Below are 288358 nucleotides of genomic sequence, written 5' to 3'. Positions count from 1 at the left end.
GAAACGGAAGTTCTCTAATTACTGCTGAGCAAGTTTCAAGGTGTCTCTTCAAGGCAAAACCCAAAAGGTAAAAGGCATTAGTTTGCTTATATTAGAGACACAAAGGTCAGGAACTTCCTCTGCTAAGGCTTCTCCCAGTGTCAGGCTGGTCAATGGCTGTAAGCACATAGAAGGAGCTAACAAAGCCAACCACATTCCTTGAAGATAAACTCGGTTTGGTTCACAACAGAAGGAGAGGCACACCTCCAAAGAAATACACACAATTAGACATGTCACCAGGATCCCATTCAAGGTCATTTGACACTTGAGTCTGGCTCCTCAGGCATACATTTATCCTCTTCTTTAGCTGTATAACACTTCAGTCAGCTCAGTGAGATGACCAATATATCTCAGATTTTCCTTGCACTGGTTTCTTGTCAGTTATGTTGAATGACCTCACTAACATTGGAGGATAGTATGCTCTTCTGTTTTACAGTTAGAACACAGAGTCAGAGATGATACAATGCCTTCAGGAATCTGATGTGACTGAAATCTGCCCATATTCGCCATTGTAACAATGAAAAATAAAATGGCAAAAATGAGAGCCCTGATCATATGGATGTATCATAAGCACAGTAAAGTTAGTTACATCCCTGATTTGTGAAGGCAGGGAGGACTGGCTAATACACTAGTGGGCATGCTGCTACCTAGCTAGCAAAAAACAAACCCTGCAAATGCTGCCATTAAAGAAAAGAAAGAAACATGGATAAACAGCCTAAGTACTATCAAAAGAAGAGAAATACTGAGGCAGTGTCAGTCTGATTGCCACCAGGCATGGCTTGACGTTGGTGGAGAGTGACATTGTGAAATGCTCCTGAGTAATCTCCCTTTGGCATGGGGGAGAGTTTTCACATTTACCCTAGAACCAGTTACTGAGCTATTTGCACTTACTGCCACAAGAGTTTCTGTCAAGAGGACAGCTGGGAGCTTTGGCAGGAAAATGCTTCTTAAGGTGCCATTCACTAAGAAGTAAATGATACAAGTAATCCAGCTTCTCTGAGTTGCTTTCACTGTAATGAAACCACTACCAGGCTTGAGAACATAAAGATGCTCTGGATGGAAAACAGAATTTCGATGAAACCAAAGGAGTATCCAAACCAGGGTATGGAAGGAGAAAAATGTCCGTTTTGTCCTGCGTGGCAAGAATGAGCTACTGCTTGAAGAAGCTTTCTCCATTCTACAGTTGCAAATTGCAGTAAAAAAAGGAGATACAAATATTTTAGTGAGGAAGAAACAGGAATTATGCTTGACTTTTTTTTTATTGACTCCTTGAAAGAAAAATTTTGGAAAATTGATTAAAGGAGTACTTACAGAAATATCACTGTGTTGGAGATACTGATCAATTTATATAAATCCCAATACCTCATTTTTCACTAATGCTCACCTGGAAAAACTTTATTGGTAATAATAAAAAAAAGTCAAGGTACTTCCTACATGGTGTTTGGCAAAATGATTTGATCAACTCTTTCATGCCATTGAAAATGTTTTCCTTGACTTTTAGCTACAAAACCATCAAGATAGATCTTCCTGCAAAAATGTATCTTTTTAAGGACTGTAACGGACAGCCCAGCAGATGTGCTTAAATGCTAAACACTTGCTTATATATTTCTGCTCAACTGGGTCATACTGGACTATTACACAGCATGTTATCTGACTACACCAAATTTCATCTTCAGCAAAACATTAATACATTTGGATGCACAATCAAGCTTTCAGATCAAATTGCCTGCTTTCTGCAAAAATTATTCTGCAGAAGTGGGAGGAGCACAGCCAGGCATGTTAGACTAAGCCTTGCATTTTAATGCTCCCTCTCTTTCAGAGTACTTTTACTTGGAGGAACAAAATGATCTACAAAACATGCTTTCTATTAATTAAGACAACGAAGCCCTCCTTGCTTCATTTACACGACTTATTGAAAGTTGCTCAGCTAATGCTGATCACATACTGCCTTGCTGACAATCCAGGTAATCTGATTTGCTGCTGAAGTGATACAAATGGATTGTAAAATCCCCAAATTTCAGGTGTCTAGCTCATAATTTCAGCACTACCTGCAAGCTATTCACTAGCCTGAGTGCCTCATCAATACAAGGCATTAGTTAACTTCTCAGTTATCATCCTATCAGAAGACCATCAGATGACTGCTTTTTTGAGGCACTCATCCCAGATGCTGGCTGTACAATTCACACGCCTGTCTGGCTTTTAAAAGGAAAAAGCACTGGGTTATATTTGCAGTTCTGTAACAGTGGGAATTAAATGTGTGAATCCTACCACCATGCAGAGGGGCTATGTAACTAAGTCCCTGTTAAGTGTATGGAAAATTTGAACTAATCAGGCCTTCACAGAGAGGTACAATTTGCAGGGGGGCACTCAGTACAAAACATATTACTACTTTTCAGGGTCATTCTCTCTTCCATGAATTTTAGACTTTTTGCCTTAGTTCGACCCCATCCTGCTATTTAAAGGATGTTAAGGGCTTTGTTCATTGCAATTCTCAGCCCATAGCTCCCATCCCATCTTTCATCTCTGAGAAGACAAGAAAAAAGGGAAAAAAAAACCCTCTCTGTCTTCTGTAGAGTCATGCAGCCAATGCTGACGCTTTTCTCAGAAGTGTCTCACCTGGGATGTTTTTCTTGCTCCCCTTCTACTGATGTTGTTAAAGGTCTTTGGAGATACTTTTGTTTCATTCTTCTGTTCTAGTTGAGCAAGGGTGATGACATACCAGCTGAAATGTCTGGAGGCTTGTTAGCAAAAACCCTGTCACTAGGAGGGATCAAAGCGTTCTTGTGCAGAGTCCTTAGGGCACAGATCCTGGCAATACAGCTGGACTCCATGCAGCCTCCACATGGCCTACAGTGACAAGCAGCTGGATCCTCAAGCTACCAGACAGTCGCATTCTCAGGATAAATTGTATTTCACAAAACCAAGGGGTAAAATGAGCATCGTTACTAGAAAACCTTGCTTAATTTTTTTTCAGTACTTGTTAACTATAAAAAATGGCAAAAAAAGTATGTTTACTAAAAAGAAGAAACTGGTTGTTTTCACTGAATAAAAGAAGACAGAATTAGGACTGGAGCAAACTCATTGTGGCACATCGAGTTTTTGAACAAGATGGGCGCAGGGAACAATTCACTGGAATGAGGCCAGCCCTCCTTGCTGATAAGTAATGGTTTTAAGCTGAAAATAAGCCTGAGACTGACTGACTTTCAGATGTATATGCAATCATTGCCTAGCCTAGCTGGAGGATGACCCACAGATGCAAGCTGCCTGTACATCAGTAATCAAATAATTGAGTGGCTGACAGCTCAGCCCAGTATCTGGCTTCATGCCCCTGCCTAGACAGGAAATGGCATTTCCTGCATCTTGATAAAGCAGATGTCACTTCGTCCCTCCAGCAAAATACAAGGCACTGGGGGCATCTTTAGGAAAGGTTCCTTCCCACACATGCAATATTGGCCAGTTTAAAATATTCCCTGTCCCCCCCCCCCATTCTCTTCCTGTGTAGTTTTATTAGGTAGTAGCTTTTAGCAGGCTAGAAATTCAGGGGAAAAACTTGTACAACAGATGATGTCTTCATATCTGACTAAGACTGCAGCTGTGCTGCTTCTCCTCAGTTGTGCTCCTGCTACATCCAGGCTGTGTCCTTCCCTACATAAAAGCCTCAGACTCTTCTGTTCCTATGACTAGTTTTCAACTGGTTTGATTCCTTGGACCAGCCTATGTCAAAATGAAAAGAAGCCTCATGAGCGAAAGAGCAAATATGAGGAAGAAAATGTGGGAATATCTGCACTCCAGCCCATACATCCTCAGTTAAGTTGGGAGCAGGCTCCCAGCAGACCTCCATGTGTAGCCCTTCCTGAGAGAAAGGAGGTAGCACAGCTCTGGCTCTCTGGAGGAAATCACAGCACCTCCGCCTTGCCAGAGCTTACTGTCACAAGTCTGCTTCGCCAGGATGCATTTGGGACTGCAGAGGAGATGCTCCCTTGATTAAATATAAAGAATTTGCATTACCAGATTATTCCCCTAATCCATCCAGCTCTGCATTCTGTCCCTGACAGCAGCCAGCACTGCTTCTTCAGAGACCAGAGTAAAATCCTCATTATAGACAATTTTACAGCTAATAAAATCCTAAAAGCCTGTACGCAGAAAAATCCCTGAGGTTTTCACATTAGGAGTTTGCCAGAGTTAGAACTGAGAACTGACCGTAGGATCTGGTCTAGCAGAAAATGTCAAACTCCTGTTATCCGCAGAGTTGATGCTACTAATAAACAGCAAAAACACAGAAGCATAACCAGAGTTATCTGTCAATAACAAAGGCATATCCTTAAATAATGACAACCAGAGAATTACATTCAGAGGAAAGAAGAGTGCATCATCAGTGGCTGTCTCTTCCTCCCACCCGATGCGTAGATTTCTGCAATCATCTCTCCAGGATGAGCACTGCATGCAGGAGTCGGGATGCAAAACCCTTGTGTAATCTGTCAGGCTGGTTATAGTGTTTGGTATGCTGCAAGGATACCACACTGAACTTAAGGAGGCAAAAATCAATTCATAAACAACTTTTAGATTTTATAAGTCCAAATGTTCACCGCTTCGGTGAAGATAATTGTACTTGCATTCATTTCTAAAATCTACGGCCAGGGTGAAAATGGATATTATTCAATATCTCATCTCTCAAAGGCAGCTGTAAATATACTGGCTGATCTATAAGGATGGCTTAGATTTATTTTCATTGTATTGTTTCTTCAATTAGTTCTTCATTGCCTCTTGCTTCTGTTACTCTCCACATCTCCTTGGAAGTGGTTTTAATTTATCCAGTCCCTGTAGTACAAGCATGTTCATACCACAGCCCGTTACCACCCAACATGATGAATGCAAAAGGCTCAAGCTTGTTATGGGAATTAACACACACAGACATCACCAAACACCGAAGAGCTGCTTTGGAAAGTAGAAGCAAGGCAAAGCCTAGCAAGCTTTTCATTTTTTGTCAACAGAACTGACAGAGATTTCTAGGCATGCCTTTGGGCTAAACAATTGTTTAGGCATAGTTCATAAACAAGGGACAAATGACTTCTGCAGGGTCAGAAGCAACACCAAGCACTCCAAATATTTAACAACAGTGCCATTCCTGAAGAAGTGAGATTAATCCATGTCAGCTGTGTCCAAACCCAGTGCTACACATACTGGCTCTGCCCTGGCTGTGTTCCTACCCCCCCCCCCCCCCCATTACCACCCCCAGCTTTTCTCCAGTGTTGATTCCCACACAGCTACACAAAATAACTCATCTGGGGGGTGGAGGGGAGAGGCTGGAACTAACTATGAAAGTAAAATAAACGTTACAAGAATATTCACTTGTTTCAGATCATATGCCATGGCCCTACAAGCAGACCTGCCAAAAAAAGGTGGGATCATAGATTTGGGAACAAAAGAAATGGAGCAATCAGAGAAGCCCTGTTTTAGACTAGTTTATGTGGCATAGCATTGTATTCTCACTTGTTCCAAGGGATTTACACTACTTTTGGTAGGCATGGAGATTTTAAGATATACACCCGAGTCCCTGCACATCCCAATGCTTAGGTCCATCATGCCTCCATTGGAAAAGCAAAATGTACACCTTTGAGGGAGGAATCTAAACTGACTTGAGCCTCTGGTAACTCTGAGAAGAAAGAAGGGCTCCAGGCTTCTGGTGTCCCTCCACTGGAGTGGGCCAGAAAAGCATGGACTGTGCCCATGCATCCCAGTTCCTGCAATTCCACTTGCCTAGGTACACCTACAAGCCTGTGCATACTTAATTACTGCATATTTTTATTTACAAATTCTCTCTAATACTTTTACTGACCCATCCACTAGAGTAATTTGCCATCCACAGGCTGCAGAATCCTGGTAGTCTGTATTACTTAATGACAGTCCAAAAGGAAATTATGGCACTATGGCTTCTGTCAGCGTAAATGTGCATTCCCACCAAGTAATTGCAAGAGCAGCAGATCTACCCATTTGGGGTTCTCATTCTCACTCCCACATCACTACTTCTTTCGCATGGACTGCAGGAAAGGCTGTGGTGAAATAGCAGGGCCAAGCAGAAGGACATGGCATTGCTTCATCTGGCTGCCATAGTGAACATACGTTGCTTGCAAGCATACAAGAAACAATAGCCTAAAAAAAGCAGGCATACTGCTGAAGGCTCAAATGCGCTGTCTGAGGATCTCCTGCTCCTTTGAAAACATTAAGCGTTCACAGAATAGAGGAGGCTGTAACACCACAGCATTACACTATCCTATGTGTATCAGAGCTGCTTCAAAGAGGAGGAGAACAACTGCCATCTGACACAACACAATCAGACCTCTGGCTTCTCTGCCATGCTCTGGGATTTAAGGTCTTTTTCTTTTTTTTAACCTTCAGTACTCCTGCAAACCTAATCTCTCTCTTATCCTACACAAGCATGTAAAGGTTAAGCCTGAGTGACACAAAGTTCATAGAGAGGCAAGCATCTATTATTACTTCTAAGCACCAAAAGTCAATGTGTTTCTTTACTATCCTCATGTTAACGTTTCACCTTCGCTTAACACAAAAAGGTCCTGCAAAGCAGGACAAAAACATGTGGAGGGGGCTGAAGCAGTTGTGTTACTTGCTAGTCTTGGGTACTGCATGTAAGGTACAAGCAAAATGCTGCATTTTTTCTTCTGCATTAACTTGATTTTGTATAAGTCAGTATATGGGAAACAAAGTGATTGTAGGGTAAAAACAGAGATGCATCCCTTACCTGTTCCTTTCTAACCTACAGGCTGATGAACAGCACGTGCATGGTATTTTATTACTGCCCAGAGATGGCCTGAATCCTGGATTAAACAGTCATGGACTGGATTGCAGATTGCAAGGCATTCCTGTTCAGCCCAGTGCTGCAGATACCCATCCTGCTGTCACTTCTGTTTAGCGATAAATGCCTTTTCTGCTTTGCATTGTGCTACATGCAGATATATATATAATAAAGAAAAACAGTAAAAAAAAAAAACCAAAACATTATGGGTGTAAAGTCAACTACTCCAAGATTAGGAAATGATAAACTTAAGAATTTCTGTCCTCCTTTCACATACAATATTGGCATCACTTATAATGCCACATGCTGTTTTTTCCAATGAAACCTAGTGCCTCACTCAGTGCAATAGATGCTGCCAATGCACAGCTGTGCAATATGTTGTTTCATTCCCCAAACCTACCATGCCATTGGCTTTGCTTAACTGTACACTAACCAAATCCCTTCTGTCCGCATAAAATAGTTTATCTCTTGGTGGGCTCTGCTGTGATGGGTTTCAATATTCCACTTGAATGCTTCAAAAGCAGAAGTTAATTTGTCTCTAAATTAGAGAGGAGTTCGTATTGCCATTGTTTTCAAGATGGGAAGCAGATGAAGTGATGCTGCACCTAGGAAACACAGAAACCCACCTAAAGATGCCCCTGCACCCCATTTCCTCCCATCACCTCCCTGGCTGCACTGCATGCCCCTCTCATACAGAGGTGGGCACCCACTGGGCTGGAGGAAAGCAGACAGCTCAGCTGCATTCCTCTGCAACCAGAAGAATCAGCAGCAGCAGCAAACACCACCTCCTCCAGGTTTTGTTGGACTCAGTGTCCTTCCAGCTGCCTGTCTCTTTTATTTCACCCTCAGGTTTCAGAGTAGCCTCTCCTGGCCTCGCTAGATCCTTCTGTGAACTCTTTCCTTTCTACTGTACCTCTTTCCTCTCTAATGAGCTTTGTCGGTCCCTGCAAGCTCATCTCAGGCTTCGCACTTTCCTGTTCTCAGGTCTCATCCTGTGCCTCTGAGCAGCGGGGGGATGCTGCTCTCTCCTTCCCTGCCAGAGTGCTCCCCAGGTGATTCTTTCCAATGTTTAATGAGTATACATGTCATTTAGTATTACATTCTTCCCCTGTTTTTAACTTCCCATGTTCCTCATACTAACATTTGGGCACATTTTCATATATCTCCCAGATAAAGCAGCTGCTTTTCTCCATTCTGAATCTGTTCTATTTTTCAGATTAAATAATATATACATATGTTCACTGTAGTACTGAAGTGAGAATTGCATCACTCAAAATCAAAGTATGCAAACAGCAATCTTCCTCAAAAAGCCAAGGAGCCCACCAAGGCCACCACCTTCCCCCCTGCCCATGGTTTCTTGTGATCTCACTGACCAACCCATCTCCATTCAGACCCCAGCTGCTCCCAAGGCAGCTGCACCGCAGCCCCATGGCACATTTTTGGGCATGGTGTCAGTGTGCAGCCAGCAGCTGTGCATGCAGCCTGGCATGGGGACAGCAGGTCTCCATCTCTCCTCTTCCTGCTGTGAGCTCAGCACTCTTGTTAGCCAACTGACTGAGAGGAGCACTTTTTTTTGTTCATTTGTTTGTTCTGCTGATAAAGGCAGGTGCAGAAAGAAAAAGAGAAGAAACAACTGATGTGGGAAGGAAGAGAGAGGAACGATTTAGGGGAAATAGTGGCAGAAGAAAGTAAAACATAAAGCCCACCCCACATTTCCAGACAGTATCATAGCCTACCCCTAAGCCCTGCCTATAAACTCTCACAGCAGCTGATAATTTCAAAAGAACAATCAGGAAAAGAAAAACAGGGAAGGTTGGAAGCTAGAAAAGCAACAGCTTGAATCCTGAGAAAAAGTCTGCGCTCATAACCTGGTGTTTCTCTCACAGGCTGCCTGCTGCTAGTGCTCTAAGATAGCAATAACCTTCCCCACATCCATTTGTGCAGAAGCTGTCTAATCCAGTCAGCTCAGCACAAGGAACAGGCTGCGGCACCCCCTCCCCCCCCCCCCCCCCCCAAAGTGTGAGCATTTTGCCTTCCTCCTTCACATGGCAACAGCAAGATCTCAAAGTATTCACTTAGTCCCTGCTTCTCTACCCAGGTCTCAGAAGTCATATTTCACTGTATCAAATACTAAACAGTGGATGACATTTAATTTTCAGCACAGGTTATGTACCATTGCAGAACAGCAATCTATAGATATAACACCTTGATATGTGATAGATACCTGAGAGCACATAACCACACATTTAGAGGAATACCGTTAGCTAGCCATCCAGCTATTTAAACTGAATTAAAAGCAGCTTCAATTTTCACACTTGCTCCCAAATCTCCTTGCCAATTTGCAGCCTCAGTTTTCTTACACACTTTTTTATTAGTCTTCCTTCTCATAGATATCACCCTTCTCAGAGTACAAAAACTGCAATTTAACAAATTAAAACTATCTATTCAGGGAGGAACAGTGTGAGTGATCATTCTCACACATACATGGCACTGGCTGCCCTTCATTTTGATGGGCCAAAGCCCCATTATATTGTTTGGAGCTCACCTCACTGTGAACATCTGAAGCCTTTAAAGTTCAAATAAGTGCTCAGCTTCACTTCAGATTTCAAAATGCAAGCCTACTCCAGGGGTGCATCTTATCTACAGCATGAAGTATCTCAGTGCACATGCCCACCCCTCCACCCCCCCCAAAGAGTAATCCTAATCTTTCTGGCCTCAGACTCCTAAACATAGTTGATTATTTTCCTCACCTCCCAGGTTACTAGCAATAGGATGAGAGGTATTGGCTTTAAGTTGCACCAGGAAAAGTTCTTGTTGGATATTAGGAAAAAGTTCTCCTCAGAAAGAGCGGTGAGACAGTGGCATAGGCTGCCCAGGGAGGTGGTTGAGTTGCCATCCCTGGAGGTGTTCAAGAACCATGCAGATGTAGCACCTGGGACATGGGTTAGTAAGCACGGTGGGAATGGGCTGACGGTTGGACTAAGTGATCTTAGTGGTCGTTTTTGGACTTAATGATTCTGTGATTCATGCGGAGGCATCCAAAGAACTTGCGATGGTCAGCCCTTGCGCGCTTTTTCTGCTTGTGAGCTTCTGCACTAATGACTTGAGCCCTTACAATGAACACCAGCTGCGTTTAGGTCAGATCAAAAGTTCAGCAAGTCCCGTACCCCCTCTTTAACAGGAGGGGATAGCAGATGTTCATTATAAGCTGCTATCAGTTTACATTAATATGCCAGGCTGCACAAATCACAGCTGAATCCTCTGATTCATTGTCTGTCTTGGAGGGAGCTGCCCTTGTTAGAACACTCTCTCCTGCACTTGGGAGTAGTTGCGGTGGAGAAAAGGTAATCTTTAGCTGCACTCTTCCACATGTTTTAAGTGTGACCTCTCCCTTTTCAATCATAAACTGAGCCAAGCCTGCAAATGGATATAGATATATACCTAGCCTCATTCCCCTGCTCCTGGCCCCAGAAATGAAAGTATTCCCTCTTAAGCTCTTTGGATAATGTAGATTTAGCTAGAAAAACAAAATGTGATTGAATGCATAAAATAAACAGTAGAATTTTAAAAACAGGTTTTTTTTTTCATATTTGTCATATTGTTCATATTGCCATATTGAGCATGTTGGTTCTCCTTAGAATTATAAGTGCAAAAATCTTAGGTTGTGATGGTATTTATAATTCTCCCCTTGTAGAGGACAGTTTTATGCATTTGAAGGGGTATGAAACCTCTAAGAAATTCACATGGATTGTCACAGTAGAATAGGCCATCGATGCACATCTTCCCATACAAATAGGCAATATCATCTAGAAATGCAACTGGATAGTTTGGATCAGTATTGTCTACTGGTATGTAATGGGAATAGCTTAGCTACTAGCAAACAGTAGGATAGGTTAATACTTTGACTTTAAACTCATGAATGTTATGGGCAAGTGGTGTATCTTTAGCACTGGGCCCGACACCACCTTCACTTCACTCTTACTTTGTCCAGACTGATGGAGAAGTGCAGGAGAAAAACATCAGACAAAATGTGAATGTGGTGTTAGATTAAAAAAAAGATTACAGTTAAAGCTACATTTTTCCAAAAGTAACCCCACTCTTGTAATTTGCTTTCATCATCAAAATACCAGATGCTTGGACAAATACAAAAACTCTCAGTATATCTCTGAAAACTGTTATTTCCTCCCACTCTGATATCCTTGCATCCCATTTTTCCATGCAGGGAACCTTTTTTTTTTTTTTAAAGCCAAACTCCCTATTAGATTAAAAAATTATACTATTTTTACACATGTGTAAATAATGACACAAAGTAATGAAGAGAGGGGCTGAGGAACTTCTGTGTACTGCAGTTTTTAAAATCCATTATCCTAAATTGTTGCAGCATTTTAATTTTGTATACTCCTTCTGCATTCTTTTTGCAACTCTGCAAACATAGAAAAACACTTAAAGGCAAAATTCATAACAACAATGCACTGGAGCTACGGCCAGCTTTTAAAAAAAACACTGTTTAATTGAAAAGTTGTAAAGTAAAAGCAAGTAAATGAATTGTTGAAATTTTTTGCATGAAACATTCATAGCAAAAAGCTCTCTTCCATAAAGATAGATGGAAGGGCATCTCTCATATGCAAAAATAAAACAGTTTATTTGTTTACAAAGCTGACATCCTTTAAGCATGCCTCTGGAGAAAAAAAACTGGGAGACAGAGCTGCAGAAAGATGCAAATTTGACTTGCGGAAGCATTCCTGCATCCATGAGTGACCTATGGGAAGGAATGGAGAGCCAAAGGTGGCACTGAGATGTAATGAATTAACCTGCCCCCCCCATCTAAAGAAATGTAAACAAAAATCAAAGGGATCTTTTTTCCCCAACTACAATATGGTATGCAAGGTCACATGGCCTAATATTTTAAGAGGATTATTGCTAAATCTCCACAAACTTTGAAATGGCCCAACCAAGCCTGTGAGCTTTTCAATTTAAATGGGCGCGCAGCATGACTTCTACAGTCAGCTGGAATTTGGCAGGAAGAGATATAGCAAAGTGAACTAAAACAATTCAGTCCTGCAGTGATAGATTTTACAGGGTATCTGTTAATTTGGAGCTGTGCAGGAGGTGGAAACAAAGTGGGTCACCGAAACGGCTCAATACTTGTGCACAAATTTTGTAATGAAAAAAAAAAAAGAAGAAAAAATCCTTGCTATTCATTATTTACCAAATCAGGAACACAATTTCTGTAGTTTTGTTTCATTTCCAGGCGAAATGCAAGCACCCCAGCCTAACTGGAGCATCACAAGCCACTTAAACAGCACCTCCATCACTCTGCAAAAAACAGTTCTCTGAAAACATGCAAAGCATACAGGAGAAAGCCCTGTTCTGGGCAGTGAAGAACAGCCTTTCACCAAAATATCTCCATCTGAGCCTCACCCGTTATCACATGCAAGATGCATACAGAGTAAATCTATTCACCAGATGGGGAAAATTGCTAATTGTCCTGTAGAATCCAGCCACCAGCTGGCAGGCAGCTACCACCGTGCAAACAAGAAGCAATCCCAATAACCACACAAAAATAGCAGAACAACATGCATTCAACCTGAACCATCAATTGTCGTTTGGGGCACAGCTGACAAAAAAACACTGCTCTGAAAGCAAAGCCTGTAAATTAATCTGCCTGTGTTTTAGGAGCATTGCAAAGCATTTCTATGACAAAAGCTGTGGTAGTAAAGTAGCCAGGGAGCTCCATTCCCTTATAATGTGGATGGCTGCCCTTTGAAGCTCAGACTTGACCCCCCACGTATGGGGAGATATGAACATTTGCTTTCCAGAGCTGTATATCTCAAACATTGTAGTACTGGGTAATTACCCAGGAGCTGGATTGCTGCTGCATAGCTGGAAAGCTTGGAAACATTTAATAGTTTTGGTGGGAGCAGAGAATCCTCCTAAATCTTAAGATTTTCATTTTCTGAAACAATGAGAACAATTTAAATCATTTATGGAAAAGACTTGCAAGAAAGAAGCTGATGAACTTGATAGTTCTGTACTTGGTATCCTTTTGAGCAGAGACACAGCTTTCCTTTTTCTTTGCCATAGCTGATTTTTTTTTTTTTTTTTTTTTTTTTTTTTTAAAACAGCTCTTGCATTCCCACTTTCTTCCAGCCTTCTTGTTGCTTCTACTAAAAGAATTGTTGAGTTAGCCAAGGGGCCAAATTGGGTGCAGTAGAAAACTCTATGGTAGAGACAGTGAATTTTTCAGTAGAAAATGTAAGGAGATTTAACCAACCACAAAATCAACTTGGAAGGTACTGTTTCATGCATGCAAACTTAGACTCTCTCAGAACCTCTTATGAAAACAAACAAAAAAAAAATTCCACTTCAAAAGTTTGTCAGATTTTTTCTTTTTAACGTTATTCAGTGCCAGCGTGTTTGCAGATGCTTCCCCTGCAAAACACGTACAAGGCAACACAACTGGGAACTGCACAGTAGGCTCAGAGTTCTCCAGCTGCAGTTCATTAGATCAGATCTCTCCTGTACACCTGTTTGTCCCTGAGAGGTCAAAACAGAAGTGGTTTGGTTTTTTAAAGTTTTTTTTTTTTAATAAAAAAGAAAGCACTCAGGGAAACTGCATTTTTAGAAAGCACAGTCAAGTAAGCAACATTCTACATAATAAGACAGTTTTAAGCACCTATCTGAAGATCTTAATTAGCACATTCTGCTGTTAATTTCACATATCCCCTCATTGCCTTCAGTATCTTTCTGGAACAATTTTCAGGCAACTGCATCTATGTTTAAACCCATATCCATCTAGGCAGGATATGATTATGAGTATTTATGATTAGTTCTCCAAGCATTCCCACTAGAACAGACTACGAATGCTGAAAAGTTAACTCCCTGCATCCTTGCCTCAAAACAAGCACCAGCACCCTCTGAAAATAATGAATGGTTCCTCCCAGCAGCCCATTTCCAGATGGTGGGGTTTTTTCCTTTTCTAATTCACTATTCTGCCCTGTGTTCTTACACTGACCACCACTGGCTCAACTGCAGAACAGTCCCAAGCACCATTTACCTACATTCTCAAAAATCAGGTGAGAAGATCATAGAATGGCTTATGTTGGAGGGCACCTTAAAGATCATCTAGTTCCCACCTCCTGCCATGGGCAGGGCTGCCAACCAGGCTGCTTAGGGCCCCATTCAACCCTGTCTCAAGAACCTCCAAGAACAGAACACCCACAGTTTCTCTGGGCAGCCTGTGCCAGTGTGTCACTGTCCTCAGAGTAAAGAATTTCTTCCTAACGTCTAACCTAACTTTCCCCTCTTTTAAAGTCATTCCCCCTTGTCCTATCATTATCAGACTGTGTAAAAAGTCAGTTCCCTTCCTCTTATGTATAATCAATGGATATTAAGATGTTACAATCACAAACAAGAGAGTTAGGCGAAGTAGACTACGATAACAAAAGAGAATAAATAGAAGGCTTACCCTTATGCTGGGCTCACCCACAAAACACCAAAAGGAGGGATCTCCAGACAATATTCTTCCTCACTGGTAGCCAGCTCTTAAATAGGTCTAGGAGGGGTGCAGCTAGGCTCCACCCCTTCCGGCAGCACAGGTGAATTGCCTTCACCTGTGCTCCTCTGGCTGACTCATGGCTTGCCTCAGGTGATCAATTAGAGGTTCAGGCCGTGACTCAGTAGTTCCCATAAACTCTTACAAGCTTCCTTCATATGTTGAAAGATCACAATGAGGTCTCTCCTGATTCTTCTCTTCTCCAAGCTGAACAAGCACAATTCCCTCAACTTTTCACCATAGGAGAGGTGCACCAGCCCCTGATGGTCTTTGTGCTGCTTCTCTGGACCCTTTCAAAAGATCCGCATCCCTCCTGTACTGATTCCAGCACCCAAGCTGCTTCTTTCTTACAGAGCCATATATCCTTCTGTACACAAACAATACTGTGAAACCATGTTTAGCATTTCCGGGACAATCATTCCCCAAAGGAAATACTGTGATGCAGCACAGCATTTCTGGCAGTCTTCTTTCAAACTAGTTATTTTCATATATGAGTCACATGATAATAGAAAGGCTTTTGTACCTTGGGCACCACACACTTATGGAGCAGTCAGCATGGGTTCAGGAAAAGCAGGTCCTGCTTGATCTAGCTGATCTCCTTCAAAGATCAAGTGACCCACCTGATGAATGAGGGAAAGGCTGTTGACATAGTCTGCCTAGACTTCAGCAAAGCCTTAGACACTGTCTCCCATAGTATGCTCCTAGAGAGTCTGGTAGCCCATGGCTTGGACAGGTACACTCTTTGCTGGGTAAGGAACTGGCTGGAGGTCCAGGCCCAGGGAGTGGTGATGAATGGAGTTAAATCCTTTCTGATTCTGTGATTCCATGACGTTGTTTACCAGCTTGTTTTTACTTTTCTGTAAATAAAGACAGAAATTCGACCTATCCAAAAAACTTCCTGCCTCCCATATTTCTTTGTACAGTTACCTAAAAGATGGATATACTAAGGGGGATAAATACAGCCATTTTTGAAAGGTCCTGAGATATGTAACTTAGAACTATATCTATTCTTATTTCACAGCACAAAAAATAACATCTGGAGGAAGGCAATATATTTTCAACATCAAGGAGGCACAATACTTCATACTAAAATTACAATATACTGAATTTGTATTCATCCATAACAATTTGAAGCACTAGCTTCTGCTGTGGATGTCCAGACAGTATCTTTATAGAGTAGAAAACATTTTCTCTTATAAATTTACATGATATCAACATAATCCCATCTATCAAAATGCAAGAGGAAGAAAATAAGAGCTGTGAAATTAGCTTCTCTGAGGTCAGAGCTGCATTATGGGTAGCAATTAGAAAATGCCTGCACGAACCATGAACCAAGTGAGCAGATTTAGCACATCACAGTAATTAATGAATCTGCATGTAAAAGACGATAACAACTCTTTCCCCCAAACTACCTCCTTGTTGGCAGCACAGCAAATGTAACTGAAGTTCTTGAGGCCACAGAAATGGTTCTCACTGAAATGTGAAGAGAAGTGAATGCAGGTGCTTTGTTCTCTAATGGAACGACTGAGGTAATGCCCTCTGCTTTCCTTCAGTTTGACCTTCCTGGCCAAGGGTGTCCTATCTGCAGTTCTGGCATGTTCCGTGTGCTATGTTCCTAGCAAAAAATATGTGTGTGTGTATATATATATATATATATACACATATGTACATGATGAAGTTCCTTTCATCCTTTCATCACTGCAGTGGTATTTATGGATAAGTCTGTTATCTACTTGGAAAAAAAAATTGTTGAGAGAGAGCTAGCAAAGGGAGTAAAAATAGAAAGCTGAAAAATAAGACAAAGTGCAGACTGGTTTTGTGACATCAAGAATCTCATGCTGATGTATTTCCAGCCAATATCAAAGTTCCTCAGGTCATGCTCACATGCTAGAGATAGTCTGTTGGGAACAAACAGACCTCCTCCTCACTGAGAAGCTGCCACAGGGCCTAGAAAACAATCACACACAAGAGAATTAAATAAAATGATGAGAAGAGGATAGGGATCATAACACCAATAGAAACACTGAATCAAGAGAAATCAGAGGGGTCTGGATCATCATCACCCTTTGAAAGGAAGACAAAGGGAGAGGACTAACAACACCCAAGGGAACAGCCTCTGCTTAGATGCTCTGCAAAGGCTGGGGCTTGAGGTGGATCCCTGCGACAAAGCAACTGCTTTTCGAGTTGCTTTCCTCTGATCAGGCAATTGGCCATCCTTCCCGATAGGAAGAAGGAGCTGAGGAGTGGCAAAAGGGCTAACACAGGGAAAATGAAAGCAGAAATGAAAGAGCTGGAAGACTGTAGCTTAATGTATTGCAAATAAAATCACACATTCCTGTTTCCTGTCTCCCATCAAAGAGCCAACTATCCAGGGAATAAGAGAATCTCATCATAACAATGCCCAGGTCTTGTTACAAGGAGGAGTTACAAGGTCGAGTCTGACTGAAGAGGGATGAGTGGAAAACTGATCTGAGTAGAAATATCTAAGCATATTCAAGAATTAAGATTCATTAAAGGAAATTCCTCCTTTGCTTTCTTATCCTGTTATCTCCAGTGTCACTGTAGTTCTGCTGTGGGAGGATGTGTTCCTAAGGGTCTTTTTCCACAGGGGGTTCCATCTTTCCCGCTGTGGCTTTTTCTCATTAATCACCCCCAGCCTCTCTTCCCTGTCCTCTAAATGTCTTCCTCGGATGGACTGCTTTTGCCCCTCCTGCAGAGAGGATCCCTCAGCCCAGCTGCCTTCTCACCTCTCCCCACCTCCTGTGGCCTGCACAACCATGCCCTGCCGCTCCGATCACTCAAAGCCCTCACACCCACAGCAGTTGGCTGTGGAATCCTGGAATTAAACACGATAGTCTGCAAGAGAGAGATTAGAAGAGGGCTGAATGTTCGCACCAAATCGAGCTGATCGCTGCAATGTATCACTCAAACAAGGGAAGGTGGTGGCAGGAGTGTGCATGCTAAACATATTGTCATGGGGATTGGAGGCCCCATTCATTAAAAGCCTTACTGCTCAAGAACAGTTGAGCAGCTTTCCCCGGCTTTCACAGAGCCTGCTGCTTGTCTGCCAGCTGTCATACTGTCCCTGTTCGAAGGAGCTTTTCACTTGGAGTTCATAAAATGCACTTCAGAGCAATGCTCTTTGCCTTTATAACGAGACAGATTATACTGTGCTGAAGACATTTTCAGATGTTCTCAAGGAAAAATAAATCTCCAGAGAGAAACTTTGCTTTCAAACTGAAGCTGTGTATCTTTCCCTCAAAACTATGTATCATGCTGCTGCAGCAGAGCATGCTGCAGTAGTTCTTTACCAGTTGATTTTGTCTCCATAACGATGAGGGGTGTATGTGCTTCATTTAAGAGAAGAAAAAGCATTAGCAGTTTTTCCTGTCTGTAGTACGCAAACACTTCATTATGAACATATACCACTAGTATAGGACAAAATGTGGGCGGGAATTCTTGGCATACCAGAATTTCATCACCAAAATATGTCATATCTTTACAACCATGAAACATACTATATGTTATATCTGTGTGTGGTTTTATCAAAACCAGTGGAGGGATGAAACTGTTACTGTTTGCTATTCAGTAGCAATGGTAGGAAAACTTATTTTTAACATCTCTGTACTTGGATGATACGTAAGGAAGAAAAAACACATACATTTCAACATAAATAGGACATGTATCTAACATTTCCAACATTCTAGTTTGCCTGGTCTGCACTGAGTGAACAGGAAATGTCTCAGGCCACGTACACAAAGGTTGCTCTGACAGTAATGCCTCCTACTTATTTCCATGAAAATTACAACTAGTATAAAGAGCACAGTACATCTATTGGAGATAGCAAAATCTCAACTACAAAACACTATTTTTCAACATAGTAAGAACCATTTAACTATGTGTTTTTATCAGATGAACATGAGCTGCAGGCCAGGCTCATAAAAATCTGCACCAGTGGAGGTGACCCACTCTTGTTGCCACTGCTGAAGCTCATAACCCTCACTGTGCTCGCATCCACTGTTTGGTCTCCATAAATGTTCAGAAAGCATCAATGAATGTCAAGGGTGCCATTTTTTCTGCATGGAGGAGTTCAGTGACAAAATTCTGTTTCATCTGTACTTGCATGTCAGACGCCATTTTGTCAGGCTTCCTCTCTGCTGCCATCTGTCACAGGGCAACAACATAGAATGGAATACTGGTGAGAGTGTTCAACCCTTACTGCCACACCACCAACATCTGCTTCTGACATTGTGGGCCAATACAATAAAATAGGAAGCATTACTTTCAGAGCAGCCCTCATAAAAAAAATACTGTTCATGTAAAAATATAAAATATTGTTCATGTATACAAGTAATAAAGCTTGTTTTAATCAAAAACATGGAATGAATAAGGCATGTGACCCTGTTTTTGTGAAACTGATGCATCACTATCTGTTTTGATGTCAGTGGCTGCAGTTGTTAGTGAGTTCTCAAAGTGCTCTTCAGACATTTTTGATTAAATTTTACTCTTCCCGTGCTTTATCCTTGAAAATAGCCATTCACAATTGTGCGTCCTGACTCAAAGTGATGACATGAATAAGGTGTGACTATGAAATGAAGAATGTTTTTCTCTGATCAGAGAGGGCTTATAAAAGTAAAGAGACACGGTCAGGTTTTTGAACTGAATGTCTGACTGCAACTCTATACAATCCATTTGAAAACTCCCAGGTAATGTATTTATGTTGACTGAAAATGGAGTTGCAAATATACAAAAAAAAATTTTTTTTTTTCAATCTTGAAATGTTCTCAAATTCCTTTCTCAGAACAAAAAGCAGGTTGCATATTTTTTTGCTGTTCACAGGACTGCATTTAGACAATGAATCAAAATGCATACAACAATTAGCTATAACTTGAGCTGGCACTGCACTGCCCTCTCCCCATGCTCTGGTTCCAGCTTAGACAGTGTTAATAGCACAGCAACGTCCAGCTGCTGCTGAGTGGAGGGGTGCTCTGCCAGGGCCAGGCAGGGGATGTGGGGCAGCAGCTGGGTCACAGTACCAGCTGTGCAGGGCTGCATGCAGCCTGCAGCCCGTGGGTTGGACAGCCCTGAATTAGGACAAATTATACCAGTTTAAAAATTTACACAAACCACAAATGGCTCTTATTTTAAATACATCTCACATTAAAAGGGAACTCATCCAAATGTTGGTCCCAGACTTTTAAGGCACTCTGTGCAGAACACAAGACACCCCTACTAAGTGGCTGCGGCTTACAAAAGAGGATCACATCAAACCACGTGTTCCCCATTCATCCACACAACTGCACAGGCAAAGCCCAAGCAGTGCAATGTTAGCACCAGGCACACCACAAGGACCACAACAACACATCAGGAGAAGCAATATAAGAGTTTCTTTTTCTGCTTCTTCCACTTGTGTGGACTGGTCACAGGACCAAAAACCAGAGCAAGAGAATCTTCAAGGTAAACACTGCCAAACCAGGTTCAGGTTAGAAAGAAAAGAAATACTGAAATAATAGACAGAAAACTATTATTTTAAAGTTATTTATGATTATGCTGAAAAGAAAAGCAGAGTGTCAATGCTATATGCACTATTAAATCACTGCTGAAAGCATACCCATGGCATTCTCACAACTAGGAGTCAGAAAGCTCATTTCCCAATCATTTGCTGTGTTTTCCCCGTTAGACTGTTACACTTGCCTCAGAAATCATATTTCTTTGTTTAACAGAAAAGGAAGATTATTACCCCTAAAACACTTTGTCATGGTGCTTTTAAAGTCACTGACTCTTCAGAAAGAAGCTGCATCCAAGCATCTGACCTCCTGACATCCCAGGCATCTGACATCCTGAGTGGGTGCAGTCACTACTATGTAATTACGCAAAATTGAGGTGGCTTTCAAAACTTCAGTGCTACTTAGAAAAATTTGCCAGAGTCCCTGGTAGGAAAAGTGAAGCAGATATGTCAGGGAAGTTGGCCACAAAGCTCCCACATTTGTTGCTCCTGACCAAATTTAGGTGGGAGGTTTCTGCTGGAATTTTGCACTTCAGTGTGGTAGAAGCTCTGGGAGTGTGCAGTGTGCTCTGTCCCTGCAGTTGTGTTTGAGTTCTCAAATTCCCAGGCCAACAGTGAGTATCTCTCAATCATAGAAATACGCTGTCTAGCAGCTGCAAAAAGTGACTTACCTGAACAGGGAACTGTATCACGAGCATATGATCCAGCATGTTAATTATGATATGGCACTGGAGAGCTTTACACAAGAAAACCTAACTGACCACAGTTTTTCAGGTGCAGAATGGGACAGACTTTCAGTAGAAAGTTTTTTTCTTGTCTAAGAAGTCCTTTTGTGGTCTTGGGTTCATGACATGTAGATATCTACTGCCATAAAAAATAAGAAGAGTGTATGTTTGACATTCCTTCACCCCTTCCAGAGCCTTGGAGAAGCTCCACAGACACATTACAAGTTTTGTCAAACCCTGCCTTGCATTTACCCAGCCAGGTTGTGTAGGCATGTAGACAGACGGCTCTTCACCTTATAAAAGGAAGCAGTAGGTTTTTAGAACCTGATAGGTCATTTGCTGGAGCTCATTCCTTCGCACAGCTGTGCTATTTTTTACATTGAAACTTTTTGTAGACCTAAATGAAAAGTAAATTAAACTTTGATTGTTCCATTGCTATGTGCTTCAACAATTCAACAGAGCAGGAAAAGCTGGCAAAGAATCCACAGTCTAGCCAGACAGCAGTCAAAGCTCTTGCTTTGATTTTCTGGACACTTGAGTTAGGCTCAAGCAATCTGGAAAGATACTCTAAGTACACAAAAACAGTGAACTTCCCTTAGTCCGCAGTAACATACAAGATAAGGAGATGGGTAAATATTTCAGCATGTATACAGCAGGTACCTTAGTGACTTAGTTTCAGGACATATTGGATTTCTTTGCATGAGTGCATACCTTTCCTGCACTGTCAGTACAGCTTGCATTGACAGTTTGTAGTAATTGACATCCTTGTTCATTTTCATAATCTGTATTTATTTTGAAAGGCTTTACCACAGAAGGGAGCAAATTCTTGGAGAAAGCCCTCTCTAAAGGATAATGCTGATACTCATGGACAACTAAACTACAGAGGCAAGAGATTTTAATGAATAAATAACATGTAGGCATATATATGACTGAATTTTGTTTACATATATATACACATATGTATGATCCACACAAATATTAAATTATATCCCAACTCTGTATTAGGTGATAACCAGGAAAATCATGAGAGGGACAAATAGGAACTACAGCTTGCTCCAAGAGGCAATTTAAACACAACAATTGTGCCTTTTTTTCCTCCTTCAAAGTCTGTTTATTCACATGATTCTTTTTCCTTATTCATATTCCAGTCAACTGTGGCACAAATAAATGCATGAAATAACAGAGTTTTCCCTGGACAATGCTAAGTTACTATCTACTGGAAAGGAACGTTGTTTTGAAGATATTTGTGACAAATGCAAGGCTGTTGATCTGCATAGGCAGAAAGACATATCATGCCAAGTTTTATTTGTGTATGTTTTTGTTTTTTCACTGTTTTGTCAAGTACCCTGCAGCACAGTCCAGTGATAGCGGGTAGTGTTTGAATGAGTGGGTAAAGGATGTCAAACGGAGCGTACAAGAATGAAAGCATTGGCCTCATCTGTGGAAGATCTGTTCAATTTTAAAAGCTAATTCAATGATACAAGCTTTCCTTCAGCTGGTTTGATGAAAGAATGCAAGCAGACTTTTTCACTTCTTCCTTTTCTTCCTGCTTTTTGAATGTGTGTTGCAGGCCCCCAGGCATCTGTTCACAGGCTTTCCTTTTCCTACCGTGTAGAAAAAGCTTCTTATCTGCCTGAAAAATTGAGTTAGGACACCATACCATCCTAATTATCTGTAAAGGAGTTTTCTTGCTTCCTTTTAGTGCCAAGCATGCCTTTTTTTTGTGAGCCTTGTGCCTCCTAAGCCTCCCTGAGCTACATTGCCTCAGGACACTCTCAGCCCAGTATGGCGCAGTGTGGGATGATCAGCATTTGCCTTTGATCAGCACTGGTCCTGTGAGAGCAGGCAGTGCACCTCAGGGAGGATTGGGAGAGCACAAGGCAGAGATAGAAAGGCTGGTTGCTCTGGATGGATCCATCACCTCCTCATTAACTCTGTTTCCAGCCTGCTGGCCTGCAGAGTGACAGTCTAGAGGTCACTTGCTGGTTGGATCTCGAGCTGGGCTCATCATGACACCTAGACAGGAACAAGAGATGTCTTATCCTGTTATAATTGGATCAGTCTTCTGGATTGTTAGGGAAATGGAAGAGTTCTGTAACATTTTAATGTATACTCTGATAGCATGTGTACTTACTTATCTTGTCACAAATAAAGTGACTTAGTCATAAAAGAAGAAAGGAAAAAAAAATCCTTCAGAACTTGCAAGATAAAAATGGCCTCCTTGAATCAATCTTCATCCGATGGTCGTGTAATTATGGATTATTTACCAAGATCCAGTCTCTTATTCAGAGCATGAAAATTGCCAAGGTGCCTGGTGCTAGTAAATTAGATAACACACAGGGTGATTTGTCATTATTACAGATCATTAGTTCTTTTCATGTTTAAACTTGCCCTTTCCAAAGACAGACTTTTTTGTGGGTGTGTGGAAGACAAAATGTGCTTCAATCATGACTCAACTGGTGTTTTAATCATTGCACTGGATTGATTCTCTGTACTCCCCCAGAAAAGAAAACAGAATTAGAAGCTTTATAAAGCGATGGCAAAGAAAGAAAGCCACAAATGGACAAATATGACCTGGCTAATAGAGATAGCGAAGGGAGGAACTAGATCAGCAGACACAATGTGAAAGCTCTTTTACCTGATCCTGTGACCAACACTGTTTCCGTCCCTTGTTTCCTAGGCCTTAAAAACACATCTCACAATGGGGGATCTATGAAAGACATGAAGGTCTAACGGAATAGTCTGAACTGGTCCACTTGGAAGAGCTGGTGTCCTAAAATCCTTCTCTTTGTGGGTGGGAAAATGTTACTGTGCTGCCCTCTAATGCTCACAGCCATGCATTCTCCCACAGATGGGAAGATTTAAGGCTAGTCCTGCTGAACAGGCACAGCACCTTTTTTTTTTGTCTGCTCTCATTACATAAAATTGGAAAAGCAAGGCTTTCTGCTAAATTCAGTGCCACTTTTCCTGTGCAAGCACACTTGTTATTATGCAGTGAAAGCATGAATTACTGAGCGCTTTGGGGCTGTAATCCAATTTGTGGATATTTCATTTAAAGTGTGCCATGAGTGAATTGTCCCACACTGATGAATTGATAGGCCCTGGGCTGATAATGTCACTGAGAGGTAAAATAAGGCAACTCAGCATGATTAGAAAAGATAGGGGAGCTTTTCTTGAAGGAAATAATGATAGACACATTGGGATCTTGTTCCTTTAAATTTTAGACCATATAAATGTGACGCTTCCTGCACTGCTGTAGTTTGCAGAACCATTTCACGGGGATCACTTAATCTTCTTCAGGAGCTTCCCTGCCCTGAGTTTCTTATTGTTCTCCTTCTGCATCAACTAAAACCCTGTCAAAACTTAAACCCACTATCCTAATCCAAGATTGACCGCCTGAGCTCTGTGCTTCCGTACATCCTGTTTTGCACTTAGATAGATACCAGCAGCTCCCCCTGCTCTTCTCCCCTGCAGATAGGTGCAGGGTGGGGGTAGGTGCTTTGTAATATGCAGCCTGCTCCTGGTGGCACAGCCTGATCTTGGAGCTGGGGCGTGAGCAGGGAAGGGAGGGCTGCAAGTGGGGAATGTAACATGATCACGGAAACCCAGTGAGGGACAGGGTCTAAATGAGCTTATCAAGCAGCATAAATATTAATCGCATAATTTAAGCTGACTTCTTGCCCCATCTGCAGAGCTTTGCCATAAGAGGTTTCTCTAACAGGGCATGATGTCTCAAAGCTCCTTTTATTAATAATTAAAATGTTGTATCTTGAATTACCAGCCAGTTCATGGAAGATAACGCTGTGTCAGCAGTGTCAGGAAGGGGAGATCCCAGTGTATAACATCGAGGTGAACAGGTTAGGTATGCAGCCTTCTGCCTTTCTTTTTATTATTTACATTTCAGTGCTCCCTAAAAGCCATGAGAGCATGCCCTCCTTGTGTTTGGCTCTACTCTTCACCCCTCTTCCCATCTGAAAAATGAGCGTGCGTTCGCTTATCAAGTGCTTTGATTCCTATCCATGGAAAGCATCATGTACAACCAGGCCCAAAGGCTTCTTTGTCAAAATGTATTATGGGGTTATTAAATGCTAGTGCCAGCAAATCTTGTCTTCTCTATCCTCAGATTGTCACACGCACAGATTAAGAGGTAATTCCACAAAAAGACATATTTAGGAGTGTTGGATGCCCTTCAACCAAGGAGGGACAGAAGCAAGCACAGCACAACGACTCAGCAATGCCTCAGGCAGGAGAGCTGGTGGGCACAGGACAAGTGACAGGCAGTAGACTGGGAATATCAATGCTATGGGTAGGCCAGAAAGGTAGAAGAGTATGGCACTGAGTCATCCTATGAGTTGAGGCAAAGAGAAATGCATGTATGACCTGCAAGGAGTCCTCCTTCAGGGATCTGAGCTGCTGGGAGTGCAGAAGAGTCGTAATTAAGAGGGAAGATATAATCAATCCAGACACGAAATGTTTTAATTGAGAATTTGTTCTGTTTTCCCTTTGGAGGCCAATTTCCATCTGGCAACAGGCATTAAAGTCTGTTATTAAAGTGCAAAGACAGATCTGTGGCTATTGGTCTGTTGTGGTGGTGAAGTGCAGGGAATGAAGTAGAAAGAACAGATAGGACTGAGCCTGCACAGTCCAAACCAGAGCTTAATGCAAAGACATCCCAGACAACAATCTAAGCATTAATGCTCTCAAGTTGCAACCCTTTCTGTGTCAAAAGCATGTCTGGAGGTGCGGCTGGAGCAACTATGATTTGCATGGGCTGTGACAGAAGTGTCCCTGCTTCTGGTCCAAAGTGGGCAGAGCAGCGAATTTGTTAGCACCTGCAGGTGGGTGCATCCTCACTGTTCCCAGTGTTCACATCAGAGCAAAGCAGAGCTCACACAAAGGTGTTTGAAACCCCTGGTGTCAGACATCTCTCTTTGTGCCTAGGGTGGTATAAAAGTGTTCCAGAACTGAGCTCACATTATTTACAAACTAATGTCTTCCACATTTTTAATTACTATACTGAATTATTTTATGCGTTAGGGGAAGCAAAAAAAAAAAAAAAAAAAAAAAGACACCAGTGGGAGCTGAAGCAGCCAGCGAAGATTTGAATGCGCTTTCAGATTTTCCTAGGCATGGAAAATTTCTCCAGCCATAAAGTTACATTTATACTGAAAGGAACCTGTGTACCAGACTTAGTCAAGAAATCTGAAAGAACAAAAAAGAAAAAAGAAAGCAAGAAGCAGATGCTGATGAAGTTGTTTAGAAAAAAAAGATGTGGTTAGTATTAAAGAGCAGGCAGTACAAGGCAGTCACAGGAAAGCTGAACCTTTCAATTTCTTTTTTAGTAACAATTCCACAACCCATTGTCACCTTCTCTGCTTTCTTTTTGTCATTGTTGTCTAATTTCCTGCTCATATGATAGCTGGCACAGAGGATGCTCTTAATCTTTAGGCTAGGTGTTGTAATTGTTTGAAAACAGATTGCTAAACTGAGGGACAAGAGAATTAAGAGATACGTCTGAGGTCACTCTATAGGTTAATGGCTAATCACAGTTTGAATCCAGGAACTTCTAATTATTAGACTTTTGCTGTAATCGACTGTGTTGTCTCCTGCAACTCCGGAGTGCCAAAATATCACTTGGAAATTGACGTAAGGGTTGCATAGGTGAAAATTAAAAATGTGGCCAGGAAACAAAAAAAAAATTGAGCTATCAGGAATCACTAACAAGCATCTAACACTGATTATTTCTTAAACAAACAGTCTGGATTCTACAGAGATGTATTTGGTACTCTCAGAACAATTAATCAACCCACATAAGTGGCAAGTGTCAGTAATAATAACTTACCTGCAGATCACAGGATTCCCAGTGAAAACTGTGCTTGTGATAAAATCCTTCTGCTTTTTGTTTCCTCAGTGGAATTTGTTGGCACTTACTACCCTGCTGAGAATGTTATGTGGGAAAATTTCTGGAAGAAGGCAAAGTACTGCTCTCCTTCACCTGTCTCCTTCCAATTAAACCTCCATGGATTTACGTCTTAATAAAAAGGCAGTTATACTTTTTTTTTTTTCCCAACTTGCCTTTGCTGTTAAAATCCACTACTCCAAACATAATAGGTATTGTCTGCAATTGCTTAAATTGGGCATAAACATTTATTGCCTCCCTAGCTAACGAAAGCAACCTTGCTGTTCATAGGAATGAGGAAAATTCCACTCAAGGTCAAGTGCCCTGATGTTTTCAGGCAGCCTCATTACCTACATTAGCACTGTAGAAGATGAAGCAGAACATCTGGTAGTGCCATAAAAATGATAGAAATGTATGTATATTTGCTTTAGCTCTCATGCCAACATTCAGCCTGTCCTCCCATTTGAGGTCAACACTCTGAAGAACTGTCAGAGTCTTACCGCTTAAGGTTTAGCTCGAAAATATTTTTGGCTTCTGCTATTCCTTACGTCTGAAGCAAAATCACAGGGGCTCTGAAACTGGCATTCCTTGATCTTTGTCAGTGCTATCGGATTTCAGGCAGAGATGATTTAGCCAATCTGATACGCATTTTGTCTCATGTCTCTGACATCTGGGAGGTAGCTGTTTATTACAGAGCTGTCAGTATTCCTCTGTCCTCATGTCTGTCATGGAAGTTTGCTCACCACAACAAAAACGAGTTACAGAACTGGAAGAGGAGAGGATGAAAAATTCTGTGCTCCTCTTACACTGCCCTCAAATGAGCTGCAATCCCAGTGGCTTTGCACTGTTCCATTCAGTTTTTGGAGGGCATGCAAGGGCAGCAGCATCTCCCTAAACCCCTGCAGGAGGAACCTCTCTGCCCACAAAAGCTCGTCATAGGTGCACAAATGGAATTTACTCAGCTCCTTGATTTTCTGCGTAACTCCATCAATGCTGAAAGTAGTTCTGGGTCTATTTTGCATCAGCAGGTAAGGATGATCACACACTGACAGCTGAGAGACTTTGCTTTCTGGCTTTGCTTTCTTCCTGAAGTCTGACGCATTTGAGGTATGGAAGGAAGGAACTGCAAGATCTGGCTCTGCAGCTTCTTGTCATATGGAAACACTGCTGTTCAGAATATCTGTAGTGCAGAACCCAGGGAAGCTTCAGTGCTTCAAACCTCCCTTCAATGCAAGGGAGAACTGCAGAATTGCGGTGATGGGCTGAAAAGCTGCTTACAACAAAGTACAGCATAGTCAGTCCACACATTATGACTGCTTTGTGCCCCGTTAGCACTCCTGCTCATGTCAGTACATTACAAATGACTAAACATTTAGGAACTCCTGCTGCAGGTGCCAAAAGAGTCAACAGTTAGATTTTTGCCATCCAAGGACAACAGCAGAGCTTCAGAACTAAAGAAGATGAAAACAGAGTGATATCTACCAACATGATTCTATAGTGTATATTCTGTTAGTTTGGATTTCTGATGTAGAAGACAGCCAGGAAAACAGAGAAGACCCTGGTTGGGAAGCATCTGACTCCTTCAAGAAGCTGGCCCTCTCCCATTCTCTTCCATTCTTTCCTGACCTGCATGTTTTCAGCTAAACTGCAGAAAGGACACCAGAGTCATCATCCATTGAAAATATTTTGGCCTCAGTGGTCTTTACTGCTGCGGCCAATGATAATAAACACAAGTTCCGTGCACTTCTTGTGACCAGCTGGAAATCTCTGCAGAGCATAGGAACAACACAGTGATTAATAACAGGCAGGGCAGCCCTTTCCAAGGTGGCCTCAGTGATGTTTCATGCAAAGATGTGAAATTGAAACAATCAAAACCCACCACTTCACTCAGTATGCCATATTGCCTGAGCACACATCCTTGCCTGTATTTTAAAGTGCTCCCAATTCAGAGTAATTTAAAACCTCATCAGTACTCACTGGAGGGTTGGGGTTTAGAACCTCAGTCAATTAAATCCATGTAGATGAGTAATGGGAGTAAAGCTCACAGTTTTCAGTGCAGAAAAAGAAAGAAAGAAAGAAAAAGAAAAAAAAAAGATTCCATAGCCTAGCTATTTAAAAGCAATTATATTTTTAGTTACATAGAGAGACACTTTCAGATTTCTAATTGCTCCAAATCTGTCTGCTAAAGAGTCATTAAATTCCATTTTAACCCCTCTCTGACACCAGGAACTAATGTTGTAATTGAACTGTGTCACCAGTGATCTCAGTTCAAGATCGTTAGTACAGTTATTCTTGTTCGTATTTGCTCTAACACTGCTCTTCATTGACTACAGGTGTGGGGCCAGATTTGCTGGTTGCACGTGTGGATACAACACCACTGAGATTGGTGGTTAATGTATCCAGCTAGGCCTGTGGTGGGGCCACCCAATACGCTATGAGCCACCATTAACTAATATATTCCCATTACTCATTCTGTTCTGTTCACCCAACTACATTCTCTTGTACATATGGCAAAGGAGGATAAAAATCATCAATATTGTGCAGTTGAATTCTCCCCAATTATTTTATATAATAATATTATTTTGCGTCAATTTCATACCCACTCACATGATACCGATTTCAACTGTGGACATGAAATGAATGATACATTTAACTACTTTGGCCTGCAACATGGTTTCAGAATTGTGCTAACTTCCTAGTATTTCTGCATATACGTAAGTAAAACTGGGATCATCTCCTTTCTCTCCACAGAGTTTAGCTGAAAAACTGAAAGAAACTGAGTCAGAATATCATGGTAAACATGTTAATAAGGTTACGTGCAGTTTACATATCAAATCAAAATATAGATTTTGTCTTGTAAAAAAAAAAGAAAAAAATGAAATATAGGAAATGGTGCTAAAGGAGACTTAGAAGGTGATACTTCACTATACAGCATGATAGCTATTGGCAAGTGATCATGAGAGTCCTGTAACAACTCTATAATTAAGATTCTACTCACATTTCTACTTTAAGCCCTGCCATAAAAATATGCTTTGATCTGTAATTTGGCAGAGGTCTTAGCACAGCAGTGTGTTTTTTGTTTTGTTTTTAATTCCAAAAAATGATTCACATTTTATAGCTGAGAAAGATAAAGAATGAGCTGGAAGTTTCCAGGCCCTCTGTTATGATCTTGTACAACTGGTATGAGCCCAAGATTAATGCTCACAAATGCAATAACTCAATCTCATTCTCATGGCACGAGACAGCTCAGAGCCCAGCATTTACACAGCAGGTAGTGGAAGAGTTTGCTCATGCCAGTGTCATGATGTCAATGTCTATCAAACCAGTTGATTCATAACCTGCCTCACCATTCCGAGCACCCGTTGGCCAGATACGTGGTGTTATTTATGGTCCAGCTCTGCTTGTGCTCCCACTGATGGAGCATACACTGTTTAGCTGTGTTAGCACATACTGCAGAGCTCTGTCAGTACAACTGACTGGCCTGAGCACTGCCATACAGCTGACCTTTACAGGGCCACAGCTGTCTCCTACCTCATTAGCTCAGAGGACAGGAGAAGGTGGTTGGTGACCATCTGCATGTGTAGATGGCACCTGGGGAGAAACTGCTTTCTGGGTCAAACTGTAGCCTGTGACCCATTAGAAGGGTTACGTTGAGACAAACAACCCCATTTACATTTTTACCTACTTTATATTAAAACCAGACTCTCTCTAGAGAGAAAACTGAGCTTGTATCTGGGCCAAGATCCTAGTAAACTAGGTCACCACCATGCTGGTGCCACCTGCAGTCAGCTCAGCTCCCAGGGGAAGAGCAGATGCCATGTGGCAGAGCCACAGCTCTACACAGGCCTTGAACGTGGCTGCCAAAGGAACAGTCCCAATCATTTGTGTCTCCTGAAATGTTAATGAAGGCACACAGTTGTATGGAGTGAAAATGTGGTCCTGGATAGAACCGACCTTGGGGAGAGGGAGGGAGATGGGTTAGTTATAACTTACTTGGGTTCCCAAAGTCACTCCCTTCTGGTCACATGGACATTTATGGCCTCAGCTGAGAGGAACAGCTGCTGCCAGGTGAGTGACTGGAGCATGGGAGCTGTGGGATGGGAGCATCACTGCTAGCTAAAGGCATCTTGAAGGGTATGGGAGGCCAGAGCTTGAAAAGTCAAGCACAGTGGCTTAAATTCAACAAGAATCAATCCCAAAACCACTGTGAAAATCCTGTGTCTGCATTGAAAGCCCAATTTCTGAGTCATTGCATGATCAATATGTAAAAGCCTTAGCCTTCTAAGGAAATAATAGCATTAGAAATGACTAACATCCTGAACCTTTAAACTAGCTCAACATGTATGCACATGCTTTTTCCTCTGAAGATTAATAAGAGTTTTTACGTCATTATTACAGTGTTTAATCTAAATTTACGTCAATATTATTGTTATGTTCCTAACAAATCAATAGTATGATCTATTTCAGTATTCAGTTAGCATAATAAAAGCTGAAAAATTAACTAAAAACAAAATGAAAAAAAGTTCTCCTAGCACAAATCAAATGAACAGACTATAAAGACAACATGCTCCCAGCTCCTTCCACTTTAGCCAGGCATTAGTCTGAGCTTTCCCAAAACACTCTGTACTGCTTTAGCATAGCTAGCCAAGCTCGGAGCCCACCCACATAAATATACCTGTCTTTTTCATCACAAATGGAGGCACTACCACATGACACAGACCTACTTTCCCTCCACTTTCCTTATTCATTTTTAAAATATATATTCCTGTCAGTTCTATTCTCTGTATCTAGATCATATAGGAGGCAAGACACTAATATAAATGCTGATTATTCTTATTAGCTGTTGGTGAATAATCATTATCATTACATTTCCAAAATTAGGTTCCACATTAATGTCTTCCTGTGGTGCCCCTTATATTAAACCTTGGATGTTTAATCTGCAACTACAATGTTTCTCACTTCTGTCAGATTACATTTTTGCCTTAGTGTTCCTCTAATAGGTGGTATTTGGCATGTGAAATGATGAGTGTGTATTGTAAACCAATTAGGTTTTATTTAAAAAAAAAAAAAAAACTTGTGATTGGCAATGGAAAAATATCACGAGGCACTGAGAAATGCTTGAATTTCCTGATAGTTCCTGCCTCAGAAACTGTGCTGTTTAGCCAATCTGCTAAACCATTGGAACAGCTTTATTTTTAGATGATGCTTCTCCTTTGCTAACATTTTTCCTTGCTCTGTAGAGCTAATTACTATCCCATACACTACTGTATGTGCCTTCAGTTGAAATCAAAAGTTAGATTTTTTTCATTGATTCTTTGTAAAGTTACAGGAGACAAAGAGATGCATACCTATGGACTAATTTTATCCTGTGGAAAATTTCATTTTCTTCCATCATATTTTCAAGAGTTAATTTCCATTTTGACTATTTTATTAATAGACCACTGGAAGCTTATAAACACTTCAAGGCTTGTAAGGCTGTGTTTTTGAGAAAATAATTAATTATACAGTTTTACGGATTACGATGCCCCCCCTTTCCATGCTTTTCTGACTTCCTACTTGTCATGTAGCTCCAAAAGTCTGATGAACACAGGAATTTATTTTTTTCTCCCCATTTGCTCTAAAGGAAAGTGTGATTCTTTATAAAGGACATATTGCAAACTGAAAATCTGCCACTCACAGTCAAGTTGTCCCATAATGCATACAACTACTCAACGACTTTTTAAAGACTAGTTAAGTGCTTCTGCAAAACCCAGACTATCAGCTGCAGATTGACAAGCTTAAAGCTAGTAGGGTCAGTGACAACCATCAAAACTTATTTCCCACACAATACAGACCATATACATTTCCTCACTAATTTTTCTGAAGGCAAGAATTTTTCTTTCTGGAGCAGCAGAGCTATTTGATCTATGAGAGCAAAGGAACAGTATCACCTTCTACTGTGCCATCTCAGATTTTGATCAATGTCTGAGTAGTTTCTTTATGAAAATAATTATTGGATTCTTTATGGATCATATGGAGTGGAGCTAAGTAAATCTTGAAACAAGGATCTCTACTGGAGAGTATCAATTTCATTTCTTAACAAATATAGGTGGTTTGTCCTGATCCTGCTAGCATAGGCATACATTTTCTACTGTCTTCCTCACAAAATCAGTTGCACTTTTGACTTCACTGCAAATTCCCACATCAGAAACCTTATTTAACAGGTTTACTTCACTCTGCTTGGAGGTACTCCCTTATTATAATGAAAAGGCTTTTCAAAAGCAGGCAGTGAACAATTGATATGGCAGGAATACTGCCATGATATGGCACCAATACTGTCTGGTAACCTGGTAACCAAGTGCTGCTAGGGGTGCATCACCGATGAGGCATGAACAGAAAGCCTTAAGGATCATTAACTATTACAGTCAGACTCAGACTGTCCATCTGTGAAGAGAAGCATGGGGATGGTAGAGAAAGTTCTTGTGGTGGGGAGATGGAGAAACCGTTTGCTCCCCTAGGGATTTTTCTTGTTACCAAGAAATCAGAGTAGACCAAGCATCATAAAATGATGAACTTCCCAGAAACCAACAATCTATGTTTTCTGTGCAGTAAATAGAAGTACAAGGGTGATCACTCTTCTTGTCCCTAGCATAACAACAAGCCCAACTGAGCTCACATGGACAAGCAAATAGATCAGCCTAGAAGGCAAACATGACCTATCTCCTCCCTAGTCAGAGAGTGGAGGTGAAATGGACTGCTGTGATCTGCAGCCTGGTGTGTACTCTGCATGTGCAGCTCAACAGTCACATGGAGCTTTCCTCAAGGCACACTGAAAAATACAATTTTTATCTGCCACAGACACTTAGCATGGAAACCAGCTATTTACATAGTTCATTGGCTAAAATGTAGTAGTTAAATTTCTAGGGCTAAAATGAAGTAGTTCTACCTGTCATCATTTCTCTATTAAGGTATGACATACCAATTTATAAGTATGCTTTGATTTTCTTTGTGCTTATCACCCTTAATTTCTGGAGTACTTCAAGTACATTGATGAATTCTGTTTTGCATGAAATGCACAGAAACATGCACAGAAAAGAGAGGCATAGTATGCTTACCAGAAGAGCGTGGACATGTATCATTTCCATACAACTAAGCAGACAGAAGGAGCTCCTGCAGGTTACCCAAACCTGGAGATATTCACCCCCTTCCCAGAGGAAGCTATCACTCTTCTGGTCTGCCTCTGCTACCCATGGCAAAACTTTCCAGCCTATTTCAGCCTTAAGAAGAGGTCCTTGATTAGGAGGGTTGTGAGCAAAACTCTGCTAACCCAGGTCGTTTCAAGTGCATTCAGGAGAGCAGCTCAGGCTGGATTGCCTCTGGCAAGGATAGGTAGCTAGGAGGCAGGGTTGGGTTGGTAAATTCTTCAGCTGGCAAGGCTGCATCTGGAAGAAGGATGTGTGCTCACGCAATGACTTGCCCAGGGTCAGACTGTGGCATAAACAACCTGAGACTTGCATTAGTTAATAAGTAGAAGATAAGCATGGGGATGACGAGAGAAAGTTCACAGCAGAAATTCTACAGTGCAGTGAAAAGAGAAGCTATAAGAAAAGCCAAGGGGAATAACAGTTTTCTTTGTTAGAATAAGGTCCTTTATTCAATATAAGAAGAAAGCACCTTTTCTGTGATTTTACACTTTTTGCCACAAAGCCTTTATACAAACAACTTCTGGTTTTATGAGGCAGCAACAAGGCACTCTTCTTCCAGAACTGTCAGACAGTGATAATTAAAGCTGCTATTCAGGAGACTGGATTTGAACAACTACTTGACAGGGAGTGTTACAGAATATCCTGCACTCTCTCTGCATTGCACAGCCTTTCTTTTGCTATGAACTCACTATAAAATGGAAGTTAAATAACATCAGACAAATGCATAATGAGCTTGTGCTGCAATGTTTAATAAGTTAATCAAGTATGTTAATGATACATATTTACGAGAAAGGAATTTGACTTGAAATCAAGTCAGGAAACAACAAACGCTGGTAATAAGAACAGCTTTGCATTGACAAAGTCCAGATGAATAGGAGATAATTTGGGAATCGAAAAGAACACAGAAACTGGTGATAGATGGAGCTATGAAGAAGAGCTGAATTTCGCAGCATATCCATTTACAAAAGTCATTACTGATAGGAATAGCAAAACAACTTGTCTATACTGGATATGAGTAGAATTCAGTGGACTAAATTGTCTATATTTGTGCAACATTTCATATTTATTTTTAAGAATTTGCTTCATACTGTGGAATTTGAATCTGATTTCCAAAGCCTTAGAACATCTGGAATGTGTCAGGTCTTTAATTGTTTTGTTAGAATTAAGGCACATGTGAGGTTAGGGTTTCAGACTTGGCAAACTCTACGACGCAGAGAGTGTTTGGAGTTGCTTGGGTTACATTTTTTTTGTTTTGTTTTTTATTTCTGTTTTTCAAATCTCATTTCTTCAGAAAAAAATGTCTGGAGAATAATCATCCCACTGTAAAAGCCCATTTCAGGTAAGAAACAGCACCCTTTCTTTGATCTCCTCAAAACTCTGAGACACATGAGATGGCTAAAAATGAAACAAGACCAAAGTTCATCCCAAACCAGGACTTAGAAACATGACTTTCACTGAAGAAATGTTTGTAATGTATAGAAAATCTATTTTATTTATATTTTCTTCTCTTAGAAAGGAAAACTATTGTCCCTGTTTGTGTTTAGAGTTGAGAGCTCCTAAGTTCTAAAGCATGAGAAAAAGATAATTAGTAAGGCTCACTGCATGAGTGCAAATTATTTTTTTCTCATGACATCAGTGTGGCGGGCTGATGAAGAATGAACCCAGAGGCACCGCAAGGCATGGTGACTGCTCTTGTTGCACTCCTACCCTTCCAACCACTGGTAGTTAAGGTGGCATACTCCTAGGGTGCACTGTCACACTATGTGAAGATTAGTTGGGACCAGAAAGCTGCATGGCTACACCAGTCCACAGAATCTATTCTTTCATATTCTGTGAGATATCGATGTAAGATTTTTCCTTCCTGTTCGAGCTTGAGCTAAGCTCAATCATGGCACCTCCTGGCTCAGACATAAACCTGTTACACTGTGTAACCCATTTACTGGCACACATTACGTTCCTTCCTGTGCCTACATCATTTGTAGTCCCTCAGCCACCTCTAGTATTTATTAATGCTTAAGGTCAATTTGACTAACTCTGACTGCACCTACTTTGCTCAAAAACATGTTCCCTAGGATCAACTGGAACTGGACTCTAAAGGTTTATTTAAAGTATCTGCATTACCCACCTTTAAAAACTTTTGCCTTCTTAAAGTCTCCATGAGTCTCCAGATTGATTCTCCATGGTACCAATTCAAATTCAGAATTTACTAGTTTCCAATCATTTAGAATTTTTTGTTTGTTTGTTTTTTAATGGAAATATGTACATTTTAATTTAGAAACTTGATTACATTTTGCAAAATGTGATTAGGGTTAGGGTCCATAAGTATCTATTGAGCACTGTTACAGCTGATAAGATTATCATGGTGGAAATGGAAAAAGAAGCAAACAGGGAAGGAATGCTCACCTATATCTAAAGATCTAGGTTCACAGGAAAGACTCCACAGAGGAAGGATCTCCAGAAAGAGACTGTTCACTAGTAGCAGTCAGCCCTTAAATGGGGTCTAGGAGGGATGGAGCCTGCCTTCACTTGTGCTCCCATGGCTGACTCAGTCCTTACCTCAGATGATCAATCAGTGGTTCAGGCCCTGACTCAACAGTTCCCGTACAAGTGCCTTACGTAAGTAATTCCCTCTCTGAGATTGCTGATCTCAGGCAAAGTGCTCCTGGTTATTTGGGCTCTGTGAATGGCTCCCTGAACAACACAGACAGTTTCTTCTCACTTACTGGAGGAAAATTATGTTGGAACTTAGTAAAGAATGGAAGTTTATATTTGAGTCCTTAACACGGTTTTTCAAGGTTAGCACTCTTTAATGAAGTGAGAGTGCTAGCTGATGTATCTCTGAAATACAGCTTTGCTTGTCTTAGAGGCTGCATTGACAGCTACTAGCCCTTAATCAGAAGCCTGAACAGGTCAGTGAACAACAAAAGATGGTGTGATCGGAGTCATTAATAATGTTTTTCTCTGCTAACCTAGGTGCATAACCTAAGTATTAAAATTACTTGGAGCACTAAATGATGACCCTTCTCAAGTCACCATGTGTCAGTGACTTTCAAATGATGGCTGCACAAAGCTCCAGCTAGGCCCAGCAGCCAGCAGGGTAGCTTATCTGATGTCCCTGAAAGGTTTTGGCTAGCCTCCTTTGATGGCCTCAGACCTTGGTAGCAAGGGAGACTCTGAGCTACTGTCTGAACAAAGGAACAGAAGGTTTTCTAGTGTTGTTTCTCTCTTTGTTTTGTTGTTGTTGTTTGTTTGTTTGTTTGCTTTCTATTCTCATCACAAGGACTACCTTCTCTTGGTCTTTTTGGCAGCTGCACTTTCACCTCCCGGTTCCTCTCTCATCATTTGTTCTGCTTTTAAAGTAGAACACATAGATGAGGTGACGAGGATCCTTTCTGTGGACTTAGTGAACATCCTTTTCCTTCAGGGTTAACCTCATTGCACATGCTGAGGTTTCCCGGCGATGTCCTTGGCTCCTCTTTTTACTTTCTCTGCAATGAAAAACTTAAGCCTCAAAGTGCATCTTTCTCTCAGCCATTGCTGTAGAAAGTAGAAAGACAGCTGCGCCATAGCTGCATTTTTCAGAGTTTCTTACAGCTGTAGGAGAGAATGTTTCTTTTCTGCTACAGCAGTCTGGCTGTCTGAGCCAAGCTGAGAAATAACTGAAAATAATAATAAAGCAGTTTAACACATTGAATATCTGTGTGAGGCACTTACTGCATCCCGAATCTTTTCTCCTCTTATGGACTCCTGTTTAGTCCCTGTTATTGTTCATTCAGCATTTTATAATGACAGGCATATAAACATTATAAAGCCATGCAGCTGGAGCACGCCTGAATGCAAATTACCTCACACAGGAAATCGTGCAATGCATTCGGTACCTGAAAATAAAGATCCACATAATGAAAATGGAGATAGTTGTGTAGATGCAAGAGGAATCATGGTAATTTATGGCAGCTAAGGATTTGCCTATGCAGATGTCCCAACAAGCAGGTGAAAAACAGCTTGCTCTGTGCATAATTAGTGTATTTTGTGGCATAGTCCCTCCCCCCAGCCCTCCGAACTGGGCACAAATTGTTCTCCTTCCCTCAGGACTGAAATACTGGAGCTTGAGGGATTTGAATTGCACTGTTTGGGTCCAAGGCATTTTTAAGAGCACAGATATGTCAATCCAGCACAAAGCTTAAATTTCCACAGAGAGATAATGCTGTGCAGTCTTGTCCCTTGCTTTGAACTGATATATCCTGCAGATAAAATTCCAGAGAATTCAGGGTGTAAGGGCCACAGGGCAGAAAATTACAATGAAGGTGTCTACCAGAGAAAGGAAGTCAGTTAAGCTATGATGACAGAAATGGATTCCTTCTCAATAATTCCTTTCTCTACCTGTCCTGTGCAAGATTTAAAAGGGATTACTGTGTCCTGTGGACACAAGTTAAAAGCAGACCTAAAAATTAATTAGTTTTCCGCATCCTTTCAGAGAGTCATCAAAGAGCCCCAAACTGTTTCTATCTTAGAAGTGGCAAAAAGCAGTAAAAAAGTAGAGAGACTATCATGGGCTAAAACTCCCATACAAAGATTTTGCTTATACCAAGTGTGTGCTTCAATTTAATTGCTGCTTTATGAAGGACTTAGTTGCCTCTTGTCCCATACAAGCCTTAAGGATGCAGTAGTAGTGTTTCTTGCCCTTCAGTTTCCCTCTTGGAAAATGTAAATCTATCTGCCTGAAGAGCTGTTGATATTCTAAATCAACTCAAGGAAGGAACAGAATACTTAGTGTCTCACATGTTGAGTGGCTATTTACACCTCAACGGAATCAGACTAAACCAAAACGGTGCTCTTTGATATCTTGCACTATGCAAATTGTTCTACAAGGAGTAATGCCAGCATAGAGTGAGGTCCAGGAACCCACAGGAGAGGGCTTGCACAGTAATTTAATGTGAGCTGAGTGAAAAAAATGATGGTAATTCATGATGCAAAGGGCTAAATGTCTTCATTTTGCATCATGTGGAGGAACATTCGGGAACAAGGCAGTCACAGAGCAAAACACAGACTTCACACAAACCTTTAAAGACATAGTGGAGGAACTTGCAATGAGACAACCACATAAAAGAAGAAGATACCATTCTATTGTCAGACAAAAAAAATCCTCACACTTGTAACATTAAGAGTGAAATGTCTCCAGTTGATAAACGTACATTCTTCAGCACAGATTTACCCAGAGCATTGTCTCCCTTCACTCATTGTGACAGCAATAAAACCATGTTGTATACAAACTAAGGCACATATCAGTGTGATGTCTGGCAGAGGAACTCCAGCACTCCCCATACTTGCTTCTGCTCTAATATTATACTCATTATTTTTCTGCAAACCCAAATTCACCTAACATCTAAGAAAGAGTATACACTTAAAGAAAGAGAATTAAGCCCAGAAACAACATATATTGCACACTGCCAATAATTAAGCAGTATTTCAGCCATACCAACATGGAGTAGAAGACTAACTAGAAAAACATTGAGGTAGCACACATCAAAATCTTCAGCAGCACATAAATATTATTCAATCACGGCATCCCTCTATTTGATCTGAAAAATAACCACTGGATTTTCAGTTGGACTTGTCTTTCATTATTCCTTATCCACCCTTCCCTAAAAGAAAAAAGAAAAAAAAAAAAGGCAAAAGCCTATGCAACTGTTCTCCTAAATATCTGTCTGGGTATCTTGGTAGTGTAACATCAGTGTTGTTGGTTTTAAATTTCATCCGTGCTCACCAAGAGAGAAATGCAGAAGGGTCAGGGTAGCACAAAGATAATGCTGTTTATATTATTTTTATCCTTATTAGCTCCTTAACAGGAAGAAATTGCTACCTCAGCCTCAATGTAGAGCAAGAAAGGAGCAGGGTATCTCTCTGAGCCTGTGCTCCCTGACACATTCATCATTTTGGTTTATTTCAGAGGACTCCTTTTGTTATCCTGCACTATACACCAAGACTCTTCAGCTGGCTTTTGGGGCAAACTGTGTATTATATTATACTGTATTGCTCCGTATTGAAAAGTTCATATATTTCAAGAAAGACAGCAGAGGAAGGCATTATTAAAAAGATTTGAAGAACTGTATGAAAAGCATGGCATGCTTCATGGCTCCACTACAGTTCTGAATCCTTTAAAATTTATGCACGAGTAGGGTGTGAAAAGCAACAGCAGTTGGCTAGGGTGAGAGAGATCACTGGGAAACAACACAGGCATGGAGACCCATTGTAAGATGAAAGTTAATGTCCCTCCAGCTGTGGGAAACTCTGAGGAATGTGAAGTCAGGAATTTGAATACAGGATTTTTCTCTTGGGTCCCATCAAATCCCTGTTCTGTTTCACTTGATTGAATGGGATCTGCATCAGGGACTTCCTATATTCCTGCCTAATCAGGTGAAAACACAGTGAAAGATGTGACTAGCCGTCTGTAGGGAACAATTTCTGGGCAACAGATAGGAGCACATATTTGCCTTGCTATAAACTGATTCAGCCCAGGATTCATCATCTGTCCTGAGGCCCAGCTCGAAAATTCACTGTGATGCATTATATATGTCATTAGCAGAAACATCTGAGAACATGTCTGCAGGCTACATTTATCAGCACAAATGCAAGCATCCATTGTTATGATGGATCCCACACCTGGTCTAGGCTAGAAACAAGGGTGTAACATCTTGGTATTCATGGGGGCAATGGAAAGAAGTTCAGGAATGCAGATTTTTTTATTGATTTCATTTTTAAGTCGAGAAAGAAGGAACAGGGCAGTGACAATAGATATCTCACGAGGTCAGATATGAAATGATCTCAACTCAGTCACAGAATAGTTACTCCAGATAGTGGAAAGAATGGGAGGAAAAGATCTACCACCCATTGTGCAATATAGGAAGAGAAAAGTAGTCCAGTATGTACAAAGAATAGATTGGATTTGAGAGGAAGAAATCTCACTGTGTCTTAACTGGGTAAGATAAAATGTTTAGATTGACTGGAAGATGAAGTGATGTGCAGAAGTTCTCAAGCAGTAGCCTTCCATGTAAAGACTACATTTTGCTTTCTCTCATATTTTTCTGCTAGGGATACAGGTACTTCGTCTGTCAGGATAACTTGTGAAATAACACCACAAGGCAGCACAGAATATGACCAAACAAAACTTTTAAGACATAATCCCAACAGTAAGTATCTCTTTCTTTTTTTCTTTTTTTTTCTGTTGTTTTAAAACTAAGTGTCTTCTTTTGCCATCAGCACAGCTTATGATGTGACATCTGTGACCAATGTCCACAAAAGATGACTGCATAGTCATCTTTTTTGTTTTAAGTCTCTGCAATGGGATTGGAAGAAGTAGCAACTGTAGAATCTCAGCAGTGAATTCATGAATGATGCATTAAAAGAAATCTCTCTCTGCCTGGTGCTTGGAGGGAATATTAGGCAAGCTTGCAAAACCATTGCTGGGCTGCGCTACTGGAAGTAATATGCAGCTTGAACATGGCCAGGAAATTCTACTTAGTCTCAAAGCAAATGCATAAAACACAATGAGAAAAAATAAAGAGCTAATTATTTGAAGTCATTTGGCATATTGTGCTTTTTTCCCCCTCCCTCTCCCTTTATGTCACTCACTTTCACAAAACAGCTGCCTTCACAAATCTGGCAAAAGTAAAGTCTGTTTTAATTACTTCCTTGATATGTCTTATAGAAACATATCTTAGTGAAATATGGCTACCACATTTCCAAGGGAGACCCTTTACTTTAAAACAGTGATCTGTAAACTTTCTAATAATGAATTTTCTTCCCATATTACTAATACTGTCAGAGGGCTCTAAGAAATTATGCAAGTTGTTTCTGTGGTATAAGAATAACCCTGTCTTTAAACCTAACTTCATCTACAAAATCTAGGTCAGGAGTTTGAGATACTATTACTACAATAGTAATAATTCCTTTTCTGCTATAAATTTCATTACAGGCCACCATTTGTTACCAAAACCCATTACTGTTTAACAGGCATTCGTAACAGCCTAAAACTGAGTTGCTCTTTCCAATTAAGAGGTGTGTGTGACTCAATACACCTGGCAGTTCCAGAAAAGATGATGAATAAGCTGGCAGAATAAGTCATCTTCCTACTCTCATAAAATAAGCCAGACATGGAAATGTATGTCCTGATGTTGATACACAGTCAGAAATTCCTCATTAATCTGAAATCAAGTCCTTTTATTCCCAACTTCCTGTATCTCCATGGTGATCATCCTAAGAGTTAAGACTGGCACCGTTCTCTTGCTATGTTAAACTATAGGGTTGTAAGATATTTTATCATTTGTTAGAGTTAGTAAACAACAAGGGAAAGAAAGTGACATATACTAGCAGGGAGAGAGCTGACAGAACTTATGCCTTTACAGAAAAATAAATCATTCATATCTATGAGAACAGAGGTTTGGCTGGCAAATTGTAATGACAAATGATGTAATAACTTCATTATGTCCTGTTTTAGCATCCAGAAGAGTTACAAATTTTAATTCTAAAATCATTATATGAAGTGATTTGTAGATCTTCCTTGAGGCTTGCTACTTGGAAGTCCGAGATGCTTTGTGAAAAATACCCCAACTAAAGATTTCTATCCTTTATTGATTATCTGCAAAAGTTCATGTTTCTGCAGACTGATGATTAATTTTCACAGTGACAGCATTGCCTGCATGGGATATCACCTTTCATGAAGAGTGTGTGTGAAAGATCTTGGTGGGTTTATTTATGGAGATAGATGCATATATTGTCCTGGGAAGTTTTATTTCGGCCCATTTATTAAGTATTAAGTTGTGGAAAGTTTTCATGAGTTTGTTGAAGATGAGTATTTCTTGGGATGCAGAGATGAAAATGGTACTTGCATTGTTTTTAAATAATTTTTGTACAGTCCTGGTCTAAGACAATTTCTGGCAATGGAATATTTTATCTGTTTAAGTACCAGTCTGTTCAAATATGCGGTAAGTTTCTTTGGAAAAGTCATGTTTGGGTTAGACTCATCTTTGAATTGGTGAGTGGGCAGGGAAGTGTTCTCATAAGAGTAAACACAGCAGCAGTTGATGGACTATTAATCACAACCTATTTGGCCTACTACAGATCACTCTGTTTTTACCTTTCCAAATCCCTGCATCAACAGACTCCCTTTCTTCCTGTTTTACATTCCATTTCAAATTTGTCATTCCTCCTGACTGAGGATAATATCCATCCCTTTTCTTTGACTTATCTCTTCTCTGTTCTTCACACTACACCTATGACTCCGTCCTCAAGACAAAATTAATCCTCCTTCCTAAACTTTCTTTTTGCTCTGTAGGAAAAAAAAAAAAAAAAAAAAAAAGTGGGTGGAGGTGTGGAGATGTGAACCATCCTTTTAGATCTGCCAGCAAAATATCTATAAACGTGTAAAAAAAACCTCAAGCAATCAAACAAGCAAACAGTAGCAGAGGAAGTGTCTGATGTTGCTCAGGGAGCACACCCAAGCCTGACTGCTATCTGCAGTCCATTCCCCCACGCTCTTTATCTTCCATGGTTGTTACACCAGATGTCAGAGGGTGCCACCCTGCCTTTTCTCTTAGTGTCTGCCTATGGATTTGTGGTCCGTGAATTAGTCTCACCTCTTTCTGAACCCACTGAAAATATTACCACCACAACATTTCTGGCAACAAATTTCAGAAGGTTGTTATCACTATATAAAAATCTTTTATAGAGGATTTCTTTATAGGAGAAAAATTCTTTTATCTGTCCTAAACCCATGTCAATAAGAGCTCCAGATTCCTCTTATTCACAGCATCTGTAATTTTGTAAACCTTTATTCATCCATTCATTCTCCCCCTGTCCCATTTCTGCTGTACAGTGCAGAATGCAATGAGTGTATCTAACAATGGTCAGGTAGAGCTGTGGTTGAAAATAAATTATATTGACAGATAAAAACAGTACACTCCCCGCTTTCATAAATCAGTGCGCAATTACATTTGAAGATTGGCCCTTCAGTGAGAGCCAGGTACCTATTTGTTTTTGTGAATTATTTCAAGGGAACAGCTGCTCATTCTTTTGCCTGTGGAATGTCTATCTTGTTTGAGGCACCGAAGCAACAGAAATAATTTTAATTCAGCAGCATGAATGCAGATCAAAAAGTTAGCTGAAGGCAGGACATCTTGGGGTAACTTCTGTAACACAAGTTCATAGGAGGCCCTCCAAATCTGCTATTATTTGCATGGAGAAGTAAAAAATCAAAGCTAAATACTACATTGTCTCTGGGTATTCAACATTTTCCCCTGGAGTGAAGTGAGTTGCTGCTTTCAGCAACCCAGCGTTTGGAAAGACTGATACAGGATAACAAACTGCTTAGTGGTGTCACTGGCCAGGAGACAGGCAGAAAGGAGAACCTGCCAAGGTAAAGGCAAAAGGGTGAGAGCAATTAACCTTTGACGTGCAGTATAACATCTTATGGCCATCACCATCTTCATTAACTATCATGCCTACATCAGGAATATTCTCTTACACACACATAGGTCTTGGCAAGGTTCATTTGCAAAATGCCATCTATTTGCATTATCTGGGAACAATTTGCATTCAAGTTCCTCAATCATTTTCAGACAGGGAAGTACTAAGGAAGCTCTCCAGGTAATAAAATACTGAAAAGATTTAGAATGAGAAAACAAAACAAAACAAAACAAAAAAAACCACCACACAATAAAGTTAAGAACATTTGATAGTTTAAATGAGGAAAAAAATACTGATGGGACTTTCTAGTGACTAGCAAAAATGAACACATATGATGGTAGCTTGGAGCCTGGAGACCCAGGTCCTCTTCCTGGGTCCATCAGTCACTGTGCCTTTTCGCACCGGTTGTTTTGCCGTTTATCCTGAGGACAGGGAGAAAGGCTGTACACACTGATTCTGCACCTGAGCACACAAGCACTGTCAAGCTGACAGATACAGAGCATACTTAGATTGGATATAAGGAAGAAGTTTTTTACAGTAGGAGTGCTGAGGCACTGGAACAGGTTGCCCAGAGAGGTGGTGGATGCCCCGTCCTTGGAGACACTCAAGGTTAGGCTGGATGGGGCCTTGAGCAGCCTGATGTAGCTGTAGGTGTCCCTGTTCATTGCAGAGGAGTTGGACTAGATGACCTCTGAGAGTCCCTTCCAGCTTAAATGATTCTAAGATTCTATAATTACAGACTTCAGCAAGCAGGGAAGAATGGGTTATCTGGTGCAAGTATGAATGAGCTGGCACAAAAAGAATAAATACCTGATTGTGATTTCTTCAGACTGCTCATCACTAAAAATGAGCCACTGGCATTGCACTATAACACAGTTGCAGATCACAGGGGTAAAAGCACCAAATATTGCTATAATTGTCCATATTAATAGAGTAGCCTGCCATCTGCTTCCCAGCCCATGTGCATGGGCTGTTGCTCCATACTTGAGCATACATTCATAAGAGGAATGCTTGCATGGCAGGCAGATAGGTCTTTATTGTAGAGATCTTCACAAACATTGCATTGCATTTTCTCAGTCATTTAAAAATCTTTCTCCAAACAGATCTGCTTGTCTGTGTGTTGTGTTTTTTTTCTTAAAGAAAACAAATCTGATATCTTAACGAGACACTAACTACATTTTCCAACTGCAGACATGCACAAACAGACATAATATTTATATTTCTATATATGCACATACACTTGTATAAAAGTGCAGTGACAAAGAGATGAGATGAATATCATCTTGGGAATTAGACCCTGTTATAACATTGACTCCAGAGAATTGTGGGGCAATTAAATGCTATTTTTGCTGACAAAACCACCTTGGGAAATTTCTCTGCGCTGCCCTGACCCAGTTGCTGCCCCTCCTCAGGAGCTTGCTGTCTCCTTGACGGAGGCAATGCAATTCTTTGCAGAACAGCCTGTGACCGAGACCCTTGAGACAGTGCAGGGTAAAGAGAAAACACCAGAAGAAAGGCATTTGAGGCTTTTGTCCTTGCTTTTGTGTGTGTGTGTTTGTTTGTCTGCTTTTTAATGCTGATGTAGTTCATGAAATGATCCAGTTGTGCTGGCACATATGTGTGGGAGCAGGTAAAAAGGGCTGAAGGTCAGTGGAGGGAGGTTAGACACTTAGTTACTATCACCACGAAGGAACACGTACAATGCAACTAATCCTAAAACCAAAATTCACCATTTTGCAGTGCTGTAGCAGAACTTCAGCTCTCCAGATCTATTCACTGTACTTGATTCACGTATTTCACTTGCTAAATATTCTAGGTGTGGGTGTATTGTTTAAAAAAATGCTTCTTTTTTTTTTTTCACTAAAGCATACTGACAAGCAACTATTCATTTCTTCCAAAATAGAGTATCAGACAGTGAAATGCAGCTTTAAGCGAAAAGATTTTTTTTTTTTTAATGTAACATCTTTCTTTTCAGTGGAATAAACAACCAGCATGTATTTCCAGCTGGTGCTCAATTCCTCCTCATGTCTGATTCAGCCCTTGTACATCATTATATGAGTGCTATTGTTGCTGTTGAAAGTATGTGGATTGTTGGGCATTTGTTTCCTCAAAGAAGCAATTTTTCTTCCCCTAGGATAAATAATTGTGGGTATTTTATTTATGGAAAGCTCAGTACTGAACATGCTTACACCAGTTCAGCAAAGAATGTAAGTGTGTGCTTAACTTGAGGAGTATAATTTCTACCGCACTCATCAGGGACACTACTTACCTGCTGAGAACAAAGCAAGCATCTTCCTGGATTATAGCCAGAATGTTCAGAACCTCACAAAATTGAGCACATTGCTAATTGAAATTACTATGTGTGCTTCAGTAGGAGTTAGCCACTTAAAAACCATTGGAGATCTGGTCTAAAGTCATCCTTAGAATCCTACTAATCCCCTTTTTAAGCCTTGGTTACAGCAGTTCATACACAGCTGCATCCTATTTCTGTTTCCAAAAGTATCCTTTTAACAGTTTTAAATTGGTTTCCTCTTAAGTGATAATTGATGATCTGACTTGGTGATCTTCAAGGTCTTTTCCAGCCTGGATGATTCTATCGTATAACTTTATAGTGTCTCTGTATTTTTCTATCATGGAAGCAAACAGGTGCTTCTGTCTGACCTTCTCTGTTCTAATAGTGTCGGATATATTTCTGTTACGTCATAATTTATTTGTTTTTCTCTAAAACACTCACCTTTATAATCACCGTGGATACTGTAGACATGTTGCTGTTCCTCTCATATTTTTTTCTTGCCCTTCTCCTAGACTATTGACTTTCTGGTTTTATCTTTTTCGAATTGTTGTGCACAGAATTGCAAACAGCATTCAAGGTGAAGGTACACTCTCTGTTTACATTATGATACATTCTTAGCAGCATTTGTTTCCTTTCTTAATACAGACTCTTGTTTATTTAACTTGATTCTCAGCTTCTGCCAATAGATGGTTTTCATCAAGGAGACTATGATGAAGGCTTTTCTTTCCTGCAGACACATAAATTTAGAACTGATCAATCTATAGGCAGTGTTTTGCTCTTAGTCTGCTTCACTGCCAGCTACCTTTTTGACTACCAGCTTGAGGTTAAATGTCTCCTTCTCAGGCCCTTCCCAACCTATAACCTGGAGAAGCACTGGTAAGTAGTCACACACCAAATCACTGATGTGTTACAGCCTAATTCATTATTCTCCACACACACATACACCTGAGGTGATGGTCTCACTGAAAATACAGGTAACTCTGTTTTCCCCTCCATCCTCCACAGAACACATATGGATAAACAACTAAACAAGTGGAAGCTCTACAAATACAGCACACATCCCTATTCTCCTGCAATGCACAAAGTTCCCTTACCCAGGAGTAAGGAGCTGCCTTGTTCCAGACACGTAGCACAGTCTGTGCTCCTGAAACAACTCTTTTCTGTCTTGCTGTAACAATATTGTTTTGCATTGTTTGCAAGCTTTGCTGTATTGCTTTCACGTCTTTGCACAAATATTGATGAATATGCAGGAGTCTCCCAGTCAAAGGTATTTCTTGGCTTGTTTTGCAGGTCAGCCCCATTCTAGGCTGAAAACAAACTGCTTACTATAGCCAATACTCCTGACAACTTTGCAGTTTCTCATCGATTCTGTGACCCTTCCTTCTCATCCCACAACTGTGTGGCTGCCCTTATGGCCTCCCCAGGGACACTGTCAGGAAATGCACAGCAGGTGGGAGATCTCATGTATCACCTCCTGCAAATGAAGGCTGAGCAGCTCCTTACCCAAGCTCAAGCACAAACAAGTACTCTAAAATTATCTGGGCATTTGGCAGCAGCAGCTGTACGTAGCAATGCACTGCAGCCCTGGCAGCGGCGAGGCGCAGAAACAGATGGTGCAGAAAATATGGGTGTTGTGCTTGCAGTCTGGAGGCCTCCCTGCTTCCTTCCTTTATCGTCTTTGCTGAGTTTGTTGTGGATAAAATGGGATTCCCTTTCTGCCCTTCTTCCTACTGCTTCTGTATCCAGCTGTTCCTGGAAATTCTCTCCATTTATGACTGGTCACTTGTACTGCTTCCTTTCTGGTTTTGACCTTTCTCTTCAACCTGTGCTCTTACAGTTTTGGCTTATCTCCACACTGCTCACATGGTAGAGTAGTATTGTTCCTACAGGTTTCTGCTGTTCACGAGGGAGGTGAGTGTAGGTATTAGCATTTACCTCAAAGAAGTCATCAGAAACATTTTAAACTTTCATGCTACAGAATGTGCATGGATGTGTGTCCTGCCACAGCAGCGTCAAAATGCCTTTGAAAAAGCATTTACTTTTTTTCCCTGAAAAAATCAGATTTCCTGTGGGAGGCCAGTAAAGTTTTATCAAAGTTTCCGTTTAGTACATTCAAAATGAAGAGATGTTTTTGCTCTTCTGATGAATTTCAGGGCAATGCAGCTCAATGAACATAGATTTCCTTAGCATGAGTCCTTTGTTCAAGCACAGGGAGCTCTGGACACCCACTGGCATTATGCAGCAGTTGCTCAGCACTTCTAGGGGATGAAAATGAAAAGCAGAAAACTCCGGTGATTAAAACCACAAATTTAAGAGCAAACTGAGTGAAAGTATGTAATGTGTCTCGAGGTGCAATGGAGCTGTAGTGTACATACAGGGAAGTAAGTGCTCCATGCTCTCTGAGACATGCTCTGTGAAGCACAGAAGTTAGCAGTGTACACTCATAAGGGACACAGACTGGGGCAGGGATGCTCAGAGAGAGCCTGGCAGGAAAACCAGTGAGCAGCAAAGAAATGCAAACATCCCTATCTCTATTTCTGTGCTGTCCAAAGCCTCACCGGGGAATAAATCATGTCATTTGAGACTGAGGCTAGGTGTTCTACTTATGTAAATACTCATATCCTCCTCTATTTTTTTTTATTTTTATTTTTTACTATTTTTTTCTCTCTGTGATTGTTAAGCTTCTGTTTATTGGCAATAAATTCATTAAAATTCTCCCACTTGAGACTACTTTGGCTGTGGACACCCAAGATTCACTTTGCCTCTGGGACCTCCACATTACCAATGCAAACTAGGGGAAGGCGAGAGATGCATTCTTATCTCTATGCCCTAGCTTCCCCTAAGTACTTTTAACCTATAATAGCTATGGATACAAGCTCTGTGCACTTGTAAACTAGATGACAAACTGAACAGCACTTGTGCTCACATACTCCTGACAAACACAAACCACAAAATCCCCAGGCATTCACCAGCCTGCTGAAAATTGTTTTGACCTTCACTCTAACGTGGGATAGAGTGGCTGGGGGCAGGAAGTAGTTGCTGATCTGTGATTGTTTTTGAGGCAGTGAATCATAGTCATGTTATCCCGGGACAACAGGGTTGCATATCTTTCAAATCACTGAAAATATCGGTTTCAGTCCATGGATAGTGTGGCACTGCATGGCTTGAAAAGAGTTTATCCCTGCCTTTCATCCATTGGAAATAATTGAATTGCAATCATTACATTATTTGTGCTTTTTTCTTTGCAGTTGTTGCCTTCTTTTCTTCTACTTAAAACCTGAAAATGAGATTTACATTGCATTCCAGAACCCAGACTTCATACATGAAGTTGTATGCTATCCAGCATGGACATTAGGGACTGCAGCAGGCAGTCATTGCTTTCCCAAGAAAATCAACTCTAGCAAAGTTTGGGACAGCAATTTAAAAGTGCTTTCTTCCTGTTTAAGTTAGGAGAAAATTTGAGGATTTGTACTTCTCAGGAAGTGATGGGGTAATACTGTTTGCTAATGCTGTGGCATACATAAAGCAAAAATTTACATCTTTCCCAACTTCTGCCAAAGTACACAATGAACAGAGGGGTGAAATACGCTTAAATTTATAAGCACAGGCACACCTTAAGAAATTGGATATTGAGGTTTAAATGCTTTCTATTCCTTAGGAAAAAATATAGGTGCAATCACAGTCTGTAAGAGCTAGCAGTTCTTCTGAAGCTTAAAAGAAACTTGCTTTTTGGCTATAAAATATGTATTATTCATCTTGCTCAGGTTAACTTTATTTTTCTTTTAAAGGAGCTTTGACACTTGAAACTGGCATTTGTGAATTACTATAAATCTCTGCAATATTAACCAGGTGGGAAGCTGGTTGTTGAAAATGAGAAATATGACCTGTGGAATAGCCTGTTTAAACAGAAGCTGAGTTCAGCCTACTTAAAAGCACTAAACCAGGTGCTGACTGCTCTGTTCTGCTGTCTGTAGACACTGTTCCATCCATTGTTATGGTAGTTCTTGAGTAGATTTTAAAATATTTTCTGTATAAATGTCTTCCTTCCTCCCTCTGTCCCTCCCTCCGTTCCTTCCTTCCGTCCCTCCCTCTGTTCCTTCCTTCCTTCCTTCCTTCCTTCCTTCCTTCCTTGGTTTCCTTCCTTGGTTTCCTTCCTTTCCTTCCTTTCTTTCTTCCTTTCCTTCTTCCTTTCTTTTTTTCCTATCTCTTTCCTAGGAAAATAGATTGAAAATTAGAAGTATCAAGTATAAATTTCCTGAAGATACTCATTTGAATACAAAATTGAATTAGATCTGGCCATGTTCTAACCCACTTTATGTTTGTCTTTCACATGCCTTTAAGCAAGTAAATTTTGCTAACATAAGTGCACAATAAAACTTTCAAAAATCACAGTCGAACTAGTGCATTTTAGGGCATTCCATGTTGTTTATGCAGAAAGTGTCTGACCTTCCAAAATCCTTTCACACCTCCTAAGCACAGAGACCAAGCAATGATTCAGGAAATGTTCTGGCCACACCTTCTGGTAATTAGGAATGCAGATGCAACCATATTACCACAAAGTTAATATGTTCACTGCAAAGTTCATTTGGGGAATTAGCATCAAAAAGGATGAGTAGGAAAAGCAGGTAGGTTGAAAAGCCAGATCAAGTCACTGTATCTACTGGTGATGCACTTGCATTATTGTTTCTGGATCATATCATATATCGTATGTATCATATCATATCATATCATATCATATATATCGTATATCAGATATCGTATCATAATATCATATATCATATTTCACTGCTGAAACTGAAGTTCCTCCATGTTTACTTCTCTACAAAATGCTGGAGAAACTGTCTGTCTTTTTGGACAAGATAATGGAAGATAATTGCAGTGGTTTACAGTTGACTTTGTAGAGGTTTTCAAAAAATGGCTCTTTAGAGGCACCAACAGTACAGTCTCAGAACCACAGAATGTTTTAGGTTGGACAGGACCTTAAACTCCCCCATCCCACCTTGTGCCATGGGCAGGGCTGCCACCCAGCAACTCAGCTGCCCAGAGCCCCATCCAACTTGGCCTTGAGCACTGCCAGGGATGGGGCACCACAGCTTCTCTGCGTAGACTTTGCCAGTGCCTCACCACCCACTCAGTAAAGGATTTCTTTCTAACATCTAATCTAAATTTCCCCTCTTTTAGTTTAAAGTCATTTCACCTTGTCCTATCACTATCAGGCCATGTGAAAAAGTCAATCTCCTTCCTGCTTGTAAGCACCCTCCAAGTACCAGAAGGCTGCAGTGAGATCTCTTGGAGCCTTCTCTTTTCCAAGCCTAAATAAGCCCAACTCACTCAGCCTTTCTTCATCAGAGAGGTGCTCCAGCCCTCAAATCATTAATGGGGAAATACAACAGACACTGATGAATCCTGCTGCTGCTCTTCCTTTGTGGTAGTAAATCTGTTCACCTCTCAGGTAACACATCTTGCTTTCCAACCCTAACACAGACCTCACCACTTCCCAAAGAAACAGCAGAGTGGGACCACTCTGAAGTTCTACATGAGTGAATTTGGCTGGTTTTTAGTGGAGGTGTCTGTGAAGCAACATACCAATCTATTTCTCTCATTATTTCTCTCATTATTTCTTTCTTTCTTTCTTTCTTTCTTTTTCTTCTCTTTCTTTCTTTCTTTCTTTCTTTCTTTCTTTCTTTCTTTCTTTCTTTCTTTCTTTCTTTCTTTCTTTCTTTCTTTCTTTCTTTCTTTCTTTCTTCCTTTCTTCCTTTCTTCCTTTCTTCCTTTCTTCCTTTCTTCCTTTCTTCCTTTCTTCCTTTCTTCCTTTCTTCCTTTCTTTCTTTCTTTCTTTCTTTCTTTCTTTCTTTCTTTCTTTCTTTCTTTCTTTCTTTCTTTCTTTCTTTCTTTCTTTCTTTCTTTCTTTCTTTCTTTCTTTCTTTCTTTCTTTCTTCCTTCCTTCCTTCCTTCCTTCCTTCCTTCCTTCCTTCCTTCCTTCCTTCCTTCCTTCCTTCCTTCCTTCCTTCCTTCCTTCCTTCCTTCCTTCCTTCCTTCCTTCCTTCCTTCCTTCCTTCCTTCCTTTCTTTCTTTCTTTTTTTTTTCAGTATAAATGCATTCCTGAGAAAAATCGCAAGCTTGAAGACGAGTGTTGACTGAAAGCTTCTTTGAGCTGAGAGCAAATAGATTGCCTCCCAGTGTTTAATTCTTTCTGCATTAAGGGCTGCATGAGTAAAAAGCGATTGCCTCAGAGACACCTTGCTCTGCCACCCATTTTTACCCCTCAGAAGTCTGAGGCCCACAAATCTTGACAAACAGCAAAGGTCAGAAGAGTCTCTTTGTATACTAGTTGAAAAATGAATGTAAATGAGGAAAGCCAAAGGAAGACAGATTTTGAATGGTAAGTGAGAGTAATAACAGTGAGTGGGTGAAATTATCCACTCAAGCAGTGAAAGCAACAAGGAAGTCAAGGGAAATACTGAACAAGCCAGACAGAACATTTCAGTGTGCATCAGCATGAGAGAAAAAAGGCTCCAGTGCGGAAAAGCTGAAAAGCTGAAAAGCTGAGCTCATGCTGTGTGGGAGAATGGGATTAACATAATTCATTCACCTTTGAACTTGTGGAGAGTGCACAAAACAAATGTTCTAATCAAAATATTAGAAGATCGTTGTACCCATATGAAAACTCTGCATTTGGGCACTGTGAGTTCAGCAGCTGGGGAAAAAAAGTCAAGGCATCTGATTGCTCTGCAACAGCCTTTCAAATATCTTTCATATCAATGTTGGAACATCTTGTAGAGAGAATAATTTGTAATGGAATTACAGTTGGTTTTAAAAGTGAGGAAGGTAAGGCAGTGATAGCACACACCAGAGCAGCTATAATCTCCATAAAGTGCATGGAGGCACACCAGGCAGAGAGATCTGTGCGTGGCAGAAGAAAAAATGCAAAGGCTGACATAAGATTGAACAGTAAGCTCTATTTCAAAAGAAATTTTTTGATAGCAGATCAAGGAAAGTAAATGCATTCTGGTATTCAAGAAAGAGAATGCGCTTAGGCAGAAGTCCCCAACAAATCTCAGAACTGTGAGCAGCTAACAAAATCCTCATAGATGACAGCTTTGAAGAAAAATAATTTTGCAGGAGAAGCACTGGGCTGAGCCTCAGGAGCTTGGTGTCCTCATTGCTACACTGGTACGTGTGCTCTCTGGGACCGTGAAGGGGAAATAAGTTTCACCAAAGATTTCCTTTATGAAATGGAGTTAATATTTCCCTTCCCTGACATTGCCTCATCTACTTATGAGAAAATAATATCTTTGTATTTATTCTCAGCTGAGCCTGTCAAGTGTTACTGTGGAAAACAACGTTCCAGAGACATCTTAAAGAACAAACTGGTGTAGTGAGAGAGACATCCTGCAAACCTACATATTCAGAAGTAGAATATGAGGCTGAAGCTATGAATGCCACTTACACAGATGCCATCTTTCATGAGGTGGCAGGGAGGCAGAATCTGCTTGGATTCTTCATGTCAGTCTGGAGACTTCTATTCTCTTCAGGTTGTCAGAAGGTCAATCTTACAATCAAAAACAGGGTTTGTGGGTATTTTCCAAAGGCTGCTGGAAATTTTTTGGGGTCAGTAGAGCAGTCAAACCTTTCAATACCTTATCCTAACCTTTAATGGTCCATTTGACCCTGCTCTGAGCAGACTGTAGGCCCCTAGAAGTCCTAGAAGTCCATTCCAACAACAGGCCACTGTTTTGTGAATATCTCAAAACAAAAAGAATGACTTCTGACAAGAACATGGGCACAATTAGGATCTGTTTTGATGGCATGGCTTGAGACAAATAATAGGATAATGCTGCTGCCCTGCCCTGATTCCCAGTATCGCTGCCACTCCTGCTCATAGCCATGCTCTCCCATTGCTCTCTTTGAGGTAACTGTCATATGTGTGTAAGTCATATAGCAAGACACATCAGTTCTTCAGAAGACAAAAGAAGGACAAGGTGAGCCAGTTTTTTTGAGATAAGATGAACGATTATAAAGGAAGTAAGAGTGATAATTAGTAACTGGGAACAGAGAGATGAGGAGAGGAGAGAAGAGAGATGATGAGGAAAGGATGAATGATAAGAAGAAAGAATAGCACTTTCCCACCCTTTGTCAGTGACTCTGTATGTCAGGTTGGCCATATGGTGAAAGCACAACCTAAAAACAGGAATAAATTAGAATTGCTACTGATCTTCAAGTTATCCACACTATCCATATCCTTTCAAAACACTGGTATATGAGCACTAAAACAAAGGCTTCAGCAGAACATCAGCCAAACTTGAAGCACAGGAATTAAGTAATAGTGACAGTGCCTTATGCAGAGCACAAAAAGTCAATGCCCTTTTGCATGGTACACTGTCATGAAGCGGTCTGGTGAAGGAGGGTCTGGGAAAATGATAATGGCAGCAAAACTAAGGTCTGATGGCTTTGATCCCTTATAGTGCAGATGTGGACTTATGATCAAGGATGAAGGAGAAACTGATCTTTATAAAAATCAAATTCCTGCAAAGCAAGAAAAGAAAATGTGAAGAGGAGAAAGAATACTTCAACCCATACTACACATTCTTCAAGGCTTTCTAGCATCAGCCATCTGCATACGCACGGTACTCCTAACTATGCACTTTCCTCTCTGATTTATTCTGAGTAGGGTAACATCTCCAATACCCTCACATAAAAAGATGTGTTTCTCCTCAATGACCTGCCCATTGCAGGCAAACAACCCTGTGTTATATATGTGTCTTTGTTCTCAGGGCTCTGGAGCAGAAATCCCACAACTCCAAAATGTAATGTAGGGCCATAAATGGAAAGCAACAAGCCTTTATGCAGGAAAATTACACGCTCAGACAAAAGCTCAGGGCTAGAGTTGGTGAAATCACGATGAGTGCTGCAAAAATTCAGCGATAATGGACACAGAGCTTGCTACACACAAGAACACAGGCCACATAGCAATGGCCTAATGAGTGAGTGGCATTCAAACCACAGACACAATGTTTGAAAGCAATAAGAAGTGATTGTATTGCAATGAAACATCTTCCCAGACAGAATAATCCCAGGGCTGTGAGTATATGCTTTGTATTATTAAGGAACATTAAATCCCCAAGAACTGAAAATGCCTCATTCCAGAATAAAAGGTAGCCTGCTTGCTTCTAAATGCAAAGGTCTACACAGTTTAGGACCATACTTCTTAAGCTGGTCTCTTCTACAAGAGTTACAGTTAACATTGTGTTAAATGGCAGTGGAGATTGGCTCATCCCAGCTTTTGAAGAAAGAAACATCTGCTGATCGTCTTCAAGTACTTCTCCCTAGTCTGAAAAGGTGGGATAACTAACGCCTGGCGGGAATCCAAACCTTTTGGTTCAGCAAAACTTATTGTTTCCTCTAGATGATTTATTTTCTTCAGTGTTTCCCAATGGCACCAATTTGCGCTAACAGAAAAGAAGCCCATGGGCAGCATCACATAGCCTCACGAAGTTCCCACAGTTGAGCAGGAACCGGTTTTGCCTGATGGATGGAAAATCTGTCCCTCCACTTGCCTGCCCTGCCCTCCAGCTGTCCACCAGCAGCCTCAAAGAACATTTCTCATGCTTCAGTGGCACCATTCCGGAGTACATGTTCATCTGATCCAGCACGGAGCATGGTTCCAATTGCTGCATAGCACTGGAGTGGCAGCACACTGACCCTTCTATTCTGAGGCACAAGTCTGTGGTGGATGGACCACCGACAGCTGTGGCAGTGGCACCTCCAGATGCCACAAGCATTTTCTTGCTGAATCAGTGAGCTACCTCTGAGTGGGATACAGGGACAAGGTTGCTGCTTGAGCAAGTGATTTCTGCAGAATTGTTCTGCAGTTCATTCTTGCCAAGAAATAGCACTAATGTGACTTTGCAAAGTTTTTCTCACCTCAGGTCAACTCAGATAAGTGTTTACCAAGCCCAGAGCTGTATTTCTTTTCTCTGGATGAACAGCTACCCTAAATTGTTAGTGAGGTGCAATTTAAAAAAGCTGGTAATAGATTTGCCAAAGTCTTCTCTGTAGAATCGATATTAGCTTGTACTCATAATAGCATTTCAAACCATTGCATTCTGAAGCCCTGACCATCTGGGCCAGGAAATGGCAAGGGGAATTAGCATTTCTCCTCTGCTAGCCCCCAGTATGCTACCCTGTGGCTATTACAGCCATCTATTTTGCATTCTGGTTTCCCTGTGATATGGACAATAAAGAGTAAACAGTGCACTTGGTAATAACTTCTCCAAAGGAAGAAAAAGTACTCAACAAAAAAGCATAATGTGGACACACTCTGTAGGAGTTTCCAAGATGGTTTGCAGCAGCCACTCAGGCATCAATGCCAAACAAAATTATCTGAGTGGTAGAAAAAGTCCCCAAACAGCTGCCACCAGCTGTAGCAGGCCAAGCTGGAAATAATGAAAAGGAGGTGTTTTTTTGTTTTGTTTTGTTTTGTTTTGTTTTTTTTCCAAGGCATTATTAGAACTGGGAACAGAACGATGTAGAGTGTCTGTACCTTCTAAAACATCTTTTGTTGTTCATAATCCTTACAGCAATTTACATATGTCACCATCTGCTGGTTTCCTCCATAACTGCGATACATATTACATTACTCTATAACTTCAATAAATTGTTCCATAACATTCCCATGATTCTGCTTAGAAAAGAGTGGATTGGAGGTGTCATTGTAATGGAAATGGCCAAACCCTTGTGAAACCACCAGAGCAAACCACCACATTTCACCTGCAGAACCAGACTAGTGGTTTCTGGGGATTGTGCCTGGGAACAGGGAGAGAGATTGTCACCGGGGCTGACTTGATGGAAGACAGTAGAAGGACTGATTCTGTTGTTAGGAAAGAGAGAAATCCTAGAATCACAGAATGGCTGAGGCTGGAAAGCACCTCTTGGTCCATGTGGTCCAACCCTGCACAGGTAGAGACTTACAGAACAAGAAGAAAAGGAAATGCTTTACAGGCAGAAAGTGACAAAATAGCACCTTCATCAGTTACTGCTCAGTCCCTTCCTATTCTTTTTGTCTTATTTCTTCATGTCTGTGTTTTTGTCTGAACTCCATTCCTCCAGTTTTTTCCCCATTTTTTTTAATACAATGATCTTCTTTTCTTGGGAGATTTGAAGGATAGTTTGCAGCTCTACCTCATAACTCATTTTGACATTAAATCTGTCTAGTAGTGTTTTCTTTGTCTGGAAACGAGTCCCTTACCCAATTCTTCACAATGGATCCTTGTAGCGCTAAAATATTAACATTTTATTATCTTGGAATCACAAAATATTCCCAGTTGAAAGGAATCCATGTGGAACATCAAGTCCAACTTCTGCAGTGGTGAATGAGTGGATGTAATGGTGAATAATTGAAGATCTACAGGCTTTATAAAATGTCTGCCATAAAATGAGTCTCTGCATGAACAGATTGCTTTGTTATTGGGGTAGATAGTTAAAAAAGAAGAGCAATAGTTTGAAAGTGATCAGTATAAAGGAAATGACCATATAGACAAAATGTATGGAGAGAGGAACAGGACTGTGAACACTGTAATGTAGTTGTCTGTATCTGATCAATTTATTATTATATTGTATTTTATAGTGTTGGAAATATATATACACATACAGCAAGCTAAACTAGTAGGCCAATACACTGGGCCAAAGTAAAGGGATAAGTAAATGCTTTTAAAATGCTGGACAGTATCTTACATGAGGGCTAGAAATATACTACACGGCTCTCAACTCACTGCATGCAACAGTTTTGCTAAAAATGCCTCTTGGCAGCTTTGCTTTGCTGCATGCATAGGTTTGATAAATCCATCTACTTCAGGGCTTCATAGCCAGAAAGGCAGCATTTCTAACTGCGGGGAAACAAACAGAAATGAGCTACTCTGAGGAAAAAATACAGGCAGGACAAGTTGTGTTATATTTCCCTCCAGTTACATTTATTCCAAGCTTAACTTGAACTGAGGAATGGCACTGATGTAGGTGAAATTACCCTGAAATTTTTGTATGCTGTTTCATTATGCTCAGTCTTTGGGACAGACGATGCTTCTTAGCTCAAGATAAAAAACACCACTTGCTTAGCAGTGCTGACCTCAGAGAAGAGCTGAAAATAGAAAATAATAGCCAAACAGAACTTTGAAGGAGCAAAATATCAAAAATACAGCACAACTGCTTGGTTTTGCCACCTTTCTCAGCTTCTCCTACTTCATCTGTGCTACCACCTCCTTTCATTGTATCTTTTTCTTCTTATTTTTTTGCTTGTTTACAAAGCTGCTAATTGCCTGTGTTCCTGGCAGTGCTTGTCCACGTGTTAATCTTTGAAGTACAACTGAATTAAAGAGCTCTAGGTTCTGTGTTTTTAACAACATAAGAAATAAGAACACTTGTTAGCAGCAGTGCCTTCAATGCGCATCTTTCTTCGAGAAAAACAGAATTATTGTTTGGGGCTCTTCTCTGCAGGTGCCTCTGCTCCTGGCATTAGTGCAGGAGCTCACAGCACTGCTGGGGGCTTATCGCTGCCTCCACATGCACAACAAGGAGTCTCTCAGTAATAAAAAAGGAATTTAGGGATTATTCTGTGGTGACAGGGTTGCTGTCTGTGGGCTTGTGTGAAAGATCCAGGCTAGTATCCCAGACCTGAACTCAGCTGCTGAAAACTGCAACTCCGAACCATCTATTTACTTTGATCCTCAATTTACAGACGTTCTCTTCCACATCTTGCATGTATTTTTCTCGAGCAGTGTTATTTCATCTTTCTGCAGTCTTTTGCATTCAAGAGACGTGCTCTAAGCTTCGGTTAAGATGCAGAAGATAAGAGTTAAATGCTGTACTGTATTTTAAGGAATAAGTCACGTCTGATAAACAGCTTTATCTGGAGAGGAATTTGAATTTTTTTAGCTTATCGTGCTTCTGTTCTATCCAGGCAAAATGTCACGCATCGGCGTCTGTAGGGGAGCTATTGCCAGTGACCTTTACGCTGCCTTGAAAGAGCCTCAGAAACCTTTTTTTTTTTTTTTTTTTTTTTTTTTTTTTTTTTTTTTTTTGCCATTTGTTTAAAGAAAGAGGAAAGGAAACGACTCCAAATTCTTTCATTAGCAGCTAAATCTTCACTTTTTAACAACACACCTCCGGGCAGGTAACATGGATCGCAGTCAATAGGAACAACCTAAATCTAGCAAATTTCTGAGGCACCTTTAGAGTAAAACTGCATTATCCATGACATAAAAAGATCTGTGTATTTGCAAGCACAAATATACATTTTTTCTTTGTGAGACTGTGACTCTTCACATGGAGAGACATAAACCTGAGTGCTCTACTGTTTAAAACAAAAATTAAGACCAGTTTGCACAGCTTTGTAGATTAAACAAGAGAAAATGTTGGGTAATTAAATGCTAATGATTCAAGCTGGGTGCTTATGTTTTAGATTACTTGCCTAATAATGTTAGCATTTAAATGGTCAGCTATGAAGTTAACAAACAGCCCATTAGGATGCAACCAGGGAGCTGGGGCTCTTTGGGTGCCATAGTTTCAGTCTGTCTGGCTGCAGACTCAACAGAACAGCGGTGGTGGGATTTACATAGCGAAGAGCATTTTTGCAATTGGAAAAGCCAGAAGTTTTTTTTATTATTATTTATTTTACATTGTGAAAGCTCACATTATTGAGAACACAGCATGTGGGAACAGCCAAACTCTACTCATTTTTCCTGAGCTCTGGGATTTCTATTGTCCCTGCTGACTGCTTAAATACAAATCCTTTGGTTCCCAAGCAAAGGCTCTGCACAGTGATCACCCTATTGCAGTCATCAGCACCGTACCAGATTGTGCACTCCTCGATGGTATTGTTGGAGGCCTGCAAGGGTTAATACAAAAATCCGCTCCTGTCAGTGAAAGTTAAAGGAGCCTCAGTGATGAAAATTGCACCATATAATGAAAAATCCTCAAAGTAGCAGCTACTTAAAGGATAGAAATAATTAAGACATGATTGTCAATGGAACAGAATATTCTCCACAATAATGGGCTCCTGCAGATGCAAGAAGAGCACAGCAAAGCCAAAGCATTTATGGAAAATAAATGGCACGGTGCAACTCAGACTTTCTTCTTCAAAGCACACAATGCTGATCCTGTGAAAATGGTCTGTTATTCCAAATCATTGATGTAGACTTAATTATTTTGTCTAATGGAGGTTGATTTGGGAGTTACTTACTGAGCCACTGCAGACCTATTGCATTTCAAGTGCCTCCAAAGAGAAAGGCACAGTGGGTTTCAGAGCCTGGGTTTCATCAGACATTTTGTTATCCCTGCTGTGACTGCTGTTCCCTGCTCTTACCACGTGGTGCTAACAGAGGAGGCCTGGTTCTGTTTTATCAAAAGGGGAGTGCTGTGAAAGTTTGATGCTTCTTGGTGGCAACAATAAATATTGGCATTTCAGTGACTACCACGGTGGGAATTTGATGCAACTTATCAGGGCTTTTTTTTTTTTTTAAGTGGAAATTAAAGGGAATCATTGCAAGCCCTGTTTGATTCATTAATGGAACTGTTCTTAAATTGGCTTTGTTTTCTGGTGTCTTCTACATGAGGTATAAATGCCAGAACAGCCTCATATAAAACTATCTTACATGTTTGTTTTGATCTTTTGTGTTATGCTAAAGAATTTATGAGAAATAACTTCCACAGGTATGTGCTGCTAGGTCTCAGATCTTAATTGCAGAAATCATAGAATCAATTGAGTTGAAAGGGACCCTTAAAAGTTGTCTGGTCCAACCCCCCTGCAATGAACAGGGACACCTACAGCTACATCAGGTGCTCAGAGCCCCATCCAGCCTGACCTTCAGTGTCTCCAACAATGAGGCATTCACCACCTCTCTGGGCAACCTGTTCCAGTGCCTCACCGCCCTTACTGTAAAACACTTCTTCCTAGTTTTCAATCCAAATCTCTTTTAATTTGAGACCATTTCCCCTTATCCTATCTGCATGCTAGTGATCTGGATGTTTAAGAAAAACTTCTTCGTGCAAAAAATGTGAAATAGTTAATTAGTCCTTAGTTAGAAAAATCCGTTGGGTTAAAACAATTTCTTTCAGTTATTCATTTGTCATCTTTATTCTTGTGATGCCATTGTTAATTATTATTATTATTTCCTCAGAAACGTTAGATAGGGTTTATTTACGTGTTCTGATCTTCTGTTCCATTCTGTGTTAACTTAGGGAGGACACCCTTCAAGGCAGGGGACATCTCTGCATCCTCCCACCCACACATGACATGATCAGGAGAATAATGTCGGTTTTAGTGCTGCATGGGCAGTGTGTAGCTGTACAAAAGGGCACAGACTTGGCCTTCTGTCTTTCATGCAAAGGCTGAATGTGATAACTTAGCAGGCTGAGTTAAAAAAAAAACACAGACAGACTCCAAAATACAATAATGACATAGATAAAGAGAGATCAATAGTATGATTAAAGTACTAAGATCACAATGAATTTTTTTTCCAAGTGTCTACAGCTGTTAGGATGAATGTCTGATGATTTTATAACTACTCCAGTTTTAATTGGGAAGGTGTCTGAGAAAGTGATGTAAAGCCTGCATTTCCTTCTGTCTTCATTTTTGCTACAATGACATTAACAGCATGTGATAAGTTCTGTGACCTAATACATCTCTCTTACTTTAAACTTACCAAAGCAAGGACAGACAGCAAGGTCCCCTTGCCTCTGCCAAACCTTCATAGCTATCTAGTCTGAGCAAATTATCTTCTTCACAGATATTCCCATCCTGACTGCTAGGTAATCAGGCGAACACCGCAAATAATGTGTGATTTTCATTCTAAAACACATTTCTTTGCTATTTTTGAAGGGTTTGATCCTTCTCTTACTGTAATAAGAATGCCCATAAAAATTACTTTCTGGTGCAATGCATTTGCTTGCTAGCATATATGGTGTTGTTTTCTATGTCTGAGATTAAGAAACACATGGACTCTAATCCTGAACAACTTGACAAACCTGTCATGCTTACTACAATTTCTGTGGCCTTGCAAGTGTCCATTGTATGGAAGACACAAGCAATATGGACCACTGCAGTTTTGCCATACTTAAGATTTATTACATGTTACAGCATCTTAGAACAGCAGCCACAATCTGGGGTCTATCTCTGAGTGTCAAGAAAGGGCTGTTACGAGCTAGCTCTGTCCGTCTCCCTTCTGAAACTGTGTGATGTATTTCACATTGAGGTTGGAAACAACTGTTCTGGCTTTGTAACCTTTTGTGCTGAGCGTGCTTCACTCCCAAGCCTGTCGCCCAAAGATGCAACTTCTCTGCCTTGCCAAAGAGCTGTGCAAGGAGCTGCAGACCACCTGAGTAGTTCTATTTTCCCTGGGACTTCTTCCAGACAGAGAACTTTCAACGCACTTTGCTGCTGACACATTTATTCACTGAATGATGTGCTCCACACCGCCTCTTCTCTGGACCCTTGTGCCTGCTGGAATAGCAGTCTGCAGGATTTACACAGCTGCCTGGAGGAAGTGATAAAACAACACAGGAGCAGTTTGGGAAGGTAGGAGCCGTCTGTCAGAGTGGGGCTGCATGGTATGCAGAAGTTTCTTTTGCTAAATTTGGCACTGAACTGTCTCTAAGATCTGCCTAGCTCTTGGTGATGTCACACTGTATCCATAGAGTTTATGATACTTTTTGGAAGAGACCCTATTGTCCTTCCTGTGTCTGAGGATCCTGCTTTGAGCTGACTATGGCAGCTATTGACTTTTTATCAGCAATAGCTGTACATGAAAGTTATATATGGCCATGCCTTTGTTTCTTATACTACACAAAGAAGTGCAAAACCATCCATACATAGCCAGAACTTGCCAAATCTTACTCCTGTAAACCTGCAATAACCATGGCTTTAAAATAAATTTTTAAAAGAGGCAACTTTAAAAATACTCATTAGTTTCTACATTCTCTGTTTTACTGGAGAAGAATGCTGTGTGATTAACCTGAAAAGAAAGTAGTCATGACTCTTGTATGATAAAGTAAAAACGCCTCCGTTGTAGGTAGTTCCAATCTCAAACAGATGTAAATAAAAATTGTCTATCCACAACAATTCAAACAAACAAGCAAACAAATAAGCAAAAAGACCAACAAAATTAAATGCTTCAAAATGTTACGTTCTAGGGTAAGATTTTCAAATGTGCTCAGCAATGGAATTGTTATGTTGGCACCAGTGAAAAGAATCTGGTAGACTTACTAATTTACCAGTTCAGTATGATGGAGGTAAAATGGAAGAGGTCATGGGCCCAGAAGAGAGCTGTGGCCTTTGGAAGACCCATGTTATGGGCTGTTATGTCTGAAGCACCAGCCTTGGAGAAGAGCTCCTTGGTGTTGTGTGTGATGGCTGGGTGGGAAACCAGCTGTGTCTGTGACATTAGGGCCTTTCTACCATTGAATGAAGTTAGCAAAGTGCTCCAATGGATTCTGCAAAGCAGAAGTGCTTGAAGCAAATTCACTCTGCTACTGCTGCTCTATTTGGATTGCTATGAACAAGCTTTCTCTTCAAAAATGTATACAGCTAACATGACTATTTCTATAATCATTTCAGCTTAGAAAGGAAGACAATTTTGCCTCCTCCCTGTTCCTCCTCCTCTTCTCTTGTTCCCTCCACTCTGGAAAAGTCTTATGTACAGTTAAAGCATATGCTAAATGTGGGAGGGAAAAAAATACCTTCCAAATCTTCCCTTCATGTTCTTTGACAGCAAAGCAGCTGTATATATTTCTCTTCTTGAGTAGTATGAATTAAAACTGAAGAAATACTATTCCAAAACCTCATAGAATTTGACATATATTTGTTAGTGTGTGGTGGCTATGGCTGTTAGCAGTTCTTTGTGAAGAATCTCAGAATTTCTGACATTAGAGGGAAAGTCCATCTTTTCATTTCTTAATGGATGGGGAAACCCAGACAGAGGATGACTATGTTAGTCATGCAAAGCTATGTGTACTTTTTGTTTCGACTCATCTGATCTCGCACCCCTTACTCACGGATCTTGCAGACTCTAACAGGCACAGCTTGGCATTCAAGGATGAAATCACTTATCTCTATCAATCTTGATACAAATACTCATCTCTCGGCCCAGACAGGGAGACAGTGCTACAGGGAGTATGAAAATAAATTCCTCTCCCAGTGTATGTTGAATGTGGCTGTTTCAATACAGGGACTGAATCCAGACCTGCATTTTCTGAGTAGGTATTAGTCTGATTCTTAGGGGAGCAAAAGATTTTGTATTTAGAAGCTGATTCATACAAAAGGAGAAACAAAGCAAGACAAAATAAAGCAACAAAAATACCCAACAATGAAATATCAGGAGCTGGCTACAAAAGCTTTGTGAAGAACAGAATAAGAGACCAATAGCCACAGGAGGATAGAAATATGCAGCAGGTTTTTATAAAGGAGGAAAAAAGAAAAAAAGCTAAATAGACAAGCATATTTAAAAATAAAAAGGAAGAAAGTAGTCAGAGAAATAGGGAACTGACTCAAGGCTGGAGCCAATGCACATAGGTTGACTAACCATAATCAATTGCCGTGTTAGTGGTCTTTAAATAAAGGTCAGACAAAATTGTATCAAAATCCATAGGCACAGGGATTATTTAAGTGCTTATTTAAGACAGTGGTTGCCTGTGGAAGGCAGTGTTCAGTGCTAGTTTCACTGTTACTTTTAATAACTCTTAATTAGTTTACTGTTGTATTTAGAATGTTTCCTTTTTAAGGGACTTTAAAATCTTTCTATTAAAAACTCGCCTCCATCTTCATTTCTCCCTTCAGCTGCAGGAGAAACATAAATGTTTCATTTCAAATTCTGCATCTTGTCAACAATTCCCTGGCAGTGGGACTGTGGGAGTACCCTACAGCTCAAGCCAGAAAGTTCTCAGGACTCATCAAAAAGCTCCTATGGAAACAATCAATCAAAATATCATCCTCTCCTCTGTTTGTCAATGGTCTTCTTCTGCCTCAGTCATTGAAGCAGAATGCCATGAACTCCATGCACTTGAAAACCTTGTCATTCTGAGACTGATGATGAAATTATGGCTGTTTGCTCTTTGGCAAGCTTAGTTATCAGGCAAGAGGTGACAAAACTGTTTATCTAGAATGGTCTACTGACCTTCTGTACCTACAAAAGTTGGATAACTGGAAAATGTGCAATGACATTGTCTGTATGGTTTTACAGGCACAGAAGTTGGTACAACTTCTGAATGTAACATACATAGCTCAAAAACATTTTTGTGAGTGGGGACAGTACTGTTGTATATACTCCTTGTTTCTGTGACACACTATAAAACTTTAAATCAGGTGCACAAGTTTGTAGACCATTTTCTCAGTGGCGAAGAATGCACAGTATCCCTTTTGCTAAAATATCTCCTTACCCACCCCAGGGAGAAATGAAAACCTTCCAAAAACTAGTTCTGTATATGAATTTAGCAGAGCCAAAGCACATGTATTTTCCAGTCTTGCAAATCATGCCTGTCTGAGACCTTGCAGCTGGACTGTTTAAATCCTCTGGATAAAATACATGAGCATAATGGTCCTTCAGAAGGAGGCCTTCTGATAAACACTGCCTCTGTGCTCTTACCACCTAAGAGCACCTTGTCTGTGGCTCATGTCAACTTCAGCACCCTCAGCTCTCTTGCCCAGAGGCTGTGGGGTCTCCTCCTTGGGAATTTTCAGCAGTCGCCTGGATGTGGGCCTGGGCCCCCTGCTCTGGTGACCCTGCTGGAATGGGGGTTGGGCCTGATGGACCCTGAGGGCACTGCCAGCCTCAGCCATTGTGATTCTGTAAGGCACTGCTGAGCAGCTGCTGTCCCTGCTAGTCTGAGTTCCTATAGGAACATTTGTGGTACTGAGTAGAATATAGTTTTTAGGAGCACTGATGTGGAAAGTGAGCCCTGTCTTGTGGAGAAGAAAAACAGGCTGACCAGCACTCTGCTGTACAGAGAGGTTACGCTGACCTGCTGAATGAGCTGGATGCTTGGCTTGAGCTTGTGCATGTATTACAGGGTCCAAGCGGGACTTGGACCAGATCTGAACAATCAACTACTTTATCACTACTGAGAGTTTAATCCTCATTTATACAGTGATTGAAATGAGAATACCATTGGATCCTTGTACTGCTCACTGCTATGTGAATATATAAGGAGCACAGCAGTGTACTGTTTTAGGATTGAAACTACTCTGAAAAGTGTCCTTTAAGGCAAAATTGATTTCAAAATACGTGAGTGCTGTAGGGAACATTTCCACTCTGTTCTATGGAGAGTGTGCAGGTTGGTCTCTATCTTGCATGAAATGGTATTTGATATGAACTATTATTAGCTGAAAAAAAATAATCTGTTGAGTGAAACATATTTCATTTTCTGGTCTCAAATTGTTTCTGCTCCTTAAAAGCACCAGTCCCACAGTAATTCAGAATACAAGCTCTGCTACTGTTATGCTTGACGTATATATTTATCAATCTGATAATTATGCTTAAAATAAGGGAGGGAAACAAGAAAGGGCTGACTGAGAAGGAATTCTGATCAAGTGCTAGAGGCAGGCACTGCTCATGCCTGCTAGCTTTGAGGTTTACAAGAAAACAGAAAAAAATGCAATTTCACGTTTTATTCAGTGCTGTTTATTCAGCTCTTTTTTCTCTAAGAATCATTATCAATATTCTGTAGTTACTCGTGCTTCCATTTCTGGTAGAACTTGGGTCAGCAAATCTTTTCTACAATAAAGTATTCTCTGTTTTATATCTGCTCACAGATGTTTTAGGATGAGATATTGATTATCCTGTAAATGGACAAGAAAGCAGTTGCTTGTGAACCAGAAGGTTGTTTTCCTCGTTACAGCTCTAAATGACTTGCTGGTTTTCAAACCTATTCAATCCTCTGGTTCTGTTTCATCAGCTTCCCAGTTGTTTGGTTTTTTTTCTTTTTTTTCTTTTTCTTTTGGCTTCTCTCAGATCCTTGAGGTTGCAAAATTCCTAGGATATTTCACTATTCATGCTGCATATAAATGAAGAAATGAGGGGGCGAGTGTGTGTGTTTCTATGCATGCTTTGGAAACTTAGCAATGTGGTGATATTACCACTCACATATTGTTTGTGCCATGCTGTTGTGGTGGGCTTACCTGGGCTGGCTGCCAGGCCCTCACCCAGCTGCTCTCTCTCCCCTTCCTCAGTGAGACGGGGAGAAAACAAGATTAAAAAAACTTTATGAATCAAGATATGGACAGGGAGATGACTTACCAGTTGCCATCATGGGCAAAACAAGTTTTACTTGGGGAAAATTTAGTTTACTGTCAAATAGAAATAGAGCAGGATTGTGAGAAACGAAGACAAAACTCTAACAAGTTCACTCCACCTCCTCCTTCCCAGGCTCAACTTCACTCCTTCATTCTTGACTATCCTAAGTCTCTTCCCCATGTGGCACAGGAGAATGGAGAATGGGGGCTGTGGTTAGGCCATAGTGCTCCATCTCTGTCATTCCTTCATGCTGCCTCCCTTCCCCTGCTCCACATGGGCTCCCTCCCATGGATGCCATCCTTCCCAAACGGATCCCTGCATGGGCTTCCTTCCACAGGCCACAGCTCTCCGAGCATTGCTCCAACACAGCTCTGTACCACAGGGCCCATCCTTCAGGCTTTCCTGAACTATTCTTGCATGGGTCATCACAGGCGCCTTCATGCCCCACCGTGGACTCCTCTCCATGGGCTGCAGCCCCAGCCTGGGGCTGCTCCTATGGGGGTGTGCATGGGCTGCGGCTCCTTCAGGCCTCATGCACTGCTGCACCACAAGCTCCTTCATGGCTGCATATGGAGATCTGCTCTGTGTGGTACCATGGGCTACAGGGGGACAGCCTGATCCTATGTGGGCATTTGGGCTGCAGCCCCAGCCTGGTGCCTGCTCCAATGAGTCAAGGAGTTGTTTTACACTAGTTAGACTTGTGTAAAAACTGTGTGACTGGAAGTAATCACTTAGAAAGCGATGAATGGACTGACCGCAATCTCTAAAAGGATTTTTGAATGGAGCTTGAGGCATAGCATCTTCAGTCAGCGCTTGCTAAAACGACACCCTTAATGTGTAGATGATAAAAGCATTTCATATCACCCATGTCAAAGAAGAGGCATTTTGCTTCTCGTGTCTTTCATGAACAAAACCAGCACTTTTCTGTCACAATATTCTACCATCTACTTTTTGTCAGTGAGAACTGAGCATGGTCCAATTCATCTGCTGAAGCAGAGCAACTTGCAGGGTGGGATGTGGAGGGCTGCTTCTTCCTAGAGAAGAGGTGGCTCAGGGGAGCCCTTATCACTCTCTGCAACTGTCTGAAAGGAGGCTGTGGGGATCAGCTTTTTCTCCCAGGTGACAGCAATAGGGTGAGAAGGAATGGCTTCAAGTTGTGCCAGGAAAGTTTCTGGTTGAATATTAGGAAAAAATTCTTCTCAGAAAAAGTGGTGAGGCATTGGAACAGGCTGCCCAGGTTGGTGATGGAGTCACTGTCCCTGGAGGCGTTCAAGAAATGTGGAGATGTGACACTGAGGGACATGAGTTACTGGTACAATGCTAATGGGCTGATAGTTGGATTAGGCAATCTTAATGGTCTTTCCAGTCTTTCTGATTCTGTGATTCTCTCTAAACAAGTACTACCTAAGAGGCAGCGCTAAGCCTTGCTATAGACCCATCAGTGTCTACAGCTTTATGCCTTATCCATTTTCTGTTGACAGTGGGTCTGTAATTGATCCCCATTTCTGCAAACCTCTTTCTCCTCCTGAAAGTCACTTAACAGCTTCCAAGCTCTGGTTGGGCTGTCTCCCCACCAGGGAGACACTGGAATCCCCACTTGTGCATTGCAGTCTTTGACAGACACTGGACACACACACACACACACACACACACACACACACACACACACACACACACACACACACACACACACGTTGGGTTGGAAGAATTTGAAGAATTTGAACAGCAACAGATGATTGTTTTGCTTAAGCTTTTAAGCCGGGTATTGTGGTTCACTAATGTGTTGCTTGCAAGCTTTGGGGCTATGTCATGATACTGCAAGCCAAAAGAAGAAAAAAAAGGATTCACATTTGTTTCCCGGTATCTTGAGGTATATTACAGGCTGAGCTGTCAGTGTGAGACAGTATGACAAGGACTTTTTGGAGGAATGCAATATGGTGAAGTAAGGATTCATATGCTCCATTAAAGAAGACCATCCTCAGCTGGGACACAAAAGAAAAGGAGCTAACAGGAGAAAATTCTGTTTCTTCCTGTAGTGTTTTGAAGTTCTGAAAAGCACTTTGTGATATGGGGTTCCCATTGGAGTCTGGAAGGACAAGTCAGCCTTGGCAATATGGCCTACATAGGCATCACCATTCTGGGGCTGGACTCAGTTACCATTGTGGCTTTCTGTGTCACTAAAACCACACGCTCAGGACTACTAATTCATACCTGTGAATAGAAAGCAATTGAAATAAATAAACTACTCAGCTGGTTTAAATTAGCCTAGCCTGAATGGTCTCATTAGTTAGCAAAACTTGAAGAGAATCTGCCCCAATATATGAAACATTAAATAGTATATATGTGTGTGTACACACATCCACATAACCAGATCACAATCATAGCATTATGTTATAATCTTTTAAAACTTTACCTCAGAATGGACCAAATTGATCGTATTTCAAGGATTCCAGGTGTTAAAAAATACTAACAGGAAGAACCTTTTTGTCAATGCAAGACACTATACCACAGCACTACTGTTTGCTAATTAAGTCAAGAAGTCCATGCAGCTGCTATTCAGAGCTGGGCAGAATGAGGTCTGAGGATAGCAGGGCATGCCTCTGACCAGAGGAGTGGTTCAGAGGTGATGCCTTGAAAACAAAGTGCCATTTTCTGGCACAAGTGAGTACAGTACTTTGGGTACCCAAAGACAGAAAGGATGGAATTTCATTCAGAACTTTTCTCATTTCTCTTAAAACTCTAATAAAAATACATGATTCCTCCTAGCTGGGAAATTATTCTTGCTTTTAAAACCTTTTTTTTTCCCTTTAGCTGCTGATGATTGACTTTCCCTGTAAACTGCTTTGTAATACTCTGTATGGAGGACAGTATATAAAAATAAATTGTATTGAGCTTGATCCAAACATCATTTGATTCAAAATTACACTCAGGTTGTTGTTTTTTTTCTTCCCTATTTCTAGTTCAGACTGGCAAGACACATCATTTCTATTTGCTATCATAAAGGCTAAATAAAAGGGCAAACAACTCATTGCTGTTTCAATAAAATCCATGTTGTTATTTGCAAATGTGTTTCTCCTTTCACAGCCCCCATCCCCCTACATACATAGACAATGCTGCTCAGATCACTTATGTGTTTGCACATCACCAAGCCTGCAGAAATTACGGGATCCATTTATACCTCATTTGGTAGACCTGATCAGTGAAAAAGAGTGGGCCCACTGGAAAATTAGCTTTTATTTACAACACCAATGACAGTGAAAAGATGCAGCCTCTTAGTACTGTTCTGAAGTCATTACCTTCCTTGTAGTAAATCTCAGGGCACCCAATTAAAGTTAACTTGCAGCTTGCAAGCAGCCTGTAAAGTTTGCTGGAAAGAGCTGCCATATTGTCATTCAAAGTACTTTGTACTAAACAGTGTAAGACAGTGACAAAACATCTAATTATCTGATTACACTGCAAGAATTGTTCCTCACATATCCTGAATTTTGCATACCACCAGTGAATACAGACTGTGTTCATCAGTGACTCACATAAACACAACTCAAACAAAAATAAAATAGAACATTGGGTTTCACCTATTCTTATTTCCAAACAAATTCACATTTGCCTCTCCCTGGAGAAGCCTTTCAGAGGAGGGAAGAGGCTAATGCAGGATAGATTGTGGAGTGAGTGAGGGTGTAGATTAGCAACAAGGAAGCTGCGCTGCTTTCCCACCAGCTTTTCTTTTCAAGCTGATTCTGCAGACAATTGCACAGGCAACACATTGACTACTCTGTATGCAAAACAGAATATGGGTAAGGTACTCAAATTTCCTTTACTACAGTTTGGGACAAGACAAAGGGAGAAAATGAGGTTTTGGGGCATCTCATAACTAAACCAATTTCCGTGGAAGAGGTTATTTTACTGTGCTACTACTGCATGGAGAGTACTCTTGCATAAGCCGTAACATAGTCCTTCTTCTTCACAGTCCCAACTGTCATACCATTAAACATAAATCATGGCTTCAAGGGACCCTCTTTTACAGAAGGGAGAAGCAATTTAGCCTACGAAACACATCAGTCTCCAGTTTGTTCTGAAATGGCTGTCAATTGCACTGAATTATGTATAAAATCAGTACAAGGTGCTATCTGTCAGAGATGACTTGACATTAGCAATTTCATTTTCACTGAGGGGGGTCACAAGTCCCAAATCTTCATGAATGTGAAAGTACCCATTCCTCCCCTGCTCCTCCAGTTCCAAAATGGCACCCCTTTTGTTGCATGTTTAGAATTTAACTAAAATGTTCACAATAAGATGTTGCTGCCATGAAGCATCTCTTGGATTTTCTACAATGGGAAAACTTAAATACTGTTGTCAAGGGGTACCATTATAATCTACCCCTCCCTACTCTAATTATATTATCTACTAAATGCACATTCACAAGAACTTTTTTTTTTGGGAGGGATGGGGGAGGGTCCCCCCATAGTGTTACATCAAAATGATAAAAATCAGCACTCGTAAGACTTGCAAGAATTTTCAGTAATGAAGAATATCTCCTCAATAGTAAGATGCCCAAATACAAGTATGTACGATATATTAATGTGAATTGAGAGGGACAAGTAACTTTCCTTTGATCTTCAGGGAAGTCTGATGCTGTATTTGATTCTGATTATGAATCTTACCCATGTAAAAATCACCATCACTGTGCAGCTGTATTAAATGATGAGGGATTGTGGCTCACAGACCAATGATAAATAGAGCCGTGTTTTACCACATTCTTTTTTACAACTGTATGTATGGCTGGAGCACAGCTGAAATTCAATTTAATGGAGTGGTCTTTGCCGTCTCCTCTAGAATGGCAGCAGATCATGTGTTCCTGTGACCTACTAAATGTCTGAGCATCTAATGCTCTTTAAGACCATCAACCAACAATATTGCCATCAAAATTCTCTTTCAAAAATTCAGTTGTGAAATAGATTTCTGTAAAAGCTCATTTAAACAGGGTCACCTGGCATCTCAGCATGTGTCAGAGCTCAGCAAACATAGCACCTCACCGAATATGAGTGGTAATAAACAAAGTTATTAAAGGACATTTTTCAAAAAGAAGTCAATTGATAACTTGTAACAACTTGGAATTGTTATTTCTGTCTATACTTTCCAAAACAAATGTATTCAAGGTTACATTACTGATTATTCAAGGCAGTTTTGCTTTTGATAATATCATACATGGCTGCAGGGATATTACAGCCATAAATGTTTTCTCTGAACTGAATGCTGTTTTGAGGGCATACAAAATAATCACTGGTACATCTCTATTGACTCAGGAGCTTCATGTGTGAACCTACTTCTGAAGGTCTTTATTCTGCTACTTTCATATTTTGCATTGTGTTATTCTAGTGGACATGTTGACTCTACTGAGTGGTAAAATTTGCTATGAGAACTTGACCTGATGGACGACTTAGAGGGAAGAGAAGCTGCCCAGAAGGACCTGGACAGGCTTGAGGAGGTGGGCCCACACCAACCTCAGTAAGTTCAACAAAGGCCAAGTGCAAGGTCCTGAACTTGGGTAGGGGCAATCCCAAGCACACATAGAGGCTAGGCAGAGAACGGCTTGAGAGCAGCCCTGAAGACAAGGATTTGGGGGGGGGGAGCGGTCAGTTGATGAAGGACTCAACAAGAGCTGGCAATGTGTGCTTGCAGCCCAGAAGGCCAGCCTTATCCTTGGTTACATCAAGAGAAGCATGACCAGGAAGTCAAAGGTGGTGATTCTGCCCCCTCTACTCTGCTTTTGTGAGATCCCACCTGGAGTACTGCACCCAGCTCTGGGCCATCAGAACAAGAAGGATGTGGAGAGGTTGGAGCAGGTCCAGAGGAGAGCCATGAAGACGATCGGGGCTGGAGCAACTCCCTACAAGACTAGGCTGAGAGAGCTGGGGCTCTTCAGCCTGGAAAAAGAAGGCTCCAGGGAGACCTTGTAATGTCCTTCCAGTGCCTGAAGGGGGCCTACAAGAAAACTGGGGAGGGAATTTTTATAAGGGCATGTAGTGACAGGACAAGAGGAGAATGGCTTTAAACCATATCCCAGAAGAGGGATAAATTAGATTTTAGGAAGATATTAGATTTAGATACTAAGAAGAAATTCTTTACTGTGAGGGTGGTGAGACACTGGAACAGGCTGCCCAGAGAGGTTGTGGATGCCCCCACACTGGAGGTATACAAGGCCTGGCTGCATGGGGCTTTGAGCAACCTTATCTAGTGGGAAGTGTCTCTGTCTATAACAGTGGAGTTGGAACTAGGTGATCTTAAAGGTCAGCATTGTCTTTCATTCCATTGAAGGTGGTTCTCAAAATACTTATTTCTGGTACTTGCCTCCTATGAAAGCCACATTGCAATCTCTTGAATGAGAAGTTGCAGGGCAAGTAGTAATGGATTGTAAAAACTCTGCTCTAGTGTTGTCCAGAAAACAATTTATTTTTTGAATACGCATAAATAATTTGGGATGCGTGTCCTTCAGGATAAAATCTTTCCAGAACTCTCCAGAGATTTACATGGCCATTTTCAAAATAATGATCAGAGCATTCTCTCAGTATATAAATTACCAAGGGAAAATTCTTCATTCTTGAGCAGGGACCGGTACTTTTTACTCCCCAAATAGTGATTTAGGCTTTAAAGTCCTTTATAAAGAACAGCAAATATTTAATTAGTCACACCAACAGGGAACAATAGGAAACACCAAAGCAACTAATTCAGATTTAGAGCTTGGACTCAGATGCTCTGCAGTCAGATTATTCAGGCTCTAGCCAGCGTGAATTCTTTTCACATAAAAAATGGGAAGATCAAAAAGCGAGGCAATAGCCTGGAATTCTTCTGTTATGAGACACAACAGTAGAGCAAGTCTTTGAAGTTGCCTCTCCCAGTCCATGATGAGTTTTTAAGGGTCGGATTTACTTCTTTTGGTCATTTTTCTTGATTTCCTTCATTCTGCCCAAAAGAGGAAAAAATCAGTTCTCAAAAAAGATGGGGCACTGAAAATTGCTTCCTGATTAGGTCAGGTAAACGATTCATTTCTTTTTTTTTTTTTCCATTTATCTTAAAATAACCATGCTGAGCAAACTGCTCTTTAACTTCGAGTCAAAACATACCAGTAATGATTCTACGTTTTTAATGTAATTCCCTCTAATCATCCTAGTACAAAAACTCCGCTTGTTTTTATATCTCCTTTATACAATGCCACCAGTAATGAATGTTCTAGAATTGGAACATAATTTTGATTATCTGGCCATTACTTTTGATTTATGGAGCACAGAGACAGCTGGGTTTTTATAAGCTCGCCCTGCAGTACTGCAGATAACAAATGTAATGTAATAATCAAACTTCTGTAACACGGAACACAGAAGGGGAGGGCTCACAGATCTGTCTATCTTTATACACCAATACCACATCAACAAATTTTATCTTCAGAAGCAGAAGTATAAAAGTAATTCACACAATGCTACTATTCATTATTCATACCCAGAGCTAAATATGTTGCTTTCAGAACTTGTATTTAGGCTCTGCAGGAGGGGGTGAACAACTTGGAGGTGGTTTCAGTAAATTGCATAAATGCATGCCTCTAAAAGGTTTACAAATGCATCCATGTATATTTAAAAAAAAAAAAAAAAAAAAAGCCTCTCAAAAGAAATATATTTTAAGAAACAGTAATAAATAAAAGCTGAGTGGAGGAGAAAAAAAAAAAAGATTTTTTTTTCTGTTCTCAATGCAGGAAAATATGGAGTCAACACATTTCCCACTGAAAAGGGAAAATAAAATCAGTTGATTCAAGGAAGATGTTGACCATTCAGTTTACTTATGAGAGATGGATCAAAGGTCTGAAAACAGCAGAAAATAAAATTGGAAAGGAGAAGGGGGAATACAGAAATATTCTCTCAGGTTTGTCAAGAGATCTAGAAGGACAGAATTTGTCCTACCCAAGCCAAAAGGGCTTAATAAATATACAAGCAGGGGGAAATAGCAGCAAGTAGCAGAAGTAATTCATGAACCAGATCAATGTTCCTAAATACTTTGCAAAAATCACTCTCTTACAGGGCGTGAGGATGAGAAGAATGATAAAAGCACTGACAACATATTGGCCATCTTGTCCAGGTAGCCTCTGATTATAAATGTGATAAGAGAGCACTGGGGAGGAAAGGGAGTAAGTGCCCATGAGATCCATCCAGCTATGTTCCAGGGCTTGTACATGGGTGGCTCACGTGTGTGCAGAGAACAGGGCTGATAGAGCTGTGATTACATGTACATCTTTCCAGTACTTAAAAGGAGCTTATATTCAGGAGAGAGACTGACTTTTTACAGTCTAATAATGAAAGGACAAGGGAGAATGGTTTTATACTAAATGAGAGGAGATTTAGATAAGACGTGAAGTTGAAATGCTTTACTCTGAGGTTGGTGAGGCGCTGGCACAGCTGCCCATGTAAGCTGTGGTGCTCCATCCCTGGAGGTGCTCAACACCAGGTTGGATGGGGCCCTGGGCAGCTGAGCTGCTGAGTGGCAGCCCTGCCCACGGCATGAGGTGGGACTGGGTGGGCTTGGAGGTGTCTTCCAACCTAAGCTATTCCATGAGTCTAGACCTTCTGAGTGCCAGCAACTCATTACACATGTACGTATATGTGTTCTCTACAGCCAGAGCTACACAGAGAGCAGTTCAGAGAACACATGCCCACTTCATCCTCCTGATTAATCTTACTTAAAAGGTCTCTGGGGGCTGCAACTTCCCACTGTCACCACATTAGTTTGTGCCCTTCTGTGCCAGAAAAATTAAAAGAGCATACGAATAAACATAGCTACAATATTCCTGGCAATTTCTGCATTTTTAGATTTTAGAAACCCACAGAGGCTTCAGGGGAAAAATACTGTTTTGGATACTAACATTTAAAACAAAGCCAAGCCCTTCCAGCTATTGCTATGTTGAAAACACATCCTCATCTCTAAAGAAAAACCACCAAACCAAAACAAGACTAAAGGCTTGATTCTGTGAGGCTGCCAGTTGAAGAACATGCAGTCTGATTTGAGTTTTTGCATTGTTCAATTATCTTGGTGAACAGACTGGAAACATTGGGTAAAAAGTAGTGAAAATTACCCCATAATGAAAGGCAGCGTCATCGCAGCAGAAGCTCCAGAGAAGAGGCATCTTCAAGTTCTCCATTATGCTGACAAAAGCAGTTTGCCCATTCCAGAAGTTGAGGAGGACCTTGTGATGGTTAATCAAAGGGTCCCAAACAGAGTAGCAATGCTCTTTCCCTGCCTGCCAAAGTACCTTGAATTCCTAGAAATACTCAGCATTTCTTATCTATTATCTTGATTCTCATCTGGGCTTTGTTGTTCAGGGGAAAACTCTTAAATTATTCCCCAAACTTCCTCATTATTCCCACTTTTTCTGTGGCACACACTAAGCAAAAAACAGTTATGCTATGCTTTAAGGAAACTCCTGGGAAAGATCCACTGGAACAGGATGCCCAAGGAGGTTGTGGATGCCTCATCCTTGGAGGCATTCAGGGCCAGGCTGGATGTGGCTCTGGACAACCTGGTCTAGTGGTTGGCGACCCTGCACAGAGCAGGGAGGTTGAAACTAGGTGATCATTGTGGTCCTTTTCAACTCAGGCCATTCTAGAATTCTATGACTCTATGATCTTTGCTTCTTAAAAGAAGCAAAACTTACATAAAGAAGATGAAGAAAGAAAGGACACCATGTGAAGTACATCATCTCTGGCTGAATGAAGAAAGCAACATGTATAAAATACACCATTGTCTGTTGTGTAGTGATGCATTTAAATGATTTTGCTGCATTTTATTTGAATAATTAATATTGACCAAGTTAACAGCAGTCAGGTACTCTGCTGTCATACTCCTAGCCCAGAAAAGTACATATGCTTAAACCATGCTACTCCTGCTAGGAAGAAGGCTCCTTAGGATGTTGCAAGTAGTTTTCTAAGGTAGGAAATGGCAGTGGCTTACCTGGACATCCTGAATGACTAGACATGTTGGAAAGACCCTTTCAGTAATTTGTGCCTAATCGCTATCAGAAGACACCCTTAACACATAAGGTGAATAGGGCCCAGTTGCAGTAAAGACAAACTCTCTTCAGGGTTAGGAACTTGATGGGGTTCCAGAAATACAGTACAGCAAGAACCAGAGCTCCCAAGAAGCAGACTTCATATGGCTTTAAGCATCAGAACAAACTTTGCTACTTCGGCACCAAAAGGAGGCAAATAGCTCTCTAAAATGTTTTTGTTCGCAACTGTGAAACATCTTCTGTGTGCAAATTCAGACACTAAATTAAACATCTTTCATTTGAAATTTACATGAATTTATAAACATTTTATAAAGCACAGTCAAGGAAGACAAAATAATTTGGAGCAGAAGAAGCCAGTGCTGACTGCCTGCCTTATCAAACTTATTTATGTGGGTCTTTTGTAATTCAGAAAGATCACAGTGAGCTTTACACCTAGCCTGTAACGGTGCTACAGCACTACACAGCAGCAGCATCACTGACAACGTAGTCACCAATTGAGAGCTCTACTATCATTTAGTTGGGCTATGTAGAGGAAACCTAAGTATGGTTTTTAGCCTGTTACAATCTGAGTAGTTACAAACTTCACAGGATGGGCAGTGATAGAACAAGGGGGGGAATAGTTTAAAACTAAGACGGGCGGTTTAGGCTAGGTATTAGGAGGAAGTTTTTCACACAGAGGGTGGTGACACACTGGAACAGGTTGCCCAAGGAGGCTGTGGATGCCCCATCCCTGGAGGCATTCAAGGCCAGGCTGGATGTGGCTCTGGGCAGCCTGGTCTGCTGGTTGGTGACCCTGAACATAGCAGGGAGGTTGAAACTAGATGATCACTGTGGTCCTTTTCAACTTAGGCTGTTCTAGGATTCCATGATCCTTCACCAGTATACTTGGCAATCTCAGAATAAACACAGGAAGCTAGATCTATCTGTATGTAAGGTCTTCTGTGTCTATTTATGACACTCATCCTCAACAAAGACCCTTCTCCTCACCTTTCCAACCTCTTAATTTCAGAAGGACATAGTGTATGAGGAACTACCACTGAAAGGAAATACAAACTGCGGAAAAGGCGAGACAGGAAAGCTCCTAAAGCCCAATTCCTTGTCAGCAGCTTGTCTTGGATACAATGTCTACAAGACAAAAGCATTACTTATCACTGCTAAATCTCATTTCCAAAACATGCAGCCAGAATTTCTTGAAACTGCAGCATCTACAGGTTGATCATCTTCTTCCTCTTAGACCTCTGAAATTTAAGTATATGTGACTAAAAACCACTTCCACATTTCTATAATAGCAATAAACCTGAAGCTGGATGAATGAGGATCAGTTTGAACACACTTTTTTTTTTCCTTGTAAAAGCATTTGAGATGTACAAAAAAAGTTTTACCCTTTGCTCTGTTCAGTAGACCTAAAACTGACCTAACACTGGATTTGAGAACCGTTGCTAGAATCGCAAAGCAGCTGTAGACAGAGCTATAAGATTGTCTGATCAAGACAGAGATAAATGGATATATTAACACTCAAACATATGAGCTCCTATTGCTGTCCAAGAGAGCTGAGTGTTCATAAAAGACAAAACCTACCATGTTTCAACAACATAATGGACTACAGTCAAACCTGGAAATCTCACGCATCTCTCCTTATCTTTTAGCATTCAATCTCAATTAAATAATTTCCTTTGTTTCCAAACAGCAGAAACAACAGGATTATTGTTTTTGCGTAAATCACAGAAGTTGGACAGAAATCAACATGCCAGTAGAGGCCTTCTGCTTACTTAACAAGCTTCTGCAGTTTCAATGCTGCCTTTTATCAAGAGTTCCATCTTTTATTATGCATAGCCAGATTATTTTTTTCCCCACCCTACTAATTAACATGAAAATAGCTTAAAAAAAACCTCAGTGATAGCTTTGACACATTACTGAAAAATTAAGGCTTTGTTACAGCATCAAGCTATAGTTACTAGCTCACAAGATAAACAGCAGTTAGGTATGCAGACACAAAGGATCTATCTCAACCTGAGGGGGATTCACAGCATCATCAAGATTGAGAAAGAAAGGAGACATGCCTGTGAAAAGTTTCAGTGAAGAAGAGATATCTCACTTTGTAATCCACAGTCATATGCAGCACATAATGCTGACTCTGATTTCAGGGTTCACCTCTGGAAAACACAATGACATTAAGTAAATTGCAGTCAGAGTGCTGAGGAAGCACTGAATTGGCACCATGCTGAAGAGCATCACCCAGAGCTTCCGAAGGCTTCCCAATGATAAGGCTGCTGCACTACTCTGTCTGGGTCCCCACCCGCAGCTCCAATTCTCTCGACAGGCTGTAGAAATGTGTTTCTGCTGACTACAGACTTCACACTGCTCACAATTAGGCTCCTAATGAGTGTAAATGTAGACTTTAAAGCTGAACAGACTGTTGCAAGTGAATGGAAGGCAGAATTACTGCACCTACTGCGCTTGCTTTGTTTGCAAATAAATCACTGTAACAGGTTAGAAATGTGTCTGGTAATGACTAATCTGCTAAAAGGACTTGTTTTCCATGACTGTCAGCATTCTCCTCGAGGGACGTGAGCTGGTGTGCACCAAGTTAATAGGGGCCTTCTCTTTACTTCAGAGTTCGGGCAGCCGACGGCGGTCAGGATCTGCAACTTACTTGTTTACACAACCAGCAGTATCAGCACAAAACCAATCTAGAAATGAGCCAAAAAATGGTGAAAGATTTATCATTTAGATAAAGTACATTAAACCAAAGAGTCACCTTCATGGAACTGGAAGTTTTGAACTCCCAGCAATGGCACAATCACTCTGCTTCACCTGAGAACTCAGCTTCCCAATCCATGCTGAAGTTTCTCCTCTACACAGCTGATTTTCAGTCCATTCAGTACTGAATGCGCAAGAAGTGCACACTGGACACAATTCAAATGTGCTCTGTGAATGTTTTATTTACTACGCTTAGGGCTTACCCAGGTAGGAAAAAAACTGCCAAACCAAGCACCAGATCCAAAATTAGCATTTTATTCAGAACGTTGGGGTCAGAGGTGTATCATTCATATTCTGGTACACAATACAGAGGCAAAGCTGTTCTCAGAAGTCTCTCCAGTTTGAAAGCTCCTTCCCCCTTCCCCCCCCACTCCCAAAACATACTGTATATTTACTCGTGCCACCAGTATTAGGCCAACTCCCCCCCCCCCCTCCTTTTTTTTGGTACAAATTATGTAAAACTTTTGTGCTAGGAACTTTTTTCCCTCCCCAAACAAACAAACAAAAAATAATAAAAATAAAAATAAAAAAAAATATTGAGTACTCTAACTACAGTTCAACAATTGATTCAATGTCACTTGTTTGCAACCTGTTTTGTAAATACTTTATCCATAATGAAAGATATAAACATGCAAAAACCTGAATCCATAGTCCAAATAATACATACACATGTTCTGAAGTTTCTGCACTTCTCCACAGACTATGCCAATAAAACATTATGTACACATACCATTTTTACAGTGAAGTGGGAAAAAAGTACTAGAAAGTAAAAAAAAAAAAAAAAAAAAGTGTACATGGATTGCGACCAAAATGTGTCTAACATTCTAGCATAAGGAAAAAAAAAAATAAATCAGTTCTGCTACAAACTGGTGATATGAAAACTCCCTTTATTTGCAACCAGCTGCATAAGTTTTAGAATTTTAGTGAAAAAAATCCCCTAACATCTAAAACTAGAAGTAATGTACATTGTTCCACCTCATGGTCTTCTCTTCCACATAATAAAATTGTTCCATGAGGATTTTTTTTTTTTAATTTTCAGTCTCCTTATTTTAATAAAAGCAATGCGATGTAACAAAAGCATATTGAAGCATATTGTGATTCACCTTACTCCTCCCCACCCCAACATATCTTGTTTCTTTAATGCATCATTTCATAAATCAGTACCATTAAAGCCTTAAACATAAAACTAATTCCGATCTGAAAAAGGTACAAAAAGGCACATAAAATCCCAGTGCTTCTGTACTGTAAAATTCAAGTGTAACTGAGCTCAATATTTTTTTCCAAACAGCATTGGATCACTGATATTCCACGGAGCCCAAATTGGTTTGCAGCCTATGCCAAAGCCTTCAGCAAGCACTTGTGCTAGTAGACTACAAAGTTAAAGCCTAGCTTCTGTATGCTTTTGGGGAATATCAGTTGAAATGTTTGTACTTGTCCAAAAACAAAGTTCACTTTGAAGTTCAGTCATCACCTCCACCATACATGTCAGCAAGTTTCTTGAAACGTGGGCCCCAGTCATTTAGGTAGTCATAGTCTTGCTCACCACCACTACTTGAGGAATTAAGAGAGCTCAAGGATCCAGCAGTGGAGCCACTTCCTTCATAGTCGAAGACTAAGAGGGAATCATATGGTGGGGCTGTAGGGTCATTGTCGGCTGCTTTAAGTCCCTGTGATAATGAGAGAGAGAAAAAAAGGTTAAGTTCTGTATCAGTGAGGCAACACGTAACTGGAACATTGCATTGCTGTTATCTACCAGCCACCACTTGAGAAAATATCATTCTTCTTCTTCTACAGTTCATATAAACCAGAATGGCACGGTTCATGTCTCTGTAACTGCAGCAAAAACATATTTCAATTGCCTTTAGAATGGACACATTTCCAGCATTTAGAGCTGGAAGTTTTGGAACAACTGCACACACTGTTCTAACAAAATCTTAAGAGAACATCACTGAACTTGGAATGATGCTAATAAATATACAGTTTCTGAGCTGTACAGCTCACAACCTGAGGCATGAGCAATATGGGACTGGTTAAAGAGACAGATGGGGAAGGAGAAATAGGCATGTTTGCAAAGATTTGCTTTAACAGCTATCTCACATGGCCAATAACATCTCCACTGACACTGCTGGCCTGCAGTCCATCTGTGTGTGCCAAAAGCTGTATTTAGTTAGTTCTGCAAAATTCATGTGCCTCTGTAGGCTGCTGTGAGATAAAGGTACAATATGTTGGCTTAAGCCGCATGTGTTTTGCCATTACCATCCATAAGATTCCACCTGCTCCTCATAAAACACACACGAAAAGAGCCGCGAAAGCTAAATGCATCAATATAACCATTTTCGCTTCCTTGTTTGAAGGTATTCAAGCTATAAACACACAAATATTAGGTCTTCAGTAATTTTAAACTTCTACCCTCTACAGCTGAATAACCCCAGTCTAAAACCAAAAGCAAAAACGGAACGAGGGAAATGCAGAAAAAGAACCACACTTCTTCCAGAGGAGTGACTTTCCTCTGTTTCCTAATGTAAGTTCAAATCTAAACAGTAAATTTAAAGAATATAAAGCTATTACTCTGTTGTGAGCCACACTTAGCCTGGAAAGACTTACAGCTTGAATATAACAGGCTACAGTTATAAGTAAATGCAAGCCTTCTTGTGTTTTGGATTTTTCAGCCTTGTAGTTTCTTCCACAGGATTAGCAGTGATTTTTCAAGATCTTCCACTTTCAGGATGGATCTATTCTGGCAGCTATTGATGAGGAATAATGCGATTGCCAAGGTTCTTGCAGCCTTAGCTAAGGCTTCAGGTTTCGCACTGTTAGATTAATTTTAACCAGTGCAATTTGTGCCAATTTTCCTGTTAATTTTTGATGCTCATTTATTTCTTCGAAAAATCGCTTTCTTCTGTTCTTTTTTTTAAAGGATTGATTGTGTCTCCTTTGAATTATTTAAGATGCCATTTTTACAAATGTATGTTTTAAACCAAACAGTGCATGGTAAGAATGTGATATAACAGAAACGTCTGAATTTTTTTCCCTATAAATATATATGTACCCAAATTCGTTAATTAAAACCTATAGTATTGATAAAAGAAACTTGATTATTAGCATCTAAAATCATTCAGAAGTGTGCAAAATGTACCTAAAATAGTTTTGCAAATCAATGCTGGAAAGACCCAGCATAATTATCAAACTAATGACCTCCAATCAAGAACATATTTTGGATTTAAAGCGATCGTTTCGCGTAGTACAACAACATCAAGCACGCTATTAATAGCCAGTATTAGAAGCATAATTTTGAATTATCTGATAAGAATAATTGGTGATGCTTGTTATCTTTCTCTTTGGAGTTTTCCATCCTGACAGCTGCAATAAGGGCAAATGATTCAAGATTCCTAAAAGGCAACAGCAAATACATGCTGGAAGATCTCCTTTGTCCAGCTTCAAACCTTCAAATAGTTCCAAGGCTTTCTCTTTATTTCTGCTGCTGAAGCAGAAATCTAAATTTAAGTCTTAAGCAGTCCTTACAGTATCTGCACCTTCACTTAAGCCTGCTTGGGGTGATGTACTCCCACGCTTTTTGGGCAGAGGTGACAAGGAAGGTGAATACTTAAGGAGTGCTGAGGTAGGAATCTCAGGTGTTTCTGTGTAAAAGTCATTTACAAAGGAGGTTTGGCAAAGAAGTGCTATTTCCCTGCAGTTCTGCCTGGGAACAGCCAGTCAAACGCAGGATACTGACTTATTACAGTTAACAATTCCTCAGACTCTAGATTTAACGAACATAGTTTCTAACTTTAAGACAACAAAGTTCTCTGCCATATTTGTATGGCATATTAAGATGATTAAGAAATAGCACGACTTTTTACATCCCTTCTGCTAAGCATATTCTCTGAACTGCTGGGTTCTACAGCATATCTGAAGCTGGAGACGCTTTATGTCAGCTTTGGCAATGAAATTGGCTTATGAAACTCCCCTTGGTTTTAGTATTGCCATCTTTTCGCTTACTATGCCATTCCTTCCAGTACCACAAAGTGCTGTACTGGCATGACTGAGAAGGCAAAAATGATTCCCAGTGACTGCTTACACTGTTTTTGCTGGAGTGGTATTGTCAACCACTCCTCAAAAGATTCCTTAGTATTTCTCAGAGGTGCTCAAGAACTTCAGAACAGTGGATTTCCTGTTGTTTTGATTACCGATTCCTGATCTTGAAAACCTGCAGTTTCAGACTTTTGATGAGAATGAAAGAATGGAGCCCTACAATGAAGTATGAAAAATGGTTTCAACTTGTTTTTTCACTTGATGAGAGAACACAGAAAACACTGAGGGACCGTGTTCTGCTCAGAGGTGTACTGTATCAATAACCATTTACTAAGGATGAATCAAGTGTCCTCCACGTTCTCATGGGATGAGACCTTCAGTTTGTGATTTAATTTACCTCAAGCTATGTCCTCTATTGATTACAAATATATTCCTATTCACAAACTCTCCATCACAATAATTTCTTTAAGATTTCTAGGGACAGCATAGATGATTACTGAAAATGAGCTTAGGTCTGATTTATACTGCCTGCAAATCCTGAATACTCTTAGCATTAGTTATGCTCCACATTCTGTAGGTTATGTTTTAAAAAGCTCAAAATGGAAAACAATGTCTACAGAGGATTCTTAATAACACATGACTTATTTCCCTGACTTGTTTGTACACTGAACTGGAATAAAAGGAAGTTTTTCAGTTGCCCACCCCTCCCTTAAATTAGAGATTCATCTATCCACTGAAACAGACAAAACAAGAAAGTCCCCGAGGTCATTTAGATTATGCCTGCAAAACATATTTTGATTATAAGGCACCTCTGGAACCTTCTTATTTTTACAAAGTTCATGTTTTATTTTAACTTTGCAAGTGTCATAAAAATACTTGAAGGCTTTATCATACTTCTAACTTGTTTTTCCAATGAGAAGTTTTTAGAACACTACAAAATACTCATACTTACACATGTTTCATTGAATTAGGTAGACTTAATACAACTGATGACAGCTGGAAAATAATACACTGCAAGAAACAAAGTAAGTACTGCCAAACAGGAAAAAGATGATCCAGTAGGTCTTTTTCACCTTCTCTTCCTCTGTAATTGGATCAAGAGGAAAAAAATACCCCATGCTTTCTCAGGTGGTGGTAGCTAAGTTCTCTGTATTTGTATCTGACACAAATGATGTACGGTTATTTTTTTGCCAAGAAGTTGAAGTAATTTGGTAGCCAGTTTGAACAATACTGGCACTGTGTCTGAGTGTCTGAGGTACTGGTGAGCATTCAACAGTCTGAATTAATTCCCATACGTGGGGTAGTATCCCAAAGGTTCAGTGATCAGCATCTCTGGGAACAGGGCCAAGTCCTCCAAAATACAGGACTGATCTGCAAAAAGGGTTGCATGTTTTCAAGCCAGCAGAGTAAATGCAAACTTTGTTGCAGAGGTAATGACAACTGAAAGGCAGCCCCTCTCTGTTCAGCTAGCAACTCAGTTTGGGACATGGTCTGGGTTAGGGCTGAACAAAAGAGAAGTTATGGTGTGACTTGTAGTGGAAGAAAGTTCTTTGCCTAACCATGCCAAGTATGGACGCAAAGAAGTATGAACTTTATCATTTCTTATCTTGCTATGTCTTTTTCACAGCTTAGCATATCTTCTGTCTGAACTATCATCCTAAAAGAGAAAACTGGCATCTTTAGCAAAGATATTTACTTCTTTTATTCCACATAAAACTGAGAGACTTGAAAACGGAACTACTTGTTCAATCATAACCTTGCTGGGGTTGCTTGCAACACGTGGCAAAGGATGTTATCTGAAGCAAATTTGAAAACCTGTGCAGCCTTGATGTTTATGCACAGGACACTGATTATTTGGATTATTAACTGTAATAGTGACTACTACAGCAAACAATTGATTTTTTTTTGTTCTAATAAACTTCCTAGAATCATGTTTGCCATGGTAAATTTTGACATAATACAAATTAAGATAGAACTACTGTGGAGAATAAAGTCTTCATTTTGCTCAGTGTTCTGGTAAAAAAAGCATAAAGAATCCTATGCAATAATTGTGCACTTCAGAGAGAGTTAAGTGAAATGCTCCACAGTAAAACAAAATAAAAATCCTTAGATTTTTATTTTTTAGATTTTTTTATTTTTTATTAGAAACACCTTACAACAAAAAGAAGCTAAATATATAACATTTGAAACATAGAATCTACATCATGTAATTCTTTTCAATATGAGGAAGCAACTGATTACCAGTTAGGTTGCAGATAAAATTGCCATGCTTTAATTTTGTATATAAATCTAATGCTAATTTTGTTTTGGATTGAATTATATTATTGGTATCATTTTACAATATAAAACTAGCTGGAAGAACCCTTCTCTTTTAGGTGAAGAGGAAAAGGAAATATGCAGGAAGGTACTGAGCTAATACAACAGAAGTGAGAAAGAAAATGATTCCTAGCTTGGTACTAAGATATAAGCATGGGGTTAAATAAAGATAGAGCCTACTGCTTCTATCCATTTATGACAGATTTTTCAGGAGTGACAACATACTGATAAACAGCATTGCTGAAGCAGTTTGCTGAGTAATTTTAAAATTGTGTAAGACTGGACAAACTGTCCCTTTTCTGGTTGTTGAGAATCACTCCCTCATTTCTCATTTAGGATCCATATGAGTGTCAACACTGCCGCAAACATGAGAAAAATCAGGGTACTGAGTATCATAGTCTCTTTGCCAGCACTTGCCAGGTACAGGCACACTCATAGGAGAATAGGAAGGGAAACTGATCATCTGGAAGAAGACGAGGGGCTGTAAGGAAGTTCTTGCATGTACACAATTTTTGGGCATTTTGTTCTTCCATGACTCTGCTTTATTACAAAAGTCAAATGTATTTGAAACATTTAGAAGTACAAGGTATGCAAAGATCCATTTTGCTAAGCCACTTCATTCTAATAGAGGTCTTCCACAAGTTAGGATACTCTTAAAATAACATCTAATTGGAATAGCTTACAACTAGTTACCTTCCTTTACACAGTATTGCTATGTATCTTACTACGATCAAACTCCATTTTACACACCCTGCTAACACAGCAGAGACTTCAGTGTATTAGTCTGTTTTTTTTTCTTAAAACAAACAACAAGAAACGTATCTGCAAAAACTGTTCCCTTCAATACTTACCCAGCTAGTAACTGCCAGACATATAAGAAAATTAGAGAATATAATTTACTTCTATTAATCTACAGTATACTGAATTACTAAACCATAATTTACAACTTAAAATAAATATCTGTTTTTCTGTTATCAGTGAGCACAAGAAATGCATTCTACTGTCCTAAGTTACATAAAAATCAACGACTTAACATAGACAAGTGATTAAAATAATGAAACAAATATTTGTAATGTTATTACTTTCAGAAGCGTGAATAATCTCGTTATAGTGTGAATCTTACTTACATTTATCTTTATTAATTTGAAGAATCAAAGATAATGCAAAGACTTTTAAAGCTCTATGACAAGTATTAAAAGCACTTACATAACATTTAATTTAGCTGCCCTGCTCACTAATCGTATTTGATGGAATTCTTCTGGCCTTACTGAACGTACAGAATTTCCACTACTATCCGGCTTCAAAGGGTAATATATGAGGAAAATGAGTATGAACTATTTCTATTATTAAATTACTCTGAATTAATAAACGAATTTAGGCTAAACTATAATTTTGTTATTCTATTTATTAATTGGAACCCAAAGAATAATCCTGCTTGGAGATACTGTGGTTGCGACTGATAACGTATTATGAATGTAATTAATACAAATGTGCAGAAGTTAATTGATATATCTTCTCCTTTCTGTTTGAATGAGTTAATTAAATTTGTCTGCACTTTAAAAGAATGTATTTAGTTCAATTTAGCAGGACAACTTTAATTGTTTAAGTAAGTTTTTAAAAGTTATAACGTTCAAATTTAATAGCTACTCATACAGAGTACAATTAAGAAAATATAAAACCTTATAGACCAGAGGAGGAAACTCTTTCTCTCTTTTACCTCATTAATGAAGTCCCCAATGTCCCCAGGATGAGGAGCAGCTGATCTGACTGGATACTGAGGTTCTGCATGGATTGGCCTTTCATCAAGACGTCTGATTCCAACAGGTTTGATGGCATCTGGTTCTACAGTGTCAGGCTGCTGGAGCTGGCTCAAGTCATAATCCTGCAACACGTGAAGCAGAGAGAGTATGTTAGGAGAATTTTAAATGCTGTCTGTCAGCAGAAACATGAGGAAAGAAAACAAGGAAGTACAAGGAATCATTTCACCACAACTTTTATTTTCAGGATTGTAACAAGTACTGAGAATAAGTCTGAAACATAGTTACTTGGAGGACATTATTTGATTTATACTCCCTGAACCTACTGTTTTGATTCTGTTCCATCAGATTTGTAGTGGTTCTCATAAATTTTCCATTGAGAAGAAAGGATTTGTGTAGTATTATTAAGAGACTAAACACTTTTCCTAGTAACGATGATCTACTGCATAGAGCAAAGATATCAAATCCAACTCTCATATTTCTAGGGAAATAAACACTAGACATTCTCATTCTGAGAAAGAAGCAAGTGCACTGCTCCGCAGTACTTTATAATACATTCAAGAATGAAGTTTAAGACATCCTGCTGCTTTCATGTGGCTTCTACAATATGAAAGCCAAAGGGGGAAAAATGTCATAAGAAGTACAAAGCTCCTCAGATTTGGCCTTAATTCTAGGCTTTTTCTAAAGATTACTTGTGGATCTGTTCATTAAGTACTTGATGCCACAGTTTCCAACTCTGGCAGACTGATGAAGCTAGCATATCACTATGAATTTCAATAAGCAGTATATATGTATATTAAATTTTTAATTAGATGAATATTTATGCATTTAAGATAGATATGCCTGAATACTATTTGCACAGTGTGATGCATTTCAGCACTGTCATTCACCTCGCTGTAGTCATGCCTAGAAGGTAGTCATGCTCACAGATGCCTTTCCACAAGGCACTCGTAAAATTGCAGAACAAAGAACGGGACTTAAAGGCTTAAACTAAAGTCAACCATCCATGAGCTACCAGCAGACAGGGGCTTAACGCCAGCTCTACTGTATGCTAGATGCCCTACCCCACATATAGTCCAAGCAGCTGAGAAGCATCCTAAAATAAGTTCTTCTATAATCAGTATCTATTTTTCAGTAGTGTTTTTCTAGTAAAAACCTTATTTGCAATCTCAGTTTGCTGGGTGCTGTCTGTACAGAGGATTATATTTTCATTGGTTCCTAACTGATTCCTGAGGAAGAAATATATACTGCTGCTGTCACTTCATGGAACCTAGGGGGCCTTCTGAGAGTATTACTTCACCAACTGTGGCACCCCAGCACAGACCTTTCAACAAGAAGCGAGGACTGTTGACTGCAGTGAAGGCATTTTTATTGGGAGAGCTTTACTGTCTATCAGATCATTACACTTTCTAATTTGTTTCTCGGGTTCTCAACTGATTGCACACAAATTCATAGTAAAAAAGGTGCAACAGCTCCACTGAGATCTTAGAATGTAGGTTCATATGTTTTAATTAAATTACAAGTTCCTTGGGGCAGAGCTGTAACTTTAACCCTTGGCTCATCAACATAAAACAGAATAAATCATTTCAATGAAGTCATATGGACTGGAAAAAGTAGAAGTAAAGAAAGTAAAAGTAAACTGAACTCTTCATCCTTTCCCTTTTTATTATGTAAAATAAATCAAAACAGTTTACAGACATACTATCAGAAAATCATATGAGAGTAGAATGTAGTCTTTGGATTTATGAATATGTATTAAGAGAGTGCTTTTCATACACTTCATTTTAATGCTTAATATTTTCACATGAAGGAATTCAAATAGGTATGGTTAAATGAAAAAAAAATATTAAAATCAGGAAAATCTCTCTAGTCATTTCAGTTTTATAATGCTATATACATATTATCTATATATAAATACATATTTATATTGTTATAAACATTTTATATATTTAAATATATGCACATAAATAGAATCATAAAATGGCTTGGGTTGGAACAGACCTTAAAAAAAACAAGCAGTTTCAGGCTGCTTAGTGCCCCATTGAATACTTCCAGGGATGGAGCATTCAGAGCTTCTCCAGGCAACCTGTTCCAGTGTCTCACCACTCTCTGAATAAAAAATTTCCTAATATCTAATCTAAATCTCTGCTCTTCTAGTTTAAAATCTATTCACCCATGCCCATACGCAAAAGCTCATTTCCTGATTAGTGGTCATACAGAAATACAATATTAAATAAGTCAGACAGACTCCTCATATTTAAGGTTATTCTCCTGTGTATTTGTATAGTATGAGACATCTCTAAGCTTTACAGCTACAAAGACAGCAAAGATTGCCATCCTCAAGGCAACAGCAGGGCAGAATGTCTCTTCACGTGGACTCCCACTTTGGATTTCTTTTCTAGGATAATTTATGACACTGCCTTCCAGACTTCTATCAGAGGAAATTTATTGTGCAGGTCTATTAAGTGTCTGGACAGGAAAAAAAGAGATCCATTGTGCTTATTACCAGAGACTCCCAATTCTCCTGTATCATTAAAATCAATACCAACTGCACATCAGTCAGGTATGGCAACTCATCCACCATCTCCTGAAACTGGCTTAATGTACAAACACAACATCATGCAACGTCTCCAGCTGTTTCAACATTCTGTCTGAAACCAACCCTACTCAATTACTGCAAAGTAAAAATAAAAAAAATATAAAAAAATACATATATGTATTTCAAAGACTCAGAGTGTGTAAGCTGTAAAGGGCTGTAGAAATTCCATCTCTTTGCTCAATGTTGCATTCACTGCTAGATAAATGGAAAAACGTTTGCTGTATTATCTAAAGCTCCTGAACAGACTTTAAGGTTAGTCTCAAGCAGAGTTTGACATAGTTAAGTGCAGAAGTAACAGCTAAAAGGAAAACTGTAGTATCAGAGTGAGAAACAAACATGCTGAGCTAGGTTGGGAAAGCATGCTTAGATGATGTTCAGGGTCATTATTTCTACTCTAATTCAGAACCAGAAGTCTACAGTTTTGTCCTAGCTTCAGTCTTCTTCCATGTCATCTGTTCATTCTTTCAATCTGCTGAGGGATTAATGAGGAAAAAGAATAGGCCCTCTACTGAAAACATACTTGACTGATGGCATTATTAATTCATACAGCTCTTAGCTTTTGTTAGAGGCACTTATTTACTAACTTCCGTTAGTAAGCCCTAGCTCCAGTAATTTTTTTCCCTTCCTTAAGTTTGGATTTGAGCAAATTCCTTCAGAAGGTTTGAATTCTTTTTCTTTATACTTCTGGATAAGCTTAGATGGTTAATGGAAAGAAGAATCGAAGACTGCTTTCTTTTTTTCTTTTTTCCTATTGGGAGATAGCTAAAACATTAGCTTTTATTTATCTAGCAAATTCAGGCCCTCAACAGAAAATTACACTGAGTAAGTACCAAGTCTACAGGAAAACAGAAGCCTCCAATTCAATGACAGGGATCTAAGTGAAGCAAGCTGAATGATCTCTTGCTTATAAGGGGTCTTACAGAAATATATGAGACCATACAGCCACCTTTTAGATAACTGGTGGCTAATGAGATGACTAGCTTAACGTTTTATCAGTATAACTTGATGTAACCACAAACATTTCTGTTTCCTTGGTTAGCCTCTTTTGATATCACTATTTACTCTTACTGGGGAAAAAAAAGTTCAAAAAAACCCCAAAACAACAACAACAAAAAAGCAGACAACTAAAACCCCACTATCACCTGTACTGAAACAAAAGAACTTGCTTTTGATTTGTTTTTGGTTTTAAGAAAGAAAATAAAAGTCAGGATCTCCTAAAAATGTATTTCACCAGAAGCTGCATCTTGTCAAATTAAGTTATCCTCAAGCTCCCTTACCACAAAAGAAACCAACCTTGTATCAGCCCAATTAGAAATATTAACACTATTACGTATTCACTCATTTTTAGACAGCTTTAAGCAAAGACTTGAATCATTAGTAGCTCTGACCTCACATTCCTGAAATGTGAGATCCAAGCACTAAATGTCAAAACCAGCTACCTGAGCCATAGAGACTAACTACTTTACCAGCTGTGCAGACAGAAGAGTCCAAAACTCCTAAAAGCTTTTAAGAACCTTTATGCAGTAGTTGGAAGCATAGTTCACGTATCTCAACTTGAATAGAAGAAATGGCCAGAACAGAAGAAAATGCCATTTTATATTCCCTAGTAATCACCCATTTACAAAGAAAAAGAAAATGCCTTTCCCTTAAACAACTTCCTCTTGTGCAAAGCGGCCATTCATTTAATAGCACTTGAGTAATAATCCCTCATACAGCAGCCATCAGCTACGGCAGTGGGAGAAATATCTCTAAAGTACCTCACTTTCTGGCTTTTCTGCAACCAATCTTTGGGGTTAACAAAAAAAAAAAAGATAATCCAGGAGATAGAATTTCCCAGAAGCTTCAACTTGAAGTTAACTTTTTCTCCTGTGCTTGAATTTTAGAAGTTATAGGCAGTAGCTTAAATTGAAAACGTATCAGACTAACTAGACCATCTCAATATGAATGCATACTAAAACAAAGCAGAATTCCAAATACCAGATTAAAACCACAAGTTAATAAACCCATAGATTTTTATGCACAGATGGGTTGATCTTAAAAGCAATTAAACAAGTTTTTGTTGTTGCTGTTTTTTTTAAATCTCTCATAGAAAGAAAGCTTTGGCTACATATGTATACAGGCCTGGACATATGACTCACATAACAAAAATACAACATCTGTTTCTCATTTTCAAAGCATATGGCCTTTATGAAGACATACAGAAGTTTTGATCTATTCCCATGGAAGAAATCAATTTAATTGTCACTAGTTCGCTTAATTTGATTATGACAGCTGTAAGTGGCATTCACTGGACAAAAACATATGCAGTGCTCTAAGAGCAAGTAAAGCAGCACTGGCAGAAGTCTGCGTTTCACAAATCTATTTTACAGAATGGTATCTTAGTATAAATCCAATTTTATTTCAGTGTTGAGAGAACAGAGCAAACTAAGACTTGGTCATAAATGGTCATGGATAAAATGCATGGCCATCTTCTCCTCCGCGTTGTTAATTCTTGTCTTCTCCAACAGAGAATTGGGACAAGGGAAGCAATGGAAGAAAAATTTAGGTGAAAATTCAGGAATTTAAAAGTCTTATACAAATAATGAGAAGGAAGTAAAAACCAATCCTCTAACCATTCTATCCCAAACTTATTGATCATGATCATAAATAATGCTGAGCAACTTGCACATAAAATATTGCTCAAGTTCTGCAAAACGCTCCAAGCCCCCTAAATCTTTCATTTACTGAAATAGGATTCCAAAGAAGGAAAAGCATGTGGGTTTGACTAAATGCAGACTGCAGGTGGGAGTCTAGTTACAGTGTCTGCACTAACAGTTGGTCTTTTTTTGCAATTTATTTTTTATTACTTTCTGCCATATTCCTTTTCCCATTTGATTTTATTGTCGATAAATCTAAAGCATTACAAGTTAATCATTTTTAAGATAACCAAGAAGCTCACTTATCTGTTTTAATAAAAAAGGTGAAAGTTAAATTCCAACTGCAGATAAAACACAATAACACTGACATAGGTTCTAGACAGAATAAAATAAAATACAAAACAATTTTGTAATGTGATTACGGAAACATTACTTTTCCATGATGAGATAAAGATTCACCAAAGAATGATAATAATTCCTCCACAGGAGCACTGCATGAGTCACTCACTCAAAAAACAAGGTCTAAGTAAGCAATCACTATTCTCAAAATAACTTCCTCCTGTTTGTAATATTACAGATGCCTAGGGATACCTTAACAGCAGTTATTTTATTCATTATCGTTTAAGTTTTTAAATGAAATATTTTACAGTCTTAAATGTAATACAGAATAAAGGTTAAGAAGTGAGAGTAAATGATCTGAACACTCCAGATGGTAAAATATAATCATATGGATTTATACTGTTGATGAAGTAGCTCAGAAATATTGTTTTTACAACAGAGCTTACGATAAGATCCAGCATATAAAACTGATGTAATCTTAAGACACCAATATCCAGAAAGTAATGAAAAAAGAAACAGAAAAAAGAAACAAACTATTAAAATACAAATGATTACTCAGTACATTTTTATCAATGACACACAAATGCTGGAATAAAAAGCTATCCTCTTTCACAAATGAGAAACTCCTGTTTAGAATTTAGATCCAGTCACACCTAAAAGTAGACTATTATGTTTTTATCATTAAAATAATTGCTATTTTATTTCTCAATATTAATGTGCAATAAAACAGGAGAAAAAGTGAGCTATCGACTAACATCTGAACAGACTGTAAGGAACAGTGATTTAGGAAGGAACAAGCAGAGTTCTTAGTAAGAAAAATACTTAATGATAGCAAAATCACTGCTTTAGAAACTCTTGTATTTGAGTGTGATAGTCAGGTTAAAATACATTCAAGACAGCCGAAAATAGTTTCAAGGCACAGCACTTGCTGCTCTAATATGCATCAACAAGACCACTTGCATGACTACGCACTATTAAAATTCAGGAAACATCATAGAACTGGACTCAAAGGAGATGTGAGGAGCATATTCCGTAACGTACTATAGAAGACTCATGAAAAAACAATTAAATAGTAAACAATATGTATCACAGTTATCAAGCTGATGCATGCATCAAGTATCCCAGTTGAGCACCCACTGCCTCAATGTAAATCACATAAGTGGCTTGAGGGACGTGGTAGAATGCATTAGTGATGTTTATAGGTTGTGATCTGCCACACATGCAAACTACGTGGCAGACGTGCTAAGTGCTTTAACACTCAGCCAACATAAGGTTTTTGCATTTAGAATTGACAATAGTGTTACAAGCTGACTGCACATCATGCCACCAGGTCTATGTCAGTCCTCTGTCTCTCACTCACACCTTCCGTCTGCTAACAATTATAAGCTCCAGATCATGTGGCAATTCATTATTAATCAAGACTGTCGCTCCCAGCTTCAGAATTTGTCATAACACTTGGTAACGTTCGTTTCAGAATATGGCAAAGTGTAATGCCTCTGCCACCAATAGCTAGGTTAAACATTCAGAGGGAATAAAAACCCCAAATCCTTCCCAAAGCAGTCCCACTGACTCCTGTGGAATGGTGGCGACCCAAAGTAACTCACGGTGTGACTCCAACAGGTAGCCAAATTGTTACAACTAGAAAATTAAACAAAACCCCTGAAAGATTAGCAGACTTCCTACCTGGAGTATCTCTTCCCTCTCTAAACACTCCATTCTCCTTTCAGCATCCAGAACAGTGGGAAGGAAAAAAAAAAGAAAAAAGAAAAAAAGAAAAAAAAGCACTCCTGCCTGGACAATATGAGTGTTGTAGAGCTCTCAGAGTCAGGTTTTAAACTTTATTTTCCAAAAAAACAGAATTTCAAGTGAAAAAAGGCCAAAACACTTCCTGTGTTGACAACAGTCTGCATTGGGAGCAGGCTGACATCAGTTATGACTGACAGATATACAGCCTTTCTGGCTTAGGGAATTAAATGCATTTTTCTCTACTGTGGAGATCACACAATCCTGTGTAGATCATTCCAAGCTAGAGACAACAAATCATTCCAGAACCTCAATTTTCTTTACAACCATTTAGTCTGCCAGTGAGCAAAGCAGGTCAAGAAGGCCTCAGAGTGGATTAACAGGAGACACAATAAATTGCTCTTCGATGACAATCTTCACATCACAATTAATTCAAAATTCTAGTTTGGGAAGGGGGAGAAAACACACAAACACAAAAGACAACAAAGCATTCTGCCTCAGAGGATGGAGTTGGAATTTGGAACTAATCAAATTTGTTACTGGATACATCACTCTGATTGCACGAACAAAGAATTTGAAAGCAACATGCTGAGCATGCTTTAGGAGAGTGTTGTGACAGCTTGGAAACCTAACTGAATAGCATTTAAGAGAAACAAACAAAAAAACACCTCCTAAACAAATAAATGACCCTCCAAGAACAAACCAGAAGCCTGAAAGTAGTTTGGTTTAGGATCCAAAGAATCTTAATTTTATCACTTTAGACACATCTTTGGCGTCTCATCAACCAAATCATCTGGTCACCTAAAATATCTGCATAAACAAGATGACGATGAAGCCACACTATGCAAATCTTCAAGTATTCATTCAGAAGAGTGGGTAATTTTAAAAAGGCCTAAATAATTTACTTGTTATCAATAGGAAAAGGAATTCTAAAAGGTAAAGATTATAAAAATATTTCAACTTCTTAAAATATTCTGTGCTTTCACTGAAACTTGCGAGAAGCTTTGAGCATTCCCCTTTATTTTTCTGCATGAGAGGCATCCAGGTTTCCAACTAGGCCGCTTGGTCAATCAGCACTGATCTTGTTCGGGATAAGGCAGCAACAAACATTAATACTGACATACATATTTGCTGATCATCTGCAGATCCAAGGCTGACATTAAACATCTTTTTCTTGATTTTAATGGAACACTGGCCTGATGAGGCCTCATTCTGAAAACCAGTTTTTGAGGGCAGTCTTGAATGCTTTTTTCAGAACACCTAACTTTGATACTTTAACTCTTTAAATTTGGGGAAAAAGGAAAAAAAGAAGAGATAGTCAATGCCTAAATAGCATTTTACATTGCTTTGCCTGTACAGGGTTGCAAAGATGAGATAACTATTTGTAAGGAACTTGTTAGGACACTAGAAAAGCTTGGCATAAATAGTTCTTAAATCGTATACAAAATGTGTGCAAAACTGTTTTATAAGAAATAACAGTAATGTTACATCAAAACAGCAGTCCCCAGAGGGTTGAGGAGTGAGGGAGGAAAGAAGGAAAAGAAGAACAAGTGAACCTAGGAATTGTGATCATCCAGTTAAGCACCAATAGTAATCTACTTTTTTTCAGTAGTGAACCATCAAGTTAATGAAGTTTCATGAAAAGCAAGACAGAAGATATTGAGACCATCCAATGTAGATAGAAAATTAGGTGCCAACATGAAAGTTTGTATTCTCTGTTCAGACACATGATCACTTTTTTACTTATCCTTCCTATGACATTCGGTATGTCTGAAGTGTATAAAGATCTTTTAGATTCCTGCTCAAGGGATCAAGAGAGTGACCAGTGTACCTCAACAACATGGTTGGTAATTACAATAATTAATTTCCAACAACGTCCTCAAAATGTACCATAAGAAAGAAAGCAGAGTTTTTGTGGCTAAAAATCTTTCTTTTTAAAATGAAGTCCTTGAACTTCCCTTTATCTTGGTGCTTCCTCGACTCGTCGTTAGAACTGATTCTCATTTCCCTTTTCTTACCAGTTTACTACTGCACCAACAGTTCCTCCTTTCACTGCATGCACTACATCCATTCATAGATTGTGAAAGGCTGCGTTTCTGGATGATTTACATCCTGCTAATCTTTAACTGTGTTCACAAAATGTTACGTCCTGCTGTGCTCCCCTGACTATCTCTCTGATAAAAACAGCACATTCCCTGCTGAGGAGCACTGTGTACAATGGACAGAGGAGAGACTCCAGCACTCTTTTCAAACGATTATTTTACTCTTCCCTATGCTGCTACTACAAGGCTTAAGGTTTCTGATCTGCAGGCACAACCTCTCCCAACACTCTTAACAGTATCACCTACAATTCCGTAGCCAACAGTATAAACACTGAAAACTTTACTGACTCTATCCTGGGAACTGTGTCATCAATAATTAAAACCAAAACTACATAAAAATTGCTAAGCAGATCCTCCAGGGAATTGTGGGTGGACAAGAGCTGGGGATACATGAACTGGAGAATTAGTCCTCACAGGACAGACTTTCCTTGTTATCTTCTGTGCAATAACATGCACAAGCTGGATACAGTTCTCGTATTCAGTCTGTACAATCAAACTGGAATATATATAATCTCAAAGGGTTGCCTTCAATTTATTAATATAAATGATTTTCCAAAACTGCATAAGCTGAAGTTTCCTTTGCAAACTGCTTAAAAACAAAGTTATGTGGAAAACTCGGGAAGTAGGAACAGGAACTGGGGAAATGCAGGAAGCCTGGAAGTTACTAAGGATAACAAAAATTTCATGCAAACCAACAGAAGAGCAGAGGGAATCCACACGTGTCTGCACTAGTGAAGGGAGACACTTTTCAGATAACTGAATTGCCTGATGAACATGACTGCGGATGCGTGGAAAAATTATACTTGATTTTTTAAGGCTTTTTACTGGAAAATTTCTCAGGCTGTATTATATGCACTGTTCCCTTCATAATTATTACACTCACTTCTACCAGTAATAATGTGCATTAGTCTACTGTTTGTCACGCTCATAAAGCACTTAACAAATCTCCTCTGAAGGAAGGAAACCACACTGCTCAGAAATTCACTAACTTTGAGAGAGGTGGTAGGGAAGAGGGAAAAAGTAGCTATTCTTAGCATATACACATCACTCCTAGTTCTCTGACATATCAACAATGGTTCAACCAGAGGTGATGTGAGAGTAAATGCATATGGCACCTGCCTGGAAAGGTATCTGAATAAACACAGATGTGCCCTGACAGCTACTTGAAACGTAAATACTTTCCAAGCTGAAATCCCAGTAGTGGCCAATCTGTCAATAGCCCACATTACTGTGCATCCAGAAAAGCATTCACCTACCAATAAACAAGGGTTGTATTTGGAACAGACTGTATTAGCCACTCTGTATTAGTGATTCCATACAACAGGATCCCAGACAAGGAGCGGAAGGTTTACAGATTACAACGAGAAGAGATTTTTATTTTCATTTAAATATAACTGCCTTGGTTGGAATATGGCAAGAATACCATGATTTTTTTTTAATGGTGTAAGTTAGCATGCTATTGATTTTACATATTACCCAAGAGACAGAAAGTCTCTGTCTGTGCAACTGCAAAAGCAACATGAGAAAGCAATGTTTCTTTTCAGGTTTTTAAAATAGTACTCATTGTCTCAGTGTGTTATGCAGAAATTAGCTACTTATTATGATTTGTCAATAGAAACAAAATAAAGTGCAGAGCGAATTAGGAGCCTTTACATAAAAAGCATTCATCATTCCCCACCTGATCTTCTTCTCCACCACCTTCTTCATCATATTTCAGAATGTTGTCCCTCACGTCATCTTCTGGATCAATTAAGAGCTGCTTGGCCTGACGCTCCTTATCACGGCGCTTCATCCATACTACGAACATCAACACTAAAACTACACAGCAAACAGAGAAGACAAACACACATCTTGATTCTAAAGCATGGAAAACTGTGCAAATCTAAACCATATTACTACTGTTATCTTTTGTTCTGGATGAGACATTTCAGTATTCCAGGATGGCTTTCTATTTTCAAATTTAAAAGAAGATAGCTTAAGCTGAAGAAGTTTAAACTTAGGATACTATAAGCAACTTGATTTGGAAATCTATCACGTATTACTTCTCTAAGTCACAAATCTGTATCTGCAAAATAAACTTGTCATAAAGTAAGAAAAAACAAGTATAATGAATCATTGAATTCAGAAGGAAAGAAATCTTTCCAATAGTAATAAGAATTCCAGATTACACTGCCTGCATGTTTCCCTACTATGCCCAAACAATATATGGCACTTTACACAGTGGCATACATTTTTAATCATTCATTACCAATAATTTTTCTGTTTTACTGATTGTTTACAATCTAAAGCTATTAAAGAAAGCAGAATAACAAAGAAAGCAAAATAAGAAAGAAAACAGAATAAATACATGATTTTCTAATATACTAGGTAAATTTCTAATTATACTGACACTTCTTTCCAAGAAGGTAGTTGTATCTTGAATGTAAAAATAAGAAGAATGTTTAAAAAAAAAAAAAAAAACCACCAAAGAATACCTTATAAGATACAGCAGTTTCATTAAGTGTCTGCCAAACCATTATCTGACATTTTAAGAGTGCCTTGTACCAGGAAAATCACTGTGCTTTTCTTGTGTTCAGCCATTGGCTTTGCCTGGCTCAAAGACTCCCTCACGCTCCCCACCCCACGACTCCTTTCCATCATTTTCTATGTTCTGGACTAGTGCACAGTATACTCTAAACAGGTTAATCTTTCTCTCGTGTTCTACCACAATCAGAAATCAGTTAACCATAGTGTGTAGGAGAACTGGCATCTAATTTACTACACTGGACAGATACTTAGTCATGATGTTTAGTCATTTCCCCATTTCACAAAAATAAAATACTAGCACAGCTTTATGTAGTACTTGAACAAATACACACATCTCTTTTTCCTGCATGGCTGCCAGCTTGTCAGGCCTTATATGAAGTGCTGTGATACATTACTTTCCAAAATCATAAAATAGCCTACTTACATTAATCTGACACACAATAGTAGTAATGCCAGAGCATTCCTCAGAGGCTGTGCAACCTAGCGTGGGAGGTGCCAAATTACACAGTACCAACAGGACCACAGACTGAATGTCTGAGGGCTAATCTCACTGTCGTCCTGATCACTCACTGATGTAATGTAACATGTGCCCTTGGGCACAGATGGAAAACTTCCTTCATAAGCTCAGCGTGGGGACGGTGAACTTGACTGCCAAGTATCCATGCAAGTGCTAATTATGACCTTTCTCACAAACTCCTAATCCATCAGAAAGTTTTCATACTTGTTCAACAACAGTTTTTGTATTTGAGACTTTAATCCCTCCCTGGTCTTTGTCAAGGTACATGGGATTAAAACATAAAATGGCAGTTATAATACAAGAGTACAAGACTCAGGATTGAGAGATCCATCTACTTACTGAGCAAGATGATGATACAAAGCAGAATTGCAATGATGGCACCAGTGCCCAGTCCTGCGCCAACAATCCGGTCAACATCAGTACAGTCCCCATTTATGTCACATTGGCAAACTTTCACTTTCAGCACAGAAGTGCTAGATGCATGTGGATTTCCAGAATCTGTAATTACTATGGGCACATCATAGATACCAGCCTCCAGGAACCTGATCCTTAAAGAAAGCTGGGCATGATCACCTGTGGGTAAAAACAAGGCACTTGTTACGAGGCAGTGTATTGCTCATGTTGTTGTAAAAAACAAATGGCAAAAACGGCTTTGCATATTGCATAACTGGGTATCAGACCCACTAAGTGCATGACTTCCTTACTGTAAACTTCCTTAAAATTTATTCTTCTCTGGGGAACCTGTGCCAAGGTTTTTTTCCTATTTATGTTAACCAGATCAGCATGTATTATGAGATAACACTAAAGTAGAAAACAGAAAACAATATGCAATAGTTCCTTTAACACAATTAAAATTTCTGTAATGTTAATTACCGCTAATTCTAACAATAGTCCAATTCCTCTTAATACTAGGAGGTGAATCAGGCAGCTCAAAGGCAAATGGGCCTGCATTTGGATCAATATCAGGGTCTACAGCAGTGATGTTAATAGCATTAGGCTGCAGGGTTTCACAAGTGGTGGCTTCTTTTGGGTTCACTTGGGGAGCATTATCATTGATGTCCAGCAAGTATATCTGAAGTGTGCCAGTTCCGCTCATTGGAGGAATTCCTTGGAGAAAAAAGAAAAAGAACCAGGTACTGAGCCTGTTAACAGTTGTAAAAGTACTTGAAATGAAATCTTAACAACACTTTTCAATTACCATGCACGTTTTGGTATTCTGCCTTTACCAAGCCTTTACTGACAGTCTAACGCTGTCAGCGTTCCTGCAAACACACAAATAATCAGTAGTCTGCCTTTAGACTAACTGTCCTACCCAGCAAAATTCAACATAACTGCTGATTCACAGGTGAGGGGGACTCCATCACTTTACCTGAACAAATAGCTAGGTTCATTTTTCAGAAGTCCACAACAAATGCATTGGAGAATTTGCTGGAGAAATTCTTTATTAACTTCTAAGACTTACTATCATCCTTCATCACATACATGATATTTAAATTCTTTCTAATACTTACTTTCAGCATGTGGATTCTTACTTCTAGACACTTGTTATCTATACTGAACGTGTGATGCTTCCTTAAACCTTGTTAAAGTCACACATTTATGAGAACATGTAGCACTGAATTTCTTGGTATAATTAGCAATAGTTCTCATTCCTCATGCTGTACCCAATAAAACTTCCTTCCAATTCTATTTAATTTTACTCTCCAGAACAGGGCCAAAAGGATAGAAATAGCTGACCTAGCTTTGTTATACTGTACTAGTTTGCATAATTTTACCATTTGTCTTCTTTCCCAAATAAACAGCCTCAGCTTTCCCTTCTAATGTGAGAATACTACTAAATACACCTATCTTTCCAGTACTGAACACAAACAGCACAACACCCTAGCCACTCTCACAGGGCTAATTTCTGAGCAGAGATCTTCATTAACAAACTGCCAAAGAAAAAAACTCTTTTCCTCTGCACTACTGCAGTCAGAATATGGAAAAATACAATCCATGACCCCCTTCAATGAGCTACTTCCCACAAAGTCATCAGCTACTCCTGCTGTGAATCCAACTCAGCCTCATGCAGTCTTGTGCAGACTTTTTCAGTTTTCTGTAAGCTTGACTGACATAACAAAACCAGTGCCTTTCTCTGAACTTGTTCACTTATTTTTCAGCTGCTTCACAAGTAGCTGGAAACTATATGGAGCCTGATACTAATACAGGCTTTCTGACTAGACATATGCTAAGCATATTTTGTTTTCTGCCCAGTAAAATAGAGTCAAATAGATGAAAGCTTTTTGAAAAGATATGCAATGTTGATACATACCATTATCAGAGGCAAGAAAAGTTGCATTATACATATTGTTTTGCACATATATCGATTCTCTGTCCAAAACAGCTGTGGTTGTTATTTGTCCATTAACAGGGTCAATTTTTAGCCAATTTGCAGGATCCGAAAGTTTTGAGTACCTGTGTATTTTAACACAAGATGTGCTACTTATTTACCAACATAAATATTGACAATAAACATAACACAGATACTTGAATTTGTATTCTGAACACATTTTTGTAATTCGGAGTCAGCATTTTATAAAAGTTCCATTTGTTAAGCTTTGTCACTAAAATTCATGAAGATGCACATTCAAGAATCTCAACATAGGACTGTTCTAAAGTGCCCTGCCATGCATGTTATCACATTATTGGAGTAATCCATACAATTACCATAAAGTACATAGAATCAAAAAAATACACAGACTCAGACTCAAAATACTTCACTAAGGATCCCTCTTGCTTGTTCTACACCTACAGCATTGACGATACTAACTTTTATGTTATCAAAGTTTTGAAAGTAGGAAAGATGAAGAGAAGTACCTGTACAAAGAGCTGTTAACAGCAATAAATTATTCTCATGCTTTCAGTATCACTCAAACTTAATTTTCTAAAGAGGCATTGGTTTTAATGAATGTTTCTCATGTTCACTTGAAAAAAAGAGCATCTTTCAAAACCATCCTTCAATCTATCAAATTTGGCCTTTGACATTAATCAAGTGAAAGCCATCTTAGCTCATTAAAAATGTATATATTCTGAGAGTCTTATCACCACGTCTACAATGCTTACATCCAGAAAAAAGCATCCTACCAGTTACCACTAACCAATGTTAAGTGAAAATAAAATGTTAAGAACCTCGGAACCTCTCTGAAAGCTAGAAAGAAGTCTTGGAGTTTCCTCCATATAAGCTAAAAAGCTGTTGGATAAACTAGCAAAGTGAGTCCTGACCCAAGGCTAAACAATCAGCTTTAGTTTTGTAGTCATTGGCCACTTTCTGAATGAGGCATGTGCAAGTATGCTTAAAGTTTCCATGATTTTCCTTTATACTCCCCACTGCTCTAATTTAGATCATCTTTTAGAATTCAAGCAAATTGTAAACAAATTACAATCATAGCTATCAGCACAAGAATTAACAGATAGGCAACAACAATACTGCGAACTGTTGGTGAACAAATGAGAAGAAAAATCGTCAAGATTTGGTCCACAGTCTAGCATAGTTTCGATACAGCATCAAAACTGCTAGTTTATTTAAATTGCAAAAGCCATAGTTCATACAAGCATGTGACTGTTCTGACTGAACTCAATGGGGTGCCAAATATACTCTAACACCGTGCGTACCTTCACCCTACCTTGATGAAGGTAGCATTAGAATTTGATCCTATTTACAGACCTATGAACACCAGTCAGGTTATCTTTTCTTCACAGCCAAAAATCCATTTTAGACAGTGCTGCTAAAAAGCTACAGAAGGTATTGCTATAGCTATGCATTGTGGTAAACAAAATCACTCCACAGTCTCTATGCTCCTCACATGCTCTAAAAAACAGATATTGCATTGTATTTGTTAAGTAACTGTAAAATGTTTATAAGACCTTAGGGAGGTTTGCTGCATGTAACGATCTGGGTCCCGAGCAGTGAAAGTTGTCAACATGCTACCAGCAAGTAGCCCTTCTTCTTGACGTACAAGCTTGGGGTTTGGAACAAAATATGGACTCTCATTCACATCAATGACTGTAATGGACACCGTTGCTGTTGACTGAGGAGGATGCTGAATCCCCTTAGCCAAAGGCACTTGATTTTCCGCAGCTACAGTAAGTACAAACATCCTGTTGGTCTCAAAGTCAATGGGCTGGGAAAAGAAAAGAGTGGGAAATGTTAACATTTACTCACAACAGTGTTGGACATGAAAAAAATTTTTACTTTAAAGTACATTTTCAAAGCAATACTTCTGCTGGTTTTCTGAAAAACGAGAAAAGAGCTGAAAAGGAACACAACCAACGTAATACCTCAACACATAGCTGGGTTGGGGTTTTGCTCATCAGCAGTAGCACTTGTATGGTTAGAACAGCTTGAAACCTTGGCATTTCTTGGATTTAAGTTGCTTGAGTACTTCCATTATTTACAACTGAAGAAACAAATAGTTTCATCAGAAGATGACATAGGGAGTCCCAGCTTGTGGCACTCATTTAAGCAGATGTGCCCTGAGAGGAGCTCTCCAGTGGAGAGACTTTCACTGTCATGACACAGAAGGCAAGTGTCCTATAAACAAGATCACAACCATACCTAGCCCCCTAGAGCATGGATTCCTATGTCCTTGTATTTTACTAGAAAGACTGTAATCCCAGCTAACCCCACTGCTGATATCCCTACTACTCCCATTTTCAGAGTTCAGATACCCTACAGTCTGGGGACTTCCTCACTGAGCCAGGAGTCCACTTTAAGGAGGAGCAGAGATAGTTTGAAGCTAGAGTTCCTTTGTTGTGCTGCACATGGCTGAGGCATTTCTTAAGACCTGATTCTCACTAGTGCTACACACTGACCTGCCTGCACCAACTCTAGACTTACTAAGGCAACTGGCACCTGACAGCGTGAAGTCAATCAAGAGACAACCCAATCTTCATTACAAGTTGACAGACCAGTTCACTGCACTGCAAACAGCCCTGTGCCTGGGTGCTTACAGAAGTGCTGCTGGTCAGACTGCAGAACTGCAATTCACCAGTGTAAGCTGATTTTTCTGTTCTGTTTAAGAGCTTCTGATTTCAGATGATACATCTGACCCCCTTCCGAACAGACCCATCATTCCCTTTCATTTGTAGGAACAAGTTCTTATTCCAAATGAAGCTCCCCCATGCTGCTATTTTGTTGTTAAACCAGGTCAGACACGGCAAAGCACTGAGACACTAGCAATAGAGGGGACAGAAATTTATTTTAACAAATTCTCAGCGAGCAAAGCTATGTCAAACACATTAGAGACTTGCATGCTCCAGGCTGCTTCTCTTTTGTTACTTTGGCTTAATCTAAGTAATTTTTCAGATTCACTTTTCCAGAGGTTTCTAGTTTTATGCTATTCCTAGATCTGAAAAAGATACACATATGTCTAATTACAAAGCACAGACATGTAATACTTGCTTGAAGACTGTAATATAACAATTGGTACCTCTGGGGAAGTACAGTTATAGAAAAGAGAGAGTTATAAAAAAAAAAAACACAAAATAAAACACCACCCTAGTGTGGAGTTTTGTACAGCCAGAGTGATATCGTTTTCTCACCTAGATACTGAGATGATTTAAAAAGGAAAAAGAATTACAAAAGAAAATTAATGTTTTAATTTCCAAATGGGAACACTGGCATCTTACACTTGACTTTATAAGTGTATGGGCCAAAAGCAGAACAGGCCAGCCCAGAGATGTTACGCTTATCAGAGAGTCATAAGGAAAGGTGGCTACTGCTTGTCAGGCTTAATTATAGAATCACACTGTTATTATCACTTGAAGTAAGTCAACGCTCAACATAGAGCAGTGTTGGCTATGGAATGAAGATAGACAGATTATTCCATAAAAGGTATTTAAATGAGGTTTTAAAAATAGCCAGTCTTTATAAGTCTCTTGCAGAAGTAGCCTCCCACCCATCACTTTCTCCTCTCTGGTTGTGACTTGACTGTTTAAACTGTACCTGTTCCTTAACAGGAACGTGTTGACATAATATCAGCAAACAACAAGCATTACCACTAATGGATGCCAAGAGGTAGGAAGCTGTTCCATGAGACTAGCAATGAATGCTAAGCAAACACTTTTTCCCAGACTAATTCCTATATTTTGGTAAATAAAGCTTCAAAATCTGTCATTTTCAACTATCTTACCTGCCTTTTACAATTGATCATTTAGAATACTACTTAGAGCATAAGCAAGGAAACATTCCAGAAGATGAACGGCTTACTTCCACAAGACAGACAGTGCACATTCATTTTACTTTCAAGACTTGTGCTGGCCTCAGGAGTTCACATTTATTCTCAGTGTTCTCCCACTTATTCCATCTCTCTTTAATTCACTGAATTGCAGGCATCTCTTACCTTGACAACAGTTACCAACCCATCATTGCTATTTGGATCGGTCAGGATAGTAAATTGGCCTGTCGGGTCTCCCCCCGTCATTTGGTACCTCGCATTCCATGCAGGCGTGTGTGGCTGATCTTTATCTGTTACTGTTAGGTTAGCTACTATGACATCCACTCTGTTTTCTGGTACTTCACCATAGAACTGCAAAAAGAACAAAGACTGTCACCATACTCGCAAACGCATGCAAGAGTTGTACTGTAGTCCACAGTATCTACTTCATTTGGTACTGGAGCATCTCTCACATCATTGGAGCCCTGACAACTTATCTAACAAAGCTCACCTGAGGCCAACCAGAAAACGGACAGTTTGATTCCCTAATCAACTTTTGCTTTGGGTCTAAGGAGAATACCATATCTAAGGTATATATTATATCCTGCATATATTTAAGTCCTACCTGCTGATAAGCTATTCAGTAAGTAATAAACATTTACCATCTGCGAGCATGATGAGAAAAGTGGGGAACAGTTATAAATATGCACATCCTTCCATTAGTCCTACCCCTGTACTTACAGTCATAGCAGTGAACTCTGGAGGATTGTCATTGACATCTGTCACAGTGATGACAGCAGTTGCTGTGTTTGAAAGACCATATGTTGGGTTTCCTTCCATGTCCGTAGCTTGAATTATTAATGTATACTGTTGTACTTTCTAAAACACAAAATGACATCAACATAAGTTTTAGACAAAACTAACATTACTGTAGGACAGCAGGTGTTTCCAAAATTACACGTCGCTAAGCATTGAGCTCATCGTAGTGTTTATTCCAGTTAGCATCATTTGAAATGACAGAAGCAAAGTTTGTACCACAGAAATAATGCACCAGGTTGCATTCAACTCTGTTGAACCACCGCTTAACTTTCCAAATACTACTAATATAACCACAGACTGCCTACTTCCTATTTTCAAAACTGAGAATACTTTAGGCAGTTAAAGCTATTATCACTTTTTATAGGTTTAGAAACGCTTTTTTTAAATCAGAAGAAAAAAAACAAAAAGAAACAGCAGTGTGCAGTTTACACTATAACACAGTGCAGCCCTCAAAAGCATTTGAGAGGACTGAGCCAAGGTACATCCGTTGGCCAAAGCACCATAACGGTCAGGCCTAAGTATACAAGTATAGTTGCAACTTCTTCCCATTGCTATGGAAACAAATGGTGTCAGGGCTTACTGAGACCAGTGGGGGCAGCAGGAAGAAGGGGGAGGGAGCTACCCAGCAAACTACTTCCATAAATGTTAAACACTTGGGAGAAGATGGCTGCTGCCTCCTCCCTCGCATGGTGTTACTCGGGCTCTGTGAGCCAGGGAGCCACGCTCTTCGGCGGGCCTGGAGGGAGGCCAGCGTTCCCAAGCACAGCTTCTTTTCTCTGTAAAAGAAATGCCCTGCTGGGAGCTGGCCTCTGACTGGTTGGCTTTGTAACATGCAGCTGACACAGTTGTAGTTAAAAATAAGAATAAAGAAATAAAATTAGAAACTCTGACACAACGTTGCTTGGAAGTTACTTTTAACTCATCCATAGTTTCTACCATGAAATGAAAACACTGTGTATACTTTATTGCTTTTCAGTTTCAAATTTAGTTCATAGAGAGCGAGCGAGGTGCTATCATCATAAATTCAATTCTTTCAAAAAGAAAACTCCAACATAAGGAGTTACTGTTACTTTGAAATATCAATTTCATGAACAGTTTGCCAACACAGCCAAAATCTTTGTAGCAAAATGAAAATACTTTAAAAAAGCCTAATTTTCCACTCGGTAACATAATTTCTCCCGTTACTTAAAAACTGAGCTTTGTGACAGATTATTTCTCATGTAAATAGCTTAGGAAATAGAATTAGTGACACAAAAATGAGTAAGGACAATGACACTGATGATATCTTTTTTTTTTTCTTTTTTTTTGCAACGCAGTGCTATTGATGAGAGATGCAAAGGATATGCACACTTCTGTTCTGCAAATACAAGCTACTGAATATAAAGTTTTAAAACAAATGTATTCATCTTTATCTGACATTGAAGATAATTTATGCTCATGTCCTCTTTCACAAAGGAACTCCTACAAGACACTGTCTATTATTGCATAAGCATTCCATGGGTCTTTTTAAAACAAAAACAATACTAATCTTATTGATAGAGAAATGTAATATATACATTCAATAACACACATGTATGTATATGCATTCTGCTCTGGAAAACACACTTGCAAAGTGACCTTCGTAAGTCTTAAGTAAACATCCTAAAGGTTTCATTTACGACACCAACACGAGAAACAGTCAGAAGGGAATCAAAGAAATACTTTCGGTGCTTTCATCCAGGAAAAAATATACTTTACTTATAGTGAAGCAATAAAATCTAGAGCAGTATTGAAGTAAATCTTGCAGCCAGATGATTCTGAGTTATTGAAACAGCAGGTGCTTCTGATTCATCTGGGTCTTAGCACATTGATCCCAAGCAGCAAATTTCATTAAGGAAACTCCATTATTATTACACAGAGACTCAACTTTCGCACAATCTTCTTATTTAATTCCAACAAAAGAAGCGCATGGGAAATTCTCAAAATGCCCCAAAAGTCAGCAGTTATGCGAGTTCTTTTCCTGTCTGTCCTTCTCCCACCCCATTCCAGCACTCAGATACATGACATCAACTGCTGGGGAATGAAGCTTCAGGAAAATCAGCATGCGCACAACTTCTACAGGCATGGGGAAAATAGGGGAGGTTGCTCTCCTCGTTTTACTGAGAGTTGAGAAGCAGCCAGGAGTAAGCCGTTGAGCATGTGTCAGCAGCCTGCACAGAAACTTTGCAGCAACACGTCTGAAAACGAGCTGGCAGCTTCAAGAAAGAACACAGACCTCATCAGGTCAAATCTTTCCACTTCAACACAGGTCAAATAAAAAAGAGCACTTCACTGAATTAACCTCACGTGAGACAGGAATGCCTGTGTGTAAATTTAAGTATCCTGCCTGACTTCTGTACCTCCAGCAACAGAAAGGCAGATGTTTTAATGCTGAAGCAGATTCTTCCACAGCAGCAGTGGAAGAAATGAGAACAGCTGGAACTCATGAAAGAGCATCTTCAGGGAAACAAGTGAAAGATTCCTTCTGCCTTTAGCTGAGTACTTAAGCAATTCTCCCTTCCTGTGCACGTTCATGTGGACAATGCATTGTCTGTATTTAACCTAAAATGCCCCAGCAGATTATTCAGAGTTAATATGCTGCAACTTTTGTTAAATCTGGAGAGTTCAGACAGTTGGACTACATGATCTTTCAAGGTCCCTTTCAACTGAGCTATTCTATTAGGAATGCTATCAGGGGATCACTTTTTTTTTTTTTTTTTTAATGCCTTAAACACTTACACTCACATAATAGTTTAAAACTGTACTCAGTATTTAGTGAGCCCAATCAGAATTTCACGAAGGGTGTCAAGATGTAAACAAAAGAGAAGACTGTGGTAGCCCAGAGGAGGCTCATGGATACCACCTCTGCAGGGAAGTCCAAGTACAACATAGCATTCCCCAGAGCACTGTCAGAAGCCCTGCTTGACTCAGATCTGGCTTTTGAGAATCCTGGTTGTTTTAATTAAATTGACTCTCACGAAACTCAGGAAATGAAGGAAGCAAAGCAATAGCTTGGGAAGGAAACCAATTTATCTCATATTAGTCTAATTTAATATTTCAATGCTTTAAAATTAATCATTAATATTCAGCGTGTGCAATAAATGTTTATAAATACGCATTTGGGTATCAGTACAGTGATCCTCTGGGAAAACTGATGGCAAATGACAAGTCTTCTTCCAAAGTTAATATGAGCATCAAAGCTGCAAAGACTGCTGGTTTCTTCCGAGTTAAATCACACTAAAGCTAGTCACTAAGCAATATAACTCTGAGTTATCTCTATGTGTTTATCTGCCAAAAGGAAAAAAGTGTACCTGTCAAAGATGACCAAGGGATTTTAAAAACAAGAGCAGAGCCACCCATCATTCTTTCAGCACTGCGATATTATAAGGTTCAGGGTTTTCCTTTCCTTAATGCCAGTCTCACAAAAACCAATTTTAACAGAAGAAATATTAATAAAACTTTTTTTAAAAAACTAACCACAATATCTGTTTGTCTGTCTAGCTTTTCAAAGCTTCTGATGGCCACTTTAAAACTGCCAAGTGCAGTAAAATATTAATATCCAATCAAGAGCACCCTTTGTTCTCCATTTTGAATAACTATAAGCAAACAGCTAAAAGCTGACCTTCACATTTAATTAAAAAAATTTTTTTTAGATTCAATATGCTAAAAAGAGGTTAGTAAAAACAAAACTGAGAACAAGATGCATTCAGTTAAAATTTGCTCAGATCTTATAGCTTCTTTGAAATTATTGTCGTTTCTTAAGAAGTCTGAGGTAGTTCAAAAATGTAGTTAGCCCACGTAACACATCTGAAGTGAAGAGGGAAATATTTTCACCTCATAGCTTGGCAAACCAGAGCAAAGGACTTGGCACCCTCTCTCTCCAGAGGAGGGCTCAGTAAAGAACTGTCTGGACAGAACGGCATTTGTCCAGGACGTGGCAGGTAGCTACTGACGGAATTTTTTTCTTAAGTTTTCAAATGTGTGATCAGATTTTTAAGACCTATCTTTATACAGTTTCCACAACAGACTTCTTTATTTCTTAGAGACATGTACAATTCAAACTTTACAATCAGTCATGTTTTTCCTGGTTTATTTCAATCAGCAAAGTTCAGATCAGGGCATTACTGCAATTTAGCAACACAGCATCTAGAAGATTTAAAATATTTACCACCTCCCTGTGAAGAGCTAGGAAGAAGAACAGGGAGGACAGAAGCTCCTCTCCTGAGCTTCCAAGATTAATAAAACACAAAGCCAATTCTATTTTCCATCTACTCTCTGCTTACAGAACTCAGCAAGAGGAGAGGGCTGGAGCTGAAGAAAGTCTTCCATTTCAGCACCCAAGCTGAGCACCTGAAGCCTTGTCTGCATGATCCTGATTAAGAGCATACCCATTCCTTAAAATCGCACACAAATTGTCTGTGGTTAGTTTCCATCCACGTAGTCATGTTCTCTTTTTTAGCTTTGTATACTCTAGGCCTGCAATAATAACTAGCATCAACAGAATGATGAAAGGAAGAAAGAGTGGGAAAGGAGGTGAAATACTTGCAATTACTCACAAAAATTGTGCATTTTCACAACACTCGACACAACCACTCTACAATATCAAGATCTGCCATACCTCTCTGTCAAGTCCAGCTGCTACGGTAATAATATCACCAGTCTCATTGTTGATTGTAAACATGTTGGGAGAGGGACTGCTTGGTGCCTGTGACAAGATTCTGTATCTCAGCATCCCATTCTGTGCATTGGGATCATCAGCATCGATGGCAGTAACAGTCATCACATAGGTTCCTAGCAGCAGGATAAATAATTGATGTTATATAAACAGTTTACTCAAATTACCCAAGATTACTTACAAGCAACGGTCAAAGTATATATTTCTTTTGGTAAACTCTACACATTCCATCTCTTATTCAAACAAACTGATTAAACCCAAGATTCACCAACAATGTAATTAAAATACATAACAGGAGATAAAAATACTTTTTGTTTATAAAATACCAGGTTTGCTTAGAATTGAAGAAGCTCCATAAACAGTGAAATCTTACAGTTCTGCCATAAATAACATTTCTGTAACAACACAGTTTCCCAATGTTTAGATAAAAATATTATTAATTGGGCCAAAGAAAATATACTTGATTTTCAGAATTGGTGTGCATAATAATAGTGATTGAAAATGAATGTAAGTAATACTTTTTCAAAGGTCTTTGAGATGTACATTCTTTCCATCTCAGTGCCAAGTCAACACTGCAAAGTGAGAAAATCTATTTCTTTTGCTAGCCTTTTTAAAAATTTCATTTTGCACTATGGACAAATTAAGGAAGTCATTTCAGCCATAGTGCAAATGTAAACATGAGCTGATTAGAATTTTAATGAGATGTGAACAACATTTAGAGTTTTCTCAAGAATTCAAATGCAAATGTTTGATTTCAAATCCCAGTTTCCGAGCCTCCGAGAATCAGAGCTGGAACTGAATCTGCTGGTGTGTGAGACATCTCTTATATCCTCAGTTGTCAAGTAAATGAGCAGCAATTGCTACTATGAACATAACTGGAAGAACTGTGACATTTTAAATAGGATTTTCAAAAACAGGAACCTAATCATAATCTTAAATCCTCCTCTGTTATAGTTTATGCAACAGTCTACTTTCTTCGACATGCTAAAAAGAGTTAAAAATAAAGTGAAAGAGTAAGACAGTACCTGAGATTTTACTCATTACATTTATAAGACACCTTCAAAAATGTTAGAAGGTATGAAGATACACCCTTTATCATCTTTTCAAAATGTAACTGTGTAACCTTCTCCTTCCCCCACCTCCTCTCTGTGGAAGCCCATATCTTACCTGGCTTTGATCCTTCAGGGACTGTCCCATTCCAAACCTGATGCAAGAACTCAGGTCTGTTATCATTCATATCAATGACGTTAATCACAATATCAATAGGATTTTCCACTTGGTTTCCATTTACATCCACTGCATGTGCTCTCAGCTACAAAAATTATCGTAAAATATTAGAATTTGCAAAATAAAACAGAGTCACGAGTAGATACTAATAATGGTGACACAATGATTCAGGCCAGACACATTTAGATCAGTGCAGTCTGTCAGCTTCCACTGCTCCCCCTCACGATTTTTTTAAGTTTTCAAGCTGATAACTGGTATCTAAACTATTTAGAAGTTATATACTATTTTGATTTGTTGAAAATTCTTTTGAATCATATAATTTTGATTAATAGCAATGCCAGCTGTCAAATATAATTCTCTTTTTAATAATGATCATTAAAAATCAGCCTCTAAAAGCATGCATATTTATATTAAAGGGATGAAAAATTTAAAAAGATAGACCTCATTAACAATTCAAAGGGAATAAATGCTGGCATCACTTTCAAACACTCTTAGCTGATATTATGGATACTGAATAGACATGAATGCACAGAAAAAGCATAGAGAATATATTCGTGTTACATGATAAAGGTAACCAAGGCAAAGTTTGTGATAAATCATGTCAGCAAACACAATAAAATGCCAGGATAAAATTAAACTGAAGTTTACAGACCAAATATCTTTGAAACTGAAAGTGTTACATTTAATGTCCTGGTTGTCAAAATAGGCTAACTACTTTTGATAGTCAAGCTTACCTAAATAAACTTAAATTAGACAGAAAAAAAATGGGGGAACACAGTAGTTTTTGAAAATATAAATCTATGTATCTAGGCCATAACCCGACAATTGCTATGCAAAAAAAAAAAACAACCCATCTTGCTAAAGCCCATTAGGTATCTATCTACTGGCTGCAAACCTACTAGAAAAGAGCAAGCAGCCATGATTAACCCACTACTCTGGAAATGGCTCATATAGATGTAAATTCTTATGTCAATAAATCTTAAATTGCCAAATTTTCAGTAAAATCTCATAGATGCTGGAACCATTTACCCTTGCAAGAGCCAGGTTTCACACACAATTGCCATCTGCTATGTCCTCCATTCAGGAGTAGCACTCAAATAGATTCCAAGAGAGCCAGACAAGGAGTGTTTTAATCAACAGCACACTGGAAACTCTCTCTAAGAGCTGTGTGTAGTAAAAATTTCAACTGGGCCTTTCAACAGCAGTGAAAATTCTATGCTAAAGTTTGGTCTCCCTCCTTCCTTCAAAGCCTTCTTTTGGACTAAAACTGGAACCAACGGTCTACTCAGTCAATTTCTTTAGAGCAAAGAATATCATTTTCATAAGCTGGCAGACTGATTACAATTCCATTAAAATGCTTAGATTTGCCCCGAAAATGAAAATTGGTAGGTTATTCTTCCCATCCATTTCTCAAATCACAGCTGCCGCATTTCTAATAGCAGTCTTGTTTTAATTTAAGTTGCTGAATTAAAAGTAAACTTTTGAAAAATATGCAATAGTGGAGACTGTGATCAATGGCCTGCATTTGAAATATAAACTACAGTATCCATATTTCAATCTTTTAAAATTACTTTGTATAAATACATTTAATCACTGTTTATGTCTGTTAATGCATTTAAGCTGCTTAGGCATAGTAAGAGTTAGCCTCAGTAAGTACAATAAATATAAATCTGCTACAGACTCTTCAAATCATATCTCATAGAAAACTAAATGCCGGCTGCTCAAGTCATGTTTGAAGCAGATGTTAATCTTCAATTTGATAATCTGATTTATGGTAAATTAAACTCTTACATGAAAAGAAGCAATCTGCTCCCGATCTAAAGGCTTTGTCACAGACAGCTGTCCTGAGATGGGGTTGATGATGAAGATTCCTGTTGGAGGTTGGTCAGCTCCTGGGCCAGTCACACTGTACCGTAGCGAAAGGCTTTTATCACGATCAGACCTAATCTGTGTGTCAAAAAGATAGTGTTTACATTAGCTACAAACAACTGATAGGTGTAACTGCTGCTGAGATAGTTAGTATAAAGACTGAGGTTTTCAGTCACACTCTTTCACTTGTCATAAAGCGAGTTAATAAAATTCCAGGAACATAAAACTATCTCTGATTACTTCTTGTAACAATCGTGATCATGGATGGAAGGTCTCCTGCACTGGACTCTTGGCACTGTGATGCAGAGTCCTGCAAAGGAACGAGCATTCTTCATCCTATCACCTCCCTCTTCCTCTTTCCTCCTGGTACACTCCTCTTCCTGTACATCTCCCAGTGGAGAACTCTGCAGGTTAACTGGAGCATTCTGAACCTGCAGAGATCCTCCTTAAAATGGAGGAAGTTGTCACAGTACTTACCACCAGAAATAAAATCATTTTATTCCAGTACAGGAGCATGGGGACAACTTAAAAATAAATCAATAATATAGGAATAAATAGCAATCAGCCCAAAAGACTTCAATGGACATTTGGATCGTAAACAAAACATCGTTCACATGAAGTCTCCCTGAAAAAACTTTAAGGGACACTGAAATCATATTTCTATTAACTTCCTTACCCTAACTAACTCTTGAGGAAAAGGTCCTCTGGAATTTTCTGGTAGGTTGATTGGAGGGATAACCCAGTCTCTCTTCTGTCTCTTCAGATGGCTGCTGTCCTTATATTGTTGCCATGGAAATACGATGTCTTCAATTTTCTTTTGGTCCTTTCCCAGGTACATGATAAAATTACGCACATGTTAGGAGATGTTATAGAATACTTTATATACAATTACATAATTGACTGAAAAGCTGTCTCTCCACTGTGTTATTTACATTAACAGATGAGTACAAAAACAGCCAAATGTTATTTACAACTGTTTGAGAAAAACTCCCTTTCTTTCCTCCTTATTCATGTCAGAGGAGAAATGAAATCAGAAGCCATTTATAACATGGCACTACTGTGTAAACTATCCTCTGCTTTCAGGAAAGTATTTAATATTTTGCAGAATTTAATAGTATGCCTTTATGTATTTCCCATTAGCTGGAACTTCAGTCCAGGTAATGTGTTACTGTACATTAAATTTAGATCTGGGTGTTCTAAAATATAATTTGAGTTTCAAGAGAAGTTTAATACATACTGGTAAGGAATGTCTCAAATATTTATGACCCTATTAAATCCCATCGAATTAATGCTGTAATTATTTTAAACCTATGTCAGCCATGATGGATGCTGTAGATGACCCACTTTACACGTTGGGCATTAATCTCTGCTGGGTGTCAACATTCTTTTCCTATTCCCTTCTATAGCTGCAGACATTTTAGCCTTTGGACGCCAGCACACACATAACCATGCTAGCCTGCTTAGGGGTGAGACAGTGAGACAAAAACATTTTCAAAATCTTTTAAGAGAAAGATCTCCCTCCTCTCCCTATCCCTTCCCTTAGTCATTAATCTAATCAAATGTGTCACAGACTAAAAACAGATGCCCAACTGAAGGCCAGATTCCACTACTCTATATTCTACTAACGTTAGGGATGCCTGAACTGCATCTGTGGAAGGAACAGGGCATGCTGTTACATATCTAAGTATATGCCCTTCCACAGACTTTTTTGGACAAAACAACAATACTTCCTTGTTTAAAAACGTGCCTTAAGAGGTTTAAAAGCAATCTGCAAACAGACAAAAAACAAAACAAAACAAACTCACCCTGAAAGTTACAGAGCTTTTTTCACCTAAGTGTTATCAGCAAAAATATCTTGCATAATCACACCATCCATTCTGAAATTATGCATAAATCTTTAATGTATATCCGTAACAGATACACTAATCCAGGAATAAATTTTGTTCCTTATTTGTAAATTAATCAGAGAAGAAACACCAAGCAGCAAGTAATAACACAGGCAAACAGAGAAGACCTAATACTGGTTTCCTAAAGTAAATATGTTTATTTATATATAGGTAGGTGTGATTTCTGTTACAGTACAGTACATGATTTATCCTATGGCAGCTTCCAGCAGAGGGAGACTATCTTCCTTACCAAGTACAGTTGGCATCATGAATAATTTACAGCTTCCAATTTGATTATGAAGGGACAAGACAAAGCCAATATTCCCTGCCAGAAATGCTTTCCTACTACCACTGCAAAACTACAGCTCCCATCTAATAAACTTGACTGATGCATACTAGCACAGATTTGTTTATTTTGTGGTTATATTTAACTGCTTGAATAAATACCGCAATACTTTCAAAGCAATTTAAAATAAAGAAATGACCATGTCCGACTTAAGTTCAGGTATAAATCTCAAACTATACAAACAAAGTGCTCAAACATAAATGAATCCTACATATTTAAACAGACATGCCTTTTCCATGCCTTAGCAAAGCTACACAATAACAACAGAGCAGCTCTTTTAAGGCTCCAGCTTTACAATTATTAATGCAGTATTTGCCCATTTAGTAAAATACCTCATGGAGACGTGCATGACAACCAGAATCAAAGACCTATTTTTAAGCTTGTTTTGGGAGAGCTACTTATACATACAACATCGTATAGTTTTTGTTTTACCTTTTCTGAGACCCCTGTGAATGCTGGTTCAGGGGTTAGCTTCACCTTCATTTGCCATTCTTCCTGAGTTTCCTTGTCTTGAGCAGACACTACAAACTCTGTGGGCTCTGCTGATAGTTGAAAGCTTCTCTCTGCATATACTACACCGTCTTCACCTACTCTGAAATCTTCTGGCTCACTGCTTCCAAAGTATATTTTTCGGTTTTCATCACAGCTCTGAAACCTCACTATAAAATACAAAATAAAGAACAAAAAATTAAAAGCAGTAAGTTTGAAAACTGTGTGATATAAAATGTATTGAGAAAAAATACTTGAAAACAGGAATACCTGTAGAGATTTGCACCCTTTCAAGAAAAGATTCAGTCAAATCAAAATCATAATACACTCAGAAACACCCAATGAATTTAATTATGCTACAAGCGTAATCATAAACACAACTGTGCTTACAGTGCCTTCTCTGCTATTGATGGTAAATCAAAAACCCTGAAGTCAGTTATGAGATTAACTTCTATGCCTTCCTCAATCCATGATTCAGCTGTATTATCTCTATACGTCACTTATGAGCTCTGGGCTTAATTTTCCTCCCTCATTCCTCACCTTTAAGATAGAATCAGCAGTAAATATTTACCTTATAGAGAAAATACAAGTTAAAAACTCAATATTTATTTTTTTTCTTTCTTCTTTTTCTTTTCTTTTTGTAAAGCTGCTTCATATGCATCCATATATCCACTTAAGAGTATAACCCTTTTTCATCTAATTCTCCCTCAGTCTCAATTCATTTTGTGCCATCTCAATTATGCTCACTGGAATAAGAACTCAGTAAAACCAACTGTGTAAGGTACTGATGGGAAATGAACAAAACAGGTGCTGTTTTCCTGACCCAGTTGCTTTCACTACTGCTTATCTTCTAGATTACTGCAAATAACAGTAGGTAAAAAATGAAAGTGTGATTTTAAAACCAATGATCATTCTTTAATGCTTTCAAAGAATAGTGAAATATTTGATTGTATGGGCAACAGAAGTTCAAAATAACATCGTTATGAAGGTTGTGTTGAAATGCACATAGTGAAGATGAAGATAAAATGAGGCTTTATGCCTCATTTCAGTTATTGGACTTTTTTATATTGTGCTAAACCATGCACAAACTACTTAGCTTCAAAACCTAAAGGTCCCTCTCAAGAAAAATCACTACTAAATGTCATGCATCATGTGCTTTCTTCCATAATGCACTGGTTACAGGAAGGTACTGAGAAGAAGAATCATATCTTTTCCCATTTGAACTTCAAGGACTGAGATGATGTTCAGATGACATTCAAAATTTGTTTCTTTACTTCACCCTTCCAATTATCTGGAATCTCCCACTTGCCCTCTCCTGACAGAAGAGACTTTATAAATACTTCTTTAAAAGGGTCTATCATGCATAAAAGTGTGACAAACCACAGTGCTCCTCAAAATAAATGATAAAACATCAGCGTTCCCAGTATTAAGCTTACTGGCTTGTGCTCTTTCCACACGGCTCACGCTGAAAGGCTTCCTTTGGGAAATGCCACTGTCGTACAATAGACATACAAAAGAATACAAGCCCCAGCAGAAGGCACAGAAGGCAGGAAGAACACATCTCCCTCAGTGAAGGCTGTGGCCTCATCACTAGGACTCCTCATGCGGCTCCTTGTAGATGCTGCCTCAGGCCTTCACCATGAGCAGTGGGGACTGTTTCACTGCAATTCTAAGAAATACTTGGCCTCTAAGACCCAGAAAGCGTAACAGAACCAAAAAAAAACCCCAAAAACAGAAGAGTGAGCAACATAACCCATAGCTCTGTGCCTCTGCTGGCCTCTAATCTCAGCTACCACTGCTCTCTCTGAACCTGCTCTTCAAAAGAGTGCCCTGACCAAAAAGGCAAAAGACAGGCTGATTCACCTCTGGCTCTTCTCAAGTCTCATTTCTGAAAACTACCAAGTGCAAAAGAAAATTAATATTAATCCAAACTTTGATCATTACTAGTTTTAAAAAGGGGAAATTTAAAAGGAATATTACAGTCATTATAATCTGAAAGACTAAGATACCATGACATTTCATAAAAACTTATTTCCCAACACACAGAAATGTAATATATTCAATGTTTTATGCATATCATAAGATTCTGAGAAAATCCCTTTCCTTTTACAGCATCTTTGTAAAAATTTATAAAATCGTCAGTGCTTTGTTAGAATTACTCTCCCCTTGCAAGGAACACATTAACAAATTACCCTCAACTATAACCATCCATAATTGAATTACCTTGACAGAGTACAAGTTGTACAGTAGCGACTCTCTCCACAACTGTACGGCTATCATTCTTAAATTCGATTTAGATCCCTCTACTTCATTTTTCAATATTCAACTGGCATGAACAAAGAGGGACTGCTGACTGCAGGTTTTTAATCTAAGGATGGAGGGGTTTTTTGCAAAAATGCTACAGGAACTTTTTTCAGTAACACCACTATTTACACCAATCATGTTTTAACACCAACACTGAATCACAGAAAGGCCTGGGTTGAAAAGGACCACAATGATCATCTAATTTCAACCCCCTGCTATGTGCAGGGTCACCAACCAGCAGACCAGGCTGCCCAGAGCCACATCCAGCCTGGCCTTGAATGCCTCCAAGGATGGGGCATCCACAGCCTCCACAGGCAAACCTTTTCCAATGTATCACCACCTTCCGTGTGAAAAACTTCCTCCTAATATCTAACCTAAACCTCCCGTCTTTAAAACCATTCCCCCATGTCCTATCACTATCCACCCTCGTGAACAGCTGTTCTCCCTCCTTTTTGTATGCTCCCTTCATGTACTGGAAGGCCACAATGAGGTCTCCTGGGAGACTTCTCTTCTCCAAGCTAATTAAGCCTCAGCCTTTTTTCACAGGGGATACGAAGGGAGATACGTTTTCCAAAAATTCCATTCTGTTGTTAAATCAATCACATGGATCCCTTTTAATTTTTAAAGAAGGTTAACCACATATATTATAGAGCATTTAGGTCACTTTATTTGCAACGAAAACAGTAATCAAATGTCTTTTTTTTTTTACTACTTCATTAATTTCCTACTACTCTGAGAAACTTTTTCAGCACAAGCAGTATTATATCCATTACTTTAAAAAAAAGAAGAGAACCTGTCTCTGTAACATTATTAAAGGAACACGTACAGCTCTGCGCTATTAAAGCAAGCCCTCAAGTCAACACTCTTGCATGGAAGCAATTAAAATATATGCTTAAATTTGTAGTGTACAAAGTCTTGAGAACTAAACATGCAAATTCATTTAAAGTGCCAGAGTTACACCACTTTTACTCCTGTCTAATGGGATGAATGATTCATGGTATCTGTTAAAACATTTCTAACCTCATGTACCTTACTAGTAGTCTTTAAATTACCTAGATTTTTATTCTCCCAGAAAGGATTCTTTCTTCAGCTACTCATGCTGGTTTGCACAGTTTTAGCAATTCCCTTCTGCTCCCTTCACCTTAGGCAAAAAACAGCAAAATTATTTGACGTAGAGACTGAATACAGTCTGATACAATGGACTATTACTAAAATCAGTTTTTCATGAAAATATTCACGTACAGTCTACCAATAGAGACTTTTTGTTACTTGTATTAGTCCTGAGACAGCTGTGTTGAGTTTGCCATTCGAATTTGTGTACTTTGGAAGTATCTAATTCACTTCTGGATAAGATTCAGATACATACAAATGACAAAAATTAACATATTTCATTTTGATAATATACTGGAGCAACATTATTTGTCTTGGATGTTATTCTCAATGCCTAAGCATCAACATCAAAGCTTACTTAGAGGACATTATGAAAACTGCAATAAATTCTAAGCACTAGTAACACATGCTCAAATAATACAGTTAAAAGTACGCATCATAAAATGGAAAAAAAAACAATAGGTATATTTAACTTACTCAAGATCACTGTAGAGCAGATAGTAAGGTAAGAAAGTAGCTTACATAAAACCACCTACCAGATAACACTTCTGACAGTATGAAAAACTGTACAGAAACATTCTGCTTGAAGAATCAAGCTAGCTGCAAGCTTAACAACTGAATATTACCCTCTTCAAGAAGGCTATTTAAGAAGTCTTCCTACTTCTGCAAGGAGAGAAATCAAAGAAAACTACACTAAATATATGTACATATATTTTTAATTACACCTCTATAAATTAGTCATTTATTCAGATTGGCTGCTTCTGTACCTGTAAGGTGATCTATTAGTCCTACATAAGAGTGCAGATGCTCATATTTCAGTTTATGGTTTGTCAAAGTGGCATCTGAAATGCTCATGAGACACTCTACTACAATTATAGATAACCTTCAAGTATATATAAAGCCAGAGAAGTGGATTTTTTCTAATGTATCTTGGTGGACCATTATAATTGCAAAGAACTGAACTACTTGCCAACTTGCTTCTTCCTTCAATGATAGCACTTCTAAAGTATGTCTGATTATTAAACCTTCATGAGCTTAGCTTAAAAACATTATTTTTGATTTTTTTGACACATGGGTGGTCGGTAGCCATCAGGAAAATGTCTTGATTTTACCTGTAAGCTGAGAAAATTAGATGCAGAAGCTACTGATGCAAAATAAATATGGAATATAATCAAGTTATTTTAGACAATGGCATTTTCCTAACTGAATTATAATTGAATTTGTCATTATATCCCTCAGAGATGCTTCAATTCACTAGCACTGTTTCTAATGTGTTCTTCCATTCTGTTTTCTAATCCCCTTTTCCTTTGTCCTTTTACAGTCATGCACAGTGACTTGCATGCACACTTCATCCTATTCTCCACGTCATCCAGAAAAATCTCAAAAAGTGACTCCTTTTGAGCCTTTTTGGAGTAACCGGCCTGTAACATTTCCAAAGAAAGCTTGCCTGTTAAAAGGCAGCCGCTTACCACTTCCTCAGAGCAAGTCTGCTTATTCAGTAATTGCTTCCGAAAATCTCTAATTCTGTGCTGAACACTGCACTACGCTCTGCCACCTTCACCCACAGTGAGCAGAAGGCTGCTTCCATGGAAGACACATTCCAAGTTTTGCTACTTACTAGGGGCCAAATTTGGTCTATATGCTTCTAATTCGTATTTTCACTTGACTTCACAAGCTTTTCAGCCTGGTTCCAAGTGGAAGCCTGGCTAGGAAACTTGCAAAAGAAAAGAAACAAACAGAAAATTTTCAACTGAAATGAAACCGGAAATAAATTAATTTACCAACTTTAAATGTTTTATGATCTGACTCTTAGTAGCCTAACTTTCCACATTTTCATGTTATACTGTTTGCTTAATCACCTGTCTATTCAGTTAGGAAAACAATAATTAAAAGGAAAAATGATTTGCAAGAGTTGTGGTTTATTTCATACAGTACACTTATTTCATCAACTGCAAGCAGTTCCAATAGAGTGATCTGCGGCAGACATGAGGTAAAGCTTACTATTAGTATATGACTTTGTTATTAGTTATAGTATATAATATATGCTAATAAATATATATAATGGTATACATTATATATATACATATATGTATATGTATAATATATGGCAGTAAGATGTTTGTAGTAAGTCATGTACTGCAGAAAAGCTGTAAAGTTGCATGAAAAGTTATTCAAGATGCTGTACAATACACTGGTAAAAATAATTTGTGCTGGTTATTGCAGAAAATGCTCTTTCAGGGTATTTCCCACCCCTGCTCCACTCCCCACGCTGGTACTTCTAGACTGAAGAATATGCTTACTTCCTAAAGTAATATACTTTCAAAGCAATCTGGTAGTCTACACAATGGTGATTTCTGCAAACCCTATTTCTGCAACACTATTTTTCATTCTTGATTTGTGTAATTGCATTGTGAGGATGTTGTTAATATTATTTTTGCAAGTCTTGCATTACAAGGTGTAAATGGGAAATGTTGGCCAGAGGCCTGCTTCCTCATTAACCCAACCAACTCAAAAACTAGGGTCTGGTTTTGAAGTATTTTCTTTCACAGGTAGCTGTCACAAAACTGCCTAATTCTTACATTTGCAGTGAAAGGCGTGCACAGTTCTTTAACAAAATGTCATCCAGTTCCCAGTTCCCATAATCCTTTGTTTACAGAACAAAGTTGTAACAGGCATGCCAGAATGAAAATAGGGATAATGTTCTTTCTATTTGATAGAAATGCCTCTGCAAGCTTTTTCAGAACAGGAATACCAGACATCAGCAAAACACAGAGCTGGTATCTCAAACAGAGTCCAAATTATATCTAATTCACTGACCCTTTTCAGTTCTTGCCTCTACCACTCACTGACACAAAGATCATCTGCGTTTTGACACTCCTTTTGTCCTCATTTTAGGGGGGGGAAAAAAAAAAAAGCAGCAGAAAAAGAGGATAAGCATCTTTGGGGAGGGGAAGTACTTCTGCTTGGACAACTGCTTTTGTTTTAAAGCACAAAAAGGTTTCTTTCTCTTTCCCTCCACTCTGCGTTACTTCATGCAGTTTTGCTATAGACGAGCCTGTAGGGCCCCGGTAGAGTTCTGCTCCAGCTTCTTCCTAAAGGATGCTAGCTGAAAGAGAACTTGGTAATAAATGTCATTCCTGTACTCTGGAGTATGCAGTGCACCTTTAATACTTCCCCAAGTATACCATTCTACACAGTAATAAAAAGAAGGATTAAATGCTAATCTCTTATACCCATAATGCATCAACAGACTATACCTTCTAAAATCCAATTTGGTAATTAAAAAATATCTCCTGAACAGCCAGGCTGGGAGACTAAAGGGAAAGTACTGTCTTTAGAGATAGCTAGAAGAACACAGCTTCAAAATTCAGGCACTTAGCACAAACCTATTTTTACTTCTATTCATTTTTATGTGACCTTAAGCAGAATAAGAAATAAATACCTACAATTATGGTGTAGCAATTACAGGGCAGTTTTACTGCTACAGTAATGACTTAAATATTAAATATATAGTAAAAACTAGGTAAGCAGCATTACTATTAGTTTGTCTTCAGAAAACACAGATAAGGATTTTACTTTTTTTTTTCCCCCTCCTCTTTAGCAATAAGGAGAGAAAGACACTTTTGTACGTCCTTTCTGCCAACTGCTCCTGAACAAAACTCTTTCTAGGCTTCAAATTTCACTTTCCTTCTGTCTCTTTTTCACTTCTCCTTCTCCAGTCTCTCCTTGTTTTCTCGAATACTGAAACTCACTTTGTTATCATTACTTTGTTCCCTGATGCTCTCCTTTTTCCTGCCCCCTCATTCAGCTCTTCTCCCTATGGAGGACCATAGGTGCTGAAGCTTTACTCATTTCAGGCTGACAGCCCAGCATTCCAGCACACTGAGAGCAGAAAGAGGCTGTCTCTGGAGGGCTGCCTTTAAGAAATAAACTAAATAAAAATGCAGGCTCCTGGTTCAGTAGAGAGCCAGAACACGCTGATATATCAAACAGGCACGTGATTTCAAATGAGCTGATGATCTGTTTCATCCATTCAACAGGTCAGCAGTTTTCATAGCTGTCTTAAGCCCCCACACTTAATAGGGGTTTAAAAGCCAACAAGAGAGAAGTATACATATATCACCCTATCAGATAGGGTATTTTTCACTACTACTGTGAAGAAGCAAAATCAAAGTCTTTTCCACTTTAATTATTGGGCTGCCCTAGCAGCAATGAATGTATTTGCAAAGAATTACATCAAACAAAAATTCTCAGCTCTGACAAAATGGCAGTGATCTAGAGAGTGCTCCCATTTCCAGTGCAAAAACATTCTTAGAAACACATGTGGGGGCATTTATTATTTGGTACTCTGATGTGGACCCTGGCTATCACCCACTGCCCAGTCGCACACTTTGCAGTTCTTTGCAGGTGGCTCAGGGCACACAGGGGCAGACAGTTATGTGGATGCACTTCTCAGATGCACTGGGCTGTGAGAGATGCAACAAGTGGAAGGTGGGATAGTTTTCCCTAAAGCTGCTTTTCACCTTTGCAAGTGCTGCTCTTTCTCTTGTCTCCTCCCTTCCTGTCGAGTTAGTCAATGCTCTGGTGTCATTTGGCACTCCCAACTGCTGAGAGAGAGCCTGAGCAAAACACACCACTGTCCTCAGAGCCACCTGGAGGTGGCTTGGCCCCCTGCTCTGGGTGGTCCTGCTGGAGCAGGGGATGGGCCAGATGGACCCACAGGGCCCTACCAGTCTCAGCCATTCTGACACTCATTGATAATACATGCCAACCCACTACCTTAACAAAGATAAAAATGGTTTAAAAGCATCCTACTTGCTTCAATACTGTGCCGTAACAACAAAAAAAGGGCAGGAAACTGACAGTTATCAAATAGGATGGAAGAAAGGCAGAGACAGCCTAGCAGCCTGCTAACATACTGATGTTTCAGATAGCAATAAAAAAAAAATCACAAATCCCAGGGATTATACTATCACTGGATCATGTCCACTAGGCCTCAGGGAGAAAACTAGTTGCCGCAGCAGCTTAGTGTTACCTAGTCAGACCTGGGGATTTATTATTATTGCTACTAATAATAAACACAGATATCTGACCTTAAAAATCAACAAAGTATCTGGTGAGCGGTACAGTTAGCACAGGCCACAGAACAGATGCCTGTAGCAAACAAAATAGAAGACAAAGAATAGGGGAACGTGACTCTTTTTAGAAAAGAGTATGCATGTGTGTGGAAGTCACATGTAAATGGCTGTTCTCTCCCTCTACATACAGCTTTCACCTCTTCAGATAGAAAAGGTAGTATTCAAATGACTGATTAATCTTTCAAGAGAAAATACCTAGAGAAATGACAAGAAAACGCCTAACTGCATATACTTGAAAGTACTTCCAGGAGTTTGTTATGGTATCTCTCTTAATGCACATAGCATTCACCTCTGAATGCATATCACATTCTCCCTGCATGCAAAAATGTGTGTAGATATAAAACAAAACACAACAAAAAAAAAAACCACCAAAAAAACAAAGAAGCACTAGTATCAGCAATCACAACTGAAAAGATGCAGGAAATCTTTGAACACTGCAGAGCAAGGAAGTTTACCTCAAACGTTCAATCATCACACTGAATCCTTACAGTTGCATCCAGCCCTACACACAGCAGCAATGAGTAATTAGTATATATTTTTACTTTTTTTTTTTTTTCCCCACCACTCTTAAATGAAAAGTACAACGACCAAGGGGAAAAAAAGAAAAAAAAAGTAATCTAGTGCAGGAATATTCTTCAGTGACTGTAATGCAGTGAATGCTGTGATAAATTACTTTTATCCTCTTGATTGATCACCTAGACAGATAGATAGATAGATAGATCACCTAGTACGGCATCACTGCAACATTACTGAATCTCAACCGACCAGAAGGCGAAGGTAGAGGAAAAGAAATCTTATTTCTTAGGATAAATAAAGAGCCACACACTCAAGATTTGAGTCTCTTTTCAAATTATCATTTAATAGAAAGCTTACATGGCTCTAAACAAATTAGAGAAATATTGTTTGTGGCCAGAAGTAGCATTTTCACTTCATGTTTATGCAGTGGAAACTTTAAAATAACCGACTTGAGGTCACTTGCGTACAGCCAAGACAATTAAAGTCAAAATTCGAGTGGTGCTACTTGCTTTCAATAACACTTACCATTCTCTGCATACACAGTTCTAAGGATTACAAAATTACAAGCCTCAAATAATCCACTTAAATTCAAATTGACACTAACAAAGTTGACAGAAAAAAAAAAGGAGTTATGCCAGGAAAAAAAGCACAGATAAAAACTATTTTCTTCTCAAAATGCACACAAGCATGACAGCAGCACAACATGATACCTGGGATAATCCTGGAAAAAAAACCCCAGAATCGTCTGACAGAAAAAAAAACAGACAAATGAGAAGGATACAGAGAGGTTTCATTCAAGAAGCAACTTTCAGTACAGCCAAGAAAAATTAAGACATATTTTAGGATCCTGTTCCAAAACAGTGCTGTGCAAATTTATGCAATTTATTCCAGGTAAGAGCCTTCCTGGGGAACAGGCTGATGCAGACCTAGCTGAACACCCTCTTGCTTAACAATCATTTCAGTCCAGACACAGAAGAACAGAAAAGAAAATGAACAGACGTTCTGATATATTTGAAGATATGCTTCCTATGATAAATGCAGCAATTTTTTGTGTCTAGACTTTCCTGTGGGCCTTGTGAGTGCAAAACACGAGATACTTGACATTCAAATTGTGTTAGATTGGAATAATGCCTGAAAATGGCAGGGGCTTGACTGATTGAACTAGAACTAAAAAGCTACTTCTAGAAAGGCCTAAGGACTGGAGCAGAATATTACCTTTCTGAACCCTTTTGCTGGGTGAACGGTTACACGAGCTTTGAGACCAAAGATTAATGTTATAAATACCACAATGAAAATCCTCCGTGTGATAACGGTTCCTGAAGGCAGTCATTAGAATTCATTTCTGGATGTGGCAATTAACCTATTAGTGCCTGAGTCAAGACTGTTTTGCTGAGCAGCAGTGAGATATTGTCCTCTGCGCAGCCTTGATTTTTCAATTATTAGTCATGACATCCTAAGTTTCTTAGTACAGATTACGCAGCATCACCCTCCAAATGCCTAGAATGCAAAGTCTCCAGGGATAATCCCTACAGTGATCAGTATAATGGGACTGATCCTTGACTGGCAGTCCTTGGTACTAGACGAAAACAGAAAAAAATTCAGGTATTTACATTAATCAGAGTGGTCCATGCACCTGGATGATGGAAGTACTCATTCAGTGTTAAACTGCAGAATCTATGTATCACAAAAATGAAACTAATTTTGCTTGCTGAAACCAAGTGTCTTTTCTGATAGGAAGACATGCCTCATTTTGCTTACCAGAACATGAAATACTCTGTTTCAAAAGGAATCTGAGTGGAAAAGTCCCATTATCATAAACATTTCAATGATTATTTCAACTGCCATCTGTATTTCACTTAATTTTCTTCAAGTGTTTGAATTCCCAGAAAAGGCACCTGTGGTATTCATTTATGCAGACAACATCTCTTTATACTTCCTCTCCTCCAAAACAACATCAGTTTGCAAATGGAATAAAAAGAGCCATGCTACAGTGACTACATACTTTGGAAAATACTGCCCAGCATGTTTTACAGTAATGACCACTGATGAGCAATTTCTCTCTGTTGTAGTTTTTTTCCTTAGAATAGGCATTATTTTGAACATCTTGTACAACGATTACTGAGAGGCTGCAATGTGTTAGATAATATAAGCATATTCATGATTTATCTAAGTGATGACTACAGTTTCTCATGGCAAAATTTATTTTTTTCCTGGTGCATGAAGCACTGTTCCTCTCTAGTGAATCTCAGACACTTACTATAACCAAGAAGTGCCTTTATGTGCATATGGAAATGCTTTTGGTCCATAAATGAAATAGTTTTACCTACTGGGAGAAGACAAAGTCATTCAGCGAGACAACATACTGAATTTCTGTTGAAACAGAACTGCAGAGCGTGAAATAGCAACCTGTCATCAGGTGTTGAGAGTCTGATGTTCATCAATGGCAGCTGAAAACCACCCTCTCCTCCCCACATATGTTTGAGGCAGTCAAGAGCCATCAGCGTGCAGGCAAAGACTGCAGCACCTTGGATATTTTTCACTGTGCCGTAAGGCTGTGTTCTATACAAGTACAAAGCAAAACAAACAAACAAAAAAAGATGAAAAAGACAAAAAAAAAGCCCTACCTTGGAAGCCAAACCAAAAGAAAACTTACTCATTTTGGGTCACTTCAATGTAGGTACGATCTACTTTGTATCAAAGCATCTACTCTGTTTGAAAAATCCCAATCCAAATCCCCATCACACTACCTCACTTCATACAGAAAAAATTCAGAGGGTGAAAGCAGTTGCCCTCAGCACGATGCACACAGTGAGGACAGGGGGCCTGCAGACGTGCTTGGTAGTTGTCTGAAATGCGCTACCAAGAACAAATGCTGAAGTGCATCTGGTTGATTTTCTGACCAGTGGAGAGCCCACCTGGCTGGTGTATAACACTTTGACATGGTAATTGGGCAGGTAAGCAAGAGATACCTTCTATACAAGCAGCCACCTTAGCTGAGCACTTGGAGTTTGAACAATGCTCATTAATTTGGGCCATGCTGCCCGCAAAAGAGGAACACATTATTTCCATTCGCTTCTCAGGGCTCGCGTTATGGTATCTAAAGCTCACCTTCCCCTATGAGAAAAGGATTTCTGAAAACTAAAAGCAGCCTCTGGCAGCAGGAGAAAAGCAGCACATGAAATTGAACAGATATGACCTTACTTTAAACATCTGAGCCACATTTTAAAATATTGGCACCAAGACATTATTACTTTGCTTTGATATGCTGCCAAGAGAAAGCAAAGATCCATTGAAAACTGAACTCTATTTAGAAATCACATCCATTTTTCAGTAATCCTTGTAAATTCTGTATATATAACTTAAAGATGTTACAAAATACAACAGACTATAATGTCATGAAGTAATAATATTAACGTAAAGGTCTCAACAGATTCATAATTACTACTGCTGCACATCAGAAAAATCACCAAGGAACATATAAATAACACCGCAAATGAATTACACAGAGCAACTTGGGTATGGAGAAATTTGTGTTGAATTAATAGTATTTTGGCTCACAAGCACACCAACATGGCAACTGTTTCATAGAAATAACATTTTTATTAAGTTCACTATAGCATTTTTTTCCCCCTTTTCTAAATATGCAAATGGCACCTTAAATGTGCCACTGTTGACATTTGGCTCATTATAAATATTACTAATAAATTTCCAAAGCCTGCTATCAGTAATCTCCAAGCAAGCATGCTTTAACTCCTTTGTTGCTTGACGTTTTCAATAGTGCAATTTAACTTTCTCTTTGTAGACTAAAGAAAAAGAGTAACTTGACACATCTGATATTTTACTCATGCAATTGTGTTTTATCCATGGCACTCAAAAAGCCCTCAGGATAAAAATCAGTAACTGCATTCAATCCATCTACAAATCATACTCAACTGTCTTATGTACAGCTGTGTAGTTTTGCTTTTTCTTTAGCTTCCTTTCATATTTGATAGATTTCTGCTCTTTTGTTAAGTATGTTATGCTGCTTTCCATTTCTTTAACACACCCTGCCTCCACGATACCTTTTCTAAAGCTGCTTTCTACATATGACACAACCCAATTCTCTGCTTTCACGTTTTCTACCTAGATGTCTCCAAGCAGTGTTTTCCATTACGATGCTGCTTAGAGCAGTACTACTGCCATGTAGGTTCCTGTCTCTTAGGTGCCAGTGAGATGTTCATTTTTTCTTCCCAGACTTCAGGGAAAGAATTAAAAAAAATCTCAGCTACAAAGGTAGCAGACTCAGACAGTCTTCCCAAAATCTTGATGCTAGGAGGCAGAGAAGCACTGATGCCTTAGGAAATGGATGTTCCTCACCCAAGCTGGTTTACTGCATTTTAGATATTTTGGGAGATAAGAAAGGACACAGTACTTCTTTCTACTGCTTATCAACTCAGTCTTCTCCACTGCACCTAGAAATGCTCTCATGTCATGGCAGCTGATGAGTAAATGCAACTCGTGTCACTTTTCAAAGGATTCAGAACAATTCCAAAAGCAATTTTAACAGGTAAGGCAGAGGCTTCCATATAGGAATCAGAAAGCACCGCAGTAGGTACTCTTCCCTTGGCCCTAGCTGACCCTCACTGCATCTGCAGGCTGCACAGAGCAGTGTGGAGGAAGGCAAAACTACAGGATGAGTCTTTGCCATCCGATTAACTCACATTTCCATTGGTTATGTGTTTACTGGAAACAAGGGAGTGAAAAATGCAAAACTGGAATGCTGTTGAGCAGTACATCACCACTTCCAGTAACATAACTATGCTGGCATGAATTACTTACAAATGCAGGTATGGAAAAGGGAACATTTTTACTGATGTTTTCCATCCACCTGAGGAGTGCACAGAACAATTTATAGGCACATCTCTCTTGACACACCTAATTATGCAGTGCATCTTGGTTAGATCATTTTGTCTACATATGGATAAAATTAGCAAAATCTGCAAAGAAAAAATGGAAAGTAAAACTGAGAAATTAAAAAATGAATGAGAAAAAAAGAAAAAACAAGTTACTCTCAAAAAAATTGTCCTGAAAAACAGTCACCACTTAAATTACTTTGTCTTTCTATTTAAAAGGGAAAAAAAAAAAAGAAAAAAAAATGAATTATAAAAATGCTTCCTCTCCTGCCAAATAGCAGTATTGTCTCTTTGTAGTTTCATCAGGTCAAAAGCACAGTAGAGCCCGTGATTCCCACTGACCTTAAGAGAAAACAACGTTTAGCAGAGAGAAAGCTATGTCCTTTCTTTAGATGAAAATTGAAGGATTTCTCCTTCACTAAGTGTCTTTTCAATAAGGTAGTAGTTTTGAAATAATAATAAAAAAATAATTAATTGCATTTCCTGCTTTTCTTGGTTGTGGTCATGAACTGGAGAAGGCTGAGATGTGCCTTTTTTGTTACTGCTGTTTCCGTAAGAAAGAAGCCTTTGTTCTGTACTTTTTTTTTCATCCAAGTCTGAAATATATTCACAAGGCCTTGTCAACAAATGTACAACTCTGAAATAGAGGGCCAGCTTACTGAAACTAAGCACAGTTTCAGAACTGCTTAATTCAAGACTATAAAAATACTGTTGCCTTCCAAAATTAAATTTACCAAATTTTTAAAAAGGTGTGTTTATGTAACCTGCAACAGTTCTTCATCATATTTACTGGATCAGCAGCCAAGATCACACTTTTCAGCTCCTAATAAACAGTGTGCATATAATAACGATCTATTTCTTGTCCTTTCCAGTGATGCTAAATCTGCCAAAGGAGGAGAAAACACTATCAGTATCTTCAAATGAACCTCCTACAGAACATGATCTAAATTAAGTAGAAACTATCCAGTGAAGGAGAACTGGACATGACATCTCTTGTTGCCCCTATTAATGCTGCTCTACTGCATGACCTCTAGGAAAGTCCCTTCCTGATCACAGTAAAGATGTTGCATGACTCGTGCAAAAGGAGGGATGGGAGCTGCCCAATGACTGCCTCTACCAGGCTGAGCTCCCTCTTGTGAGCAAGAGCTGAGCCTCAATGACAAGTGATGCCCACTTTTCCTGTGATCCTCACAGACTTCTATTTCCCAGGCGCAAGCAGCGATCTCAGCATTTCCCCAGAGCAGGAGGCTGTGCTTTGACACAAACACAGAGCTCCAGAAGAAAACGCAAAGTGACACCAGGATATTTGAAACATGAGTCTTGCAGCGAGCTGCTGCAGGATTGGTGAGATGAGGGGTCAGGCAGGTCAGCAAAATATCAAGGGTAGCAAATTGTTTAGCCACTGTTTTGTTTAGGTTGCAAGTGGCTTTGGACTGGGAGGAGCGGTAATTCTTTCCGGTTTGCCTTGGGCAGTGAGAGCTATAAAAGCATTTGTACTTGACTGGTGTCTGGGGAAATCAGATGAGGCTTTGGGGCTGCTCCCTTATCAAGTCTGGCAAGTGCTATGCTATGTGTGGCACACTTAAGACTTTCTCTCTCCCTCTCCCTATTTCATGTAATACATCCAGAAACAGCATTAAACATGCCAGACCAAAAAAACCCCAAACAAATAGTAGGCAAACAAATCCCTCCAACACTGCTTAGCAAGCTGCTTTTGCAGGGGTTTACTGTTTGAACACGACTTTCACCCTAATCTTCATAGAAAACCATAATGCCATATAGATGCCTGGTTAGCAAATCTCTGAAGCTAAAAATTTGCATAGGAACTTGAAGGAAGGAAGCTATAAACTGCTGAAAAAGAATCTTATTTACAGCTTGGCAGAAGTGACAGTACCCACTAGCAGGCATTAACAACAACAGCAACAGAAAAACAGATTTTTTTGAATTTATTTCTAAGCCATTTCTGTAGTTTAAGCCACGTTGTTGTCATACGCAAAATGAGAAATTACAACACAGCTGGGGACAACGGGGAATTTCAGTAATAACCTTGAACATTCGTTTTATCTCCAACCCCTACCTGGGTGGAAGCACAATTTTTGTTAAAATTGCTGGAATTAAAGTCAACTGTAAAATATTACAGTCTTTGAAGAATAAGAAGGTGACTTTGGTTAATACTGATCCATTTACATAGAAGAACAATGCGCCTTTCAAAACAAAAATGTTCATTTAACTTGAAACACAAGTAATTAATTAATTTAACAGATTATAAATTGTGACTATTAAATGCAACTACCAACAGTAACTCTGAAAAAATACTTTGTTGTGTCTTTTAGGTTTTGATAGGTCACAGTAGATTAGAACTAATTATAGTTTCAAGGTCCTCATCATTAAGTAACTCAGTGCTCCTATCAGCCAATTCACTGAAAACATTGCACACGCTAGACAAATGATTTATTGTGCAACTATACAACTAAAACTGGGCAGCTGCAATATTTGGGTGAATGTAGGCAAGGCCTCAAAAGCCTGTTCTAATAGAATCAACCAGCCATAGCTTAATAGAGTAATTCCAATCAACTCAACCTGGAGTTGTCACAAGTCTATATAAAAATCTTGCCTGTTACATAACCTATTGGATGGCTTCTACTACAATTCATAAAAAACAACAACAACAACAACAAAAAAAAAAAAACAAAGTAAAGTATTCTTGATATTATCTATCCTTGCTTAAACAACACAAGAAAAAAAAAACATTAAGAGATTGCTAACAGAAAAAATAAATATATGAATTTTCATTTGTGATTTCATCTGAAAATTGAACAGATACACTTCTGGAAGGAACAGGCATCTCAAATCGATACATAATAAATGAATAAAACATCAGCGACCAGAGGCCAGCTTTTCTTGAGCGAAGTTACTGTATTTGCAAAGAAAGCACTGAAGGGAAACAAGTAGATACCAGAAACCTATCTGTACTATACACTTGTATTGATTTGGAGGAGTTTGGTATGCATGAGAACTACAAGACTATATTCTAGGGAAATTAAAAGGAGATTCAACAACCTTATACTGCTAGAATTTTTTCACCAAATGGTGGCTGTCCCTAAACTTTCATCACTAACAGAAAAAGAGAAAAAAAATGAAGGTTGACAAGGCTTTAAGCACCTTCCACTGCCCTACTGCTGCTACTGAATCCACTTGCCCCACTTGAGTCAGGCTGCTCTGCATGGACCTGGGGACCTGGTGCAGCCAGTAGAACACCAGAGGAAGTGCTTCTAAACAGAGGGAATAAGGGAATACACAACCGGGTCTCAGCAGTCATTCATGGGGACATGGGAAATGTGTCTGCCAAGTTGTTATGGCCGCGGTCACACATATCATGGGTTACTTCCATTCACTTCGCTGCAAACTGCAGTTCCAGTAATACTGACTTATTCTTAGTCCTTTCTTTCTTAAGTTCCTCAGCCTCTAAGCAAGGCCTTACTTACCTTTTAATTACACCAAAACAATTCTTGCAGAAGTCATTTATCTTTAAAATGCTGGATTCCAAAATTAATGGTCTATAGCAAAAGCTAAGTGATACAGGATCCACAGGATATGAGATGGATTTGAAGGCACATAGATAAGACAAGCAAAATTGACAAAAGATCAGTAATTAAGACTTCCCAACATATTTATATATGCCAAAATAAGACTTCCCAACATACTGTATTTATTTATATGATGGGAAATCTTAATTTATCTATGTATTTTTGCAGTACATTGGGGTTGCCAACAGAACAATCTGCAGCCACTCAGGCTGAAATTTTTCATAAGAGAAATTTATTTCTCTTCCATTTCATCTCAGCAAATGGATCTCATCTCTGAAACTGGAAGTATGAGAAACAGGTGCTTAACTCCTACAGATATCCATCTAACTACTTTGAGAGATGGGATGCTGTTCTCAGCTACTGTAGCTAAATGACTATGTTAAACTTGTAAAATAGAAATTAGCAGATATTTTCATGAACTCTTCAACTACCAGAGACCTGTCTTGGATCCAACTTCTAGATAATTTTAAGGAAACGGAGCAATTGTAATTCCCAGAGACCTGACCTAACAGGAGACAATGTGCTGACCTTGAAAAGACTTCTTCATTGCTGTTTTTTTTTTTTTTTTTTTTTTTTCCTAAGCTAGAGGCAGAAAAATATCTTACATGAAAAGGGCTATAGAGGCCACAATTCTGGGTCAGCAGAGTACTGTAAAAGGATTATTTTGCTGCTCGGAGAATATGTACCACAAATGCTTTCCCCTTGCAAACTGTGACAGCTACACAAAAATCCTAAAACTCAAGAACTATTTTGACCATCTATACTTAAATTTTAACTATCATTCATGAGAAAGTCACACTGGGGCAACAAGGAGCGAGCAGAACAGGAGACTCAGCACATCTTTATTCAGTGGCAGGAAGGCACTATTGTCAGATGTAGAATGGGCCTGAAAAGCAAAGAAAGCTTGCATTGTTGCCAGTGTTACTGGGAACACCCCAAGTGTTCACTGCAGTATTCAGAGAGATGAGCTGGGACAACCCAAAACAATACCTTTCAAACTGATAAACCAGAGCTCAATTCTTTCAATAAGAAGACTAAAACCCAGGCACGCAGGTAAAGTATGTACTACCCAGAAACATACAGATAACAAGTGGCTGGAGACTGGCCTTCAGAGTCTGTCTCCACGAGCGTGCTCCGGAGTTACAGCAAAAGATGCAGTCAGCCTTTTAGACACGGTTGTCTTGGAGACACCAGAACACACTGCGCTGATGACAAAGAAAACAAAAAGCTGGATGCACTTTCTAAGGCTTTTAGTCAGCTCTCTTTCACAGCGAGTTTATGGAGGAGGGCCTCCCTGGGATGGGTATGCGAAAAATGCTGGCAATCCCCACTGCACAGTGGGGCCGAAAGCTGTGCTTGGTTGCCTGGCACGGCAGTCTGCTCACCTCCAAGCAAGTCATAGATCTGCACCAGAGCTAAGCCCTTCCAAACCTAACCATCTTCAGCAGATGCCAAGTGGTTTAATAATATAGGGGGCTATAACTTCATGAGCCTCATGTGAGCTTTTTCTGACAGCTTTTTCTGACAGCAGACACTTACTGGTGGTGCTGGGGAGGGAGTGGGGGGGGGAATGTTAAGCTGCAATTATTCTCTCATGAATCTGATGATCAGTAACTGCAGAGCAGTAGGTCTGCTTTTAAAATAATTATGGAAAGCTCGAAGAGCTGCCAAGTGAAGTCTTACAGAAGCAGTCTGTGACCCAGAGAGAGAAATAAAGCAGGCAGTGTCTCCCAGCTCGTGCAAGGGCCGGGGAGCCACACTGGGGATTATTTCCAATTAACCAATTGGTTTGCTGAGAGATGCCTTCCAAATTATAGGCAGATTCAGAAATATACTTTTAAGGTACGGGGCCACAGAGTTTCCAGCAACTAGCAAAGGAACAGCTAGTGGCATTTAGGCAGTGGCTCAGGAAAAAAAAAACCAAACAAACAAAAAACAAGCCTTCTATCTCACCGTCATTGATATGCATGAAGAAATTTTAGCAAAAGCCTTCTTTTTAAAGAGATGATGGTCTCAACAGCGAAACTTTCCTATTCCAATTACAAGTAATACCTGTAACTCCCTGCCTTCCTGCTGAACTTACAGATCCTGGCTTTGCAAGAAAGTAAGATAAGTTTGTCATTTTTGTCCACTTTAGCTAAGGAAGGCTATTATCGGGGAGTAGCACTCAGCCTGAACAGGCCTCTTCTGCACTGTATATAATATGTGCATCAAGCACGAGGATCTTTTCAATTTGCAGTACTCTTCATTGATGTAATTCAGAGCCACATCAGAGGATGCCATGACAACAATAGTAACTAGTGGCTGTAGATACACAGTGTCACATGCACCCATCGCTCCTTGAATTAATTTACGCTAACACCCAGGTCTAGCTGGATAGCCTGACAGCATGCACTCGAACACACACAATGCAAGGACTCTGGCTTTGTCTCCACATCTAAACCTCTCGTAGGGCAACATGATGTTGACAATTATTTGCAGAGAGTGCACAAAGGTTCCATCTATTTCATACAAAAGAAAGATGGAAGCTCTCACTCCACCACGGGTTGTACAGTTGTTTATTAATTTTCTGATTTCATGGGCTGCTGACTTCTATATGCCCATTTTCAAATTCTAAGTACACCAAAAATTCTGTGTGATATATCAACATCTAGTTCTGACTGAACTGAATAGGACAGGAGGAGAAGAGATGAACACAGGAAAATTTATAATTTTCCACATCATACCTTCCTTTCACACTATTCCTCTCTTTTGCCTGGATAGCCTCCAAAAGGAGGGAATGGAAAAGCCTACACGAACGTGTTACTTGCCTTCCAGCCTGTTCTAAAAGGTCATAAAATGGATAGACAGGAGAATATTGGAAGACAGTACAACTACTATCGTTCCTTACCTCTAAACATTTTAAGTAGAACTATACTACTACAGTAGATGATTGCCACCCTTTCACAATGATGACTGGCAATAGCAGAAACCTAGGTCAAAAGATGCAAAAGACATTCAAACTTGATGAGATCACCTGTACTGGCGGTTTCTGAATAAGACCTGACACAATCGTACACAGCATTAGGATCACCATCTTTCAATTTTCTTCCATTTGTCTTACCACTAAATGCAAAACAGTATATTTTATTAACTGAACTGCTGACAGCAGCTATGCATTTGAGACTGGTAAAAATACAACTATACTATAGACACCAAAATACAGATTTTGGAATATTTCAGACACTGCCAGTCGTAGGCACAAACAAACGAAGTCAAATGCCATGGAATTTTCTGAGTTGGTGAGCCTGTGATTTTAGCAAGGTTAATAAAAGTAAATTCAGAAATTCTGTCTTCTCATGTGAAGCATACCTCAGATGCCACTCATGACAATGAGTGGCTGTAAGCCTTCCAGGACTCCATCCGTAGTGCATGCTTGTATGTAAAATCTTCAGTATTCTCCAGCAATGTCTTCTTGCAAAAGCATACCATAAATAGGACATGCTGCTACCCACATTGGCTTTATCCTTTTACAATTATATATTAAGTTTACTTAATGGATTGAGACCGACAAGTTCCTTTTCGTGTGTCTGTACTTGAAACAAGCAGTATCACAGCTTTTTCTCAGGTACAAAACAAAAATCCTAGGAATTTGAGTTGAACACTTATGACAGCAGCATCCTAATGACCGGTGCTTGGTCATTCTTTCTGATGTGCAGCCTTTGACCTGTCAATCATCTAGAAGTTGAAAGAGATGCGTACTATGTACACTTATCACATATAATGCAAATCTGTCACTACAGCCTTACAAGAATTCAATGGTGCAAGTACAAATCTGAAAACTCTGTTAGTTTGCCAGACTGGGCCAATCTGGCAGACTAAAAATGCTTCTTTGATGCATCATTTACGATTTCTTTGATGATAAGTAAATCGATACATGGCAAGTACAGGTGATCTTTTCCTGGGTATAGCTACCTTGGGTAGCTGAAGCATGCACAGCAGTACAATTTTGTAGGATTTACTGGCAACACTGTAAAACTGAAAAAACAAACTATCCAAAATGATTAGGGGAGCAAGTTCTCTAAAATGGAAACGGGTGAATTTAATGATAATCATAATTTAATGATACCGTAAATTCCTGCTGTAAAGTTTAAAGTAAATAAATAGCCCAAGTATATGTCCACCATTTTGATATTGAACCCCACAGTAAAGACTAGAGTTGGAAAACAAGAGTTAGTACTGATGATGGTTCATGAGGCAGAATTACTATAAAACAGTATTATTTTAATTAATCCTATTTTGTAAAATATAGAGTAGCCCTCAGAATCTATGCTAATAGAAGTCCTTTAAACTTTGCCTTGATCCAATCCAAAACTCTCCAACCCACACAAAAAGCCATTAACTCCTACAAAAGTTTTAAAGTTCTAATCCCACTTTTCAGATAAACTGCAATTAAGACATTGTGCCACATCTCTTTATAGTCAGGTAAGTTAAAGAGATAACAAATATTTGCTGACAGCTAAATTGCTCCATTTTGCCCAAGCCATACCAGATGTCTATTGAAATTGTTTTGGCAAAGCTAGGCAACAGCAAGTTAGGTGTTGCTTACTTTCAGAGAGCATTCCTCACTTCCCCAACAGAAAATTGTGTTTTATGAACACTTAGCTTAGTTTCTTAGGCCTTTGTAAGGCTATGTGCTTCATGTAGCTGAGGTGCACTGACTACCAATTGTCAAATTTATTAGTGACCCATCTACTAAGTCCTGCTGCAACAACCCGTAATCAGTAAAGAGCCTTTCTTTCTTCTTTTTCTCCCAGGAGAAAAAGAAAGTATACAGTTAATAGCATCTAGATAATAAATCTCTACATGATTCCTATTAATTTTTATCAGACAATAAGAAAAAATGACGCCCAATATTTACAAATTAACACATTGAAACTTCAGTTACAGTAAGTAAAACAGGTTTTCTTGTTCTTCATAGTAGATGCCACTTGCTCCCACTATTGTTTTATGCAAATTCAGTTCCTTAGACATCAACATTATGCGTTGCATGTTTTATGGATACAATTTTGCATCTTGGTCAGTTTCAATTTTCCAAATCTTCATCCCTAGCAGTCAAAGCCAGAATCACAAGAACAACAGAAGATCATTAAAGAATGATGTGTTGGCAATGTGAATGTACACAATACACCATGCAAATAAAAAGCAAATTTTGCAGTTCCAGTTAATGTAAATCACCATGAGGTAATCATTTGTATGACTTGCCAGACAGACTGGAGGGCCAAGCCTAAACCAGGAAAATTGTTTTTGTATTACTACATTCCTGGTAGAAGTAGACAGGACTACTGCTATGTTTTGAACTGGTCATACATGATTTCATTGTAGAAATACAGTCCGGGATACCTATATCTGTATTAGTACAGCAGCTGAAATATTGCAGCTTTACACCTCCTGCTTGCTTGAATCGCTTTTGCTGCTGTAGCAGGTATTTACATCAATGTTGTTCCTGCATAGAAAGTAACATGATAAAATCTTTTGGTTATTTGTAAAAAGGTATTTGTAATCGCCATCTCTGTTAAATGTATCTGGATCAAAACCAAATAAATCACTTAAAAACGATCAGAGTGGGTTCTTAATACCATATTTGAACTTTATTTTCTCTAGCTCATTTTCCTCTTCCTTCTACAATCTGCACATTACACCCCTCCCCCACTTTCTCTAGTAATCCCTCTTCTATTGTGCAGACAGAAACAAAGCAAAAAAAAAAAAACACAACAAACCAAACAAAATGAGCCCATACTCCTGCTGCGGGATTGTGCCACAGAAACAGAGTAAAGTTCACTAGAATTATGTACTGTCAGCTATGCTCTGCTCCCACTGACACCTGCTGACTGTCTGCACAGGAGGGACTGGAGATGTAAAGTTCTAGCATACAGAAGACATGAACGAGGGGAGAAAAATAAAATGGGCATCCTGGCTTACAATACTCCTAGATATGCAGACACATACTACAGACGCTATGATTGTAATGTGTAACAGTTTGCTAAGCAGAAGCAACAGGAATGCTAGTTCTACCATCAGCAGTCTATCACATGATTCCAAATCACAGGTGTGTACCTTATGTAGTTGGGACAAACTGTTGCTTAAACTCAGTACAGTCAAATAAACTACAGATTAACAATTAAATGTTCCCCTCTTTAATTCATAATATCAAACCTGACAAGTTCTCTTTCAGCTAAAGACACAGATAGGTACATTACATACAGAAGAGATTTGGTTGCCTATGAAGTTGTTGAACAGACTCAGAATCACTTCTGCTCACAGGAGAGTCATTCATGTTTGTGATGGACATGAATCTTACTTTCAAAATCATTTCTATTGTAAGACTTCAAAATATATAGGCTATTGCCACTTTTTTTTCACAGTGGTGAAATTCCATGAGAAATTCTCTAAGTTTACTAACAACACAGTTAAAAAAAAAAAAATTGGTTTCCAAAAGACTGATGCTGTAATTAAAAATAAAAGCAAAATTTCCAGTTTGAGAGCACTACTTAATGAAAGGCCAACAGCAAGTTAAAACTTTTCATAATAATCTGTTTCCATAAAGAAATTTCTTTGGCCTTTATCCAAAGATAAGTACTAGATACCTGAGAGCATTCTACACATACATTTAGAAGTACCATTATTATCACACAATTTCAGAATAACAGGTTACATCTAATAAGATTGAAACTGTTGGTATTTGAAGATGAAGTGCAGAATGCACTCAGAATGTTAAACAACAGGTTATTCTACATCATAGGATACTTGCATTCTACATATACACATGCATGCTCTGTACATACATAATATTAAATACATATTGAAACTTATTAATGCCTTAGGACAGCAAGTGTATTTATACCAGCCCCTAGGACAGCTGGATATTTAAATTCTTCATAAAGGGACTGTCAAATTTGTAATATTAATGTTAAAGACCTGCTTCCTCAGCTGATTCTCCAAAGAATCTGGTTTCCAGGAAGTATCAGTATCCATCTTATCTTTCACCCATTTTCTACTCAATTTTAAAATAAATATGAACACTTTAAAAATGACAAGTTGAAGAAGGTGGAATGTCAACCAACTGTAGTGAGCACAAATGTCTAATCTGCCCACTTTCTGTACTCAACTGAAAGATAAATTGCTTTCCTAAAGGGTTAAGGCTGAGATAGTGCCATCTAAAAATAACTTTCCCTCCACTAGAGAGTCTGCAGAAGCCCAGATGACTGACACCAGATGCCTAGCAATAAAAGACAACTTGTATATGAAGCAATATCATCTTGAATTAGGCTAACTTGCATAGTTTCAAAAATGACACAAGTTTTGGGTTACTGAAACTCTTCTTTGGGTTGTTTTAAAATCTGTGTAATATTATTCTCAGGTGGGCAAGTATTCTTACTTTGCAGCTATGGAAAGACAACCAAAGTCAAAAGATTTGCCAAGGGCTACAATGCAAACTAACAGCAAACTAAGATCAAAGATCAAGCGGTTCTGGATGTACATTTGGGGGATTAATTCCCTAGATAACATCACTTTTCTAATATATCTGTAGAGCCTGGACTGAACAAAAACAGACTTGCCAAATTGCCTTAAGAGAGTTGATTCACAGTTTCAATGTACCCTAAATGTACTTCACTATGATCCACCAAATGAATATATTGGCTGCTACTGCTAAAAGAAACCAATTCAAGCCACGAGGAAAAAACAGACCCTGCTAATGCTATATGTACGTCCTTAAAATTATCTAATCCATCTCAATATTTCCACACTCACAGAACAGACAGTAAAGAGGAAAAAAATAAAAATAAAAATATTATATATACACGATAACCTCACATTGAAACAGATTTATACTTTAAATAAGGTTATATGGTCTAAAACAAGAGCCTGTTTTTAGGCAGAATTTCTGACAAGGAGAGAGTGAGTCAGTACAGATCAGAAGCAGTTTATGCATACAGATATCCAGAGGGGAAAATTACTGAAAATTCTGTTTACAGTTCTGAGGTTGAGACTGCCTACAGGTAAATAGTCTAGATTAGAATTAGTGTCTAAGGGTGATGGTTCTTTCATAAGTCTCTGATCTGATATAACCCTTTCAGTGAACTATTACTAGAAATCTAGTTGCCCCTCAGGGACTCATATGCGGTTCCTGACCTTGAATGGGTACCAGCTGACCTGGCAAAGACTCCTATCACCAGATCCAAAATAGCCTCAATGATACTCCCAATGTGGGTCGCAATTAGCATTACCACTTGACAAGAAGCAATGACTTCTCTGGTTTGTGTTGCAGTTGACAGTCACAAACAAAAAGCTTCCCATAAATTGTTGAACGGTACCCAACTGAGCAGGAAGAATCTGGAGGGAAGCTTTAATAGGCCATTGAAGAACACTGTGATGAGCTAAGTATGAAACAGCAATAGAAATAATAGCAGAGGACTGCAAAACAAGGGCATAAGGCCTAATATATGTGAAGATGTGCCAGTCAGAGGCAGGAAGGAACTAATGCTGGCAAAGGGAGCTCACAAAGCAATTCTTGAGTAATGAGTCGGATAAAAATACACCTTACTAGTTCTCTTTGCATTTAGCCTGTGATGTATTTAGCAGCACTGCATATCTAGGAATATTGCCCTGCTATTTAAACTGTGATCCCTGCCTCATTCTCAACAGATGGCACTACCTTCTGCCACCTGTTCCTGCCCCCCTTCCCATGAAAGCACCCCACAAACCAATGCTCAAATCTGTAGAGCTTAGCAGAAACGCAGATGGCTTACTGCTTTACCTTTTCTTCCTCTTTCCATAACCCATAAAACTAAACTATATCAAATAATCATGGATGATACAAAAATGATGCAATAAACTTTATTCTAGTTTTCTGAACCTCCGCACAAGATGCATTTCTTCCCTCTATTCCTCTGTGATTTGTAAGAGCACAAACATCCACAGAAGCTACAGAAAACACGTCATTTTGTCTCAAAATGCCCAAGCAGTAAACCAGTAAACCAAAACGTGGCATTTCCCAATCAGGATCTATCAAGGTTTAAAGAAGTACTAGCTCTTCAATACCGGCTAATAAACACACACTATGTGGTACTCCTAGAATCCCCTGTATATATTCAAGTCAGCCTTAGAGAAAGACATTTCTTACTCCAGGCTCTGTTCCCTTTGAAAATTTCTGGAATTTGAGGCAAGAAATGCGTGGAGGCAGATAGGAGGGAATGAAAAAAAAAAACAAAAGGGTACTGGAAGCTGAACCCTTTGGACAAGCTGGCAGAAGAGATCACATACTTGTTCCTAACAAATAGCTAACTGCAGAAGATCCACTGCTTGGAAGGAGGTCCATTCAAGTTACATGAGAGATGCTTCCTTGCTTTCTGTGCATAAAGATTATAAAAGAAAACATGTATTTCTGAGTCCTTCCCCATGATTGCTCTAATCAAATTTTTAATAACTTTGACTCAAACTCTTCAACAGTCACTCTTCTACCACTTAACAGGGAGAGAAAAGCCAGATACTGGAATAAGTAAGCAGGTGTTACCTGTGGGACACGAGCGTTTACAGAATGGTTCCTAGGTCTGCTCAAAGATTTGCTTCTCAGTTGACTTACATAGTTTTTAAGAGGTCTTACTTAAAAAGCATTTCAGTGAATAGCCTCCATGGTAAATTGACTGACCAGAAAAAATCCATGCAGAACTCTGCCATACATAAAATAGGAAACACATTAATAAAGTCTGTAACACTAATCTCATTTGGCAACATTGCAATGAGAGAAACTTGCACTTTGCAAATATACAAAAATTGTTGCAATCTGGATATATGAACCACTAATCATACAAAGACTGTCAGTAAACTAAACAGCCTCTATTCCTTCTGCCTTCAGAAATGACTTTCAGTGTTAACAACCCATCTACCTGCATGGACAAGCGTCCTGTCAGATGACTGCTACAAGAAAGCAATGCTTCCCTATCAAATTGTTGAAGTAACTGATAGGGCAAAAATGGGATTTACAAGCCCAACAGTTTGAGATAGCAACAAAAGAATTCACTCTGTTCTAAGAAATCACTATGTTTGCTTTTTTTAGTATACTTCAGAACAAGTTAAGGCTTTACAGATCTTCAACAGCACAAATACAAGACGGCTGCTCAGACTAAGCCTTAATACTTCCAGTAGCAAACATGCCTACAGACAAGTGTGTGCCTATGGGTAAAATCTGCCTCTCGAGTATGAAAGTTTGTGAAACAATTCCTGTCTATTTCAGGTTATTACTTTAGGTACTGTCAAGGGTTAGGAAATGAGCAGCAATTAAAAATAAACCCACTTTTATGAGTGGAGCAGATAATACTTTTGCTTTAATAACAGCTTCTATACAACACTTCGTTTTCTGCATTTCACACAATGATAATCCAAATGCGAAAGTGCAAGATTTTTTTTTTCTTTAAATGCATTGTGTATTAGATTAGCTGTCAGTTGCTAAACATGACAGTTTCATTACACTTTTCCCCCAGCCCCCTTTTCTTCTTCTCCTGCATCCTTTCAAAAGAGAACATTTACAATTTTGAGTCCTTCTTTAGTCTGCCAGTACCTCCCCTCAATACACTGGCTTTTCAGTGGTGCTGAGCAACTTGCTCTTCTGCTTCTTTGTTCATACTTCAGTGGCTTTTTTTGCTGAACAGAATAAATCTAAAAGTGGGGTGGCAAGACCACAGATACTCGTTTCCTCTATGGATATCCAGACTAGTTACATAATCATTTTCCTATTTTAGAACATTAAACTATTCTTAGAGAAATTGCATGGAAGGTACAAAAAAAAAAAAAAAAAAAAAAAAAAATTACCATTTGGTCCCAGAGAGCATTCAAGTGGAAGGTCAAACAGATAACAGTACAGCAACTAACAAAATATTCATCATATCCATTTTCTATAGGTAAATATGCCCATCATTTGGTATTACTATTCTACAACTATCCCTGACCAGACATAAACATCCAAAACCAAATCAGAAGCTACTTTAAATGTTCCTATTTCTTTCAGTCTCTCAAAAATAACTACTCCATTGTCTTGCCTTTGATCATTCAGAGATTACACTAACACATTATTTCTAAATTCGGCACAAGACAGGGACATAGCTACAAAGCATGTTTACTGCACAAGACAGAGGCTTGTTAGAGTTACCATTTGATAAAATCCTGGTAAAGAAGGAAGATTGTGGTTATTGTTATCCATTATTAAAGCAGACAAGAAACGCTTCTACGTTTAAAGTATGGGGAAAAAAGCCTTTTTCTTTGAGCAGTCAACTAGCAAAACTGCAAAATGTTTTTTTGAAATCCTTTTTAGTGGATTAAGCATCTTTTAAGTCATACATCTTATACATGATTAATTTTGTAAGCAATGGAAAAAATAACAGCATTTACTACAAGGGTCATTAGCTTAAAATGAAATTATTACCCATTCTTGAATGGAGATACAGGCACACATTTATTTCTTTAATGCTTTTACATTTATGCTTCTAAAACAGAACGTTAAGGATAACATAAGCTGGATGATATGTAATAGGCATATTTTATCCATATACATGACAAAGACTTGCCAATTGGCAATTCCAGGACCATGAGAATTTGGGCAGCTTTTTATTTTCCCTTTGAACTTCAAGAAAATTAAAGGCTAATCTCTTATTTTTAAAAAAAGACTGTTTAAAGCTTCCTGTTCCAGATAAAAATCTTTGCTGGGCAGACTACCTCTGTTCATCACACCATTTACAAGTAGTTGCACCAAAACATTACTATCAACACGCAACTATCAGAGGTTGAAAAGGAATTGCTCTGACTGCATGTCTTGCACACTGCAGTGTGCACAGAGGGGCTCAATGGGGCCTTGTGCCCCCCACCCTTCCTCACCCATGCTCCAGCTCATTAGGATTTCTGCATCCTCTGGTCCTGCAGAACTCCTGTTACCTTCTTTTGTGCTGGGGCACTAAAGACAGTAATTTACGTCTAATTAACGGAACTGAGTCATAATGAGCTTCTTTCTTTCAGACATGGTTTGAATGCTAAATTTCCAAAATAACCAGCAAAACTGGGCTTCTAGTCTTGCTCCACGTTAAGTTCCTGTAGCACAATGCTCTTATTCAGGCCTCCTCGTTTTGCATACAGTCGGAGGGCCGGAGGTTGTTCGCACTGAGAAAGCCTTAAGATGTTTTGCACAAAGGGCCTCGCCGTCAGCTTTAGCATTGTAGCCGAGCAGCCATGTTGAGGCAGGCAGGCTGACTCGCTCGTCCTTCGAGGCTCTGTGGGTTTTCTCCCCCAGCTCTGAAATGGCACCGTGTCTGACAGGGCTCTTCATGAGCGATCAATTTGCAGCAAGAGAGACAAAAGGCGAGATGGAAGTTAGAAGGGAAGGACACAAAGGACTGCACATCTGTGTCAAGAAAAGCGTGATAAAGCAGTTCTACCGACCCGAGATGAGCGACCAAGATGTAATGAGGTAAGTCGAGGCTATCAAACGAACTGAAGCGGGAACAAAAGCGTGCACAAAAGGAAAGGAACTGTGCTGCTCACTCAACGAAAGAGGAAACTTGCTGACCCAGTGAATCTAACCACAATAATACAAAAGGAATACATCAAACGTTTAAAGATATTGACCAATCACCCGGAAAGATCGTTCAGAACCAGAACCTGGCCTATCATATTTCTATCACTGTTTTCAGTTACACAAGCAATTGAGAAGAGGCATATATCACATCCATACTAATACGTTACTGTAAGCAGGAAGGCAAAAAACAGCCTCAGTAGGATGAGCAAGTAACAGCCTTGCAGAGCTTGGCTCTTCCACAGAGCTCTGGAGCACAACCAGCCAAAGAGAACCTCCCACCGGCATGGATCCAACTGCACTATGTATGGATGCACTGAAGATGAGGTCCCTCTGCTGCAATGTGGACTTGGCTTTCCAAACCGGATCCTAAGGAAAGCTACGAATTCAGGCCCTCTCTACTAGAAGACTGTTTGGTGGACTACAAATTACATTAAAGACCAAGAACTATCTTCATTTGTTCTGTATTATAATAATTCTGGGTACTACTCGTAACACATTTTACAAATCATTTTTTCCCCCCAAAACTAATTTTAAGTAGAGCACCTTCGTTAAAGCAGAATGCCTGATGTCAAATGACACATAAATAGTTACACAACCACCTACTCATTTTTATGGGTAGTTCACTGAAAATATGAATTTGTGACAGCGAAATAAAGCTTCAGACTAAAATAATTAATAATTAGATCATGTTAGTATAGAAGCATTCTAAGATTATATTTTGTATGGGTTACCTTGGAATCACAGAATCTTCTGAGTTGGAAGGGACCCCTAAAGGTCATCTAGTCAAACTTCTCTGCAACAGTTTTTATACCATGAATGCAATATAATTCAGCTTATAAACATTTGGCTTGTTTTGTAACAGTACACTGAATATATTAAATTAAAATCTACAGAGCTTTATTTTCACCCATGTTAATCAAAATAATTAATTCATATTAAGCTAATCATCTAGCTGCTTGGTAAAAATACTATAATTGGATTATAAAAAGTTACTGCCTTCAACTGGTTAAAAAGCATTTATAGTTAAAGTTGAATTACACTAAAAACACTTTCAATGTTACAATTATGTGTAAAGAAAAAACAATGTTATGTTTAAAAACTATTTGTCAAGTATTCGTTTCATTAATACACTATTCTAGTCTTCTATGATAGTGACTTATTAAACGTAGTTTCCAATGAAATTTATCATATAAAGAAAACAAGTACATCACACTATATTAAAACTTATCTTCATTTGAAAACAATACTGGTAATTAAATGACATCATAAGTGGAATTGCTTTCAAAAGAAAGAGTACTCATTTAAAGAATCAGTTAATCAAACATGAAAATTCTTAGTAAAATTACTGCATTCTCTTTAAATGCAAGCACAGCAACGGAAGAGATTTAGCTTTCATTTTTGCCCATAAATTTTGTTAATATGAAAAAAGACAAATCAAGAACCATGCATCCCGACAATCAGTCCAGTTTTGTTCCTCTGAACTGAGTCAAATGGATTTGCAAAGGTTGATTATCATCAGTTGCATATGAAATGCATTTTCACTGGAGGAGTATGGGCCAGATAAAAAAAAAAAAAAAAAAAAGAAGAAGAAGAAGGGCAATTACTAATAAAAACATACACTAAATGTAAAAACAACAACAACAACAACAAAAACAAAACTATTTCCATAATCATTTCATTTTTCCCTGAGCAATCTGAATGAGCACACAACTAAAACACAGAACCGGCAATCTGCTGCTGAGACCACTTTGTTTGCTGATGGCAGAAGGTTTGGACTGATATGTGCTGCATTTTCTCAGAAACTCATGCAGTGTTCCCTAGAAGAGAGATTTTTAAAACAGCATACGAAGTGTTTCTACACACAAAGCACAATGAAAGGGGCCTCAACAATTTCCTGAATCTTTCTCTGAAAGAACAAATACAGCTATACCTAATTTTCTACTTCAGTATTTGCAAGGCACTTCAATAATAACCAATTTGGTTTTGGTAGTACTCATTCTACTTACATTATTTTCTACTCTTCTATTTTAACAATTTGTTTAACACAGTTTGCACAAAGAAACTTCATTATGAAGAAAACCATGTCTGACTGACAATATATCAACCGATTATGCTGCTGTGCCAAGCTCAAGCTACCTCACTACCACATGCTGTTTTAGCCCTAAGAGCTTCTTGCCTTTTCTTCCATTACAAATACCAAATGCAAAAGCTTGCTTCCATATGCAGATTAAAGTTTAAGTGGGTATGATAAGAATTTACTCCTAAAACTTAGCAATGGTGCCCAATGAAATTTTAATGCTAGACGAAGACTCCAGACAGGATTCATTTCTACAATTTAAGTCTCAAATTTTTTAATTCATATGGCAATTCAGTCATCCATTTAACGGCCTGTCAAACCAAGCTAGCAAACATATAGGAAATGTGATTTCAAGACAAGAATAAAGACCACCAGAGTGCTGTTAATATACTTGTGTGCACGCTGATGTACACACATTGTCTGATTTTGTTAATGCATTCCCAGTGTGAAGCTGTTTTTCCTGAGTCTTCCGATGAGTAGATCCCTAATTCCCTGTTACCGGTTCCACCTGACTAGAAAGGCTTTTCTCCATTCGCACTGTTCCTATTCCCCTATCTCTTTTCAGAGTGACCAGCAAGCAGGGATAACAGCCACAAAAATCACACTGACAAGAACCAGGTTTGGGTCCTGTCTACATAGTCCATCTTATGACACTATTTTTTCCTTTTGGTTTGTGTTCATGCACCAATGCAGCCATACTGATGTCAAACTTGCACAATCTAAAATTCCTACCAGTGCAAGAAGTGTGCATCACTACTGTCAGAGTATTACAGGCAGTCAGGGCTTGCAGATTCCCACCCACCTGATGCAACTAGATGCAAGTCTGGGTTACAACTCTAGCATTTGCTTTTAAAAGGCTTAACTCAGGAAACAGAAGTCACTTCAAGTAGATTACTTTAAAATGTTTGACAAAAGGCTGCCTGTTTTTTTGTGGTGTTGGAAGTTCATCTTCATATAATTCAGTTTTAGTAGAAAAATTGCAGATGTGCTGGAGAGTAAAGCTGCATGACTGACACATTTCTCTCATTTCTGGGAATGAGGAAACACATGCTCCTCCTCCAAACAGCCAGAGAATACCTTGCAGCTCTTTATAAAGTCATATAAAGAGCAACATACATAGCTGGATATCAGATCCAACTTAAGAACATTACCTCTCAGTTCAAGGATTGTTAAACTGGTCAAAAGTAGTTGAGCAATCACAGTTATATTAAAAAAACACAGACCCTTTGCTGATATTAAACCCAAAATGACTTTAAAGATCCTCCCTGTGTCTCAGGCTTTTATTAAGGTCACAGTGACAACCACTGAGTCATCCAACTTTCTCTAATTCAAAAAGGGCTCCAACTTAGAACTGGAAAAAGTCTGAAATACAACGCAACATGAAGGCATTAAAAAATACATTATTTCAGTACCTTGGGACATGGCGAATTGAAAAGCTGACTTTTTACTCTCTTTTTTATTTATGAATAATTATGTGAACAGAGAGATATGAAACGGGTGTTCAGAAAGGCAATGTATTATTCAACTCAGAGCAGAATTCACATTCCTGGACACATTTCTCCATGAGTACAGGACTCCACTGAATAACATTTTCACAGCACTGCAGATCACAGTGTAATTCCTGGGTCACAAACAACGTGTCCCATAGTTTCATCACAATAGCTGAAATTCCTCATGTGACCCAGCGTTACACAGCATCCGTACATGCTGAAGTCAGGGCATAACGCTGTGTGCTACAACCAAGGCTGAGAAATACCCTGTGTAAAGGATGGGTCTGTCTGGTGCTTGTTGTGTACGCAAAAGATTTGGCCAAAATTAAGCAGGACCTCCATTACCATGAAAACAAGAGCAGAACAGAAACAACTATTTACAAAATTGTTTTGCTGAAAGTGGATTTTAAGGGAAATGGGAAGAGTCAGGATTACATAGAAATGCAGTGTATCTCACATTATTCTCGCTTATGTTTTGAACACTTCCGAACGCTGATCTCATTAGCTGAGTGAGTTTCTCTTGCTCCTAAGTAGACCAGTTAAGTATGTAAGAATTTGGTCTCTGAAACGTAGAGAAAAATCTAGACTTCTGCTGTTTGATTCCACCAGCAGTTTTTGCTAAGCATAGGGGAAAATATTTCAGATAAGACCGTGGTATTTGGTGGTGTATGCTAAAAAATGGTCCCACAATGAATGCTGAAAATCGTATTGCCAAAAGGCTTATGAAGTATTGTATCACTCACTTCAGCACCCATCTGTCAATAATTGTGTTCACAAATATATCTTTCATGATAGAAGAAGGGAAACGGTATTCAGAAGAGGGCAGTAATTTCAGGAAGGAAGCTAAAATTCATGAAGAGTATCCAGAATGGTGACTATTTTCACAACCCAACCTCAATTTTCCAGTGGGGAAAAGACAGGCAGTGCCATCACCTGTTGGCAGCTCACTAAAAAAGAGCTAGGTCCTAACAGAAGCATGTACTTCTGGAAGTTTTTTTTCTTTGTGTAGATGCCTGAATTACCCACTGGACATACACACCAATGCACTTTGGAGTTGGCCTCCAAGTTCTTAGTGAGTTTCAACCAATTTGGAATATTGTAAGATTATATGATCTCAAGTCTAGCAAGCTCAGAAGTAGTGACAGAAAAATTCCTTAATGTATCTTTAGTAGATCAAGATCCACAAACAGACTGAGTAACTAAACAGCTAACTTCAATAAAAGTGAGCTGACATTATTACAAGCAAGGAAGTCAGTTGCCCAGTGCATTATAAATCCTATGATATTTGATGCTGTACTTTAACATAAGACGTTTCCAAAAAGTCTACTAAGTCAAAAACAATCAGAGATTGAGGGATTTCACCTATTTGATAACACTTCTGGAAGTTAACGATCCTTTATTTGCTTCAGTCTGAAACTAGGACAATTCTGGAAATCAGTCTTTCCTCACCAGTGTTCATTTTCACCCAGTGGGGCAATGAAACTCAAACACATATTTCTTAAAATGCTGCTGTTAGAACTGGAAAAGCACACACTATTTTGAAGAAAGAAAAGATCATTCTTGCTTGCAGGGTTGTCTTACAGACAGCTGCCAGACAGAATAATTCCCCAGACTGATCTGCTTTCTGATCCTGTTTCAGGTACCTGACTTTCCTAAACAATTGTAATTGTCTGACATAAAAAGTCTGGCAATGAGCCATACTTTTTTTCTATACCTTGCTAAAAAAAATTGCACTAGTTTTCACTAGAAGAAGAGGTGTTATCATTTACATTCATAACAAGTCCTTCCTGACAACTGTTCCTTGACCTTTGCTTAAAAAGCACAATTTTAACATAAAGGGTGACTGCAAATTACCAGGTCAAGGAAATTAAGCTACGAAGGGCTACAAATCTAAAGGGTCTGGTAATTGGAATGTTGCTGGGATGCTATGCTTCTTTAAATCATTTTCCCCTCACACAAAAAAACCCTTACTTTCATTACATCTTTTCACTTGATGCTGACACTAAGTCAATGCAATAATACTTGTGATGTCTTTCCTCCTTTAACGACCTATAAGAGAAAAGCAGTGTGGCATACACTGTTTGTGATCCCATCATCCAGGAAGCCTAAAGGCAGCATAACAACTGATAAAAGCTACAGCTATGCTATTATCTTCTCTTACTTGTCCTCCAGAACCTTTGTTTTTCCAAGTCTAAAAAAGACAAAAAATAAAAACAAACCAAAGAAAGTTAAGCAAATAAGGAGGAGCCTGGCAAGAGCAATTCACACTGGAAGATTAAAGAGCTAAGCATACTATGTATTTTGGCTAAGCAACAAATGAGGGAGTCACGATAACAATCTGCAAAGTATTTTAAGGACACAGAACAGGGAGGAAGAGGGAATTTGTAAAGCTGCATAACCAGGGAGGGTACAAAGAGAGTACCAGGCTGGTTAGATAAGGGAAATGGATGCACAGTATCAGGGAAGGCATTCAATAAGAATCACTTACTATGCAGTTGTGCTTAAAAATAAAGATAATTTTAAAAAGCCATTACACGGAAATAGCTAAAATAGAGTTTAAAAAAAAAATCAACAATAATCTGTTCCTTTGCAAGTTACATGACAATATCCAGTCTACGTTATTCACCTGCAGAATTTGTTTTCCTCTTTGCAATTCTGCTATTTTCCCACATTGGCTTTGCTGGTATGGCATGAATTGTAAAATATGGATTTAGAGAAAGTGCTGTCACTGGCCAAACAAATAAGTAGTGATACTAAATACTTTTTTTCTTTCTTTTTTTAAAATAAAAACCACACACAGAAATAGCAAAGTGAAAAGTCTACAGATAATCTTTCTCAAGCAAGCAAGCAAAAATAAAACCAAACACCCCTATGCAAAAAAAATCACTTCCCCAGAAAAACCTTGAGGTAATATTCTGACGTGCTCCAGAAACAAACACCTTGCTACAGATGACAGGGTGAGAGAAGCAAGAAGTACGTCCTTTCTTCCTTTTTCAGGCTCTGAGCAACATCTAGCAAATTTATTTATTTAATTATTTTTAGGGAGAGTTACACATCATCACTGTCAAAAGCATTCATAAAAGTGTTTCAAGAACCACTTTTCCCGACTGAGCGTGCAACCGTTAAGAGACAGAACAGTGGGGCTGAGTGGGGCTGCTGAATCTGGGTACTCACACAGACATCATCCAGTGTAACACAGAACTGATGACAGAACGAAGCTTCTCATAGGATAAGTTAAGGAAGAAAGCAAAGAGTATTTTAATGTAGTTTTATAATGACCTGAAGAACCACTTTTCACATTAGTCTTGGGAACAGCCGATTCCTTGCCAGAGTACTGACAAAGGGTACAGTTACCAAAGGATAAGTAGTTCAAATTCCAGAAGTTCATATAGTTCTATGTAGCAACCTCCGTTTCTATCTTCAGGTTGTTTCTTTTTTTGTTTGTTGTTTCGGTTTTTTAATTGCACTGGTTTAGAACAACTATTGTAGAGAAAGGAGAAAGCTTTTTGGCTGTATCACAACTTAGGAAAGCCCATGAATGACTCTACAGGATCAAGGAGGAAACCTGCCAAGATTCAAGGTTAGCAACACGGCATCCAAGAGGAGCAAAAAAGATAAACTTATATTTAGACTTTCAAAGGGTCTGTGGTTCTCACGTTTACCAAATCAGAGATGGAAAAATAAATTTATCAGAAGTATGTGGCAACAATTAGTAAAACGAACAAACAAAACCAATAATCGAAGAAAACAAAAAATACAAATACAACATAGGGATGGAGATGTTCACATTTACACAAAAGGAAAGGACGCTTTCCTGAACAGAGATTATAAAGTGTGATCCTAACAGAAGTCAACACACTTCCAAAAGGACAAGTAAAATTGTTTTTGGAGACTGGTGATCAAGTACCAGGAGAAAGCTACTTCACTAATTTATATGGCCTATCAGTGAACACTATGGATGTACTAACTTTGCTAGGCAAACTTGCCAAAACCAAAGCTTTGCTGAATCCGCATATTTTCTTTAATACTGAAGAAGATAAACAAAAATGCAGTCGAACTTTAGGCTCCAGATTGAAAACGCAAGGCTAGCAATTAGAGGAAACACAATCAGAGTTGTAACATAAGCACATTTGATGTAAATCTCACTGACAAAAAATACACTGAAGATACAATGCCACTTCTACACTCTCTCCAGAATGCACACATTTTTACATGAGAAGAGAATGCTGCTTTCGATTTAATTTCCAGAATGAGTTCCATTCTATAAAATGCTACAGTACCAAAATGCCATTGTTAATAACTTGTATAAGATTTTCCTCCATGTTGTTAAGCAGCATTTAAAACTATACTCTTTGGATATGAGATATAGTCTCTTAATTTGTAATAGCTTGCCAGAATATCCCAAAGAGTTTTCTTGCAATAGTGACCTCTGATGTTTGCTACTTACAGGAATCACCTTCTAGAATCAGTACAGTATCGTTACTTTCCTTTAAATGAGATAGTTATCTGTTAATAGCAGTAAATGCAACTATAAGCCCCACAATAATCTCAGATTTATGTGCTGCTTATTCTTTAAAGAAAGATCCAAGGCCAATTTTATTTTAACAATGCAAGGTGATCATTTTTTGCCTGCTGCTTTTACAACTGGGTGCCACTCACCCCAAGGGGCTCCACCAGCAGCCCTGCCGCCAGTCTGCCTCCCTGAATTTCTCTGTAAGTTATGCGCAGTTCACAGAATTTATACCCGTTCTCAGAGTCCAATTTTAGAGCTTTATTCAATATAGTGTCCCTTGGCTCCACACACCAGATAGCAATTAGATTTTGTCCTGTTCGAGGAATAGCAATCAGACTATCATGAGACGCCTACTCCTTAGTTTGTCTCCTGCCCTCTTAAATAATCAAGTTCTAAAGCCCAAACCACACACTTCTGCTCTTCCTTCTATTAGTCATGTAGTTTGTAGCCTCCAAAACAAACAGAAGGAAATGCTCCCAAAGTTATTTGATCCCCAAATTTTGGACAGACTGCAAAGTAAGATGCTTGCTTACAGTCTGTCCTTTTACACTGTTACAAGATGATATTTAATCCTTTTACCGTCCCACGTTGCACAAACATACCTTTGGCAAAAGTTGTGATGTCTCAAGTGGGCCATCTGTATTCAGTGAATTTTATCCACAAACCCGAATTACTGATGCTCAGTATTTTAAAATATCTTTCTGGACAAACCTTCTACATAATTCATGCAGTCAGTTTTAAAGTATGGGAGAGTCATTACATAAATCTGCACACTTTATCTACTTAGAATTACCTTACCATACTCTGAATGCCATCAGAAATGAGATCACCTGAGCTAGAATGGAGAAAGGGAGAGAGAGTAGAAGGGTTACTAGTCAAAGAGCCACACTCTCCTTAGCTAACATTATGTACTCAAAGTTTGTTCTTTTAAAGCTGGAGTGAAAAAATTATTCTGTAGCACAACATAGCACAAAATTTTGGCTATCTCCTTTCTGGATTACTAAACTACTGCCTTAAAATGATCAGCATCTCAAAACCTCATTGAAACCAAGAAGTTTTAATATATGCCAAAATAATTGATAGAGATGATGGGGAAGCATGGTTCAGTATTGAAACAACAAGCACCGAATCCAAATGAAATGTCAATTAAAAACCAAAAAACCACTCATGAATAATTTTGCACATACAAGCTACTGAAGAACTGACAACAATAAGTATGTTTAAAAAAAAAAACAGAAAAAAACCAACAAGAATGTTGAATTTGGATCACTTTGTATGCTTATGCACAAAAGTGTAAGGAAATTCAGTTTAATAATATGATCTTTTACTGTATTAGAAATCTTTGTTTGTAAATCTTTAATTCTAGGGTGCATATGGACAACTGCACACAGATTTATGATCCTAAAACTACACACAACCTACTCCTTGCTTCTTTAGCCCACTTGCACTAAGTAAAAATGAGGGTATTTGCAAATGCTTCATTCTTGAGGAATGCTATCCTGGACAGGATAAACAAAAGCTTTCTTCATACACTTTAATTAGCCAACTTGCCAACCAGAAAGGAGACGGAGACTAACAATTAAAATCTTCTGTAGCTGGCACTTTGTTGTCTACCAGAAGAAAACCCTCCCACTTTGGGATTTAAACGACTGCTGTTCCTTTAGTATCCTTCCGGTAGCTACCAACAAGATTTATCTCCAAATAACTGCTTGTTTACAGTACAGATATTATTCTGCCACAAATTAAAGCTAATTATCCGGAGTTTTTAATTGAAACTATCTAACAATCTTCATGTTTCATTTTGCTCGACTAACAAAAGAATAACCCACTACTGTTGGGGGAGACCAGGGAGATTGGAAAAGTGAGAAATATGGGGGAGAGGAGGCTTGCAAGCCAGTTAATTAAAAATCTGGATGTTCAGCAAGCATGACAAATGGTAGAAAGATAAACAGACTTTTTTTTCTTTTTTTTTTTTTCTTTTTTTTTTTTTCTTTCTTTTTTTAATACTTCAGGCTTGGCATTTTACCAAAAGATTCCTTTGCAGCAGCACAAAAATAAACTACTGTAAGCTACCAACCACTCGAAACATCAGTACGTGTAAACTTCTTCTGGACACTTACTCATTCTTAACATACACCCTCATCAGCTTTTCCTTCCAACTATCTAAGCTGGTGGATTTCTTTTAGCTGCTGCTGCTGCTGAAAGCCAAGCCAACAACACCCAGCTAAGCTTTCCCGGCTGCAGTGAGAGCAGGCACAGGAACTGCCATGATGGGTGCATGAGGCTGGCCAGGTCTAGCTGGCTGCTGCCTGTCCTTCCTCATACAGCTGATGCCAGACCTGGCCCAGCTGGCACCAGAGGCCTCTCTGGCATCAAAGCCAAACACAAAAGGTTACTAAAAAAAACCCACAAGTACCAAGTGTGCTATAAAGGCGAAGGTGCTTGCAGCCTTAAAATGATAAGCTTGCAGCACTTCTTCGCACTTTGCACAGTTTTTGCTCAAAAAAGGTACATTATTTGTCTGCGCTACAAAAGCTTTCCACGGAACAGCCCCCACCAGCCTCTCCCTTCTCTCTGAATTTCCAGTAGCTGTTTCTGAAGGATCAAATTACTTTGTAATGCTCTCAAAAATCCTGTCTGAGCTGGCACTAGTTCCATCCAACTGACTTCTTCCTCCACCGGCCTTGCCCTATTTCTTTTAAAGCTACATTTATACAATGCTTTTATGTGATCTTGTTAACAGCTTGGGGAGCAAATGTCATTGTTCTCCTCCTCAAAATTTGGAAACCAGGGGATTCAAAAAAATGAGCAAAGAGGTCACAAAGTGCTTCTGGATAGAGGAGCTGTGCTGCAAATGACATGATCTGCTCTCTAAGACGGTGTATTTGGCCTTACAGCTGATACCACCTCGGCTTTTCAGCACACCAGCATTTTTAATCACAGAAAGAATCAACCACACCAAGAAGAGGAATGACCAAAACGACGTTGTTACTTTCCTGTGTGCACAGGGGAGGAAGCAACTGCGATTCTGCAGTGGATCTTACCATCCCTTCTACACATCCCTCAAGAACACGGGAGAGTGAGCCAACTAGCAGAGACGCCAACAGGCCCAACTGAGTTTGTTCTGATTAAAGTGCACCCAAGCAAACCCTGCAATATCCTGGTCATCTCTGAAATCTCTGTAGCAAAACTACCAGAAACACTTTCTTCCCTCAGCAATTTACTAAATTAAAATGTTGGCTGACTTCAAAGTCAGTCAAAGAAGTTCGCCCTTCTCTGGTATCAAGAAAGTCAGGGAGGGATCTTCCATCCCCTTTTATTTTGTGCTGACACTACCTCTTCCCACCCTGTAATCTCGCTTTGAGAATGAACACAGCCCTCAAACTACAGCACCTTGTGGAAAGGCTTACTACACAGTGAAACCACAAACATTTAAGTAATTTGACAGATTATGGGTTTTATGACAGAATAAGTTAACTTTGGTCTTGCACCACATCCCAGGAGAGCAACAGCCAACTACAGCGTAAGTTTTCTCACCATTCTTTCAGATTTATTTCTGCCTCTGTTGTGTAACCTCCGTATTTCTGCTCTTTTATTACACTCTCAAGAATGCACTCCACCTCCTGTCACAAACAGTACTACTATTTAACTTATCATTTAACTTGGACCTTTCCAAAAAGAACAAAAGCCAGTTCCCACTCCATAACGTGAATTCGGGAGCCTTATGAGGTGTTCTGAGCACACACCCCTTAGACAGGCCAGTTAAGTCTCAGCTATCAGCACCAGTCATCGCACAGGGCTATCTCATACAGGGAAAAAGCTATACAAGAAAAGATTATTTGCAGAATGACCTAGTTAGAGCTAACAGGACTAGCAATATCTACATATACCTGCAACATTTTTGGTGTATGCTAGGAATGGATGGCAGCTTTAGCTTTCCACCATCTGGATGTGCTACAGCTTAAGCATATGCACAATGAGGTTGCCAGCTGCTAAGGTCACCTGCTCTCGTAGGAAAGCAGCACTCCTGTAATGCTGAAGTCATGGTGCATTTGGTTCCTGAGACAGGCACTGAAAAGGTAAGGCTCTTTTGGTTTAGCAGGCTGGGGGAAATGTGGAGGAGGAGATCAAGAATACAGAGAAGAACAAAGTTGGGGTCTGTGTTTAGGAAAGCAGGAGGGAAACATGAAGGGTTGAGTCTCACTTTTAGGGAGTAAGGAATATAGTGGGAGTACTTGGGAGTACACTGTTACATGGCACACTTACGTCAAAAAGGTCAATTTAGCCTATGTGCAACTGCTCTGAAGAAGACTACATGAGGTCAAATGAACAGTGAAGAAAAAGAAGTTCTTTCAAACAAGTTTGAGGCTATTCTTGTAATATAATCATTAGTTATTACATGCAGAAAACCCTAGAGAATGTCTTCCAAACTTTGTCATGAAGCAAAAAAAAAAAATCCAGATCATTAAAGATAATTCAGCTAACTAGCAAAAAGGATGGAATGGAATTTATGTGGCATTTCACCAGCACCATCCTGTCAGAAAATTACAGACATCAAAAAATATGCATACTGTGCAATGGTTAGACCACGGGTAACAGTAATTACAGCCTGCACTACACAGAGTTTTTCATTAGCAGCGTGCTTTGCAAATAACAACAGTAAGAAAAAAAAAAAAAAAAAAAAAAGAAAAAAAAGAAAAGCCCCAAACATCACCAAAAATCTTGCCTGGAAAAACACATACACACAAAAAAAAAAAAAACAAAAAAAAACCATTTAAATCCCTGACATCCTCCTTTCAGCTTTTTTCCTGGCCTCATCCCTCTTCAGACTTCAGTTGACAAGTACTCTAACAAAGTCTCTTCACTCTTAGGGCGCTTAGAAGATGTCAGAAGACCATCTTGACTTAATATAATGGCATACACATTCTCATTCTCTCATGTACTAATTCTGCATCAAATCCCTCAAACACACTTGGCAATAGTTCAGGGATGAACTGGAAAACTGAGGGTTCAAGCCTTCTCTCAGAGCAGAGAATACATAGTTCTGCAGAATTCCATATTGTAGAGCTGTTACAAGAAGTAACTTGATAAAGTCCATCCCCTCCAAGTCAGCACACTTCATCTGTAACCTGGACATGCAAAATAAACAGACTGTGCCAGCAGAGAAACAAGTGAACACACCACCCGGTATGGCAGGACTGGACCCTAATTCTGACATTTTTAGATATAAAAGATGCTACAGACATGCAAGACAAAAGTCAACTGCTCACCCTGTTACTAAAAATATTCAGCTTTTGTATTTGTATTGTTTCCCTTAGTATTTTCATTTTTGCTTCACTTTTTTACCAAAGATTTCCTTTCTACATTCCATCTGTATTTAATGCACGAAACGAAATAATGGCTACAAACTAATAATAGACCTAGGAGAAAAGGCCATCAATATCTGCACACTGATGTTTATAGAAGACTTTGTCACCTGCACATAACTTCCTAAATCACACCCACTACAGGCTCCCTGCTGCACACAGCCCTTTTTATTTCCTATCTCTGCTCTGCGACCAGATACAAAGTCAGTGGACTAAAATAAGACACAGCCACTCTGTGCTGTTATCATCCTAGAGGCTGTCTGTGATCCTGCCCTGAAGAACTCCCCGCGGCGAGCAAAATGCACAAAGGCACATTCAGAGACTGACCTCAGTGCGGCTGGAAATGCTGCACATGCGTGAGCAGCTTTCACCGCATCCAACATCGAAGTGATAGCTGGAGATAACGGCCATTATTCCATGGGTACATATGTTTTGTGTAATTTTCTTTAAACAGCCCTGGTACCTGTAGTATTCAAAGGGAATTCTGAAGCATGTGCCTTTTCTCTTCCCACTCTGAATTATGCTCAATTATTTTTAAGTCACTGAGAAAATAGAGAAAGAAAAGAATGAAGTTTAAATAGCAGAATTACTTGATTTCCCTTACTTGCAGACACTAACTGATGGTGACAAAAAACCTTTCTTCTCCAAAGCTGAGCACTAGATTAACAAAGGCTAAAAAACTGGGGGGGAGGGCAGGGAGTCCTCAGCTATCTTCATGCTAAAATACCAAAAGTAAAAGGTCAGCGGTTCCTGAAATCCATGTTCTATGAGAAGTTCAACTCTGAGTCTCTGATGAGGTGAGGGGCCTTTCCCCATTTTTCTCACTTCTTTTTCTTTACAAAAGACTACTTCAACTGAACATAAGAAGATTTTATATTAAGATTTCTTACATTGTCTCTTCCACTGCAAAAGGTGAAGAAGAGTCTCTATCTTTGAAAAGCTTTATTTTTTTCCCCTCTAAAGGCTGTTCTATTAGAGATAGTATCTGGGAGTTTATTCTATAGCCAGACCCCTTCTTAAATAGGAAGATTATCTCCTTTGACACTTTGCCTTTTTTTCTTTTCTTTTTTTTTTTTTTTAGTGCACTGCTAAGCCATGCATTTCAAGTCACCCAACACTTTGGAGATTGCAACAGAGCCTTCGTACCCAGTGCAAGGGTGGAGCACAGGTCTAAGCTCCTTAGCCAGAGATTAGCCTTGCCTAGTAGAAGGGGTGGCACGCTATCCCACAGCAAATCCAGCTGCTCTTTGTCCCCACCACCCTCCCCTCTCAGGCTGCCACTGTGCCTCTCCCTCCAGTCCCATTCCTGTCACCAAGCAGCAGGACCAAACCAGTAAGCAAGACACTGCTCAGAGCTGTCTGACCTCGTAACTTTCCTCTCCAAATGCACCACGCAGAGACTTCTAGATTAGCCTACCAGAGTTCCAGTAAACTGAGACAGAGTGCTGCTGCAGTATAGCTTGCCTAATCCTATAACAGGAAAGGGGAAGAAACAAATTCAGTTTCATGGAACCAAGAGGTTTTTGTCTCATTTGTTTGTTTTCAAGTGTGACCCTACATTTCTTCCACATCTAATTCCACAGTTATAGCTGCAGTAGTGCAGTGCTGATAAGACAAAAAACCAATATGATACAGAAGAAGCGATAAGACGAAAGCTACCCTGACCAGCAATACAAGCACTAAGCTAGGCAGTACAACAAAAAGGTAGAACAGGCAAGCAGAAAATACTGTACTTCTGCAGAGGCAACTAAATGACTTCCAACTAGCCTTCCACCTATTGTTTTTGCACAATACATTTTTTATCATGTGGTAATCTCCTGTGTGCATGATGACATTCCTTTAACTGCACAATGGGGGACAACATATGGGGCAAAGTGTCCAGAAGTTGTTCATATATACTGGGCTGTTCACTGAAGAGTGGCAAAGAAAAAAAAGACAGCAGACTTGCCTGTATAGCAGACTAGGAAAAAACAAGGTTGATTTTCCTCATTTTTAAATCAAAGCCTTTAGCATGCAGTAGATTCCTTTATTATTATTATTACTATTATTATTATTATTTTGCTTTTTGAAATGTCCATCAGCCTCTCAACATTTTCAATACGATGCTTTCAGAGCATAACTGCTCTGAACTCCAAAACTGAACAATGTTATGCATTTTTTAAAACAGCCATTCCAGCACCAGAAATTCTGCTGAGTACTTTTAAGGTTGCGCTTCCCTTCCAGGTCAATGTCATACAGTTTTAAACGTGTTCCCAAATACAAAACAATACTGCTTTTGAAATTAGGTAGTGAGCAATTCAAGCCCACACCCAAGTACAGAGACAGACAGCATTAATAGCTGTCCTGGACTTGCGTGACAGAGGGGAAAAAATATGAATACTTGCACAAGGGATTTCTTTTTTGGCTACACAGTTATGAATGACATACATCTTGACAGTCAAATGACCTCTGAAAAGGACAGGAGTAGTGCCTATGTGTTCTATAAAACCTACAGATGATTTACAGGCTCAGTGAGCAGCTAACAGTGCCAGGGCCCAGCTTTTCAATGCTCTACAGGAAGCAATGAAGGAGATGGGGGTAAAAAAAGCAGTTTGTGACCCTCCTTTCTGGAAAAATGAAGAAAGCAGCCAAGGAAGCACTTTCCAGAGAGCAGAGTTGCTGAACAACAGACCTTCTGGCAGCTGCCATTCTCCAGTCAAGCTGTACATCCTACAGCAAGCACAGCAAGTTCTCTGCCTCCCAACCTCCAGCAGATCTTTAGAACTCCTTTTGACACAAAAAAAGACACAGGCACTTTCTCTCAAGAGCAACAACAACAGTGTCTTTCTGGTAAAAAAAAATGGGAATACCTGAGAGTACAGTAGCATGCCATATGGTTTTATATTCCTCCTGTAGTGGATCGGCTCCCACTGTGCTTTGCTCTGTCAAAAGTAGCAGCTTCATTGTACAAGTAAGGGAGGGGGAAGCAGCAATCAACACCGTCACTCTTCTGCTACAAAGGAACTGTATGATAAGGCTTGTCTAAGCTAGAAACAACACCCTGCGTGACTAGTTTAGGATGGTGCTTCCACAGGAATAAAGGGCCATCCAACTTCACTATATTTCAATAAAAAAAAAAAAGACAGTTCTGTTGCATAATCACAGAATCACAGAATTGTAAGGGTTGAAAGGGACCTCCAGAGATCATCGTGTCCAACCCCCCTGCCAAAGCAGGTTCCCTACAGCAGGTAATGTCTTGCTAGGAGTCACTCTACATGGGGGGAGGCACGCTTGAGCAGAACAAAAAATTAAAATGAAGATCTCAAGCACAGCGATGCTAGTTTGTAACCAGCAACAATACCACATTAAAGATTAATCAGAGCAACTCTGATGCCTGCCTGATGAGATGCTCATCCTTCTCATTAGCTCTAATTTTAAGTGCACATGTAAGGTTCAAGCAATACTGGCATTTTGACTCCCACTGCAACAGGTCTGCCTGTTCTTTGGGTAACACTCTGAAGAACTAAGTCCTATCAGAACAGACTGAGAACAACACTGGAAGCACAGTGCATTACTCTGGCATCAGAGAAGGAGAAAATAAATATATATATACATGGAATGATTCATCTCCAGCATCAGCTACATATTTCTACAAAACAAAATCATTTTAAGCTTTGATTGCAAGTTCTGTGCTGACTGCAACTCACTCAATTTTGCCATTTGCTGTTGCTTTAAGAACGTACAGGAGATAAACCAAAGCAATGCATCTAATGAAAGCTAAGCCTATATAACTTAATCACCACTGAGGTACTGCGTTTGTCATTTGAGAAAAACAGACCTCTCTGGTTTTCAGATCTATTGCAGCTTGACAGAAACACAAAAAAAAAATCTAAACGTGTCACTGTCGGCCCTAACTAGTATCGATGAGCACAAAGGAAATGGCAAATTTCTGTATTTTGCCTTGCAAAGAAGTTCCCAACTTGTCACTTGGAATAAAGGAAAGATCCACTGTGAAGTCCATTGAACAACTGAAGACCTCTCCTCCCAGGTCTGGTTTTCCTCATGGCTTCTTCCTTCCTCTCCAAGAATATTTGCAGTAGCACTGAGGTACACATTAACCACCACAAACTACTTACTGAACTCCACTTAACAGGTACACAAATTCAAGGATATAGTGTACTCAACACTGAGTATTTCTTTTAAATTGTAACCTTCAATTTTTTGTCATCTTTGAATGCTCAGGTTCAGTTCTTTGTACAGGATTCCAAGATTACAAGCATAACAGAACTCTGTTAAACAGCTCTGTTTTTCCACTATTATAGTCTTCTTCAAAGGTTTTGTCCACTACAAGTATCCATGTGTGCAGGGCAGGCAGTCACTGATTTTAGATAAGGAAGTTACTCTGTGATATTGTTGTCTAAACATTGCAGGTATATTTTCTCTGTGTTCTCATAGAAGCACAAAATATTTCTACTGTTTAATGCAAAGGAAATGAATTAATAAAACAATGCTGCTTTCATTAATTTTAGGCCTCAGCAATTAAATTGTTCCTTCTGCCCTTCCCCCTCCCCTCCCCCCCCTTTTTTTTTTTATAAAGTCTGTTTAGGAAATTAAAATTATTGGCAAAGCCACACTGTATTGCATTGAACAACCCCCTCCGGCCACAGCTGTCAGCTCTTAGTTTCAGAATCAGGATCTGCCCAAGGGCACTGATATCGCTTGTAGCTAATAGTCTCATTAGAAGTCAAGGGCAAACAAAAAAAATCCACAGAAATCAGTATGAAATGCTAATGTAACTTCTGATGCTCAGATTACATAGTTGTACATCAGTATTTTGTTAGCACATTTTTTTCCTAATTTAACGTCCAGCTTTCATTTAAGTGAAAACCCACACAGAGAAATCATTCAAGTCATAAGAAAAAGCAAGCAGTTAACTCCTGAGCACGAGTTCAGATTAAATAAAATTAGGTATCATAAAATCTTTATCTGAAGAAACACACCTATGCCATCAGATATGGTATGGTATTATCATAGAGAATAGTGCATTAATTATTAGCCTCCAGAGGCATCTTTACTCCTATTCATCTTTGAGCAGGAAACCAGTATGACCAACGTTCACTACAAAAGCCACATAATATACATAAAAATAACTTGCATCCCTTTCCTAGAATGTAAGATCTAGAGGAGACTACAATCGTCGACAGTTGAGATATTCTGAAAAAGTAAAAATCTTGACACCAGAAGCTTCTAAGTTTGACACTGATTTTAAACTAATAAACAGATTTGCCTTGAATTTCAAGCATTGCTAGAAACTCTGGAACTGATTTTCCCCATCTTATATTATATCTGCACATCCCACCAGTTTTGACACATTACTTTTATGCTGCCCACTAATTTGAGAAGAGGAGCAGACTGTGCTATGTAAAGATCTTAGGAGCAAATAATTTGAAAAGAATACTTTAAAAATGTTGCTGAAAACAAGCCATGTTCTTCAGGTTAAATGGAAGCATTCCTGCTGTTTTCAATTCCAACTTTATCAAACTGATTATTACAAGGATTGGTTTTTTTTAACCCCACTTACTACAGCAGAAACACTTGCAATTAGCCTTCAACTTCAGTCCTGACCATTTTGTGCTTAAAAAGCACGGGTCCCTGCCATCCCCAGAACTCACTGCAGAAAACAAATGGAGACCTCACAAGGATTGCCTTAGAAGTCCCCTATGAACAAATGGGGTGAGGAGAAAAGGCAGAAAAGCCACAGCCTCAGCCACCTTCCTTCCTCCCTGCCCCCCCCCACCTGTGCCAACAACAGTGCCTTGTGAGACCTGACAGAAGATCTCTAATTTTGTCTCAGCCATTCCAGTTCATATTCGTTGTCTTGGCTTCAGCACATCTTTACTGCTATTTCAAACCAAGCTCTGACCCACTGAGGCTGAAGCAGGGCACGCAGCCTGTGATCAGTCGCACTGCAGGACGGCAGCCTCCAGCAGAGCCAGCACACTGCAGGAGGCAGCGGCACCTTCAGCAGCTGCAGAAGGCTCCAGCAGAGCCGTGCTTCAAAGCTCCTGACACAAAGGAAAGCCCCCAGAGCAGCCCAGGCAGCCTGTCATGTTTTACATGAGTGGGGGTGGCTGAAGAAGCAGCTCAAGACGGATGCGTACAGAAGGGGCTTCCAGCTACAGCAGTCAGCCTCGCTCACTTCACCCCGCTTTGTGTGTTTGTGGTAAGACTTATGAAACTTCTGGTCTAAACAGACTACCACTTGTTTAAGGGGCTAGTTTAAGGATTGACACAGCAGTGAGAAAGAGAATGGACAGACTGGAGAAAGATTGAAACACTGAACATCATTCTCATATTTCACAGAAGGGCTTCATTTAACGGTGAAATACCCATGATTTATACATTCATTAAAAAAAAAAAAAAAAAAGCACAGCAAAAAGGTCATCCCATTTACATACTAGATCAAATAAGCCATTCAGGTTTTGCAGATCTATTGCACCTAACATGACAGCAAAGAATTACTATTGGCCAGTCAGTTATGCAGGATGAAGACCTACAGAGGAGGTAAGTAGATGTAGCTAGCATGTGCTTTTGGCATTACAGTTATAGAGGAGGTGGTCTGGCAGTCCAGGGACCCAGCTCCTTCCCTCCCTGCAGAACAGCCACAGGACAAGCAATCCATCTGGCCAATCCAATGGAATATTGGTCATCCTGCTTCAGGCAAACTGCCTGCCTGATCTGCATTAACCCACGCTGAGGATGCACAACTGCTGTATCCCATGCAAGAGAGACATTAAGACCTCAAGTTAAGGCTGAAGAAGTATGACTGCTGTTTTCAAAGGCAACTATTTTTATTTTATTTTTTAACCCTTAGGTCACCACAAGTGTAATATAGAACTTCAGCCTTCGATATAAGAAAGTAAGTCTAATAGGGCTCCACTGTTACCACTGAAGGAGAACGAGGTTGTCAAGCTTTTCTCAAGTGTGACTCACATCAGAAAAGTGGTACCATTCAACCCCTTATCACCACAGATCATTTTTCCCCTTCACTCTCCCAGGCCACCACCCTTGGTCCTGTTATCTCTTACAGCCCCAAACCAGAACAGTGTTTAATTTAGCCACCTCACCCACAGCCATGTAAGTTGCCCTCCACCAAACCTCTTAGTGTATTCGGATCCAGGAGAGTCATGCACAAGCTGGACAACATCAGCACCTTATGTTACTCCACATTTATTTGATGTTTGTCTCTCACTAGCAAGATATAGTTTGGAATTTCTTCTCCTCTGCAATTCTTATGTACTCTAATGTGAGGGAAATCGTTCTCTTACTGTAAGGGAGCTTGGAGCTATCAATATCCTAAATTGGTCTCCTAATCTTCTTGGTCTTTGTCAGCAAGCCCACGTGCCAGCATCCTTAAGTCTTTCAGTGTGTTTCATAAACCACACTACTGCTAGGAACCTGCAGTATTTATCAGAGAGGGCTTAAGACACCTGAGCAATCCAATTACGGAATTCTACAGCCTGCAGCAAAAAAACATTTTACAAGCTAAACTTTAATGGCTTTATTCACTGCACTGAAGAAAAATTATTTCAAACACTTTGTAGAAACAGAAATTCAAAAGATGAGAAATACAACATTCATCTGCATGCACACTGATTATAAAATGTACTAAAAAAGACCATATATAAATGAGCACTGATCCCCTGATAATTTTATCGGAACTAAGCAGGTACATTATGAAACAATCCAAAAGCACTGCCTGTCCCTTACTGAGCAACATACTTGACCATTCTCTCAGCATCCACAGCAACACAGTTCTTTTCCTGACCAAACCCAAGGAGAATGTTCTCATACAGTATCTACCTAAAGTTACACAGCAGCCTTTCAGCAGATAGCAAGTGGGCTTAAAAAAAACCCCCATCTTTTTCTGAACTCTTCTTTGATTGCACTACAAAAAGGTTAACGAGTGAAAGTTTACAGTCTGCAAGGAACACAAACATTTAGAGCTTACCTACTCAGTCCATTATTGATGAGCTGTGTTATAAAAGCGGCTTCAAAACTTGAGAAACAGATTTGTGTCAGATCACTTATTTAAGAGGAACGCACTTTTAATTTAAGATCAGCTGGAATATAAAAACCACAGCTACACAGACTGCCATTGCCTGAAGCAAACCTTCAACCCCATGCAGACAGACCACAGCAGCCGCAGGAAGCTCTGCAGGGAGCACACAACAGAACAGCTCCTCCAAAATAGTTCTGATGGACAGGAACACCTGTACTTCCACCAGTCTTTGCTTCTTCTAACTAATGATCCCATTAAAGGCTAGAAAAATTTTATATTTCAGTGTTCAATTTTTATTTTGGGTTTTGTTGCTCTGTAAGTTATAGCCTTTGCTTCTTTGTTTAAAAAAAAAAAAAAAAAAAGGAAGAACTAACAGATCTTTACCATAGTCAAATATTTAATTGCAAATGACAGGATTTGAATTAAATAAGACTTAACACAGTCAAAGTGCACACAGTGACATGCAAAATTAAGAACAAGAACAATTGTTTGTTTTCTTTTCTTGGATTTATTTTGCTTTTAATTTCAATGCAATATGGACTTTGGAAACATGCTGAAATAATTCCAGGGGTTACAAAATCACCTCCAGGCCTAAAAACAATAGATGCACTTTCTGCTTCAAGCTGTCTCAACTCCTATCGTAACTTACCTTAATTCTGCATCTAAGCACTCTGTTTCACTGTTCTTCTGTTCTAGACTTATAACATTGCTACATCACTGACCTTCTCCTGCTACTTTAATTTGCACAAATGCTCCCTATGCACATTTTTCATTAATGCAGTGATTTTTCTACTCTTATGTAATAAGTATGTTTTTAACATAAACTCCTGCAGAAGAAACCAAACCAACCAGTGCAATGTTTGCAGAGCCTCCAGACAAGCTATCTATCAGTTAGAGGCTACTGGGCACAGACAGCAGGCTGCATCTGACCTGGTGACCTAGAAAGGACAAGCGGTCCCCCATCAGCCATCCTCCAAGAGATGAATTAATGGACTTTTCTGATAAGAGCATACACATGCACTAAAGCATGGTAAAATACTGTGGCTATATGAAAAGAAAACACATGCTGAATTAGAAGTTATTTTTACGGTATAAAAAGTGTACCAGCTGCTTTTCAGAAAACAATTAACACAAGGCTTGTTTGTTTTTTTCTTCTTGGGAAGAACACAGACTACAACCAGCACTGAAAACTGATTCTAAGCTACAAAAACAATTAGATTTAATGAATGAATCGTGATTTGAATGCGGTTTAGAGAAATCTGTTTCAAACAACTGCTGGCATAAAAGCCAGTGCCAAACAGTAAATACTATGGACAGGATGTAAGGAGTATGTGGAGATGATACAGTCATACTTTCACCTGACAAACAAACAATACAAAAACAGAGGGTGCCCAGCCAATTATCAGCATGTCAGTGACAATGTTTCATAAATTAAATAAAAAAAAACCTGAAGTACATTTTGAATATGACCTTTATTTTCTATTCCTCACAACAGTTCCTCTGAACAGATTTTGTTGTGTGGTTCTCCTTCAAATTCACTAACTACTTTAAGCCAGGCATGTAGACAAATGTATGGTTTAAGAGCCTGCATTCTCTATACAGCAGAAAGCCCCAGGACACAAACACCAGTAACATTTTACACATCCGGTTTCTGTCACAAGACTTAAGTGTTAACATATAAATGAGTGTACTGCACAGCAATTATTATATTAATGAGCGTAAGCAGAATCCAAATCCAGGAAGGTCAGAATAATTCCCACTGACCTCAGCTATGCATCAAATCCTATTTGCAAAGCTAAAAACCCAAAAGAAACAAAGACTGAAAAACTCCCAGAAATGCTCAGTATTCATTAACAGCTACCGATGTTTAAAAGCCACTCACTTGTAGAAGAAAAGGGGTTTTTTCCCTCTCTTTTCATATGCTTGAATCAAAACGTTGACCTAATGCAACCAGTGGGCCACCATTAATAAAACCCCATAATGAAAGAGAAGCAAGAGCTTAACCTCCACACGCACACATTTTTCATACAGGTATGTTAAATGCAGAAACCCAAAGTCTGTTTACATAGATGTTTTGCTTGTATTTGATTGCCAGTTTACTTATATTTGAATATCAATTTGCAAGCTAATTAGAGAACATCGCTAAGCCCGTTACAGAAAAATAGTGCTCCACCATTAACTGCAGTGCTATCTAACTAATTCCTTTAAAGACTGGCTTCAAACACCATCTTCATCTCCATTCAAAACAATTAGTGTACATTTATTTCACATTTTAAACTGCAGAGAATCAATTTTTTAAACACTTTAACAGATTGCACTGCTATTTTGATAGCTTTTATGTTACAAATTATGCTTTTAGGGATTCGTAACTTTCCTATTTAAGGGAATGTTAAACTGGAACTCACAGAGGGGCTCAAATAATTCTTCTCTACAACCTGAGAGCTATGTGCCATTAACTTTCAAAAACAAACAAAACCTAGTTCTTGAAAGAGCACAGTACACAAAAAAGAACTTGCTCCTGCAGGCAAGCCGTAATTTCCAACACTGCTCACAACTCTACCAAAGCCTCATAGATGGTGAAACGAAGCAGGAAGAACTCAACCTGGGTGTCTGGTCCTCAGGGACTACCAGCAGCAGGGCAGCCATGGGGCAGCTGCTGCCAGGGCAGCACATTGCCAGGGCAAGCCTCAGGGTGCTGTGCAACCTCGGAGCAAATCACACAGCAATAGGAAGGGAGAAAAGAAAAAAAAAAAAACCACACCAACCACCACCACAAAAAAAGCCATACAACACAACAACCTTCCACTAACAGAGACTCCAGCATTCTGGAGCCTCATTCAGCTGTGACCTCCTTTTCTTCCATTACCCTCAGCAGACCATTCTGCTCACTAACTTATCTCCTTTTCCAAAGCAGGTCCCTTTCTTCTCTCCTCTCTCCATGCTGGTGCCAAGCAGTGCAAATCTGAGTAAGAAACATACATGCTGGAAAAGGCTAAAAGGGAATATGTACAGAGTGTCAACTGTTACTTCTGCCTACTTTACAACTGCTGATGAATTTTCAGACACAGAAGGACATCGACACAGGAAATCCACAGCTTGGTTTAATTGCACTGTTACGAGATCGATGGAAGGAATGACAGCCTGTGTTCATGTTGGCCAGCTGGGGCACCACTCACACCTTCTATCTTTTGGCTGCTTGGAATGTGCTGCTTACCAGATGAATGAAACAGAGAGGGAGCTGGTTCGATGGGCAGAAATCTGGAAAGTAACACCAACAGCTGTTCCTGGGATTTCCTTCTGAAGAAAGAGCTAGAAGAGTGTTTTATCCATACACCGTTCTTAAGGTCCAATGTTACTTCTATCATGCCCAAACTCAACATCAGCCATGTAGTAAATCTTTGAGGGAACCAGTCCATCATAAAGGCCTGGAATATTTTTTGTCAGGTCAGCTTGCACTCATCCCAATAACCACATGGATGCAATGTACTCTCAACTCAAGGGGAGAAAGCTGCATTCCTAGTACAGCTACTCCCAGTGAAGGCTGTATTTCCACATGTACTTAATTGTATGCACACCTATAATCGCAGTGAGAAACAATGAAACATACCATCATTATTACTGGTACCAACTCACCCATAGCAAGCAGGCAGCAGCGCTTTTCCAGGCTGCTCTATAGTTGATGTCCTGTCTGCTAGATCAGTTTATGTTCAAAAGACTCTTCCTTCTGCCTCATTCTCTCTTCCCCCACCAGAGTTTAACCTCACTCATTTCTCAATATCTTTCTCCTTGCTTTCTGAGAGAAAAGTCACCCAGATGGTGTATACAGAGAATACTGTAAAACCAGCTGCGTTATGTTGAACTGAAAGGCTTTAACAAGCATTAAAGGCCAATTCCTCCTCCTACAGCTTAATAAGAAGATAATAGCAAGTCCAGCCCTTTTTCTTCTCTCCACAACCTGCTGCTGTTCCTTGCACCGCTTTCTTTTCCCTCCTATAGTCTCAGCTCAGTGGGGCTGACTGATGCTTAGGACATGCCCTAAAAGTTCGGAAGAGAATTTTTCTAAAAGTTACTGTTTCCAGGTTAACAAATATGTTCACATTAGGCATCGGACCATGACACATTCAATCAAAAATAATGAAAAAAATGAATAAAACATAATGAAAAAAATAATGGAAAAAAAAATGAACCCAATAATGAACGCAAAAGGACAAACAAAGTGCATTCAACCAGCAGAAGAGCAGTTCAAGATGTATTTGAATTTGCCGATTGACATCCAAGTCCTCAACACGGCAGTATTTAATGTAGTTACCAAATGTTTAAATACTACTGGAATTTCTATTGAGTATAGCAGAATGCTCTGTAACTAAGGGTTATTTTCCGTAATATCAGCCCTATAAGATGCTCTAGTAACTTTGTCTAGATGACTAGTCACCAGATTATCTTAAATTGGGAACTTGAAAGAATAATTATATATACCAGGTGTATCTTATCATGCTAACACAGGCAGCCTCACCCAAGGTTTTGCTCCATGTATTTCATATACTGATCCTTCTCTCTTTATAGAATTCTTAATGCTGCTGTTGCCAGGTGATGACAAAACTTGTCTCCTACCACTGAATCAATTAGTCATCCTTAAGGGCAGCTTTGTTTGCTCTAGAGGGCCCCTTTGCAGAGCTTTGTATCTGCCATTCCACCCCCATAGAGCATGGGTCAGCCTTGGAGAAAGCTCCAACTACAGCGACTGAGGAAAAGTAACGTCCCTCTAGGAATCAAGGCCAGATGGCAGAGTTTAAAACAGAACTAAAGCTACATTAAATGGTGTCAGAAGCAGATAAAACCAGACACAGCTTCTGAGGCAGAAACTAACACCTACTTTTCCATCCCCTGTTGAGCCATGCCAAGTGCCTTACTGAGGCAGCTGATGGCTCAGCTCTCTTAACTTGTATTTCTACATAGAGAAAGGAGACTGCATTTGAGATCCTTAAGTAACCATCTGAATATAGGAAAAGGGAATAAACAGTAACTAATTCACTGCATTCCAAGTAAATGCACCATAAACAGAAATGACTATCAGAGCTGGACTAATTAACCGAGATAGTAATTTACAGATTTCAGAACACTGCAACTATTCAGGATCTGTGTAATTTCTCCGTAAGAGTATTTTTCTCTTTATCAAGATATATTTGGAAGGACCTACAATGAAAACATGAGCAGAATTTTTGTAGAGAATAAAGGTGAATCAAGTTCCCTTTTCTGGAAAACGTGGACCCAATAGTTGATTCAGGACTTTTTGTTTGTTTCAAAACCAATATACATATATATACACACACACACACACTTTCACCACAACTCAAATATTTCATTTCAAGCATTTTGATTAGTGCGTTTGCCAGTTTCTTTCAGAATGGCTTCTCTAGAACTCAAGCAATAAATTCTCCAACTACTGGACATACAAACTGATCCAAATGCTACACTTCCTAGCAGCTTTAGTGCTAGCATTGTTCCTGAGGAACAATGGAATCTTGTTTTTGAAATTACGTTTGTCCTCTATGTGCACCCAAAATATTGTTGAATTTCATAATTTATTCCCTCTTTATATACATAAAGTTTAACATACATCAACATAAATTAGTACCTCAATACTGGAGAGTAAAATCAGGCATCACAAGTCAGATATAGAATTTTACAGAAATAGAAGAAAAAAGGAGTCACTATTCAAGTATATATCACTTTTCATTAAGTTGAGCATGCTTTGTTTATACTCCAGGATATAGTCCACTTTTAAGTGAGGAGTGGAGGAAAGGGAGTAGGAAACCAAATCTCTAAAAAAAACAATAAAACTCTCTTGCTTCATTAAAAGCAAGCTCTGTTTTTCAGGGACCAACTATCTGAGAATAAGTTAAAGAGCTTGGCAGATAAGCAGGCAACAGAAATAATAAAACAGGTGCTGTGCTTGTGTAGTTAAAGCAAACAGAAGTTCTACCAATCCAGGATAGTAAGCTCAGTACCGACACATGAGAATTTAGGATGCTGCGGGGAACACAGAAGGACAAACAGGAAGACTGTTTGAGGAAAGAAGAGAAAAAGGATTAAAAAGCAAGAGAGTAAGAACTAGAACACAACTGTAACAAAGTAAGTCAACAGGCAAAGCATCACCAAAAAGTGTCACTGAAATTTACTCTGCTTCACATGGGAAGAGGACAAAACCAAACTGACTAAATGTTAAGCAGGAGTGGTAAGAAAAACAAATATTCTCAACATAAGCTTCTTAAAAGAAAAAAACAACCCAACTAAAAACATCCTTACTCCCGCTAGGGCAAAGAAGCAGAACCTGGGGCACGTGGCTGTTAGTTGAGTGCTTTATTTTTGGGAGGTGCAGGTAAGGTGTGCAAAGAAGAATTTTTTTAAAAAACAAAACATTTGGGAAGAATGGAAACAATTTCTTTCAGCTTTCCAGCAGCCCACAGAGGGACCCCATCCATCTGAGATTCTTTGGCTGCCTGCCTGGAAGGAACTTGTCAAATTGTCGTTTTTTGCTAATGGCGAGGAAACTTCAAACAAAGCAGTTGCTACTTTCATTTTTATTTTTTTTTTCCTGCAAAAACACAAACTTTTTTTCAGTTTGGAAACAAGAATTTCCTCTTTAAAAATATGATTCTGCTTTCACTTTTCCTGGCTCTACTCTTAACATTCACTGGAATATCAAAGATGACAGCATATGCTACCATAGGATGAATACAATTGCATAAAAGTGTTGTTTTCTTTTTATTTATAATGAGGAATAAAACATAAGCCTTAAAAGCAGTACTGATGTCTTGTTTTAAGCCTGACAACTTCCAGAAGGAATTTTATTCTTCACTGATGATGGACATTTTTATGCTTGGAATCATGAAAACAGTAGCAGCACAAAAAAAAAACAGAAGCTGAGTGCATCTGAGATTGCCAGAAGATGCATCACCTGCACTACCTAATGAAGAAAGCATGAGTTACATTTAAATACCAAGCATTCTTAAACATTAACCTTGGGATTGATTTTCCTCAGCTTTGGTCACCTACAAATCAGTTGTCCAGTGCAAGACCAGCTTCCAGACTTTCTTATCACCACTGGAGAATCACCAGGCTCTTTGGGGAACAGTGTGTCCCATACAGAATTAAGTAATTCGGATGGATGAACTTATCTCTAACATCATGCAACTCTACAGCAAGCTGAAAGAGAAACTCCCCATCCCCAGAACCTCCAGTCTTCCCTCACCACAAACAGTTCTTGAGAACCATTCCCATCCACCATGCTTTCCTCTCATGTTCAGGCTCCTCCCAGTAACCAACAAATATCAGCGGAGCTTACTATCTTCAGCTACACAGCCACCAAATCAGAGAACAAGTTATGCTCACACAGGTACATGGGGTGCACCTGCAAATGGCACCACAGGTGACAGGACATGGGGACACACCTAAGACTGAAGAGAACCAACAGTATGAAAAGAAGTAAAGCAAACAAAGGGGAAATTCCTCACCCTAGTGGCACATTCCCAGCAATATGTTTCTGGATTGTTTTAGAACAAGTTATGTTCAAAGTTGTGAACTATAAAGTAAGTCAGTGGAAATGCTGAAATCAGAATCTGGCATCAGATACTAAAGCACTAAAACAAAGGTTATTTACTTAGAGCTTCACTGCTTGAAAAGAAAAGGCAGCAAGGATACCATGGCTCGATTTAGCCATACGTGATCTGTCTGCAGAAACCAAGGAGCATGAGCTATACCCCAGATAAGCTGGCCAACCCCATTTAATTTGTGGTTTCACAACTGCTTGGTTCCAACCTCAAAAAGGAAGAGAAGCGGAAGCAACCCTGTCAGCTTGCTTCAGCTTACATAGCTCATGGAACAGTGGTGTTACTCATCCATGATCACTGCTTATCTCCATGACCAACACTAAGATATTTTCTTCCTTCAAATCACTGTGCATCTCCAAGAGCTTAGAATTATTTGATAGTTACACAATGCTCAAACAATGCATTTAAGAATCATGTGTAGGCAACAAATCTGTTTAGCAGAGAACTAAAATCATGCTTTTAGTAACAGGACACGATATTAAAATAAGTGCAGCATTAAAAAAAAAAACACACACTAAACTATCAGACTGAGAATCTGCACGTTTAAAATATCTTCTGCAAATAATTGGTCAAGCAACCTTCCTAGATGGGTAATTTTAGTAGAAATGCATTATTCTTATCTTAAAATTTGCAGGATATAGAACAGAGATTAGATAAACAGGTTGGACATGCATATCAAGTGGCCAAAGTATTTCTTTCCTGGATGAACTACAAGACTCTGATAAAACGAGCACTAGCAAGGACATTTCATATATTAAACAGAACTCCCTCTTCAACTTAACCTCTTCTTCTCCAAATACTAAATCTTACGCATGACGCTTCAAGAACAAATTACATTTTGAATAAAGAAAGAAATAGGAAGTACAGTGTCTGTAAATTCAGGTTAGATATCTTCTATTAGGTGAAGTCTGGTGAGTTATTCAAATAAAAATTGTTTTATTTAATACTGAAATATTTCAATCTTCAAATACTTAACAAATACATTCAATTCTAGAAGAAGGCCCAAATATCTCCACAATTTTATCAGTAAGATAAACATTTTTTTTCTGGTGCACAAAGTTTCTTTTAATTTTCTTTTTGAGACTGTTATTTTTCTCCCTTTTCCCTTGACAGAAATGAAGACATTGGTACTGAGCTACTCCCAGATCCTTAGTGAAGTCACTGTAATACCACGGAAGCGTTTGACGCTTATTCAGAATATGTTTCTCCATCAATTTTTCACAAATTATGTCAACTGAATACAGGGATACCAACTTAATATATGCCCTAATGCACAGAAGGACAAACTAGTGGAAGTTAACATATGCTAGCCACATGAATAAATGGAGAAAGTCATTACAAATTAAAGAAATATTTTTTCCTCCATGTAATAGGAATAACTGATCCCTCCTGGAATACAGGAATAAAAAAAGATTATCACATAGCACACAGTAGAACACTGCCCTATACTCCCAAACCTAAGCATTTCTTATAAGGATACTTAATAATCAAATAACCCAGATTACTGTAACAACTGAAAAGCATAGATCAACAAGTCATATGATTACTCTACTTTTATTTACATTTTGGTGAGAGAGATGGAAATTGAGGAGCTTAGAAGCAGCTTATCCCCCCCAGTGGGCAAGATAAAAGCACACAAACATGACAGATATTAAACATCTTGTCTTTTTTTGTTGTTGTTGTTCAGAAATTTAAGAAACAACATGTCAAGAAAACATCAAGTAAAGTTCAAATTATTCTGCAACTGACTGAGAGGATCACAAACCCTCTATGTTTGTTGTATCAATGCACAAATCCAAAGAAAATTAGAGCTTTCAATTTTAAATCACACAGAAAACTTACATATGTACCACTTATGAATTCGTACTAGCATAATCATGCAGTTAGATATGAATAAGGCCACTGAGATCAGAATCAGGCCCATGGTTACATTTAAGAAGCAAATGTCATGCAACTATACATAACTTGTAGCATCATCTGAATCTAGTTCAATAACCAGAAAATAGGCTTTTGACAACAATAGTATTTCAAAATGACAGTATAATTAAATTTAAGTCAAAGCTATGCCATGATGGACTGTATGTTTATCTGTAACCAGCAAATGATATGCTTTTAAGCATGTCAGAATTTTTCAAAAGAATTAACCGTTGCAGTAATGCAACTGAGGAAATGGTAGGAATAAGCAAACTCCTCCAGGTCATTTCAAAACCAGTTGATGCTGATGTGATACAGAACACGCTGTATGCTCTGTACGTTTTTTCCTATTCCAACTTCCCTAAAACGCTATGCATTTTAATACCATTCAAGGACAAATCAACAGCATGCCTCACTCACTTCAAAGTTTTAAAAAGCAACAGGAGGGACTGTGTGGTTGGGATGAGTAATGAAAAAGGAAGTCAGTTTTCCATCTGTACATTACTTACTCAAAAACAATTAGGGCTGGTCAGTCATTATCATCAGATTTGTATGAGCAATACTGAGAATCAGAAGGCAATTCACTGTATTTCCCAGCCAGTAGAAAGAAGTGAGAGAGATTTCAGAAAGGGTCTTAATTCCACAAAAACAAAAGACAGTTTCCATGGGACAGTGCACATCTCATGAATTCATGTCATTTTCATTTTATGATTAATCAGCAGCATTATAACTGACCATTACCAAACAATGGTTTCAAGACAGTATCTTTGCAAAGCAGTAGTATTCTAAGTTCTCTGTTGTTGTTTCTGCCCCTTTCTCCAGGTTTCCAACATCACCTATGGAAAGAGTTCTCAGTGCAGATGACTACTACAACATTCTACAGCAGGTAATGGTCTATTAACTCCCAGCTAGTGGAGCAGTGAGGGAAATTCCTTTGTATTATCTTCTCAGTTAGCTGAATATTTAATTTAATGCATGAATTTCTAAGTTATTCTTCAATAAAATAAAAGAATGTGGTTGTAAAATATATTTCCTTGAAACTAAGCTGAAAATGCTTTAACAACCAAAGCTGAAATATGATAAAGGTGATTGATTCTTCGATTCTACCTGCATTCACGTTTCCACTATACTTCTCAAAAGCATAACAAAAGTCTGTAAAAATATAATTAAGGAGAGATACTGGTACATACAGAATGCAGTATCAAGACTACAGCTTCTACTTTGTTTTGCAAAGTCATTAGAATGTTTTTCATTCAAGAGTCTTGATCTGTGTAACCATACTTATATGCAAGAAAAAAAAACAAAAAATTAAATTAGCTATTAAGATGTATTTGAAACTAAGACTGATGTTCTTAGTTCTGCAGTTTCAGAATTAGATTGAATAAAAGCAACATTGATGCCAGCAGTTCAGAAAACAGTGAAATTTATGCAAATTTTTTAAAATGTCATTCTTTCACAAAGTTCTGTACTGAAACTTAGCTTATTGGGAAATTCAATAAAGGCTCACATCAGGTACCTCTGTGTTCCGCAGATGGCTACTCCAGCCCTTAAGAGACAAGAAGACAAGAAGGGCAGTGAACCCAATTCCCCACCCAGACGGCTCCCAGGCACACAGGCAGACCTACTGACTTCAGTGCATCCCACACAGAAGCAAGGGCTCACGCTGGCAGAGCTTGTTGCTAGCTGGGGACTTGGCTAGCCTTTGTCTGGGCATCGTGCCACTCAGACACAGATACGTGCCAGGGCAAAGCAGCAGTGCACCGTCCGAGAGATAGCACTGGCATGGTGCTGTGCTGCCTGGCAAGGCTCCTCTCTGAGCACTGAGAGCTATAGCCACTGACCAGGGCTCCGAGGCTGCTGCCCTTGATGTAATTCCCTGTCCCATGTCTTGCCTTCCATAGGTGCCTCTCTCCTGAGGTCACTAGGAAAAAGCAACCTATGTTGCTGCCTAAATTAAACTATCCACTCCCGTGCTACCTTGCCTGTGGGTATGCAAAAGTTTGAGCTCCCTTCCCCATCGTTGGCAGGTACTTAAGGAGCATAATCACTTAATTCTCTACATACAGCCAAAAGCATGCTCCCATACAGCCTCCCATCTTGTCTAACAAATACATACGGAGAGGCAGGGCTGAGGCTGTTATCCTATGTGACTTCCAGCCCAGTCAGAGTGCCGCCAAGGACAGCTCCCTACTAAGGGAACTATCCCCGCATTGATTTGTGCACGAAGACTAGGTGCTAACTGCAGTACTTCCATGCAAGATAGAAAGCAGAAAGGAAGCTTACTTTACCTTCTCGACACTCACACATGGGTTCAAATTACAGGCAGATGACAAATCAGTTTAAGGGCTGTAATAGGAAGTATAAATGGAAAGACTATGCTAAGAAAGGGAATTATTGGACAACCATGGGAAGATTTGAGACATTATATTTATGGTTAACATAGGTCCACGTGCTACCATTAGCACCAATCGATTTTCCAGGTCCTACAACAGTAACCAAATAGTAAGGAAAAGTTAACCACGTAAGAGCTGATTGATATTCCTTCCATAGTTTGCGTCCTAAAAATGAAATCTTCAAGACTAATTTATGATTAAGATTCTAGGCAACAAAAATCAGAACATCTTTTCTAGCAGTACCATTCAGCAGAGGCTGTCCTCCATGTACACTCCTCGACACGACCGCACTGTGCACATCTTCAGGAAATCCCATCTTGCACAACATGTCTTCACAAGTTGCTTTTATCGGTGCCTGAAATGCAAGACAAAATTTATGTAATATCACAACCCCCTTATTCACCAGAGAAACATTCCAGTTAGCACACATTCCGATTCGCTCCTATCTTGTACAAACAGCATCTTTGTTTCTATACGACAGCAATTAGAAGTCTGAGGGCAAAGGGTTAATCTCTCTGATAACTGGAATGGAAGGAACAAGTCCCACTTGTCTGGTAAGATCTAAATAATACACAATCTTGATTCTTCTGACAACTGAACATTTCAACTAAACCAGTCTTTGAGACTGAAGTGGAAACTTAGGGGGAACAAAAACATTCCTTCCTCTGGAAATAAATGTTGCACAAAGACAAATGACTTCTTTTTTTTTCATGGCCAGATATATTTGAGAGGAAAGACTTCAGCCAATGACTTAAAATGCTTCATTTAGACATCACTGTGTGAGGCTGCCCCAGTACCTGTAAGACAGAATGTTGCATTTGCAGTAAAGAAACAGTACTTATATCTGTGTTAGCAAACAGTTATCATAGCAAGTCAAATGGTTCCAATTCAATCCCCATCCAATGAACATTAGGTTAAATAAAGAGCTGCTCTTCACTGAATTTGCATAAGGCAAAAGACAAGCAGTTGAAACCATTCTCTCACTTGTGAAGAAAGTTTCCCTTCAAATCACATTTTTCTAAGTTTCATAAATGACTTTTTATTTAGAAAGATAATGGAGCACAAAAACCTTTTTGTTCTGTAGAGGGTTTTGTGTTCAAAATATACTGATAGGTAAGCCAGTTTTCAGGACAGTTTGCTGCTGTTAAAAAAAAAAAAAAAAAAGCATCCAACTTGCTGTGGCAAAAGACTATGATTTGTGGATTGCTTTTGCCTTATTTCAGAGCTCCATAGAACAGCCACGCTTCCATGTGACTAAATGACCAAATAGAGCAAAACACCTCAAACTGCACCTCAAAAAGCAGAGGCCAGCTCTCACACCACTACACTGAACTGCATTCCAGACACTGACACCCCTTGAAAAAATCGGACTGTGCATCTAAACACTATGTAAAGACCTATTCAAATGCACGCCCAGATTCAGCAGTATGCCGACTTTGATATCATGAACAATTGTGTGCTTTTGTACCTACAACTGATCACATCTTTAAAAAGATTTTCTCTTCTACTTTCTCAAATGGGTTTTCCTCAAGTGGAACTACCTGAAGTCATGCTGAAGCACACACCAACATACCTTTGGGAATATGTTGGGCAACAGAAGCCCAACGGGAAAGAGGGAAGGAGAAAAAAAAAAGAAGGGTGGAGAAAAAGGAGATGATGGTGTTTTACCAATGTACCACTTTCCTGACCATCAGAGCACTGACTCAGGGCATCAGGCAGTTATGTCCTAAGCTCTGTGCTCACACATTACCTGCACAAAAGAGGAGGAGCATTCCCATACTGTGCAGTGGCTGTGCCACCTGTTTGAAGATAAATTTCACCAGGCCTGGAGGCTGAGCACAGAGATGTTACAGCTGTGTACCTGGTCCAGCTCAGCTTGGCAAGAGGGTTGCAGCCACCACCCACAGTCTGCCTAGAGGTTTATCAGCACTTTCCACTGGAATTTTTCAAGCACCCAGCTATCTGTCACCTCTCTGTCTCTTAGCGCAGTCACAATTTTTAGATTAGTTTCCATGCTTTTAACAGCATATCATCTGTAAACCAAATCCCTTTCTGACAGAGGCAGGTTAGGGAGCACTTATCCAAACCACTATGATGGCAAACCTGAGCAGGCAGCACGCACTGGCATGCAGTGGGGACAGCCTACTGGTAGTACTTCAAAAGCAGAGGAAGCAAGCTGAAGTTGCACTGAAAATGAACAAAAGTGCAGCACCAAAATCATGCTGGCTTTCACCCTGCTGATGCTGCTACACGAGCGGTAGTCTCAGCGCATGAGAACATTACAGATGTGGGACAGCAGTGCCAGAAACCACGTGTTTCCCAGGGAAGTGGACCCACCAGAAGTGCTTGCTGTTCATTGACACGCTAGGCCATGCTCAGCATGCCAGCTCCTATTAGGGTAATTTTATCACTATTGCAAGGAAGGATTCGTAGCACAGCCAGATGCACTTACACTTACCAATCCTATCTAAGCAGCTCAACACACTAGCAATAAAAACAAAAATTTGCTACCCACCTTTAAATTAGTAAGCTATCTAGGTAAGCACCCAGTAAGAGAAATTTTAATTATCAAGTGTCTACTTAAACTGTGGCACTTGTTTCTCCGTGACTTTATTTATTTATTTATTTTAATATGGGGACCTAAAAAAGAAATGTAATGAAATATGAAAGAAAAGTAAAGGAAGAAAGGAACAATGTTTAAAATACGAGGAGGCTACGCAACCTGCAAAGTTGGAACCTGAGTCTGCAGCTAAGCCTCAACAGCCCACTCAAACATTGGTTTTTTAAAAGATAAAAAGATGGTAAAATCAAAAAATAATTATTATTCCAGCTGCCAGTTTCCTTGGCTTTAGAATCAAATCACAGACTTTATAAAGTTTTCACAACTTGAAAGAAAAATACTAAGACTTGTTTAAACTACTACATAAAAGATAACCTCAAAGCAAATGTGATTAAAAAAAAAAATAGCCTTTCATGGTATCCTTGAAACAATAAAGGTCCTGGGTGGGCAGCTGAGGAGATAACAGGATTGTGTAACAAGTCCGCTCTGATGCGCCTGGGAATCTTTCAGCCTTCCCAACAATCTATATGTACTAAACAACTCTTATAAACTGAAACAATGCCCACTGAAACAAAGACGTGGGGACATGAATAGAGAGCCTTCTTTGTTCTTTCATTTGCAGCCATCAATTTTATCTGGAGACAAAAGACTGTACTCTGCTCTCCAAAAACAGTCCTTTGTAAATATTGTTTGGGAATAAAAACACAAGGGAAAAGAGAATTTAAATTTCCAGCATTTCTTAATCGCCCCATGTTAAGCATTTTGAATTAAGTAGGAGTTGTAGCTTCAGATACAATGGGTCACATCAAGTTCAGACTGAAAGCACTGCAAGACTTAAACCATTTTAACTCGAAGCAAAAGACAGCGCTGGAATGTTTTTATCCCCTCATCCAGGGCAAAAGGGGAAAGTTAGCAAAGATTATGGGGACACATTACTGTAATTTACAGGATTTTGTGTGATTAGTGCAATTCTCAAGACTATTCTGAACACAAGAAAATATTAGTTGTACATCCATCTACAGAAGCACACAACTGAAAAACTGTCTTTTAAGATGGAAAGCAATTACCTTGGCTTGTACTCACACAAAACCTACTTAACAGAGTTACAAAGCTTTGAACAAGATCACTACACGGATAATTCTTCTCTGAAGCACTATCAGACTTTGCAAAAGCAAAATAGGTACCAGTGTAAAACTATTTTGCTTCCCCTTATAGCTAACTCAGTCATTTTTGATAGTGTTCATTAGATTTTGCAGTTATCTCCAGATGCTAAAACCTACTCAAACTTGGTAAGGTCATGCATATAAACTTGGTATTATACATTTCAGACTAAATGCAAAAGACATGCTACAGTCATGAAGCAACATGACATACATTAGAAGCCGTCTGTCAAAACTTATTATTCAATTAATTAACAGGTCATTTTGATAAAGCAGCTGAGCCTGCTTTTTTTGTACCGTGCCCCTCCAGTTACTTTAGCTTCACAACTAGAAATCTGTGGCTTAAAATCAAGGTTGTGCCATAGCTCAATTAAAAAAAATAAATAAAATCCTCCATGACCATCTAAACTTTGTAACTGTAAAGGAATCATATTTACATGTTTTTCTAAACACCACCAGTAACCTTATTCCAACAATGTAGGCTTCACATTTGAAAAAAAGATTGTAAATGGAAACAAGAGTAAAACCTGACAGGACAGTTTCATTAACACTGATGGTTCTAGACTAATAGCTCTCTCCGATTTCCATATTTGCTAAGACATAGCCACATTTAAAATGCAGTTCTGTAAGGAAACACCTATTTAAAAATGCAAGCTCACCACACGACTGTAGAAGCAATTTCGTATCACAACACGCATCCTATGTTTTCAGAATTGGATTCTTAAAGACTGCTTTCAAACAGGGTTGGTTTTGTTCCTTGTGCATATGCCATACACCACTGGAGTTCAGCAGTTTCAATTCATCTAAAATATCAAAGTCTCTGCTTTTGCACTGTTTGCATTTGCATGTACCACAACATTAGATTTCTTAATATTGATTGTAACAAAATGCAAGGGAAGTTGTTTCTGAAAGACTTCTTTCTTTTATGCTGAATATAGCTTACTCCTGTAGCAAAATAAGCCTACGTCGTAAAACAAGAAATGGAGGGATATGCATTGGAAAAAATACCACACCACACACTTATAATTGGATGTGTTACAGCTGCTAATTGCCAAGTCCAGCCAATTCGCAGGGCATTATTGTGTGAAGCTCAAAACAAAGTCTTACATAATTACACCTACGACAGAGCAGGAGCTGGGTATTTGAGCTCTCCCTCGTTAATAAACAACATTAATTTTCAATTGTGACAGTAATATTCAACTTAAGCACAAATCACAGAAACATCTGTGACTGTGTTTAAAGGCTAGGTGTTTCCTCATTAATTTAAAGGCCAAAATTGTACCCAGCATTCATTCACAACTTATCTAACTCTAAAGATCTTCTTAACCATTTTCAGTTTTGGGGAAACACATCACCTGACAAAACGCAATATACTGCACAAGGTGGATCTTACTTTATGACAAGCTTCCCCTCACTACCATAAAGTAACAGGCATATGAAAGATAACCTGCAGGATCACTGCCACATCTCCAATACGCTTTAGATGCAACACTTGAAAACATTCAGCATCTCTCTTAATCTCTGACTTACTGCTACGAGCTGCAGCACTTTATACTTTCACACACTGAAGAGAGTTGAGCATGACTCCAGTAAATACTGTCAAGTTTGTTTTCAACTGTGAACTGCAACCGGAGAGAAAGTGCCTTTCACTCAAATTGTTCTGGAAGCTAGCAGCTTCCCAAGACAAGGCCAAACCAAGATCTCCCAGAGGTCATCCAGTTACCTCTATTTCAGAGGCACCAGAAGCCGTTCTCATTACAGCACCTTCAGCTCACATTAGAGCTCTACTCCATGAACCAAATTTCAAACCAAAAAGTTCAGCTTCTTTAACCAATACATAAAGCTTTCAAATACTTCCACAGGATAACAGGATCTACAACTTCCACACTATCATCTGTTTTAAAACAAATTGCCTCATACTACCACTCATTACTGTTCGTTTGCAAGCCAGAGTCTCACAAACTGCACTCATAGCCTCCTCTTGTTACGTGCAGCTGAGAAACAAGGGTGTTGACTTGCTTTACGAAATAGAGACATTTATGGACGTATCTGATACAGCACAAAGCTTTGATCTGGTTTGGAGTTTCTTGTTCCATCAACAAGGAGAACATGGAGCCCCCACTCTCCAAGCAAGACACAGTTCCTATCAGAGAAAAAAAAAAAAAACTAAAATTTCAACTGAAATGCCACAATTAAAGGGAATTTAAGTCTAAGTCACATTTCGGTAATAAAAAAAATATTTTAAAACCAGCCCTATGTTTGACTATATATCCCAGTGTCTTCAAAAAACTGAAACTTCCTCACGCTGTCTTGATGATAAAGGTTGCGTGTTCAGCATCTCTGCCCATGAAAACTGCTTCTGATGCACACAGAAGAGCTCTGGGTTTTTCTGACCTTCAGGGGAGGCCTTGCAAGGCCTATCTGGAAGAACTCTTTCGGGGGATCACAAAATTTTAACTATGTCTTCAGCTGCTGGGTGATAATTATGTGCTAATTATAAGGAATGGAGGAGTCCCTAGGCGAGTCTGTTGGTAAAAATATATTTTTTAAATATGTCAAGGAGTGCCTAGAGGAGAGCATAAATGCGCCTTTTGGATATATGATATTTAATTAAATACATGAATACTGACTAAAACCAAATAGTTTAAGTGAATCGTTGAAAAGACTTGGCAGTGATATACCTTCCATCTTGGAAGCTGCTATATCTGTTTTCATAAGCCATTTAAAAATAGAATGCCTAATTTCCCCTCTTTATTCAGACAGAGCTCCCATGATTTTTCAGTGAGAACGGCAGGATCAAATCAAATTATGAATCACGCAGATTAGGTCATCCACTGATCTGCTGCTGCCACAAGAAAGGGAGCTGGAACACAGCCCAACACTCAGATGAGGAAGGTCTTTCTCCCATCAGCCACAAGCTACGAACACTCTCTGGCAAGACAAATCCTCCTCAAACTCATCCCACATTAATACACACCACCTTTTTTCCTGAAGTTCTCTCTTGCAGAGAAGCACAGGAAAAGGCTGCCCAGAGAGATGGTGGATATTCCATCTCTGGAGATATTCAAGGTCAGGATGGACTGGGACATTCAATAACCTGATGTAGCTGTAGATGCCTCTGCTCACTGCAGGGAAGTCGGACTACTTGGCCTTTAAAGGTCCCTTCTTAACTCAAATGATTCTCTGATTCTAGACAAATTCACTTCTGCCTGGTATGGGCAACCAGTGACCAAGCAACAAGCATCACTTCAGTAAAAGGTGAGGAAAATTGCTATAAAAATGATAATTCCTACTGCAAAAGACACTGAGTGTTTACTTTCATCATTCATATGGGATTTGCCCCATTCCACCTCATACACAACCGGAAAGAATGAGGTAGTAGATAAATGAAGCGTATCCACTATGACACTATAGGCTTCTCCTATGCTTTGTAATAACAACAAAAAAAGCTTAAAAATAAATACATCAAAAACACCGTTATACATTAGAGGTTCAGATTCTTAGGTGAGCAAATTGATATCTTGTATGCGCATTGTTTAAGGTATAAATTCTTATCCTAGCTGCTGGTAGCTGGTGAACTACTCAACCACATGTTAAAGTTAAAAAAAAATAAGTAAAACAAAAAAGCATTCAGAAAAAAAAAAGGAAAAACAACAGTGGGAGACAAGGAGCTTAACTGGTAGATGATCCTCTCATTCAGGCAAGAAAAGCCATTCAACTGTTCCTGTTTGCTGCCACATGACAAAAAGTCCCTTACGCAAGGCAGTCTGCGATGAGCAAAAATAACTTGATTCACAACTTCCCCAGGCTATTTTTAAATATTATACTACTAAAATTTACTTGTTATACTACTATAAGAACCAAATTTTCTTATGTGTTCAGTTATTAAAAACATCAATAATTGAAATTACTGACATAAAAATGTCACTGAAAATAATTAAGATAGAACATGACAGGGTTTTTCCAGTGATGTTTCTGGGAGTTCCTCCAACTTCTGGGAGCAGAAAGAAAGACAGTAGATGGGAAGTTTTTGAGTTACACTTTCTTAACTAGATGTTGTTCAAAAATATGACAATTCAGGGTGATATTTTAAAACAGGTATAACAAAACCCACAAATGTAACTGACTTTTCTTTATAGCACATTAAATTGCATGCTTACATAGCAGTACTGCACACAAAAGAAGAGAGCAATAGAAGGCTTTCTAGAAAACACACATCATTTATTAAAATGAAAAAATATGAATACAATACAAGAAAATATCTATCTTCTGTTACATTGGCATCGTATACATTTATGAGCTTGCTACAATACCTGTTGAGAGAAAACAGAATTTCCTATTTTGTCAACCAGTGATTTCAATTCCAAAAATTCACTGCCTACTTTAGCGACATCTATTTCTGTCCTATAACAGGCAGAAAAAGCAGTTTACAGAAAAAGCCTTTTTGAAAAACGTATTTTAAAATAATGCATCCACTTTAAAATCCCAAAGATAGGTTTCCAAAAATACGTTTGTTTTATTCAATTTTGAAGATATCAGACTTTTGAGGACATGTCAGTGGCACCACTATCACCTAAACCAGGCAGACAGGGAGCAGAGAGCTCTCTGCTGCAGCATCCTGCCACATTTAACTTCTCAGATTCTTTGAAGGTGAAGCAAAAACAGGACAGGAAGATCCACAAAGGTTGAGCCACTCACATAAGTGTTCTGTTCCAGGGCTTATGAAACGCATTATAAAACACATTCAGTTCACTTTCAAGGGAGTAATGATGTTCGAGTTTGCTTTGTTTAAGAGACATCCTCAAACTCATTTTAGTTCTTATACAATCACGTATCTACTATAACACTTAAAATAGTTTGGCTAAAAAAAAAATATCTAAGACACGTGTGTTATGAGATACATTCAGAATAAATGATCTCAGCTCTCCTGTTGAAAACTGCATTCATGTGTCTCGCCCCATTCTGCCAGGGACCAGAGCTGAAGGTACCAGTGGTCTAGTTGACAAGAAACTCAATCACTGAATTCACAGCTGAGGCAGCTTAACAGGAATGTCATTTAGGGCAACAGTTTTATCACCTGGATATGTTTGCTAAGACCTGGAATAAGACCAAAACTGCCTGCAGGGAGTAATAACTTACATCCCTTGTCATCGTAATTCGAATTCAAACCAGTCTTCTACATTTGCAGGGCTCTATAATCACATTATTATTTGTTCTCACTTAGAAATAGAGAACGCCCATGGAGTGGTCCCATCACCCTGTACTTAAAAAGAACAATTCCCCTATTGAGCACTTAATTTCTATTCCCTTTTCCATTTAATTTTTAACTCATCTCAGTTTTATTCCCATAAACCCAACACTCAAACCATCTCTTCCTCTGCTTCTGTTTTGTTGTTATTCCTGTTCCAGAAGCAGCTGATGCTTTGGGGCAGAAAAGCAGATACCGCTTCTTCTATCCTACCACCTCCCAGGTTCTTTACACAGTGCTTCCAGCCTCACACTGAATTGGCTGATCAGCAAAATCAAGCGCAGTTTACATTCTCTTGCATCCCATGTGCATTATACATTGCCAGAAATCTAAAGCCCTTTCTTCCAAACACACACAGAACCCACAGATCTGACTTAAAATACACTTCCAGTTATGATCAAGCATTCCATCATGACTGCTTTTCCACATCACTGATGAAAAATGAGTGATCAATAACTTCAGACAATAAAGGCAGAGAGCTCTTGTGTTGCAAAGAGGCAGGAAAAAGCTGGAAGGTTCAACACTGCAGAAGAACCTTAAAGAGATAACCTTGTACAAACCAAAAAGAGCAGGTACCCAGGCGGGAAAAAGAAGTTCCCACTGCACCCTGTTTGTGAGGGCTCTTCACAGTTCACATGAAAGAAAAAATAAATAAAGTGCTGTACAGACACAGGTCTATAAATCTGATTTCATACCCAAGTTCCAATTTTGTTACACACTATTAAAAATCAGTCCTAACCTGATTTAATGGATACCCAAACAAGGGGGAAATTGGATTCCCCAAGCGTAACACAATGGTGACACTGAGTGATGCATGAAAGCAGCGAGGTTCCCTCCTGTCCCCAATTCACAGCTCCGGCTTCATTTCCAACCTGCCCCGGGTAGGAAAAAGATGAAATACAGGCTCAGTGCAGAAAGTGGGCTTTGAAGAGTCACTGAGACGGGAAGACTGAACTGAAAGTGTGCGCGATTAACAGCACTAAAAATCAGTCGGTACTGGTTTCTGGGGTCTGGCTTCTGCCTTGCAAAAACAAGCATAAAACAAAGCTAAAGTGGCACATAACAAGTTTCTGAGCAGAGTGGCTGCTATCATGGAAGTCAGTCGAGTCCTGCCGGACGCTCTTCCACCGCGATGGACGGACAGACAGCTCCGTGCCTCTGCCCTCTGAGGGCCACGGCTGAAATCCGCCACCGCGCTGCCCGCCGTCAGCCAGCAGCCCCGGGCGCGGCTGGGACGCCCGGGGATCGCAGAGGGGCACGCGGTGAGGGGAGCGGCGGAGAGGCGGCAGAGCTCCCTCTTGCCCCGCCGCTCACCATGGACAGGGGCCGCCGGCCCGGCCGCAGCCCATGCGGGAGGCGGAGACCGCCGCAGCGCCCCGGGGCCCTGTCCCCGCCGCCGGCCCGGCCTCCGGCCTCTCCCCCAACCCGTCAGAAATGCCCCGACCGTAAATACCATTAAGAGGCGATGATCTGCGCCATCTGTCCCTCAGATTTACCGCCCTCTCCACCCCCCGGGCTGGGCTCAGCCGGCACAAAGCCGGGGAACAGCGGCCGCCACCCGCTCCCACCGCGTCCCCCCGGCGCTCAGGGCACCCCTGCGGGATCCATTTTGCCGCCCGGCACCTGCCCCGACGCGGGTCCCGCTTTCCCTCCGAGCGCTGCCCCGGGAACGCTCCGCACCTCGAGCCCTCCCGGGCCGTGCGGAGAGGTTCCGGCCGCGCATTACACACTTCGGAGCCCCGTCTCGTCCCGCTAGAAATTCCCGTTACACGCAGGGGGTGGGCGACCAGCGGCCGCACGGAGGCGGCGGCTGATTAAATTCTTCCCGGGAAGGGATTAGCGGGCACGGAGCCGGCGGAACGCCGTGCCCTCTCAGCGAGGCCGGCCGGGCTGTAGCCCCACCTGCCCGGGAGGGACGCGGGGCTCTGCCTTACGCCGCACCGCTCCTGTTTCCCCGCACCGTGTCCGTTCCGCTACTTTCTCCCCCACGCTCGATACGAGGGAGATACCCCCTCTTCCGTCCGCAAAACTAGCACCGGACTCCCCTATTCCCCCCGTACACACACGCGCATCCCTCCGCACCTGCTCTCCCCCCAGCCCCGAGCAGGTGGCCGGCAGCGTATCCCGCTCCTCCCGCCGGCTTTCCCCGGGCACCGCCGCCCGCAGGGGAACAAAGAGCCGCAGCCCGGCCCCGCTCCCCACCCGCCGCCGGCGGTGCTTACCTGCTGCAGGGCCGCCAGCAGCATCAGCGCCAGCGGCGGCAAGATCCGCGGCGGCGTTCCCGCTATCCGGCACATGGAGGCGAGGAGGGACGGCGGCGGGGCGGCCCCCGGCGGTCCTGGAGCGCGGCTGGAGCCCGGAGCGGGGCGAGGGGTGCGGCGGGAGCGGAGGGAGGGTCGGGCGCCGGCGGCTCCCGGGGCTGCGCTCTGTCCCCGCCTGCCCGAGCCGGTGCCGCGGCGCTAGCTGCCGCCTACCGCTCTAGCTCATGGGCAGCGATGCAGCGGGGGAAGAGAGAGACGGAGAGAGGCGGAGGATGGGGGAAACTCGGCTCCGGGTCAGGCTGCTTTTCTCTCTGAGAGCCCCCTCCGCGGTGCAGAGGGTGGGCAGGGAAGAGGAGGAGGAGGAGGATGGGCGAACAAAAGGCTGCGAGATAAGAAAGAAGTAGCTGCTGCCGCTGCTGCCAGGCCGGTGCGGCGGCGGCTCGGCGCGGCAGTCCTCGGCGCCGTCCCCACGCCCGGATCGTGCCCGCCCCTCTCCTCCCCGCTCTGCTCCCCGGCGAGCTCGGGCGGGCGGCTCCGTTCCGCTCAGCGCCTCGCCCCGGGCGTGCCAGCCCCGCCGCTGCCCCGGCCCCAGCCCTGCTGCATGCTCCGTCTCCACTTTCTCTCTGCCTCTTTCTTCCCTCCCTCCACCCCTCCCCCTGCACGCAGAGCCCTCCGCCGAAGCACGATGATAACAATACCGAGCAGCCTCTGTGCGTGTGTGCGCGCCGGGCGCAGCCGCTCCCTACGACCAATGGAGCTGCCCCGCCTCGCTCCGGGGAGCGGGTACGGGGCTGGGGCACTCCGCAGCGCTAACAATCCGGGAACAAAGAGAAAAATAATTATAGAAACGCTCCTAACTTGCTTCGCTGCGATTGTTTGGGGGGGCGAGGGGGAGGGACGGAGGGATGGAAGACCCAGGGGTATCATTCCCGGGGGTTGCGGGGCGCTGCCGGAGTCCCAAGTTTGGTTCTAATGCTGCTGCTGAGAAGGTTGCTTATTATTATTTCTATTACTCCTCCCCTATCTCTTCCTCTTTCTTCCTTACTCCTTTCTATTCCAAACTACCTGCCGAATTTACCAGCCAATGTTTTTCAAAGCTTTGGCCGGCGCTGCGGTCCGCGCGTCCAAAAAATGCCAGCGTGCTTAACGGAAGCGGGGAGCGCTGCTGAGCGACCAGTCACAGCAGCGACTATCAGTGCTGGGTCAGTAGCGGAGCTGGCAAGGAGCTTCCCTCAGGTCGCTGAGCAAAGTTGTTTTGTGTCCATGCATCGCAGCTCCCATCCTGGGACATAATAAGAGGAGGATTTGTAGGCATTCCCAGGAAGGCAATCTCACCAAATGTTGACTCAAAATGGTGCATTATTTTAAAGCATCTTATTCTACACTTCAGTTTGCAAGAAAAACACTCTCAGCGCCTGCCTTTTTTTTTTTTCTTTTTCTTTTTTTTTTCTTCCCCCCCCCCCCCCCCCCCCCTTCTTTTGTTTCGAAAGAAAACAGCAGATTTGCTTTTACATTTTGCCGAGGACACTCGCATGATGCTGGTTGCACGAGATGCAGAATGGCAAACACCGGGGACCGGTACCGTGCAGCCGCGCACCCGAACCGTGCGCCTGCTGGACCGCGTCTCCGATGCAGCCCCGGACCGGGGAGAACCACACCCACCTGGAGGCATGAAAAAGCAAATGGGGCTCAGGTGAGGAGGGACAGCCCCGACAGAAAATCAGCACCCCTTTTATTCCACGCTCGTTCTTAAAGTTGTAGCCCATGAAATTGTATCAAAGCCAAGAGTTGTGATAGGCAATAAAGGAGGGAAGCAGTGTCTGATAATGCAGTTCTGGAATCAAACGCAGCTTGGAATGGAGGAAAGTGCGCAGAAAAGCTACTGCTGGTGTTTGTATTTTCATACTGCAGTGAGTTTCCCAAGTTTGCACCTGGTAGTGCACGTACTCTGTCAGTCTTTGTGGCTTACCTTGAGCTTTTGTTCAGATTTGCTTATGAAACACTGACTTTCCCTCAGTAACAAATTCCTCTTTGTGTTTTCAGGTAGGTAGACATAATAATAACAACATTAATTAACTATGCTGTTTGACCATTTATTCACTCTCACAAGTGTGCTACAAAATGCAAAGCACGCCATATAAACAATGCTGCAAACAAGCAGTCCAATTAGAATAATTACCCATCAGCTGGAGGAGACAGGCCTCTCATACTCCCTCAGCCCATCCATCCCTACAGGCCTGAAAAAGCAAAAGGCTCTACAGCATGTCTGGAAGGGGACCAGCTCTGTGTTCTGCCTGATGCTTCTTAGAGTCCTGTTACTGCCTTCAGGTTTCTATGCAGAAATACTAACCAGGGTAGAAAAACTGCTCAGTGTTATACTGAATCTTTCAGTCTTGAATGGATTTCTACTAAAGCAGGTGGCTTCCATTATTTACACTGTTGTAACCAAAAGTGCTCTCCTGCTCATGGACTTTCCTGGTTCTGGGTGCTGTGATCAAGAGAATCTGATAGAGCAGGGATAGGTTACACTTTTTGTGGTATAATTTCTGCACAAATCATGTTATGAGAGCAGAGCAGAAACTTGTAAGTTGCTCATGAATGTGGATGGCTCCTCGGGGCTTCTGATATTCTTTTGCAGCATGACCCCCCAGAGAACAGCTTGTTCAAGAAGTAAACTAGTAACAAGTGGGCATACTTAGGGCTTGGGAGTTAGAATTGGTGCTAGATGGAGATCATCAACGGAACAGATAACTAGATTGCGATCATCAGCCCTTTTCACATATATCATGCAAATGGAGACAATTTCTGGCCAAGATTCAAACAAGTGATTTAGAGCTCAAAGAGTTTATCTCATAACTCAGCTACAGATTGCATTTATGAGTGTGCTCTAAGCAGTGGAAAAATAATGGACACGTTAACGTTCAACCTAGGAGATCTCAAGGGCTTCCAGAAAAACCTTGTTAAAATTCTATGATTAAGTTGAAGAGAGGATTAGGGTAATTCCCATGTTAGTCATGGAGTTGAGTCTCTCTTTCAACTTGTCCAAATTAATTTTTATTCCTAAGGTTCATAAAAATTATGTTAAAAAAGAATGTTTTCAATTTGGAACATACTAGAGAGCTCATGGCTTCAAATATTTTGAAAAATAAAAGAACTTTTCCCTTGTGGGTCAATCCATACATTTAATCTGTGCTGCCACTGCCTCTTTCCTCAATTTAAATTAAGCACCTTACTGACAGTTTGGGCCTTGATCTGACAAATATTTAAACATGTGATCTCAGAAAATTCCATTGTACTATACACTGCATCCTGCTGTTCATTTGCCTACTTATTTACAAGGTGGAGGCTATATTGCATTATTTAGAATTAATAATGGAAGGATAAATATAACAAGCAAAAGGACTAAGAGCATATTAATATACCCACTTTTCTTGTTTTCATTGCATACCACAAAATATCTGTTTCATTAAAAAAAAAAAAAAAAAAAAAAAAAAGAAAAAAACCAGCAAAACATTAAGTAATAGTTTCTTCATTCTCTGCAATCTTGTTTTCTTTCTGAAAGCGTTCAGAAAGAAATGTGCAGAGATTTATCATGATACTGGAAAAAATAGGGGTCGTTTCTTACTATGACATGAGAAGGCTGCACATACTATGAGCTGTCCAGGATTTCATGCGTGTTTCTCCATCCTTTTTTATATGAAGACCATGCAAGTTATGGAAAGGTGTCCAAGGCTGCTGCAGTCTGTGGGCTGCTCTGCTCAGGTTGAAAAATTGTCTGGTTAGGATAAAAGCAGCATGTAGCAGATGAAACTGTATGTAGCAGTTCCATTGCTTTAGCAACCCTCAACAGCATCAATCTCTTTCTGTCATATGTATATTTAACGTACATATATATGATTTGGTGAAAGAGGATGTGTTTTTTCTTCTTCTGATAGCTAAATCATAACTGCCACCAATTACATTTGTGTTAATTGCTAGTACATTTTGCAAAGGATTTCTCTATGGAGAAGAAGCTGAGCATGTGTAATACAGCGGAGATACTATATATTTGCATATTGTATAATTTGCTTTTTGTCTATACCCTATGTTTGATGATTTGAGAATCAGCATAGTCAAGCTCATTCAGCATTGCTGCCCAGTGCCTGTAAGCTGTTCGGTCTGGAAAGTTTCTATTGAAAATCAAGACAGAGGAAAAGGTCTTCTGATCATCAGCATCTCTGCTTGGTCATATATCATATATAGCAAACAATTATCTTACAGAACAATGTCCTTCTTTATTAAAGTGTTGTGATAAAGGATTGAAAAGATGATAACTTGTAAGAATGGCGTATGATAATTTCTAATCATCACAAAAGAAAGTTTTACAGTTTCATATAAGTGTTCCATTAGACAGCAGTCCAGTAGAAGGAGTAGGACTTGCCTCTTAAAAAGCCGGTTTCACTAAAATCAGTCTTTTTTTTTTTTTTATTTGCTCATAATTCATTTATTTGAAGTGAAATATCTCCTTTTTCTTGATCAGCCTCTCAATGAAATCGTGTAACCAAATCTCGGGATCAGAAGTCTCACCTTTTTCAGACTCACACAGTCTGCAGAGTCCCAGACTTCCTCCTCACTAACAGCCAGAATTCACTAGTTTCTCTAAAAATCAGGTAACACATAGAAAAAAAAAAAAGAAAGAAATTTCCAGAATAACAGCCTTATTACTGCTGACTTTCAGATAATAACAGTTAAGGAACTGGAATCCCGATCATTTATCGTAAACCATCATAGATAATAATTTGTTTCTTCTATGGTTGAGCAGAAATTTTACCAGCATCTATAGATAAATTTGCTTAATATTTTCTATCCCAAAACCTTATTTGCATTTACTGTTCCCTTCCTTTAGTTAACTAGATTGAATTTTCTGTGCTGGTTTGCTGTTTTGAGCCAAGTGCTTTTTGATAACTTTAGAAAAAATCTTTTATCCTTTTTGAAGAATGAGATCAAGGAAAATATTTTATTTTTGTTATAAAATTGTTATTGCCATCTCACTGAGGTATTTTACTCCCAGGCTGTGGAAAACAGACTTTAACTTTGGAAGGAACCTAGTTCTTATATTGAGGGTGTGCCTTCCTTGTCCTTTATTAAAGTTGATCAAAATCTGGCATTGTTGCAGGTCTGAAAATTATGTTGTTGTATTTCAGAGAAGTTTCCTATCTGTATACCCTAAATCTGTCTGCATCTAATATTGTTCTTATTCTCCCAGCAAGCACTGTGTTGCAAAAATTTTGCATATAAGCCATCTTCACTGAACAAGTGAGCAGTCACTATTTGGAGACTGCAGGAACTTCTCTGGAGTTTCCAAGAGTCTCTGGTGTATTGAGTGGCAGAGAGATGGTAGGGACTATCTATTTTCATATCCTTGTTGCCCCCCTTCAAAGGGCCTGACAGCACAGAGCTGGTTCTGACTGATGTCTCAAAGGAAAGTTGAAGAACTGAGACAGTGCTTCTCTTGAATGTGGCACTGGAAATGAAATTGCAGCGCTTTAAAATTTACTTAGTCACAAAATTACAGAAACATATGGCTTGCTTCAGTGAATAAACTGTTTTCAATATAAGATGTAGTTGCACTTCATAGATATCTCCTTTTGTAGTGGATTATAATAGTGATAATTATGTTTATTGTAGGAAATGTGAAGTTAGAATATAAAATGGCCCTGCTTGCTAATATAATTGGTATCCTGTTGATACCTTTTTCTGGTTCGAGGAAAGAAATTGCAATTACAAAAAGTGAATTTTAGATCACAGTCAATGTTCTCCAAAGTTGGAGATTAAAATACACATTGTATATGGTTTGTTCCAAGGATGAAAGAAGTTTAGAGCGTTTAGAAAATTAGGAAGTCGTGGGTTCAAAATTGTTTTTATTTGACAGGTGGATTGATAATAATAATGCTCATTCAAAGTGTTTACAATTTGGCTGCAGAAATTCTATCCAAGTTAAAATCTGACACACAGTGAAATATCCATGCTGCAATATTTTACAAAGTTTCATAGAGACATGAAGATTTTTTTAAAAAATGCTCATTTTGATTCATTTTTACATTAGTAGGACTTCTGAATGGCTTTCTTCTTTGATGTGACATTTTGGAGATCTTTCTGTTTTGCAATAATGCAAGTCTGAAGTGTCCCTAAGTGCTGTATAAACTGACATGACTGAATCGTCAGTCTGAACTCCAGAAAGTTGTTAAGTATTTATTCATGGAGGAGGGATACTCTCCTTTGGGTGAAGGGGCTTGGACCCTTGGAAGCCTGCATATTTGGGGTTTGGGTCTCATAGTATCAGGCTTTTCCAGTGGGAGAGATGGTGAGTTTTACATCTGTGTCCAAAAGTTGGCTCTTTCAGATAGAAAGAGTTGTTCCCATGGCACTGTGATGTGTTACAATTCACAGCTGTCTACCTTGTATCTACCCAAGAGGCCTCTGTCCCCAGAGCTAAGGGAACGCGCTCATAACCCTGCTCACCACTGTGCAGGCTGCCACGTTTGATGGAACAGGAGTTGAACGGTGCACTTAAAAGCTATCAGGCAGCTGATTGTTGGTTCTTTTTTGTATATAAAAAAGAATGATAACTGTGAGACCAAAGGGTAGGTGGGCTGTTTGGATGAAGGTGCTAGCAGCTGCCTTGGCACAATGACTTGTGTTCCTTTGTGAATGTCATACATCTGCATTAGCAGTGAGAAACTTTTCTCTGCTGCTTCTCATTTCAGAGCCCGTGGGAGCTGCAGAGTCCTTGTCATCTATGAAAACATGGCCCATATTTTATAGAGTTACAACAGAAGTATTTCTGAAATGTAAAATTATTATTATTGCTATTAGTATCATTTTTAGTCACAGCCCCAAATTTCTGTGTTAAGGAGCACCATTTAGAACGTGTGCTGATTCTGGGAAGAAATAATAATCTAGGACTTCAGTTCTTTGGCTTTAAAATAAAGTCTCTTCCTTTTTCTCCACTGCTAATGGATCACATCAACTGTTTATACATTCTGAAGTCAGAGGGGACCATTTTCATCATTTACTTTGACCTCATTGTAAAACAGGCTTAAGAATATTGCCTGGTAATTTTCCCAACAGGGCCAATAACTTGAGGAGAGGCAGGGCATGTTTTTATAGCAGAGATGGAGGCTTGATTTAAAGTGACAGAACCCACCACAAGCTTTGTTTGTTGCAGTTATTTTTTCCCAGTGAATGTGTTTCTTCAGTGGAAAATCTCACTTCACAAATCAGCGACAGACGCATTCTTAGCCATGCCTGGGCCTTTCTTTCAACCACTTCAGAGGGGGTGAAACATCAACTACTGCTATAACTAAGGCTGTTCACTGCTCCTCAGGTGCAGGCAGCAGCAGGGAACTCAGCAGGGGCTAAACACCCAAGCATTTGCTCTGATTTGCAGAGAGGCTGCATCCAGCACTGAGTTGTGTGCTGCTGCTACCTGGCCTGATGCTACCCCAGTGGTATCTCTATTACCCAGCACTTACTCCACAGCCAAAGATAAATAGTGAAAGAGCTTACATGCCTCATAGGGTTTATCAGAAATTCTTTATGCATGTTTGTGATTTACTTTAAAACCATTAGATTGGAAACGTTAGATATCCTAGTTTAAATGAGCAAAAGTCTATAGGATGACCTTTCGTGTAATACTGGCTATAAAATTCTACTGAAATAATTACTGCTTGAACTGGATACTTAAAAAAAAAATCCAATTTTAATTTAAAGATTACTGGTGATGGAGAATATAATGTTACCTGTAGTAAGTTGTTCCAGTGGATAGTTACTCTTCCTTTAAAAACGTCTGTGTCATGACTAGACTGCATTTATCTAACTTGTCTAATTTCCAGCCATTGACTCTTGTTATTTCTTTCAGCAATAAGCTGATGAGTTGCTTTTTTCATGTTTCTGTTTCCTGTATAGAACTGCAGACCAGTTACCTTTGGTAAGTCTATACTTTTCCTTATTAAGCTAACTAAAGCAAAATTCTGGAGTATTTCATTAAAACGCTAGGTTTCCAATTATTTAATAAATGTTCTAGTTCTTCCCTGACCCTCTAATTTTAAACATGCTGCTTGAAATACTGGCACTAGCACTGCACAGTGTGTTTCACTGGTAGCTGTAATCATTAAAAAAATAATAATAATAAAAAAAAGATGTACTGGATTCCTGTTCAATACTTCCATATCAACAAATACAGTGATCACATTAATCCTTTTGTCACACTATTGCTTTGGTTATCACTCAGAATCACAGCTTACCAAAATAGCATTCCACTCTCTGAAAAACACATGCAGTATTTGTTCCCAGGCATCTGATTTTTACAGGAAGAAACCCTCATTTTCCTTTGCACTGAAGCTTTTGTAAATACATTCCTTGCAGCTCCACTTCTGGCAGTCTTCCACTTCCATCCCACACTGATCACTTTATATCTCTGCATATTTTCTCCTTGCACTGATTTGGAGTCATCATGACCAGACCAGACTGCTTTTAGAAATAAAGTGTCCTTGGGAAGCCAGAAGTGTCCCACTCCACTGCTAAGTAACAGTGAGTTTCCCTATCCATTAGAGCATGTGTGTCCCCTTTGATTCTGCCTGAACACGTCCTGGGCTTCTGAAGAGAAGCACGTGTAATCCCACCTGGAGACGAGTCAGTAAATTGTAAACATATTGTTGGAAGAAATCCCTCCAAATCTGGGCCTTGATTAGTGTCAATCACTAAAAAGTTGCAGTAAAGAAACTGAAGGACAAGAAGACTAGAACAGGTCTGATAAAATTGGATGTGCTTCCACTGTGAGGAGTTGGATGGTGTTAGCATCTAACCAAAGAGTTATATGTTGTTTTCCACCAAAACACAAGTTACTTGATTTGGTGCTGTGTATTTGTAAGTCTACAAACATATGCTTGGCTTTGGAATGGTGTGGAGTTTTCTCCATGTGTATTACTTTGTCTCACAGCTGTACCTTCCTGGTTGCCTTATTTTCCGTAAGCTTCAGTCTGAACTGGGCGACTTTGCTCAGCAGCTTTTAATAGTTTTTAAAAGGGTTTGTTGTTGTTTTGGTGGCTTCTGCGCTTTTTGAATACACATCCATACCATGACTCATCCCCTAGAATCGCAGCACTGGCTCTTTTGGAGGAGAGGCTGGGAAATAAAAGCTTACAGTTATTGTGCTAAAGACAATATTTTTCTGCATGATGGCCAAAAGCAAATTTCTAGCCATTGCTTGAGAATGCAGAAGTAAGACTTTCCTCCCTCCCATATTCCATGAGAGTTTAAATATTTTGTGTTTTTATGACTTTGTTTTCCTTTGACAGCAACCCTGTGTTGACTGTAAACTCAGCCATTCATACTCTTCTCCCTTTCAACTCAAGTGTATGAGTTGTATGAATGAAGACAAGGCTGCAAAACTATAGTATTCATTCACAGTGTCTCTCCCTGCTGAAGAAAGTGGCATTTAGCAGGTGCTGATTTAGAAATAAATTCTAGATTTGTTTTCTTCCTGGTATCACACATCTAATAAAGAAACAGAGCTAAAGAACCCTGTATTAGCTGTTTTCAACATATCTCCTTACTATCATATCAGTCTTTAACATGAGGCTTTCTATAACATAGCAGCGTGCTTCAATTCATTCCTTCAAGAAACCGTTTTTCAAAAGCTTCATGTTTCTGAGATCTGGTCTCTTGGTCATCATTGCTCCTACAGAAAATAGGCAAAAGGGGTTTAGATCTGTTGGAGGGTCACTTCAGTATGGAGATGAGATATGGTTACAACTCCCATCTAGATTTTGGGTATTTAGTTTGCCTCCAGAAAGCTGACTAAGTGGGACTTTGGAAGAGAATATAACCCAGCATGTGATGCTTACTGTAGTGATAGAGCAAGCATGAGAAACAATGAAAGAGCATTGGCTCATGGTTGCATTAGTGCACTCAGCTTTTACTGTTATCGAGATTTCATAATATAAATGGACCAAATTACATTACAGAGACATTTCAAACTTGAATAGAGATTTTTAAGACATTACAAACTACTTGCCCTTAAGCAGTTACTTCAGAATGCTATTAATTTTGCAGTATATTTTACACTTATTTGTAGGTATAATAAAAAAGAACTGAAATCTAAAGTGCATGAACTTCAAGGAAGAGAAGCTTTGCTATGTACGCCCAGATAGCTAGTATTTCTCTGTACTGTTTCAGCAGCTGGAATGCTTATATGATTAGGAGAGAGATGGGGAAAAGCTCTTGATATAGAGCACCCTTGTGCATCTTTCGGGTTGGCTTATTGCCTGTTTTGAATAAGATCTTTCTGTACCCCAAGAAAATCTTGTCTCTTGGTAGCATCCTTGAAAGTAAGAATAGCGTTGATTAATATAGAATGCTATTAGCAACCATCTAATTACTCTTCTTTTATCTATCTACCCAAGAAATCCCTGAAAGCATTCGTCAGACACCCAGATGCTATCACAGAAGTTCTTTGTAGGAGAGGAGAACCAAATATAGCTCATACTCTCAAAGGAAGTCAGAAGAAATCCCAAGGTAGAAAAGTAGCTGGAAATAGTATCCCAAAACTGTGGGGGAGGTGGGAAAGGGGAGAAGAATTGTTTTTTTGTTGGTGCTGATACTATGAAGAGGGCGACATGATGTGCCTGGGATAGTTCTCTCATGCTGTAGCTTGTATAAATGGGGCAGCTGTCTTCTACTCAGAATCAGACAGATAACCATAGGAAATGATAGAAGAAAATATCTGCTTGAAAGGATTATTGAATTTGCTGTAACAGAGGGCCACAAAGGGACAGCTGAGAAGCAAATAGTTTCTTATGCCAAGACCAGGGGACAAAAACAGAGGAAAAAGCTCTGGAATGAATCAAAATGAAGAAAATGAAGGGAAAAATGGCATAAATACATATCTTCAGCAGTAGGCTGAGCAGCACAGCCTTGAGATCTGCTGCCATCTGTGTGGGAAGCGTCATTTCAAGCAATGGTTATAGAAACTTCACACAATGATCACTGGTTCCTTGTTTAATCCCTGCAGAATAAAACAGATCCTTTCCACACATCTATGGGGAAAATCCAGTGTTTAATAAGTGGTCCAAAGACACCTTTCATTTTAAGACTAAGTTAAACGAAGCCAAAGTATTCTTTCTCTCACCAGAAGAACCTAGAGAAAGCACTATAGGCTAGGGAAAACACAACAGATCTTTTCTACTGAATTGTGAAATCTTAACACCATTCTAATATCCAGATTCACAGGAAGCAGATTCGCCTTGGGCAGTGCTGGAAATGAACCCTAGTTCTTGGCAATGTTGATGTTTCCACATTAATATTAGTGAACCTTCCTTAATGATTGAGGAGGCCTTGCAGCAAGATGAGAATTCTGTAGGATTTTGGCTTGCTATCTTGCTGAGGATTAAATATGTACAATCATGCTGAGAGTCCTAAGGAAATTAGAAGTGCAACCATACAATGCCATTCATAGCTCTCTCCAAACAGCCAGTGCTACTGGTATGATACCACAGCACTGCTCCTTGCAGTATTTCTGTTCTTCACTACTTTTGCTTTGTTGTTATATGCTCAAATAGTGAGCTCAAAACAGGCAATCAGCAGGTAAAGTGAGCTTTCTGATGATACTAAGACATGGTAGCATCCTTGCTTATGCAGACACATAGGAAAACAGCCTTTGTCATCCTGACTTTCTACTGCTCTTGTAGGGCACTTTTGTATCACTGTCCTGGTCCTTGTCACCGCAGGTACTGTATTTAACAGTAGAAGCCAACTAGAAAAAGCTGTACCATGCTCAGCCTCTTCCATGAGCCAGATGACCACGACAGCTGGAGTTGCTCAGTACTGCATAGTGACATCCATCTGTTGTAAAATTCCAGTTGCATAGGCATCATCCTATTTGTATTAATAGGATTTATATTCACAGCGTTAATCAAGGTTCCTTCAAGCATTCTTACAGCAGTTCAAAAACAACTGGCAAAAGCAATGGATGTCGCAAAAGCAATGATGAGAGTGTTAGTCTCAGCTGCAGTTTGAAATTTGTATCTTCAGGGACTATCCTGAACTATGAGAAAAAAAGAAAAAAAACCAAAACCATGGAGGGTTGGGGTGTGTGGTGGAACATCACATCATAGGGCATCTTCCCAGACTGCTGAAGAAAGCATTTGAAAAAATGCGGTAATGTGAATATGCATTTACATTGCATTAATGATGAGTTTACTACTGCTGTTGTATAGTGATATGCATGCACTCGTGTTTGATATTGCTAAATAACTGAACATAGAGTGAAATGGTTCATTCTTATGTACAGACGCTTAGCGCTGCAGCTTCAGAAAGGCATATGTGAAGTATTTCCTCAGCTGATTTTACTTGCAAGTCTTTGTTTAAACTTATACCAAAAGGTACTGAAAAGTCTATTTAATTGACTGCCGTGATTCTTCCCTAGTCCATTCTCATATAAAAAGTGGACAAAGCCCCATAAAAACACACTACAAAATTAAGAATACAACTAAACTCAGTACAACCTACTGAAACCCTATCAGTAAGTATGTTTTACCTCACAGTCTTACAAAACAAATTCCCATTGAATAGAATTATGTTTGTATTTGGAAGAAAATAATTTACATTATCCTAACTATATGAAATTATGATAGAGTACAGTGCCAATGTGTATTAAGACCTATTTGCACAGACTTAGCTAAAATTTAATCATTGCTAGTGTGAATTGAAGGACAGCATTAATTTTTGTTTATGTCAGTAAAGAAAATTCACTTGTAATAATAAATTAAAACTAACCTCTTTATTCTATTTGTGTTATGCTTAATGGAAAAATCAGAAATATAACTGGCCAGGAAATACATTCAGCCACCTACACACGCACCATAGTTTTATAGATCTCTACATGTCTAAGAATCAGGTTTTTAAATTATGATTTGTGGAGAAGTGTACAGAAAAGATATAAGGAATATTTTCTTAGTTGTTACAGAGCAAATAAATCTTAAAAGAAGTTCCCAAATGAGCATAAACATTGCATTTGTATCCTTTATTTAATGCATTAAGCAGTTTCCTATCAAGTGCCCTGCCAACAGCTTAAACATGGAACTTTCAGAGCTGCTATGTAGTATCAGTGACTTCAGCTGATGTTATGACAGCTTTAAAGCCAGGAAGGCTCTAAAGGCTTGGATAAAGGAGTCTGCATCTGGTTTATGTTGTTGCCTTTATGTTAGGTTTTTTCAACTGGTAATTCTCTATTATAAAAATATTCTATTTTCATGAGTGTTAAATCAAGCCCTATATAGACAAATAAAAAATATCAGAAATTGTAGACCCTATGAAAATTGAACACAGAAGTACTAGTTTCCTTTGACTCATTGAAGAAGCCTTGCAGTTAGGATGAACTACCTAATAAGAACCAGAAGTCACTCGGAAAAAAAAAACAGCAAACATAGCGAATGTTTTGATTGTGTACTAAATGGTCACGTGTGAATCTGGCTTTCCCACAAGCAATGTTATCACAGAATCACAGAATCACAGAATCATAGGGGTTGGAAGGGACCTCCAGAGATCATCGAGTCCAACCCCCCTGCCAAAGCAGGTTCCCTACAGCAGGTCGCACAGGTAGGCATCCAGGCAGGTCTTGAACATCTCCAGAGAAGGAGACTCCACCACCTCCCTGGGCAGCCTGTTCCAGTGCTCCGTCACCTCACTGTAAAGAAGTTCTTGCGCACATTTGTGCGGAACTTCCTATGCTGCAGTTTCCGGCCGTTTCCCCTTGTCCTGTCTCTACACACTGCTGAAAAGTCTGGCTTTGCCACTCTGCCCCCCACACCTTAGATATTTATAGACCTGGATCAGGTCCCCTCTCAGTCTTCTTTTCTCAAGGCTGAACAGACCCAGTTCACTCAGCCTTCCTTCATAGGAGAGATGCTCCAGGCCCTTCACCATCTCTGTGGCCCTCCGCTGGACTCTTTCCAAGAGATCCCTGCCTTTTTTGTACTTTTGTTATCTGCTGGAAGTGAGTCCATTAACTTCACTTGTTTCTAAATTTGTCCCAGTCTTAGTCTGCTTTTTTTCTTTCCTACTGAAGGGAATGAACAGTGTGCCTTCTCCTGTATTGTGCTTAACTTAACCATCTGCTCCTTCATTTACCTTCTCTTAACATGGTTCTGTATACCTAAGATTTATCCTAATTACTTGAAATCAGGTTAATTTCCAGAACTCTGTTGATTTAATCTCTTAGATTCCAAGCAAATGTTGTATAAGGCACTAGCTTTATACAACATATACTAGCTTTACATACTATAAAGCTAATATACTAGCTTTACATTGCTAAACAAATACAGACAAGGTGATCAGACCTTGACAGATGGCTGGTGTTGAAGTCCTTGTTACCAGGATTCCTATTGTTATTTTTTTAAAACCAAGGTAGAAATAGTGGATTGCTAGCTGATAGGATGCACAGGCAATCAATATGTTTACAGAGGAAGATACAGAAAATCTAACATTCATTACTCAGTGCTCCAGCCACTTACATGTGTGTATATTAATTATGTACTGTACTCCTGGAAAGAAATAAAAAAAAAAAAAAGGGAAGGAAGGAAAAGAGAAAGAAAGTACAATGTGAGGCAATTTTCAGAGACTAATAATGCTGACAGTGTGTGTCCTTTTAACTGAAGACTCTTTCTCTTCAGGTCTCTTCAGCATGAGGATAACTTCTTTAAAATACCAAATTTAATCATAGTTAGCACTGCAATGATAAATTAAAGATTTTACTCTCTACAGGAGGCTATTTTTTGACTGACAAAAGGGGAGAGATGTTTGAAAGAATAATGGGATTAATTTTAAAAAACACACTAAGCTTTGGACATTGTGTCCAAGGGCACTGACATGGTTATTATTGCCTTTAAAGAAAATAATACAAAAGTTTATTTTTAAGGAAAACACTGGAAATACTAAGACAATAGGCATTTGATTGGCTTTGAGGACTTAACAGACAGTTTAGTTACTTTTCAAATTATTGGTTGGCAAGCCAAGTGTGCATTTCAAACAAGTTGTCTGGAGTTCACAATCTCAGCTTCTACTGGCTTTATTGGAAATCGCACTGTTACTATCTTTGGTAGTAAGTCTAAATTTTCTTGAGCCAATTGTTTTGTATACTAACTTTGCCTGCCAAACAACACAGGCAGGTAATTCTCAGGCACTTTATTGTACCAATTAAAGATGAAAGGTTATTCATATTTCCAAGGATTTCCTTTGAAAATGAGATCCTTATCACCTTGACATTAATTCATCTTCAAGCAGTGTAAAAGAGTATTTTGTCATAGGAACACACAGCTCTTTGCAGAGAAGCATTTGCATGGTCACAAACAGAAGCAGAGTAAAGATATTACAGGAAAGTACTTTGAATTTCCTGACCTTCACAGAATTAAAGTTTCAACTTTAATCAGTGCTAACACAGTTTCTCTCTCTTCTACTCTTTTCACAATACAGTAAAATTTTATTTTAATATTGTCAAGTGTGTTGTAAAGTCTCAGAAAATTGAAGTGGCAACTCTCCAGGATCTGACTGTGCTAAGGGAAGAGATAAATTATCTTTCTTGAAGGAGTGAGCAATTGCTTCATGTTTAAAACCTCTCTTCTATTAGGAATGAAAAACAAACACTTGGATTTTGCACTGTGACCTCCCTCCAATGTCCAGGAAGAGAATGATTTAAATGTCAACCAAAGCAGGCCTTCACATAGGAGGAAGAAGGAAAGTAAGGACTTCACTGTTTCAAAAAAAAACAACCAAACACCCAAAACTAACACTGTCAAAAGACATTTTGAGGACAGGTGTATTATTATGCATTACAGCAATTGAACTTTCCAAGTTTTGTTGTTTTAAGCAAAAGAGATGTTAGGAACGTTTTAGATTAATATTAATATAACTTCTGGCTCTGGAACAGAGGGCATTTGTAACATTTTAAAAATGAATAAAGTACGCTTCTGAGCAGGATTCTTGTCATACCAGAAATATTGTTTTGTACCAGATATGTAGTTACCCTGTAGTATTTGTCTGTCTTTCCATATGTAATAACAGACTTTTAACATTAATAAACAGGAACCTAAGCAATACAAGCACACCTACACAGAATGTTAGCTGCAATACCAGTAGTCCTAGTCCTTTTCATTGTTAAATTTTAAATCTTCATTGCTGAACACACATGAGACAAAATAAATCATTTTCTTTAAGTACAGAAACCTTTCTCCCCCGGATTCCTTTCTTTTCCCCTCCAAGACTTTTTCTTGCTATTTTAGTGATAACATGACTTGTTAACTTCTTTATGCTGCAGTTTGCTGATAGGAAATTTTATTGTACGTTTTAATATAGGAAAGCTACTAGAAAGTTGCTTGATCTTCTTCCAAGTTTTAAATACCAATTTTGAGCAGCAATAGTCTCATTCACTAATTGCTGTTTATTTCTTGCATGCTGCTGTATTTTTCCTATTCTTATTTTCTCTCTCTACCACAGCTGAGTGTTTTTAATTGCAGCACAATTTTTCATTCTTCTCAGGTCAGTTTTATTTCCCTCCTTCCCTCAGCTTTAATAATATTTATAGAGAAAAATACTGGGTGCTGTGTTATTTTTGGATTTTGCTAAAAGTAGGCAATCTATCCTAGCATTGTGATAAAGCTAAGATTGAATAGCATTATAAGGGAGGTGTAGACCTGTAAACTGTAAAAGCTGCTTAGCAAAAATGCATTTTCAAGATATCTTCCCATTCAAGCAATAATTCTCAGTGTTGCAAACTCGGGATCTCATTGCTAAAGAAAAAGAGAAAAAAGTAATTATCCTTTCTATGAATAGGCTAAAAAAGAAACAGGCAAAATCTCTTTTTTTCTACTTCTGAGAGGATTGCTTCTTGTTCTAGGTGCTTTAAACATGAAACAACCATTGTGTTCTACTTTCACATATTCTTCTCATGTCTTCTCTGTCAGTTTCTCCTCTGATTTAAGCCTTCAGCCTTTCCCTCAATTTTGACTTGACTTTGTCAAGAAGTGGAAATGAAAACAATGAAGTTTTTGCTTCTCTTTCCCAGATTCATGCTCTCTTCAGTCATCACAGAAGCTTTTCTAGCATGACCTAATGGTTCAAGGGAAAGGAATAAGCGTCCATGTTGTTTTAGTGTCAACAAACCAAACTAGTCTGTACATTCTAAAGAGAAAGAAAAGCTCTCTCAGTGTATGCTTCTATGTATCTCTACATGTTCATAAGACATTCAGCAAAATGGTCCCTAGATAACCCAGAGAAAATCATGTTTGATGCATGTTCTGTGTTAATTGCCTCTCATCCTTTTCTGTCTTCTCTGCAATTTTTTTTTACTGCATCTCTTTCAATTTCTTACACTTTATTCACAGTGCATTGAAATTCAAGGTATTCAAACTAGAATAACTCAATATTTGATAAATGAAGTACTAGAATTTTTGGTTTCTTTTTTCCTTCTTTATATCCAAAAGATATTAATGATGGTAATAAGAGGCTATTCAGAGTTTTGCATGATAGGTAGAACATAAGCACAACATAATAATGAGGCTCTTAGCAAACTCCTTTTGACTTGTTTGTATTACTGACTCTGCTTATCAGTCTCCTACTGAGTTTAGGACCTTTTTTGTTCTGAGTACTATGCAAGCAAAGAAGATAAATAATTCCTGAGCTAATTAGGCTAGTTTTAGACTTGGCAGAGGGAGTGAAAGTAGGAATTTATTCTTCATTTTCAAGTAGGATGTTGAAGAAAGATTGCTTACTCTCTATCCTTGAGAGTATTTTATCCTGATAAGATTTGGCTTATAATAATGATACTAGAAAAGATGTAATAATTGAATAACCTATTTAGACAACCAAGGAGAAGAGGATCTGTAAATTGAGTAGATGCTAACCTGAGTATTCTTAAATTTAAAAAACCCCAAATTTCAGAAAAGTCAGTGAGAAAAACAGTAACTAAGGGAGGACTTCTTAGCAATCTGCTATTACATAGTACTTGAAGCTTAATAAACATTGACTTATGCTGCTAGAGGTCTGATAAGTGCTTAAATTACAGTTATTGTTGGAACGCTCTGCTGAGGTTTTCATAAAAATAGACAACTTGGAACTGCCAGAGGAAGTTTTCTTGAAAAAAGTCACACATAAATTAATGTAAAAGGCTTTGTTAGCTGATTGAGTAAATACTGAAGTGCACCCATTAAGAGGCTTGGAAACCTCTGCTACAGTTTTATATGAATTTATTGAAACATTTATGTTAAATAAGGCACTTTAATCTTAACTCTTTAAAATACACTCAAGCTAGTTAGATCTTTAGTTCCTCTTCCGTCTTCGGAAGATCAGGGAACACTCAGAACTCAGAGCTATTTATTGTGTATATAAAAGCTGAAATTCCTACTTTATTCACAAAGCTGGAATAAGCAATAGGTTTGCGTCAGGAAAGAAGAAAGAATTTTTATAATGGCAAAACAATTAAGTTCAGCTCTACAATCTGACTGAAATTTATCTAATTGAGAATCCAGCAGTAAATATTAGTCCTTTCCAGACAGTAGTCTCTCTTTGAATCATTCTTCCCATCTCATCACCTGACTTGTCAGTAAATTTTGTTGGCATTTACATATGCAGTAAATTTAAGAAACCTTTAAGCTGAAGCTATGGTGTCCAAAGCACTGCTTGGAGAAGGTAGGTCTATTTGTGTAAAGCTACCAGGGCAATTAAGTCACAGGATTTTAAAAATAAACCAATATTTCAACTATACAAGCACTGATTCCCAAGTCTCTTCCAGATAAGTATTTTTCTATTATCCACTATAGCTTTCCAATCAAAATTAGGAACAAGTAGCAAACATGGGATCAAAAGCAGATTTTTTTTTTCTTTTTAGGGTTGAGGCAAGATAAACAGCAAAATTATTGTCCTTTCTGCTGCCATCTCCTTTCATGTAGTTCATAGTATGATCAGAATATTCAATCATCAACTTTGATGATTTTCTACTAATGAATTATTATTTATGTCAATATCAATTAGATCTCCTCCTCAATAAATATTCTACCCAGAAATTTTCCTTGACTTCTGAATTCTTTAATGTTTGAACTGAATAACTACTAAGTCCTAGAATATTTATTTTCTTAAAGAGTTTATCGCCATTACTTGAACAGTGATTTTGCTATTCTGGCTGCTGCGGATGTGTCACAGACATCTCTGTACTATCTATCAAGTCACATGCTGTTAAACCCTTGCCAAACCTGTCTTCATATTTTCCGCTAATAAAAATCACAGTATAGAGAAATTGTTACATTTACAGTGTTAATATAAGACTTAAGACATAATATACTGAAAGGATGAATAAAACAATGGCTTTCAAAATGGCTGAGGCTGGCTCTGCTATTTCTGCAAGCTTTGCCATCAATTCATCTTGTAGAGAAAACAATAACTGCTCAACAACAAAGTAAAATTAAAGAGATTTTCTAACTCCTAAAAGAGATTGAAATATATTCAATCTCGAGAACATTTGTTAGCGAGCCTGCTTTACTCAAGCCTTTTTCATCCTCCCACAGAAGGAACTGTAAAATCTGAGTTATGTAGACACTGTGTTACTCTGAGGAAAAAAAGTTTCTGTTTGGAGATCAGGTAGGTGTGCACAATAACTTTTCAATTTCTTTTTTTAAAATATGCACTTATATGGTGACATCCCCTCAAATGTAATAATTTTACATAAAGAAAAGAGACTTGAGGAGATCTGTAATTTATTCTCAATAGGAAATATAAGATATGCAATCTCTAGGGAAGATGGCTGAGGGGAGGAAAAAGCTTTATTTCTTCCATTAAACAAATCAGTTGTATGTATGAAGAACAGAGTGGAGCACAGCTCCCCTACCAAGTAGTCCTGTGCAGCCTTTTTCTCATTTAAGCACTGTGCAATCTAAATATACTACAGAAAAATAAGGGGAAAAAAAAGAGTAAAAAGAAAAAAGATTGAAACTACATGGGTCACTCCAAAAGTAATGCCTCCTATTTTTTTTCCATGGAAATGGCAACAGATACAAAGAGCACAATAATGTGATTTGGTAGAACAAATTCTCAGCTACAAAACACAATTTTTCCACATAGTCATCGCCATTACCTATGCATTTTTTGCCAGCAATGAACAAGAGCCTGCATGCTGTGTTTATAAAAGTGTGTACTCATGGAGGAGACCCACTGTGGCTGTCTCTATTGCTGAAAAGAACTACCCGCTGCCTCACTGTGCTCACATCCACTGGTTGGTATCCATAAACATTCAGCAAGTGTATGTCAGTGGTGCCATTTTTTCCACATGAAAGAATTGGATGACACACCTTTGTTTCATACAGGCTTCCAATTCAGACACCATTCTGTCAGACTGCCTCTATGCTGCCATCTGTCACACAGCAATAACATGTAATGGAATATTGGTAGGAAGGTTCAGCCTCTGCTGCCATACCACCAGCATCCACCTCTGATGTCATAGGCCAACATCATATAATAAAAGGCATTACATTTGGTACAGTCCTCATATGGATGAATTTGGCATGCAGGAGAACTAAACTGTTCAAATGAAACTAAGGTGGTAGATATTAGATTGAGTGCAGTTTTAGATTTTAATTTTTAAGAAAGATATATATTAGCAGAAAGTAGACTGAGAATAATTAAGAATTTGGAAATTCTGACTTGCCAGAGAAGACTCCTTATGTTTTCATAAGGAAGAAAAACAGGAGAAGCACATGATTATGATCTTCAGACATATAAAGATTTGCAATATAGCGTAGGAAAAGAAGGAATGTGCAAGGAACAAGCAAGAAATAAAGTGTCGTCAGGCTTCCCAGGTGTGTCTTGTAGCATGGCCTTAGAGAAGAGTGGTACACCCCAGACTTTAGGAAGATCACACAGAGTTTTATCTAGATCGGTTAGATATATGGGACTGTGTGGGATACCTCAGTGGGTATTAAGGGAGCTGGTCACTTTAATACTGTCATCATTGAACTCGTGTCTTACCAGAATTCCCAACTGCAGGTGCAGTGAGAGCTTTGCTATCTCATATCTTGAAATCAAAGCTAAGGCACGATTATTGCTATCCATTAAGTTGTCTAACACCTAACATGTTTAACATGTTAAAACTAAGAATTTCACCACTTAGATTCCTTTAATTACTTTAAGTTGACATGACACGATTTATGAATATTAATATGATAATATATATGAATATTCGTATACTCCTACTTATGAGTATTTGCATTATAGTAAAACTTGCAAAAAATTTATTACCAGATGAGTGTGTTTTGGTGTTTCCCTCCTGCCCCCCTCTGAAACTGCTTTCCTGACCTGTTTTGGTTCATAGGTGAGGGTCAGCAGTATAGTTTCCTGTTCTTTCATTTTTCTTTTATGAGCTTTCCAAACAGGGGTCAGTCTGGTCTAGAACTGTACCTGAAACAGTAGGCTGAAAGGCAGGGTATATTAGCACTGCTAATTTGCTTCTGTGGCTGCTGAGCCAAAACATACTCACAACTTCCTACCGTGGAGTTCAGCCAAAATAAATCTGTGACTGCACTTACCCAAGCAGATACACACTTCATCATCTAATTCCTTTTTATGAACATCATTCTAAAAAACTTTTCCTCTTTTAGCATAGGAAGCCACTATCTTTATACATGGCTCAGCATCATCATTGCTGAAGGCAATGGGAAACAGGAGCCATTTTGAAAGAGAACCAGTCTTTGTGTTTTCTAATGAAAGTAAGGTTCAGCTCTGTGTTTCTGAGTTATTTCAAAGGTAACTGTGTGCTTACTGTACTGCATCTATCTAAAAGGAGGGTGAGTGTATGAGTGTGCATTTAAATGAATTATTGCAGAGCAGAATGTGCTGGGCATGTGGTTCTGCAAGGAAGGGCAGGGAATCATGATTTTTTTTTTTTTGCCACCAGAAATGGAAATAAAAAGATGCTTTTGTATGCCTTTAAGAATCGTTCCTTCCATTAAACATTCATTTGAATGTGAACATCTAGACAAATTCCTGAATCGTAATACAAGGTTATTCCATGATTTCACTTGATGTAAGAGATCAGAGATAAGGGTAGTTGTGTTCCTTGCCTATGCAGACCCACTGATAAATTTTTAAGATTAACTTTTAGCATTTTGTTTGTGTATATTTTGCACTTAAACTATATTTTGCTTATATTGTTTATAATGTTCTTGGTCAGGTAAATACAATGGAGTTGGTCTAACAAATTTGGAGCAGGATTTTCCATCAGAATCCTTTCCTGGAGAAGGCTGGGTTTTGACAAGCATTTGACAATTTCAGAAATTGCAAATCAAGGCTCTTTGTCTAGGAAACAATAAAATCAATCACCTTATGATTTGTAACAGTGTTTCAATTAGAAGTTTAAGTTAATTAAACCAAATCTTAAATAAATGATTAAAATTAAATTGTTGAATGAGTTGTTTAAATTGAGCTCAATTGTAGAGAATATTCTTGAAATCTTAATTTTTTCTTGATTTGCAGTGGAAAGAGATTAGAAAATCTTGACCTCTTTATGATGATTAAACTGTTTGCCATTCAGATTTAATTTCTAACAGTATGAGAATATATTTTAGTATAGATTTCAGATACACACTGTTGACCTGAAGTCAGTTTTATTGTAGTCTTCTGTGGTAAATTTATTAACTGACACCAATGCATTAAGACTTAAGAGGAGGCCATATTGTAAGCTATCCACTGATATAGACAAATTGTGGCTTAAATTCATTCTCAGCTCCTATTCTCCCATTCACCTTCCAGTACTTCATTAAATGAAATTATTGGCATTGGTCAAATGCAGTTGTAGCAAAAAATAGTAATATTTGTAAAGGACATTATTTCATGTAGTAACTTACATCGTAGTCTCACAGCCACTCCTAAAATATTCTGTCTCCTACACAGACAAGCTTTACTTCTGTCATAAAATAGCAAAATAGCCCTTGTGTCTGAAGAGCAGAGCTACCACTCACCAGTCTTTATTTGAGAGCTTTAGGTGATTTTAATCACCTTGGCTCTATGCCAACACTTGTTTTGAAAATCAAGGCCATGGCTGAGCACAAGGAGAGGAAAACAGGTTAGATATGCTCATGGTAGACTACAGTACTGAGAACATGTACTTCAGCATTATCTTTTTGTAATTAGTTTTCGTGTTTGTAACTTCCTGCCCAGGTAGCAACTAGTAATGAAGTTGTGATGGGACAAGAGGATGGATGACACAGAAAGCTCATTTTCCTCTGGGATATGATGGATGGAGAAATCACTAGATTTACAATACCAAATAGAGTCAATGGAAAAGACGCTGCAGAAATAAAGTTATGTAGAAACCTGACACAAGCAAATTCTCCATAATTGTAAGTCGTGTTGGCCAACTGCTGACACACACTTTCAGCCAAAGTACACTCAATCACGACTGAATCATAGAGTAACAGAATTGGAAAGGACTCACATGGATCGCGGAGTTCAACTCCTGGACACACAGGATCATCCAAAATTTAAACCTTATTTCTGAGGTCATTGTCCAAAAACTTCTTGAACTCTGACAGCTTGGGGCTATGTGACCACTGCTCAGTGCAGTGCCTGACCATCCAAGCTAACGCAGCTCAATGCCATTCCCTTAGCTTCTAATACAAACATGTCCTTATACACATACATAGCATGGCAAAGTACCCTTCACAAAGTATATTCAGTTTATCAACATGGCCTTCACCAAGCTTAGATTCACCTCAGTTTGACTACATTTCATTCTTAGAATGATTTGATTGCCATCCTAGCGATTAAGGATGAAAAATGAAACAGCTAAGTGTTAACTCAAAAAATCAACTTGATCTCTGCATTTATTTGATTTCTCCATAATTGCGATACTTTAAATATAGGATTTCTTGATAGTAGTTTTTGTTTGAAACTATATTCATTTGCAATTGGAAAAATAACTGCTAAGTAGATATGTCCACACTGTGAATAACATCCTCATTCTTTTGCTGTGAACAGATACCAAGAGTTAGATAAGGGTATTTGGCATTATAAATTTGAAAGATTCATGATTTTACACAGTTCAGCCGTGTCAAAAGGGAGAATTAATGAAATATAGTTGAACAAATAGGAGAGAGGAAAAGGTTAGGCAATGATGCAGATAATTCTAATGCTCCAACACAGATGAATCAGTCTGTGTCCACAATCATTGGGTGCCAGTAAATTCCAGCATTGTCCTTTTGCCCATTTCTCCTGGATGCAGAAATACATTGCAGAGAGATATCATCGCAGTTGTTTAAGGGATAGATAATGTTTTAGAAATACCTTAATTAGAACTATGCTCGAGAACATTGCATGGATTCAAAGGCATATGTATAGTCTTACAATGATGTATATTATGCATACATACATCAGTATATGTGTGTATATTTGGTGGAGATATATAACATGTGATCAGCTAAATATTTAATACAGAAAATTGCTCAGCTTGACAGAGTAAAAATGACTGATTTGACCACAGAATTAAAGAATTACAGAGGTTGGAAGAGACTTAGTAAGGTCATCGAGTCCAACCCCTCTGCTAAAGCAGTATCCTACAATAGGTTACACAGGTAGACATCCAGATGAGTCTTGAGAGTCTTAAGTATGTCCTTAGAGGGAGACTCTGCAACCTCTCTGGGCAGCATGATCCTGTGCTCCGTCACCGTTAACATAAAGAAGTTCTTCCGCATGTTAGTACAGAACTTAGTATGCTCAAGTTTTAGGCCATTACTCCCTGTCCTATTGCTACACACCACTGAGAGGAGCCTGGCCTCATCCATTTGCCTTCCACCTCCCTTTCCACATCATCTCTATATACATGTAGCTTACTGGGTAAAAAACAAGCTTTTCTTGAATGAAAATGTTGAATGAGATACAGTTTGTTCTGATGCGTTCCATGTCAGTACAAATACAACCTGTATTTTAGCTGGAGAATTTTTACTGTGAGTGGATGAAAAAAGATGTATGGAACAGAAAGAACATAGTTTTTTGTTGTTTTTTTTTTAGTCACAATCATAACAGGAAACATAGACTACTGGTTTAAAAAAAAAGTTTAAAAATTTTCCTTTGATTTGTAAACTGAGTAGATTTAATCTTCAGATCACCAAGGGAAAATAAGTACATGATAGATGGAATTTTTATAGTGTCATTTTTTTCTGACCAGAGTTACATTTTAGCAGTTCTGCTGAGATGATAGACGTTCCAGAGGAGTCTTATGCTTCACAGAATTTTAACTGCAAACCTTTGTACTTAACACATATCTCCTAAGGCAACAAGAGATGTCCCAGTCAACACTAACATCATTTAAATCTGCGTCAGCCAGAAACTACAAGTCCATGTCAGTTATGACTGCTGTCTATTAATGCTGTCCTTCATTATTATACCATCTATTATTTTACTTCTTATTATTATATACCTGTCTCTGGGTGCTATGAATGCAGTTTGCATTACCCAGTAGATGTGAAATGAAATGATATGCTAAAAGAAGTATTATTGTTTCAAAGTCATTAAAACTTGTTTTAGAGATCAGTCCTGTGTGGGAAAGGAAAACTAGCAGCGGTATGTAGAGATTTGAGAACATTCATTTGCTGCAGTAAGGCTACAAGAATCAGGGGAGAGCATGAGGGGTGATGAATTTTAGAGGAAGAGTGCAGAATGAGGAATTATGGTAGGAAAATAAAAGAACTGAAAAAGATGTAAAAAGAAAGCGCAAAGTGAATACTGGCAGTAAATCCAGCAGAAGTGGTAGAGGAAGAAAGCAGATTTCCAGGGGAGTGAATAAGCCTTTAGTTATCCATAAGTGGTCCCATTACCAATTTAGAATTCATTACAAGCATTAGCATGGCAGCCATCAGCATCGTTTCTGGAACCTCCCTAAATGCTTTCTTTCATCCTTGTGAAAACCTCCAAAGCATAGCAATACAGCATGGCTGGCACAGAGCCAATTCAGAGCTTCTCAGCTGCATAATAAAAATGGAGTTATACGACCAGAGGGATGAAAAAGTGGGATCAGGCTATAGTCTTCTGCCATCACTAGAATAGGGAGAGATGGGATTCAGGAGAGCCACAGGGAAGGAACCTGATTCCTGCTCTGGACAGACTTGTGTCCCACTGGAGGGATCTTCACCTCAGACTTCCTGCTGAGCTTCGGCAGCAGGAGCAGCATAAATGGTCAGGAAGATCTCCAGGGCTTTGGCATAGCAGCCTGGTTTGCTAAGAACATATTGCTAACCCAACTGTGCTACAGCTGGATTCCCTCTATTGCCAGTTGAAGAGCAAAAGAGGCCAACTGAATCACTTGCTATTTTGTGAGAAATCATAGAATGATAGAATCATTTGAGTTGGACAAGATCCTTAAATATCATCTAGTCCAACTCCCCAGCAGTGAGCAGAAACATCTACAGCTACATCAGGCTGCTCAGAACCCTGACCTTGAATGTTTCATAATATCTCATAAGTTGTGTTCTCATAATAATTGGTGTTCTTTGCAATGATAGCTGGGGAAGCAACAATGTAGATATGTTGAATTGATTTTTTTTTTAATGATGGTTATTGGAAAATGAATTTTTTTAGTACAATTAAACCTTTGCAGAAAGTTGTGCTGAATTTGCCATACAATTTTAGTTGACAAAGCTTTCAAAACTTTAATGTTTTGTAAATATGTTTATTCAGACTTGCCCCAAACACTTCATTAAAAAAATTAATTAAAACCAGTACTGTAGAATGTAAGAGCATCCAAAGCAAAGTGATACCCATCTTTTTATAGTTGGACAAAATGCTTCATTTTACAAGAAACAACCTTTTTTTTTTTTTTTTAATGTCAGCAATAAATGTAGAAGAAAAATATGTTAAAAAAAAAATTCTAAAACAAGAGTGATGTCTGTAGCTTCTTTGAGATCTGCTACTCTTTGATGTGTCCTTAGAAGGCATCTGTGCAGTCCTCAGTAACTGAGACAGCACTAGTTTGGCATTTTTGTTTTTCTAAACAAAAATGGTTCCACTTTGCAGATAAATGAATAGCTCTTTTTTAACAAATATCGAATTTGCCTAGAACATTCAGAGATTCAAATTTACAAAGACAGCCCTACCACTCCCACATCCTTCCTGATGACTCTCCAAGTGGCTTTGGAGAAGCAGTATTGTAATGGCATAATGTTTTCTAAGAAGCTTACTGATTCCCTTGTAAAAAGGAGCATCTGAGTTTGAAGTTAGCAGGGTTAAGCTGGTTATACTCTGATGGTCTATCAGCAAGAATTCTGTGCTGTATTTTGGAAAAGAAATTCATCCCCATAACAAATTTGGTGTGAGCCCATATGGCATCCTAGCACCAAAGCCAAGGTATAGGCCCTATAGAATGGTGCACTGTCTTTTTTCATTATTGAATATTATTGCTGGAAATTAACTACACCCTAGTAAGAGCTGTAAAAACACAATACAGAGGATTAGCTATTAAAGGTATAAAGAGATGATTATGTATAGATATATAATCAGCACTCCTCTCTTTTTTCCCGTTGCACTTTCATGAGTACTTTCTCTTCTATAAGAACAATTTGTTTTGAAGAAGTTTAGGTTGGCCTACTAAACTTCTATAACTGCTTCAGGTTTGTTTTTTATATGACTTTGGTGGTTTCTTGACAAAACACTGAAAATGTTGTTCTTTCAGATATTTCTATTGCTTCTTGTGTGAAAAGAACCAACTTTTGCCTGAATCTGAATCTAAAGTTTTGCATTTTAGGAAGAGTAGTAATGTTGTTACTGTTTAACACTTTGTGTTGTGCTGGCAATGTGCATTTACAGCCCAGAAAGCCAGTTGCATCATGGACTGCATCAAAAGAAGTATGGCCAGCAGTTTGAGGGAGTTGATTCTCCTCTTCTCCACTGCAGTACTGTGTACAGATCAGTGGCTTCCAACGTAATGGTATGAATTTGTCAGAGCAGCTCCTGAGGATGGCCCCAAAGATTATCAAGAGGCTAGAACATCTCTCCTGTGAAGACAGGCTGAAAGAGGCGGGATTGTTGAGTATAGATAAGAGAAAGCTTTGGGCAGACATTATTGTGGCATTCCAGTACCTGAGGAGGGCCTACAGAAAAGATGGGAGGGATCCTTTGTAAGGAATTTGTGATAGGACATGAGGTAATGGCTTTAAGCTAAATGAGGTTAGATTTAGATTAGGTATGATGAAGAAATTCTGTACTCAGAGGGTGGTGAGGTAGTGGCACAGGCTGCCCAGAGAAGATGTGGATGCCCCATCCCTCGAACTGCTCAAGGCTAGGTTGGATGGGGCCTGGGCAGCCTGACCTCATCCCTGCCCTTGAAAAGGATTTGGAATTAGATGATATTTAGAAGGTCCCTTCTGACACAAACCATTTGATGACTCTATGATATTGCATCACAGTAAGGCTGGTCTAATTTCCATTCTGAGTTTAGATATCAGTCTATGCCTTCTGATCCCTGGATCAGATTTACACAACTTCATTTATCCAACAGGCACCATTCTGTGACAGTACTGGGTTGAATGAGAAATAATTCAGACAGTGTTCACTGGAGGCTCCATTAAGACTTCTTGACTTTAAAAGTGCAGAAGAAATCAGCAACTTGCTGGGTGAGCCTTACCTGCTGTCAGAGAGCAGATGGTGCAGGCAAAAGCATTGGCTTTTTCTTCCAAAAATATTGAGCTTGGGATTGCTACTAAGCACTAAGGAAAGAGGAGAAAAGTGAGGAAATCAGTAAAACTCATGTGTGAAGTGGTGAGGTTGTAGCAACCTGTAGTTTATATTGTGCTTATTGTGAGTATCTTCATTGTCTGAGTCTGTGTGTCAGCAAAAAAGGATGAGCAGGAGGACTTATATGAACAAGGTGATTCCAAGGAGAGTCCTGCATGCACACTTGGAGTACTATGGGAAGAGCAGTGAAAATAATGGGAGATCTGGCATACTGCAGCTGATATTACTTACTGAGCATAGGTGGTGGCCAAATACTGAAGTCAGATAAAAATGTGCTAAGTAGAGCTGGGGATTAGTTAAGCAAAGAAATGGGAGGATAATACTTTCAACCAGACTACTGGTCTGCAAGTAAAATTTCAGCCATAACATCCTCCATAACATCCTTAAACAAATGGAAGCAATGTAGACCAGGGAGATCGAAAAAGATATAATTACAGCAATTAAGCCTGGAAATGGCTACATGAGACTATTATTATTTTTGTGACTATTAGTATTATTGTTATTTCCTTGAACAGACAGAAATGATTAGATACAGTGTATGTGGAGAATAGAGTAGCAAAATATGGATTGACAGCCAGGAGGCATAGCAGCAAAACTTATTGCCTATGTACAGTTTTAAATACCCCAACAGTCTTTTTTTGGATTACATTAGTATCTTACTGTATACAAAATGAGCCTCATAGGTGCCATGTACTTGTTAGCTCACTATCATATCATATTTCCAGCTTGTCTCATCAGTATTTTATGCACAAAAGTTATATTTGTTGTAGAAACTGAAAGCCCTATTGCAAGCCTAGCCTTATTCATTTTAGCTATTAAATTGACCCAGTTTAGTATAAGGTATGAGGCTTTTCATTATTTATTTGCAAAAGAGGAGTTTTACGGGAGGAAAAAAAAAAAGGAATAGTACTTGTGTTTGGAAAAAAAGCTCATCATCCAAGATGTACAAATATTCTGAACAACTAGTGCATATGGCAGAGTACAAGGCTTGCCAGCTGTGTAGAGGTGTTCTTTCTCACTGTTTCTGGGTTTTGGCCGGTATTTCCTGTGCAGAAGAGCAAGGGGCAGTATTTTTGGAGACTACAAGAGTGCTCAGGGTCATTGAGAGTCTGGGAGGAGAGACTTATCTAGGGGAGGGAACATAGAGAAGAGGAAAAAGAAAGTTTTCCTTGAGGGATGATTCTCTCAGCTAGCTGACAACTTGCTAGGTCAGCAGGCCTTGATTCAAATGATGCGGGAATGAACAAAAAAGTTGGAAAGCCTCTCTCTCTCTGTCTGAGCTGCTGTGGTGAGGTGAGGATGTCCTGTGCCCTCAACAAGGCTGCTGAGTAGGGTTGGCCAAAACCCAACAGTTTTCCTTTGTGAAAAACCTCAAGGTTGTTTTTGATGTTAATATACATGAGACTGAGACTTTCTGATAGTTATCATGGAAAGGATAATGATGGTCAGTGAAACAGGGCTTTCAGGTACGTTTATGTACAGCAGAGAAAGAATGCAGCTCCGACTGTTCATGAGAGCATTGTGAGTGTGCATTCTGTGTGAGTGTATTGAGTAGTGCACTGGGCAGCTCTGAAGTGACACAATTTTCCTTTTCACATCTTTTAAGAAAATTTTGCTAAGTGTCAAAGTTGTCCCACTCAGAATAAATAGGACTGCCAGCACCGTAAGATCCCTGCCAGCCTTTCCCAAGCCTACGCTTACCCATTGAGGGCCCAGAGTCCCATTTCAGAGCCCTTCCTTACTGCTCTCATCAACAGTGCTTTGTCCCTTGCTTGGCAAAGGGTTTTCCAAGAGAGGAACTTGTGTCTCCAACAAATGATGCATAGGAAAGGCAGAGCAGATACAGAGGAAAGAAGGCTATCTTATTTTTTGCACTGCTTTACACCCCAAATCTCTGTGACCAAACCCAGATCCTCCCCCATACCCAGAGATTTCATTTTGAAAATCTGGTCAGTCTGCTTCTGGTTAGGTTAAATCAGGATTCCCTGTGCTGTGACTAATGTGTTATACAGGAAATTTAGTATATAACACTTAAAATCTCTTCCAATTTAAGTTTAAATCCTTGTGTCCAATTGAATCTTACTTCCCTGACAAAATTACCCTAGATTATTTTTAAACAATCAAATTTGCTGCAACCACATTTCCCTAGGTGTGCTCAGCTTCATGCTCCTCTCCCCACCTCAGAGAACCTGCACACCCTCTCCATAGTCATGGACATGTCATGGAAAGGACAGAAGTTGTCAAACGACAGGAACAAAGCATGGGGAAGTGCTGTTCCTCCCCATTTTCATAGCCTGTCCCTAATAAAGAAAACTCATAATGCCCATTTTAGGCACTCTGCTCCTACAACTTGAGCCTCATTATTTCATTATTATTATTATTTCTTTTATACCTCCAGTCACACCTTGCAGAGTAACTCCTCATCTCTCTTCTGAGCATCAACCCTCTTCTCCTCCTCCTTTTATTCATGCTAGATCCTGATGGAGAGAAGGATAGGGATAGAGAATAGCTTTGCATACAAGCCTGAGGAGAGCAGGCAGGACAGGGAAGAGCACCTGTGTCAATTTATCACTTCCTAATACCATGATAATTATCAAGGTTCTCATTAAGCTTATCATGGTTCCTTGGTTTAAATGCGAACTATTTGTTACATCCTGCTGACTGTTACTCCAAATAATACCCTTCTCAGCTAGTCAGCATCTCAGCAAGTGTTCTCCTAAAGCCTTTCAGCTGCAAAGCCCTGTGGGCAGCCGTTTTCTGGGTCTCAGCAGAGCACTCACAGAGGGTAGGTTCTGGGGCCATACAAATTGCCTCTATAGGGCCACAGCACAAGCACTGTGCCCTCTCTCCTCTAGCACTGTCCATGCTGGCCTCTGGCCAACTTTAGCCCTTGCTGAACACAAGAAAAATCCGAGTGTTTTTTGGCAGAAGTACAAACCACTTGGAGCACTTTGGAGTATGGATGTGAAGTGTTTTACAAGCACCTTTAGAAGCCCAGCACAGCTCTTAGTGCCATAAATTTGTGTAGCATGGACAAATCTTCAGAGAGCACCTAGGAGAGGCATGGGAGGCAGCTGATGGCCTAATTACTGATGTGGAGGGATGGGAGGCAAGGGATGGTGGGGAGAGGGGAGAGGGGAGAGTTGTGGATTGGACAACATTTTGATGGCACAGTTTGACAAAACTGGAAATCAGGGAGGAACTGAACACAATTATTTTTTTTCCCCAACTTATCAGAAAAATTAACAATGGTTGAAAGCAGAAAAGTCTGTTTTTATCAAATAGAATATTCCAAATTACTAGAAACCAAGTTTTCCAAATTTCATTAGGATTGTTAGGATTATTCCACTTCTCTTATTTTTCCATACCACACGTACCTCTAACATCCTTTTAATTTGCATGGGGAGGTTAAGAGATCTCTGCAGTGCCTACATTGTACATCTGTCTATACAGAGCCTCTGCATCACTGTATTCTGCAGCATGCTAATTTGATGCTAGTTTTCTTCTGCATGAATTTCCACATTTTTATTTTTCAGCTGATGGTTTAGATGCAGACCACAATTTAATTCTGTTTCATCAGAAGTGATGACAAATGTTCTCTGGCAAAACTGAACAATGATATCAGAATACACTTTGTGTGCGGCACACTCATAAGTACATCAACAACCTATTTTTCTTAGACATTTAACTGATGAGAAGGAAGAAAAAATCCTGCATTAGAAATATCCAAGAAGAATGAGACACACTGACTTAAATTCTTGTCTCAGTGTCACTATTACAATTCTGGAGGAAAAAAAAATTGAAGTAATGTCATCCATTTTGCCTCCCCCATCTTTATCATTTTAAGACATATTGTTAGTGAGTTTCAATTGCTGTGAGTAGGGACACATCTGTGAGGTTGCCTGAAGATGAGTGGATTCTGAAAACAATGAAACAGTGATAGAATGCTTCCAGTTAGCAGGTTTTATCTTAGCAAGAAACTTCTTGTCATCTGCCTTAATGAGCTTGAATGTAAAATAAGCAAAAGCTGTCTTGAGAGATGTGGACTCTAGTATGTCAGTAGTGCAGTCACACAGAGCTAGAAAAATGGGAGATCTCTGATTAACTCTGGCTTCTCTATTGCATTCAGACCATGCCACTCATGTCCCGCCACTAACTGACTTGGCATAGGACTGCAAGCCAAGCTACAATAAATGATGAAACAGTTTCATGTGCATCACTTGTCACACCCTTTAGCAGGAGGCAGAGAATGCTGAGTGGTATTCTGCCCCTGCTAAGCCTCTGAAGAGTATGCACACAACAATATCTCTATGTAGGATAGAACTTTCTCTTCATGCGTGCTGCTCCTTTCTACGTGCATAGTGGTGAGTGAACTAAATTGTACTTTGTACTTATTCCTGATACCTCCTTTGTGGAGAGAATAGACCAGCCTCCATGCAGGACTCCACAGCTAGTTACTGCTTTCTTATGTCTTGCAAAGACAAAGCAAATCTCCTCATGTCCCATAGCAAACTGTGTATCTCCAGCTAGAAAATGTTCCTGTGATGTCATCTTTCTTCATCTTCAAAATGATGATGAAGAATGATGTCATCTCCATCTGATGTCATCTTCAAAAAGAAAAGCTATAGGAAGGGAGACAAACTGTCTAACAGATAGCCAGGAAAAAAATGAACATTACCTGTATTTTGCTAGCATGGCAGTGCTTTGCAAAATGGAAAGGCTTTGCAAAAGATATAGGTGCCTCCTCTCTGAGTCAAAGAGATGCATTGCTCTGCATCTAACAGACTGCCAGTGAGTCTTCAGAAAAGGAGAAGGAAACACACTGGTCTTCTGAAACAGAATAACCTCCCATAGCTGGACAGAAATCTGCCTGAAGGAGCTCAGCAAGGGGAGACACCACATGAAAGAGCCTCTCATTTCTGGCTTCTGAGGTGTGGCTGCTGATCAGCACCAGATAACTCCTGGGTGCTTCTCCCAGGACTGCGGGTTCAGCTGCTCACTCTCTTGCAGCCCCACAGAGCTGAGCTGTCTGCTGCTTTTTAGCAGCTTTTAGCAGCCTGACTTGTTCAGACTACAGCTGGTAAAGGAGCATTCACTCAAGCATTTAATCCGCAAGATCTGGAGGATCATTGGTCTTCCAGGGACACTGAGAGCTTTCCAGGAAGGAAACATCTTCAGATAGCTCACTTCATTTTGGAAGAAGATGATCATGTATAGCCTTAACTGTAACCACTGTTTAAAATTAAACTGCTAGAAAATGTAGTGTGACACAAGATAAAAATGAAGGTGGTGACTGAGCAACCTATAGGCTGTTCTCTTCAGTTATTTACAACCTGTGTGGGGAATACACTGTTATACAAATTTAGCAGCACTGAAGCAGCATACACACTGCAGCTGGTAATGAAAAAAATCATAGCATCATAGAATTATTTGAATTGGAAGGGACCCTTAAAAGTCATCTAGTCCAACTCCTCTGCAATAAACAGGGACACCGACAGCCAGATCAGGCTCCTCAAAGCTACATCCAGCCTGACTTAGAGAGTTTTCAGGGATGGGGCATCCGCTGCTTCTCTGGTCAACCTGTCCCAGTGCCTCAACATATTTGTTGTAAAAATCTTCTTCCTTATATCCTATCTAAAACCTCTCTTCTAGTTTGAAACCATTTCCCATTGTCCTGTCATAACACACCCTGGTAAACAATCTGTCCTCTTCCTTATATCTCCCCTTTAGATACTGAAAGGCCACTCTTAGGTCCCCTTGGAGCCTTCCCTTCTCCAGAGTGAACAGCCTCAGCTCTCTTAGCCTGTCCTTGAAGGGAGATGTTCCATCCCTTGGATCATTTTTTGTGGCCCTCCTCTGAATGCACTCCAACAGGTCCGTATCTCCTGTACTAGGGACTCAACAAAAAAGGTGTTCTTGGTTGCTTCACCTTCAAAAAGTAAGAAAGGAAACAATAAGGTAAATGGGGACATCCCTCCACGTGGTAAACAGCCAAATATCAAACATCAACTAAAGATTAAAAGTAATTTTCATATATACTTAGTCTTTGTGCTTTGATACAGACTAGGAAGAAGGCAATTTAATCAATTTGTTATACTCTGTGTGATAGGAATGTCTCAGAAGTTTGTTGTTCTGAAGCTGTTCCTGAAAAAAGAGAAGAAGGAAAAAAGGCAGAGATCTTATCTAGAAATAATATACTAAAAGTGGTTATCAAAGAAGCCTAGAAATATATATTAGTAAGTGGAAGGTAATGGAGTTTAAAGTAATAAGACCAAAGGTTAACAAGATAATGAAGCTTGGCCAGACAGGTATGCTGGAGTCTTTTCACATGAGTATGTATCACTTCTGTTTCTTCCAAAAGGTTTCCTATGTAGTCTTTGAATTGTTCATGTGAGGAAATCTGGATTAATATTAGCTTATCCTTATCCTTATCCTTTTTGTTTCTTCTTTTTCTTTATTATTATTATTTTTCTAATGTCTGTAATTTGTTGTTTCTTAGTGGTACTCTATTTTTAATTATTTTTTTTAAATGACTGTCTGATCCTTTTATAAAATCCATGTTAAAGTAAGATATTAAACTATAGAATCTGCCACACGAATGTAGGATAACGACCTTAGTTTGATATTATAAAAACGTGGCCAGCTACAATTCACAGCCACAGCAAAAGAAAAGCCAATGCTGAAAATTGGCACATTGAGATAATTTCAGTGTTCAAGTCCAATTATCTCCTTGGTAACAAGTTCTTTCATTCATTACGTATTGTATTGTCAGAATTAACCATGTAATAGTGCTGTATCTGGGTCTGTTCTTCTCCTGCAAATATGGAACATGGAAGCATAAATAGGCAAGCTGCTAACCACTTTCTTACGCTTGCTGGAAAATTAATCACCAAATATCTCTGTGAATCCAGATCTGCCAGATGACTGTAGTCTTCACTTTTCTCATGTATCTTTCATTCTAGATACATGTCGCCAGCTGTTATTTATCGGCTCATGAAAGGAAAAACTCCACATGGCCATGTTTTAAAATCCACCTCTTATGAACAGATTGTGATTTCACATGCTGAATATGTTTTATACACGTCATGCATTTAGAGACACTGAGTGGACCTGAAGCACAGGTGAAATGCTGAGGTGATTTATACAACAGCTCAGACTCAGTTTACATGGCTGCAGCTCCATGTGGTGAAGATTGGACATCTTGATGTAGTTGATTTTTCTAGAATTTTTCTATACCGATGCTAGTTTAATTGGAATTAAGATAATGGTTGCTGGGGGCTAAGACTGGAAGAGGCCATTCCTTCAATAATTATCAGATCTCTTGTCAAGGAAACTGCTTTGTGTGAAAAAGAACAAGGCAGAACTAGGCTATTACAGACTTGTGCACTCTGCTATCTATTTTGGGCCCAGATCCAAAAGCATTTCATGGTTTAAAACAGTGTCCAGAGATTTCAGCTGGGATAGAAGCCCATTTCTTGTTATTGAAAAAGCATAGAAGAAATGTTCTGACACCATAGACTTCGTAGTCTTGCTGAAACAACAGACAGAATGGGGATGGGAAAGGATGAAGGCAAGTGGGATTGAAACAGATATTATACAGAGATACAAGGGCTTCTCTGAAAGTAATGTCTCCTAATTTATTGTGTTGGCCCACAATATCAGAGGTGGATATTGGTGGTATGGCATTAGAGAATGAACCTTCCTAACAACATTCCTTTACATTTTGTTTCTGTGTGACAGCTGGCAACATAGGATCAGTCTGACAAAATGGCATCTGACATGGAAGCATGTATGAAGCAAAGATATGTCACTGAATTTCTCCATGTGAAAAAAATTGCATCTGTGATGTTCGACTCTTGCTGAATAGTTATGGAGACCAAACAGTGGCTGTGAGTACAGTGAGGTGATGGGTGGTGTGTTTTAGCAGTGGCGACAGTGACAGTGGATGGCCTCTGCTGGTGCAGATTTTTAGGAGAGTGGCATGCATGCTCTTGTTCATCACAGGTGAAAATGCATAGCTAATGGTAGTGACTATGTTGGAAACAGCATTTTGTACCTGATAATTTGCTCTATCAAATAGTGTTATTGTGCTTTTTGTATCTGTTGTTTCTATGGAAATAAATAGGTGTTACTTTTGCAGTAATCTGTATTTCACATAACCAAAATTCTATGATTTTCAGACTCATTTTTTGGTTAAATGTGAGACTTATGCAAGAAATTATCTATAAAGTCTCCATTGCCGTAACTTAACTTAAAAGGAAAGTATAATAGGAATATTTGAGCAAAAACTGTCCAGGGAGTGCTAACTTCTGTTAAATAGTAAGTTGCACTTACTAGAAGTAGCAGGAGTTATTACTACCAGGAGACAGCAGTAAGAGAAATGTACTATGGCAAGCATATCAAACAGATAATAGAATAACAATTAAAAAACCCAAAACATAAAAAATCTCATTATGAGAGCACATTGTTTCTGGATCTTACAAAGACTTCAGGTAAACATTCTTTATAATTTTATAAGAAACAAATATTTAATAAGGATTTTATAATGTGACAGAGGCTAAAATAGAGGCTGTCATAGAGTCTTTAAATAAAATAACAAAAATCTGCTAGTCTCTAAAATAAGGTGGAAACAGTATTCCATCTACAGTGCCGTAGGAATTGTTATTTGGATGACCTCTTACATCTTAGGCTACTAATTTTTACACAATGATATGTCTTCCACATCATGAATAATGAAACTTGTGAATCCTTGCTATCACATAATGACTTCTCTTGTGACATTACAGAATCACTGAAAGAGAAGATCAGAATGCTGATCACTCGTTTGCAGCTGTCAGCCATGCCATTTTCTTGGAGGAGCCCTCCCAAATTCCTCTGGGACAAATCTGAGGATTTTTCCGCTGCTTCCTAAAGTGACAGAGTTCCCTGGCTCTTCTCTATCATTCAGAGGTACATCTCCTTTTCCCATCAAATATAGTTTAAAGCTCTGGTGATAAACCCAGCCAGCTTGCTGCCCAGTATATTCATTCCCTTCTTGGTCAGTTGCATCCTAGATGACATCAGCATGCCCGGTCTCTTGAAGGTGTGTGCAAGATTATAATACCTTATAATACCTGAGCATGACACCATCCACACAGCCATTCATTCAGCTGGTCTGTTCTCCTCCTGCCCAAGTCAGTCTCTAACCAGGAGGATCAAGGAGAACACTATCTGTGCTCCTGACCCCTTCAACAGCTTCCTAAGGGACATAAAATCTTTTTTAATACTTTATAATTTCCACATTGCAGCCTCCCGTGACCCAGCCTGAAAGAGAAGGAGCAGAATACTTGTGTGCACTGCTGCCCACCCACACATAAGCAAGTCCAATTGTACAGTTTTATTCACAAGCATTCATAGAATCATAGAATTGCCAAGGTTGGAAAAAACCTCTAATGTCATCCAGTCCAACTGTTCACCTATCACCAACATCTCCTTCTAAACCATGTCCCGCAGTACAACATCTAAATGTTTCTTCAGAACCTCCAGGGACAAGTGACTCCACCACTTCCCTAGGCAGCCCATTCCAGTGCTTGTCCACTCTCTCGGAGAAGTATTTCCTAATGTCCAACCCAAATCTCCCCTGGCTCAACTTGAGGCCATTTCCTCTTGTCCTACTGCAAATTACATGGGAGAAGAGACCAACTCCCACCTCACTCCTTCAGGGAGTTGTAGAGAGCAATAAGGTCACCCCTGAGTCTTTTCTTCTCCAGACTGAACAGTCCCAGCTCTCTTCACCATTCCTCATAAGGCTTGTGCTCTGGACCCCTCACAGCTTTGCTGCCCTTCTCCGAAAAATGTTCAGAAATGTTCCCAAAACAAAAGCACTTCTGCTACACTGTATTTATATGATGGCTGACAAATGCACGCTCTGGAGTGTGTTAATGGTTTCTTAGGAACAGTTGCACTTCACTAAGCCAACTGCAGCTGGCTTGCTGCCTGAACAGAGATTTCCTCAATTGCTCTGTGCCATGATTATGGACAGTAGGTTCATAAAAACATTGTTTTTATGTTGGGCTCTTCAGAGGGAACTGTAATAATCAGCTATCTGATCATGGACCCTCTGCCATTTTGGGCATTTCTATTTCATTATCTGACAAAAGTGAAAAAACTTAATGCTACCAATGCTACTTTTCTGCTACCTCTTTCTAAGTTTAACATCTTTGAGATTTGCTGCAGTTTTTTTCATAAAGACATGAAGAAAGAAGAGTTTCTTACTTAGACATACTGGGAAACGATTTTCTCTTATCAGAGTAAAAAGCTGCAGCCTCAGGAATAGATCTGGAAAGGTCTGGGAAATGTCTTTTGCAACTGGACGTTGAAGTGATTTATCACAAGAAAAAAGTAGCCTTTTTTTTTCTCATACAATCTGATTGCTGAAGTTGTCTGTTTCAGTATTATGCATGCAGTCACATGGAGAAGCAGCATGAAATCAGTATTTATGAAAGTGACGTGAGTGATTATTCAGATACCCCTCCCCACATAATATTAAGTATTCAAAGTATGCCAGAAGATGACCAATTCTACCCACCAGAGTCTCAGATAAGAAACTGCTGATTGTGAAAAGGATGTTTTCATTCCCCAAGGCAATGATAGTGCCACTTAAAATACCACTATATTTCTGAGCTTTGAGCTAGCTGCTGTCCTCTGTAACTTCAGATGTATTTTAGGATTATTAGTGTTGAATTTGGAAAGATCTTGAGGGTTTTAATACAAATATTAATGTCAAAAGAGAATTACAGATATGCATATTACAGGGTGCTTTCACAGGATTCTTATACTGGAAGCTAAACAGAAATTAAAGTACTTCCAAAAGGAATTTGAATAGGGAATAGGGATTTTCCAACCCTATCACAAGTCTGTGAAATCTGCTTGATGTGTGTTTTTGAGGAAGACAGAGATGCCTATATCTAACTTTTGAAATAATTTAGGGACCCAAGTAGGACACTATTGACTTTCCATATTTACTTTCTTAATTGGTGTTGGATCTCAGTGACTTTCAACCATGGGTGGTGCCTGTCTCCCACCATTAAACTGTGGCAAAATTCCAATTCATAAAAATACTGCATATCACAAATGGGATTTACTACTAGTGCTGTAAAATTGAGGCAGGTGGAAAATTATATCATCTCAAGACAGGATTTATACATATCTTTGTCATTGGCCTAGCTGAATGAGAGTGGTAAGGTGCTGGAACAGGCTGCCCAGAGAGGTTGTGGATGCCCTGTCCCTGGAGGTGTTCAAGGCCAGGTTGGATTGTGCCCTGGGCAGCCTGGTCTGGTATTACATGATCCTCGAGGTCCCTTCCAACCTTTGCCATTCTATGATTCTGTGATTCTGTGAACACTTTTGGCTCCTACTAAATTAAAGATATCAAGGACTGACAGAATCAGTCCTCATGGTACTGAGATTAGGCTCTGAGGTTGACAGGAATTAGACTGTATCCCTTTATTAGTGGTTTTGTCCCCTTGAAGTGGTACTTTTGTACATTGCTGCCTTTAGTTTCACCAGCAACAGAGCAGCAGTATAGGTCCTAGCAACTTAAAATGTTTAAAACACAACAGTGCTTGGTCAAAGCAGATAGAGACTTTATAAAACCCCCATTAATAGTCACTTATTTTTTTGCCTGTGCAGATTGTTCTTCCTGCTTCTGTGATAGGTCCTGATGGTGAATAGCATACATATTATTCATGTTTCTGTGTTAATTTACTTAAGAATGTAGAAAGTTCATTTGACTGACCTTAGTTCTAAGGTAACCATAGCTTGTATCATTGGTGGGTTAGAAGTATCATAAAAGACAGATTGCCCAAGGGTACCTGCGGAGAGATGGATGTGAGGTAATAAGAACACAAATTCATCAGAAATCTGGCTTTATTAGTCCTGCTGCTCATAGAATAACTTAATAATAATAATAATTATTATTATTAAAGGTAATCTCCTAAGGGCTAGAAATCCAGAGCACTTTAAGTCATAGCCTTTGGTATGACAAATATGATTAAAAGAAAGGAAGAAATATGGTGAGACAGATTACATCCCCCGAAGCTGGGGATATTTCTTACAGCATTTCTTCCTCCCCACTCATTATCTGTATAGCTCATTGTCCCAGTGCTGTGTCTCCCAGAGAGAGTTAAAAGTGATAAACAAATAGGTCTCAATTTAGCAGCAGATCCTTCTGGGAGAATATTTGTAAAGCTGGAATTTTTCCGTCTTCCAAATTCCCTGGTTATTTTGTATCTGAATGTTTTTCAGATATGAAAGTCTTTTCATATCAGCTTGACAGGAAGCAGTGCATACCACAGTACTGTAAAGCACCTAGAGTATAAAATGAGAGATGAACAACCTGGCTTAGCAGGGGATACAGGAAGAATTGGTTCAGCCCTCAAGCCAAATATCAAGCCAACCCCAAACTAATGTCTGTCTGGTTGAATGTTGTCTTTGAATCTTATTTGTTCCAGAGTTCCCTGGAGAAAGAAGATAGCAGTGAATTTTGAACTGCCTCTTATGTAGGGAGACCCATAACTCATGAGATTTGAAAAGAGCATCTGGTAAAAGCCCAGCAAGGGGTTGAAAAGGATGCATAAAAGACAGAAATAGGGCCCAAGTTCCTCAGAAGTTGTTTATCCTGTCTGCTAAAATGTCTCTTTGGCTGTTTCTCTGAGTCATGCCATGATAATAACAACACTGTGCTATTACAAGAGTGGCTGGTGAGAGGAGAGAAAAAGTAAGGTAGTTCCTTTTCCTCTAAGGCACCCTTGGTGAGTAATACATACGAGTCTTCACATTCAATTCCTGCTATCTTCAATAAAAGCATTGTTTATTTGCCAGAGGGTAGAAAAACAAAGGTAAAACAAGGAAGAAATAATCAGAAAATAAAAGTTAAGCAGACAGTAAGCACAATAGATCAGATTACTTCAGGGATATGTTTGACCCAGCTAAATATATTACCTCAAAAAAAAAAAGCATTTGAGCTAGGCATGAAATCTGACATCTTAAAACTTGTTTAGTGTCTAAATAGGCTCCTAAATCTAGATTGTGAGCACTTAGAAATGAGGAAAAAAGGAAGAAATGTTTCCTGAGGTGGTCACATTCTTGTGGTTTTTACAAATGCAAACACTACCAGAAGGGAGCTGTATTTTGCACCTTCCCAGTTCGAGTGCTCCACTTCAGACAACCAAGCGTAGAGCTGCAGAGAAACTTGAGGGCACAGTGTCACTTTGGCACTTTCCTTCCTTCCTGCCCTTGGAAAATACTGTAAAATATAGAAGCAAGCAGCTTTATGACTGCATCACAGCTTTGTTACAGGAAATTTGTATTTATAAGCACTTAACTCATGTTCTCACTTGTTTTTTTTTTTTATTTTTATTCTTTATTTATTTTTTATAACTTGCAATGTTTCTGATGTTAAATTGTATGCTCCTTTCTAGTTCCTGCCAGATAGTCTGTCAAAATATCCTCTCTTCTCCATAGGAGTATGCCACAGCATAGGCAAGGTCTGTGAAATATGAGATGTCCTCTCCTTTTTTCACTTGTGATGTATCCTTCCTTTTCATTCCTCGAGAAGAAACTCCCAGCTCAACACCTTTTGTAGAAGAGACTCATTTGCCATTGCTCATATTCAACAAACTGTGCAGTGTTCATGCTCCTAGTTGATTTCAGTGGGAAATTCAGAAGGTAAATAAGAGTTAGGTATACTCTCCTGGACCCAGAGACCAACGCAATACATCTCTTCAAGTCAATTAGATGAAAGTTTTTGATGTAAGAACAACATAAACTTTTCTACTGTAAAATTACATTAGCAGACACTGTGGCAGATGCATATTCTGACCTGTGTGTTTCAAACACTGAAAAACCCATTTTTATCTAATTATTTCATGTTTGGTTTTGGTTTACTCTCTACTTGTATTGTTTGCAACAATAATGATTTGCATTTAATCAAATAATTCTGGTCCAGTTCCATTGTATAAATTGATCTTCCAGGTGTTCACACAAAAACCCATTAGTGTCTTTTCTCTCAGCACATCTTGGGTCAGAATATCCCATTACTATGAAAATGGAAATAACCGTATTCCTAGGCAGGTTAAACGTTGCATAACATAACTGCCATACTACTAAATGTTAACTCATATTTCCTTACACAATATAATTTATATCAAATATGCAGGACAGCAACTGTCACACATGATATGTGTTAGTTATTTTTTAAGTTTTAGCAGAAATCAATCTAGCTGCATGAGTTGTGAGAGCAGGAACTCCCTCCCCCACCTCTTCCATATGTTCCAAATGAACTGTTACATTCACATGAGCAAAATCCAGCTGGAAATAGAAAACTGAGCTCAGATCCTCCTTTGGCATAAGCTAGTAGTTACACTGAAGCTAAAGGGCACCCCTTGATGTAAACAAGGGGGGATATAGCCTTTAAAATTTCACTTGCTTTGTTGTCTGAGGCTCTGAAATAAGGGCATTCCTGCTTTACAGAATACAGGCTCAGTGTTTTAAGAGATGGAAATGAAGATGTCTTTTCTCTGAAAGTGCAGTGCCATACAACCTCTGAAAAACTCTTGGTGAAAATTTTAAAAAGTTATTATTTTTTTAAGATCTTTATTGTTTTCTCAGTATCATTGAGGCAACTCAGGCTAGAATGTTAAGTGTAAAAATGCAGGATCTCAGCCATTTTTTGTTGAAGTCTGGTTGATTTAAGGGCAGCATGCAGAAGATAGGGAACAACAAGAATGGATTTACTGAAGGCAAATGATTCCTGAGGAGCTTGACTGCTTTCTGTGGTGAAATGCCTGACTATGTGGCTAAGTGGAAATCAGTGAATGTTGTTTGCCTCACTTTTAGCAAAGCTTCTGACATACTCTTTTAGCATGGTAGTGGTTAATAAGCCACCAGTGTGCCTTTGTTGGGATGAAAGCTAGCCCACTTCCTGGGCAAGGGAGCATCCAACAGGTTAAACAAGGTGATTTTCCCCTCTTCTCAGTGCTCACAAACCACACTTGGATTGCTGTGTCTGGTCAAGGGGCACCTAAAAAGAGTTGTCAACAGATGGGAAGGAGTCCACAGGAGGGCTGTGAAGACATTGAGGGGAAGGAGAATGTGACATACAAGGAAAGTCAAAGGGGCTTTTATATGTGTGTATCTAATTGCAGTCTTTTATTGCCTGAAGAAGGGTTATAGAGAGCACAGAGCACAGAATGATGTGCACAGAAAGAGGATGAGAGCACTGACAAGTTGCAGAAAGGGAAACGCTAACCATGCTGTTCACAAAGGATGTTGAGATGTGTTCACATTACACAAAGACATATTAGCAAGGTCCATCTGTAGTTGATGTGTATCAACTTTCCTTCTGAAAACTACTTTTTGGGAAAAATATAAGAAAAGGGCAAAGGAAGAGGAATAGACAGGAAGAAGTTACAGGGGAAACTGCTCACAGACCAGCTGGGAAAGGAAATGATGAGTGTCTCCAGATGAACATCCTCCTTGTCCTCCACAGCAGGGTTTCCCCACAGTAGTTTTTCCCACAGTATTTTTCACCAGTTCTTGCACAAGCTTCTTGCTGGTTATTCCCACTGATGAGTCTGTTAGCACTGGCTGTAGCACTCTTTGTTATGGGACAGGTGTCTCACACATTTTGGTAGTGATTTCTGCATGCACATTGCCGGTCCCCTAATATAACCCAAAAGTTACAACTGAAGAGGAAAAGGGAGAAAGAAGGGGTGATTTTTACACCAGCAGTTACTTCCCATGAGAGCCTACCACAATGATGATGTTGAAAGTTGCAGGTACATGAGAGAAACAGATTGAAAAATCAGCATGAGAGTAACAAGGAGGAGATACGGTGGCAGAGGCTCTGGAAAATTGCCCTTGCATCTTGGGTGAAACGTTGTGGAGTTGGGTCAAAAGGCAGTATACAACAGTGCAGGCAAAAGGCCAAAATGCTAAGATACCTAAAGCAGTGTGCAACAAGGCACAGGAGAAGAATCCTTCACTATTTTGTCCTTAGAACAGAACCTAAAGAGGATGTGAAATATCTCTCCTTGGAGGCAGCCAGGGTTTGACCGGAAAAGGTAAAGAGCAATCCAACCAAACGTGAAGATAGGCTTCCAACTTGCATTTCCCTATGATTCTCTGTGAATAGTGTTGGGTGCCATCAGCACTGTACGTGTATTTCAGGTGTGAAATCTGAAGTCTTAAAATCTTTGTCTAGAAATTGCTATAAGGGTAGAAGACAGATCTCATGCTCACACTAGACATATTTTGATCTACATAGGAAGATGATTAAGGAAAGATGAGTTTAATTGCAGAGTGATTTTTGCCCTTGACATAATTTTTAAATACAGACTTCATATTTTTTACTCTCTTTGGATTGCAATTTATGAAAAACGTAAAAGATGATTCAAGCGTAAGTACCAAACACACTGAAGGCTTTGCAGCTGTATTTGATTCAATAGTGATTTCAAGGAAATCTATAATAATAAAGCTTTCTTAATGTCACAAAATCTGTTTAATAAGACTGTTCATAAAAATAAAAGTGTTTGCTGATTGAGCTGAATCCCTTCCCAACACTAAAAAGTCGTCCGTATGTATCAGTTCTTCTGTTTTCTTCCCCAAGCTTCCCAACCGATATTCTTGGAGAAATCAGCCATGCCTAGGTTTATAAAAATGAACAAGAACAGGTGAGTGAATTTATGTATACTGTGTGTCTTCAGGGAGTTATATAAATAAAATCTGAATTCCTTCTATTTACTGTAAATCAGAGCTCAGATAAATGAGGCCCTGTCCATATTCTGGGTGAATTCAGTCAATCTATGTTAGGATCAAATTTAAAAACAGCTTCTAGCACAGTGACCAACCACTGTGCAACCTAACCAGCTACATTACAAAACAGTTTCATTAGAGTTACAGTTCCTAACCAGCATTTGAGAACTGCAGGGTTTATTTTTATTTTCCCTGGGAGGGAAAGTGAAAGGGTTATGGTACCAATGTCATTGTTGTATGGGTGAGTGGACTGAAAGTCTTTAGTGAGTTGGAAAGTCATGATGGTGTTGCAGTTTTAGTCTATATCAGATGCTGGAGAATTTCCTTTGCAGTGCGAGGTCCAGCTGTTGGGAAAACTAAATGCATATTTTGCCTATTTATAGCAAAGTTTTCATCTTGGCAGCTCAGCCTTAAAGAAAATGTCTTTTTTTTTTTCTTTCTTTTTTTTCTTTCCTGTAGCTGATTAGCTCCATGAAACAGTTGGAACAGTTGAACACTTGAATGACTGATGGGTACAGACCAAGAATTATCAGAACCATAGTGTTTTCTAATAGAGGAAATTATTCTGTGCAATTATTTATTTAGAAGACAAAGCAGGGCAGTGGGAGTTTCTATAAATAAACCAAGGAATCCAGACCAAGCCATGGGATATCATAATTCTGTTTTTCCCATGTTTAGAAGGTAGCCAGGGGACAATATCATTTACTCTAATGGAGATCCAGCTGAGTATCTTTGCCAAGGATCACTGGACAAAGGTATGCAATTGTTTGCCCTATCTGAGATAACTATGAAGGCTTTCCTAGTTGGTTGCTTCTTAACAGCTTTTTTTTTTTCCTTCTTCTTTTCTTTTTTCTTTATGATTAGGTTTTCTGGTTTGCTATATTACAGTAGTACAACAGAATAGATGGGACTATTTCTTTGACAGGAAGTAAAAATAATGCAATCCTTAAACTACCCGCAGCATTCCTGGACACGCTGGAAGGGTGCCATGGTGTTGCATCTGCTCCATGTTAGTTGGGAATCTGGAGGAACATCAGCTTTCCCAGATGTCAGGGAACAGGTTTCCAGCAGCCAGTTCAGCAAAGCTCCATAGCCATGAGATGAACACATCATCCAGTGTGAAGAAGGACTTGTCAAGCTTAATTAAACCTGCTAATAAATATGGAATACAATGGTAATATGTGTGAGTTTCATGTAAACTCCGCAATATCACAGAAAAAACAACAACTTTGATGCAGGCCAACTAGTGAGTCTGCTAGACCACCACTTACTTAGATGATGAAAGAGAAGGCTGGAGGTAATTTGAAAAGATAGTTTTGGACCATCTCCTTGATCTAAAGTTGGATTAACCATCCTTGTCTTGAATACCAGGAGTCTATCTTGACTGTCCAGTTTTTACTGTAAAACAATGCAAAACTAGGGGTACTACAGTAACCACTGGCATTTGGCACAGCTTGCTGCTGTGTGCTGCAGTAAGTTTGATGAAAGAACTGAAAATGCAGGAACTGCCCAGCACACACAGTCATGTTTTCCCCTGTTTTCTTCTTCATTCCAGAGATCAAGAGAAGACTAGCTGATGTATTCTATTGTTAATTTGCCTTTGTAAGATATTGCTCCCTGAGCCTTGAGATAGAAGGGTACATCTTCTGCTAATCCAACCCTCCAGAGGCATTTTAGCAACTAATCTGGTTGAATCAAATAATTCCTGCTGCATATGATTAATTTTGGGCCAATTTAATTTTTATTAGTCATGGGTTTCAGTCACCTACAGTTGCATGACTGTAACTGCCCTTGAGCACGTGGAATTTCTTTGTAGATTTGATTCAAAAATGCATTGGGTAGCCCCACCTCTCTTTCACCTATTTGTGCACTATTAATTTTATTGTGCCTCAGTTTGCACCCTTTGAATATAGGTTAGTAAAATAAAATCTTTTCGGCCAAAAATGGTAAGTCAATTTGCTTCCCTAAATGTGGGATTTCTTGAGTGAATTTAGTGCTTTAAGAATGTGGTGCCTATGGCACCCATGAAAGGATTAGTTTATGAAGGCCAGCTCTTAGAAACAGCCCAACAATAGTGCCTTATCCTCGGGATCACTTATCAGTCAAAGGGAGTTTGTTCTCAGGAGGGCCAGAGCCAATGGGTAAACTCCTGTTTGCGCTAGCGGAGGAGCTCTGTCTCAATGTTTGGATAAATTATCACTTTGTATCCTGTTGGAGGTAGAGTTGCATGAGGATCTTAGAGGAGCCTTTGGCTTTTGCTCATGCAGCTTTGGGTCTGCTCAGTCCTGCCCGTGTGAGGGAATAAATCTATTTTCACATGGAGATGTGTAGCTGTATCTTGTGCTTCCCCATCTCCATACATATTTTGCCTCTGGCTACCTCCATCCCATAAAGCAGGAGGATTCTTCACTAGTGCATGAGTTTTAGGGGACCTAGCAACTGGGACTTCTCAATGAGGAGGGCAGTAATGGCTCTAATGTGTGCCAGCGGGGATAATGATTTTTCTTCTGCGGACAGTGGAGAGAAAAGTGCCAACTCACTAGCAGCAGTGGTACCACTTCTGGCTGGCGCCAGCTAGAGCTGGTTTGTAGCTAACGACCTGGAAGGGCTCCCGGTACCATTACACTGCCCTGCAGGCACCCAGCTGGCTTTCCAGAGGCTGGATGGTGCATTGCTGTGAACGCAGGGTCCTGCAGAGCTGTGCTTGAAGGACTGCTTTGTGTGTAACAGGATAGCGTAAGAACAAATGAAGGGAAAGCCACACTATCTCTTTTAATAACATTCTCTCTTTACTAAAATCCCATAGAGATGTAGCAGACAGCAGTGGTATTAATATTATGCGACTTAGCTGATGCTAAGAAGCATTTGGGAAAACTTTGACTGACTGGCTCATGCAGTTGCTAATGAGGATATCTCACTTACAGGGATACGGCAGAGTAAAGAGGTTTATTTCTCAGTATGCTCTTGCCCCATCTGAGAGATGAGAGTAATGTTCACCTAAATGGGAGGTGTGGAGGTTGCAAACCTCAGGCCTGACACAGCCCTGATGTCATGAGGCAGGTAAGGTTGGTTTCCACTCTACCTGATGATGTGTCTGGATACGGTGATGCTGCAGGGAGGACTTTTTGATGTATGGTTGAGCCCAAGGAGCAACAGCCAAGAGATCATAGCCATGGACTGCAGAGCATAATTTCCCCACGGTCTAAGGCATACAGATGGGCTCCTTGTGCAAAACTGTCTCCCACATGAAAGCATAGAAGGATTCCTCAGTTTTGGGACAAGAAAAGTTTCGGCATATAGCTCTGCTTGGCTCTGCGGAAGCAAGATGTCACCCACAATACCCTTGAGACTTCTATCTGATGTGCACTTCTTCCATTAGACACCTACTTCTTTGTGGCTTTTCTGGGAGGAAATAGTTTTGCTTTTGTCAAAGCACAGGAAAAGGGATTTATTTTTTTGTTTATGTTTTTCTGGGCTGTGCTTCTTTTTCTTCTGACAATGGAGGTATGTGAATAGAGATAATGTGGACAGATTGATGTGCAGTAAATGAATCTCATGGCAGCTTCTGTGATAAACCTGTTTGGAATGTCTTTATTATTTCACAAAATAATTTCAACCACAAGATTCTAACACTGCTACAGTGACTTATTACATTTTGGACTCCAATAAACGTTGGATTCCGACATAGATATAGTCAGTCTGAAACCAAATGTGAATTTGTTTTTTTTGAATTTTTCAGAATTATTCCCAACCATGGAGTGTGTTTGGAAATGTACAGTTCTTAGTATTATGTTTTGCTTAATACAGTTAAATTCTCATACTGCTGTTGTGGGAAATAACATGACACAAGGCTTAGTCCTGCTGAAGTTAATGAAGCTCTTTGTGTACTACTAAACGTGATCAAAACTATTTTCATCCTGGTATAATGCCTAAATGCCGCAATCATTGCTCAGAATATACATGTTTCACTACATCTCCCTCAGCTGTTTTGAAAAACAGTTATGAAGGACTGTCTTTAGGGATCTATATTTTTACCATCCAAAGAAAAAAATGCAGTGGAAACCCAGCTGTAAACTTCAGGGTTAAAACATTGCTGCAATCCTGGTCATGCCCTTTGTGGTATCTTTCAGAAGGAGGGTAAGCATAACTGGAAAACCATAAGTACAGTTTATATGCATTTTAAATGGGCTGAGCTAACATTCAGTTTAATTGGAAGGAGTCCTGAATGCAAAGCAAAGCCTTCCCACACTGTAGAAATACATATGTTAAAGTACTTCCTTTTTTTAGAATTTCACAGTGCTATAGCCAAATGTTGCTAGAACAAGGTCCCTGTGCTGTCCTGTTTTGAAAATAAACAAAATGATAAATCTGTTCTTTGTGCTGCAGCCACTGGTTCCTTGGTATATTTGCAAATACAGAAACGTAAAGCTGAATAATCCGCTTCTCTCAAGACTGCACATTAGGCAATTAAGGGGGTATGTTTGCAGAAAGGCACACTGGGCATTAGGCACACAACTATTAGCAATAATAAGAATTGGGCATTTAATTCCCTTCATAGGGATGAAAATGTATCTCTGCTATTTAATGCAAGCCAGCATAGTATTATGTGATAAACATGGATCAATAGAAAAGAATTTTTAAATTTAGAATGCCGTTCCTCCGCCACAGAATTGGCAATAGAGACAGTTTCCCAGTAATAGAACCAGTCTACCTCCACAGAAACAGGAGCAAAGTTATCTGAAGAAGTAGCAACAATGTCATTTATTTTAATGAGGCTTGTTCTCCAACAAATGCTGTTTCTGCACTCTCGGGAAGGTTCCAGTAATGCTATTAAAAAAAAAAAAAAAAAAAAAAAAAAAGGAGCCCTATCAAATTCTGAAACACTTCTCTGTTTACATATGCCCAGAGCATCGCATGCAGCAGAGCACCCTATGCAGGCAAGAGCAGGGTTACCTAACTAGGTGTACCAGGGCTTATTACAAAGTCTACCCTTGTTGTGTATGAAAATCAATTCAGCTCTTTAGCCCAGCTGATAAACAGACAGTCTGTATCTTTAGGTGATTCATCTGTGTGATGAATGCTAAAATATCCAGATTCAGTTTTCTCCAAATGCATATGTTATAAAACCATTGTCTCTGTGACACGAGGGTTTCATTCTGCTTGGCCTTTCCATGCTTTTGTGCTATACATCCCTTTGGCTTGCCAGTCGCAGCACTGACTTGGGGGGGAAGAACCCAACAAATTGGCTTTGCTGTAGGGTTTGCCAGTGGGAGTCCAGGGAGAAAACCAAGCTGAAACTGGCACGCATGCTGCATTTACTTTAAGCTTGTATTTCAGCCGCCTAGCAAACCCAATGGGAAACTTAATTTCTAAACATGAGCATTATTGAATTTCAGCAGCTATATTTAGGTCAGCCTCTTCATGCCAAAATTATTAGGCTTTACTAGGAAAAAAATACATTACCGTCTAGAAACATGTTAGCACTACTTGTGTTAAATGGCATAACTGTATTTTAATGCACTTTTACCCAAATCTGAAGATCCAGTGTCTGCTTCTGACATCATGAAAAACCTGAGAAGCTTGTATCTGTATGTTTTACAAGTATTTTCTCTATCAGGCAATCACTCAATCTGGCTCAGACAGATATTTCTGTTGGGGAAACGCTCTTTACCATTTTTTCCTATGCCTTTGCTGCTCCTTTCTTTGTGCTACTGCAGGTGTTACAGTGAAGCAGAGTTTGCTGAAGAAAACGATCCGGGAAAAATACCATGCAGAAAAAGGTGAGGAGAATTCAGAGAATTTAAACATTTGGAGGCAGAAGAAAAAATATGCAATGCTACAGAACCTGTGTAAGCATGTGGTGAAAATTTGATGTTCTTTTAGCAGGCATGTTTTTTTGAGCATGCTAGTTGGAGTTTCACTTATCGCAATGAGTTAACTTGCCTTGTCAGATACAAGGCTGTGGGTTTATTATAGATTAACTTGTGACATTTATCTTTCCTGAAGCAGTTTTGAAATGTGAGTTAGAGTAAAAGCCTGGACTGGTTTTGGTTTCTTCTTCTTTTTTTTTTTTTTCTTTTTTTTTCCCTATGAAGTGGTAATTGACAAAAAAGAGGTTGATGAGTAAAAGAAGTTCTGGACCTTTCACTGAGGATTAAACCCTGTTCATAAATGAACTTCATGCCAGGCAGATGGGCATGTTGTGTTCTATGAAACAGAAAGGGTGGGCAATGCTGTCACAGTGCAAAATGGAGCTGCAGCTCAGCAGCAACTCGCTGACCTTTTGAACACCAGCAGCACTCGGGCCCAATGCCTGAACAGAAGAATTAACCAAAGCTGGTAAAACCAGAAAGGTGCAGAAGTTTCATTCAAAATAAAATAAATGACATCTATTAATGTTTGCATTTAATGTAGACGTCAGTTCACAGTAGTGCAGGATAAAGTTCAACATCTGTACAGTGTTTTCCTGGACTTCCCTTTTAGAAGAAACCATCTAAGATAAAATATTATGGAAAAATCTGTGGTAAAAATGGCTATCAGTTGCCCTTTCACCCTGTCATTTCTCTTTACCGAACATCAAGAGAAGGTGATAACGTATCTTTCTGTCAAAAATACTCTATTATGCTTGCCTTTTCATGACTAAGCTCCATCTCATAAATGAAAGCCATGCTAAATAGTAAATCCCAATTCCACATGCCATGTGATGAAACCTTTTTATTGTGTTGCAACACCTGCTTGTAAAAGGATAGGGTGAAGTGTTCTGAGTTCTAGTCTGAGCATACATTCTATGAACAAAAAGGGGAAAAAAATGTTAATAACAGTTTTCTTTAATTAAAAGCATGTCTTTATTTGACACAGTCTATAAATTTTTCTAAGATAAACTACTGTCCAATAGGACAGGTTAAGCCAAAGTTATCCATGTAGTACTGGCAGTGTATGCTGTCACTGCTTCCTGAACTAAAAATATCAAGTATGCAATAGATAATTTTAAATATGAAGAATAAAATACAGACTCCTTTGAAGTCAGTGGAAGATTTCTCAGAAAACATTAAGTCAGCAAAGATACTATGAAGGATAAGCAAAGCCCACTTAATGGCCTAGATATCTAATAAAGGGTGATGGTTTAATGCAAAAGCCATTCCTATTTCCTATAGGAACATCAGACAGTTCATATCTAATCAGAGGCAGTGTTACCAAAATTACGTGTCTGGTCAGGTATGTCAGGGGACACAGTGTAAAATACCGGTCCTGCTGCTCACTTCTGGCAATGTGTTTACTGCTGTGACATTACCCACAGGAATTACGGAGCCCAAATTATGGTCCTGAGCAGACACATATCATGAACACTTCAGAAGTGGTTGGTATGATCCAGTCAATGCAACAAAATGAAGTGAATTATCGTTCAAAAATAAAGAACCGATCAGATTCTTCAAATACCGTGAGCCTAAAAACAAATCTCTTACCCCAGGCTGCAAATGATCCTATCTATCTTTATAATTCCTCTAAATTAAACTAGCCACATGCTTACTGCTAAGCTCAAAACTGTCTGCAGTATCAAACATATGTTAAATCGTGTGTCTGATTCCTTGCAACATATCTGTAACTCAAAAAAACACCAAAAAGCTGTCCTGAAATTTCTACGTAACTATTGGCAATTGAAAACAAGCTGTGACTGCACTGCTGAAATTTTGGTGACCCAGGAACATTTTGTAAGAAATGTATGGAAAACCACCAAACCCAAGAAAGAGAGGAAATCTCTGCTTTCAGTGAAAATTTTACTCTTCTGCCAAAAGCAAAAGCTATAATGGAAATTACTTTGCTCACCACAGAAATACAGTCACCTCCGAGTAACTATTTTTGGAAATTCCTTGTTATAGCTGTAATTGACAGACTGTGAAGCATTGCTTCTTTTGAACATGTTGAACCTTAGTCATCTCTTTTTTTGGATTTTGTGAAAATACAACATTAAGCATAGTTATTTAAGCAGGTACCCCATTTAGAAGTGAAGTGCTTTATGGCATATTGAAGAAATAAAATGCAGGTCACACTGTGGAGGACTATGCTGATTTCTTTACAGATGATTGTTTTCAGCATGTAATATTAGGGACCCAGTTAATTTACAGCTTAAATTTTCACTCGTGGATTCTTGATTTAAGTAACTATGTTTCTCCTGGATACAGTCACGTAATGCTTGGTTTCTATACAAGTGAGCAGGAAAAGCTCTGCTGTGATGCTAGTGAAGAACCCAAGCGAAATTTCCTGTAAACTATCAGACATACTACAGACTTACCAACTACTTCTGATAGAAATCCTGCTGCTGGTTAAAATGAGTAAAGTTCGACCAAGTGCACTCCAGGGCAGTCACGCAGTGCCGAGTTTACCCTCTTGTAATCAGCTGTTAGCTATCACCCCCCTGTTCTGCTCATTACTTTTCACCTTCTTAATCAACTTGGCATAAAGAGGTCAGGAATTCTTGCTGCAGGTTTAATTCAGCGACGCTTCTTTATCTCTTAACTGTCCCAAGTCCTATCCAATTCTCTCTTGCTTTTCCACATGCTGCGTTCTCACTACAATCACTTCTGTTTGATTACAACTACAAAGCCTTGATCGTAGTCCCTCACCCACGAGAGAGCTCCAGGACTCAGGAGATTAGGGTCTTGTTCGAAATACTGCCAAAAACATTGTGACCTCAGACAACTCATTCTGGAGGCATGCCCTGATGCTAGCAGAAGCACTGGATGTTCATTTACTCCAAGAGTAAAGAGTAAATAGAAATGGGGAAAATGAATCCTTTTGCATGTTACCTGGAAAAATACACAGGTTTTAGCCTGGATTTTTTCTTTTACTCTTGTGGGTGTCTGGAGATGCGTGTCTGTTAATGACTGCGGTGGCTGCTGATGAGCTTTGTGTGACCATGATGGCTCCCTCACACAGCTCTGGTAGGTGCAAATAGGCTACTGATGTTATCTCATTAACAACAGACCGTGATCTCTGGGTTTCCTTCTTGCAGATGTGGTTTGGTTTTCACAGGCTTTGTATATTCAATAGGGTTTATCTTATGCCTTTAGTGAAACCCGTGTTTTATAATTGTAGGATTACACAGAATAATTGTGAGATTCCCTGCTGCCCCAAGGGAATTCAGCTGCCTTTCCGACTGGCTAGGAGGAGATGAGTTTTCTAGTGGTGTATGTACCAGCCTAGGAACTGAGGAACCCAGCTTTCACTCCCAGCTGTGTCAGTGATTTACTTACGGATTTCTCTGTGCCTCAATTTTGGTAGAATAATGGTGTTACTCCCCTTTTGATAGGAGGGCTAGGAAAATCCTGGGATTGTTTGCTGCTTCAGTTAAAGATAAGGTTGCTCCCGCTTTCTGAGAGCAGGCTGTCATTCAACTAATTTGGTGAACAGTAGCTGGAAACACGTTACTTATAGAGAAAGTCACGGCTTGTGCCTTTGTCCAGACTAGGGGAAAAAATGAGGGAACAACAACTGTTTTTCAAAAGCTATTCCTTTTGTAAATAGAATTTTCTAAGGCTATAGTGACACTGTTGGGTATATAGACTAAGGAGAAAAAATAACTCCCCAGAATGTTGGGAAATCACTTGTGTATTTCAGGAGCTATATATGTGAGTATATGTAGATTGCTCTGAAAGAGCACTAGAAACTACAGAGATAATTTCTTGTGTAAGTTTCACAATTAACAAAAAAAAAAAAAAAAAGAATCTGAAAATCACTGAATTTTGGTTATCTGAAATACATAGCTTGCTCCAAAAGTAATGCATTCTATTTATTTCCATGGAAACTACAGTAGCTACAAAGAGAACAGTAACTCTAGTTGGTAGAGAAAATTCTCAGCTATGAAACATTCTTTCTCAACAGTCACCACTGCTAGTTATGCATTTTCACCAGTGATGAACAAGAGCCTGCCTGTCACACTCAAAAAACCTGCTCCAGTGGAAGTGATCCACTATTTCATAGCTGCTGTGATGGTATTGTTGCTAGGACATTACCCTAGCAGTCTATATTTCCTCAGCCCCAAAACACGGAAGTTAGAAGGCACCAAATCTGGGCTATACAATGTGTGTGACCAGACAGTCCAGCCAAGTCTGGCAATGTGCTTCATGGTCTTCAAACTGGTATGGGACCTGGTGTTACTATGTTGCAAGAGAAAAGTTGTCTTCTCCTGATTCTGGAAGTTCAAGCCTTTAGCTTAGTCAGCGTTGTGATGGAACAGTCAGAGTTAATGGATTGTCTGGGTTCCAGGAAATCCAGAAGGATCACCACTTTCCTATTCCAAAAGAGGGCATGCCACTTTACGAGCTGAGTGCTGTGTCTTGAATTTTTTCTTTGTTAAGGAATTCACATGTTGTAATGCCATGGACTGCCATTTTGACTCTGGTTTGTCATGTTGACATCACAACTTGTCACTGGTAATGATGTGATCCAGGAAACTGTCACCTTCAGCCTCATACTGGTTCAATATGTCCTGACAAACTTATATACAATATTCCTTCTGTTCCTATGTGAATATTTGTGGGACCCACCTGGAGCAAATTTTGCAATATTTTAACACTGCCACCATCATTTCCAATGTTTTGAAGCTGATATTCAGCTCCATACACAGTTGTAATCTGCTGATTCATGTGCATGAGCTGATTGAGACATTCTTCATTTCATGGTGTAACAGCTGTGCCTCACTGTCCAGAATGTTATTTGTCTTTCATGTCACTGTCACCACTGTTGAAACACACCACCCACTGCCTCACTGTTTAGTCTTCATAAACTTTCACCAAGCGTCAATGAACATCAATGGGTGCAGTTTTTTTTTTTCACTTGGAGGAATTCAGTGGCACACCTTTGCTTCATACACTTTTCCATGTCAGACTGCCCTCTGCTGCTATTTGTCCCATAGCAACAACATGTAATGGAATATTGGTGGGAAGGTTCAGCCTCTACTGCCATACCACCATCAACATCCACATCTGACATTGTGGGCCAATGTTATAAAATAGGAGGCATTACTTTCAGAGCAGCCCTTGTATAAAAATAATGTATGTGTCTCTCTATATATGCACACACTCATGATGTACACAGGTGTATGACTAGAACCCCATCAACTCTTCCTCTGTGCACCAAAACAACACTGCAGTGTCCCTTTCACAAGCTATTTGATCTTACCAAACAGTCACACCTCCAAATGACCGGTTTTAGTGTACAGTCTTTTCACAAAGTAGAAGAGAGTATCAGAGGCCACTTAACTGATCAAGCTATCGAGTTACACCTACACTGCTGCATCATGTATATTTACAGCAGCAGACATTGTTCCACTTTTGTGTGTTTTTTTTTGTTTTCTTTTGTTTTTTATTTTTTTTTCTTTTTTTTCCCACTATGCAGCAGCAGCTCAGATTGCAACAGCCAGTGCAGGTGGTTGGCATTGTGAAATACAAAATAAAAATACCTCTGTGGAAGATATCCTGCAACACCAGCCATTTTCGGCCTATCGCTGTGTCATCTGAGCCATCCTTAGTTCATTTGCTCATTGACGTTATTTTTTTCAGTGCCTGTGAAACCAGGAATGGCACACAGCATGCTTGGAATTTGGCCAGGTTCCTGTTGAGGTAGTAGAATGGAAAGAAAATAAAAAGTACACTGACCCAATTTAACCAACTGAATGTATTGGGCCATGACAATATGCTATGAACAAGTTTATCTTCAAATCATTTCTCAGGTGAAGCAGTTTAGGACAATATATTATAATTGAACCTGAAGATCAGGGACTAGAGACTTCTCATCAGGATGTCTATTAACTTCAAAGGGTGTTTTATGTTCCATGCATCAAATATTTAAAAGAAGACTTTAAAAAACAAAACAAAACAAAACATTTTTCCACTAAATTTCATTTCACTGAAAGTTTATGTCCACTTTTCTTGTACCTGTTTTAATCAAAAAGAACACCAGTGAATCTATTTTTTCTTTTTCATGCCAGCTACCTACATTTAGGATTTAGGGATTGTGTGGCCCTTGCTCTCTAGTGTAAGTAGAAATACATCTGGCTGCATCTGCAAGTGCTTAGAAACACAACAGCACAATGGGTTTGTTTTTCAGATGCAGAGTGGAGGATGCACTTAAAACCAGATTATCATCTGAACTGAACAGCTTGTGCTTAACTTTGGCTCCCCAACACCTGTGCCATTCTTTGTACTATGCCAGGTGATGCCCTGTTCCAGCAATGAGTGTGCCAAGGGGTTGGCTGCTCTATTGTTGGATCTGTATCCCAAGAAGGACCAAACAAACCCTGTGATCTCTGTCTCAGTTTCCTCATTAATGAGATGGGGACAATGATCTGCCTCCACCTTTAAGCAGGTTATACCTGAATGCAAAGTGCTAAGGACACAATGGAAGTGTAGGGGAACTGTTCTTGAGTGCCATATGGCTGGTCAGGTTGCCAGCATGTGCAGCTAAAGCAGAGACAATAATAACCCCTCCCTCAAAGAAAAAAAAAAAAAAAAAAAAAAAAAAAAGCCAACACCAAAAAGTCTCATGGCTGACCAACAAAAAAAGGGTTAATTTTGTGCTAATAAAAGAAACACCTTTCAGCAATAACTAGGCAAACAAATGTTCCATTGCATCTCCCCACTGGTACTGGCAGAATAATAATAACGCCTTCAGCATGGTGCACAACTCCTCTTGCAATACTCCCCTGCCTTTGTCGCCTTTTTCAGATCTAAAAAATAAGGTCCCTATCTTAGTGCCCTCCAACTCTTCACCTTTCCTGTGTGATTCACCTGGAATGCTTAAAAACTGTAGAAAGATTTGTGACCCAGGCCTGAGCTTCATCCAAGTTGTGTCCTCAGCTTGTTTTTGGCAGCATCCGTCCTCTGTATTGAAACCCCTCAGCATGAGGGCCAAGCCCTGAGCCCCTCCACCCCCCTGCAGCCAACACACATGGAAGAGTGAATGACAGAAACTCAGCCAGAGGGGAGGGATCCAACAGCTGGATGAGGGTAAGAAGGACATTTTGATCAAACTCATGCATATGCCAGCCCACGAGAGTTTTCCATTTCATGTTAGGTAAGTTTGAGTACTTTATGGTATTCTGCTTGATTTGGCATAGGATTGAGGAAGAGTGGTCTCTCCAAAATGATGGCTTGGGGAATTCTGTTGACCAGAGCCCAGGCTAAACATATGGCTTAGGCATTGGTATTTCTCAAAGGGGCCTAAGTGCACAAAAATAGGCATCTTAGGATCCCAGAAATTTATGGGTTGGAGCCTAGCTGTCCTTCAGGGTATGGTCTCTCCACACAGCATTTTCATGGGCAACAGCTGTTTTACTCCTTAGCAGGGGCTGGGCAAGCAGAGCTAGCCATTTGGTGGCACAAGGTCCGGGCAGTGGTTGCAGGCAAACACAGTTATTTTGTATATTTCTGTTTTAGATGAGAAGCTTTATTGTATGCGAATCCCCCAACCAAAGTCAATTCATTGTAAGAACTGGCAGAAATAAAATTAGGCAAAGGAAGGCAGATGGCTGAAACATTCTGTTGAAAAAAATCAATAGTCTTACTTCTGATGCATCAATAGTTGGGTGTGGACACATTCAGAATTGATGTTTAAATGTCAGCTGGGCCCAATTTGCAGCATTTCAAAGCCTTCTTTGTGTTTCAAATTTGGCAGGACTGAAGGTCAGAAGTTTTGCTAAGTATTTGACACCAGTGATATGTATCTTACAAACATTTATTTTTATTTGAAACGGTCTTCTTTTATCTTCTTGCACTGGTAGTAGCCTAGGTGGAAGAACATAGAGTAGGCGTAAGTTCAAAGCTTGGTCAAAGGACAATAGTTGCTTATGTTATCTTGACCTTAAAGCTCCCATTATGGATCCTGAAAAACGACATAGCTGCAAGTCAGAATTTTTCCAGTGCAGAATTATGTTCTTTTTTTGTCCAAATCTGTAAAGATACTGTGGCCAATAAAACTCTTCACTGAACTGTCTGTTTTTGATGTGTGCATCTTTTGTAGTAGAAAGAACGTTGTGGGGATATTTAAAAGAAAGTGGTTGATAGCCCAGAAAAGAACATAAAAGATGCATAATTCTGTTTCAATGTTATATATTTAAATTACCCGAATTTGTTTAGCATAAGGTGCCAAAGCCTCTTTAAAACTAAATGTGCATTTACATTGTCTGAAGAGCTCGTTGTGCACCTTAAAATTCAGAACAAACAAGAGCTACGTTAAATTATAAAAAAAAAACCTGCCGGTATTTCAACACTGTTATCAATAGAATCATTTTATTGTAAAATTAATTTAAATATGTTGTTTCACGGTTCTACCATTTTGGAACAGACCTCCTAGGGAGGTGGTGGAATCATCATCCCCAGAGGTGTTCAAGATATGTATACTGAGGGACATGTTAGTGGGCATTATTGGTGGTAGGTGAATGGTCGGGCTTGATAATCTTAGAGGTCTTTTCCAACCTTAGTGATTCTATGATTCTATTACTGTGGCATGATTACTGAACAACATTTTGGACATGCAGAAATAATAATTCAGTTGTATATTTGACAGACAAAACATTAATTTCTTCTGAATATAGAAGAGGCTTCAGGAAATAGTAATTGAAATTTAAGTAAAAAGGACATTATAAACAGGATCTTGCTAGATAGATGAAAAGGGACATTAACTTCATCTGAAGCAGACATCAATCAGTGTACTGCAAGAAAATGTTGCCAGCTGCTACTACTGGTAATAGCATTCAGTATATGCTTTGCAAAGGAGCAAAAGACTGAATGAATAAGTCAAGCAACAGCTCCCTTGGAATTACTAGAATTGGAGGGTGTTCAGAGTTTTTCAAGAGAATTGCATTTATTTTCATCTCTGCTACATTACATTCTATGAGTGACAGATATATGGCAAACAGAGTACTGAAATTTTACTTCAAGTTCTGAACTGTGACGACAGAACAATGCTTGTCATATTTCAAAAAAGCTACAAAGGAAAATCCTCAGTAGTAAGTTAATGGAGACACCAGAAGGAAACAAAACAGCAAAGCTTCATTAAAAAAAAAAAAAAAAAAAAAAAAAGCCACCTATATTTATGGCTGCAAAAGGAGAAATCTTCAGAACTTTCTGAGTAATAGAGGAGAAGAATTATCTCAAAATCCCAGGCAGAAAAATTAATTTGAAAATATGCCTTTTTGAAGAAAATCTTGGAGACGCCTGTGTTAAGCAGAAGACTCTATCTGCAAAGAAAGTGCTAAGAGACATACTGGAGGAAAACATGCCCAGCTTCTGAGCCTGCATGGCACAGCCAGGATGGCTGATCTGGAGGAACAGAATAGGGCACAGTTATGAACCCATCTAGTCGTGAAGTCAGTTTGTCCAGAAGTCATTTCAACAGGAGAGTGGTTAGCAATCAAGCAGGCAGGTAGTTTGAAAAAAAACAAAACAAAACAAAACAAAAGCCCAAAAAACAAACGCCCTTGTAAAAGAAGGAAAGGAAATTGAAAAGAAAAATGAAAAGGAAAAGGAAAGGAAAAGGAAAGGAAAAAGAAAGGAGAGAAAAGGAGAAGAGAGAAGAGAAAAGGAGAGGAGAGAAAAGGAGAGAAAGGGAGAGAAAGGGAAAAGAAACGGAAGGAAAGGGAGAAAGGAGCAGATAGGAGTGGAAAGGAGGGGAGAGGAGAAAAGAGGAGAGGAGAGGATTCAGCATGCTCTATTGAATATCTGTTTAACTCAAAGGCTCAGGAATGGAAGCATAGCATGAGATACCCTCTCAGGAAGAAATCTGGGTCCTTAAAAGACTGTTCAGTGTGGTATGAACCTTTCAGTGGGGAAGATGTGCTTTGTTGAGGAGTCTCCAACAGTTGAAAAGAAGAATGCTCCAGGTTTTCCTTGTTATTTTACAGTTAGGAAATACAAGGATCTTCCTTATCCTCATTTATTCTGGGCAAGAGGAAACAATAATTATATAGAGCCCTGATGAACCAAAATGAAAGAAAAAGGATCAACATTATCTATGCACCATTCATAGCAGACCATAGAGACACATAATGTCTTCAATATTGTTAGAAGAAAACATTTGACTTTCTTGGAATGATGTTTTACTTTGCAGAGGAGGTTATTAGTGGCTGCTTGGTTGGCTTGTTTGTTTGTTTGCATTAGAGCAGTCCTGCTAAAGCATATTGACTTAAAACAAAAGTCACCTTGGTATCAGTTGCAGTAGCCCCACAAACAGTGCGTGGATTTGCATCACTGACAGGCACTGTTATGTGCTGTTGTTTGAAGGCACTTGAAGGTTAAAAGCAGACCTACCCTTAACACCATTACCTTTTTTTTTAAATACCATTACAATTGCCTGCTTAGCTTAACTTTTTAAAACATAATGTTCACTATATTTTTTCCTCTAGTATTAAAAAATAAAACAAACAAACACAAAACCAACCTTGTTCATAGCCTGTATTCCTATTAAATTTGGAGATTAACAGTCTAGCTTCAACTTTATGCCTGTAGAGCCTCCCCTAGCATGGGAGCCTCAGTAATGCCATTTATTCCACACACACTGCACTGTGGGTAAAAGGGCATCAGACCCTGGGGTTTGTTATCTCAGTGGTATCTTCCGCAAACACATCTCTTCTTTAAAAGAAGAGACTATCTTTACAGGTAGCTTAACGTCGTCTAGACAGCAAATGCAACCACAATTTACGGAGCTGATTTAGCTACCTCACCTGACTAAGCTACAGTGAATGTGATTCACAAAGATTTTCTCTTTATCCTGTTTGTCCTTCTAGCTCCTCTGGTTGCTTATCTGTGCTTGTACCTGTGAAGCCAGGGAAACTCTAAGCAGCTATCCCATGCCACAAGCTGCATGCCAATCACCCCAGCAGGAATATATCGGTGGTAAAACGAGACTTTGGAGAGTCTAATGAGTAACGTGTAGTGCAGGTGATGTATTTTCATTCATTTTCTGTTTAAGAAGTTCTTATTGTTTCTGCACGGTAAGTTTTTATCTGCTGGTCGTAGCTTACACAGCAACAAAGTGTTTTTTTCCAGTTCAGGATAGATGTTTTTCTGCCTTCTTATTAATTCAAAGAAATAAATATCTTGATGAGAGTGACCTTCATTATACCTCAGAGCCGATCATTGCTCCCTGTGGACTCCATTACCTCAGTGAAAGCAAAAGACAAAGTTCACTCAATAATTAGAGGGACCGGAGTTGTTCTGGTCTGGGAACCTGACACCCCTGCTGTGCTGAATGGCAGTGTACAGATGAGGGATTCGAGAACACAGAGAGAAAACTAAATGAAGGCTGCTAAGGTCTGCCTTGTGCATTCACTTGCAAATGAGGTGGGGGCACAGCCAAAACTGAACAATCCTTTTCCCAAATAGCAGCCAATCATTCCTAGGTAGGATGAGGACCTTGTGTTCAAACAGGTAGATGTGATCTGTCACATATGATTCAATTCTACAGTACCTTGAGCTGAATACTCTGTGCAATGACAAATATTATTTAGTGTCCACTGATGATTATAGTATGCATCCATCAAGACCTGCTGTATTTTTCTGTCCCAGCTGGTTAGAAAGAAAGATTATAAATAAGAAATGTGTATAATGTGAAATGTGTATAACTATATGCATTTGCATACACAGGTGCACATAAATATGTATGTGTGCACATAACTGAACTGCTCAGTGCATAGGTAGAGTACTTAATACACAGTCTCTCACTGTTAAAATTAATGGACAAACCTTGTGTGTTCAGCAGCACAGCCCTTCAACATTACCACCCATACCTGCCCTGAAGGATGAAGCAGAAGCATGGCCTATGGACAACATGCCCTACAGCACCCAGTCATAATGCAGGTCAGGGCCAAGGGCACCTCTCAGAAAGACTGCAATAAGCTTAGATTTTCTAAGAAGCTTAAAACCATGAATTGATAGAACTGAGAACTGGGTGCCAAATGTAAGTGAAGATGCTAAAAATGGGACTTTGGTGGATTTTGTGCAAATGCTGACCTGTTAGTGGGCAAGCTACGGCAGGGGAGATTCAGGCTGGACATGAGGAAGTATTACTTTTCAGAAAGGGTGGTCAGGCACTGGAATGGACTGCCCAGGGAGGTGGTGGAATCACCGACCCTGGGGGTGTTCAAGGAAAGACTGGATGTTGTGTTGAGGGACATGGTTTAGTAGGAGCTATTGGGAATAGGTGAACGGTTGGACTGGGTGATCTTTTAGGTCTTTTCCAACCTTAGTGATTCTATGATTCTATGATTCAATACAATCCACCCCTACCTATGATGTCCACTGAACTTGATCAATGGGACTTATGGCTTCTGCTGAGCCCTTGCAGCCTTCTCTATTGAAACAGCAGAAGTGTAAGTTGATGGGATGACATACAATGGGAACTTTCTTGTTTGGGCATCCAAGACCTGGCCAGGTTGCCCATCCAATCAGCTGCTGGCTTACAGAAACTGGCAGCATTCTACAACCTCCATTTGGAAGTAGCATAGTTTCCTAGCTTCAAAATTGGAGTGTGATTAACCTTTCTCAGCTCTGGAGGTGTCTGAGTTCTTAGGTCTTTTGCACTTGGGCAATTCTATGAAAATTCTCCACTTGCTCTTCAAATTTTTGCATCTGTAGACTAAGGTTAGCATCCATTTATGGCATCCTATCCACCTCCAACTCTAAAAGCAGAAAAGTGTGATTGCATATGGAAGTGTTTTCACTCTACCCCTATCCTTAGCAGCCTATAATGGGCCCATTCTCAAAATGTGATTGTGGCCCTTTTGTCTTTAAAATGAGTTTTTAAGCATCCCACTTTCCTTATGTAATCGAACTCTTGGCTGGGTGGCCCTGGGGAGGTGGGTAGGAAGGTGAGGCTGCCTTTCATCTCCCCTTTTGAAGCAGTGCTGCTGTGCACAGAGGAATGTCAGATTTATTGGGCCAGGGAGAACATGAGCTTGCCGTGTGGCAGCTGGGTCACTGAGCTGAGACCAGGGAGACTGGATTTCCAGACCCATAAATCATGGAGCTGTTGCATGGGACAGCAGTCAAAGCCCGGCCTTTCCTGTTGACCATGCTTTAATTCTCAGCCCACGGAGTCCTGTTTGCAACTCCTCTAGCTGCCTTTCCATCTTGTCCTTTTGAGTCAGGTTTCTGATTGAAAGGAAGCAGACCATGGAAAAAACTTTGCTTTCTAATAACGGTACCGTCTTGAATGATCTCCACCCCTTCACCTATTTTTTCCATAACAGTTCTCCTTTTAACTACTTTTTTTTTTTTACACCCACCTGTTTTTCAAGTGAGAGCAATTCCTCTCTCCAGGATGCAGTAAGGTTGCAGAAGTGAGGGTGTGGTGGGGAAAATTTGCAATAGGAAAACAAGGTAGGTTGGAGACTTCAGAAACCACCCCAAAGCCCAGGGCTGCTGAAGAAAGAGCTTCTGCCAGAGGGTGCCTTTAATTGCTTCCATCATGACAGCAAATTTTTTCTTGCTTCTCCACCTAGTTTCTTCAATCTTTTAATTATTTTTTACTTTCCATTTGAAAGCTATTCCTCATCTTTGCTCCCCTTCTCTCATTCTATCAGCCTCTTTTTGGATCCTCTGCTCACAGATGTGTGTTATACCATGGTCACGGAGGACATGACATTGTTTTTGCTTTCTGTCTCCTCACTGCTCATTACATCAGCTGAAGGAGCCTTCTCCTGTGTTTGTTTTTTTCCTGGTAGAGATGACTCCTGATTTTGGCAGTTTGGATGTGGTCTCTGACACACCCACTGCTGGGTGTTTAAGGGCCACCTGTAGGCCCTGTCTGGTCACCAAGCTGTCACCAGCCTCCACTTTCTCCTGTTTGTGTGGCTGTGGATAAGGCAAGATGGCAGAATAGTGTTAACAGGAAATTTATGTAATATTTGACAGCATTACTCTGCTGAAGAGTGCCAAGAATATGACTGGCATCATTTTTTTGGGTCTTTCCCTGGCCTCAGATGTAAATTTGATATTTGTTCAGGCAAGAACATATTTCAAAAGAACTTAAAAGGAGAATGTATTCCATGTATAGCTGTATTACAAGTATTTACTTTGCTGAATTGAACTCCAGCCATCTACACAATTTCTGTTTGTTTAAGATCAGTAATCACAGTGTTTGCTTTAACAGTGCAACTATTTATGAGAATTGGAAATTAAAAATTCCAGCTGTGACCATTCAAGAAATTGGTTCTTGTTCAGGAAACAAAAACATAACAAGACTCACCTGTGTAGTTGTGGGTGAAAATATCCCACCTGTATTAGTATATATGGTTAGTAGTAGTAACAGTAGAGCTTTTTTTTTTTTTTCTCCTCTTTTTTAGTTCCAACACATGGTACTGAGATCCTATTGCAGTGAGCCATTTTGAACTGAACAATCCCTGCCATGCTTTTATAAAGGACTTCTCTACATTGTACTTTCATAGTTACAAATTTTCAATATATTGCTCAACAGACATAGAACATCACAATTCCAGCTAATTCCTAAAAGTATATGTGCTTAAACTCTACTATAGATTTTAAGCTTTTAAGGAGGATTTTTCAAAGGAAGCAGAGGCAGCTAGGTAGGTCAATAGGAATTTCATCTCTGTCTTGCTTTTGTAAACTCCTTACTCCAACATACTGTGATATCAAATGGCACACTCTGTATTTCTCATACTTGTTATATGCTTTGTCTAGGCAAATTTATGTACTCCATTTTGATGGGAGATAGCATAAAAAGCAAATAATACTTAAATAAATATTTGATATATTCATGTCCATCATTGCTTATGTAACTGAAGAAGGTATAAACTGCCTCACCCTTATGCATTCTGGCAACACAAGAATGTCAAACAAAATAATACTTAGAGAGCAGAGAAGGAAAAACACAAAAAGCTGAACTTTGGATTTATAAATAAAAGATTCTTAAGAGTTTTCTTCTATGGAGAACATGTGTAGCAATAAAAATGATAATAAGTAATAAATAATAAAGGTAATTAAAAAACAACAACAAAAAAAGGAAGACTAAGGGAAGTTATTGTCCCGAACACCATTATTACCATATGTCCAGGTAAAAGACCACGTTATTTTCTGGGGTGAGTTCAGCTCCATTATTTATTTTCTCTGAGTCAGAGATTGTTTGAAGAAATATCAGTGTGCTCGACAGAAAGGAGTCAAAATATCACAAAGCAGCAGGGTGATACAGTGGCATACTGGCTCTTGGACTGAGCTAACATGTCTCTCAGGGTGACATGGCAATGGATGAAAATGGAATGCAGGAACTGCAGGGAGAATGGTGTTTTTCACAGGAATAAGAGTTACGGGCTCTTTGGCTTTTGTTATTTTCAGAAGAAAAGGAAATAATGAAAAGATGAAGGAAAAGATACTGCAGTAGATAGTACTGAAAGTTCAAGGATTGTTAAACGCCAAAGCTATCTCATTAGAAATCCAGATGAGCGAGAGGGTGACACTGAGGGCTGGAAAAAGAAGTCTTCAGGAAGGTGGGGAAGGGAAGACAGACAAACATGTATGGCATCTTGCAGTCTGAGAAGAAGCACAAAAATTAGTGGTGCTTCCCAGTCAGTCGCCAAGACAACAGCAGACTTGATTTGGACCTGCCTGTAATAATTTATGACTAATTTGTCTTGGTTGGATTATTGTGTTGCTTTGCCGGCTTCTGTTGGATTCATCACTTTGGCAAGAGCTTCAGCAAGAACAGAGGGAGAATTTGGGGAAATTTGGATCTACAGAAGGGTGGTGTAGACATTTTAGTGCTCTTGAAAGAGGTTATGGCTCTTTTTTGTTTTGATCATCTTAAGTGCTATGATTTCTTCCAAATGATAAAAGAAAGAGGTATGCACAAAGAACAGTGATGGTGAAATCCTTTTTGGCTATGAAAGGACCTTCTGTTTCAGCAGTACTGGTACCAAAAATGAAAATCAGCAATGTCCTTGTACCTAGCTGTCCCTTGGCCCTGACAGAAAAATGGGAGGAGAATCGTAGTGTTTGCACCCCTAGAAGGCAGAGTCATCAAGTCCAGAGTTTGGAGACATGCTATATATTGGGGGAGCTGAAGCTGTGGATCAGTAGGAGCTGTGTCACAGTAGTGTGATGCATTTTCAACGCTGGGATAGCAGTGATAATAGAGAAGCCAAAATGGCCATATGAAAATATGAGTTCAAAAGCTAGTAAGCTAGTGCAGGAAGAGCAGAGATGGACAGGTGTCATGACAATATGCTGCTTGTAGCACTTCGTTTGGATGGAGGATGGAGAGATGGAGGCTGACAGTGAAGAAGGGTCTCCTTTCACAGCAGGCAACCTACTGAGTGACAGAAGTCCTCTTAGTTCATTCCTATTGAGATACCCACATCTGTAAGAGGCAAAAATGGTAAGCTGCACGCACAGGCAAACTGCACATGGTATGGTCTAGTTTACTCTGGAAGGCAAAATGCAGGAGAAAGCATCCTACAGCATGCAAATCAAATTCCACAGTCTGGCACTGGGCCTGCTAGGCTTGCTTTTGCAAGCTCAGAAGGTTTTACTGTGGACTGGCTGTCCTGCAGAAGTTCCCAGAAGTTCTAGAGCACCTTAGAGGTATTTTAAAACATTCAAATAACAACAGAAAGAAAGCATTAATGATGGCAGGGAAAGCTCTATTGCACCTCTGAAATAGATGCTAGAATTCAGCTCCTGAGCACCCAGAAAGGATAGGGGATCTGTCTGTTCTACTCTACCCATATGACTTCATCACCAAAATATTGCCACACAAATATTAAAAAACAACAACAACAACAAAAACACTAATGATCCCACCTCTTCTTTCCCAGTTTCCAAGATTTACGGCTTCAATAAAGTGACAAATGTAAGGGAGAAGTTTGGTATATACCATGCTTTGGGCATTGAATTGCTTTTATTACATGCAACATATATAGCTGATAATACAGAAAACATCCTGCCCCTATACATGTGAAGGAACAAGTCCACATGTGGGCATACAAACAATTAGAATTAGTGCACATCCCACACAAGTATATTTGTGGAAATAAATTAATATTATAGCCTAACTTTATACTCCTGGATTTTTCTTGACTTGTAGCTTTCCCTTTCAAAGATATTACAGCAGACCTCTTTCTCCCCCTGAGGTTGAGGCCAGCTTAGAATACTAGTTTAGGATTACAATAAATAAGCTTACAAAACCGTCAACAAGAAAAAGAAACAGAAACCCTGAGCCATTTGTCATTTTTTCTTTCACTTCTTTTTCTCCCTACAGCTATTACACTAGCCCTTATGAACCCCAAATGTTCCTTGCTTTTCTATGGCAAGCACTTGCGAATTGTTTATTAGCTTAGAAAACTGTTTTGCCTCTCAGGACAGGTGTCAGTAGAAGATATCTGGGATGAGTACTCTATGAAGAAAGTACTTCTTTATGCCTTAGGAACAAACAAATGATCCAGTGCTATGAACCAGCTGAACCGAAGACCAACAAATGTTACCTTCCATCCCTTCTAGTGACTTTAGTGCTGTCCTCATTATCATCTACTGTTCTCCCTTGCCAATTCAGTCAGCAGTTTGCCTCCTGTGATACATACCAGTTGACAGATGTATCCTTTTTCATTTCACATACACTTAAAGCCTTGGGCACTGCTTTCTGGAGGTATTTATACAGCTCTGGGACCCACTTGCTGGAAAAGTAGTTTGTACTGAATATTTGTTACATGTTCTACAAGATCCCACACACTCTTACTTTGCATACTGTATAACAAAAGAAGGTGCTAATGCTTTGTATGTATTTTGTATGAAACCTCCCTCCTGCACATCACAAGACATATCTGTGTCATCTCAAACACTGTAAGAGGAAGGACATCTGCAACAAATCACACTGATGAATCTATTCCCCCACAGTAGTCAGTAAGAGCAGTCAGTCATGTGCTAATTCTGCTGGTGTATTTCCTCTTTTTTAAGTCACTATAGAGCAAAGTGCAGAACTGAGGGCCTATTTTTATTTCAAAGAATTCTCTTTTACTACATATGTAGAAGGGAGGGATGCCATCCAGAGGGAACTAGACATTCTCAAAAAGTGAGCACAAAAGAATGTAATGAGGTTTAACAAGGCCGGGAGCTAGGTATTGCACTTGGATTGAGGTAGACTCAGATAAGAGTACAATCTAGAAGAACTCATTGAGAGCAGCCCTTGAAGGCAAGGATTTGAAGGTCCTGTTTGATGAAAAGCGGGGCATGATCCAGCAGTGCGCTCTTGCAGTCTGGACGGACAACAGTATCATCAAAAGAGGAGTGGCCAGCAGAGAGAGGGAGATGACTGGCCCCTCTACTCTGCCCTTGTGAGGCTCCATTTGGAGTACCGTACCGAGACCAGAGGCCCCCAGCACAGGAATAGTGTTGAACTGTTGGAACAGGTCCAGAGGAGGCCTATGAAGATCATCAGAGGGCTGGAGCTCCTCTCCTATGAGGACAAGCTGAGGCAGTTGGCCTTGTTCAGCCTAGAGAAGAGAAGACTTTTGAGAGACCTCATTAACTTTCCAGTACTATGAGCAGAAGGGGGACTGACTATTTACATGTTCTGATAGTGATAATATAAGTGAGAATGCCTCTGAACTAAAAAAGCGTAGATTTAGGTTAGACGTTAGGAAGAATTTTTTTACTCAGAAAGTGGTGAGGCACTGGAACAGGTTGTCCAGGGATGTTGTGGATGCTGCATCTTTGGTGGCGTTCAAGGCCAGGTTGGATGGGATCCTGCCCATGGTAGGGAAGTAGGAATTAGATGATCTTTAAGGGCCCTTCCAATCTAAGTCATTCTATGATTCTATGATTTTATTTCACATTCAGGATACCATACCTGTATGTTGGCTATATATTCAGCAACCAGCTCCTGGCTCTGCCAGAGGAAAGTGGCAAAGTCTGAAGGCTCTTTTGCTGCTGTTCTCTCATTTAGATGATCCATTCAGAAAAAGTGATAAACACATAATATTTGAAAAATGCCATAACAGAGCCCTTAAGGTAAAACAGCTGGGCTTTGCTTCAGTTTCTAGGGCAGCATTTTAATAAACATTAGTCATGGCGATTATGGAACATTTTATCAAGGATGCATCATTTCCAGCATTATTCCATTTTTGACTCCATATTAGCATAATAACTTGTGTTATTAGTATAATTTGAGACATTTTAAGAATATGGCTGAAAAATAAGAAGCTCAACATGGAAAGCGTCTGATTGCCAGTTGCTTCTCTTGCTTGCCAGGGCCAATTAACATATTTCTTCCATTTTTGCTTTCTTTTGATTTATCAAAATACAAGTGTGCTGTAGATATTCAGAATCACTTAGATTTCTTCTTCAGGCTTTAGAGCCACATAGCAACATGAAGCACATTCATGCAGATTAAGTGCTCTTTGGAGTATTAGAAACCACTTAATCTGTATAAATATGCTTAAGGTTGCTTAGTTTTTACTACACCTTGAGAAGGATATACTGTGATTCAGAAAACTGTGCAATGTATTATTTAAAAGAAGATATATAATCCACAATAAGTTTATCTTCCAAGTGACAATTGTGAGAGTCATGGTTTATTTTTTATATTTTTGTACTTCATTGCACTGTTAATACAAGTGACAAAGGAAATTTCCTATTATATACTCTATTACTTTCAAAATTCTGTTTTTATCACTGTTGATTTAGAAGATAAACGTGAGAGATGTATAAGTACTGAGTGATATTACTTTAGAAATCAGTGCAGCAGGAAGGATATACACTTTTAAGCTGGAAAAAGTAAACAGTATTTATTTTCTCATCTAGCTAAATACGTTAGCCCATGCATAACCAAACCATACCTTTTCAATTTCTATTGACTCTAATTTTCATTTGCAAGTGCTGAAAAGAATGATGTATGAGACAGCACTAAAAGCATCATATTGGAATGTTAACTATTTTGCTTTTGGGGTTTACATTGTCTTTGTAGCACAGTTTAATTATTTTGCCAAAAATAGAAAGCTTGGTTGCACTGTGCAGCTTTCCCAGAGGACATCTTACGTATCTTGAGATAAATTTAAGCTCTATATATAACGTGTCTGCATCTGTAACTGTGTCATATTCTGAAGCCCTTTGTTATTCGAGTGCTTGCAGTGTCCATTTGTAAGCAGGCAGCGGTAAGAACAAGACGGCATTCATAATAAAATACTAACCCCAAAGAAGTCAATAAGACTTTTGGTGGTCACAGAAATGGAGACTGAATGTCCTCTGAAGAATAGAATTCAATACATTGATTTCTAATTTAGTCTCAGCTTCTGAGGTTTAGTATCAATAAAAACCTATTATGAGTAAAACCCTACAGAGCCAGATGGACCCTGTGGTCCATCTTAAAAAATGCTTTAGTGGATTTTAATTGTCCCCAGTGGTATTTCTGGGGGTATTGCTCCTAAGCTGAAGTGCAGCATGTACATTCTGGTGTGGTAGGTTTGTGCTAGCTGATGGAGGTCCCCTACCCATCACCAGCAGAGTTCTCCATTTGTTGAGTATGAGCTGTGCCAAGTGAGCATGACAAAGCCCATCACTCCCTGAGGTTCTCCTGAATTGACAGTAAGGCTTTAGTGGTTTACTGGGCTCAACAGTGGACTTCCTCGTCCACTGTGATCATAATCTCACTGTGGTTTTAACAGACACTGCCACGCATCCTGACATGAGACATATGATGGAGGTTGTGGGAACATCTTAGAACAGCCTGAAGACTCCTTTGAAAAACATTAAATAGTAAAAGTGGGGCTGGCATAGGACAGATTGCAGCCTGTTTAATGGGCACAGAGCTGAATTTTAGCCTTCCTTTGCTCCTTACACACAAATTAACTAATGATGTGACTGTAGTTGTGAAGAGGACTGTTGTGCGTCTATTCTGGGTAACTTCATCAGTCCTGTAAAAAAGTTCTTTGTTTTACAAAGAACTGTGAATTTGAAATTTGTGGGAGTAAGAATTCCTAATATCCTAAGCTTTTGGAGTTCTGATCTTCTGCTGTGATAAGCAGCATTTAGTTGCAGTAAACTGTATTAATAAGTTATCTCGGATAACAAAATGGATCATAAAAAAACAAAACAAAAAACGTGAGATGATTAAGGTATTTTTCCTAATTTTTAGTGGATGCATTGTGTGTGAACTGCACAATGCATACTGGATATTTTCTTTCCAGTGCAGGGTTTGATTTAGTTCCATGGGTTATATCAAGTGCAAACAATGAAATGTTATGTGACATGGGTGTCCAACCTTTTGGCTTTCTTGGGCCACAGTGAGTGAACAAGAATTGTCTTCAGCTACAGAGGTCACTTTGAATGTAATGCCTCCTATTTCTTTCCATGGGAACAACAACAGATACAAAGAGCACAGTGACACTGCTTTATAGAGCAAATTCTCAGCTACAAAACATAATTTTTCCACAAAGCCACCACCATTTGTTATGCATTTTTGCTGGAGATGAACAAGAGCCTGCATGCAATGCTTGTAAAAATCTGTGCCAGCAGAAATGACTCACTGTTGCTGTCACCACTGCTGAAATGCACACTACTGCCTTGCTTCGCTCACATCTACTGTTTGGTCTCCAAAAACGTTCAGCAAGTGTCAATGAATGTCAATGAGTGCAATTTTTTACTGCATGAAGGAAGTCAATGACATGCTTTTGCTTCATACATGCTTCCATGTCGGATGCCAATTTCTCAGACTGCTCCTCTGCTGCCATCCATCACATGGCAACAAAATGTAGTGGGATATTGGTGGGAAGGTTCAACCTCTGCTGCTATATCACCAACATCTGGTGTTGTGGGTCAACATAACAAAACAGGTATTATTTTGGAGCAGCCCTCATAAAACATACGATGTAGATAATGTATATAAGTAACAGAACATTTTAATTTTTAATATTTTTATTGAAATATTAAAAAAAATAAAATAGCATAAAAACCAGAAAACTAGTGGGATACATGACTGTGCTTTTGTGAAACTAATGCATCACTCTGGTGTGATGGCAGTGGCTGCAATTCTTAGTTATCTCTCAAGGTGTTCGTCAGAGGTTTTTGATTAAATGCTATCCTTCCTGTGCTTCATCCTTCAGAAGGGTTGTTCACAAATGCGTATGTTGCCAAAAGCAGTGACATGAATAAGGTGTGACTGTGAAGTCAGGGATATTTCTCCCTGGTAAAAGAGGAATTACTGAAGTCCAGTAGTGAGACACGATCAGAGTTTGGAGTAGAATATCTGACTGCAACTCTGTACTTTCCATTTGAAAATTTGTGGGTCATGTATTTTTGTTGACTGAAAATGGAGTTGCATGTATACAAAAAAAATGATAATATTTGGCAATCTTGAAGCCTGTTCTCAATTTTCTTTATCAAAATGGAAGGCACGGCTGTATATTCTTTGCTGTTTGCAGATCTATGTTTAGCCAGTGTATCTAAGTGCATAACGTTATTGGCTGCGACTTGAGCTTACACCATGCTGTGCCCCGTGCCCTGGTTTCAGCCCAGTTGGGGCTCACAGCACACCAAGGTTTGGTTGGTGCTGAAGGGCTGGGCCAGGCCATTCAGTAGGAAAAGCCGCTGCCATGATGGCACAGGGCAGGGGGTGGATGCTCTGCCAGGTGGGTTGGGCTTCATGCAAGCTGTGTTCTGCAGGTTGGACATGGCTGTTGTATGGACCTCTATTGAACAGAGGTCCTTTGCCAAAAGTTCATTGCAGGAATAGGGTGTAATACTTCTTGCATTGGATTTTACCCTACTGTTGGTTTTATCATTCTTGATCTCTGCAAATGTGCTTTATTGTCTGGATCATTTAATTTTGTTAGGCAAACGTGCCTCATTTTTTAATGATAAAATGTTAGCATGTTCTTCAGTAATAACTGTTTTCCCTTTCAGAGCAACTGATGCATAAAGTCTAATCTTTTGTAGTTGAAGGAAGATGTTCTTTAAGAATTGATTTAGGGTCCGTCTTTGTCTTACTAATTTTTAATTACATGCAGTCAGACCCGATTAATCTGAATTAGTATGCAAAACCCCTTTTTAGAACTAAATAAAATCAGATTAACTAGTAAAGGATACGTACAAGGATGTGTCACGTGGTTGGTTAGAAGTGAAATCCTTCTTATTCTTAAACATACAGACATTTCTGTCTGAACAGTTTATATCCTCAAATTGGCTACACATTTTTACTGTGTTATGGATCTTTAATTCCTTTTGACTTCTGAGTGAAGCATCTAGGCTTTGTAATAATATTATGCAACAGAATTCCTCTGTAGAATTTTATAACCAAAACTGGATTTAACAAGATCAGCTCAACCAATGCCTTTATGAACATACATGTTTCTATGGTGGCACAATACTCCAATTTCAGAAGTCATTCTGTTTTTAAGGAGTGGCTAATATAACCTAATATTTATTAAAAGCAGCTGCAAAAATGGTGAACTCTTCATGCTTTTCCACAAAGGTTTCCTCCCATCTTACTCCTGCTTGTGTACCTACTTATTTTGTATGGTTTTGGTGCACAACGCAGTCACTTGGATAAGTAAAATAGCAGAAAATAACCTGGTGAAAGAGTTAATATGGATGATTTTTGCTGGTAGAGCAAACTGTGTTTACCTAGAGATTAGCCAAGTACTGAAAGAGATGAGGTGGAGGGGAGAGGGTAAATATAGAGCAAGGGGGCAGGGAGGGGAGTAGAAAAAAAAAAGAAAAGGACACAGAGAGAGTAAAATACCCTCCTTTCGGACACTGAGACTTTTGTTCAACTCAGTCATACTGTGAGATTGTGCCCTATGGAGGCCAAAGTCAAAGCTGCCATTGATGTGTTCATAGGAACGTCAGATGCATTTAAGTGCACTCTGTAAGCAGTGGTAGATTTCACACTCTACCATGGGAACTGAGATCCCTAAAAAGATCTACTGACTCTTTGCTGTCATTTCCCCTCCAGATATCAGAGGAGCACTTGCCTTGGTGGCAGTCTGTGAGTGTCTGGGGCTTTGGAGCCAACCAGAGGTGAACAGAAACCTCATCAACTACAGTTGTCTTTACAAATTTATTGCAGCCTATTATTTTACTACTACACAATTACTTCTGTTTGTGAGAACTGCACAGTACTGTAACTCTGCATCTCAGCTGTGCATCTCATCTGTATTTCCAAGACAAAACACAGCATGTTATAGTGTTAGCAATATATCAGAAAAAAATACATTAAAAAGCTTTTTGAATACAATAGAAAAGGCTACTTTAGCCTTTAGTTATTTTAATTTGTAATGATAAATACATATCTCCTAGAATACAATAAAAGCTTTATATTTGACTAACCCATGCCCTATTTATACTACTTCCTGCCATGATGCATTTCTGTACTTTGTACAATAAAATACAAATGACTCAAATTCGTTAGGAAGGGATTAATTGGCATATGATAGGGAATCTGGTTACTATAACGGCAAGATCCCAAAATAAAAGGAGGAAGAAGGGACATTAAAGTACAAGTGAGTGCTGTTTGTTAGCAGCTATAGGATAAATCTGTGTAGAAACTGAGTCCAACTATGTGGCTTGGCTTATGTAAAGGACAATAAAGACATTAGCAGATTCCCAACATGGAATGATTTCTATGGGCCATTCATATATTCCATTTTATTTAGGCTTAATTTGAATTGCTGAGCAGACAGGTGGAGATTTGATGTAGTTGTTCAGAAAAAGTGGGAACCTAGATGAGTAAATACCACAGCCTTGCTGACATGCTGGCCACATCTCCTCAAGTTAAAAGGCCCAATGCTGCACATCTTTGTACTGTTTTTTTTTTCTTTTTTCTTTTTTCTTTTTTTTTCCTTTTCCCATCTTATTTCTTATGACTATATTCCCTATTCATTTTTTGTACTGCTTTACATTTTCAACAATGACCACATTATTGGTCAAAACCAGACTCTCTTTTCCATCCCCCTTCAGGAAAAAAAGAACAAACAGAAAGGCCATACAGTTTCTTAAAAATCTGCTGTTGCACTTATGAACTTTAGCTGTCAGGCATTTAGATGCAATGTTTTTCAGGAGGGAATAAAAATCTGCCCATTTCAGTGCTATTCTGCTTGCCCTTAATTCTCTTCCTTCAATCTGAATAAATAAAAAGATTAATTCCCACACATTCCTGAAGCTCTGCTTGGCCTTAAATTAGATCAAGTTAGGAGTTTTGCTCATTACAGCTCTTCTTCCCTGCTGGCAGAGAGACTCTTGTCTTTGTCACTTGTCTTCTGCCTGTCCTCCTGTCCTTACAATTCAATTGCAAATCCCACATGACCATCATTCAACCAAAGAACAGACTATCATCTAGGCTTTTTAACATGTTTCTCACTGTAAAACACATACACATAAATGCACATTCCTTCCAGACAAACCCTTATGCTGCTAATAAAGTTTTAGATGCATAGAAAACAGAGCAGTTGAAAATATGCCATAGCACAAATTTTAAATATCTGCTTAACTCATTAGAATGGCATTTCAGCATTTCAGTGTGCCAGAATGTCACTTCAGTTTTGTGGGCCCTTCCCTTCAAGAAGAATTACCATCTCTCCTTATGCAGGCGTATTCAGTGACAACAGTTCCCACCATGTTTTTAATACATATGCATATACATTTTAGATGCATAAAAAGCTATACATAGTATGAATCATCTGTTTCATAAACTTGAATATGCTGTTGTCAGAACCTATAAAAATAATGTGACAGGCAGACCTTTGCAGCGTGTCTATCCACCAGCTATTGTGAAGACAATCAACCACTTTCAATCTTCATCACCTCAGCTGGAAAGGAGCCCCTGGAAGCCAGAGGGAATACAGGCAGGCAGGAAGCCAGGAGTTTGACAGATCTGATTTTTCAATAACCAGGGATATGTGTTTCATAACAGAGATCTTTGAAAATACCTTATCAGTCCTACATCCCTGTTTATACTGAAGGAGCAGCAGGCTGAGCAATTTTGCTGATTAAAGCACTGGAAATACTGACCAATATGGCACCATCTAGGATCATTGTTGCTTTCACCTTTTTAGAAAGATTTTTCTTTCTTAGTGCAGGCTCCTCAGGGATGGCATGATCCTATGCAACACTCCAGTAGGCAAACAGTCCACACTGTGCCTCAAATTATGTAATCAATTTGCGTTCAAGCACACTACCCTGCTCCAGTCACTTGTGGGTAACAAAGTGCTCATGGCCAGAGCCACCCTGTAGGTATTGCATGGAAGGCAGAGATCTGGAAAGCAAAAAGGAGCTGGAAATTTGTGCTTAAACTCTCCCTTATATTCCCTTCATTTACATTTCTTTAACTTCTTTCCCTTCCTCTGCAAGAGGCACATGCATACACAAACACAGGTATGTAAGCGGGAGGTCTCTTCTCTGCTTGTCATTCCAGATGGCTACAGGCAAGTGTAAAGGAACGGGTTTCTCAGTATTTGAATATGCTGGTATTATACATACTCAAGTCAGCCTGATGTTGCTAATGTTTTTGTTGTAAAGCAAAACAACAAAGTGCAGTGTGAGTGATGTCAATATGTTCCAGTCTTCTTTCACCAGAAAAAAAAAAAAAAATCTTAATATTTTTTTTAGGGCATTGCCCTTATGTCTACTTTTTTTTTTTTTTAGTAAGGTGCTAGAATACCACGACTCCTCAACACAAACCAGCCAAACCACTGCACAAATTGGTTTACAAACTAAGCAGATAGTCGTCCTGTGAACAGAAGCTCAGGAAATTATCTTTGCACTTTTCTATCTTGTAAAAGTGCTAAGATAATTTGTCTGGCCAGTGTGGACACGGGGGTTTTGTTTATCACTAGAGGCAGTCAGACCATATTCATTTTATCATCCAGAAAAAGTATAGGAACAGTAATAAAATAAGTCCCCAAAGCACCTTTGAGAATTCATAGAAAGCCTTATTTACAGTGATGAAAATGTAAAAAATAATGTTGAGCTCAACTTCCAGGAAGGAAGCCTTGTGTGTAGTATAAAACTATTTGAAATTTTGTATGATTTTGAGTGATAATGTGTATGACTTACTAATAAGTGATTCTATATATGCACATCTGAAATGAATTTCACCAAAGAAATTTGAATTTCAATGAAATCAGGCTTTTTTCTTTCTTCCTTTTTTTTTTTTTTTTTACTAAAAGGATTTATGAATTCTTTGAATGAATTTATTTGAATGAATGCCAGAATTAGCAAGATCATTAAGGACACAATAACAATATGTGCTTGAATGTGAGCGCTTATTTGGGCTTGACTTTAATGATATGCAAGTTCCCATTTAAATTTAGAGCATAGGTTGAAGCCTTTTCAAATTGAAGATATATTTCCATAATGCCGAATCGTCTGAAATTCAGATCTGTAAAAGACAGGTGAAATGTTACATCATGTTGATATACAGTACATGTTTTTTTCCTTCAGAATTGTCACCTGTCAACCCCTACATCATGTTTATCATATTCAGAGACGTGGGAAAGTTCAGGGAGGAATAATTTTACTTCCTAAATTTCAATAAACGCAACTCCACCTAAATATGAGACACAAAAGCTGTATGAAAGAGAAAAAAAATAATTAAAATTAAAATGCAACTCCAATTAATGTTTGGTTAGTACAGAGACATTTCTGAAATTGAAAATATGTATTTGATGTAATGCATTACCCTGTAAGACAGGACACAGGGCAAACTTCTACTGAGATCTACTTAGGCATGCTTCTGTTTCCCAAGTTTAGCACTGGAAGTCCCCTTTTCTTGAAAACCAGTTTGAACAAAACACTAATGAATATACATAGATGTAGCAAATCCTTTACTGGCAGAGGAACAGATTTTATGACCTAATGGGTCTTTTCTTTCTCCAGAGCTTATAATACTGTGAAAAATGGATCCTTTTCCATGGAGATTTTTACTGCCTCAAATAATAACTTTTTGCAGAGTGATATGAGTTGGTTATACTACGTAATGCTCACCTACGCTTTTGTAAAGGTAGCAAATAAACAGATAATCTTGTCGTCAATGGTGCAAGTCCCTGCAGCGTGAATGATTCTTTTCTTAAAACTACATTAAACAATTACCCCATTTCTAGGCAACTCAATCTGTGGCCTCAATAGTTTTGTGTTGCCTATAATCCCACTAAAGTCTTACACAGCTTTGCTGAATTTAATTTCTTCAGTTTCCCAGTTGTATCCCTGTACTTTCTCAAACTAACTATTATTCAGCTGATGTTGAATTATACAGAACCTTTTGATTAAAGTGCTAGCAAACACAAGGAGCCTTGAATATATCTGAGGTTTCCACTGGGATCAAACCAGCCTCATCTGCTTCTTTTTGCTGAATTACAGAAGCCATGTAACATGGCACACATTTCTCCCCACTTTGGCATGCCAAAACACTGCTTAAACAAGAAGGTACTTTGGCACCGTGTATAATTCCCACAAGTACGAAGAAGAAAATTTCAGAGGGCTATGACTCAACTAACAGCCTTAAAAAAAAAAAAAAAAAGATCTACTTTCATTTCCTGTTGGAATCAGTAACAATTTTTTTTTTTTTTTTTTTTTTTTTTTGTGACCAGCATCAAATTAGCTGTTTCCACTGTGAGCCAAACTCAGCTGCTGTTCATTTGGTACTGCTTTCCTTTGTGCTTTAGGGTAGGCTATGCAATTAATTTTTACTAAGGTCTGCTGAGTAATTTTACTGAAGCCACTAATTTTTACCAAAGCCCTCTGGATAATTTTATTTAGGTCTGCTCAGCAGGAAGCTGCTCTGGCTCCAGCTCTGATGGTCCAGCCAAATGCTGGATGCTGCCGTCATATATGGGGACAGTAGCAGTGTGCTGCAAGGGCTTTTGAAGAGCTCAGGGCATGTTATGGATACAGTGATACAGGCAGCGATGTGCCTGCAATCTGGTCGAGCTCTGGTCAAAACTGCCTTTCTTCCTAATCCATTTGGAATCTGTTATTTGAGCTGATGTGGACTGCATTTTATTCATCTGGTGTTTTTTATATTGTGTTGGTGTAATTCCATGAAGTTTACAGAGTTGTTTTTATTTATAGTATTGCTAAGAAGGGATGAAATAGGTCCTGTTCACTAAAGTGTTTTTCTTAAATTTAGAGGTCCACTGTCTGCTGTTCATGATGGTTTATCTGACAACCTTTTCAGGATGCAATGACTATATTATTTGTGAATGCATTTCTGTCTTCCTTTTCCATAAGAGATTAAATTGAAGATATTTCAGCAGCTTGACTTAATAGGGTCCTTCCTAACCTAATAAGCACAGATTGCTATTTCCTGTGTATGAAATAAAAGATGAATGCAGAAAATAAGAGATTTTCTCTTTATTTGGATAATGTTTTACTGACACGACTGAGAATTTGTATATATCTGTGGCAAATTAATGCATCTGGATAGTCTGCTTCATATTCACGTATTTGAAAGCTGTTCTGAAAACCATAGGAGCTGGAAGTACCTCAGGGATGAAAGATCAATCCCTTCTTAAGTATGTAAACCTCAGAAAAGATTTCAGTTGTCCAGAACATCTACTTTTGCCTCAAACCATTGCTTGACATATTGACGTGTATATTTTCTATACGCTCCCTTAAACAGACAGAGGACTCAGATCATACAGGTTTTGCTACAGAAAGCACACACTCCTTTTGGAATATCAGGATAAATTGTTTCAAAAAAAACTGCCTACATTACTTAGAATACATTACTCCTTGTGCTGTGGATACCAAAGCACTCTGTGTGGGAATGTTTTTCTGTCATTCTCTTGATACTTTACAGACCCTGCAATCGATGGTGTCCTCCACTTTTAAATAAGGAGTCCAAGAAGACGTAAGGACTTCTGTCATTTACATACCAGCTGGATCCACAAAGCCATTTAGGCACTTATCTCCCATTGATTTTTATGGAGCACAGGCTCCTAAAATGCTTTTGCAGATCTAGTAAGTCATATTTTCTTTTCTTTATTGCGATGAAGGCAATTACATGGCCAAATTCTTTCAAAATCCAAGAATAGTGTTGTCACTCTAATGTATGCTTTTTGATCAGTACTTGAAAACTTGTCAGTGTATTTTACTGCTGTGCTCAGAAATATAATTACATGCTTTATAAAGTATAATCAATATTAGCACACTAAGGTAGAGAACAATCCAGATCTTTTAATTTGCCTGCTTTCCATATTAATGCATTTTTTCAATATGTTTGGAAACATTAGTGATTAAATATCATCATGACTTAGAGAGGGAAGTGGAAACACCACGTGCTCCAGGTCCTCTTCTGCTTCCCAGAAAATATAAAGCAACTTCAAATGGCACTTATCTGGCCCATCAGGCTAGTTTTACATCTCCTTTCAACAGCTAGGGCAGTGCACATCAGCCTGATTAGTCTGGTGACTCTGGCTCATTAATTTTAACTAGACACTGGGCCTGAAGGTTGTTTAATACCTCTGGACTATGGCTTTCTCTGTCCCTTCAGAGGCATGATTAACACAGTTGGCAGTGCTGTACCTGTAGCCCCAGACTTGTGACTAACTTCTTGTAACCACACTGAAACACAGCAGCGGGTGCAGCTATCCAAGAAGAAAAAGAAACATCCTGTTCTCCAGTAATTTCCCTGCTGCTTTTTACAGCCAGTTTGGTTTCACAGATAAAAGGCTCCATTTTTAGGAGACACAGGGGAAATCAGACCCTGTGGGCAATGGTGGAAGAGCAGGTCTGCTCTGCTCCTCTCTGCCAGCTTGCAGTGGTCCCCTGGGGACAATTATTGCACCTATGAATCACTGGAGTAAGCTGTTATGTTAGCCTATACAAGAACAGCTCATGGAAGAGCTTGCACTGAGGAGATCGTCAGTGGCTGCTATGAAGCACTTTTAAGTATCTTGCAATGTCAAGAGTCAGTCTGGCCCCAGTATACCTTTAACTTCATATTTAAGATCGATGGGTCAACTCTAACATAAAAATGAAGAATGTAGAATATTATTAATCCAAAAAGGTACTTTGTTTAATGACATATTACGTAAAATATATTGTCTTCTGACTTCAAAGTTAACAAAAAAACTATAACATGCAGGTGGCTTTGTCTGTGAGATAAGGTTTATGTCTAGAGGTGTTTTGGTTGTTGCTGGAACACCATCAAATTCTCTTCTACTCATAAATATCAGCCTTTGGATTGATCCAGGGCAGGACCAGCTATAAAAAATGCAGCTTGCTATTAACAAACTCAGCATACTATCCAAATAAGATTAGGGAACCCTAGGAGTTGGCCATGAATACACAATTATATAATTTCAGTGGTGGCAATATATGCTCTAATAGAAGGCACCATGGGACTTAAGAATCCTATCCGGAAAGAAAATCAAATTTCAAATATATTAGACTGAGGGTAAACTGAAGTCAACTGCTACCACTAATTTTAAATCTGCATTTCTGAAGTACAAGCCAAACCCTCACATTTTGCATGCCAGAGAGAACCTTGAGCTTTAAAAAACAAAAACAAAACAAAACAAAACAAACACCAGAAGCAACAACAAAACAACATAAAACTTGCCAGAATGGAGCAGTTATAGGATGCCATAGGACATAAGACCTCTGACCCTGCACTAAGCTCAGCCATTTCTAAATCATACAAAAATGTGGTTACTCTGATCCTCCTTTATGACTAAAACTTCACATTTACTTCTCAAAATGGATCTTTTGTGTTCCTTCCCCCCATCTATTCCTACAGACTGAATGTGATCAGAAATGCCAACCAGCCTACAGAAAGGATGAGGCGAAACTCTGACACTTCAAAGTTCCAGGGCCTCTGAAGCACATCTCCCTCAGCAGCCTCACGGGTCTTGCAGGGAGCCCATGGGAGACATCGGCAGCCATCAATGGAGCACTTTGTGTCCTCCCAGCCTCAGCCCTTCCTCTGTGGCAGTTAATGAGAGCCCAGTGCAGGAGAGGAGACAGAGAGATGCTATGCCCAGAGGCTGCTGCTCTGAATAATGCCCATTTAAACTGATGTTCTAGTTCTTCTGCTCATCATTCATTGCACTTCTGCAAGCACTGCTTTCCCTGAAAGGCAAGAATTTAGAGGCCTATAGCAGTTAACTATCTGTGTGCATTCTTTAAGTGATGTGAAGAAGGTAAGCCTACAGTTTTTCTTTATGGGTGCTCTTCAGGGAAAAAAGAGGGGAAAAAATGATGAGTACAGTATCATAAAATTAAATCTTGTGAAACACCCAATCCTACATTTATCTATGCTCATTTAACCTCTTAAATAGGCTATTCTGGCTATAACTTTTCTATGTGTATCTGTCCAGCCCCGTCTACACCGCTTACCTTCTTAATGATTCTAGAAAAAGGAAGGCTGCAGATTTAAAGTTCATTTGTAACCTTACATCTGTGAATAACAGCACACTGTGTGTTTATCCAACTATTTCTCACTCTTGGCAATAGGAACATGGATGTCTTCCTCCTACTATGTGCCCTCTTGTTAACAGAGTAGTGTCCAATTGTCAGCCTGTGTCATCAGCTGCAGACTGAAAATTGGACCCCAACAGAAAACACAGCCATTAACAACTGAGAAACAGCGCAGATCTTCCTGTCCACTTTGGAGACCAAATTGCTCTTGGGGGGACATCTTAAAGAGACACATGATCATTCTGCCATCCATATACTTTTCTATAGTCAGAGGACATGAGGAAAAATGTCGAAGCCGTTTTAAAGGACACCCGAGAAAATGTGAGACTTACATCTCACAGAAGGTAGTGACAGAGCAAGTACTCAGCTATAACTGAGGTTATAATAACTCAGAGGTTGAACACTGCAGGGACTTTCCATGTGCTCCAGAAAGTTTTGCTTGGCATTTGTACAAACTTTGGTTTCTTGAGCCATAGTCCCACAACTTTGTCAAGATGTTTGCATCTCAGTTGTCCTTACATACCCCAGTTCATCAACTTTGTCTACTTTTCTTAGGAAAAAAAAAATGAAGTAGAAACCTAAATCAAAGGAAAAAAAAGAGAACTTCTATCAGTACATAAAATGCTTGAGGCAGATTTTCATCTGGAAAAATATTAAGGAATGAAAGGGAATGCATAAGTGAGCTTCTCTGAGCAACAATAAAATGTGGTGATAAGAAAATATATATAAAATAGAGCTGAGCCACCAGCAGAAAGCCCGCAGGTTGCACAACAGTACGGGAATGTCCAGCCTGACATTTGAATGCCTAAGGACATATGTATGGTTCTCTTCTTCAGTGCACTGTGGGCAGCATTCTTTAACAGTTATCCTAATAAGTGGTTTGGGGAAAACTCCCTCGTATTTTCCATTGATATGCAAAATGCTTCCTTAGAGAAAATAAATAAGCATGAATAAGAGACTCTTAAAGTATGAGATTCCTTACAAATGAAAATCTGGGCCAAGATGCAGTTAAATGTAAAAAAAAAAGAAATCTCCTGAAAAAAACCTCAAAACCCAGCAACCGAAAAACAAGTGATATGATGCAGAAAACAGTAGTATAAATTGTTATTATTTCATTCTGTAACTGGCTCCATAAGGGACCCATCAACACTGTGGCTAAATAACTTTGCCACGCCAATAAATCGGTTGCTTTACAAAACTTCATTCCAGGTTGATGCTGCTCATTTTGATCCACAAATGAAGAAAAGAATAATAGTTCTGGAGTTATTCTCTTTTCCTTGTTTAAGGTTATAAGGGAGCATAAGAAGCTCCATTTCCCTTTTGTGTTACTTATCTGCTTCAGCAATCCTTTTGAAGTATGAGTAGGGACAGAGAAAAAGAAGCAGGGAGTTCTAAGAACTCTAGATTCTGTCAGCTGGTTAGAATGTACAGTGTCCGGGGTAAAAATAAAGGCTTGGTCTGAGTACTTTCTTCATGGAGTTTAAAAGGACTAAGGTGGGGGCTCTTCTGTCTCTTGCTTGCTCCAAGCCAGCAGCCTGCTCTGTAATTGTGCTGTGGGGCAAGGTTGGCCTTGGCTCCCTGCCTGTGGCAAGGCTGTGAGCAGGGCTGTGTTTATCCCCTTTGAACTTGGTGCCCACACCTATAGTTTCACTTCAACAGAATGCCATCTTTAATTCCTGCTGACATGGCCCTTCCCTCCCTCCTTCCGTGTCAGGCTTTTGGCAGAATAGTCCTCACTTTGCTTTAAGGGCTGCAGGAGCCCACCATGTGCATGAGACCCACCTTCTGTGTTAATGAAAGGCTGTACTCACAGAACAGGAATGTTTCCTGCTGCGGCACCAGTTACAGTCTGCTAAGCCTTTGTTCTCCCATGCTGGAGTGTTGGGAGCCTTTCTGTGCGGTACAGAGGGCATCTGGACCTTGGTCTCTGAGTCACTGGGGACCAAGCGACTACTACAGAGCAGCTATTGAGGAGAAGCAGTCTGTGATGCCAGGGTACTCCTCCAGGTTCATGCTACCCTTGAAGAAATGTGGAAAGTTATTTCCTTTAAATCTTAAGAATCAATCTTACCCCTATCAAGGTTAATGGCAAAGCTGCAATTTATTTGAGTGGAAACAAGATCAGGTCCCAGGTGGCTGGAATTAGAGCTCGGAGCAGGAAAAGTCATTGAAGATTAAGAAGGTGGTTGTGGTTACATGCACATTTTTTTTCCACTGTTGTGCAGGATAAAATGGTTCTGCTTTGTTACTGTGACCCTAGAGCATGCACATAGAGCCAAATCACTGGAAAACAAGTAGGTTTCGTGTGGGTTAGTTTTCAGATGGCTCAGATTCCCAAATAGTCCATTCTGGATTCTCACATATGCTTTTTCAGACATGATGTGGAAGGTGACAGGGATCAAGGATAAGTGGCCACGGAGATCAGGAGTGGCTGTAACGCCATCTCATTTCTTTATTTTCTTTCTACTCTTCTTCCTCTTCACAAGGGTCGATTGTGAAGAGGAAACAAAGTTTCATCTCTTCATTGCTAGTGGCTTGGTCCCATCCTCTCCTGTCTTCCAGACCATCAGCGCTGTAGTCTCTTAAAGAAAGAGCAGATTGCTTCCAGTTTGTTGGGGCAGATCACCATGCTGAGGTGTGGTGACCTGTCTTTGTAGCTGAGCCCTTAGTACAGTATGAAGCACACAAACATTGTAAAAGACCTACTCCTAAATAGCAAGGCATGACTGTACATGTAATCACTATACTATGATATTTCCTTTTGGGAAATGATGTGTTGCAACTTATTCTGCCTTCCAGTTTGCCTTCCAATTTTTCTCCTTTTGCCAAACATTCCTGTTTCTTACACGTTCTCTTAAAAGTGCCATCAGTTTCAGGGCTCTGCTGCCAGCTGCCAGTCCTGCATCAGTCCCTCCTTCCAGCTCCTCTGACTCAGCGTTTTGTGAAACCACATTTGGCAGAAAACATTCTTTTAGAGGAACCAACTGCAATTTAGGCAAAAAGGCCATTAACTGTACTTAGCAGCAATGGCAAGACTGCCTTTGTGCTGCTGCGTTAAGGCAAGCCACAGCGAGGAAGAAATACGTTATGTATGTTTCCTGAATTCTGAATTGGCAGCTTTTGAAAACCTACTCTGCTTCATTTGCAGTATTTTGGTAAAACAGATTACAGGCTCTGATGAATGATCCTGCTCCAAGGCACAAAATGGTTAACATTCAACATGCTGGACCCACAAACCCAGAGATGTTTCTGGGGGCATTTCAAAACAGTGCAGCATTTTCTAAACTGGGAAGATCATAGTATGCAGCAACCAAAAATTAAGGTGGACTTTGATTCTTGTTCCTGCTCTCTGGAAGCAGGGTTCCAACCAGAATTGCTCTTTAGGACAGAACTGTTTTTTTTTCCTCCGTGGCCTGTGAGCAAGACACACAGTTTGTATCTCCTCTTTTGGATGTCAAACAGAGGAAAAGAGCAGAGGCAGTTTGGGGTGATATATCTACTCCTTGTCAAGGGGAGATGTTTCTATCAAAAGAATAGAACTCTTGCCTGATGCAGTCAAGGTCTCTTGGAGTTGTCAAGGTAGATACTCTTCTAAAATATATAGCTCCTGACAAAACAAACAAAGTTTTTCTGTGGAAACAGAGCAGTCAAAAAAATCTATTCAGCCTTTATTTTAGGTAGACTGTATGGTTAAGGACAGGTCAAGGATAATGAGCTGTGATTGTAAGAATCATGTAAGAGAAAAAGATGTGGTAATGTGTCATTTCAATTAGGAGAGAGTGAGTCAGGTAGGAATTTGTCTTGTGCCTTGTCAGGGGGTAATCTGCCTGCTCTGGCAGCAACGCTGTCACCCTGCAGCAGACACAGGTTTGAACTGTCGTGTTCTGCTCCTGTGTCTGTGGCCATGAGAAGAGGAAGAGCCTGCTCTGGGTTTGGTCTGCAGCAAAGCCTGGCTGCAAAACCACGGGCTGACCATTGCAATGGGGCATGATAAAAACCATCAGTAATTAAGCCGAGCGTTTTTGAGGGTGATTGAAGACGGCTTTATGTGTTTTTGCCTTTCTTTAAAGAATGTCCTTTTCTTATATGCATAATATACACAAGACAAATACCCACAGAGCTGTGAGGGAAATACATAATGCTCTCTGCTCCAAAGGTTAATTGTCAAATGATTAAAGCACAGTTGCTTAGGGTTATTCCAACAGGGACTGCTAACTTTGTTGTATTGTTGTTTATTTCTGCAATTATGCCAATGAGTACTTCTAAATGTAATATCTGAATTCATGCATGTGTGTGTGAATTCATTTATCAATGCATAAGCAATATTTAAAATGCCTTTCTGACAAAGAAAGGTGCAAATAAATTAACATATGAAAATGTAAACTAGCACACTTTTTTTTTTTTTTTTTGCACAACCCATAATCTCTCATTAAAAAATTTGAACCTAGTGACTAAATAAATTCTGAGAAAAACTTGTTTTTATTCCCCATCTTCATTTTCTGTAGAGAAAGAAGGAAGCATCAGCAGGTGTGACTTAGCTGCACACAGGAAAAATAAAATGAAATAAAAATAAAGGTGGCAGAAAGGTGGAACACTGACTTTAGTGGTAGAGAAATGCTTGGCAGTTGAAATCTGCTCGCAAGACTATTCTACTTCCATAGATGCTCTGGATTTTGTAATATATTAATTTGGATAGGAATTTATATGGAATTACTGTCTGACAATCTGAGAATTCATCTTTTTTAAACTACTCTTCAGGACTGCTAACCTGTTTGTCACATATATCTACTTCTCAAAGTAAAATCCCAGTTATTTTAAAATAGAACAAAACCAAAAGCAGCCTGGTCAATCAGCAGATCTGATTACAAATTTAATGGCCTGGTTCACCCCTGCTTTGCTTCAATTTTGGAACCCTATGAATTCAGTGCTTTTTATCTCCTCACCCCAGACACAGTCTGGACTTGCACAGCAAGGAGTAAGTTTCTGGGAGTTTAAGCTTGTTCCACTCTATTCATTTTCTCTGTTTTTGAGAGCAGCTGTCTTGAAGATTTGTGATCTTTTTTTCAAAGCATAACTATAGTGATCATGAGGGCTCGGTGAATTTGTTAATGCTGTTTGATTGAGTCTTCTCTTGACTCTATTTTAAAAGCATTAGTTCAGGAACACAGGTTTAGATATCCTCTACTGTGTATTCCCCAGATCTGGGCTGAATTTGGCAAAAAGTTTTTTTCCTGTTTTGGGCTTGAATAAGAAATATCACAAATATGTAGTGAAGATTACTAAAACCATCCAGTAAAACCTGATTAACATTCGAAGTACTAAACTTTAAAGAAGATTGTCCAATAGAAGTCAGCTTCCTTTGCAGAACCAGGAATAAATGTGTGGCCCAGGCTTAACAGGTAAGTGACTTTTGGAGGGAACCAAAAGTGGGTTATATGATGTCACCCATTAACAGTGTTTTCTCAATTAAATATCCTGTGTGGGAAGAGACTGTATTTGAATTGTAGCATCACGTATTTCAGAAAAGAGATATAGTTTATGAGATCTCCAGTGCAAAGTGATCTAAAATTTTTCTCTGAAGCGGTCAGCTGTGCTAATGCTCCTTTTGTGATATTTAGCAATGATTTTCTCATTTAAGTGTGACTAAAACTCTCCTCTCCTTCTCCCATTTCTTTTTTGGAGGGGTGTGCTTGCTGCAAAAAACATTAAGTTAATCCTTGATAATCCAAGAAAAAAATAGAGGCAATAGTTCAACTCCTATTGCATGCGTTTAGAAAAATGAAATATGATTTCATCGTGAAAACTCTTCATTTTCTATCTCAATTCTAATAAACACTATATAAAGCATAACTCATAAGTGTTCACAGTGCACATTTGGGCTGCTCCTGGAAATTGCATGTTTTGAGTGCAGCAAAAACCAGCAAATGTAGCATGATTAGATACTAAGGAAAGACAAGAATTTCTTATGGCATTTTGAAGCTTCTTATAAAATGGTACCTTCACCTATAATTGCCAACCAAGATGTTACCACAGGGCCATGGATTGTTATTTAAAAGGCTTTTTCCCCCAAAATAATGATGAAATTAAACAATGTCATTTAAAAGGTTTTAAAAATATGCTCCTTATCTTCTCCCATTTGTGCAGCAGTGCCTGGCTTAGGGAAGTGAAGGGGATATGCATGATTAGCTAATGATGGATGATTTCCTAAATGACACCATGTAGAGATTAAGACACTTGGATTTTTCTGAATGTGTATTTTAGTGCTATATAAAGGTGCTAAAATGACAGCTCTGGAGACAGAAGTTTCCTTTTTACCCAGCAGTGGACAGAAGAGAGGATCATTCTGTGTTTGCTCTATTCAGATAGTTCTTTGCCTACCTATGGATACCATTCAGACTGCAAGTCTGCAGTCAGGATTTCTGGGGACACCTTAAAAATTAGAGGTGAAAGACCATTGGTATCTTTTATGTTGGATATCCACATCAGTGGCTTTTATTTGAATCACTGATCTAGTAATCTAGAGACTTATCTGGTAAACAAATGTATCTTTAAAAATAATTTCTTTATCTGTTTTCTTGCTGAAAATGTACCACACAGGTTTTGATGTGAAAGTGTATTTAAGAAGAGACTGGAAACTATTTCCAGAAGTGAAGAAGCTGATTTACATTCAAGGATACTCTTCTTTCAGAAAGGAAGTTTACCTGGGGTAACTCCTGGGTGGGAATGTCCTTTGAAATGATGTTGATTGTACCTTGGTTCAAAGAACTCTTTGAAATTCCTGTAATACAATTATGCTAAGTCAGAGGAAGTTAAAGGATTGTGTATTGGCAAAAATGCAGTTAGAATCTGAGTTCAAGTCATGTGTCAAAAGTGCTATTGATGATCACATTGACACCTGCCTGTGATAACTTCAAAGTCTGTTCTCTCAGTATGTAAGTTCACTGAGCTCAGCTGGCACAGGGACAAACCAAGACAAAGACACTGGTCCAGACCTTCAAGAAGTGCGAATGGAACTATGTCACTTCACAACAGCACATCAAACCTGAGCTCGCTGCCTTTCAACATAGAGAATACAATGACTGCTCCCCACCAAAGGAAGCCCAGCATTTGTGCACCTACAGCTGTTAGTCATAGACAGAAAGGGATCTCTGCGACTATCTGCTTTCACCATGCTGGTGGAAAAAATAAAAGTGCTCTGTGTGAGTTACTGAGGAACGGTTGAGTGTAAAAGACAGCTTCCATGCTGGTTTCTGAAGGCATGGAGGTTCTAAGTGTTTCTGATGTCTTCTGGGCTTGAGTTCTACCCTTGTGGGGGGCCATGTTCAGATGGAATGAGGGTAGGAGACTTTTCATCTATCCCACAGAGTGCTTTAAAAAATGATGAATGAAGTCTGAACTGATGAACGAACCCAGAACTTAGCCTTTGGGAATAAGGCTCATTACTCTCTGTATCTCCTAATGTTCCATAAGCTGCTGTTCAACAAATATGTTTGCATATTTTGAGTCTGCTTTGAATGTTTCTCTCTTTTGAAACATCAGCCTGGTATTTTATTTAATTGCTGCTCTGTTCTTCTCAGTTCTGTGAAATGACACAATGGAGCCGAAGACCAAGCAGCTCCTAATATCTCAACCCTTGTCTGGATTTGGTTGTGTGTACGCTATAAGAGTTTGTGCAGGAAGAATGACCTAACTGAAGTCCAAAAAATGGGAAAACAGGTCCTTTTAATCTTTTTAGGAGATTCAAGATTAAAAAAAACACAGTGGGAAAAGGCTAGAATTTTCTGCCCAAAGCACTTCCTTCCCTCCCCTCCCCCCCCCCCCCCCCCCCCCCCAAAAAAAAAAAAAAAGTCTGCCCTGCAGCAGAGGCTCTGCCTTTAGGTTTAGTTTCTTTGATTTCCCTCTCTGGGCACCAGCTGAAATATGCAATGATTTCCACTGCTGTGGATGTGTTCATTTTTGGAGAAAATTCAGGAGCAGGAAAGGGGCAGAGCAGCTAGGGCCTTTCCCAGTTTTGGAGTTCTGATGCAAATGAGGCATATAAAGAGATCTAGAATCTACAAAAGCTTCTTCTGGCTTCTTAGGCAGAGATGCAGCCACCTAGAGCCCTCAAATGCTATGGTAGCCAGGTCCTCACCCACCAGTTTTGTGTTTTTTTATCGCCAGTCTCCTCAGTGTTGAATTCTGTCCTCAGCACCACTTAAGAGGAAGAGAACTGGACTTTACATAATGAAATAATGGTGGATTTTAGATTTCAGATATTTACAAGGAGAAATACACATCCTGATTACACACTCTTGTGAAGAAAAAACAGATATTTTTGTTCTGCTATTCAAATTAATTCTCAGTGAGAAATGCTTTATCAGTGTGATGAAAAGGAGAAAAAAGCACTCCAAATGCTGTTAAAATGGAACTGAAAAGCATTGGTTTATAGACAAAAATTATATGACAAAAATTGATTAATTTTTCATGTATTGCACTGTAGTTAATCCTTGTACTCACAGTATATGCTACTTAGAATCACTGAAGAATTCCTCCTCTGAATTTTCTTCCTGAAATTAGCCTGGAAGCCTATGCTTCAAACTTCATAGGAGCCTGAAGGTATTTGATTTATTTTATATCTATGATTTTTGTTCTTTGTTCATTTCTTTTAATCACTGTTGGTTTTCTTTCCCTTTGACTATCCTAGGATTTTTCTTCTGATATATCATCAGTTATTATTATCTAAACTGTTCTCCACTGAATTCAGGTTCCCTAAAATTTCAAGTACAGCAATTTCATTTGAGAATGAGTATCATTAAATGAAACTGTTGAATTAAACTATCTCAGAATGTGCAGCTGTAATTTTATACAGTGTTTATAATAGCAATTCCAGCCATTGTGGTAACTCTTGAGTATTTTCTGAGTATTTTCAATTCAGCTTTTAAAAAATATAATAGTTATTATAAATATCATGTCAACATTCTAAAATCATAAGATGCAAAAGTGGTTTTTTTTGGTAAACATTAGAAATACAAGTAATCTGTTCAAATTTAAGGAAACAAAAAAATTTCATTGGCGTATGCAAAAATATTTTGATGATAAATCTTTAAATATTGACTTGCATATTGCAAGAAAAAAATAGAATATTGTGTTCCAGAAGTTGAAGCTGTTATATCCATTTGAATTTACTTACATAGCTATCACCTTCCTGCATGCAATTAGGCTAGTATTATTAGATATTGTACAGTTTGACATTTTGATTCCAACTGTAGACAGACAAGCATGCTTTCAGCTGGGTTTCTGTCAGCTAAAAATATGGTGCTAGATAAGTGCATGCAACCTCCACACTGGTATTGATGACACCCAGAAATAGGTTGCTGTGTTGAAATAATTGAACTCCAGTGCATTTTATAGCTTGTCCATTATTAAGCTAGATCCTAGCTTGGATATGTGTGATAGTATGATGCTGAACAGCTATGCTTTTCCCCCCCCCCATACATTTTTCATCTTCCTCCTTCAGTCTGGCCTTGCACAGGAAGACAGTGGGCAACAAGTACCGACAACAACTGAAAGAACTGATAGCAGACATGGTTCAACAGCTGAGGGCCAATTAGGCATATGCTTGAAAAACCAACTTATGACTATGAGTCAATCATCTTATACCATAAACAGTGAGCAGCCCAAGAGCCCCTTGAGCTCTCCTGCCCAATAGAGGCCTGTACAGCAGGATCTCCCTCAAGATATCTCTTGAGGATATGCTTGTGTAGAGATGCCTTACATCTTGACGTCAAGATGCCTTGCTAGTACACATTATGGGTAAGGGAGTAATACTTTGTGTCAGGCTTTGTTAGTTTAGCTAGTAACATTAGTTACTAGTTTTAGTTAGTTTAGTGTTAGTTTAGTTAGTAACATTATACTTCAGATTGACTGTGCATGTATACTCCCTTAGACATAAACCACTGACCAAGTCTGAGACTAGGATTCAGCTGCACCTAGCTGCACCTAGCCTCCTTACTCTGTGTGTGTGTTTAACACTACTCAGTAATCCAGCCATCTAATATCTTGTTAAGTTTCTGTTAAATCACTACATTACATTATATCAATAAATATATTCCTGCTTCTTCCTTATTAGTATATACTTGTTTCCATCTGTGAAAACAGCCTGAATATCCAAAGGGTTAGTGACTGCTTCTGTTAGAGAATTGTGGTCTGGTACAATACCACAGCTCCTAGCAATTTAGAAACACAGGGTAAAGGGAAAACAGGAGTTCCTGGGTCATGGAACCTGGCCCCCACCTGTTGGTGCATATCATGGATCATGACATCATTTAGTACATGTTATAAACTATCTAAATTTCAGCTTAAAATCAATAAATGCTTTCACTATGAGAAGACTGCCTCAGACTGTCACTCCTCCAAAGTTAAAAGACTTGTCATTTAAAATTTAGTTTATCATCAATGAGTCATAGCTTTGTCTTAAACTGTAGGCTGCCATGTCTGGCATCTCAATGGAAGGCAGCTCACCACTTCCCAAAAGATTCTGCGAAGACATGCAGAAAGATGAAAACCTTTTCAGCCTTGCTAGAACAGAGTGAACACAAAAACTTCTGCTTGCTGCCATATAATCTCTCTAATCCAGCTACTGGATCTCACTCTGCATGAGATGAATCAGATCTTTGATGGCAAATAAAAGCCTTGCCTTCATTGGCCTGATTGATGATGATCTTTCAGAAACCAGAGGAGTGTTTCATTCTCATGCATACCAAACTTTCAATCTAAGACAGCTGTCTCTAGAAACCTTACTGTTTCAGAGTTCAAAGTCTACTGGCCATAGCTGCCTTGCAGAAGGATTTAGAAAAGGTAAGGATCAGATATCAAGCGTTTTACTCCTTATTTTGCAGCACATATTACGTTTGCAAATTCCATTTGGGTAAGTCATAAAATTGCAGG

The 288358-nt window shown here is 39.3% G+C and overlaps 1 protein-coding gene across 1 annotated transcript; it reads right to left on the bottom strand.

The window, feature by feature from the left end:
* Positions 1-81543: 81543 nt before the first annotated feature.
* Positions 81544-193713, bottom strand: CDH2 (cadherin 2). Its single transcript, XM_048938443.1, has 16 exons — positions 193386-193713; positions 182439-182550; positions 118587-118813; positions 116599-116745; positions 115845-116000; positions 113994-114138; positions 112770-112942; positions 108056-108193; positions 107501-107686; positions 105024-105280; positions 103432-103574; positions 101994-102227; positions 101460-101693; positions 99756-99895; positions 88619-88783; positions 81544-82220 (listed from the first exon to the last, which is right to left on the bottom strand). Exons 1-16 carry the CDS (start codon positions 193458-193460, stop codon positions 82014-82016), a joined length of 2739 nt encoding a protein of 912 aa, XP_048794400.1. The 5' UTR covers positions 193461-193713; the 3' UTR covers positions 81544-82013.
* Positions 193714-288358: the final 94645 nt, after the last annotated feature.

This window comes from Lagopus muta, chromosome 3 (genome assembly GCF_023343835.1).
Source record: "Lagopus muta isolate bLagMut1 chromosome 3, bLagMut1 primary, whole genome shotgun sequence".
Lineage (NCBI taxonomy): Eukaryota > Metazoa > Chordata > Aves > Galliformes > Phasianidae > Lagopus > Lagopus muta.
The sequence above is the reverse complement of the archived record's forward strand: the minus strand, read 5'-3'. Positions and strand labels throughout refer to the sequence as shown.

Coding starts and splice junctions, on each gene's coding strand:
- CDH2 (XM_048938443.1), bottom strand. CDS start 193,460: ATGTGCCGGATAGCGGGAACGCCGCCGCGGATCTTGCCGCCGCTGGCG. Junction 105,281..107,500: donor GGTTGGTAACTGTTGTCAAG/GTAAGAGATGCC, acceptor TTCTTTTCCCAG/CCCATTGACTTTGAGACCAA. Junction 82,221..88,618: donor TTGGGGACTTCATTAATGAG/GTAAAAGAGAGA, acceptor TCATTATCACAG/GGACTTAAAGCAGCCGACAA.